This window comes from Heterocephalus glaber, unplaced genomic scaffold (genome assembly GCF_053883595.1).
Source record: "Heterocephalus glaber isolate CG9 unplaced genomic scaffold, H.glaber_assembly_v1.0 deba00001463, whole genome shotgun sequence".
Taxonomy (NCBI): domain Eukaryota; kingdom Metazoa; phylum Chordata; class Mammalia; order Rodentia; family Bathyergidae; genus Heterocephalus; species Heterocephalus glaber.
In genome coordinates, this window is record NW_028258310.1 from 9739935 (window position 1) to 9975867 (window position 235933).

General features: G+C 44.4%; 5 protein-coding genes, 3 long non-coding RNA genes and 2 pseudogenes across 19 annotated transcripts; 6 read left to right on the forward strand and 4 right to left on the reverse strand.

Annotated features, from left to right (window-relative positions):
* Nucleotides 1–7855: 7855 nt before the first annotated feature.
* Nucleotides 7856–34354, reverse strand: Smim3 (small integral membrane protein 3). 3 transcript variants are annotated; one of them, XM_021266233.2, is made up of 2 exons: nt 33816–34354; nt 7856–11991 (listed from the first exon to the last, which is right to left on the reverse strand). In XM_021266233.2, the coding sequence occupies exon 2, from the start codon at nt 11978–11980 to the stop codon at nt 11798–11800; it is 183 nt and encodes a 60-aa protein (XP_021121892.1). In that variant the 5' UTR covers nt 11981–11991; nt 33816–34354; the 3' UTR covers nt 7856–11797. The 3 variants fall into 3 exon arrangements, with proteins under 3 accessions (XP_021121892.1, XP_004854492.1, XP_021121893.1); XM_004854435.4 differs by lacking the exon at nt 33816–34354 and adding an exon at nt 33385–33556; XM_021266234.2 differs by lacking the exon at nt 33816–34354 and adding an exon at nt 32342–33130.
* LOC101708109 (CAP-Gly domain-containing linker protein 1 pseudogene) lies at nt 33266–46097 on the forward strand (annotated as a pseudogene).
* A 25112-nt stretch (nt 46098–71209) lies between these two features.
* LOC110351109 (uncharacterized) lies at nt 71210–72831 on the reverse strand. The gene is made up of 3 exons (XR_002398179.2): nt 72687–72831; nt 71946–72063; nt 71210–71341 (listed from the first exon to the last, which is right to left on the reverse strand). It is a non-coding gene; the product is annotated as an uncharacterized LOC110351109 (long non-coding RNA).
* Nucleotides 72832–73381: 550 nt separating this feature from the next.
* On the forward strand, nt 73382–108062 carry Dctn4 (dynactin subunit 4). Of its 2 annotated transcripts, XM_004854433.4 has the most exons (14): nt 73382–73561; nt 76277–76347; nt 78115–78293; nt 85687–85730; nt 87560–87667; nt 88908–88928; nt 89312–89385; nt 89590–89702; nt 90102–90211; nt 95742–95815; nt 99094–99148; nt 100109–100216; nt 101902–101999; nt 105541–108062. In XM_004854433.4, exons 1-14 carry the CDS (start codon nt 73427–73429, stop codon nt 105752–105754), a joined length of 1404 nt encoding a protein of 467 aa, XP_004854490.1. In that variant the 5' UTR covers nt 73382–73426; the 3' UTR covers nt 105755–108062. The 2 variants fall into 2 exon arrangements, with proteins under 2 accessions (XP_004854490.1, XP_004854491.1); XM_004854434.4 differs by lacking the exon at nt 88908–88928.
* Nucleotides 108063–113176: 5114 nt separating this feature from the next.
* Nucleotides 113177–123874, forward strand: Rbm22 (RNA binding motif protein 22). The gene is made up of 11 exons (XM_004854432.4): nt 113177–113339; nt 113776–113829; nt 115520–115549; nt 116155–116287; nt 117712–117812; nt 117948–118120; nt 119336–119536; nt 120491–120655; nt 121353–121441; nt 121715–121846; nt 122778–123874. The coding sequence occupies exons 1-11, from the start codon at nt 113286–113288 to the stop codon at nt 122906–122908; spliced, it is 1263 nt and encodes a 420-aa protein (XP_004854489.1). The 5' UTR covers nt 113177–113285; the 3' UTR covers nt 122909–123874.
* A 4575-nt stretch (nt 123875–128449) lies between these two features.
* Myoz3 (myozenin 3) lies at nt 128450–144549 on the reverse strand. Its single transcript, XM_021266229.2, has 7 exons — nt 144391–144549; nt 143130–143191; nt 135971–136125; nt 135067–135150; nt 134851–134986; nt 134347–134509; nt 128450–131056 (listed from the first exon to the last, which is right to left on the reverse strand). The coding sequence occupies exons 2-7, from the start codon at nt 143188–143190 to the stop codon at nt 130888–130890; spliced, it is 768 nt and encodes a 255-aa protein (XP_021121888.1). The 5' UTR covers nt 143191; nt 144391–144549; the 3' UTR covers nt 128450–130887.
* Nucleotides 133372–136999, forward strand: LOC147826659 (uncharacterized). The gene is made up of 2 exons (XR_015438828.1): nt 133372–133538; nt 135580–136999. It is a non-coding gene; the product is annotated as an uncharacterized LOC147826659 (long non-coding RNA).
* Nucleotides 144550–146789: 2240 nt separating the features above from the next.
* Synpo (synaptopodin) lies at nt 146790–199972 on the reverse strand. 8 transcript variants are annotated; one of them, XM_087180573.1, is made up of 7 exons: nt 199792–199972; nt 199107–199229; nt 198808–198931; nt 196372–196997; nt 180940–181565; nt 154586–156996; nt 146790–149446 (listed from the first exon to the last, which is right to left on the reverse strand). In XM_087180573.1, exons 5-7 carry the CDS (start codon nt 181313–181315, stop codon nt 148760–148762), a joined length of 3474 nt encoding a protein of 1157 aa, XP_087036699.1. In that variant the 5' UTR covers nt 181316–181565; nt 196372–196997; nt 198808–198931; nt 199107–199229; nt 199792–199972; the 3' UTR covers nt 146790–148759. The 8 variants fall into 8 exon arrangements, with proteins under 8 accessions (XP_087036699.1, XP_087036701.1, XP_012931193.2 ...); XM_087180575.1 differs by lacking the exon at nt 196372–196997; XM_013075739.3 differs by lacking the exons at nt 196372–196997; nt 198808–198931.
* LOC110351108 (uncharacterized) lies at nt 195909–201023 on the forward strand. Of its 2 annotated transcripts, none has more exons than XR_002398171.2 (3): nt 195909–196094; nt 198434–198553; nt 200835–201023. It is a non-coding gene; the product is annotated as an uncharacterized LOC110351108 (long non-coding RNA). The 2 variants fall into 2 exon arrangements; XR_002398172.2 differs by lacking the exon at nt 200835–201023 and adding an exon at nt 199383–199565.
* Nucleotides 201024–226310: 25287 nt separating this feature from the next.
* Nucleotides 226311–226397, forward strand: LOC147826660 (U2 spliceosomal RNA; annotated as a pseudogene).
* Nucleotides 226398–235933: the final 9536 nt, after the last annotated feature.

The window sequence follows — 235933 nt, forward strand, 5'->3', positions numbered from 1 at the left end:
ACAAGATACAGCTGTGGCTTGGGCCAAGGGGGTCAGGGGTCAGTGGTCCATTCAGGTGCCAAGGATCATAACTGCCCACTTGCTCAGCCAAAGCTCTATGTCCCAGAAGGAAAGGGATGGAATGCCATGTAAGCTCAGGTGCTAGGAGGACACAACTGTTCCTCTTGCTCAAAGCTCCATGTCCTTGTGTGGTGGGGTACAATGTCAGATTGGGCCCTCAGGAACACAATTACTCCACTAAACCAACGTACTATTTCCCTGTGGTTGATGGTGCCACATCAGCTCTGGCACTGAGGGACATGCCCATTCCACTTCACCAAGATTCCTCATTTCCAGTACACCATCTGGGGTCCTGAGGACAGGACATACCAGCACCTAGATGAAGGAGGTGGAGCTGCTCCTCAAGAGCTTGGCCATTGGAATAGGACATGACAGCATCTCAGCTCAGGGATGGCATGCTACCAGGCAGATGGGATGCAGTAGGAATGGATGATGTTCTACTGTTCTACTTACCCCCAGAACAGTACACACTTTACCAGTGGCTCTAGTTCCAAGATAGCACAGAGCAGTAGCAGCTCAGGCAACACAGAATGAGTCACAACATTAGCTTTTTCTCCAGGGGTATCACAGTCATGTGGAATTCAGGTACCTCCCTAATCTGCACACTGAACCTGTGAGGACTTTTCTTGACAGGGAGAAGTTCCCCCTAGCTCTGAGCTTATCCAAAAAGGGTGGAAGGGAGATGGGGACAAAGTGTTTCCCAGCCTCTATGAGGTGAACAGCTTTGCTCCTCCACACCCTTCCACCAATGTTGCTCTCCCTCACCACAGGCCTAAAAGCAGTGAAACCAACTGACCATAGACTGAAACCTCTGAACCTTGAGCCAAAATAAATCTTTCCTCCTTTAAGTCATTTATCTAAAATATTTTGTCACAGCAATGAAAAACTACAATAGGATAAGAATACTCACTCTGAGTCACCCATCAAGTATAAACAAAAGCCCTAAAGAGAATGTATGAAGCAGTTAGCTGAGGACTCTGAAAAAAGAGATAACAGGTGAGTTGAAGAAGGAAAATAAATAAATCTTGAGCACCTCTGAAAAGCACACTGCAGTTCCTTTTATTCCCCAGTCTCTTCCAACTGAACTCAAGGTGGCCTGAATGCCAGAGGTTTCCACTAGTGCTGACAGAAAGAGCTCCAATAGAAGTCCTCTCTTTCTGTACTAAGATCCAGAGAGCAGATAGAGGGCTCTCTACAGGTTCAAAGTTAGAAAATTTTATTCTTGCTCTCCTACCCTAGACCAGTGATAGCAGAGGCCAGGGAGGCAGCAAAGCTGGGAGAAACAGCAGCCCTCCCTCTGACCAGAACTGTGACACCAAGAATGTGGGGTTGCTCAGACATCCCCATTTGTTACTCCGCTCTCTGTGTTCTCCTTGTTGAGTAACAGTCAGAAACATTCACAGAATGTACTGAACAGAATGGGGAGACAAAAGTCTATGTCTATTTAGAGAACAAGTCAAGGAGGCACAGTGAAGAAGGAACATGTTGAGAAGTTAGCTATGACAAGGGAGCTCAAGAAAGCAATCCCAGAAAGTTGGCTGTGGGCTGCCAGGCTCGCCCTCAAGCCAAAGATGAACAGCCTTTAATATAAACAGTTTAATACTATATAAACAGTTCACCAAACGCCTTGGGAACAGAAGTACAGAGGCGGGCTGTCACAAAATACCAAGTTGTCCACTAGGTGGTGCAAGTGTGAAACAGCGCCACGTAGCGCAGCAAAAGCCTTGAAAACCGAACCGACCCTAGAGTCAATCGGTGATGTCAGGGGGACAACGTGGCTAAATCTCACCAGGTTAAACACAGGCTCTAACAAAGATGTAACAGTCCCACGCAGGTCTCGTAATATGCAAAATGTCTCAAATACCATTCTAAATAACTATTCATGTGAGAAACCAGGAAAATTTCAACATCTCAAAGGAGAAAGGACATTCATAAGTAAACTTTACAAATATTAGCAATTTTGCTCTGCAGAAATCATTGTTAATTAAGTAAAAAGATATGCTAATGACTGAAAGAAAATATTTCCAAATTAAAACAAAAGATCATTTTTTAAAATATATAAAGAATTATTAAACTCAATAGTAAAAAAACAGGTAATCCAATTGTAACTCAATTATAAAAAATTGGCTAAAAATTAAATAAATATCTCACCAAGAAGATGCACAGATGCTAAATTAAGCACAGGAAGATATGTCCAATATCAGGGAACTTCACACTAAAAGTATATGTGATACGACTGCTCAGTTAGTAGGATGGGGCAAGAGGTAATTAATTCCCAGTATGCATGAGGATGCTTAGCAAGCAGTACCTTATTAAACGCTGGAAGAAAGCAAAAATGGTACAGTACTCTGGAAAATGGCTTGGTGGTCTCTTACAAATCTATAAATACAATGAATCCACTCTCACAAAGCATTCCCACTCTCGGGTATTTACCTAGGAGAAATAAGTTTGTGTTCACATAAAATTCTATGCACATATGTTCACAGTAGCCTTATTTGTAATAAAAACTGAAAACAATTCAAGTACCCATCAATTACTGAACAGATAAGCAATATGTAGTACAATTTTATAATGAAATGAAACAGAGTTTAGATATATAGAATAAGGATGTATCCAAAGGGAATATGCTATCAAAGAAGCCAGACTCAAAAAAATATACTTTATGGTTTCATTTATAGAGCATTCTGTAAAAGGCAAAATTTTAATGGCGGAGAAAAGGTCAGTGGCTCTTAGGGGTTAAGGATGGGGAGATATTCTCCCAAAAGAAATCACCAAAGAGAGTTTAGGTGTAATGAGACTATCTTACACCCTGTTCATTGTAATGATGGCATGAATCTACATGTTACAAAATTCACAGAATTGTACACACAAAAAGACTAAGTTTACTGTACATAAAATTTTTAAAAATATTTTTAGGATGATAAAAAAAGATTTAGTTAAAGTTTAAGGACAATTTAATAATAATGTCAATGAACTATGCTAGATTTTTGGTTTTAATTGCCTCAAAATCTCAAAAAGCCCAACTTGAAGGGTTTTGGTCCCAATAAAATTAAAAGTTCTATGGTAAGTTTAGAATAAATGCATATTGGCAAGTCAACTATGAGTCTTGATCAGGACATCCATATTTCTCAACTGGGTAGTATTTTAGTAGAAATATTCAGTCTCTGTGCCAGGTAGAAATATTATTATAAAACATATCACATTTCAAAACACTAAATAGAATACATAGAAAACACAATGTGTGTGTGTTTAAAAACCAGTAATCCACTTTCATGATCCATTTTCTGTTGCTATAACAGAATACCTGAGACTGGCTAATTTACAAAGAATAGAGGTTTATTTAGCTCACAGTTGGGAGGCTGGGAAGTCAAAACCCTGGCACCAGAACCTGCTGAGATTTGATGAGACCCTTACACTGCTTCGATTTTTGGCAAATAGAATGCTCCATTGATCACTGAAGGATCACAACCTCTGCAGAAGCAACATAAAGAGTTAAAAGGAGAGGCAACTTTTCATCACAATATCCTTCCAAAAGATTTTATTTTTAAGAAAAAAATATTTCAACTACTGAGGATGTCTAGCCATTGACATCATCTGCTCCTGACATCCAACAACTGACATTGTCATGGCTGGATGATTCAGGATCACCCAGAGCAAATGGTGTTTCTCTCTGTAAATAAAAAATAATTCATTTTAGTGACACCTAATACACTAAATATTATTTCTAGGAAGTAAGATGCTGTGTGAGTGGTTGATACGTGATATTACAAAGTTTGCCTATTGTTTGTTTGGGGGTTTTTTCATTTTTTTTTCTCATTAAGTTTATTGGTGCATTTTAGGTATAAAATACAGTTACATTCATCATTGGGATCTTGTACGATTACATGAATATCTTGGTTCTTATTTTTTTCCCCTTCCCCTGCCCTCCCTTCACCCCCTCCACCCTTCCCTATTTGCAAAGACTTTGTTTCCATTTTTTCCTTTTCTCATAATTTTCTTTTCTCTTCATTCCTTTCTCCTACCCCTCCCACTTCCCCTACTCCTTTAGACCTTTTCTTCCTATTCACAATATTAATTATACATTTTGAAAATTACAATATCAAGATCTAAGAGACATTACCACAGATTTTACAGAATTTAAAAGGATATAGAAAACATATTACAAAAATCTTTTTTGAAATAAATTTGATAACTTCTAAGAAGTAACTTGGAAGACAAATTAATGAAACTAACTCTGGAGGAAATATAAAATTTGAATAGTACCTATTAAAGAAAGTATATTCCTAGCTTGAAAACCTACCTATATGACAACAACAGGCTCATATACATTTTAACTGATAAATTATATCAAACATTTAAAGCAGAAAAAAGGAATACTTCTCCCCTCATTTTAGGAACTCAACATTGTGCTAATCCTAAAACTAGATAAAGATAATAGAAGAAAAAAGTATGAGCATAGATAGAAATTTGTTTAACAAAACAAACTATTAGAAGTCAGATCTGGCAGGATGTAGAAAGTGGTTTTCTTATAGGGATGGCAGTGTTGGTTCAGCACTGGAAGATCCACCCCCAAAAGTCATCGTTTTAACAGAGGAAAGGAAAAAGCCATATGCTCCTGTCACTAGTTGGAGAAAAAGTATTGGACTAAATTCTACAGCTGTTCATGGTAAAAGCTATCAGGAGAACAAAACCTTCTCAACAGATCACAGACATGTACTCTATACTTCCACCAAAAATGCCTTATATGAATGGAGAAGATACAATGCTTTCTCCTTAAGGTGGGGAACAAGGGCAGATATGCTTACTCTTCATCTGTCCATTAAACTTTGAAACATAGGCCCAAACCTGAATAGTTTGGCAATAAAATGACAAAATTAGGATAGGATTGCCAAGGTAGAAGCAAAATCTTTATGTGTAGATGAAAATACTAAGAAATCTCTAGGAGCCCATAGAACTTGTATATGAATTTAGCAGGATTAGAAAACACAAGGTATATATAAAAATTCAGGTCTATGTATACTTGCTATAAATGAAGAATTGGATATTGAAATTTAAAAGTTAAGTAGGAGTAAAAAGGACCTAGAAAAGCAAAAAGAAAAAGAAAAACAAAACAGTGTTGGAAGACATTTAGTACCTAATTTTAAGACTTCCTCTAAAGCTACAGTAATCAAGGCAGTGTTGGTGCAAGGAAAGACATATAGATCATTGGAATAAAACAGAGAATCTACAAATAGAAGCACACATATATGGTCCACTGAGTTTTGAAAGATTATTTAACATTAGCATTTTATAGAATATAAACTCAATTCAAGAGCAGAGGAAAAGATAGTGTTTTCAGCAAATAGCACTAGAATACCTGGTATCTGTATATTAAAAATTAACCTCAACCCTTTATTTCTATACACAAAAATACCTTGAAAGGATCTATGAACCTAAATATGAAAGACTAAAACTATAAATCTTTAAGAAGAAATTATAAGGGAAAATGTTTATGAATTTAGGGTAGGCAAGAACTTCCTAGGATACAAAAGACATGAGGTATAAAAGAAAAAACTTGATAAATGAAATTCCATCAAAATTTAGAACTTTAAATGACATCATTAAAATGAAAAGTAGTCCTTAAACAGACCATATTTACAATGCACATAACCTATGACCAGAATATATAAAGAACTCTTACAGCTAGCTCATTAATAGACAACCCAATTAAAAAGTAGACACAAGAAGATGATAAATAGCCATTACAGCATAAGGAAAGGTGTGCAACACTGGAATCAGAAAAATACTAATCAGTACAATAAGAAGACTGAATTATACACTCATTGGGGAGATGAAGTTAAAAGTTTTAAAAGCCTTGTCATGATTTTTTCTTTTTGTTGGATTCTCCACCTTTGCATTTAATTTGTCGTGCCCAGTGGATTCATTCTGCTGGGCTTCCTGGGGTTGTGATCCTCATTGTCTTTTCCTAGGATATTGTCTAAAATTTTTTGGAGTGCTGGTTTGATATTCATGAAGTTCCTAAGGTGTTCTTTATCATGAAATTATCTTATTTCTCCGTCAGTTTTGAAAGATAGTTTGAGAAGTCTGCTGTGATTCTGATGGGCTTTCCTTTGTATGTGATTTGTTTCTTTTCTCTCACTGCTTGTAGAATTTTGTTCTTCTGTTGGGTTTCTGGAATCCCAACTATTCTATGCCTATGTGCAGATTTTTTTCATCAAGGCTAGTTCGAGTCCTTTATGGCTCACTTATCTGTATGTCAAGTTCTTTTCCTTTGCTGGGGAAGTTTTCTGCCATCACTTCTGTGAACAGTTTTTTTTATGTCATCTGCACTCTGACCTGTTTCTTCATTGAGTCCAATCAGTCTTATGTTATTCTTCTTTGCATCGTCTAGCAGCTGTTGGATTGACTTCTCATGGTCCCTTACAATTTTAAAGCAATTTTTCTTTTCCTGGTCACTAATTGCAATCTTCTCTTCTGTATCTGAAATTCTGACCTCACATTGGTTCATTCTGCTGCGTAGACTTTCAATGGAGTTTTTAATGTCCTGCAAATCTGTTTGTATCTGTTTTATAGAGTCCCATTTGTTTCCTATGTTGGGATTTCATCATGTTACTCAGATCTTCTATTTTTTTATCTGTGTCCTCTCTAGATTTATTAATCATGTCTTGCACTATGGGCACAATCTCTGCTGTTAACTGAGAAATTATTTCTCATTTCATTTTTTCCAGATCCTCTTTTTTTGGCAGTTCAGGGAGTCCAAGTGGTTGAGTATTGGATTGTTCCATCTTGTTTCCCTTTGGGGTTGTTGTAGGTGATCTGGAAGTCTGTTTTTGAGGCTTGTTTATGTGTCTTCTCATTTCCTCAGTGTGTGGGGTGCTGCTGGTGCCATGTGGCTCACCTCCTCTGCCCTGGGAGTGGTGGAATGGCGACTAAGGAACCTCCTCCTAGGCACTGCGATTTGCTACCTCCTCTGCCCTGGGAGTGGTGAAATGGCAGCCAGGGAGCCTCCTTGTGGGCTCTGGGATTGGCTCACCTCCTCTGCCCTAAGTTTGCCTATTGTTATGGCTTGTGTCTAGATGTCGCCCCAAAATAGACATAGGTGGAGCTTTTCAGAGAAGGCTGGATCTAGAATGTGTGATGCTGGGAATAAGGGTATGTTATTATTAAATTAGTTTACTAATTGATTTGGCATAGTTCTGAGAGTGGATAATGGGAAGGGCCTCTCTGAGTGAGTGTGGGTAGCCTGGATAGAATATAATGGACAGAAATAGGGCTGCTGTGGTTGCTTGTCACTTGCTGCCTTCTACCTTCTGCCTGCCATGGAGTGTTTTTCTTTTGTGATGCCCCTCTGCCATGCCACCCTGTCTTGGAGCCAATCGGCTGTGGACTGAAACCTCTACAAACTGTGAGCTAAATAAACCTTTCCTTTTTTAACTTTGGGTGTCACATATTTTGTCTCAGCAACAAGAAAAGTAACTAAGAAACTATTACCAAACTTTAAATGGATGGTTAAGCAAATAACATGAAAAGTTGCATGTGCATTTTAGGTGGATCATGCTATAACTCAACACATACAGAAATGTGCCCACACACAGCCACACTCAGTCTCCCCAAACTGCAGTCCTTTGGATTGGTACATATATATGAGAGAAACACATCATTGGAATGTTGATTTTCAAGGACACAAGTTTGGTTGAAGAAAGAAATCTGATGAACCCAGTTATATTTGAAGTACAATAGCAAAAATTACCCCTATAACAAGAAATGGAACAGAAATAAGTTTACTTGTGACAAATTGACAATACATGCACTCATGATTTTATTATAAACAATTACAACCAATGAAGAATCAACCAAAAAGAAATGGTCACCATAATCGCATTTCCCACAATAAAATCTCCCCTATGCTCTTCCTGTCCTTGCTTGCATGTATAGCATATGTACCTAAATATTATCTCTATTTGCAGCTCCCCCAGGTTTTTTTGTAAGAACTGTTGACCTTTTTCTAGGCTAATATAAAGGGCTATGAAAAACTTTGGTGGTTCATATTGTTTTCTCCAACCAGATCATCATCCCATAGCCCATTATATAAAAATTCTGAGGGTGTCATTGAAAAGCTAGTTTTTTGTTGTTTACCATTCTCAAAGATAATGTTCAGTAACCATGTTTTATTCTATTGTTTATATCATATTTACAGACCATTCCTCTCTGACTGTGTAAATATTTCAATTGTTTAGTTTTTTTCTTCTAGTAATTCTCAATTTATTTGGTTGTATCTGGAGTTGAGTTTGAGGGTGGCGAGACAGAAAAAAGATTATTACAGCTCTTTAGTTATAACAAGAAACAGTGTTCTATCTGATTTACCAAACATCCTTCTCTCCAATAATGTTATTTCTGCTAACCTCAGTGTTAAGTGTGGAAACATGGATTGACATGTACTGGGAGTATATGAAAAATATGATTATATGTTATTCTCACTTATAATCATACATGTACTGTATTATTTTTACTTTTGTTAAGCTAAATCATTGTATACAACTAAATAACATAATGTAAACACTAATTTAAATAGATACAATTTTGAATTGTTACTTATTACCAGACCTTTTATTTTTTAAAGTGGTCAATAAATATGGATTTGGAATTTGTACTTTGATTCTTTTCAAAAGCCACTATATATTGTCTCACACCCTTGGATTATCCTCACGTAACTATCTCACTACTCTTAAAGGTATTGTTCAGAAACTATCCAGCAAGTTCTAATTTCATAACCACCAATGGATCTCTCAAGACCAGCAGCTCCTCGGCATCTCTATTTCTCCACAGCCGTCTGCCTCTCACTAAAAAAGCTCTTTCCTTCCTGTTGCCAGATCACATGTAGACTCAGAAGTGGCACTGCTATGTCAATAACAGATAGCAATATTGTTATTCCATCTAGATCCAAGTGCCCTCTCAGCAAACTTAAGCAAAAAAAAAAGGCTTCACTATAGAGCAATATATACTTAATATCATTAAAAGGATTGGAGAACAATAGAAGGCAGGAATTACCAGAATTCCTCCCAGATCAATGCTACAAAACTGGTCATCTTAGGGACTTGCTCTGCTGTGATAATTGGGAACCTAGGGAATAAGAAAGTCACACTCTTCGCTGTAGGCTGCAGGACTTTCCAACTTCAACTGCAATCCAGGTGTCAAAAAGCTGCTTGGGCCCAAAGTTATGCTGACACAGCTGGATTAACACCAGCACCATAAATGCCTCATATCTGGTCATATCTCTCCCAACTCTGCTAGGTCCCAAACTGAAACCTGACACATACGCATCTGAATGGCAAACCTAACACAGGTCAGAATCTCTAGCAACAGTATTTTAAGCAAAAAACAGGCTTTCATTTTTCATTATGCTTTTTCACTTTTCAGCCTCTGACATCAAGGAAGGCACACCAGAAAAGGCTGGTTTCTGACCAGTCAGAATTTTAGCATGTATAAAAGCCTGAGTCCCCCAAAAATTCATGTGTGAAAATTAACCTCCACAGTGTATTAAGAGGTGATAAAGTTATGAACTCTGCTCTTATGAATGGGAATAGTGCCCTTGGGTTTTTTTAGGTTTTTTGTTGTCTCTTCCTGTCTTGTTTTTTGCACATTGAACTATATACCTCCAGCCCTTTTTTATTTTTCATTTTTAGTCAGGGTCTCACTAAGTTTCCCCAACTGGCCTCAAACTTACAATTCTCCTGCCTCAGCTTCCCAGATAGCAGGCACTACAGGCATGCACCAGGCATAACGTCCTTGTAAAACATGCTTGAAAGAGCTTGTATGCCCCTACCACCATATGAAAACACATAAAAGACATCATCCATGAGGAAAGGTTCCTTAGAAGATAACCATTTTGCTAGTATCTTTATCTTGGACTTCCTAGCCTGAAGAACTGTGAACAATAAGTATCTATTGTTTATAAATTATTCAGCCTATTGTATTTTATTACAGCAGTCCAAATGGAATAAGATAGAAATTCCGCCACTTTCACCTATATATACCTTCTTTTAACTTACCTCTTTACTGTAGTGCTGTTCTTGAGAAGAGTGATTTATGTTCTTTCTTTCTGGGTCCTAACTCCCCTCTCATTCCTTAACTCACAAGATATGATTTATCCTTTTCAATCTCCTTGCTTTGATTTTTTTCTTCTATTCCTCTTCTGTTCCCACATAGTATTTTCTGCATTCTGACTTTAGCACCTCACTTCTCTCAGCCTGTATGATCTGCCCTTCACTCATGTAGCTTACCCACCAAACCATAACTTCAACCATAAAATCTTCCCAAGGAATAGAACCAGATTCTTACTACATCCTAAAAACGTCCACCTGCATATCACAAGCTCCTCAAGCTTAATTTGTTCAGTCCCAGGATGCACTGTGCTTGTATATACTGTACAGTTTACCCACTTGATAGAGCTAGAACCCTAAAAGTCAGTGGAATTTTTCTTTTTCTGTCCCTACACTCAGTATCCTAAGACCCATATATTCAGTGAAATATTTTTATCTCTGTTCCTAGTGTAGTATGTGTTCTTCAAAGAAAGACCTCAGATATGCTCATTCTAACATTTTATTGGAAATTGGTTGTGTACGTCAATGAAATAAAGTCAAGGAAAAGCATCATTTTTATGCAGTAATACTCTACTATCTGTGCTATCCTCTAACATAATTTAATAAATTTTAGGATGCCTCTGATTTGGGTACAAAGAGCTTGAGTGGCTTGGAAATATCTCTATATAAACATAAACCATAGCATCTAAAATAACCATCATTACTTTAAATTGGTCCCAAATGCCTTGGGAATATCTCCTGAAATATAAGTACCTTGGATTGGCTTCAGTGCCAGTGGGGGAGAAGGAGGGCAGTACATTTGAAGCAAATATATCAGGAGCTGGGAAACAGTGATACAGCATCTCTAGTGTGACACATATAAGGGATGGGCCCTGCAGGTCCAGAAAGCTGGGCACAATACTTGGCCACCCTGCATTTTCCAACATTGCTTGAGTGTCAGTGTTAACAGAGACCTGAGACTCCAATGCAGAAAGAAGCCCATCACCCCAATTTCCATATCATTGCCAGATAATGGTGGGATCCTCCTCTGGATTACATCAGGGTGGAAACTCTGGCACAGAGAAGGTTCTGAAAAGTTCTATCCACCTCATTTCCTCTGTCAAACTCAGCCCTCTCTCTCCCAACTGACAAAACTTGAGGGAGTAGCAATCCAAAGAAAATAACTGAGCCAGTGCGCTGCTGGTCCCTTGGAATGAGGACAGAGTGGCTTTACTTGCTTTCCTTTGAGGAGCACTGGCAAAGCTGCTCTGTTCCTAGCATCCCCCTCACCACTTTAAGGCCATCACCAGCTTTTACGTTCTTTGGTTCTTCAAAGCTTCTCAGCATACAGTGTTAACACAGTGTTAACACAAGGCCTGTGGTGGCCTTGTGGCTCACAAACAACTTTCACCTTCACTGAGTCATTTGGTTCACACAGGCCTATGAGGTAGGAAGGGTGAGGATCATGATCCCTAGTTGAAAGACAAGGAACCTAGAACTCAGAGTTAGGTCACTTGACCAAATTCACACAGTTAGCCAGCTGCAGAATCAAAATCAGAACACAGGTCTAACTTGAAGCTCCATCCCACTTTTTCTGAGAACAGGCTGGGAGAAGGGACCCATACCCTCATCCCCAACCTGACCCTCTTGGATGGTTCTCAGACAGCACCACTCAGGACCGGATGAGTCCGTATGCGATAGATGATGACTGCAGTGGCTGGGCATAGCAACAAGGACGTCATGATGACAATGGTGGCCAGGATGATGAGGACAATGACCCAGATATCCAAGATGTGCTTGGGAAGCACAGCTTCTGCAGGGGATTGGCTGATAGCATCCATGTTGTCCCACTCTGCAACAGACAGAAAAGAAAATCAGCTTTGTGCACTTCTACCTTCTTGGTTGGAAGGACGCCTCTAGAGGCACTAACCAGCATGTGATCTTTAAGGTTCCTCCATCAGTAATTATAATGGCTTCACTTACTGAAGGCCTATTACCAGGTCTGTGAAAGGCACCTTATGTCTGTTAATTCATTCATTTCTCACATCTTATGAGTCTGTTAATTCACTCATTACTCACATCAACCACCAATCCTAGAAGAAGGGACTATAATAACTGTCCATTTTTTATTTCTTGGCTTTCATCCCCAGTTATGCCCATTTTACAGATCAGAAGTCAAACCCATAAAAGATGGAGATGTCACTAATTTGATCATGGAACTAAAAGCAGATGGACAGAACTCCAGAGCTTCCATGCTTATTTATTAGACTACCATGCTACCAGTCTGTTTCCTTCATTTGTGAAATGAGAAATTCATTGTTTTTAGTCCTGTGTCCCTTTTCTCATTGCTCTGGTGACATATCTCCCTCTTTTCTGAGGAGAATCCACCTGGTTCCATGTGGTTTAGCTGGGGCACTGACCTGAGCAAAGGGATGGAGCTATGACCTAGGCTTACCCACTACAAATCTCTGTAGCCACATTCATACAGGCAAGTGGCCCAGGCTGGTAAACCTAAGTGCCCCCATACTTTTATGCACAAGCTCTTGGGAAAGAAGACTCTTTCTGATGAAACTGCTAAAGTGAAAGGGTCTGGAAAGAATGGACTCAGGGCTATCTTGCTTGCATGTGGAGAGCCTGTCCAAAAGATGAAAAGACAGATAGATGGAGCCTTGAGGCTCATGTGAGAGCCTGAATCCAGCTAGTTTGATGCCATCTGCAATCCTGGACATCCCAAATATATGAGCCAATAATTCCCTGCTTCTGCTTAAGCTAGCGTCCATTTGACGTCTCCCCCTTGCAGATAAGACTTCAGGTGAATAAGGATGTAAATCAGTTATTCCCAATCATTTCTTATTCACAGCGACCTTACTGTCTTCGTAATTTTATACTCTTTTGGGCGGGGGGGGGTGCCGGGGATCGAACTCGGGTCCTTGTGCTTGCACAGCAGGCGCCGAAACCACTGAGCTAAATAAATCCCCGGCCCTGTCTTGGTAATTTTTTCACAGCACCCCAGGCCAAAAAAAAATATCTAGCAGTTCTACATATTAAGTAGTTAACTTAATAAGTATGTCCTAACAACTTAATAACTTATAAAAGTACAAGTTAAAAGAAAAATATTATTCATTCTGAGTTACTAATAGAATGTATGTACCTTTTGGACACTGAGCAACTTTTCAAACTTTGAAATAAGATTGGATGGTGCTATCCTCTCCTGATTCCATGTTAATTTTTTTTTTGCCAGAATTTGACATATCACAGCAACTGTTAAAAACTCCAAGTTTGAACATTCAATTTCTTAGTCATGTTTTATAGATGAGACAATAAAAACCTACCAGAGGATAACCACTGCCACTCATGCTCTTCAAAATAAATAGTTTTCTATGTAAATAGGGAAGGGTGGAGGGGGTGAAGGGTGCACAGGTAATGGGGAAAAAATAAGAACCAAGATACATCATGTACAGGTACAAACACCCAATGATAAATGTAAATGAACTGTATACCTAAAATACCAATAAAAGAACTTAAGAAAAAATAAAAAAATAAAAAAATTAAAAAAATAAAAAGCATAGAAAGTACTAAAAAATAAAAATAAAAAATAAATAGTTTTGTGGTAAAAGGCATTGAATTTAGCATAGGAAATTTGTGTATGTGAATCCCTCCCCCACTTCTTAAAAAGATGAATACATATTTGTGTCATTTTTTTTGTTTGTTTGAATAAAAGTTTAGTTCTTAGTACATAAATAAAGCTTTTTTAGTTTCAAATTTTAAAAAAATTAAATAAAATTTAATTTTTAAATTGTAATCCATAAAATATAACATCACCAAATGGAATGCAGTATGCTTAATGTTAAACTGTAAACTCTCTGGATTTAGCACTTTTCACAGTGTCTGAAAGAGGTCCAGTATCACTATTTCTGTTAAAAATTTTGAAGATCCTATAGCACCCCGTCCCTCTTTCCAGCAAGCTCACTGTGGCTCCCCAGGGTGCCTCAGTGCACAGGTTGAAAATGTATAGTTCATTCCCCATTCAGAGTGTGGGAGGCTGGAACAATTATCAATGGCTCCATCTAAATCTAAGATCTACAATTCTGTGACTCTAGGTCCAGGCAAAATTCCTAAATTCAGTCCTATTTCCTTTTCTTACTTCATTACTAGCTTTTCTTTCCTAAGGCCTTTGTTTTGATCCCCTCTATTGCAACCTAAGTAAGCCACTAATCACTGTATCCAAAATAAAGTACCCAGGATATACATATAAGCAGGTTTCTGCATTTTATGTTACAGCAACCAACATGACAAAGGTGTCCACAAATAGTAAAATAAAGTGGAGTATATCCATATGCTATGGTTCAGACACTGGTTCATGTGTTGATTTAATCCTATAGTGAGGTATTAACAAGGTGAAAAGATAATATGACTACAGTATGTAAAGATGGGGACTTTTGAGGTGATTAAGAGCATATAAGGTCATCAGGGTGGAAACCCTATGATTGAATCCTGCTGGTTTTATAAGGGGTAGCAATGATAAAAAGATCCACACACTGGCTCCCTATCTCTTTCCACGTGATGTCATGTGTCACCCTGAGACTCTGCCTGCAAGAAATCTGTCACCAGATGTACCCAACTTTTCTACCAGAACTGTGAGCTAAATAAACTTCTTTTCTTTATAAAGTTTGCCTGCCTCAGGTAGTTTATCATAAAGATGAAAAACAGACTTAATATACAATGGAATAACAGCAATTTTTATACATGCATTCATTAGTTCATTTAACGAACAGGTAGTACTGACTATACATCAAACATGTTCCAAGTACAATAAAAATATTAATTTATTTAACACAACCATTATGAAAAACCAGTATTGAAGGTCCTCAAAAAACTAAAAACAGAACTACCATATGATCCAACAATTCCACTTCTGAGTATATAACCAAATGATTCAGTATATAACCAAATGAAATCAGTATATCTGTATCCCCATGTTTATTGCAACACTGATTACAATTGTTAAGTTATGGAATCAACCAAAATGTCCATCAATCATGAATGGATAAAGAAAATGTAGTATATATACACCATAATATACAATTCAGCTTTCAAAAAAGAAATTATGTCATTTGTGATAATAGAGATGACCCTGGAGGACATTATGCTACATGAAATAAACTAGGCAGAGAAAGACAAATGCTACATGTACTCATTTTTATTTAAACACTAAAAAAATTAAAGTATAGGAACAAAATGGTGATTGCTATACACTGAAGAACAGAGAGATGTTGGTCAAAGGGTACAATGTAGCCAGGCTTCTGGGAAGACAGGAAGGTTACAAGTTTCAGACCACCCTAGGCACTTTATCTCAAAATAAAATTTATAAAGGGATGGAGTATAGCTCAATGGTAAAGTGTTTAGGGCAAGGCCCTGTGTTCAATCCCCAGTGCACCACACACACACACACACACACACACACACAGTACAATGTTTCCTTTAAACAAGAATAATAAATGGTAATGATAATAATAATAATAACAACAACTTGCTGGGTGTGGGGCAACATGCTGGTAACCCCACCCCACAGAGGGCTGAGGTAGGAAGATTACAAACTCAAGCCTTGCAACTTAGAAACATAGTGAGACACTGTCTCAAAATAAAAAATAAAGGGCCAGGGATTTAGCTCAGTGGTGCCGCCACCTGCCTCAAAAGTGCAAGGTCCTGAGTTCAATCCCTGGTACCAAAAAAATACATAAATAAATAAAAATAAAAACAAAAAATAAAAAAGGCTGGGAATGTAGCTCAGTATAAAGACCCTTGGTTCATTCCCCAGTATGAAAGAGAAAAGAGAGGAGAAAAGAGGGGAGGCGAAGGGAAGGGAGAAGAGGGGCATATTTAATAATTATTATAAATAATCTAGAGGGCTGGTGATTTAGCTCAGTGGCACAGTGCCTGCCTTGCTAGTGCAAGGTCCAGAGTTCGATCCCCAGTACCAAAAAAAAATTATTAATAATAATAATCTGATATTGGTGAGGTCCAAAATATCTTAAATGGGCAAAAGAACAAACAATGTGCAGGATAGTATGTATAGAATGGTTCCTTTGGTTCAGATTTTGTAGAATTAAGTATATGGATAGGTAAGGATATATCCATAAAAAGTATGTTCTGAGTGTAATCCCAAGAAAAGGTTAACAGTGGTTACCTTTTTAGGGAGTTGGACCAGAGGTGCAAGAGGTTTTTGCTTTTCATTCTTCATGCTCTTACACCATTTGAGTTTTCTAAACATGAGCATATATTCTAATCTTTTTACCACAATTCAGGAAAAAATGGAATTTGGGGTTTTTTCTTTATAATTCTCTGTATTAAAAGTAAATACATATATAATTTTAAAATAAAACTAAAGTATGTGGCTAGATCAAAGATCACTAAATGCTATCCAGTGGTGGCAAACCTATGGCACACAAGCTGCTGTGGGCTATCTGTTATCATTTAAAGCTCTAAAAGGTTTGCTGTCACTGCTATATACCACAATAAGTGAGAATCACCTTAGGACAGAATAAAGAAAAACCTGATCTCTGGGTCTATCCAGACTTAGTGAATGAGATTCAAGAGTGGATGGAAGGTGTGTTTTCTCCCTCACCAGCTGACTGGAATGTGCAGCCAGGTTCACGAGCTCCTGGACTCCACCGTCTCTAAGGTCTCTCAGACACATTCCAGCACTAAGCATTGGGAATCAAGTCCTAGGTGCTCTGCAGCCCAGCTGATCTCACCTGGGCCAGTTCCAAGATGAAGGGGAGCCCTGTGCCAGGCTCCCCAGGGCCTCAGAATTATCAGACTGGCCTACAGAGAAAAGAGGCACAGCCTGGCCCTGACTCAGCCACAGAGATGGAGTCATTTTTACCAAGGTCTAAGAAACAGGAGAATGAGTCAGAAGAGATGAAAACAGTTAAAGAGGGAAGGGGGAGGGAGGAACCATTCTTTGTGGTCTCCTGATTAAATCAACAGCTAGTTTGCCTTAGGCCAGAGGAACCCCACCAAAACCCTTTCCAGTAAATCCACTAACATCAAACAGTCACTGGGACTCCAAATGCCAGGAATACATAATCTCCCTAAGTGATTTTAGTAAGCAAAATCTGTCATTTACAGGAATGCTGGCTTCGGGACCAGTCCACCATCACACACCGTGGAATGTTAAAGCAAGAGCCAGTCCTATTTCACAGAGGGCGAAAGGGAGATCCACAAGTCTCCTCCACTTCCAATCCTACCCCCTTCTGCAATAATCACTCAAATACATATCTGATCATCCCACTGCCCCTAGCTACAACTAAACAAAGCAGACCAAGGCAATGAATGAAACATTTCCTGTTACCTGTATCCTAGACTGTACCAGTACTACTCATGTGCAAATGAAATTGTATTTAAAATCCCAATCCCCAAAACAAGTAAAACTGCTCTAGTAGTACAGCAGGGAAGTGGGGAGGGGATTGTATTCCTCCCTCATTCCTCAGGGCTGGACAAATATACTGAGAAAGACTAAGCACCAGAGATTGGGGGTGCTCACACCCTTTACCTGTGCAGTTCACACTAGAAGAGATAGTAAACCATAACACACAATATATATTGTATGAAATTAAAGTCGTTTTTTATTCTAACTGAAAAAATCTGAGTTTGTGTTGTGCTGTGTTGTGTTTTTTGGTGTCCCAGTTTGGTGCAGTATGCTTACTCGGGGGCCAGCACAGCTGCTCAGTTTCCCCTTGACTCCTCACTACTCAAAACAGTTTGAAAACCACAGGTCACACCGCTCCCCTGAGGCCTCGAAGATCTGCTGCTCTAAGGTTCTGAGGGGCCACATGCGCAGCCAGGAGGATGCACAGAACTCTATTTCTGTTTTACTTTTCCCAGTCTTCAAATATCTGTCCTTTGACAGTCTGCTCCTCCCTATATAAGAGTTCCAGACACTATGAAAGAAAAATTTTTCCCCAAAATAAGAACTAAGCAGGTCGCTCGGTGGTTCTACTGCCTGCCTCGCAAGCACAAGGTCCCGAGTTTGATCCCCGGTATCAAAAAAAAAAGTAGTCAAAAGAATTAAGCAGGGCAGGGGATTTAGCTCAGTGGTGCCGCCGCCTGCCTTCCAAGCACAAGGTCCGAGTTCGATCCCCAGTACCAAAAAAAAAAAAAAAAAACTAAGCAAATCATAAGTGCAGCATCTTTAATTGAATGTTGGAAATTTTTGCTTGAAAAGCGGGAATCTAAGCTTCTGCTAGCTGACTTCTGTTTGACCTCATTTGTCATCTGAGTGCACTGACTCCTAATCAGTGCTTCAAAACTTAATAATCATGGGTTAATTTGCTTACAATTTGCTTCACAGATACATTGCTTGTTACTTCTGATTAATATCTCACAACAGAATGTAGCTCAAACCAGTGATATTACAAATTTATTAATAAAATATAGTATTTTTATAACTATGGGAAGTAAAACAGTAGTCAGACCTAAACTCCTGTCATTTTGAACTGCTATACTTTATCTGCTGTTTACCTTATCAATTTATAATAAACTTGGACATGTATTTAATATGTTTGTCTAGGAAACTGCCTTAACACCATCTTGAGCTCAGCCACCGGTCCTGAACACACCATCCCATCAGATCACAGGCTCTGCCCACCAGCCCTGTGAGCTCCTGCTCCTCAGTCCACAAAGCTTAATTTAATGGTAAAGCCAATTTAATGATAAAGTCAATAACTTCAAAATAGCTATTGAATTTTGTGTCCACTAAAAGACCAAAGGTAAGTGTTAAAAAAAAAAAGTGTAGTTTCTCCAAAGGAGAAAAAAAAAAGTACTTTTTCCAAAGATGAAAAACTCATTCTATTCATCTAGTTCTCCATTTGGCTCACTTCATGCAGGAAAGGGGAAGACCTACTGCCTGATCACGAGACACCATGTTTTATTTCTGGACTATTTTCCTTAAGCAACTAACTTCTTTTGTGAAAGAAAGAGCCATTGTTCTAACCAATCTCTCATCATACAGCAAATTTTCTAGTTGTAAGAAAAATTATTTAAATTTCATAAATTAAAATTTTCCACAAGTTAGTAGTCTTAGAAAAATTGGATTGAAGCAACAAGTCTATGCTAACTATTCACTTTCCAACTATGAGATTCTCCAGCAAGCAACTTTTTCCTCTCTGACAGGGCAATATTGTTTCGATTTTGTTTTGAGAACTATCAGAACAAGAAATTCTGTCCATGATGATCATTCATGTATTCATTTGTCAAGAACTTGCTATAACTAAGACACTCTCTTGGGAATAATTATTATTTATTATGACTCTTTACTCCTAAGAAGCACTGAAATGAAACACCTCTTCCCTTGTTTCCACAAACATGGGGTCATAAAAAACAGCTTTTGTTTAACAATTTGTATTTTTTTAAATAAGTAAAAATTGTTTTGTATTATTTGTATTTCCTTAACCAACCTAGCCTTGCCCCATATACTAACTTATTAAACCCTTGCAATAATCTTACAGGAGATTCTTCTGCAGCTATTGATATTAAAGCTGAGCAAGGTCAACCAACCAGCAATCACAAAGCTATCTGAATCGGATTCAAATTCAGGTCCTCTGGTTCTGTACTCACCACTGCACTGCAGTTACCTCCACAGTCCTCACAGACCCAAGTGTATACCAGACCCACAGCTCTCTTCTCATCCAAGTCAGATTCTTATTGTTTTGGCCAAAGGTCTTTCCAGATTTAGAGAATTAAGAAGAGATACATCATCTAAAAAAAAAATCAAGCTTTCCACTCCAGTAATGGCAAATTACACAATTGGACCAGTCCTTTTATTGAAGACAACTAGAAGAGTACGTTTAAGAAAAAATCTTCTTGAAGCCACTAAGAACTAATAAACTAATTAAGAATTACTAGGCTAGGGCCGGGGATTTGGCTCAGTGGTTTCGCCGCCTGCTGCGCAAGCGAAAGGATCTGAGTTCGATCCCCGGCACCAAAAAAAAAAAGAATTACTAGGCTAGATCCAGGAGAAGGGAGGAATCCAGGAAAGTGAGCCTGGCATTTAGGGCAGAATTTCCACTAGTGGAAAATAGAGACTGGACAGGGTACTTCTGCCAGAGGCTAATGGAACAAAACTTGGCATCCAAGCCTTCCAAGATAGGGACAGAAAAACCTCTGCACTTTGTGCTGGGACTTCAAGAGCATCTTTATTGCTGAGCATGACCTAGGAGAACACCAATCCTCCCAGAGACAGCAGCTAGCTTTGAATTATCACAGTTCCTGGAGACCATACTGTTAGTAAAATAAGTCAGACACAAAAGATTAATTATCACATGGTTTCTCTTATACAAGAAACCCAGAATATAAATAAATTAAAGCACAAAAAAGGAGAGTTGGTAGAAAATGGGAAGGTAGACTTCTTGAAGATAGGAAAAGGGAGCAGAGAGAGTGAGGAGAGGGGAAGGCACAGGGAGGTGGAGGGTAAGGTATCAAAATGATAAAAGTATGAGTATATGGACCAATTTCCCCCAAAATGTAATTACTACATATCACAAAGATCTACCAGTTAAATCAATAAATAACACAGTTCCTAAAACTGAATTCAGGTTGTTCCAGATTTCTAGAATCTCCAGCTCCCTGGCAGAAGCAAACATGTATCCTCCCTGGAGGCAATAACATCATGATAAGCCTTTTTTTTTTAACGTCAATGTCCAATGCATAACCAAAAATAACCAAGAATGTAAAAAGACAACATGGCAAAAATAAAAATTCAGAAACATCAGAAAATAAGACAAAATCTACAGAGCTACCAATATTGGAGTTATCAAAGAAACACACACTTTAAAGAACTTTACTATGTTTAGGGGAAAAAAATCAAAGGTTGCACTTTTTGACAGAGAACATGAAACTATAAGAAAGAACATATCAGCGTGGGATTTTGAGGAAATGAGGACTTTGATTTTCCTTTTGCTGGAAGCTCAGAGGCTGTGGCAGTCGGGCTTGGGGCCCACTGGTAAAGGACAGTGGATCTTCTCTGAGACTAAGGAGGAAGCAGCAGCCGATAATCACCAGAATGGGAGTGAATGACTTGTGGCAAATTTTGGAGCCTGTGAAGCAACACGTCAACTTACAGAGTCTTAGTGGGAAAACCACTGAGGTTGACCTGAGCGTCTGGGTGCGTGAGGCACAGTCTGTTAGAAAAATGATGGGAACTGTTACGAAGCCCCACCTCAGGAACTTATTTTTTTCGTGTCTCCTATTTAATGCAAATGGATATAAAACTGTTGTTCGTTATGGAAGGGGAACCAGCAAAGCTGAAAGCTGGTGTCATGAGCAAGAGGAATCAGATGCGCTATGGGCCTTCTGGAAAAACATGATCTCAGAAAATAGGAAGATCACATTTTAAATCGATCTTAATAGAGTGCCTTGAAATTCTGGAGTGCTTAGGAATACCCTGGGTGCAAGTGGCAGGGGAAGCTGAGGCCATGTGTGCTCACTTCAATTTTGGTGGCCATGTTGACGGCTGCCTCATTAGTGACAGAGATGCTTTCCTCTATGGGCCCCAGAGGGTGTATAGGAATTTCACCATGAATGCAAAGGATCCACATGTTGACTGTTATACAATGTCATCTATCAAGAATAAACTAGGCTTGGACAGAGATGCTCTGGTTGGATTAGCCATACTTCTTGGATGTGATTACCTTCCAAAGTATTCTGGCTTGTATCTAGATGTCCTCCAAGTGTGTAATGCTGGGATTAAGGGTGCCCCACCCTGGCTGTGTGTGGCTCAATCAATAGGTGTACAGCCTGGATGGAATATAAAGGGACAGAAAGGTGTTTCTGCTGCTTCTTCGCTGCTGCCTGCTACTCCCTGCTTACTGCTTTGCTGCCTTCTGCCCACTATAAACTGTTTCTCCTCTGCCATGCTGACTATGGAATGAGACCGCAACAAACTGTGAGCTGAAATAAACTTTTCCTTTTTACCTTTGGGTGTTGGGTATTTTATCTCAGCAATGAGAAAAGTAACTAAGAAAAAATGTGATACAGAAATGAGGTTGTTCCTCTAAGTATACCTGACCATGTGGTTCAGGAGCATTTGGAATTGGCTTGTGGGAAGAATTTGGAAAGGTTTGGAGATACCAGCTGAAGAAACAGCCCTGGAATGCTTTAAGCTGTACTTGATGAGAGATTCTAGTCAGAGCTCAGAAGACCAGAATGCTGATAGAAATGCTGCCAATAAAGACCAATCTCAGAAGGTTTCTGCTGGGAATAAGGACTGCACTGGCTGTTGGACTCCATGTCATGTGTGTTATGCTTTGGCAGAAAATTCATCTGCATTTTGCTCATGTCCAGAGACTGCCTGAAACTGAGACTAAAGGCAGCAGACTAATTAATCTTGCAGAAGAAATTTCAAGGCAGTCTAATGTTGAGGTGATGGCATGGCCACTACTGAGGAGTTTTAGCCAGATTTATGTTGAGAATCAAGAGCAAAGAGCCAAGCAGAATGATTTAAAATGTTGTGAGTTTTGCCAGAAAGGAAGTTCTGGTAAAGTTGCAGACTGCAAAGATGGAGAAGAGGAGAACTTGGTTGCTGGGAAGGAATGGGAATAGAAAAGGTAGCCTGAAGACATCACAAGAACCAGCAGGACTCTGGCTTTTGCATCCTCAAAATTACAAATGTGAAAGACTTTGCTTTGAGAAGAAAGCCCCAGAGTACCATATTCCAGAATGGCAGTGGCCTAGGGGAAGTTCTTCCTCAGGATTTGGTTCCTAGTGCTCAGCAATCCAAGCACTCGACCCCTACAGCCAAGAAAGAAGGAAGCCTGGCTACTGCTTCAGCTGCCAGCAGACTTTGGCATCAACCACTTGGTGCTGGTTTTAGGTGCATGCAGAATGTAAGAGTGGTGGGATGAGGCAGGCTTCCACTCAGATTTCAGAAGAAGACCTGGGAGGCTAGGCAGTGTGCCCCTAAGGGCACAGTGTGTGAAACTGAGGGTGAAGCTGAAGGTATAGTGGAAATCTCAACAGGTGGGAAAAGCCAGGAACATAGATCACTGAGGAAAGCTGCAAAGAATGAGCAAGGCTGGCCAAAGAGACTAGCCATGGTAGCTACAACCACTGGAAGTGCTGTAGGGGTCGGAGCCACTCAAGCCCTTTGGAGTTCACAACTTACCACAGATTGCATGGGATACTAGACAATGGAACTATAGGATTTAATGTTTGCCTTGCTGGATTTTGCTCTTGCTTTGTTCCCATTCCTTTTTATCTCCCTCTTTGCACCTTTTGGAATAGAAATGTCTATCCTGTACCATTGTATGTTGAAGTGTTAACTTTCTTTTCATTTACATGGGGGCACACAGCTAAGAGTTTGCCTTCAATCTCAGAAGAGACTTTAGACTTGAACTTTTCAGCAATGCTGAAACCATTAGGACTTCGCCAACTCTTAGAGATGGACTAAATGCCTTTTGCATAAAGGATGTGCATGAGTCTTTGGGGAGCCAGGGGCAGAATGTTATGGCGTATGTTTAAATGTTCCCCGAGAGCCTAATGCAATCATAGGTGGGGGTTTTCAGAGGTAGCTGGATCTAGGGTGCATGAAGGAATTAAGGGTGCCCCACCCTGGGTGTGGGTGGCTCAGTCAATAGGCCGATAGCTTGGATGAAACATAAAGGGAGAAAAAGGCTTCTGTTGCTTCTTCACTGCTACCTGCTGATCAATGCTTGCTGCTTTGCTGCCTGCTTTCTGCCTGCTATGAACTGTTTCTCCTCTGCAAGGGCTGTCTATCATGCCACCCTGCCCTGGAGCCAGCAAACTATGGACTGAAACCTCTACAAACTGGGCTATACCTTTCCCCCTTTAACTTTGGTGTTGGGTATTTTGTCTCAGCAACAAGAAAAGTAATCAAGACACTTAGGCCTAGGAAAAAGGGAAAAAATAGCAGGATAGTAAAATTAATAGCCCTGTTTTCTAATATATGCCTAGTGGCAAAATGTAGAAATCAATAATTTTTTAAACTGTTAAGAAAAAGAAAGTGGGAGGAAAGAAAACTTTAAATACCACAAACTATTATTTTATTGTAATTCTCCTTCTGAAATAAAAGACTTTATTTCAAAAAAAAAAAAAAGAAAAAAGAAAGAACGTATCAGATTTTTTAAAGAGCTAAATAGAGATACAGAAATTTTGGGCCAGGAATTTAGCTCAGTGGTTCCTCCACCTGCCTCGCAAGCATAAGGTCCTGAGTTTGATCCCCGGTGCCCAAAAAATTAGATAAGAAATACAGAAATTTTAAAATATATTAGGAATTAAAAATCTAGTAGATGAACTTAACAGCATACTGAACATAGTTAAAGAGAAGATTAGTGCACTGGAGCATAGGTCAGGAAAAAATATTTACAATGAAATAGAAATAAACAAAAGGATGGAAGATATAAAAAACTGGATGAGGAACACAGAAGAAACAGTAACAAGATACAACACACATGTAATTGGAATACCAGAATGAAAGGAGAATGGGACAGAAACAACACAGGAATAAATGAAAATTTTCCAAAGCTGATGAAAGGCACAAAATTCACATACTAAAGAAGCCCTAGGAATTCCTAGGAGGAGAAATAAAGTGAAATCCATAATTAGGCATATTATAATAAATCTGCAAAAACCTAAATGTAAAGAAAAGACAGTTTATCTTCAAATAAGAAACAATCAGATTGATCACCAACTTCTTAACAGAAACAATGGAATCAAACCAACAACAGAATGATTATCTTTAAAGAGGTAAAAAGAAATAACCATCAAGAATTATGATAAAATAAGACATTTTCAGAGAAAAATACAGAAATAAAATATTCAATAGCAATAACAAATAGAAGAAATAAAAATATTTTGATTTTTCTGACATTGTCTGGGAAAGAGCAAAAAACAAATACTATTAGATATTAAATCAAAAGTATATATTGTAATCTTTAGCCATTAAGAAAAATAGTAAAAGAATGCATAATTTCCAGGATTAAAAAAAAAAAAAGAAAAGGAGAAAAACAACAGCATAGACAACAAAGAGAAGGCTCAGAGAAAGGTGGCAGACTTAAAAGGCAAATCAACCAAGACTTTTCCAGCATATAAAGAAGTTCCTTCCTTTTCATTTACACTTCAGAGGAGTGTTAAAACCTCAGACTCTGAGGCCAGTCTGCTTGGATTTAAATGTAGCTTCACATTTGAATACATTACATAAACTTCCTCATCCTTCTACTTACTCAAGCAAAAACAAAACCAAACATGGGAAAATAATATCTGCCTTATAAGATCAGGAGAATTATATGAAATAATCACACATAGCACTTAGTGTCCTGAGTAAGTACTCTACAAATATGAATTCCTATTCTGATTAGAAATTCCTAGCTGTAGGGACTCACTAATTTAAACAATTATCCTCCACTCCTTCCAGTAAAGTTTGTCAGTATCCCAGACTTGGGCCATGTCTATCAACAAAGACAATAGATACGCTGTGCTCTGGACACAGTTAGTCCTCCAAAGGTTCGTGGGCTGAGGGCTCAGGCCTCATGTAACAGTATGGCGAGGTGACTAGGGGGAGGTCAATAGGCCATGGGGTACTACCCTTGGATAGAATTAATACCCATCTCAGAGAAGTAGGTCAGTTGTCAAGAAAGCAGGTTGTTATATAGCAAGGTTGCTCCACATGCTTAGTCTTTCTTACACAACCCCCCTTTCTGCTTCTCTGCCATGTGCTGAACCACCATGAGGTTCACCAGAATCAGCCAAACAGCTGTCAATGTCACATGTTTCAACCTCCAGAGCTATGAGCTAAATACACCTCTTTTCTTACAACTTACCCAGCCTCAGGTATTTTGCTATACCCATATTAAACAGACTGAGACAGATAACAGCCCATATTAATGATTTTTAAAAACCAGCCAGCACACAAGTTCCTATGAGGAATGTAACCATTATGTACTACAAACATGTATTAATAAAAAATTATTGTTAAAAAAATAAAGTACTACTTTTTTAAAAAATCAACCAGCACAGTAATTACACTGGCTTGTTCATCTAGTCCAAGTATGAAACTGGTACAGTTAGCAATTCAATCTAATTCAATAAACATTTATGGCACTGTGATTAATATTAGAGATCAAGGAGTCAGCATAGCAACAGAGATAAATCAAATACAGTTTTTGCCCTTAAAGAGTACACTCTCTCCTGAAAGAAAAAAAAAACATCAATTATAATCACTAACTGCAGAGAAGTGCAAAGTACTCAGCTGCCAAGCAGAGAAGCGAGCACTACACTGACAGTCTAAACCACGTGCTATGGGAAAAGGAAAGTGTACTCTACATGGTCTCTGGGGTCAAGGATCTTGATTTGAATCCTGTCTTCCACCCTCACTGATTGTGAAACTTTAGCTAAACCTCAGTCTTCTCATTTGTGAAAGGAGGGTACTAAAAACACTGTATCAAAGCATCCTATTGTGAGGATAAAGTGAGATCATATGAAGACTCTTGGAACATAACAGATGCTCAAAAAAAATGAATCTTCATTTTTTTGTTTTACCTAAGTAAAACAGAATACTTTGCAAATAGGGAACATTTGCTATGGGCTTAGAAGGATAACAGGAATTCTAAAGGAAGAAATGAGGGCAACATCAGACATCCTCAAGAAAGCCCAGAAGTATATACACTGTACAGTGTGTTGGGGATACATAATCCTCATGGCTTTGACAAGAGGCTTGAACTCTTTGAGCTTCAGTTGCCCGACTTCTAAGATGGGAACAACAACAGTATTAACAACTTTATTGGATGCAGTGGACTGGATGGACATAAGCAAATGGACAGGAAGTACTTTGGCAGTGTGGCTCTTAAATGTCCCCTCTAAGGCCCATATGTTAAAGGATTAGTCCCAGCTTGATGCTATTGGGAGGTAGAAATTTTAACAAGTGGGGCCTAAGGGGGTCTTCTAGTCATTGAGGATGTGCCCCTGAAGGCGGCAATGCGACCAAAACCCCTTCTCTTTCCTCTCTTCCTTTGCTTCCCAGTCACCATGAGGTGAACAGCTCACTCCACCAATGTGCTCCTGCCACAATGTGCTGCCTCCCCATGGCCCACAAAGCAACAAGGACAGTTGATCATGAGCTGGAACCTCCAAAACGGTGAGCCAAAATCAACCTTTTCTCTTTCTATGTTTATTATCTTGGGTATTTTTATAGGAACAGAAAACAGATTAACACTACCACTTAGGACAATGCCTGGAACACATAGGGAGAGCTTCCTAGAACACAGAAAAGAATTCTTTAAAAGGTTTAAAGGCCCTGCTCTTAGTTAGGGTGCCATGAGTGCTCTATGACTGACCTGAGTTCAGTGTAGGAAACCACAGTGATAAGTTTCACAAGCTAATAACCTTTGATGTCTGTCCCCGACTTTGGAAACAGCACACCCTTCACATCTGAACTGCAATTCACAGTTAACTTTTGAGAGATTGCCAATGGTTATCCAACCGGTTTTACCACCAAGTAGCCTATGGAGGTAGAAGGAACTAAAGAAATGACTTCCTGCTAGCAGGCAAGCTTAATCTTCCCAAAGTGGGAGAAGAAGCAGACTGAAGGAAGTGGCATCCTGCAGGTATGGCCCTAGTCCAGCACTTCTAGAGCTCTGAGCACCCAGTGCCCCTGCTATTTCCTTTCCACCAGATATCAGGCCAGACAAGGCAGCTGGAACCATCTCCGAGTCTCTGACAAGGGTGTATCTGAAGATGTGAGACTCTTCAAGCATCTTGCAGAAGGTGAGGTTGATGGTTCCAAGGGCACTGTCCACTGTTCAAGACCCTTTCTCAGATTCCATCCTCAGAAGCTGCTCCAATTTCCAAATAAGAATACAACATTCAGAATAGACAGAGAGCAATGCATGTTCCAGAAGAGGCCCCATTAACCCCTTTCAGCCTGAGGCACCAAATGGCCTTTGGCCCCTGCTTGAACCCACTGAAGACTTCTGTGCTTGTTGTCCCCTCATCATAGGATGCTGACAATGCTTGGAATGGGCCCATTGCCCATTGTCTCAGTGTCCAAGTCCTCATCCTAAATGTTAACACTCAAAAATTTTTCCAGACCCACCCTATTAAACTACCACTGCTCACCTGCTTGCCACTCTGTCTCACACCCTGTCGTATTTTCCTCAAATACTTCTTATAATCTAATATTCGCTTGTTTATCACTTGTTTGTTTTTACTGGCTTTTATTCCTGACTTGTTCCTCTTACCTCTCAGATCTAAGCGCACAGAGAACAGAAGATCCTATTTCGTTTATTGTTGCATCCTCAGTGCCTATCACACTGTAAATGCCAGTAAATATAAGATCAGTGGAAGAATGAATATGCAACTGGATATTTCAAATCTGAGCTCAATTCATGAAACTTAATTAGCAGAAGAGATCCAGAAAGCATTCTGATTCCCACAGAAGTCTCAATGACTGCAAAAGTCAGAGTCATATCTCCAAAACAAATGACAGCCTCTGATTTCATCATTTACTGGGCTCTCTCTACATTCAAGGAGAATTGGGAGAGGGAATCTCTTCCTTTCCCAGTCCACCCTGTACATATCAGGCAGAGGACTGGCCTTTCACAGTCAAGTCCTTTAGGATTCCCCCTTGTTAATTTGTTCGGGTTGCTCAAATTTTAATTTTGATTCCCTGTATGCAGAAGCTGGGCGCTGGGGGTGTGGAGAGATTTGTTTCCCAAGTTGTGAACCTTTCTTTCTCCGTTCAATAGGGAGAAAGACAAAGGAGGTAGGTTTTCTACGCTGACTCCAGTATAAGGACATCTGAACCTCACATTTACTCTTGGAAATAGCTCTCCTCCCACTGTGTAACACTTAGCCTCAAACACTGGCTGGCCAGCATGCACTTATTCCCCAGGGACCTCTGTTCCAAGGAAAAGGGCCAGAGGCAAAAATGGACAGTGAAATAAATCAAATCAGAGGCCTTTCTCTGACGACCCAAGGTCCTTGAGAAAACTCTTCTCACTTCACCCCAACAAACCCCTTCTTCCCCCAAAATCTCTAATGAGTTCCCTGCCTAAATTTCTATCTGCTCTTCTGTGGCTGGAAAAATGAAAAAACACCAAGATATTTGTTTCAAAGAGATGAGAAGTGAAGCCAAAGCTGTTCAAGATAACACATGCCACTGGAAAGCCAATCAGTCTCAAAAACCAAGAGAGAGCCAGCAGAAGAAAAGATCCAGGCCAAATCCACAGCATCCTGCTTAAGATCATACCATCCATCACTGTAATTTGCAATGACTAAGTGCTGCTGTGTGCTGGGATGACAAAGGAGACTCTCCAAGAGAGGGACTTTGGCGGCTCAGTGACAGAGCTGCAGGAGCACCAGAGTGGTGGTGCTAGGCCTGAGGCAGTCGCTCTCCCAAAGAGTGTCTCAAGCACAAGGCAGGCAGAAGAGCCCCACCCCCAAGATGGCCATCTCCTGGGCCCCAGAACCTCAAGTATGGAAAAAGGAAGCATGGCTCAGAAAGCAGAGCCATGAGAACACAGGCCAAAGGGACCTTATGGATGTGATCAAGATTAAGGATGTGGAGATGGGAGATTACCCTGGATTATCCAAGTGGGACCAACTAATCACATACACCCCTAACAGTGAAGTGGAAGGCAGAAGAGGGGGTCAGAGAAATGGGACATGATACAGGCTGATTCCCTGTTGTTGGCTTGAAGATGGAGGCAGGGAGCTAAGAGCCAAGGAAGGTGCAGCCTCCAGAGGCAGAGAATGGCCCTGTGTTTACAGCCAGCAAGAAAACAGTGACCTTGGGCCTGCAACCACAGGAAGTAAATTCTGCCAGCAATTCAGAGAAGTGGGAAACTGATTTTCCCTTAGTATCTCCTGAAAGAAAAGCAGCCTGATGACACCTTGATTTTATTCTTGTGATACTCATACTGGACTCTGAGCTACAGAACCATAACTGAGTTTAAAAATGTTTAAAACTGCTATCTTGAAACCATAGTAAGTTGTTACAGCTCCATTAGAAAACAAACATACAGTGCGATCCTGGGCAAATCATTCTTTCTGACTGAACCTCAGTTTTGTAGTCAAGTCATTTGAAAGGAATGGACAAGTTGATTTCTAAGAGTCTGGCTCCCTTTGGAAGACTGACCACTCCTGACATGCACCTCCCTCCTGGCCCCGTTCCCAGTTCCAGGATGGACATGAGCTGAAGGCCATTAAAGAAAGAACAGAAAAGAGTAAAAGAAAAAAATAATCTTCAAAAAGCCTCTGAGGTATTGTCTAAGATACCACCTAAGGGCACTAAGCAGAAACCACTTGTTACTTCCTTGACTATACCCCAGAGGAATGAAGTAGGAGGTCTGGGAGATAGAGAAGAAAGCTCCAGGACCAATCAGTACTGGCTGCTCAGAGCACTGAGTTAAGGATTCCCCAGCCTTGTGAATGTCAGATGTCAGTCTGGGGCAAGGACCAGGACTAGTGACATGTGTGCCAGATACTTGTCATCATTAATTGCAAAATTTGGGAAAACCAGGGTAGTTTTCTCTGTCTCTCCTTCTCCCTCCTCTATTTCATTCTCCCTGAACCTATGTAGTGAGTCATCAGCAAGTCACACATCCAATCATCGAATCAGAGCCCCAAAATAAGAAAGCTACAGGTATACACAGTCAAGCAAATTTTTTTTGATACTGAGAATTGAACCCAGGGCCTTACAGGTTGAGAAGTGCTCCACCACTGATCACATCCTTGAACCTTTTTAACATTTTGAGACAGGCTCTCACTAAGTTATGCAGGCTGGCCTGAAGTTGTGACATTCCTGGCCTCAGCCTCCTGAGCAGCTGGGATTGCAAGCATGAGCCACCACACCCAGCTTCTGTATACAACAAAGCAATTTAAAGTACACAGTTTGAATCGGGCCTGCTGTTGTTTAATATGCTAGGTAACTCTTAATTATGACCTGACCACCTTTCTGTATACCCAGTGCTTAACCTCTACCACTCTATTCTCTCTTGAGATTCACCTTCTGTCTCCCTACTGAGCTAAAAGGAGACTTGAGTCCCTAGTAATCCACTAGCATACTGGCTTTCAACGTCTCACCTGACTTCCCCCACATCATCCTGCCAGTCAGTTACAGAAGCAAGATCTGAAACCTGGTTCCCCCAAAGTCCAATGATATTCACCACCAGAATAGACACTGCAGTCAGCCTACCTGGGTGACTACACCTACACCTCACTTTGCCACTTCCTGTGATTAGGGGTGTGTCACTTTCTCTCTCTGGAGCTGTTTTCTCATATACTGTATTAAATGGAGAGAATGATGGTCCCTCTCTAACAAGACCATATTACAGACTAAATTAATGAATACATGCAAAATGGCCCACAGTGCACACTGAATTGTGTCCAGTAGGATCATTATTCCGTTATTCAGCGTACCTGGCCAGTCTGGGTAGAGGGCTGCAGGGTGTGGTGATGTCAACATTCCTATAAACTATGGATGGGAATGCCTGGATCTATCTTTGCACTGCCAATAGTGACAATGTAATATCAACCAAAATAAAAATCCCCTTTCCTTGGAGATACTTCCTTCATCTGTACATTTTAATCCATAGAGAAGAGGCAGAAACACATTTATAGGGAGGATCAGAATACAGGTAGGAAAGCATCTGAGGTTGTGACTGCCCCTTCATCTCTTTGTCTGTCACCCTGGGGCCCAGTATCTGACCCAACCACAGTCCCCAGAGTCTCGTTCTTGTTACGTGTCTCTGACACCTCACCACAGCTCTGTGGTTCTCCGACTCCATCAAAGAAGGGGAATTCCCAGACCTTTCATGCAATGAACCCCACAGCTCCAAGAGGTCAGTGCCTAGTCACCCCATCGTAATTTACACCCCCACGGTGGCCGGAAACAGGAGGCTCTGCTGGGAGAAACACTTCTGGCCTTTTGCGTTCTGAATGTAGAGATACACGCTGTCCTCAAGCTCAGCTGGGCTGTCTCTGCGTGTTCAGACAGTTGGTGAATGACTGAAACACCAATATCATGCCACCCACACACAAACACCCACTCTACTTCCTCACTTCACACACCGGAAGATGAGACCCAAATAGGGGAAATGCTTCAGTCACTATAACTCAGGACCTCCTGAGACCCCCAGGGAACTGTTCTTCCCACCCCCCTCCCACCCTAGCCCCAGTCAGGTACTCACAATCCCTCGGGACTATTTCCCCACTGCAGTGGCACCACACAGCACAGCAGATGGTCGAGGAATGACTGAGCAGCTTCCCGGGCGGCAGCCTGGCCCTTTGAGGAGTCTGGCATTCACGCTCTACACTCTAGAACCATTAGCCCTGGATGCCAGCAGGCTTCGTGCTAGTCAGGAAGAAATCACTGAGCCGTATGAACAGGAGTCCAGCCTGGTCACTCAATCAGAATAACAACTCCTGACAATTTCACAGGTTTTTATGGTTCCCCCCTTCCATCCTTTCACTCAGCACTTACTGAGCACTTTCTATTTGCCAAGCCTCGTGTGCCAAGTGCTGAAGTTGCCTCAGAGATAAGAATACAGTCGACAGGCAATCCCTACACTCCAGAAACTGGGACGCAAAAGAACCGGCAATTAGATACGTCTTAACTAAAGGAGCCGATGCCCGGAGGGGTGGGCGGGCCTCGGGAAAAAGTCCCTCTCCAGTTTTCACACATCCTTTCTCTTCGCGTTCTGTCCGCAAAGGATGTTTTCCCGCTTCACAGATGGAGACAACAAGGCTCAAAAAGACGACGGTGAAGCAGCTGGGACAAAACCAAGACTAGAATCCAACAGACTTGACTCCAAATTCCCCGCACCTTCTACGCAGGGCTCTGAGGAAAGGTATCCCGCAGTTCTGGGGCCGCCAAGACTCAAACCCAGCACAGCGCCCTGACCCCGGGCCCGGAGCCCAGAAGCACCGCCAGCCCGAGGAAAGGAGGGAGAGGGAACACCGGGTGAAGCCCGGCGGACAGCGGAGCTGGGGCGCACCCACCAAGCGCCGGCCTTCCGAGAGGCCCAAGGTTGTGTGGCTGGAACTTGGGCGCTGAGAGCCAAAGGAAAGGGAAGAGGGTCTGGAGAAAGAAAAGCAAAAGTGGAAAGGGGAAAATGAGGGAGGCGAGGGCGCGCTGGGAGCGCCCCGAAGCAGGGACGGCGCAGTGCTGGGTCGCGAGTCGCGAGACTCCCCTCAGCCAGAGCCCCACGACCGCACCGGTGGCCTCACTCACTCCGGCTCCGCGGTGCCGCCCTGGGAGCAGCAGGTCCGCCGAAGATCCGGCGCAGACACCACCCGGCGGCGCTTCCCCAGGTCTGCGGGCTCGCAGGGGATCCGGCCGCCGGAAGCAGCCCCACCGCGCCGGGAACGTGCCCGGCTCCTCCGGGCACGCGGGAGCGGCTGGAACCCGGGCTCGGCACCCCGCTCGGGCTCCGGGGCCTGGGGCTGCGCGGCCGCTAGGGACTCCTCCCGGCCGCCGCGCAGACCCTCTCCCTGGCCTCTCTCGCCGACTGCTGCGGAGAAAGGAACTTTCAGGAGAAAGAGACCCGGAGTCTCAGGTTCCCTTCCACCCGGGCGCGCACTCCCCCCTGTGGCCTTAAAGAAATAACTTCGTGCCTAGGGGGTCTCTGCTCTCTGGATTGTAAATCTAGAGGGTTGGCCTACCAGGATCCTTTCCAGTTTAGTTTGGACAGGAGAATGTCTAGCCAGTGAGCTTTGATAGAAGACTCAGACTTCCTGCTTTGGAGTGGGCCGAGTATAGAATCCTTAAGACGCTCTGCCTCTCTGTTCATTCCCTCCATAAAGCGAGGATAATAATGCCTTCCCCCAGCCCTCCTGGAGGACTGACTCAGAGGGCCAGGAGGACCAGTGTGAAACTGGTCGCTGTCTGCCTATAAGCCTGTTTATTTTGCTGTAACAGAGATCAAAAGCCCATTAGGATTCGATATCTGAGAGCCTTCCCAACCCCTCTTTGTTCGTGGCCCAGGTTCCACGCAGGACAGCGTCCACTCCCAGTTTCCTAACCGATCCACAGAAGGAGGAAGCATTCCCATCTTGTCTTGGCACCCACTCTTTTTAGCTCAGCGATAGGTTTTTCTCCAGTCTTACTCTTCTGAAAATGAGGGGCACAGGCCTTCACTACCAGCAGGACCTTAAAAAGTTCTGAAGCCCGGTTTGTTTCAGTTTTTCCTTCCTCCAGTGGATATAGTAAGCCCTGAACTAAACTACACGGTTTTCTCTGGCTCAGGGATGAGGTCAGCAAAAATGGCATCAAATCATCATCACCAGATGCCAGTTTTTTCAGGGAAGGCAGTGGGGATGAAGGGAATTGATATGAGACACGATCTGACAAAAATTCTAGGGGTTATTACTTAACTGCATGTTTTCACTCCAAAGAGAAAATGTAGGGCCTAAAAAAATAAGTACGACGCGATTCTGGGTACTGTAGTGTAAAGCTTTCATTTAGCAGGATAGAGCAAGTTAAAGGAGAACAATCTTCATTTAATACAAATAGCTCCCTGGTTAGGGGAAGGGATCAGGGGATCCTTTGGGTGGACAACTGGTAAGTGAATGTGTCCTGTATCAATGTTGGCTTCCCTCTGAGACAATATGAGAGGCCTGAGCCAGTATCTGTGATGCTTAGTCTACCTTTACCATTTGGCAGAGTATCAGTGTCTCTTTAATACTGATTTTGCCCTGAAACCCAAAAAGCAAGCCAAAAAGAAAGTTTGAATGCCCTAAAGGGAAGTATAGAGCATTGTCTGCTGCCTCAACTGGATTGATTTTGAATCATATCTACACAATACTTTTCTCACTTTTCATTTATGCAAGTATATTTATTAAGTTGAAGGGAATAATGTGACATTAACATCACAGTTTCCTCACTTGTAAAATAGTAACGTGAGAATTAGCCCTCCTGGATATTTCAAAGAACTAGGACTGGAAGTCTCATTTGACCCAACTATTCCCCTCCTGGGTATCTTCCCCAAAGAATTAAAAGAATCATACCACAATGATATATGTGTACCCATGTTTATAGCAGCACAGTTTGTAATTGCTAAAACTTGGAAACAGCCCAAGTGCCCATCAACTGGAAACTGGATAAAGAAAATGTGAGTTTTTTATAAAATGGAGTACTACTCAGCCATAAAGAATGAGAAACTAGAGACATTTATAGCTAAATGGATGCATATTGAGGCCATCCTCTTAAGTGAAATAAATAGGACACACATGTGTAAATACCGAATAGTTTCTCTAGTGTGAGAAACTGAAAGTGTAAATAAGGATTAAAATGATTAAAAGGAATAATTGATAATTTGAAATAGGAAGAAAAGGCCCAAAGGGCTAGGGGAGGTGGGAGGGGAAGGGAAAAGGAAAGAAGGGAAAGGAAAAATTATGAGAAAAGAAAAAAAAATGGAAAAGGAATCTATGTAAATAGGGAAGGGTGGAGGGGGTGAAGGGCGCACAGGTAATGGGGAAAAAATAAAGAACCAAGATGCATCATGTACAGGTACAAACACCCAATGAGAAATGTAAATGTATTGTATACCTAAAATGTACCAATAAAAGAATTTAAGAAAAAAAATTAGCCTCCTGTCTGATACAATTATGAATAAATATTTTATTCATGTATTTTCTTCATTCACATTTATCCATTGAGGGCCAGGGATTTAGTGTAGTGGTGCCGCTGCCTGCCTCACAAGGGCAAGGTCCTGAGTTCAATCCTTGGTACTAAAAAGAAAAAAATTAACCAATGAGTATCTCCTTCACATTCTAGGCACAAAGAGATAATTACTTTATTTATTGTGCTTACATCTAGGGAATTTAGATTAACTGCACTCTCCATGATAAAACACTTTCCATCACTCTATCCCATTATCTTATGTTTTTCATGGTTTCGTAAGCTGATATCATCTTGTTTTTTCTAAAAAAGCTAGAATACAAAAACATTGTGCACCAAACATAGTATGCATACACACATACTTTTGCCTCTTAATTTTATATGTTTTAAAGTGGACAAACCTTTGGGTTATATTCATGTCTGCTCCATTTTGCCACCTTAAGAAATGTCAAAGGGATGTGTGGCCATAGAAAGTTTTAGAGTGATTGCTTTTGACATTTTCTGATCAACTAAATGTTTTCTTATTCAAACCACCAGCTACTTGCCTAGAATTATCTCTGTGAGGAAATAGGAGGTAAGTACATTGGTTAAAGTTGTAATTTACATGGATCTTTGAGACTACACTAAGATTGAAATAGCAAAGAAACATAAATGAGTATGTATGATTACAAGTATGATTTGATATATCAAAGAAAAAAATAAGTTTGTCTAGAAATAAATGTGCCAGAATTTAAAAGATTAGTAAAAAACAAATTTTTAATGATCATGTTGTAGAAGCTTAAGGCAAAGAAAACTTTGTACTCTTTGCTTTATTATGCCTGCCAATAATAAGTTTGCAAAAAACTGAAATGTGTTAAAAATTTTACTAAATTGGCTTTGTTTTGTTTTTGTTTTGGGGGGGAATTTTTTGAGTCAGGGTCTCCCTTTGTAGTTCAGGCTGGCCCTGAACTCACTATGTAGCCCACAATGGCCTCGAACTTACAAACGATCCTCCTGCCTCAGCCTCACGAGTGCTGGGATTACAGGTGTGCGCCACCACGCCCTCCCAGCTTTAAATTGGCTTTGTTTTGATGGGTTTACTCATGACATCTTTTTAAAGGATTGGGAATTCTTTACTGTCAACTGTTACATTAATGTAAGAGAATAGTTTGGTTTTCTTTTTCTCTACATTAAAATGACAAACTAGTTGCAGAATATTTCACTTTGCTTTTCACAAGAAATAGTAAGTTATTTTCAACTTCTGTGTCATCTCCCCAAATAGAATATATTTAACCAGAATAATTTTTGTGCTTTGTACTGACTTTGTCATGTCCTTGATTACTTAAAAAAACAAAACAACAGCCAAAATACTTCATTTTGAAATACCTGAAGTTCCTTCTAATATTATCTTCAGTTGTGTTTACCTGGTAATAGCATGTCATTACTCTGTTTTAATAACAGCCAGACTATAACCATTCATTATTTCCAGGCATCTGTCTTGTGCTGGTGATAATTCTTTTCTGAAAATTATTTTTAATGTTACCTTACCAGGATCAATTCCAGAATTTAGAAAACTGTAATTTTGAATGTGTTTTTTACATACCAAATCATCTTTGGTGATTTGTAGATGGCTAAGGCTTAATATTTTAGTCTGTACCTTATAACACATAACAAATAATGTGTTATTCACAAACAAGAGGGATGCTAGTATCAATTAAGTATTTTGATGTGCTCCATATTTCTTAACTGGAATAATAAGAATTGCAATATATACTTAGCTTACAAAATAATACAGGCTGTACAAGAACAAAGTAAAGGTTATCTTTCCTATGTTACTTTTATTACAAATATAAATGCATAGGGACTGAGATTTAGCTCAGTGGTGCTGTGCCTGCTTTATAAGTGCAAAGTCGGGAGTTTGATCCCTGGTACCAGAAAAAAAAAAAGAAAAAAATATATATATATGCATACACACACATATATATGCTTCTTAATTGTAAAAATTAATGGATCTACAAAGTGGATTAAAGATCTAAATATCAAGACAGAAACACTAAACTTACTGGAAGATAAGTTAGGTAGAACTCTTGAAGACATTGGCATAGGAAAAGACTTTATGAACAAAACATCAGTAGCACAGGAACTAGCACAAAGAATCAACAACTGGGATCTCATCTTATTAAAAAGCTTCTGCACTGCAAGAGAAACCACCAACAGAGCTAAGAGACAACCTACAATGAAGGAAAAAAATTTTAGCAGCTGTAACTCAGACAAAGATCTACTATCTAGAATAAGGACCTGAGTTCGATCCCCAGTACCCCCCCAAAAAAAATTGAAAAAAATCAGACCCCCCCCAAATTCAAAGACCCAATTCAAAAATGGGCATCTGAAATGAACAGACATTTCTCAAACAAAGAAGTAAAAGCAGCAAATAAATATATGAAAAAATGTTCAACATTAATAGTCATTCGAGAGATGCAGATGAAAACAACACTGAGATTCCACCTCACCCCAGAAAGAATGGCTGCTATCAAGAAATCAACCAATAACAAATGCTGGCGGGGGTGTGGGAAGAAAGGAACACTTCTCCATTGTTGGTGGGAGTGCAACCACTGTGGAAATCAGTATGGAGATACCTCAAAGAACTAGGGCTTGAGTTCCTATTTGACCCAGCTATTCTCCTCCTGGGTATCTTCCCCAAAGAATTAAAAGAATCATACCACAGTGATATATGTGCACCCATGTTTATAGCGGCACAGTTTGTAATAGCTAAAACTTGGAAACAGCCCAAGTGCCCATCAACTGGAAACTGGATAAAGAAAATATGGGTTTTTTATAAAATGGAGCACTACTCAGCCATAAAGAATGAGAAGCTAGAGACATTTATAGCTAAATGGATGCATATTGAGGCCATCCTCTTAAGTGAAATAAATAGGACACACATGTGTAAATACCGAATAGTTTCTCTAGTGTGAGAAACTGAAAGTGTAAATAAGGATTAAAATGATTAAAATGAATAATTGATAATTTGAAATAGGAAGAAAAGGTCCAAAAGTGTAGGGGTGGTGGGAGGGGAAGGGGAAAGGAAAGAAGGGAAAGGAAAAATTATGAGAAAAGAATAAAACATGGAAAGGGAGTCTATGTAAATAGGAAAGGGTGGAGGGGGTGAAGGGCGCACAGGTAATGGGGGAAAAATGAGAATCAAGATACATCATGTACAGGTACAAACACCCAATGATAAATGTAAACATATTGTATACCTAAAATGTGCCAATAAAAGAATTTTTTTAAAAACACAAATTAATGGATCTGACTATGACATTTCTATATATGCATACATATGTGCTTTGATCATATTCACTCTCCCTAATAACTTCCGCTTCCTCTGGTTCCTTTCACTCTCCCTTCCCTAGCAGTCTCTCTTCTACTTTCAGGCCCAATTATGAAGAAAGTATATAATACTTCTCTTTCTGTGTCAAACTTATTTCTCTTAACACGATGATCTCCACTTCCGTCTATTTTCCTGCAAATGATATTATTTCATTCTTCTTTCTGGCTGAATAATACTCCGTTGTATATATATATATATATATATATATATATACCACATTTTCTTTAACCATTCATCTGTTGATGGGCACATAGGTTGATTCCATAATTTAGCTATTGTGACTAATGCCACAAAAATAGTATACAGGTATTTCTTTTGCATGCTGACTTCATTTCCTTAGGTTATATACCCAGAAGTGATATAGCTGGATCATATAGTAGTTCTAAATTTAGTTTTTTGGTTTTTGGGTTTTTTGTGTTTTTTTGGTACCCGGGATTGAACTCGGGACCTTGCGCTTGCGAGGCAGCCATCGGAACCACTGAGCTAAACCCCCAACCCCAAATTTAGTTTTTTTTAAGGAAGCTCCATATTATTTTTCACAGTAGATGTACTAATTTACATTCCCACCAATAATGTATCAGGGTTCCTTTTTCCTCACATCTTCTCCAACATTTGCCCTATGTTACTTTATATTGTAGATTTGTCATTGTCCCCATATTCACAGTACATTCTTAACCCTTAAAGAGACACTGACAAAATCTATAACGCAACAGAGGAATTCATTCTACTCTATTCTGATATATAAACTACTATGATAAACTAATAGAACCTTCAGTTTAATCCACAGCTGGTAGTTTTTGCTTTTCTTCTGTGCTTACCTGATGAGGTCTGGTACTGTATAAGCTATATTCTTCAAGGAAGAAAAGCAGTCCTAGTACCTTGGTAGAAAAGATTGCACCAGGTACCCATAACTGGAATAGACTTGTGGAGCCAGGCTTCTCAGCCTTAGCTGACCATAAATAGCCATCTATAAACTAGAGCAGAGGGTTATATCAGGATGCTAGGACACTTCTTAGTCCAGAAGGAACTGACCGCGGAAGTTCACTGCTGATTTATGAGTCAAGAACAAATAACATAAGCCTAATAGGCTAATAAGGGAAATATAATAATGCTTATTTGTTTTGCTATACTGTTATATTGTTTTTAATGTTGTTTTCTGTGCATGAGGAAGTCCTTTCATTTTTAATTATTTGTTTTCTTCATCCATTGATAATCCTCAATTTAGCAATCTATGCTTATGTAAGCTGAAGTGAAATATTTTTTAATGTCTTGTTCCCATTGACTCCTCAGAATTCAGGAATAAATATTTTTTACTGAGTCCCTGGTTATTTCACTATATGAATAGATTCAAAGAGTCAGCTCTTCTCTTTACTACGATGCATTATACAAATCTATTATATAAGGGCCGGGGATTTAGCTCAGTGGTTCCGCCGCCTGCCTTGCAAGCACAAGGTCCTGAGTTCAATCCCCCAGTACCAAAAAAATAAAAATAAAAATCTATTATATAATCAAAGCCTTTAAAGAATTTTATACTTAAATATAAATTTCATTTAATCACCTATAATGTAGCCATTAAGGAACAAAAGTTATACTTCATATGGAAGGAAGTGTGAAGGTTAATATTGATAGTCAGCTTCTTTGGATTAAGAAACTCTTAGAAAGGGGTTGAATTTGAGAGTGCTTACCTCATCAATGATTGATGAGTTCATAACTGTATGGGCTATTAGAAGGTTGGGCTCAGTTGGAGGAAGTAAGTCATTGAAGAGGAAGTAAGCCTTTGAAGGATACCTCTGGGCCTCACCCTCTTTCTCTCGGTTCCTTCCATCTCTTTGCTGCCCAGCCACCATGAGGTGAACAGCTTTCTTCTGTCAAGCCATTCTATCAAGATGTTTCTGCCTTGCCACAGGCCTAAGGGCAATGGAGCCAGCTGACCATGAATTGAAACCTATGAACCATGAGCCAAAATAGGCCTTTTCTCCCTTAAGTTGTTTATGTCGGGCCCTTGTCAAAGCAATAAAAAGTTAACTAATACAGGAAGCAAGGTTACAAAGCCCTCTGGAGAAATCAATCTGTAATGTGTTCTTGGCTTACAAGGTCTCAGCATTATGCAAATAAGACATAAAAGGAATTCCCTTGTTGGCACACCAGCAATGTTAGCAAATGGTGGAACTTTAAGAACAGAGGAAGTTAGTCACTTTTGGGTAATACATATAAAATCTGATGAAAATTAATTGCTTCACTTTGGTTTTCTGGTATTGAAATAAATGAGTAAAGAGCTTAATTAAAAATATAATTTGTTACACCAATATTCATACCATATGGAAGAGTACCAAAGAGGGATAAAAGAACAAAAAATACATGGAATCTATAAAAAAAACTAAAAGTGAAATAAGAGATGCAAATCTATACCAATAATCATATTAAGTGTAAATGGATTAACAGTCTAATCAAAAGGTTGAATTATTGTCAGGTGGAATTATTTAAAATCAAAATTCAACAGCTACATGCTACCAATAGGCATACCTTAAATTCAAAGGTACAGATAAGTTGAAAATAAAAGAATGGAAAAAATATATGATCATAGTTGCAAACAGCAACCATAAGAAAACTGGAATGGAGCCAACCATGATAGCACGTGACTAAAATTCCAGCACTCTGAGAAAATAAAGCAGGAGGATCTCAAGTTCAAGCCTAACCCGGGCAACTTAGCAAAACCCTGTCTCAAAAAAAAGGAGCTGGGAATACACTTCACTGCAAAGCCCCTGGGCTCAATCCCCACCCCATGTGAGAGGACAGACCTGTGACTGAGGAATTACATCCCATCTCAACATGAGAAACCCCACCAGCTCCTGAGGAGCAGCACTCTGCCCCCAGAGGAGCACTGCACAGGGAAGCAGAGGCAAAGACTAACCAACATCCTTTCATAATAAAAACCTTAAAGAAACCAGGCCTGATTCTCATGGGTGTAATTCCAGCCCTCAGGAGGCTGAGGCAAGAGGATCACCACAAGTTCAAGGTCACCCTGAGCTGCATAATGAGTTCAAACCCAGACTGTCTCAAAAAAAAAAAAAATAGCAAGAGCAATTAGGCAAGAAAGAGAAATAAAAGGGATATAAAGGAAAAGAAGAAGTAAAATTATCATTATTTGCAGATGGCACAATCCTCTACATTGAAGATTCAAAAAAATCCACCAAAAGACTCTTAGAATTAATAAGGAAATTTAGTAATACAGCAGGATATAAAACCGACACACAAAAATCAGTAACATTGCTCTACACTAATAATGAACCCACTAAGAAAAAACATTAGGAAAAAAATACCATTCACAATAGCACCAAGAAAAATTAAATATTTTTGAATTTTCTTAAGAAAGTGAAAGACCTCTACAATGAAAACTACTGTACTCTGAAAAAGTAGATTGACGAGAACATCAGAAAATGGAAAGATATCCCCTGTTCCTGGATAGGCAGAGCCAATATAGTCAAAATGGACATACTTTCAAAATTGATATGCAGATTTAACAAAAATTCAATCTAAATTTCAATAGAATTCTTCATAGAAGTAGAGAAAACAATCTTAAAATTCATATGGAAACAGAAGAGATTCAGAATAGCAAAAGTAATCCTGGGTAAAAAGAGCAAAGTAGGAGGCATCACCATCCAGGACCTGAAATTTAATTACAAAGCTACTGTGGTACAAACACCGTGGTACTGGCATAAAAACAGACATGAAGATCAGTGGAACAAAATGGAGAATGCAGAAACAACTCTAAGTACATTCAACTATTTGAACAACTCTAATAATGGTTTTGGGAAAACTGACTGTCCACATACAGAAGACTGAATGTAGACCCATATCTTTCATCTTTCTAAACTAAAACCAAAATGGATCAAAGAACTACATCTTAAACCAGAAACACTTAATGTGCTGGAAGATAAAATAGGTAAAACTCTTGAAGATATAGGCATAGGCAAGGACTTTCTGAAAAGAACCCCAGTTGCACAAGAAATAGTTCTGAGAAACAACAACTGGGATCACATCCAATTAAAAAGCTTCTGCACAGCAGAAGAAACAGCCAACAAGTAAAAGACAACCTACAGAATGGGAAAAATTTTGCCAGCAATTCCTCAGAGGACTCATATCTAGAATATATAAAGAACTCAAAAAATTAGACCTCCTAAAATAAAAGACTCAATTTAAAAAATGGGCAACCAGGGGCCAGGGATTTAGCTCAGTAGTTCACCGCCTGCCTCACAGGCGCAAGGTCCCGAGTTCGATCCCTGGTACCAAAAAAAAAAAAAAGAACTCTAAAAAATGGGCAACCAAAATGAATAAGTACCTCACAGAAGAAGTACAAATGGCTAATAAATACATAAAGAAATGCTCAACATTGATGGCCATTAGAGAAATGTAAATTAAAACAATGAGATTCCATCTTACCCCAAAAAGAACGGCCATCATCAACAGATCGAACAATAACAAATGCTGGAGAGGTTATGGGGGAAAAGGAACCCTTCTACACTGTTGGTGGAAATGTAAACTAGTATAACCACTATGGAAATCAGGGTAAGGATTCCTCAAAAAACTGAAACTAGAGGCCAGGAATATAGCTCGGCGGCACAGTGCCTGCCTGGCAAGCACAAGACCCTGAGTTCAATTCTTAGAACCAGAAAAAAAAAATCTGAAACTAGAAATTCCATTTGACCCAGTTATTCCACTTGTAGTTATCTTCCTGAGAGCCTTAAAGACATCATATTACAGTGATACATGCATACCCATGTTTATAGCAGCACAATTCATAAAACTTGGAAGTGGTCTATGTGTCCATCAACAAACGGGTGGATAAAGAAAATGTGGTATTTTTACACAATAGAGTACTACACTGCCATAAAGAAAAATAAACTTGAGTCACTTCTAGGAAACAGATGCACCTTGAAACCTTAAAGTTGAGTGAAATAAATCAGATACACAAGCTTAAACAGTACATGGTTTCTCTTATATAAGAAGCCCAGAGTAAAAATGAAGTGCATAAGAAAAGATGGATAATAGGAAGTAGGGAGAAAGATCTTTTTTTTTTTTGGTACCGGGGATCGAACTCAGGACCTTGCACTTGCAAGGCAGGCGGCAGAACCACTGAGCTAAATCCCCAGCCCCGAGAAAGATCTTTCTCAAAGGGTAAGGGTATCAAGAAATGGAGGGAGGGAGGGAGGGAGAGATAGGAGATGAATAAAAAAAATCAGGATGTGTTACATACATCTATCAACTCCAAGCAAGGAATGTAAACATTATGTATTGCAAACATATACGAATAAAAGGGGGGGGTGGATCAAGAGATGGGTGGAAAGAAGAGGAAGAGAAGGGAAAGGGGAGAAAAAGGAATTAAGATGTGTTATGTAGGGCCAGGGATTTAGCCCAGTGGTTCTGCTGCCTGCCTCGCAAGCACAAGGACCAGAGTACGATCCCCGGTAGCCCCCCTAAAAAATAAAGATGTGTTATGTACATGTACCAACTTCCCAAAAGGAATGTAAATATTGTGTACTACACATACATACTAATAAAAAGTAGAAAGCAGAAAAACAAATACCTTCCCAGTAACATCTAGACATGTTGAACCAAATATATGGGTACTGTGGCCTAGCCAAGTTGACACAAAATTAACCATCACATTTGTGTCTACTTCTGGCCACCACAGCCTGAAGACACCCTTAACTAGGTGACAGCGCATCTAGAATATAAAGTGCTTCTAAAACAGGAACAAAAAATAATTGAAAGAAAACAGGATGTTTGGCCTAGAGAAGGGGGAGAGAGACTCTGTCTGCTGTGGAGACTCTCAGCAAACCTGAGGTTCACCCTGGGCCAAGGGAACCAGCAGAGTCAAACTGTCAGTTAAAGAGGGAGAGATCTCAACTTGCCTTAGCAATTTTATCAGAAAGATGCCAGAAATGGACGGAATGGGGTTTCCTGGCATCTCCTGAGTTCCCCAACACTGTAGGCCTGTGCTCAGAGTGATATTCCAGAGGGATTCCTTGGGGGGGGGGGGGCAATCTGATGGCACCAAACAGTACTAAAACATGGCCTCTTGTCCTGATTCTGTCCCTAGTTTCCATGTCATTTTGAGTGAGCCTCCTCCCTTTTGTAGGTCTGTAGACTCTAGAAACAAAAAGAAGGATGTTGAATTAGATATTCTCTGAAGTCACTTGTATCGCCAAAATTCATTTAAAGCTCACAAGTCATCAAAAGCTGGAAGAAGAAAGATCTGTACTCAATAATCAGTTGTTAGAATTGAAAAAGAGAGAATCTGAGTACATAAAAGAGAATGATGAAGAGAAAGCTTCCTTGCAGAAATCCATCAGGGTCACTGGTGCCTTACTCACAGAGAAGGACGCACAGCTGGAGAAATGAGGTCACAGTGCTCAGGGGAGAAAATGCCTCTGCCAAGTCCTTGCATTCAGTTGTTCAGACTCTCAAGTCTGATAAGGTGAAGATTGAGCTCAAGGTAAAGAACTTGGAGCTTCAACTCAAAGAAAACAAAAGGCAGCTTAGCAGCTCTTCAGGTAATACTGATAGTTAAGCAGAAGAGGATGAGAGAGCCCAGGAGAGTCAGATTGATTTCCTAAATTCAGTAATAGTGGACCTTCAGAGTAAGAATCAGGACCTCAAGATGAAGGTGGAGATGATGTCGGAAGCAGCCCTCAACAGCAGTGGGGAAGATCTGAACAATTTCGACAGTGATGACCAGGAGAAGCAGTCCAAGAAGAAACCCTGCCTCTTCTGTGACATCTGTAACTGCTTTGACCTCCATGACACAGAGGACTGTCCCATGCAGGCACACATCTCCGAGGACCCACCCCGTTCCACGCACCACGGCAGCTGGAGTGAGGAGTGGCAGTACTGTGAAATCTGTGAGACATTTGGGCACTGGGCCACCAACAGCAATGACAATGAGACCTTCTGATGCAGCACCCAGGGTGGGGCTTCCACAGGTACCAGCACTTACGAAGTTTGACACCAGCATTGTGTGTGTGGCTTCAGGAGAACTCATAGTATTTTTTACTCTATCAGCAAATCCAAGAAAATATTTTGGTCTTCAACAAATTGCCCTTTGGTCTCCCCTAATAAGTCAGAATAAATAAATATTTAATAGATGAGCTTTCAAAAAAATTCCTTTAAAGCTAAGGGTCAAGGCTTTTAAGGTTGCTACAGTTTTCTTGTTTTGTTTTATTTTTGGTTCTCGGGGTGGAACTTAGGACCTTGGGCTTTTGAAGCAGCCGTGGTGCCACTGAGCTAAATCCCCAACCCCAATTTTTTATTTTCATGGATAATAGTAATGTTTTCTTTTTATTCTTGATTTTAATTTTTTAACCTTGTCTCTGTGGCAGTAATTTATTTGTATATCCTCCCCCAAATTTTGTCTTCCTTGACTTTTTCCTTTTTTTTTTTTCTTTCGATACCGGGGATGGAACTCAGGACCTTGCACTTGTCAAGCAGGTGCAGCGCCACTGAACTACATTCCCAGCCCTGAGGTTGCTAGTTTTCAGCCAAAAGCAATCTGTGTCAGGTGATCCATCTTGTCCCACTGATGAATGTGTCCAGGTTCAAACATCAGCTCCCTCCTCAGGGCCCCTTATCAGCTTCTTTATTCCCCACCAAAAAGTCAGACACTGAACAGCAGGACTGTGAATTTACTGGTCTGCCTCTCTTTGCCTTTCATCCTAGAAAAATCGCTAGGTTCTTTTTGCTGTACAGGTCCTTGGACAAAATGCCCTCTAACTTTTTTGAAGAAGCTCTATTGTCTTGATAACTCCAAAGAGAAATAACCTTTTAGCTTGAAAGCTACATACGGGAATTTCTACTTTAATTTAAAAAATTTTTATTATAGCTTAACAACCACTTGAAATAAGACAGGAAGGTAAAAATGAGATAATTCTCCAAACATATGGAATTTGAGATAAAATGACATGCTAAGCAAACAAGAAAAAAAGAAAAGGAAATGGAAAATTCCATTTTATAGCTTTGAAGTGGAGTGATGGTCTCATTAGTGTGGTTATAATTATTGGAATCCGTTTTTGTGGCTTAATTCCAAAGTGTTCAATTACAGTCATGTAGTTAAGAGAGAATAGACTGTCTGTTGCTGGCACATATCTCAGTTCAGCCAGTCTAATTTTTTAAATAAACTGTGGTCTCAACAAAAAAGTATATAATAAAAGTACTTGCTTTTATTGTTCTTCATAAAAGATTATTTATTTTAAAAATACACATATTTATTTATTTTTTTATTTTTTATTTTTTTTTATTTTTTGGTACCAGGGATCAAACGCGGGAACTGGTGCTTGCGAGGCAGACGCCAGAACCACTGAGCTAAATCCCCGGCTTTTTAAAATTTTTTTTATTTTTTTGGTGCCAGGGATCAAACTCGGGTCCATTGCGCTTGCACATCAGGCAGCGAAACCACTGAACTAAATCCCCAGCCTAAAAATACACATCTTTAATACTTAATGCATAACAAAAGATTTTATGTACATTATACTGCTTAGTCTTTACAACAATTTGATGGTGAAAATATTATTAAACTTTATTTTACTCAGGAGAAAACAGAGACCCAGCAAGGTTAGGCAAGCTGATTTGTCTAAGATTGTACAGCCAGTAAAGGGCAGAACTGGCTTGTATGTCCTGCTCCTGACCAACTCTTACTGAGTTAGGGCCTCTCTGTCCCTCTGCTGTCTGTGGTATGAAATGGACATATTCCTGCCCTAGATAATGCTCCATCAGAAGCACAAGATACAAGCACAATCAGAATGTGCAATGCACATGTCTAACACACAAGCAGAACCAGATACTATACTTAAAATCAAGGCTGTGATAGCCAGCAGAAGATAGTCATTGAGCCATCCCACACTTCCCAGCCCAGAAGAAGGGGCTTCTGAGCCACCATCCCATCACTCCCAGCTTTGAGGAAGGTGCTTCCAGGCCACCATCCATCCCACTGCTCCTGGCCCAGAGGAAGGGGTTTCTGAGCCCCAGTCCCACCCTTCCCAACCCAGAGGAAGGGGCTTCCAGGTCACCATTACTCCCGCCACTCCTGGCCCAGAGGTAGGGGCTTCTGAGCTGCCATCCCACCACTGCCGGCCCAGAGGAAGGGGCTTCCAGGCCACTGTCTGTCCCACCATTCCCAGCCCAGAGGAAGGGGCTTCCAGGCCATCCTCTGTCCTGCCACTCCCAGCCCAGAGGAAGGGGCTTCTGAGCCCCTGCCCCACCACTCCCAGCTGAGAAGAGGTGAGCCATGCCGGCACCAACAAAACCACGCCCCACCCCTGCCCCAGGTCAAAAAGAGAAGACACGTAAATAAGTCTCGAAACCAGGCTTCCAGATCACCTACAGCAATCCCAAAGGGAAAGGAGATGGAACACTCTGATACTCAACCAACTGGACCCCCTGAATTGGCAAAAAAGAGAATCAGGAAAAAATGAAATCAGAAATAATTTCTCAGATAACAGCAGAGATTGTGCTCATAGTGCAAGACACGATTAATAAATCTAGAGAGGAGCTGAGGAACAGGATGGAATCCCAAAATAGGAAACAAATGGAATCCATAAAACAAATGCAAATAGATTTCCAGGAGATCAAAAACTCCATTGAAAAACTAAACAGCAGAATGAGCCAATGTGTGGTCAGAATTTCAGATATAGAACATAAGATTGCAATTAGTGACCAGAAAAAGAAAAATTGCTTCAGAATTGTAAGGGACCACAAGAAATCAATCCAGCAGCTGCTAGACAATGCAAAGAAGAATAACATAGACTGATTGGAGTCAGAAGAAACAGGAGAGAGTGTAGATGACATAAAAAAAACTGTTCACAGAAGTGATGGCAGAAAACTTCCCAAGCAGGGGAAAAGAACTTGACATACAGATAAGTGAGGCATATAGGACTCCAAATAGCCTGGATCAAAAAAAATCTACACATAGGCATATAATTGTTAAGATTCCAGAAACTCAAAAGAACAAAGTTCTACAAGCAGTTAGAGAAAAGAAACAAATCACATACAAAGGAAATCCCATCAGAATCACAGCAGAATTCTCAGCACAAACCATCAAGGCAAGAAGAGCTTGGAGTGACATATTCCAAGCCCTAAAAGAAAACAGCCTCCAACCCAGATTGATGTACCCTGCAAAATTAACTTTCAAAATTGATGGAGAAATAAGATACTTTCATGACAAAGATCACCTTAGGAACTTCATAAATACCAAACCAACACTCAAAAAATTTTAGACAATATCCTAGGAACAGACAATGAGGATCACAACCCCAGGAAGCAAAGCAGAATGAACCCATCGGGCATGACAAGAAATTAAATGTAAAGGGGGAGAATGCAGCAAAAAGAAAAAGTCATGGCAATGACAAATCAATACGATTCAGTTACAACCATCAATGTTAATTGTCTGAATTCACCAATCAAAAGAAATAGATTGGCAGAATGGGTCAAGAAGCAAAATCCAACAATATGCTGCATACAAGAAACACACTTAATTCAAAAGGAAACTCATAGACTGAAAGTTAAAGGGTGGAAAACAATACTCCATGAGACGGGAACCCAAAAAAAAGCAGGAGTAGCTATCCTCTTTGCAGATCAAGTAGATTTCAAGAGAGATGAAGAAGAGACAGTACATCCTTGTAAAGGGAACAATCCAAGAGGAAGAGATGACAATCATAAATATCTATGCACCAAACACTAGTTCACCCAACTATATAAAACAAATACTAATGGACATGAAAAGTCTTATATGCACTAAAACAATTGTAGTAGGGGAACACAATACCCCACTGTCACAAATAGATAGATCAACTAGATAAAAAATAACTAATGAAATACCAGAACTCAATTGAACTCTTGAACAAATGAACTTAACAGATATTTACAGAGTCTTCCACCCCACAAAATCAGAATACACATTCTTCTCAGCTGCACATGAGTCATTCTCCAAAATAGACCACATGATTGCACATAGAACATGTTTAAGTAAGTGCAAAGGAATTGAAGTTATCCCCTGTATATTATCAGACCATAGTGCAATGAAATTGGAGATCCATAGCAAAAGAAACTGGAAAAACATCATACACACAAGGAAATTGAACAACACACTTCTGAATAACCAATGGGTCACAGAGGAAATTAAAGAAGAAATTAGGCAGTTCCTTTAATTAAATGACAATGTTAATAAAACATGTCAGACTCTATGGGACAAAATGAAAGCAGTCTCACAAGGGAAATTCATAGCAGTGAATACACATATTAGGAAAACAGAACGAGCCCAATGAAACAATCTGATGCTGAACTTCAAGCTTCTAGAAAAAGAGCAGAGGAGCCAGGGATTTAGCTCAGTGGTTTCGCTGCCTGCTGTGCAAGCACAAGGACCCGAGTTCAATCCCCAGTTCCAAAAAAAAGAAAAAAGAAAAAGAAGAGCAGGACAAACCCAAAGCTCATACAAGGGAGGAAATTATAAAGATCAGAGCAGAAATCAATTCAATGGAGACTAAGAGAAAGATACAAAAAATCAATGAAGCCAAGAGTTGGTTCTTTGAAAGAATCAACAAAATTGACAAACCCTTAGCCAACCTTAACAGAAAATGGAAAGAAAAGCCCCAAATCCATGCAATTAGGAATGAAAAGGGTGAAATTACAACAGACCCAGCAGAAATCTAGAGGATCATCAATACCTACTTCCAGAACCTATACTCCAATAAGATGGACAACACAGAAGAAATGGACAGATTCCTAGATACATATGAATTACCAAAGTTGAACGAAGAAGATCTAAAAAGTCTAAATGACCCAATATCAACCAATGAAATTGAAAACATAATTAAAAACTTATCAACTAAGAAAAGCCCAGGTCCAGATGGGTTCATTGCTGAATTCTACAAGACATTTAGAGAGGAACTGCTGCCACTACTGTTTAAACTCTTCAATGAAATTGAAAGGGAAGCAATACTCCTGAATTCATTCCTGGAAGCAAGCATCACCTTGATCCCCAAAGCAGAGAAAGACCCAACTGAAAACGAGAACTATAGGCCAATCTTACTAATGGATATAGATGGAAAAATCCTTAATAAGATACTGGCAAGTAGAATGCAGAAGATCATCAAGAAGATCATACACCCTGACCAAGTAGGATTCATCCCAGGGATGCAGGGATGGTTCAACATATGCAAATCAATCAATGTAATACACTATATCAATAGAGCCAAGGACAAAAACCATATGATTATCTCCATAGATGCAGAAAAAGCATTTGACAAAATCCAACATGCATTTATGATAAAAACCCTACAAAAAATTGGAATAGATGGTCTCTACCTCAAACTGATAGAAGCCATCTATAAAAAACCAATAGCCAATATCATATTAAATGATCAAAAACTGAAATCCTTCACACTAAAATCAGGAACAAGACAAGGATGTCCACTATCACCACTCCTGTTCAATATAGTTTTGGAAATATTAGCCACGGCAACTAGACAACAGAAAGAAATAAAAGGAATAAAGATAGGAGATGAAGAATTCAAACTGTCATTATTTGCAGATGACATGATACTGTATATAGAACACCCAAGAACTCCACCAAAAGTCTTCTAGATTTAATAACCAAATTCAGTCAAGTAGCTGGATACAAGATCAACACAAAAAATCAATAGCTTTCCTCTACATGAATAACAGACTCACTGAGAGAGAAATCGGGCAAATAATTCCCTTCACAATAGCATCCAAAAAACTGAAATACCTAGGAATCATCCTAATGAAAGAAATCAAAGACCTCTTCTCTGAAAACTATAGCAGTCTGAAAAGAGAGATTGAAGATGATATCAGAAAATGGAAAGAAATCCCCTGCTCCTGGGTAGGAAGGATCAATATAGTGAAAATGACCATACTTCCAAAACTGCTATATAGATTTAATGCAATTCCAAATGAGATCCCAGCAGCATACTTCATGGACCTTGAGAAAACAATCCCAAAATTCATTGGGAACAAGAAGAGACCCAGAACAGCAAAAGCAATTCTAGGTAACAGAGACATGGCAGGCGGTATCACAATCCCCAACTTGCAACTCTACTACAAAGCTATTGTGATAAAAACAGCATGGTACTGGCAAAGAAACAGACCTGAGGACCAGTGGAACAGATAAGAAGATGCAGAAACAATGCCAGACACACTCAGCCATCTCATCTTCAATAAAGGAGCCAACACTCTCACTGGAGGAAAGATAGCCTCTTTAATAAATGGTGATGGAAAAATTGGGTTTCAACTTGCCAAAGATTAAAACTAGACCTATATCTCTCACCATGCACTAAACTAAAATCAAAATGGATTAAAGATCTAAATATTAAAATAGAAACTCTGAACCAGCTGGAACAGAGGTTAGGTAGAACTCTTGAAGACATCAGTGTAAGAAAAGATTTTATGAACAAAACCTCAGTTACTAGAACAAACAATCAACAAGTGGGATCTCTTCTTATTAAAAAGCTTCTGCACAGCAATAGAAACCACCAGCAGTGTGAAGAGACAACCCACAATGTGGGAAAAAATCTTCACCTGCTCTTCCTCAGACAAAGGCCTACTATCTCAAATCTATAAAGAACTTAAAAAGATTAGACCTCCCAAATTTAAAGACCCAATCCAAAAATGGGCATCTGAAATGGACAGACATTTCTCAGACAAAGAAGTAGAAATAGCAAATAAATACATGATAAAATGTTCAACATCACTGGTCATTCGAGAGATGCAAATGAAAACAGCACTAAGATTCCAGCTCACTCCAGAAAGAATGGCTGCTATCATGAACTCAACCAATAACAAATGCTGGCAGGGCTGTGGAGAAAGAGGAACCCTGCTCCACTGCTGGTGGGAGTGCAAACTGGTACAACCACTGTGGAAATAAGTATGGAGATACCTCAAAGAACTAGGACTGGAAGTCCCATTTGACCCAGCTATTCCCCTGCTGGGTATCTTCCCCAAAGAATTAAAAGAATCATACCACAGTGATATATGTGCACCCATGTTCATAGCAGCAAAATTTGTAATAGCTAAAACTTGGAAACAGCCCAAATGCCCATCAACTGGAAACTGGATAAAGAAGATGTGTTTTACTCAGCCATAAAAAATGAGAAATTAGAGACATTTATTGCTAAATGGATGCACATTGAGGCGATACTCTTAAGTGAAATAAATAGGACACACATGTATAACCAAATAGTTTCTCTAGTGTGAGAAACTGAAAGTGTAAATAAGGACTAAAAGGTATAATAGATAATGTGAAATAGGAAGAAAAGGGGCAAAGGGGAAGGGGAAGTGGGAGGGGTAGGGGAAAGGAAAGAAGGGAATGGAATTAATATGAGAAAATGGAAAAATGGAAACAAAGTCTTTGTAAATAGGGAGGGATTGAGGGGTTGAAGGGAGGGCAGGGGAAGGGTGAAAAGTAAGAACCAAGAGAGATTATGTAAAGGTGCAAATTTCCAATGATGAATGTCATTATATTGTATACCTAAAATGTACCAATGATTAGAATGAATAATTGATAATGCAAAATAGGAAGAAAAGGTTCAAAGGGGTAGGGGTAGTGGGAGAGGCAGGGGAAAGGAAAGAAGGGAAAGGAAAAATTATGAGAAGTGGAAAAAATGGAAACAAAGTCTTTGTAAATAGGGAAGGGTGGAGAGGGTGAAGGGAGGGCTAGGAATGGGGAAAAAATAACCAAGATGCATCATGTAAAGGTACAAGTTCCCAATGAGAAATGTAAATGTGTTGTATACCTAAAATGTACCAATAAAAGAATTTTTTAAAATGATAGTCATTGTAAGAATTAAAAGGAAAGAATATAATTTTGAATCTATCCAATGCTATTAAATTTAAGAATGTACTGGCTGGGGATTTAGCTCAGTGGTTTTGCCACCTGCTGCACAAGCGCAAGGACCCAAGTTCGATCCCTGGTATCAAAAAAAAAAAGAGTGTACTGGTCAGTTTTACTCATTTACTTTAAATATACACTTAAGTTGTATTTGTGCCTCCAGATTCACCAGTACACACTTTTTCCTCTCCTGCCATGTGAAGGGACACTCATCTGTACTTACCACATCAATGTGTGGCAAACACTCCTGATCTCTGCCCAAATCCCTGGGCTAAACTCTTCAGTGCTCCACAGACTTCCAAATGCCAGTATCTGTATATTTGAGGGCTTGTCCCAAAACCACAGAAGAGCAATCTGCCAGTCTTATGGTCCAAAAGCACCCAGGAATTAAGACCTCTCCCCAGGGGCACCCCTCAAGTGAAGACTTCACTGGTATAAAAACCCCCTACCAATTATTAGTAGTGGAGTAACTCTGAGGAATGTGTTTATATTGCTTTCCAGAGTTTCTCTGTGGGACTGTGCTCTAGTGAGCCCAGTGTGGGGCTGGTTTGACAACATAGTTGGATTCCCACTTTCTTTTCCCAAAATCACTTCCTCTTTCCCTACTGGGAATGAGGAACCTCTCAACTCATTGAAGTGCTTAACCCTTTACTTCGTACCGTGCTTCTGAGGGAACACAGTTGAGGACGGCTTCCTTGATGTCTGATTTCCCATGAGGTTTAGCGGAGATGAGGGCACCAGCAAAAGCTGAAGGGTATTTCATTCTACACCACACATAGTCACACTGACAACACACACACACACACACACACACACACACACACACACACACGCACACCATGAGTTCCCTGGTGGCTGACTATGGCTTTGACCCAGAAATCCTAACTCCTGGTGGAGGGAGGTTCTACAGCTTTCTCTGTCCAGGTTCTGAGAACTGCTCCTTACCCCACCCCTTCAGACCCCAGGCCATAATAAGAATGCCACCTTTTCTAGTCCTGGGCCACTGCACTATTCCTTGATTACCCTTGACCCCACCCACAACTTTGCAAGTAATTGCTAACATTAAATTTTTTTCAGATTATCGATTTTAGCCCATCATCTGTCTCCCATTGGTACCATGACTGAGTTAGCAGGTTTGATGATTTCTGGTTATGAGGATGCATGGAAAGGACACAGGCAATGCCAAAGATGGTATAAAGGGTAGGAATGAAAGAAGTATAGAGCGTGGCAAAGGTAAATTGCTACAGTGGTGGATGGAAAGGTATTTGCTCCATAATAAAATATTCCAAAATTTAGGATCTCACAGTTTCTGAGAGTCAGAAACCCAGGAGCTGCTTAGCTGGGTAGGTTCAGCTCTGGATCTTTCACAAGGTTGGAGTTAGGCCATTGGCTGAGCCTGTATTGTCTCAATCCTCAAGAGGAGTTGAAGAATCCAGTTCTAAGCTCACTCACTGGCTGTTGGCCAGAGGCTTCAGCTTGCTGCTACACAGATTTTGCCTTCAAGATGCTTGCAAAATGGCAACTGGCTTTTCCAAACAGGCACACTCAAGAGAGTGTGTATTTGTGTGTGTGAGCAAATGTGCATACACACATCCACATGCTACACAGACTATAGTAATCTAGTCTTGGGAGTGTTGTTCCATCAGTTTTGCCACTTGCTTTTGTTGACAAGGGTATGAATACCATGGTGCAGAGGCCACCAAGGGTCAGCACAGAGGCTGATTTCACAGGTGCTCAAGAGTAACAAAATCTCCGATTGAAATTCCCTGTGAGAATAGAAAGATTTTCTGGTGAAACAGCTCAGCAGCTAGAAGAGCTTCCCAGAAGCGAATGGTAAGAGACACTGGCAGAATACAAGAGAGTACGCACAACGTGAGAAATCTCAATTGTCCAAAATAGCAAAAGACGTCAATTTATGACTAAGAAGCCTGAGCACTAATTACTTCCTCTCTCTGAATCTGGTTTCTGCTTATAAATAAGGGGAGTGGACCACACTCTGAGGCTTAATAACCAATAGTTAGCTCTGACTGTGTGTTACAATTTATCCACTTCACTTTTATTAACTTATTTTACCCTCACAGCAAGGCACAAAGCTTGTTTGGACGAATTTGGCACCATTCCAATGGGCTGGGCTCAATCGCAGCAGGGTGTCCTTCTCAGCCAGAGTTGGAGCTCTGAATATCCGATTAATGTATTTGGCAACTGCCTGTTCTTTTGCTAGGCTTCTTGCTTTCCTGTGTGGTAGTTCCATGTTTTATCAGTTGCAACAAAGTAAATGAGAGACTGAACAAGTTAACTTCATCCCCTTTTCTTTTTCTTTTTTTTTTTTTGTTCTGGGGATCAAACTCAGGTCCTTGCCCTTATGGGGCAGGCAGTGGAACCACTGAGCTAAATCCCCAGCCTTCATCATGCTCTTTTCTTAAACACAGAAGTGCCTGGTCCTTTCTTAAATCTTTTCATTTTGACCACAGAGAGAAGAAATGGTATTAATAGTGATTTCTGAAGAAATAATCTGAATTCAGTGAAATCATAAACCAATTGTCCCCTGGCCCAACTACAGCCTCCCTGTTGCATAGCTCCTTGCCAGACATTTTGTTTTGTAGTCTATGTACATGATGCCCCAGAGCTAACAGAAAATCCCATAAGCATTACCTTCAAAATATACCTAGAATCCCTAATCACGGCCCTGAGACCTCTTGCCTGGATGACTACAGCAGTCTCCTAGCTGCCTTCTGCTTCTATCCTTCTCTCTATTCCTAAAACATTCCCAAAATAGTATTAAGAATAATCTTTGTCAACTAGATTAGATTGTGTCACTGCCTTGTTTGAAATCATGCAATGGATTTCTATTCCTCACACAGTGAGCCAGGCATAGTGAATCATGTCTGTAATCCTGGCACTCTGAGAAGCTGAGGTAGGAGAATTCCAAGTTCAAGTACAATTTGAGCAATTTAGCAAGACCATGTGTCAAAATAAAAAAATAAAAAAGAGCTGGGGATGTACCTCAGTGCAAAAGCTTGGGTTCAATCCCCAGTATTGAAAAACAAAAAAAAACCCAAAACCCCCACATAAACTGCACTTGCTGTTCCTATTACCTCTGATGCCTCATCCTCAAAATCCCTCCTTCTGCTCACTCTTTAACAGCTCTTTGGCCTCCTTGCTGTTCTTTGGGCCTTCTTCAGTCTTTGCTCGAATTTGACCCTCTCATGAAGTCTACCCTTTGCCTCTATTTAAAATTCCAAGCTTCATGTCTTCCTCCATTTCTCACTCATCTTCTAAAAGAAGGAATTGTTTAAAGATTTAAAAGAATAATAATGGGAATATAGCAGCGCAGGAGGAGAAGGAGGAGGGAAGTGGTTCCCTGGGACCCAGGAAGGATCTGAGGCAAGAATCAAAGTCTATAGAGAGAATGAAGAGAGACACTTTAATGAAAGGAGGGAGGTAGCAAACAGTAATCTCTCCCAGAGCCTGGACCCTCCATGAGGGAACAGCAGGCTGAACCTGCAGATGCACAGTGACTACTGACAATCCCAGAGTCCTCCATAGAGAAATGCACCAGTGGAACAGAGCAGTGGATGAACCAGACTGCAGCGGCTGGTGAGTTATCCAGGTTCAGAACCCACCCAGGAGAGGGTGATTGGCTGGTAGTCATCTTGGAGAGGGGCCAGCTGAGCTTGGAACTCAGAACAGCTACAAGTGGATTCCATCTAGTGGCTCCCAGTGCCTCAGTGTGGGTGCTGAATTCAACTTAGCAGGAGATCAGGAAGCAGAGTTCAAGTAGGCAGGAGACACAGACTGTTCTAGGCTCAAATAATCCAGTTCCAGCCTTATAGCCAGAAACTGGCCTGAACTTCAGAGTGTTGTGCCCAGATTGCGAAGTCCCAAAGACCACCAGGAAGCTGTTCCCGATGTAAGCACACGAGGGTCGTTTATTCAAGCTCGAGCAGGGGCTCTCAACCATCACCGACGCAGCGGATCAGAATTGAGAGCCCCGAATTTCAAATTAGCAGGGTTTTTATAGAGGTTACAGCAAGGTTTGGAGATTTTCCATTTAGCAGTTACATGATTGGTCAGCATTTAGCAAGCATGAAGTGTACATTTCTGATTGGCTAGGCTCATCAGGGTTGAGGGGCAGTTACATGTAGGTTTTACGGGAGAAAAGAGGGACAAAGGTTAGTGGTCGACTGTCACGTATTGATGGTCAGTAGACATTTGCAGCTTGTTCTAAAAATTGTGGTGCCCGGAACATCAGTTCCGGGCAAATAAGGAGTTGAGTAGTTTACTTTGGGACTTTAGGTCTGTTACAGATTTTTATCTAGTGTCCCAAAGCAAACACATTTTAACCATTAATTTGAGAGGCTAGGGGAATGGTGGACTTTAGCAAAATGGAGTCACTTTGGTCTCACAAGAGGAACTAAAGGGACAGGCTGACTGATTATCCACTACCCCACCATGAAGCTGCAGCTAACTTGCTGGGATTAACCAGTTTGGCTCTAGACTCCGTTTACCCATGTTGCCTAACAGTGACAGCAGAGACACACCTTGAATTGGACATTTTTGGGCTTTTTAATCTTTTTTTTTTTTTTTCCAGTGCTTTTTTTTTCTTTTTACTTTTTTCCCCCTCCTTTATCGGGTTCTTGTTTTGTTTAGTTTATTTTCTTGATTGTTTGAACACAGTTTCTAGTTTTTTGTTGTTGTTGCTCTGCTCTTCTTTTATTTTTTTCCTTTTCTCCTTCCCACCTGTCCTCTTCATCAGTTTCCTAAAGTTTGTCCTCCAGCCTTGCTCCTGATCTCTTTCTCTTCTATTTCTGTTTTTTACCCCCTAACCCCTTTTAAATCTTCTCCCCTAAGGGTAAAAATGCCATATTAGAATGGCTGCTATCAAGAAATCAACCAATAACAAATGCAGGCGGGGGGGGGGGCGGAGAGAAAGGAACCCTTCTCCATTGTTGGTGGGAGTGCAGACTGGTGCAAGCACTGTGGAAATCAATATGGAGATACCCCAAAGAACTAGGGCTAGAGGTCCCATTTGACCCAGCTATTCCCCTGCTGGGTATCTTCCACAAAGAATTAAAAGAATCATACCACAGTGATATATGTGCACCCATGTTTATAGTGGCACAGTTTGTAATAGCTAAAGCTTGAAAGCAGCCCAAGTGCCCATCAACTAGAAACTGGATAAAGAAGATGTGGGTTTTTATAAAATGGAGTACTACTCAGCCATAAAGAATGAGAAACTAGACACATTTGTAGCTAAATGGATGCATATTGAGGCCATCCTCTTAAGTGAAATAAATAGGACACACATGTAAATACCAAATAGTTTCTCTAGTGTGAGAAACTGAAAGTGTAAATAAGGATTAAAATGATTAAAATGAATAATTGATAATTTGAAATAGGAAAAGGTCCAAAGGTGTAGTGGTGGTGGGAGGGGAAGGGGAAAGGAAAAATTATGAGAAAAGAAAAAAAAAGGAAATGAAATCTATGTAAATAGGGAAGGGTGGGGGGGGTGAAGGGTGGGTGCACAGGTAATGGGGGAAAAAATAAGAACTAAGATGCATCATGTACAGGTACAAGCACCCAATGATAAATGTACATGTATTGTATCCCTAAAATGTACCAATAAAAGAATTTTTTTTAAAAAGAGCTAGCTATTGAAGATAATGGAGTAATTAGAACTGCTTTGGGTTTTAGGTATATGTACAACAAATAAAAATCTAAGCCTTCTGTGTCGTAAGTTTTAACCAAATCAAGAAAATTATATACATTTAAAACTTTTTTTAAAATGCCATATCAAAGGCTATAATTTATCATTTTCTAGGCTGTATTTGATGCTATTATTATTGTTGATTGTACTACTTTAGCCAAGGTGTCATAATTATGCTAATCAGTTGTTCCTCCTGGTATACCAAGACTGAGGTTACCTAAGGGTCTTAAAAAAAAACAAAAACATACAGGCCAGTGCCAAAGAACTGTCAGCTGGGCCAAATAGGCAGAAACTTCTCAACCCCAATAAATTAAAGAGGTAGGATCCTGCAACAGACTCAAAACCCAAAAGCTAGCTATGCTTGGAAGATACTTCTGAGAAGTAGTCTTTTCCTAAGGTTTCTGAATACTGGCAATAAAGCTACTCACCATAAGCAATTTACAAGCATCAACTCAGGAATCAAACTTTTAAAACTACAAAGTGAAAAGACACTTAAATAAGATGTAATCCCCACAGACTTTCAGCTCACCAAAGGCAAACCCTAGGGGCAATGAAGTGGAACAATCCGAAAGCAACTCACCTGGACTTTGAAGTGGAAACAGCAAAAGTAACAAAGCAGATGAATGAGGCTCTAGAAGAAAAATCAAAGCAGAAATAACTTCCCAAATAACCGCAGAGATGGCGGCCAGAATGAAAGACACAGAAAAATAGAAGCTCAGGAACATGAATGTCAGCATAGGAAAGAAATGGAATCCATGAAACCGATTCAAACAGATATCCAGGAGATTTAAAACTGCACTGAAAGTATATGCAGCAGAATGACAATGTGAGGACAGAATATCAGATATAAAAGACAGGATTGCAGTTAACCAATCATGAAAAGAAAAATTTCTTTCTTTCTTTTTTTGAGGCAGGGTCTCCCTTTGTAGTTCAGGCTGGCCCTGAACTCACTCTGTAGCCCAGCCTGGACTTGAATTTACAGCAATCCTCCTGCCTCAGCCTCCTGAGTGCTGGCATTATAGGCATGTGCTAACACGCCCAGCTGAGAAATTTCTTTAAAATAGCAAGGCACAATGAGAAATCAATCCAGCAGCTACTAGATGATGCAAAGAAGAATAATATATGATTGACTGGACTCACTGAAAAAGCAGGAGATAGTGCAAATGACACTAAAAAACCCTGTTCTCAGAAGTAATGGCACAAACCTTCCCCAAATAGGGAAAAAAATTTGACACACAGTTAAGTGAGGCATATAGGACTCCAATTAGCCATGATCAAAAAAATCTTCCCCAAGGCATATAATAGTCAAGATTCCAGAAATTCAACACAAGGACATAATATTAAAAGGTGTTAGAAAAAAAACTGTTAGAGAAAAAAAACAAATCACCTATGAAGGAAAGCCCATCAGAATCACAGCAGACTTCTCAACACAAACTCTCAAGTCAAGGAGAGATTGGAGTGAAGTATTTCAAGCCCTAAAGGAAAACAACCTCTAACCAAGATTGATGTACCCTGCAAAACTATTCTTCAAAATTGATGGAGAAATAAGATACTTTTAGAACAAAGAGAACCTGAAGAAATTCATGACCTCCAAACCAGCACTCCAAAGTGTTCTGAAGGATATGCTAGAAAGAGACAATAAAGATTACAACTCCATGAACCTCAACAGAATGAATCCACCAGGCAAGGCAAAATTTAAACAGAAAAGGAAAGAAGGAAGCCAACAGCAGGAAAATAACATTGTAAGATCGAGGGCCTTACCAAACGCTCCAAGGAGCTGACTATAGTGGAGCACACCCAGGAATCCCAGTGGTGTCTTCAGAATGTAAGACTGAGAGCCTTACCAAACGCTCCGAGGAGCTGACTAGTGAAGCACACCCAGGAATCCCAGTGGTGCCTTCAGAATGTAAGACCAGGAGCCTTACCAAATGCTCCAAGGAGCTGACTACAGCGAAGAACACCCGGGAAGGAACACACGGGACAAGTTTGGAAACAGACCTTTATTAGTCTGGCCAGACGGCACTCCTGAAGCAAAATAGCTTAGAGAGGCAATTGGCTCAGAATCCGAGGCTGTTTTTATAGGGGGTTGAGGGGGAAGTTAACATATCAAAGAAAAGGGGACAAAGGTTAGTGGTCGACTGTCACATATTGATGGTTAGCAGACATTTGCAGCTTGTTCTAACAATTGTGGGGCCTGGAATATCAGTTCCGGATAAACAAAGAGTTGAGTAGTTTACTCTGGGACCCTAGGTCGGTTACAAATCCCTATGTAGCGTCTCTAGACTAACAAACATCTCCATCCATTAACTCACATTTTAATCACAATGGGGCTGGAAAAAAAGGGGCAAAGGTTATGCAGTCTCACAACATGACAGAGATAAGACAATACATATTAATTATAACCATCAATGTTAATGGTCTCAATTCACCAATCGAAAGAAACAGACTGGCAGAATGGATCAAGAAGCAAGATCCAACAATATGCTGCATACAAGTAACACATTTAATTGAAAAATAAATTCATAGACTGAAACACTGTTCCATGTGACAGGAACCTGGAAAAAAGCAGGGGTAGCTATTCTATTTGCAGACAAAGTGGACTTCAAGCCAAGCCTGATTAAGAGAGACAAATAAGGTCACTACATCTTGGTAAAGAAAACAGTCCAAAAGGAAGATATAACAATCATATACACCCAACTGTACAAAACAGATATTAACAGACATAAAAAAATCATATAAGCACTAATATAGTTGTAATGGGGGACCTCAATACCCCACTGTCACAAATAGACAGATCAACTAGACAAAAAAAAAATCAACAATGAAATATTAGAATTGAACTAAACTTTTGAACAATGCACGTAGTAGATGTCTACAGACTGTTCCACCCCACAACATCAGAATACACATTCTTCTCAGCTGCATATGGGACTTTCTTCCAAATAGACCATATACTAGCTCATAGAACAAGCTTAAGTAAATGCAAAGGAATTGAAATAATACCATTCATATTATCAGATGATAGTGCAATAAAATTGGAAATCAAAGGCAAAAGAAACCACAAGAACTTCATAAACACCCTCCTGAACAACCAATGGGTCACAGATGAAATTAAAGAAGAAATCAGACAATTTCTACAATTAATAATGACAGTACAACATACCAGAACTTATGGGACACGATGAAAGCAGTCCTACAAGGGAAATTTCTAGTGGTGAATTCCCATATCAAGAAAGCAGAGCAGGCTCAAATAAACAAACAATGTTGAACCTCAAGCTTCTAGAAAAAGAAGAGCAAGTCAAGTCCAAAGCTTGTACAAGGGAGGAAATTGCAGAAATTAATGCAACAGAGACTAAGAAAACAATACAAAGAATCAATGAATCAAAGAGTTGGTTCTTTGAAAGATTAAATAAAATTAACAAACCCTTAGCCAATCTTATCAAAAAAAGGAAAGAAAAGACTCAAAGCCATGCAATTAGGAATGAAAAGGATAAAATTACAACAGATCCTGCAGAGATCCAGAAGATCATCAATACCTACTTTGAGAACCTGTATTCTAATAAGATGGAAAACACAGAAGAAATGCACAGATTCCTAGATACACATGAATTACCAAAACTGAATCAAGAAGATATAGAAATTCTAAATAAACCAATATCAGCCAATGAAATTGAATATATAATTTTAAAACTACCAACAAAGAAAAGCCCTGCTCCTCATGGATTCACTGCTGAATTCTACAAGAAATTCAGAGAAGACCTAATGCCACTCTTTAATGAAATTGAAAAGGAAGGAATACTCCCAAATTCATTCCTAGAAGCAAGCATTACCCTGATACCCAAACTAGACAAAGATCCAACCAAAAAGGATGATTACAGGGCAATCTCCCTAATTAACATAAATGCAAAAATCCTCAGTAAGATACTGACAGAACTCAGCAAATCATCAAGAAGGTTATACACCATGACCAAGTTGGATTCATCTCAGGGATGCAGGGATGGTTCAACATATGCAAATCAATAAATGTAACACACTACATTAACAGAGCTGAGGACAAAAACCACATGATCCTCCCAATAGATGCAGAAAAAGCATTTGACAATGTCCAGCACCCATTCATGATAAAAAAAAAAAACCCACAGAAAATTGGTATAGATGGTCTTTATCTCAATCTGATAAAAGACATCTATGACAAACCAACAGCCAACATCATACTAAATGGACAAAAACTGAAACCTTTCACCCTAAAATCAGGAACAAGACAAGGATGTGCACTGTCTCCACTCTTGTTCATATAGTTCTGGAAGCACTAGCCAGAGCAATTAGACAAGAGAAATAAATAAAAGGAATAAGAATAGGAAAGGAAGAAATTAAATTATCATTATTTGCAGATGACATGATACTCTACTTAGAAGACCCCAAAAACTCCACCAAAAGGCTTTTATATTTGATAAACAAATTTAATTTAGTGGTGTAGCTGGATACAAAATCAACATTCTAAAGTCAATAGCTTTTCTGTACATGAGTAACAGACTCATGGGGAGAGAAATTAGAGAAACAGTCCCTTTAACAATAGCATCCAAAAAAATGAAATACCTAGGAATCAATCTAATAAAGGAAGTAAAAGTCCTATACATTGAAAACTACAGTACTCTGAAAAAGGAGATTGAAGAGGATAGCAGAAAATGAAAACATATCCCTTGTTCTTGGATAGGAAGAACCAATATAGTGAAAATGGCCCTACTTCCAAAATTGTTATACAGATTCAATGCAATCCCAATCAAAATACCAACAGCATATCTCACAGAATTAGAAAAAACAATACTAAAATTCATTTGGAACCAGAAGAGACCTAGAATAGTAAAGGCAATTCTGGGCAACAAAGGCAAAGCAGGGAGTATCACAATCCCTGACTTTAAATTATACTACAAAGCTACGGTGATAAAAATAGCATAGAACAGACCTGAGGATCAATGGAACAGACTAGAGGACATAGAAACAACACCAGACATACTCAGCCACCTTATCTTTGACAAAGGAGCCAGGCATATTCACTGGAAGAAAGATAGCCTCTTTAATAAATAGTGCTGGAAAAACTGGCTTTCCACATGCCCAAGATTGAAACTAGACCCATGTCTTTCATCATGCACTAACCTAAAATCGAAATGGATCAAAGATCTAAATATTAAAATAGAAGCACTAGGGGCCAGGGATTTAGCTCAGTGGTTCCACCGCCTGCCTCGCAAGCACAAGATCCCAAGTTCAATCCTCGGTACCAAAAACAAAACAAAACAAAAAAACCAGAAGCACTAAACCTTCTGGAAGACAGAATAGGTAGAATGCTTGAGGACATAGGAGTAGGCAAAGACTTCATGAACAAAACCCAGACTGCAAAGGAAATACTACAAAGAATCAACAGCTGGAACCTCATCTTATTAAAAAGCTGCTGCATAGCAAGAGAAACCACCAACAGGTGAAGAGACAACCCACAGAGTGGGAAAAATTTTTTACCCACTATTCAGATAAAGGACTATTATCTAGAATACATAAAGAACTCAAAAAAATCAGACCCCCCTCCCCAAATTTAAAGACCCAATGCAAAAATGGGCATCTGAAATGTAAAGACACTTCTCAAATGAAGAATTAGAAATGGCAAATAAATACATGAAAAAATGTTCAACATCACTGGTCATTTGTGAAATGCAAATTAAGACAACACTGAGATTCCATCTCACTCCAGAAAGAATGGCTGCTATCAAGAAATCAGCCAATAACAATTGCTGGCGGGGATGTGAGGAAAGGAATCCTTCTCCACTGTTGGTGGGAGTATAGACTCATGCAACCACTGCGGAAATCAGTGTGGAGATTTCTCAAGAAACTAAAACTAGAGGTTCCATTTGACCCATTTGTACATCTTCTTGGTATCTTCCTGAAAGAATTAAAAGCATCATACCACAGCCATATAAGCACATCCACGTTTATAGCAGCACAGTTTGTAATAGCTAAATCTTGGAAACAGCCCAAATGCCCATCAACAGATGAGTGGATAAAGAAGATGTGTTTTTTATATACAATGGAGTATTACTCTGCCATAAAGAAGGATGAGCTTCAGACATTTATAGCTAAACAGATGCACCTTGAGACCATACTCTTAAGTGAAATAAATCAGACACATGTGTTTAAAAACCTCATTGTTTCTCTGGTGTGAGAAACTGAAAGTGGAAATAAGGACTGAAATGTATAATGGATGTTGGGAAATGTGAAGAAAGTGTTCAAATGGGAAGGAGAACAAGGGAGGAAGGAGGGGGAAAGGAAGGAAGGGACAAGAAAAAAAGTGAAAATAAATGGAAACAAAGCTTCTTCTGTACATAGGGAGGAGAGGGGGTTTGAGGGGAGAATGGGATAAAATAAAATAAAATTTATTTTTAAAATAAATACATAAATAAAAAGAATAATGATTTTTTTATTTGCTAGCTTCTACCTGCCAACAAATTCCAGACAGTTGAAGATAGTATTCATCCATAAGTCCGCTCTGTATCAGGTACTAATTTAGGGAGGAATTGAGTCTTCAATTCTTTTTTTTTTTTCATTTCCAACAGTAAACTTTCATGTTGTTTGCAAGTTTGCAGAATTCTGCTGATGTCAGCTGGTTCACTCAGACTTCTTCACTCAGCTGTTGGTCAGATAAGCCAACTCAGCTGATCTTGGCTGGGTTCAATTCTTTTATTCAGTTCACCAAACAGTAAATGGATCATCTCCTAGAAGCAAGCTCTGAGGTTTAGTGTCGAGCTGTATGGAGATGGAGAACTAGCCAAGTGTAGCAAGACCAAGAAACTTGCAATCAAGACCTGAGTTTGGACCTTGGGTTCACCTCTAACTCCTTTCTACCTTAAAATAAGGGGAGTGTAGTAGCTCATCTCTAAGGTCTCTTCTGGCTCAACTCTTCCATGATTTCAACCTCATTTCACTGAGAGTTGTAGCCCTTTTCACAAGAGTGGGTGAGACAGAGTATATGGCCCTGGGCTGTTCCCCATAAATCATCCTTTTAGGGGCCAGGACCCTGCCCTAGGCAGTAGCAGCAGTTAGGTAACAGCTAACTCACACCCCAAGATGACTGTAAAATGTGTGTACTGCAAAGAGATACTAATAAAAAAATAGAAAAAAAAGAAGTGGGCATTGTGAGCCTTGGAGAACAAGTCAGGTGTCCTCTTGGGCTCCTCTTTCTCCCCTGCTCCTTGGCCCATGCCTATGCCTCACTGCTGCCCAGGGTCCATACTGGTTGCCAGCTACAGCCTGGAAACCCACTGTTGTTGACTGCCACTCACCAAGTGACAAGATCTTAGTCTGCCCAAGTTGAGACCTGGAAGTCACTAGGGAAGGTTAAACTGATGTCTCTCTTCCTCCTCTCCCACTTTCCTCACCCATCTCCACTGGCCCATCTCCTTCTACTTGTTCCTCTACTATTGAGTGCAAAATGTGCCCACAACCAGGCAATCAGCAATCCAGAGAGATGGGACACAAATTTTTCTCTCTGGCTAAATAGCTACATAAAGTCCTTGATTTTGCCTTGAACTGCAAAGCCCAAAATATTTACTCTATAACCCTTTATAGGAAAAGTTTCCCAATTCTTGGGCTAGAGCATAACCTATTAGAGAAGAGGCTATAGAATAATTAGATGATCTGGGTTTAATTCAGAGCTCTATCACTTCTTATTGGTGTGATCTTAGGAAAATTACTTAACCTCTCTGAGCTGTTTCATAATCTATGTGTGTTAATAATCCCAGTGCCTGCCTCATTGGTTGCTTGTACGTACACATACCCATCAGATAATGTTAGCAAATTTAGCAGGGTGTGCATGTAATAAACACGTTCAAATGTAACACATCAAACAAAGGGTGTGCCTTTTGGGGGCCAGGTTCTTTACTAGGCCTTCACAAAGCCCATAGTCTAGAAGGAAGATTTGTGGTTTTTAAAAAAATTATTACTATATGTTTGCTATAATATGTATTATATTAATTATTATATAATTACTAATATATTCATTGTATATATTATAATCATTACATATCTCAAGTCTTTTCCCCTTCCCTTCATCCTCTTTCACTTTTCAATCAACAGATTCATTTTTTATGCCATTATAAAGTTAATTAGCATATGTACAGATTAACAACCAGACTAGTAGACCAAAAATTATATAAAACACATAAAACAATTATACTAAATCAAAGCACTTTTAGATACATTGTTCATACTGGATAACAATAACTTTTTTCTCTCTTTTTTCCTATTGTATTTTATTTTGCACTTTATTTATATGTTTTTTCATATAAGAGAAACCATGCACTATTTAAGCTTGTATGTCTCATTTACCTCACTTAACATTATGGTCTCAAAATTAAGGCAATGCAGTATATAAATTTCTCTAACAGGACACAGTTGTGGGAGAAAGAAAAGCAAGGCCAACTGTAGGGCCGGACAAGGTTTCACAGAGGAAAATATCCATGAGTTGGCAGGTGTTGTGCCCAGATCGCGAAGTTCCAAAGACCACCAGGAAGCCGTTTCCGATATAAGCACACGAGGTTCGTTTATTCAAGCTCAAGCTCGAGCAGGGACTCTCAACTGTCACTGACGCAGCGGGTCAAGATTGAGAGCCCCGAATTTCAAATTAGCGGGGTTTTTATAGAAGTTACAGCAAGGTTTTATCTAGCAACTACAATGATTGGTCGGTGCTTAGCATGCATGAAGTGTAGATTTTTGATTGGCTAGGCTCATCGAGGGGTTGATGGGGATTACGTATAGGTTTTACAAGGAAAGGGGGACAAAGGTTAGTGGCCCACTGTCACGTACTGATGGTTAGCAGACATCCTGACTAATAGTCACGACCACCCTGTGTGGATAGTCAGCACATCAACAGATTGTCCTGTGGGACTATAAGATTCTGAATCTCACTGCCCCCAACCCTAGTGCATTTAAAATCTAATGGGCTAAAAGTGCCTGTTAGCTCTAAACTGTCAAGATCAGTCATAATGCCTAAAGTATGTTGCTTAGCTCATTGTTCAGAACTGATGTTCCGAACATCGCTATCTATTAGAACAATCTGCAAACATCTGCCGACCACCAGTACGTGACAGTCGTGACCATTAGTCAGGATCTCTCCTGGCCATCAGCATGTGTCAGGTGACCACTAACCTTTGTTCCCCTTTCGTAAATCTGCATGTTAACCCCCTTCAGCCTCTTATAAAATGGCCTCGGATTCTGAGCTAGATGCCTCTCTAAGCTATTTTGCTTTGGGAGTGCCGTCTGGCCAGACTAATAAAGGTCTGTTTTATTTTCCAACTTGTCCGGTGTGTTCCTTCCCGGGTGTTCGTCGCTGCAGTCAGCTCCTCGGAGCATTCAGTAAGGCCCTCGGTCTTACAGTCCTATAGCTAGTGGACCCGGAACATTTGTTTCTAGAGTAAACAGATGGCTGAGTAATAAATTTAGGAATCTTGTCCTGTTACAGATTGTGTCTCCTGTCTCAGAGCAAACACATTTTAACCATTATCTGTGTGAGGGTAATAAAAACCAGGGAGAATGGAAGATTTTAACAAAATGGAGTCACTTTGGTCTCAGGCAAATAAAAAGCTTATTCTTGGCCGACAGAAATCCATGTACAGGGTCTTGAAGGCATAAAGAAAACTACATATTTTCATTAGCAGATCAGCACAAGATGTGAGGTCAGCAAGAGTTAGATAGACCTGGATTACAGTGTGATGTGTTTGGAAATTGAGATTGACAAAGCCTGCAGGTCCTAGACCCTGGAGTGCCTTTTCCCCTATCCCAAAAGTTGGGGATTTGTCCTGCAGGTAATTGAGTCACTGAAGGAAGCCAAACAAGTCAAAAAGGATCAAGATCAAAATATGGTGTCTAGAAAGACCACTCTGGCTCAATATAGAAAGCAAATTAGGTAGCACTGAGGAAGCTGAAGTGAGTTTAGGAAAAAAAAAAAAAGGTACAACTCTGAATCAAGGCAGTGTTTGTGAGAATAAAGGGAGCTATTCAGAATGTAGAATCAAAAGAAACAAGCCACCCGGGGAAGTTCCCAAGTTTTTGCCTGAGGCAAGTAAAGAGCACAGCTACGACGGGAGGGGCAGGCATATGGGAAATGGTAACAAGCTCTGCAAAAAGAAAAAAAACACTCTCAAAATTCAGCCCGATGAAAGGAGTTTCTGAGAATGAAGGCATCCCCGCAGCCTTTTGCCATGTTTACATTTGGGAAACAGGCTTTAGCCAGCACCACCACTGCATTTCCTGGGTGGGGCTCCCAGATGGGTGTTGAGACAGTGGCTTTTTTTTTCTTTTCCTTCTGTTCCCTTACTATGACTTTTAGATGAGTTTGCAGATACAACACCGGAAACCCTATGATTAATGCAGTTTTCAAGCAGGAAGCCAAAAGGGGGGAAGGCAGCTCTGGAACATGGCCAGCCATGGTTAGAGCGTTTCTCCATGACTCCAAAACTGCAGAAGACTAAGCCTTCGCTGTGGGAGCTCATTTGGCCAAAGTCTAACTCCCAGTTTTTTCTGTTACTGTGAATTATTTTTGAGAGAAATGAAACTACTCTAGGTTTTTCCATATTTTTTTCATATTTCATTTCTTATAAGTGCCTAGTATTTTATGGCTTATAAAGTGCTTTACAGCCATTATGATTTCACCAAGACAGGATTATTCTCCCTATGAAACAAGATTCTTAGATGTAAATGGTTGTATTAAGAATACATGGCTAAAAAGTACCAAAACCATTCACACAGATCTGATAATATTCCATATTGGCAAAACAATAGGGAAATGGAAGACTTACACATTTATGGTAAGTATATAAATTGTTCCAGCTTTGTCAATATTTATTAAATGTGGTTACCCTTTGATCTGGAAGTTTAACTTTTGGATCTTTTTGTTTTGTTTTTTTGAGACAGGGTAGCTGGCCTCAAAGTTTCACTCCTCCTGCCTCAGCCCAACTTTTGAATCTCTCCCTTTTTTTTTTTTTTTTTTTTTTGGTACCAGGGATCAAACTCAGGACCTTGCACTTTGGAGACAGGCGCCAGAATCACTGATCTAAATCCCTGGCCCTTCAGTCTCTATTTTAACCTGAGCTCACCCTACAAAGCAGAAGTGAAAATAAAAGCTTGCAGGCAGGAAGTCAATTTGAAGCTTAAGGCTGGGAAGAATGAAAAGGCAATTATATTATCAAGCTAGTCACCATTTTGTGCAACAAGAGTGTGATCCTGCTGGAGCCCTCAAAGGCACCACAGAGAATGTCTGAAAGAAGGAAGAGGTGGACCTTTACTCACAGGATCCCACCTCACATTGGTCAAAGGTTAACACAGAATGTTACTCTTTCATACTTCCAGCTTTGTCAAGTGAATTCCAAGAGATACTCCACAAATATATAAATTATTATTAAAAATTTAAAAATTGGGAGAGGTCCTAGGAGCTTGAGATAGCACTAGAACATAGATCTCCAAAGTCAAGCATAATCTTCAGTCTGGTGGTTATGGTTTTATAGAACTGGAATTATGGAGACTAGATTCCAGACCCTTTGAAGATGGAGAGAGGAGCCTGGCAAAAGATAGGAAAGGTGTTTTAGTTTTCTGCTATGGAAGACACCATATTCCATAACATGGTGGCTATAGAACACCTGATATCCTGCTAGGCAGTGCTGCCAGGGGTCAGAGGACAGCAGATACCATAGCCAGCCTCAAAACCAAAGACAGCAAGTTAAACAAATGATTATCAAAAAGCAGTACTTTTCCAATTGAGTGGGCATGGGATTCATCTGAAGCTTGCTATAAATTTAGACTACTGGTCCCCACACCTAAAATTCCAATTGGAACATGGACAGCTACATATATAAGCTTACATTTATAACATCTGAAGTCTACATATATAAGCCTGCATCTATAATCTGTGGTTATAAATCCCTCAATTAATTCATTTGTTTTGTTTTTGTTTTTGTTTTTTGTACTGGGGATCAAACTCAGGACTTTGCTCTTCCCAGACAACTGAATTATATCCCTGGCCCTCCCTCAGGTAATTCTTATGTAGGTGATCCTAAACCACATTTGAGAAACATTGCCTTGGACCTAAATTCTTGGACCTAAATTGGACCCCTAGGAGGGGTGAAAGTGTCTCATTGATCCCTTGTTCCCTCTCCAATACTTACCACATGGCAGGGACCAGATAACTGTCCACTGAATTATTCAAAACCAGTCCTCCAAAAAGCATCTAGTTCACAGGGGTCAGGTAAAATCTGTGGCCTCTGCACCTCCAGGGTTCTGGGACTTCATTTTACCAGGGAAGATAAACCCAGGAAAAGTGATTCAAAATCAGTAACTCAGTAGAGGCTAACTGGTAAACCACAGAGCTAAAAAGCTATTAACATAAAGGAACTGCAAATTAATTAGCTAACACTATATTTTCTTCTAATAAAGTCCACCTATGAAAGTAAATTACTACCAGGCTGTTGTTTGGTAACAAGAAGTCAGAGTAAATGGAATTTAAAGACTTTTAGGCTTAAATTGTAACTATCCAACTCTTAATATATATATAGAAGCACTGCATAACCTAAAAAGCATTATATAAATATAAGGTATTATTAACATCATCATATTAGAAAACATACTGGAGGCATTATAACCAGAGCACATGACCTCTGGAGTCAGATAGGGTTCTAACTCTCTCCATAAAAACTTATGCAAGTCATTGCATTTTCCTGAGCCTGCTTCCTGCCCAGTAAAATAGAATTAATGATATAGCCTGCTCTTTGACACTTTGCAAGAATTAAAACTATGTAAAGTCTTGACACATTATCTTGCACTTAATTCGTTCTCAATATTTGATTAATAGTTTTCAGGCCCAATCTGCTGACAAACTCTACTGTCAGATGGATAGTAAATAATACAACCTGAGTACAGTGAGAAAGACATGGCGGCTGACAACATAGGTTCCAGTCTCTACGACGCATTTTAGGTGGTTATCTTAGATATCTAAGCCTTAGTTTTCACATTAGAAGAAGGCAGACAACGCCTGCCAACACTGCTCATTTGTTGATTTCCTTTTTTCATTCATCTTACTTATTAAATGCTCACAACATAGCCCTAATGTTAACTACTCAAAACCTGGAAATTAAGGAGGAGCTTAGGAAGGAGTTTCAAAGGACATAATGCAAGCGAAGTTTCCCATGGGTCACTGGCAAGACTGTCAGAAGAAAGAGCTAGCTAGCGTAACTCCTCTAGCCAGTCCCCATAGAAGCGATCCCTTCGCGACCTTCCAGCTCTCTCTTGAATATCTATCTGCCTGGAAGGTGGAGAGAGAGGAAGGCCATAACAAGAGTAGTCTTTCCTTCTGGACGAAAAAAGCACAGCATTGAACCTGTCTGGATTTGACCTGTGAGTCTGGACTTAAAGACAGAAAGGTCTGAAGAAGCAGCAGAAGCTCACTGAAACGCTGAAAATCCACCCTAGACTACGATCAAAAACCTCTCGCTGCGCACGCGCGCTTTGATTTTCAACCAACGCAAAGCCCTACTGGGTCGGAAACCTGATGACGTAGCCTACGTAGAAACACGAAAGGAGGGCGTTGGGAAAACCGCTGACTGTAGGTCACGTGAGCAGCGGGAGGGTGGTTGGCTCCTCCCTCCCCAAGATGGCGTCTTTGCTGCAGTCGGAGCGGGTTCTCTATCTAGTACAGGGAGAAAAGAAGGTTCGGGCCCCTCTCTCACAGCTCTACTTCTGCCGCTACTGTAGCGAGCTGCGGTCTCTGGAATGTGTGTCTCACGAGGTAACGGAGTCGTCTGGTGAAAACTGTTGGGGGGGGGGTTCGTCCTAGTCACTGCGGTGGGGGGGAGTTCCCCCGGTTGGGGCGGCAATTATTTTTCTTAGCTTGCTGATTGGCTAGTCTTCCCATCACTCGGCTTTGCTTGCGTTTTAATTCGCTTATAGGCTGTCACTTGGAAAGGAAGTTCGGGTGGGGCTGAGCGGGTCTTCTTGTTTCTAGAGTGGCCTCTGGTTGGACAAATTTGACTTAGACCGTGTCTCTCTTGGTGGGCTGGGGAGAAAGGTCTGAGAATGGTTAGTTAAGGCCACTTGGGCGAGCTAACCCGTTATTCCAGAATTGCTAGGAGAGGAGCAAGCATTCGTATTCATGGCCCTCCCACCTTTGAAAGTTCTGTCCGTTTGGCTAAAAACCGGGCCCATCTTCAAACTGCTTGCCTTGTTTCCTGTCTCAGGTCAAGACCTGCAGCAGGCAAGAGATACGGGTGGGGTGAGTTGAGTGGAAAACATTTAAAATATAGTCTTGTTGTGGAAGCCCAAAGAGTTACATTTACGATGCTTCTGAGGGTACTGGTGGCATTCTTCGAAGACACAAATGGGAGTGGGAATAGGATCACAGCCAGAAAAGCAACAATCCCTAAACTTCCACAGCACTTGACGCAGTAAGCTTTAGGGATTGAAAAATGAGTAAGACCTTGATATTGAGTAACTCAGGTGAAGAAAAAGCTGTTAGCTACTTTATTCAGTACTTGTGCTTTACTTGTGCTAATGAAGGTGGGTGCTTTTAAAAAAAAAATTAAAAGAAACAGATACCATGTTTGTTGTAGGCCACATAGACAGTAATTTAAGAGTGGGAGGTAAGATCAGGACTCAGAAAATTGTACTCAACATTCCTGGTCTGTTAAAATGCATGTGAAAAGTCCAATGGTATATAGACCATTTTACACATTAATAATTATTTTATTGGAGAGACTCTTACATAATACTAAGACTAGTCAAGGAAAGCAGTTAAAGAATACAAGAAAATCAGGGCATATACCATATTCTTATACATTTTTGTATGTTGTATATATGACTTTTATATTCTTTTGTTTCTTATATTTTCTATTAGCAGCTTGTATATATCGCCTTGGCAGGTCCTTTCTCACTTAGATGTTTCCCTGTTACAGGCTCACCCCCAGAACTCACCGCATCAGATTTCCTGTAGTGGGCATTAGTAAATTCATTCTCCATCATCTCTAAGGATCTCTTCAGCTAGCCGTGGTGGCAAACCTATGGCACACGTCCCACACCAGGCTGTTTGTTATCATTGGAAGCTCTGAAAGGTTCACCATCACTGGGCTAGGGCACCCAAACAGCATCGTTTATAGCCTGATGCATACCTGAAATGCAGAATCCATTAGTTTGGGAAGGGTGAGGCAGTCCACAAAGTTCTAATGGAGAATCTGGGTCTGAAGCTGCACATGAAGGGACAAGCAGAATTTGAAAAGGGGTCAAGAAGGAATGAATTGTATTTTGCCTTTTATCCTGTGTCAGTGTGAATTTAGTTAGCAATATTGTGTTTTATATTAAGTAGCAACTTTTATTGATGTTTACTAATTGGTCCTGTTTATAGTAGGTGATGATAAAAGAAAACACAGTTTCTATCATAGTGTTTATGTTCAAGTGAATGTCTTTCCATCTGCTAGTGTTCTATAATTATTAAAAAGGATCTACCTAAAGAAAATAATTACACAGACCTTTTAAAGTACAGTACCTTTTTTTTTTTTTTTTTTGGTACTGGGGATTGAACTCAGGACCTTGCTCTTGGAAGGCAGGCAGCAGAACCACTAAGCTAAATCTCCAGCCCTAAAATATAGTACATTTGATTTTTAAACTGTCTTAAGTTAAATACTGTAAGATTGTTCTGTAGCTTAGTATGTCATTTAAAAATCTCTAACTGGTTGGTTATAGTTGACTTTGTAAATACTAATTTTTGCTTTAGTAAATGTTAAATAGTGAGAAAACTACTTTTAAAAAATCTCCCTTAACAATTAAACATGTTGCCCAGTTTGACAGTGAAATAAAGCTGAACTAGAGAGGATATCTAATCACAGCATTACAGTTGGATTAAACTAATCTGTTTATTAGGTTATCATAGCATTCTTCATTTGGAAACTTTTAATTATCATTATAGACAACTTTTTTCACATCTAACATAAAATCAATAAAAGGGAATAGAAAATATTAGAAAGGAAAAAATAGAAGGGTTTTAGAAAATCCAGAGAATTGAAAGGAAGAAAGAGAGAAAAAGAAAGACAGGTTAGAAAAAAAAAGAAGAAGAAGCACCGAGGCATGGTGGTGCATCCCTGTAATCCCAGCACTTGAGAGGCTGAGGCAGGAGGATCACTGTGAGTTCAAGGCCAGCCTGGACTACATAATGAATTGAAGACCAGCCTGAACTACATAGTGAGACCCTGTCTCAAAAAACCAAAGAGAACTAAAGAATAAACCCTAAGCCTAAGCAGTCCAGGTTTTTTCTTTAGATCAGTGATTTCTTACCTGCTGAGGTATAATATATTTTAAAGTTCATTATTTGATATTTATATAAGCTAAATTCAGTTTTTCTTTCTCTGCTTTTTTTTTTTTTTTTTTTTTTTTTGGTATTGGGGATCGAACTCAGAACCGCTGAGCTAAATCCCTGGCCCTTTCTCTGATTTTTTGATTGCTTATTTCCTCCTAGGTGGACTCCCATTATTGTCCCAGTTGCTTAGAAAATATGCCATCGGCTGAAGCCAAACTAAAAAAGAACAGGTAAGAATAGGATCAGTTGTCTGTTTTCCTCACTTTTTAAATATCTAGTAAAGAAACATGAAATTAATTTTCTTTTTTAAGATAGCTTTTTTCCATTTTTTAGTATCACCACGGCCTGTGATGGATGTTCTTTGATTTTAAAATAAATGTTGTCTTTTAGAAGAGTTTTATACTTAAGAATTATTTTTGAAGATAGTGCAGAGAGTTCCCACACCCAGTCTTCTCTATTGTGTCTCTCCTTAGGCTTTGCTTGGCTATGACAGTTTATTAGAATATCTTTGATTTTCACAGTCTTGAAAGTTTTGATCAATTGGGATTTGTGTGGTATTTTCCTTATGATTTGGATATATATACTGGGGAGAAGGACTACAGAAGTAAAGTGCCATCTCTCATCACATTGCATCAAGGATAAACACTGTCGGCGTGATTTGTCCCCATGAATGTCAACCTTGACTACCTGACAGGAGTTAGCATTTGTCTTGTTTCTCTACTCCAGTGCTACTTCCCCACCCTTGCTGTACTGTATTCTCTAGAAAGAAAACCACGGTCACAACCCACACATAAAGGGTGGGAAATTAGGCCTCCCTCTCTTAGAGGCTGACTACATAACTATTTAGGCTTTCCTTGCATGGAAGATCGGTTTCTTCTTTATATTTTATTTAATCATTTACTTAAAAGACTATGGACTCTTGAATATTTATACTTTGAGTTGTAATTCCATACAGAGAGATAGATTTTTTTCCCCTAAAAATGTTCCAACTGTGGCCATTGAGAGTTCTTTCTGTTTACTCCTTATTCCTTTTACATACCCCTCTTACTGGGAGTAGGGAGAGTGTTCTGTTCAATAGTTCGAGTGCCTTCTTACTAGAACTTCAAGCTCATCTTGTGTATTTTTCTGCCCCAGAATTAACCACTTCTCAAAGGAGCCTTGGTTACTTTGATTGCAGAATGGTATTTGATTCTGCTAGATGTGCTCATTACTGCTGCCTGCGATTTAATCTTCACTTTGGTGTAAAAGTCCTTTTGCTGTCAGTCACATTCTTGTACTTCTTGGATGTGAACCACTATTTTCTTTCCTGCCTCAAGAAAAAGCCTATGATAATGAAATACTGTTCTGTATGCTTTTCACATGTTAATTTTAACATTTAATCCTTAAAGTATATCTGTAAGGTGGGCACTATTATTATCCTTCCTTGAGGAAAATATTCAGATAACAAAATACCACAGATAATGGAAGTAGTACAAGACTGGAGATGCTTCTGAACTATTCCAGTCTGTGATAGCATTGTCTAGTATCTGTTTCAGCTTTCTAGCATAGCAGGTAAGTAGTTATTTTCCAAATCTAGTTTCACAGCTTCTTCATTGATTCTGTTTTTCATTGTACACTTGTTTTGTCCTCTAAAGACATAAGCTGTGACATTTATCTTTCCTAGAGAAACTTTTTTGACCTCTATAAAGCATAAAAAGAGTCTGGAATAGTAAAATCCACCTGTTAACAGTAACTTCTTCTTTGGATTAGGATTAGGTCACTCTCTTAATTCTTCGTAAACCATGGTGATAATTTCATATTTTTAGAAAATAATTAACATATAATAGATTCAAAATGTTGAAGTTGATAAGAAGCCCCCTGAGGAATATTTTATTTTTTTCTTGAGATACACTCTTGTTTGTATTTGTTCTCTTTAATTTTTGACTTCTAGAACAATAGCAGTACTCGGCTGATAAGTATCGTTGAACTAGTGAATGGTTGTATTTGTAATGTCACAGATGTGCCAATTGCTTTGACTGTCCTGGCTGCATGCACACCCTCTCCACTCGGGCAACAAGCATCTCCACACAGCTTCCAGATGACCCAGCCAAAACCGCCATGAAGAAAGCCTACTACTTGGCCTGTGGATTTTGTCGCTGGACGTCTAGAGATGTGGGCATGGCAGACAAATCTGTAGGTAAGTCAGGTGTACATGAACATGAGATGTTGTGCGACTGTTAGCAGTATCATTGTCCATAGACTATTATTTCTGTTAGGGCAGTAGAAGCTAAATGTGTTGTTGTTAAGTCTTCTGTATGCCTGTATTCTCCACATTATGGACCATGATGTCTCTTCTGAGACAGAGTAATACTATTTAGTTTTCTTAGAGTTGGTGAAATAGCTATTACAAATCTGATACTTCCATAGAATCAGACTAGTTTTTTTGTTTTGTTTTGTTTTTTGGTACCAGGGATCGAACTCAGGATCTTGAGCTTGCTAGGCAGGCACAGTGACACTGAGCTAAATCCCCAGCCTGAATCAGACTAGTTTTTAATGAATATTCCTGTTATTGAAACACACCATGGACCAAATTAAAAGATAAAAGTGACAAGAAAGCAGACTAAAGATTAATAACCAAAACAGGAATCCTTATAAATCAGTATGAAAAAAACTCAGGAAAACAGGCAAGGAATATGAGCAGCAACTCATAACAGAATAAAAATGGTTAATAAATATGCAAAAAGTTACATTCAAATTCAATAGTGATCATGATAAAGCAAATTAAAGCTTCATGTCTTTGGAAAAAATTTTTAAATCTGGTTATTTTTAACTCTGGTTGACTATAGCAGAAGAAAATAGTTCTCTCATAGCCTCCCATTTTAGAGAGCAGTTTGGCATGTATTAAAATTTTAAATTGCTTTTGTCCTGCCCAACAGGTCCATGTCTGGCTATATCTTAGAGCATCCAAACATGCAAATAGCAAACATATATGTTTCATAATATGTGTGTGTGATTTTGTGTATGTGTGTGTGTGTGTGTGTGTGTGTGTGTGTGTGTGTGTGTATGTATGTATGTACGTGGAGTCCACCAAAAAATGTATATACACTTCAGGAAAAGAAAAACTTGTATAAAATATTTTTTAATACTGAATTTATTGAGACATCATGAAATCAATACAAGTTACCTTTGGCTTCTACAATTACAAGAGGTGCTCAAAGTGGTAGCCATTAGCTTCCAGACATTTATTAGTACAGCTGACTGCTGCTTGGGTAACCTTGGTTATGGAGATTGCTGCATATGCATTTTCACTTGCTTCTCTAAGAGCCAGCAGTGTATGCCTGCCTCAAAATCATAAGGTCCTGAGTTCAGTCCAAGGTACTGGCTGGGGTGGGGTGGGGGAGCCAGCAGTTTAGTGGATTTTCTGTTATATACAATGTCCTGTAGGACCCCCCATATGAGGGTAACACCGTCTGTTGAAAAAATGTACTTTTTTTCCCTGAAGTGGGTATACATTTTTATTTATATTTATTTATCAGCAGAGCAGGAAAAATTTGTGTGTCTGGATTTAAAGACCACATCCTATAATCAGTCCAAAATTGTGAGTCACTATTTATGCTTTGTATAAATGGTAGCATTGCTAATCCCCATTGTCATTTTCCTTACTTTCTGAAAGTGAGTTTTCTGAAAAGTTTTTCCTTATAAAAATTCTCATTTTTTGATTTTCGTAAAAATTACAGCTTATTAATAAATGGGAGAGCCCATAATATACTCATTATATGTCATTTTACATATCTAAAATGAAGATGACTTTAAGTCAAACCTTCTTGTAGACTTTTACACAATTTGGAAATAAATGTAAATGAAATTTAAAATTATAGTCCTCAATTTTGTGGTGTTTGCATTTGGTTACAATATTTGAACTATATTGTTTTTCTGACATCATACATTGAGTTGGTAAAGTAAAATACATGCTTTTAAAAAGTAAACAAATATATCTTAGTTATCTAAAAATGTTTATTGATGGCTCAATATTTACCTGAAATTTGATTTAATATTTTCTAGCAGTGCTAGGGATCAATCTCAGGGTGCTACAAATGTTAGGCAAGTATTCTGCCACTGAGCTACACCCCCCAGTCCTTGTAATTTATATTAGAAAGATTCTATATCTTTTTAGATTACCACTAAATATTTGTATTATGTTTTGATATCAGTGCAGCGGGTAAGTTAGAATTTGTCAAAGAATTTAATGTCAAAAACTGTCTCAAAGTGGCATAGTATATGCCTCAGGAAAAGTAAGTTTTTATTTATTTTCCTTATATCTAGTAAAAGAAACAAAGCCCAGAAAACCAGATAAATATCTCAGTTTGTTACTTTGTAAGTGAATGTTTTGAAGAATTTGTTTCAGAACTTAATACTTATGATAGCTTCTGGAAACCTGCCTCTTCTGGGTCATTTTCCCCTCTCCCTCTCCTCCAGGATATCTTAACAGTGATAATTCATTTCCTCCATAATGTCATTGGTATCTTAAGATGCCCTGAAACTGCTTTAGTTAGAACTATTTGCTTAAGTATTTGTCCATAGTGTACAAAAAAATGTAATGAGATCATTGTCAGTCTCCCAAATTGACATGTACAATAAATTACCAATTCTGAAGAAGCAATTAGATAAAACAAGCAGACTTGGGCTGGGGATTTAGCTCAAGTGATTTCGCCACCTGCTGCACAGGCACAAGGACTGGAGTTCGATCCCTGGTACAAAACAACAAAAAACAAGCAGACTTTTTTAAATATTCTTCAGGATTACCTTATGGCAACCTTTAAGATTTTCATATTGTTACTATTTGATTCCTGGCTGGTAGATCTTAGCTAAATCTTAATGAGAGAGTGGTGCAGTGTGTAAATAGTGCTTCTTCCCCTTTAGTATAGCTGCTTTTAGGGTAGAAAAATGGTTTTAAAAAACACTGGTTTCTGGGCCAGGGATTTAGCTCAGTCATTTCGCTGCCTGCTGAGCAAGCACAAGGACCCGAGTTCGATCCCCAGTACCAAAAAAAACCAAAAAAAACCACTGATTTCTCACCAAATGGGAGTGTTCTCTGTCCTGCACAAGAGTATCTCCTAGAAAGATTTGTGCTAAATTCATTATGAGATCAGAAAGTACCATGCCTTTGCCCACTTAGCACCTGAAGATGTGTGGATGAAAACTTGGTGTTAGGCGTGAGGTTGAGCTTATTCTTGATATTTTTTACTTTGACTCTTTGAAGTATGATAATTTTCAGAACACAAGCTGGTTTCATTTCACATAAAATTGTCATACTGTCGTCTTTTTTTTTTCCATACTGTCACCTGGTAACTGTATTGAGCTTTAAAAATGCATACTAAAGAATCGTGAAGGTTTAAGAAAAAAAAAACCTTTAAAATATTTGTGAGTGTTTGCATAGTCCCATCGTATAGAGCGTTCTAGTCATTGAGATGTATATTTAGTGAGAAAATTCTACATGTCCAGTACAACCTTGCTCATAATTCTGGTGGATTGTGGTGCTAACCCTTGTAAGTCTACACACTGCAGGTACCTGAAGATCATGTGAGTGTTGCACCTGTGACGATGAGGCTGTTTTGTGAAAACTTCCTGTAAAGCCATGTCTTGCAGGTCCTCTTACCATCCATCCTGGACGAGTCACATCTGACAGTGTCTGACAGGTTGAGAGTGGCAAAACTCTCATGGGTGGGCACCCAAGCCACTCAACCCCACCACTATGAACAGTTGGACTTTCTCGCTCGCTTAGAAAACAGATTCGCGTTTGTACTTACCACTGAAAACTCCAAACGGGGGAGGTGGATCTAGAAGACAATATTGTGCACCACCCTCCCTTTTTTTAAGTAGAAGAAAAATGAACACAATTTTTGAAGAATTTTTAAAGCACCCCAAAACAAATAAGTCAGTATCCACTTCCTATGTTCAAGTCCTTAATGGTTAAGATTTCTTTTCCCTTTTTTAAAAAAGAGTGGCCGTTATCTTTTGATACTTAAAATTACCTATGAAATTTTTAAAGTTCTAATAATTTTATGTCATACCTTTATCCTTTTTTTTTTTTTTTTTGGTACTGGGGATCGAACTTGGGTCCTTGCGCCTGTGAGGCAGGCGCTGGAACCACTGAGCTAAATCCCCAGCCCAGTCATACCTTTATTATTCTAAGAACTAATGTGGCTTTAATCATATTTCTAATTCTTGGGACAAAATGCAAGATAGTGAGATAGTTCAAAATTACCTTTCAGGGCCGGCCGGGGATTTAGCTCAGTGGTTCCGCTGCCTGCCTTGTAAGTGCAAGGTCCTGAGTTCCATCCCTGGTACCAAAAAAAAAAATTACCTTTCATGTTGGAAAATGTCTAAAAATGTTTGAGAATCCAGTGATGTTTTTAAAATGCTACATAAATCTTTTTAAATTTTTAAATTTTTTTTTTTTGAGGGGGGTATCGGGCATTGAACTCAGGACCTTGCGCTTGCAAGGCAGGTACAGTGCCACTGAGCTAAATCCTTGGTCCAAATTTTAAGTAAAACAATCTGTCCTAAACAAAGATTTCATATTGTATTAAAAGATGTTATTTAAGGGCCAGGGATTTAGCTCAGTGGCACCGTGCCTGCCTCACAAGTGCAAGGTCCTGAGTTATCCCCAGTTCCAAAAAAAGATATTATTTAAGCCATTACTTGGAAGAAAATTAAATGTCACCTTCAGTGAGGTAATTAAGAATCTTTTTTGTTTTGGAGAAAAAGAAGGTATTTTTGATTATATAAATAAGATATTTATGCACTTACGACCCAGCTTAAGAAATGAAATATAACCAATACAGTTTGAAGCCCTCAGGTAGCCTTGCTCCTACTGCATCCCCTTTTCTCTCTGCCCCAGCCCGCCTACATAATAATCACAGTAGTGAAGTCAGTGTTTACTAATGTCCATGCATGTCTTTATACTTCTCCACATCTGTGTATAGCCACCAGGAATTTTCAATTTTAAGCAAATGGAAGCATACTGAATATATCTTGCTACCACTTTTCTCTCAACATTGTTTTCCATTCATTGTGGTGAATCAGTCATGAGTTACTGGACTATACTTATTCAACACCCCCACCCCTTTTTGCTTTTCTTTTTTTTTTTTTCTGTTTTTGGTCATACTGGGGAATGAATGCTCATTCCTCTTTGCAATCAGCGCTGGCCCCACACCTGCTAACCCCTCACTACACTGATAGGCTTTCTGTCACTGTAATTTTGCCTTTCCTAGTTTATATAATTGGAGTCTTGTAGTACATTGTCCTTTGTTTCTAGTTTCTTTTTAGCATAATGATTTTAAGTTCCATCCATGTTTTTGCTTTATATTGTTTTTATTGTTTCTATTGTGTGAATATTTCAGTTTGTTTATTCATCGACTGTTGATGGGCATGTGGGTTAGTTTTTAGTTTGAAACTTAAATGAATAGAACTGCTGTGAACATTTGCCTATGAATCCTTGTGTAAAATACATGTTTTCATTTTTCTTAAGGAAATACCTAGGAGTAAAATTTCTGGGTCATCGGATAAATGTATGTTTAACTTAACTAGAAGCTGCCAAATTATTTTTCAAAGTGCCTCTACAATTTGGGGTCCTAACCAGCAAAATAGTCTAATCCCTTGGCAACCCTTGATATTTCAGTCTTTCTCATTTTTGTCATTCTGCTGCATGTATAATGATACTTGGTTATGACTTTAGTTTATGTTTTCTTAATGTGTTTATTTGCCATCCATGTATCATCTTTGGTGAAGTGTTTACTAATATTTTGCCTATTTTTTTTAATTGTTTATTCTTTTTGGGTCTTTTCATTGAGTTGTAAGAGTTCTGTGTTTGGATGTTAAGTCCTTTGTTGCATATATGTTTTGTTTTGTTTTTTGGTACTGGTAATCAAACTCAGGACCTTGAGCTTGCCAGGCAGGCACGGATGTTACATATATGTTTTAAAAATATTTTTTCTCAGTCTATAGCTTGCCTTTTCATATTCCAGTATCTTTTGAAGAACACAAGGTTTTAATTTCATTGAAGTTCAGTTATCAGTTTTATAGTTTGTGCTTTGCATGTCTTGCTGAGGAAACTTCTGTCTAACCCAGTGTCACCAGGATTTGCCCATGTCTTCTAGGTATGATGTGGTTTTACATCTTCACTCTGTTGCCCAATCCAGGGTGGGTTTTGCATATGTTGTGAGGTAAAGATAGAGGGTTGGTGTTTTTTTTTAATGTGGGTATCTAAAAGTTACAGCATCATTTGTTGAAAATTTTCATTACGATTTTCCTTTCAACTCTCTCAAATAATCTTTTCTTTCATTATTTGTACCAAGTGTTAATTCTATAAGAAATTCTCTAGCATCACAGAACATAGGACAGTGATGGTGAACCTTTTTAGAGACTGAGTGCCCAACCTGCAACCCAAAACCCACTTATTTATGCCAAAGCGCCAGCACTGCAATTAAACCCTGATGCTTGTCTGCTGGGGCGACTTGGCTCATGTGGTGACAGAGAGGGTTCTGTGTCTCCACTCCCACATGCATGCCCATAGGTTCACCACCACTGACAGGGGATTTACATCATGTTGCAGATAAGAATAGGGGTTCTTGCTGGGCGTGATGGCTCATGTCTGTAATCCTAGCACTCAGGAAGCTGAGGCTGGAGGATCACTGTGAGTTCAAGGCCAGCCTGGGCTACATGGTGAGACCTTGCCTCCCCCCTCCCACCCCACCCCCCAAAATACAGAATAGAGGCTCTGGAGTCAAACCACTTGCTTGAGTTTGAGTCCTAGCAGTACCACTCACTATCCGTGCATTTTGGGGCAGGTTATTTATCAGCTCTAAGCCTGAGTTTGCTCATCTGTAAAATGAGACTAACCAAGCATTGTGCTGGTACCTGTTTTACCACGTGTAATTTTTGTTATACATCACAGTTCTTAATTTGTTTAGAGTATATGAAATGTGGTGTAATTTTTATTGACAAGAGCAAAGTAATCTTACAACTATGTGCATACAAAACCAATACTATTTTGTGACTAAATATTTTATATTAAAATTTATATCAGCATTTATCTTTAGATTTCAGGGAAATAGAGTGGAATTTAAAACTTCAATAGTTTTGTTAAGCCTAGAAACATGAAATTAGTATTCCAAAGAGATTCTGAAATTTCATATCTTGGGGAAATGACAGTACATTAAATCAAAATTGAGGATGGATGATTTAAGAATAACATTAGACTTTTGAATAATAAAAGAAAACAGTAAGAGAGGGAAAAAAGAGTTCCTACCTCAGAAATTATTACAAGAATAGAAAGAAATATTAATACTTTTCAAGTACCTGGTATACATTAGTGGTGGAAGTAGTGACCATTATCACCAACATCATATTTAAAGAAAAAATGTTATTTTGAGTATGCTAGTCTATAAAATTTCTAGGATTCTTTCTTGGAAATTCTATGATTTTATGTTTTTAAGTATTTTTATTTTGTGGCCTACACATGTCCTATTTTTATGAAAATAAAATGATCAAATTATGAAAGTCTTATTTAATGTTCCTTTATTTTCTAGCTAGTGGTGGTTGGCAGGAACCAGAAAATCCTCACACGCAACGGGTAAGTAAAGGATAATACAGGGCCAGGAATTTAACTCAGTGGTTCCGCTGCCAGCTTCACAAGCGCAAGGTCCCAAGTTCCATCCCTGGTACCCCCCAAAAAATCATACAATATAGAGAATAAAATAAGAAAAGATACTGTAAAACACTGAGGTTCTATTTTCTCAATGGATATAACTTACACCTAGAAATCCAGAATATATGTTTCGTTATCTGTTACACATAGAAAATATTTCTCATTGTTTGGGTTGGGTTGGTTTGGTTTGGTTTTTTGAGACAAGGCTAGCTGTGTGTCCCAGGCTGGCCTAGAACTCACTGATCCCCTGCCTCTTCCTCCACAGTGCTGGGATTATAGGTATGACCATCACACCCAGCTTAAAGAGTGTTTCTCCTTTAAGACATTAAATCACATTATCACATCTTTTTCATTGATTTAGAAAAATCTAGGTGTAGTTTTTTCTGTATTTGAACTGTATGTCATAAGAAGGAAAGAAAATAATTTTTGTTTTTCACACACCAGTGAATGAAGGTTTCATTTGTTCTCAAATAGTCTTGGAAATACACACATGTAGACATTTCAACCCCTGGAATCATTACTAATTTAGAAAATACCATTGAAGCCGGCAATGTAGTTGAGTGGCACTGAGCCACTGAACTCAGGAGTGGTTGCTTATATGGTCATGACTTGAGTATCCTTTAGTTCATAATTGATCTCTGCAGTAGGTACTGTGGCTGATTGTTTACCCTTCACTTGGACTAGAATATGAGAAAGATGAACTGTTATAGAACTAAAAAATGTACAGAGTGCAGAGTAATTGATAATTACTCACCTATGACTCAGCAGAAATTAGAAATACTGAAAATATCCTGGTGAGAGTATGGAGAAAATGGTTTTTCTCATACATACAGTTGTATTAGTGTAGGTTGAACTACTTACAGGACTCTTACCTACGGGAATAGCTTGCACTTTATGCCTCTGTGTGTGTGTGTCAAACATTTATCAAGATGCTAAGGACTATGCTGAACAAATTTGCTGCTGACATAGAGGTTAAGTCTAATGGAAAAAAAATGAGTGTCCTCAGATTTTAAAAAGCCTATGGTAACTAATATGAGGGAAGGATAAATCATGCCATATAAACATTTCTTAGAGAGGGCTGGGGATTTAGCTCAGTGGTTTCAACTAGTTAGGTCCACATCTGAGGACTGTACTGAGAAATGAGGACAATAAGAACAGGGAGGGAAGAATTCAAAGCAGGGGAATAGCACATGCAGTATTTGTAATTGCAGAAAGTAAAATCATGTACTGTAATACATAAGAAAGGGATTGTAACCAGGTGTGGTGGTGCATGCCTGTAATCCCAGCACTCGGGAGGCTGAGGCGGGAGAATCCCTACGAGTTCGAGGCCAGCCTGGGCTACATAGTGAGTTCAGGGCCAGTCCAAACTACAAAGTGAGACCCTGTCTCAAAAAAAAAAAAGGGATTGTGAGACAGATGTGGTAGCACACACCTAATAATCCTAGCACTCCGGGAGGCTGAGGCAGGAGGATTACAAGTTGAAGGCCAGCCTGGGCTACATAGCTAGACTGTCTTTAAAAAAAAAAAAAAATTTTCAATCTTTCCATTGCTGATTTTTTTTCTGTTGTTGAAGATTTCAGTTCAGAAAATAGATCATGTAATGAAGAAAAGTCTTTAAAGAAAAAAGGCAAATTTCCCCATTCTTAATAATTGGTCTTCTCTGTTTATTATGTGCCTAATCTGTAAGTGGATTAATTTTGTCTTTCCTGTTATCTTTTTCATGCAACAAAGACTGATTCTTTGATTTCTTATAGATGAACAAACTGATTGAATATTATCAGCAGCTTGCTCAAAAAGAAAAAGTTGAACGAGATCGCAAGAAACTGGCACGGCGTAGAAACTATATGCCTCTGGCTTTTTCGGTGAGATATGGTACCAGAGGAATTTGTAAGACCTATGAGTCATAAGAACAGTGACCATTTCTGAAAATGGCCATTGTCCTAGATACCTGCATGGTGGATGGCAGCGATGGTCAAGCCCAGCAGTTACACTTTTCCCATATTATTAGTTCCATTTGAATTTTTTGTGTCTTAGGGGGAATATTTCCATTTCTTCTCCACTCTCCTTTCTTTTTTATTCGCCCCCTCCAAAAGGCTACTGTTTAATTTTATAGGCATTGCAGAGCTCAACTTGCAGCTTTTGCATATTGCAGAAAGTCTGAGAAGAGGAAGGGGGCAAGTGGCAGCTTTTACTCATATTAAACATGTGGCCCACCGCTGACACCATGGAAGTTTCCCAGCTCTAGTCATCATAATTTTTTTGACCCTAGCCCATATTTTTCCAACATGAGAAACACTGACTTTACATAGTGTATTTGCCTGATCAAATAAATATTAACATACTTGAAATTTTTGGCTGGAATTATTTATCAAAGTCATGTACCACTTTATACACAATGAGGCAGATTCAAAAGAGATCAGGATTTTGAATTTTTGTTACTATTCCTCAGGTCTTTTTTGTTTTGTTTATTATTTATCATTGTTGTTTTTTGCTTTCACAGAACAATTTGGGTTTTTTTTGGTACCGGGGATCGAACTCGGGTCCTTGTGCTTGCACAGCAGGCAGTGAAACCACTGAGCTAAATCCCCAGCACAATTTGTTTTCTCTGTGCTTGCTTGGGGCTCAGCAGGTTGACATTTAACAAATAACATTGAATGGCAATGACATGTCAACATTGTCCTAAGCACTTTATATATATATTTTATTTAATCCTCACAAGTGGTATAATATTGTATCCCTGTTTTACAATTGAGATGAGACTTGAGAAAGTTAAGTAACTTTTCATACTGTGTCCACATGAGAATTAAACCATTAAAACTTTAAGAATGGCTAGAGTCCATATAGTAATATTTACACTCGAACTTAATAAAACATTAACCCTTGTAAAGCACCTACATTTACCAAAGAAGTGCATTTTTCTGAATAGTGCAATGGTATAATCAGCATATGCATGACAGTGTATTGTATTTAGGAGAGGAATTTGAATTAAATGCATTATTTTTCCAACTTTCCCATATACCTGCCTGCTGTTGAGTTTGCTTCTATCTTATGCTACATTTTTTTGTCTCTGTTGCAACCTGCTGCTATTTTGGGGCTCTACAGCAACATACTATTCATGTAGTGGTAAGTTCTCTTTTATGATTCTTGCTGACCCTGAAGAAGTTAGCAAATGGTTAGCAGAAGTATACCAGCAAGAAATTCACCATGTGTCTTGCCTGGGCCATAGCTTAGATATTTTTAGATTAATAGTAAAAGCTCACATTTGGTTCAGTTTTACTGTATTAATGTAGTTTCAGTCTTGTGTTTGGTGCTTTTATCATTTTAAGAATAGAATAGTGATGTGGTGCTACAAATTATTCTTTAAAAAGAAGCTTTTAAATTAGCTTTTTTGTTTTGTTTGCTTATTTCCTTAAGCTTTTCAGGCCGTCCCACCCCAAATACTTTGTTTCAATAAAAATGACATGTAAATACAAACTTCCTAATAGGAATTTCTGAACTTTGTTTAGGACAAATATGGTCTTGGAACAAGGCTTCAGCGGCCACGAGCTGGTGCATCCATTAGTACCCTTGCTGGACTTTCGTAAGTTTGGACATTAAATGACTTGGAGGAAAAATGTTGGTATCAAAATATTTAAGGAATGTGATTTTTTTTTTCCTTAAGGAATGTGATTTTTTTAAAGGGGAAAAGAAAAACAGTTGCCAGTAGGAAAAGGATTGTCATACTTAGAATAAACTGAGGAGAATCATATGGACTCTTGAGAAATTATTACTTTTTACCTTTTAGCCTTAAAGAAGGAGAAGACCAGAAAGAGATAAAGATTGAGCCGGCTCAGGCTGTAGATGAAGTGGAGCCTCTACCTGAAGACTATTATACAAGACCAGTAAATTTAACAGAGGGTAATTTTACACTTTCTGCTTTGTTTCTATTCTGCATGTTCTACTTTTTTTTTTTTTCTTTTGGTACCGGGGATCGAACTCGGGTCCCTGCGCTTGCGTAGCAGGCTGCGAAACCACTGAGCTAAATCCCCAGCCCTGCATGTTCTACTTTTGTTACTTACATTTCTGTGGTGGGAGACTTTTAGTGGGATAGGTGTTAGTAGCAAAATGATATGCAGAAAATAAAATAGATGTAATAGATATAAAATGAAGAACTTTAAAATGCCTGTCCAGTTTCTATACTGTAGGTTTTCTAACGGTATTCATAATGACAGTATTCCTTGATGTCACTGGCAGCTGCATTTAAGTCTGCTTTTGGAATTGACTGTAAACTAAGCCTGGTTCCTGCCTTTCATGTAGTGACCACTCTTCAGCAGCGCCTCCTACAGCCTGATTTCCAACCAATCTGTGCTTCACAGCTTTACCCTCGACACAAGCATCTTCTGATCAAACGGTCCCTGCGCTGTAGGGTAAGTATTCTTTTCTGTTGAATTGCCATTTGCACAAGAGAAAAGGAAAAATAAACATGTAGTAAACATAGAAAACACTTATACCAAACATACCAGATACCCAGGCACTATTTTAAATGCTTTCAATATAAACCAATCCTCACAATCCTATGAAGATGGGTACTATTGTTTTCCCTATTTTATAGATGTGGAAACTGAGATATCTGAAGATTATATATACAATGCTAACCCCTAAAAGAATATTAAAGAAATATATGACTTTTAGAGTAGTAGAAGTGGGGAAAAAAATCAATACAAAATAAACAATTTAAAAGAAAGCAAGGAAACAGAAAAGGCACATTTCAAGTTCGAGGAATCTACAGAATAAACACTAGAGTTTCTTCAATAAATAAATTATAAAAACAAACTAAAGTAAAAGAAATCTTTTAGAGCATTACTGTCCTACAAACTTCCTGTGATGGTGGAAATAGTCTTTGTCTACACAGTTCAGCACGGTATCCATATGGCGACTGAGAACTTGAAATGTGATAGTGGAACTGAGGCACTGAATCTTTAATTCATTTAAATAACCATATGTGGCTAGTGGATAACATTACCAAATAATGCAGCTCTAGACTTTAAAAGAGATCTAAGAAGCATACAACTAAACAGAATGTGTCTATGTAGATCCTAATCCAAACAAAACATAGAAAAGGGCCCAGGGTAGAAGAAAAAGTAGGAGAAGAAGAAAGAAGAAAAAAAATTGTACTAAATCTTTGGAGAACTGTAAATATTGGTAGGATTATTTTATTAAAGAATTGTTCATTTCTTAGGAGTAATAATAGTATTGTTATTTTTTAAAATATCTTTGGGAGGGGCCGAGGATTTAGCTCAGTGGTTCTGTCGCCTGTCTTGCAAGCGCAAGGTCCCGAGTTCAATCTCCAGTACCCAAAAAAAAAAAGATATCTTTTGGAGATATATACCAAAATATTTATGGATGAAATGACATGATGTTTGATATTTATCGCAAAATAATCACGGATAAGGAGTGGGTAAGCGTACAAAAGAAGGAAGATTAGCCATTGTTGCTAATTTTTTTTCTTTTTTATTGGTATATAGTACAGTGCATAATAGTTTGTTTTAGGAAATTGTACGTGTATATTGCATCTTGATGATTTTTTGATCCCCTCTCCCTTTCCCATTTTCCCCTCTCTTAACTACCTCCCAGTTGAGTTGGGATGATAAGTAGTTAGGGTTTTATAATACCAGCTATATTTTTGTATATGTTAGAAAATTTCTGTAGTCTTTTTTAAAAAGAACGAAAGTAGGAAAATAACAAAACTAACTGATGCTTCAGATAGAAAACATACAGTTCAAAGCCTGACATTTCAGTATTTATATTCAATATCAACAAGATGCTTCCATTAAAAGACAAAAATTGTCAGTTTCAATAATAAAATACAATGACTCATCAACATGCTGATTGCAGGAAACACAAACATGAGGATTCAGAAAGGTTCAAAGTAGATGGGGAGCGAGGTATGGTGGCACATGCCTCTAATCCCAGCACTTGGGAGGTAGGAGTATCGATGAGAGTTCAAAGCCAGCCTGAACTATATAGCAAGACCCTGTTTCCAAAAAAAAGTAGATGGTGGGCTGGAGATTTAGCTCAGTGGCTCTGCTGCCTACCCTGCAAGCACAGGGACCCAAGTTAAATCCCCAGTAACAACAACAAAAAAAAGAGTAGATTAGAAAATACATATTGTACAAACACTAATTTTTTATTTTTTTTATTTTTTATTTTTTTGCAGTACCGGGCATCAGACTCAGTACCTTGCGCTTACGAGGCAGGTGCAGTGCCAGTGAGCTAAATCCCCATACAAACACTAATTTTTAAAAATGAATATATATTAGCTTTTTATTACTGTGACCAAATACCTGAGAAAAACAACTGAAGGGAAGAAAGATGTATTTGGGGTTATAGTTTCAGAGGTTTTAGTCCCTGATAGGCTGGTTCCATTGCTGTGGCCTGAGGTGAGGCAGAGCATCTTGCTGGAAGGACGTGGTATAGCAGTGCTTCTCACCTCAGGGCAGTTAGAACACAGAGAGGGAAAGAGCCAGAGAGGACAGGGCCATGGACCAGATATAGTCCCCAAGGTCACACACCATGACCCACTCCCTTCACTTAGGTCCCATCTCCTATTTCTTTCACCCCCAGTAACACCATCAAATTATGATCTCATTAGTAGATTAATCCACTGATGAAGTTAGAGCCCCCAGGATCTGATGACTTTCGAAAAGCTCATCAGTAACTGAACTTCCAACACACTGAGCCTTTGGGCAACATATTGCCAAACTATCACAGTTCATAAAGAAAAGATTCAGTTCAAAAAAAAAAAGATTCAGTTCACAAAAAAGATGTAACACTCTAAATCTGTAGGTACCAAATAATACAGACTCAAAATCTGTAAAACAACATATTCCTCTCAGTAACTAAAAACGGATGAAAATCAGTAAAGTTATATAAACAATTTAACTATAAATATGACCAAATGACCGTATATTAAAAAAAACTATCCCTAAGATCTGCGGACTATACAAAAGATGAAATTATTGAAGTTTATTATTTGATCATAATACAATTAAGTTAGAAATTGGTAATCGCTATATAGCAAAATTTGTAGGTTACAACTAATAACGTTCTTAGAGATATATAGATCTCTGTATGAAGATACAGGTAAGAAAAAAGGTTAAAAGATCTATATCTCAGCATCCATTTCAAGAAGTTAGAAAAATAATAGCAAGGAAAATCCAAAGAAACTAGAAGAAAGAACAGATACTTTATTAATAAATTAAGAATCAGTATAAAAATACAAAACCAAGCCAGGCATGGTGGCACATATGTGTAATCCCAGCACTGAAGGTTGAGGCAGGAGGATCACCACAAGTTCTCTGACAGCCTGGGGTACATAGTGAGTTCAAAGCCAGACTAAACTACAAGCAAGACTGTCTCAAACAACAACAAAAAAAGAATAATAGTAAATATTATTGTATAGATTGTTTACATAGGTGTCATTTATATAATGTACCATTAATACAGTAATATATGTATATATATAATATATGCAGCAGAATAGAAAAAACAGATTGACCCATTCATGTAAGAAAATTTGAAATTTACTTGATATGGCATTCCAGGTCAGTGGGGAAAGAATAGATTATTAAGTTTTGCTAGGTCAGTGATTATATCTGAAGAAAAATAAAATTGAGTCCCTATCTCATACCTTACACAAATAACAGTTTCAGAAACACTGGAAACTTTAAGAGCAAATATGAAGTGCAAAACTTCTAAAAGAAAATAATACCTTCATGAATTGTAGGTGGGAGAGGGTTCAATAAATAAATATATGGAGTTCTACTCAGCCATAAAGAACGAGAAACTAGAGACATTTATAGCTCAGTGGATGCATATTGAGGCCATACTCTTAAGTGGAATAAATAGAACACACATGTAAATACTGAATAGTTTGTCTAGTGTGAGAAACTGAAAGTGTAAATAAGGATTAAAATGATTTGAAATAGGAAGAAAAGGTCTGAAGGAGTAGGGGAAGTGGGAGGGAAAGGGGAAAGGAAAAATTATGAAAAAAGGAAAAAATGGAAAAAGGGAATTGTAAATAAGGAAGGGAGCACAGGGAATGGGGAATAAATAAGAACCAAGATACATCATGTACAGGTACAAGCACCCAATGATAAATGTAAACGTATACCTAAATGTACCAATAAAAGAATTTAAGCAAAAAAACGCAAAACAAATACAAACTGTAAAGAATTGTATATTTGACTGTATTGAAAGTAAATTCTGTGCCCCCATTCCAAAGAAAACTTATAAAGAAATAAAAAGGCCATACACTGAGATGAGTAATTTGAATATGTAATTAACACATGATTAACATCCAGGATATATAATGAACTTTAGCAAATTAGCAAGAAAAGCATAAGCCAATATAAAAGTAACCAGTAGATGCTAACATACAAATCATGACTGAAAAAAAATTCCAGTATCTAATGAACATGAAACCAAGAAAACATACATTTGGACCGGGGATGTAGCTCAGTGCCACCAACCCTGCCTGACAAGAAAACATACATTAAACCTGCCATGAGATGTCATTTCTTTCACACACACCCCCCATACCTGGGATCAAACTCAGGTGCCACTGAGCTAAATCCCCAGCCCTTTTTTTTTTAATGACTTTTTTTTAATCTGTCTACGTAGCACTTTTTCCCCCCGGTACCAGGGATCAAACTCAGGACCTGTGTTTACAAGGCAGGTACGGTGCCACTGAGCTAAATCCCCAGCCCTTGTCATTTCATAATCAGACTGGCAAAAGTTATCAGTTTGGCAGTGTCTGTCAAAGTAATTAATGCATACATACATGTGTGTTGAAAGGGAATTCCAGCTTAAGTGAAAAGAGCAAGGGCAAAAGAATGTATAAAATGCTCCCTCTTAAGCCAGGTGTGGAGTTGCATGCCTGCACTCCCAGTATCCTGGGAGGCTGAAGGAGGAGGATTACCAGTTTGAGCCCAGCCTGGACCACTTTAGTGACTTTTCAAGATCCTCTCTCCAATAAAAATTTTAAAAAAAGAAACCCATAGGGGTATGTAGGTCGGTCCAGAGACCCTGGGTTCAATCCCTAGTATCCAAAACAAAAATCCCAAACTTCCCTTTTATTACTGTGAAAAAAAAAAAGAAAGGTGATGTATGCTTATACTTATGTACATAGCTTGTTTGGATAGGACAGCTCTGGTGAGAGGGGAATAAGGGGACACACAGATAACAGGTACTCTTTACAATGAACATCTTTTTTTGTGCTGTTAAAAAAATTTTAACTGGTTTTAAGTATTGCTTTTTTTTTTAAAGCAGTAAATAGCACCCCCCCCCAAAAAAAATAATAAATATTCATTACTGGTTTGTTGGGGTTTTTTTTTGGTACTGGGGATCGAACTCGAGTCCTTGCCGCTTGCGCAGCAGGCGGCAAAACCACTGAGCTAAATCCTCGGCCCTCATTACTGTATTTCAAAGTGTAAGACTGGAATTATCCTGCTTGAATTTAAGTCCCAGCTATCATTCATACTGGCTCTGTGAAGTTGTATAGATTACTCACTTTTCCTGTGTCACATTTTAGTCACCTATAAAATGAAAACATTAACAGTTACAGTAGCTACAACTTCCTCATAAAGTCGATGTGATATAAAATTCATTTAATCCAGGGAGCATATTGTTCAGCACAGAAGTCCTAACAAACACATAACAGAAGTTATAGCTAACACAGAAGTGTGTTAGTTGTTTCAGTAGTATTTTATAGTGGTTGCTTATATCTAGAAGACTAAACATCTTTTATAAATTTCAGTTGTCAGTAGCATACACTATTTCAAAACCTGTAGCAGAATAAATCAATATTTTACTAAGTGCTATCCTTCTGAATATAGCAGCTCTATGGATTAACAAAGTGTGTTCCAATTTTCCTCTGATACGTATTTTTCTTTTTAGAAATGTGAACATAATTTGAGCAAGCCAGAATTTAATCCAACATCTATCAAATTCAAAATCCAGCTGGTTGCTGTGTGAGTATTTTGGGGCTGGTGTTTTGTGTGTTACTGATTCTGGTTTTAATTTTGGTTTTTTTCAGGTGTTTTTTTTCAATACAAAATGTATTTACTCTTGGCCTAAAGAAAAGAAAATTACAATAATCTAACCATTCTGTTCTTGTTCATGTTTTCAATTGAGATGAAGTTTAAGGTAAAATCTATACACATAGAATCAAGAAAAGTGTGTCACGAACTCAGAAATATAGTATGGTCTGGAGCAATGTGCTATGTTGTTTATTGGGTAGAATCACCAGTCATTCATTACAAATTATAAAGTACCTAAGTTTGTGCATAATCTTTTTAAAATTTAAAAATTAGTAAAGTATAGAAAATTGCCAGGTGTGATGGTACACAGCTGTAAATGACAGTTAGGTGCGAGGCTAAGATAAAAGGATCAAAAGTTTGAGTTTAGCCTAAGAGTCTAGTCTTTCAAAATGAAGACTAAAAAGGGCTGGGAATGTAGCTCAATGGTAGAGCACCCCTGACTTCCAAAGTATAGCAAAGTATATTCCCAAAACAATATTTTATTTACCTGTATCCTGATAATATGTCATTAAGCGGAATAAAAATGATTTAAGTTAGCATTAACTCATTGGGGCTTGTCAATGGAAGGGAATTTTATGTGTAAAAACCACCTTACAAATATGAAAAATATTTGAAAAATTAGCAAACTGCTGTATAACTTTAGGATAAGAGAGCCCTTCCTAAGCAAGTCAAGAAACCCAGAAACTACTAAGGAAAAGAAACACCATTGACCTTGGCAAAGTGAAACATGAAATTAACTGCAGGGTCCTGAGACAGACAGTAGAGCAGGAAGGAATGCATATTAGCACTCAGGACAAAAGTTTGATAGCTCTGGCTTGTAGAATGAAAATAGAAGGAAAAATAGAAACAAAGCTTTTGTACATAGGGAAGAGAGGGGGGCTCAGGGGATTGGAATAAAATAAAATAAAATTTATTTTAAAAAAAAAAAGAATTCCCACCAAATGGAAAAATAAAAATAGAGGCAGTGAGGTGGGAGTGAGGCAAAGGCTTTGAACCAGCATCCAATGGAAGAAAAATTCCAGATGGTCAGAAGATATATTTGAAAAGACACTGAGGTTTAATAAGAAAAGTTTAAAAAATAAATAGTATCTAGTGGCCATGAGAATGTAGGTAAACATGTATTTGCATACATTACCGATGGGATTATAAATTGCTAGAATCTTTCTGAAGAGCAGTCGGACTATCAAGACAAATTATATAGACCTTTTAACCCAGCAGTCCATCTCAGAAATCTGTTCTGTGGAAAAAGACACACTAATTAACAAAGATACACTTATAAGGATATACATTGCAACATGTTAAGGAGAAAAGCTAGAAACTGTTTCACTGTCAAGCTCATTAACTATTAGTAACAAAATTGTTCATTAAGGGGCCAGGGATTTAGCTCAGTGGTTCCAGCACCTGTGGGGCAAGTGCAAGGTCCTGAGTTTGATCCATGGTACCAGGAAAAAAAAAAAAAAATTGTTCATTAAATTGAGATACACTCCTGTAAAATATTACACAGCAGTTAAGAAAATATTAGGAAACAAAAAGGTTGGAAAATGCTGTTCTGGTGACTTAAGAGAAGCTAGTGAGGGCCAGGTATAGTGTCTGCCACTTACAGTATTTGTCTAAACTTATTTCCTTCCTTTCTGAAATGGAAGTTATGCCTCCTCAGGTTGTTGCAAAGAATCATATAAGCTATTACGTTTGCAAGTGTCAAATAACATATAAATTATTATGTTTGCGAGTGTAAATCACAATAAAATGTTTATTTTCCTAGCTAGTATTATTTAATACATGATAGGAAGGAAGAAAACAACAAAAATGACACCAGGCATGATTACACACACCTGTAAGCCCAGCTACTTGGGAGGCTGAGGCCACGGGAAAGCCACCTGGCAGTTTTAATACAGATACTCTTGCCACACCTCAGATCTGCTGAATCCAGATCCTTGGTAAGGAGGATCCTTGAATTTCAGTTAAGGTACTGAAGTAATCCTGCTGTTCACCATGAAAAGTATCTAGTTTGTGGTTAAAATGCCTTATTTCCTGGATTCTAAGATGTACTTTTTTCACTTTGTGTTTCTGCAATAGGTTTTATTTTATGTTAATATATGCACAATAACTAAAGTTTGTGCATGCTTTCTTGCAAGCACTTTTCAAAGCAGTTTGTGCACATATTGGCTAACTTACTTTTCACAACAGCCTCTAGAGATAAATGCCCTTATTTTCTTGTTTCTATAGTTGAAAAACCAAATCACTAAAAGCATCGGTTTTAGAAAGCAGTATCTTGATCTGTAAATACTAAACTGGGATTTGATGCTGGACAGTTTTGAGTCCAGACCAAGCACACTTAAATACAGATTTCTGCTGTCTTACTTAGAAAGGCAGCATAACATAGAGGTCAAGAGTAAAGACATTAAGCAAGACTGCCTGGATGTGAAATCCTGGTATTGTCACTTACCATGCCCAGGATGTACATTCTAATAATGGAAATACAGCAGTACCTTAGTACTTGTCAATTGGTTCCAGGAGGCATGACAACTTACCAAACTGTTTTGGCTGTAAAGGATAGTAAGTCATAAGGCAGTTGATCCCAACAGATTCTAGCTACATATGGAATACCAAACAAATGATGAATGTGGTTTAAAACTGTCTCATCTAGATGCAAGTACCAAATTTGGCAAGCTTCAAAGCACTTGAGTAATACCAAGGTATGACTATAGTAGTAACAAGACCTGATTCATGAAGTTGCCATGAAGATGACGTGAAAAAATACCTATAAGGTACTTAGAACATTGCTTGGCATGTGGTAAGAATATGTTTTTACAGCCCTACAACATATTATTACATGAGAGTTGGATCTTACAACCAATTACCTTCTAGAATTATAAAAATGAATTATTAAATAAGATCCCCAAAATATAATAAATCCCCAAAATAAATCTAATAATACTGAAAATATCTGTCATGATACACACACACGTATAGGCTCTAAACTAGCTCTATATGGATAGGCTATGATCGTAAGATTTCAGATAGAATTCATAATTGGTTTGATTTCATATCTGGTCTCTTACTATGGTAATATGATTCTTTAAATTTCTTTTTCTTTTACATATTCTAATTAACATGAAGAATTTATTTGTCACACTAACTTAAAGAGAAGTAATAATTTCGAAAAACTCCAGTGACCATTAATGGATTTTTTTTTTATTCATTGGTAGCAATTATATTCCAGAAGTGAGAATCATGTCAATTCCCAACCTTCGCTACACGAAGGTTAGTACCTTCCTTATTGACAGAACTGACTGACAAAGGATGTGTATGGGGCGGGATGGGTATATTTGGCATGGGTTGCAGTGAGCAAGGTATAGAAAACAAAGAATAATAAAGGAATTGTGACTTTAAGTTTCTCAAACTTGGATTCTTGACAGTAACACCTTTGAAATGTATGTGGAAGGAGCAGGGTGGACATTCTGTAAAGGTGGAATCTTAGGTAGGGAAAGGAACAATAATGACGTGGCCCCCTGCAGGCATCTTTCCCTTCTCTCCAGCCTGGAAATTCTCCCTGGCCTCATGTGTTTATGCATCCATGACCACGAATGAGCTAGGTTTCTTCTTTACCACACCCCCTCTCTTCCCTGGAGCCCTCATTCATACCTCTTCCTACATCTCCCCCAGTGAATTATAGAATGCTCTGCAGCAGCCTCTTTATCTCTTCCTTTCCTGTTGCTCATGAGAATATTTATATAGTCCCTGTTCATTTGAAGGAGTATTTTGCTGACCTCGAGAAAGTACCGAATAAGAATAAGCCATCATGACTCAAGAAGTCTTAAAGGATTTTTTATAAGACTGGGTATATCATTATTTCCTGTGTTGACATATCTGGCTAGGCTGTGGTTCATATATTATTTATGGGGCTTCCTTCTTTTCAGTCCTTCAGTAGTAACCTTACTGGGACAGTCACTTAGATGATGTATATTCCTCAGAATTTCTGGATCTAGTAACTGGCTCTTTCTGTAAGATCCATCTCATTTCCTCAGTGAAATAGCAACTCTAGAGAGTACATAGCCTAACATATAGATAGCAGAATAGAGATCAGTGAGCACTCTGAGAATGCAGCCATGCGGAATATAGGTAGGCATCTGCTCAGGAGTGATGGGGGAGATAATTTTGTAAAATATTTGGTATAGCAGCTAAGCATGGCACATGTCTGAGAGATGCTTTTCTTCTTCCCAGGAGAGCCAGGTCCTCCTGACTCTTACGAATCCAGTGGAAAACCTCACACATGTGACTCTGTTGGAGTGTGAGGAGGGGGACCCTGATAAAACGAACAGCACTGCTAAGGTAGGTATTTTGTCTCATTGTGACACACTCTGCCTATGGCCACAGTAGCTTCATGTGACCCAGCTTTAAAAAAGATTCCACATCCTCACTCATTTCCACCTCTACTCAGCAAGTTCTTCTGATTCTACTTCCTAATGTTTTAACTTTATCCCCAGATACATTGCCACTACCCTGTTTGACAGTCTCGTCATTTACCTGGTCTGTGACAGTAGCTTCCTACCTGACCTCACTGTTTTTTAGCACACCCACTTCCATTTCAGTCCATCTCTGTTTTGACACCAGGGTGATTTTTCTAAAATCTAACCATGCACAGCATGCTGATCAGTTAGTATCTCACTGACTTTAACATGAAGTCCAAATTCTTTGGCATAGCATACCAATGACTTCTGACTATTCTTCCAGCATGACCTTGCTCCAGATCCGCCAATTTAGCATTCTCTAGATTGTCGATATTAGTGATTGTGACCCAAGCAGATCCAATGGATTCAGAACTTTTCATGCTGGAGAAATGTATACTCTGTTCATTGTACCTAGAATGCCTCCTGAAGGTCCCTTTTTCTCTAGCATGTATGCCCTTTCATTTGTCAGGATTCATGTGAAGCATCACCTCCTTTTGAAAGCAGGTACAAGTATGTCTTTTCTAGATTCCATCTCCCCACATAAAGTATACATAACACGTACTAAAATCATGATTTTTACTTACAGGTTAGTTGAATAAATGAAATATGGCCTCTGTATTTTGTTATTGAGTGATTTCTCTAGTACTGGAAATTTTAGGATAAGAATTTTAGATCCTGAACTACTAACCCATAATTCAGCATGATACTCATAACTAAAATTGATAGAAAGGATGCCTATATCTTTAGCTGTTATTCAAATAATCTTATTAGGGAATGTCTTTATCTCTTTTTTTCTTTCTACTCTTTTATGATTTATTTCACTTACCTAGCATCACCTCTGAGGAAAGATGGGATTTATCGGCCTTGCTCCTTTTTAAAAATCACATTAATAGGCAGCTCCAGTTAGGAGACAGAAATGATTGCTTGGTATATATATACCCAGCTTGAAAATTTGCAGTCTTTCTCTCTTTATACCAGCCCTGCTACATTTGTGTGCATAATTAGAAATATGGCTGGAGTTGTTTCTGTTAGCCTCTGAGCAAATTTGAAGCAGCATAAAAATAAGTCTAAAGAAAACATAACTCTTTTCCATGACCATAAATATACCCAGTTGTCCCTGTGTTGAAACTAATGTTTCTCTTTAGTGTCTTTCTTTTTTTAAAAAAAAAAAAAAGGTGTGAACTTTTTAAAAAAAAATTTTAAATACACCAGACACTCATGTACTTCTCATCCCCCTAAGAAATAAAACCGTAAAATAAATACAAAAAAGAATTTAAAATAATATGTTAAAGACACAAATGAAGTGCCCTGCATTCTTTCTGGTTGAATTCTTTTTTGTAGTCCTATGGAGCAAGCACTTGACTTTATCATTCCCAAAAGTTTCTTCACTCTGTATATTTAGTAAGAATATCTGTATTCCTAGGCACTGTTTTTAACCTCCATATGTAAATAGTATAATGTCGTATATGTCTTGAAAGTTGCCACTTAAATACTTGGCCATGTTCTGTTGAGTGAATACCCTACAGCACACCTGTTCCCGCTGAAGCAGGCTCTGTTGCTCTCCAGGTGGTGGTGCCTCCCAGAGAGCTTGTGTTAGCTGGCAAGGATGCAGCAGCAGAGTATGACGAGTTGGCAGAGCCCCAGGACTTTCAGGATGATCCTGAGTGAGTGAGCTTTTTGGTGATCATCAAGTAACAATTGGCTAATACAGGATGCTCACTTGTATATCTCCTTTTCTTATCTGGATTGTTAAATATAATACTTTTTTCTTATAAAAATAATTACTATATAAAATGTGGGATATATATCTAGTAAAACTATCCCACTGTCAGAGATGAACACTGTTACCATTTTGGTATTTGTCCTTCTGGATACTTTTTCCATCACTGAGAATATTCTGTGAACGCTTTTTAGCCTTTGTTTTTCACTTAAATATATATTCTCGAATGTTAACAAAACTTTATATTCTTAGTTATAGTAAACAAAAAGACTAGCAATAATACTGTGGTCAATTAGATTTTATACTGAAGACACATTCTATCCAAAATACCTATTTTAAATTTTTAATACAATATTTTAATATAAACATCTGTCAGTTATAGACAAAGATAATTCCCAAAGTACATGCTGTCAGAATGAACTTTGGTAACCAGAAATGTAAAACTGCAAATAACTGACAAAATAATGTGCTATTTTTATATTGAAATAAAAAAGTAGTGACACCTTCTAGTATATTTTAGGGTACTAAAAGTCTAACAGACTTAAGGGACAAGCCAGTAGATGTTGTATCACTTGAAATTTCAAATGAATTACATTCTTACTACAGGCTTTGCGTGCTGTATGAAAAGCAGAATCTCTTTTCCTTTTCTGATTTTTTTAAAAAACTCACGCTCTTTTCCATACATCGACATAAACAATCTTTGGACACTAAATAAACTTTCCCTAACAAGTGGCCCGAGCATGTGTCATTTAGCTTTATAAAATATTAGATTTTTTAAATAATTATATTGAGTGAATTTTGTCCTTGGCATGGAGGAAGCTGATTTTTTTTTTCCAAATGAGATGGTTACCTGTTTCATTTTTCCCCATTTAAATCCCTTTTCCTTGTACAGTCTATAAACTTGCTATCCTTTCTTAAAAATAAACTACTACTAAAGTGGAAAAAAAAAAAAGAATATTCTGTGAATGGTTTTTTTAGCCTTTGTTTTTCACTTAAATATATATTCTTGAATGTTAACAAAACTTTTAAAGTGTATGGGTTTTTTTTGTTTGGTTTGGTTTGGGTTTTTGCTATGTAGTTCAGGCTGGCCTTGAACTCACTATGTAGCCCAAGCTGGCCTCAAACTCAAAGCAATCCTCCTGCCTCGGCCTCCTGCATCCTGGGCTTACAGGCTTGTCCCACCATACCTGGCTTCAAGTGTATGATTTTTATGGTTGTGGACAGGATACATCATTCTGTCCCTATACATTTATCATTAGGTTTGTTTCTACCCCCTTAAAATAATTAATAGATTTTACTGTCTCTAACTTAGTAACTGAGAAATAACAAAACACTTTGAGCTTGGTGAATCCCAGCGACTAAAGAGTCTGAAGCAGAAGAATAGCAAATTTGAGATCAGGCTCACAAACAGTGAGACCCTGACTCGAAATTTTTTAAAAATTAAATAAATAAGGGCTGGAGATGTAGCTCAGTGGTAGAATTACCTTGGTAAGGAATGCATTAGTCAAGATCCAGTCTAAAATTATATCTATGTTTTAAACAGAGAGAATTTCATAGTAAAGGATTGTTGCCTGGTGCAGTGAGGCACTCCTGTGTATAATCCAAACACAGGAGGATTGCAAGTTCAAGGCCTGCCTGAACTATATATATATAGCAAGACCTTTTCTTAATAACCCCTGTTAAAAAAAAAAAAGTTAACGAGATAACATGTTAAAAAGAACTTTGAAGTTCCTATGAAACAGCTAACATCTCTAGGGCTTTGAGGACAAAAGGAAGTAGTTAGAAATTTAAAATTCAAACTCGGGAGCTGGGCGTGGTGCCACACACCTGGAATCCCAGCAATTGGGAAGCTGAGGTAGGAGGATCGCAATGAGTTCAAGGCCAATCAGGACTACCTAGTGAGTTCATGGCCAGCCTGCATTACATAGCAAGACTTTGTCTCAGAAAACAAAACAAAAATTCCAACTAGAAGAGGGAAACTGGAAGCTTCCAAATACAAAGTAACATTAATCAATGGTAATGCTAATTATGGTGATTTGTGTACACATTATGTACATGTATTGAAATATCACCCTGTACCTCATGAATATGTGGTTTTTAATGTGTTAATCAAAAAATTTTAAGAAGTGTTTGAGGTAGAAGTTCCAGCTACCCTGATTTGGTCTTTTTTTTAATCTTTATTGTCTACATGTATTAAATTATTGCACTGGCCCCACATAAATATGTACTATTGAAATAAGTTAATGATGGGCCGGGGGTATAGCTCAGCGATGCCGTACCTGCCTGGCGAGCATAAGGTCCTGAGTTTGATCCCTGGTACCAAAAAAAATAAAAATAAAGAATGAAATAAGTTAATGAAAAATAAGTAAAGAATTATTAAAATTCATGAGCTTGAAGGAGCCCCGGGGAGCCAAAACTCAAGACTGCTAGGAAAGCAGGGAGGAGATATGTGCTGCTGGCATCTCCGAGTGGCAGAAGGGTGGGATGATAAAGCTGATCAGGCAGGAATTGGAAAACCAACTGGATACTGCCGTTTCCTGGGTGAAGAAGAATAGCTGGGGTGATCCCCACAAGAACCATGAGCAAATGCAAAGCTGAGGAAGGACTAAGCTTCTACCATCTTTTAGAGCTTTAGAGTCTCCTGTTGATAGAACCTAGCAGGGAGCCAGCCTCTGGAGCAGAAGTGGATGTAGCGGAATCCTATCCAGTAGCTTGATAAACTACCACAGGGGACATTTAAGGTTTTTAACAGAATGGGTAAAAGACTATCTCAACACAATATTGGAGAGAGGACATAACATGGGGTGTGTTGGAAAAATAAAATGAAGGAAAGGTAAAATTAGTACAGTGATTACTGAACTTCAGTTAACTTCAGAGAACACAGGACAGGTGTTTTGTTATTCTATATTATTCCCACCCCACCCCCAGAGGATCTCTTTAAAAAATTGCCACTCACAAACAAAGATAAATGTAAGGGAATGTTCTCACCACATGATGTATAATAAACTACGCAGCAACTGCAGTGTACTGCAGTTGTGGTAAATTCATGATCAGATGCTGTGCAACCATTACATAGAATGTAGATTTATATATTCCAATATGGAAAGGTGTTCGTGATAAAACAATTTTTTTAAAAGCAATTTACAGAATATGTCTCATTTGTGTTAAGTATACAGAAAAATGTAAGCTTACAGAAAAGTATCTGATAGATTAAGAACCAAAGTGTTTACAGTTTATCTCTGTATGCTGATGCCAAGAATAAGGGGAAGGATTTACCTTTTCTCAGTTGAATTTGTTGTCTACATTTACTTTTGTAATATTTAGAAAATAAAGAGATAGGTATTTTGCTGGAGAAACTTTAGTGCTGATAAACAGGATTTGATGGTCCTATCTTACTAGAAATTTACTTTTGTGCAATGTGCCTGTCATTTTCAATGGTCTGGCTAATGTGTGATCTAGCTAATCTCTGCTTATTCCTTCCATAGCATCATAGCCTTTAGAAAGGCCAACAAAGTGGGCATTTTCATCAAAGTCACCCCGCAGCGCGAGGAAGGCGAAGTGACCGTCTGCTTCAAGATGAAGCATGACTTTAAAAACCTGGCAGCTCCCATCCGCCCCATCGAAGAGAGTGACCAGGCAACAGAAGTCATCTGGCTCACCCAACATGTGGAACTCAGCTTGGGTCCGCTGCTTCCTTAAAAGTTTCCCTGGTGGGCAGATCCCACCAGCAACATTACCACACAAACCCGTGTTACAGTGTGGAAGCTGCTGCTTCCTTAGACCTTGTTTCTAACGATGTACCCATGCACTACTGAGTCTTCTTCCTAGGAGCAGGAGCATAGCCAGGCATTGGGAACAGGGTAGCCACTATTCCTCTTGCTCTCTCCTCTGTTGGCACCAGTAAGTCTGTGTCTCCCTCGTTCTGCCCTACACGTTAAGTAACAACAACATAGTTCCATCCCAGGAAAGGGATGGCTGTTCCTCAGAGAAACTGACCATACTCTCTGTCAGTCTCCTCACAAGGATCAGTCTGACAGATGAGACTTACAGTAATAACCTAAAGCTTGACCTGCTACTTGTCCAGCACTGGTCTCGGTGTACTGACTGCTTTCTGCATTCCATGAAATACAGCTGGGCAGTCTAAAGCATATCCCTTCACTCATCATCATGGCTGTCATTTTGCCACAGATTTCCACATAGCAGAAAAATAGAACTGTCACATTGTCTAGTTTTGTGATGATGGGAAAACCTGTAAAATTCTTAAGGCATTCTTTATTTACCCTCTTCTAAGTGAATACAGGACACTCATTTATCAGTTGCTCTTAAATGGTTTCTCAGTAGAGTATGGAACTTTATCTTTTAATAAAAAGTTCAGAAGTAGTTACATGTCCTGTCAAGTCAGGCATAGTGGCACAGGGGTGTACTCCCCAGCTACTTGGGAGGTGGAGGCAGGAAGAGTGGAAGTTCAAGGCAAGCCTGAGCAACTTGGGGAGACCTTGTCTCAAAATGAAAAAGTGGTGGGAATATAGCTCAGGAAGGCCTGAGGGACAAGTTCATTTCTGGAATGCAGAAAATATTTTTAAAGTTAGAATTTTAGCATGATCTGAACTAATGGGTTTTCCACTGATTTGAAAGGGAAATTAACTATTATAATCTCTTGCATCCCAAACTGGATATTAAAAAAATGGACTTTTCCTCTTACAGAGTTTAAGACTTTTGTCCTGTGGTTTATCAAGTAAGACCATTCTGATTGTAAACCATAACATAGTTCTACAAGTAGCCCAGAATGCTGGCCTAACAGCAGATGCACTGTTTTTACTTGGATACTGGAGCTGAGTTGCTAACCTTAATTTCTGTGATGTTTTCTAAAACAAGACTTTGCAAAGTAGACTGTCAGCTACACACCATGTGTCTTTAAAAGTATTCTTAGTGGCCAGTGGACTTTTGAGGAAAAGATAAATTTCCTGATTATCCTTATTTTGTATAAGTCTGTAGCTTAAAAATACTAAGACATATAATCTAGAATACATGTAGGACATGGTCCTTGTCAGCTCCCCTTGAAAGATGAGGCTATTTAGGAAGCTTTTGAAAGACCCTAAATTGTACTCTTAAGGTCAAACCAATTTTATGAAGAAATATTCCCACAGAGTAATACATGCTGCAGTATAAGAAAAAAATACTCATCTTTAATATGGTAAAAATTGAAATTTAGCCTCTTAGGAGTCAGGGCAGGGAAATGGGTAACTAATAGTTTTGCAGACTGTAGAAAGAGCTTAGTTTTTTGTGACCCCACAGAGTGTCAGTTTCCATTTCACTGCATGCTAGACCCTGCTGTGAAACCACTGCTGTTTGCATACTGGCCAGTGGAAGAGGTGGGCGTGAGTAGAGGACAGCCTCATACGTTTACACATTTGCATGGACTGTAAAGAGTTGTGTGTCAGGCCTTTATGGCATGAAGCTGGTATTTGAAGTAATGGATCTCATCACTCCCATGTGATACCAAAACCCAAAAAAGTTTAATTAGTTTTTTCTTCAGAAGCCAAGTTAACGTGCAGAATAACAGAGCTATTGGTTTCAATTTCCTCATGATAGGTTTTAGCACAAGACGGTGTTCTCCTTAAAAAAACTGGTACCACATCTGCAACTGGTGAATTACGAATTTCATCTGTTGCCTTTTTTATATTAGAATAGGTGCAAGGTTTTTAACACTGCTCAGTGTGCACCCACACAGGAGAGTTAGATGTCATTAGCACTTGAAACTACACTTTTGGAAACATGAGCCTAAGTTAATTTGGATTTGTGATTTGATTTACTCACCAAAGTTATCTTTGGTTCAGAGCACATACGATAGGCATACTGAGCTAAATGTCATGCGTATTTGTAAAGAAACATCTTTTTTGGTCCCTTTTGGGAATGAGAGGCACTCCTTAACCTTCATGAATGACAGGTTGTTGTTTTGCCTTATTGCTTAGTTTAATGTAGTAAAATAAAGCAGACAAAGCTTGAATGTGTCTTGGTTTCTTTCATGAATACTGATTGGAAGGAGCATGGCTCAGAGTCCACACATAGGGTGGGGTGAAGTGAGTTGGTAGATGAGTCATTAGACAGGCTCCTTCCATTTCTTTACATGAACTCTAAGGTAAAACTTTATGGGGGATACCTCACTGTAACATTAGATAGGTGGATACTGCTTGAGTGCCTTATCTAATGTCCTCAGAACCAGTACATAAATGTAGTTAGATGTCTACCAGGCTGGGTCATGACAGCCAAAGATTCTTCAAGTATACAGAATGGTCCCACTCCCAGAGGTAGCCATTCATCCAGCATCTTCTGTACACACACACCTGCTCTTTCCGTCCTGCTGTATGAGTTGTGTATGCCCCTGCCTGAAGGCAGCCCCACTTCTTAACACTCAAGCTCATCCATGTTATTCAAGGACGTCAGCAGTTCCCTTCCTCGCCTGTGTCACTTCTATTACCATTTTATGATTCAGTTCATCTTAAAACGATCTCACACTCTTCTGTGCCACCCCAATGCTCAGCCCATTCCAGTTAGGCCGTCACCCTCAACCCTTCTCGCAACTGCCCTTGTCAAGGTCACAACCTGTCTCCACACTGTTAACTATAGTAGTTCTCAGATCTTACCTATGTAATTTGTCAGTAGCATCTGACAGTTGATCTCTCCTAGTTTGAAAGACCGCATCATTTCCAGAACACAACATGACAGGTTTCCCTCTACCTCCCGGGAAACTTTTCTTCAGTGTCATTTTCTAGTCCTCATCGTCCCAACCTTACAGTGTTCATACATCTCATTTCTTACACTTTTCTCTCTATACTTTCTTGCCCAGTTTTCAGGCCATCTCCCATATTCCAATACCTTCTCTAGAATATTCACTAGAAGTCCAAAACCACAGTCTAGATTTTCTCTCCCATCTGTTTCTTCTGCAGTGGTAACTAATTAAATGGCAACTATATCCTTTCAGCTTGAAAGTTCTCTCAGATTATGCATAGCTAGCACTCTTGCCACACGCAGCTCTTTGCTCCAATGTTGCTTTCACTGACCACCCTATTCCAGGTCAGCATACTAAACATACTCCCCATCCCCTTCCTTTGCTTCACTTTCCTCCACAGCGCTCAGTGGTCATTGTCCAACGCACCTGGTACACTTGTTTATTTTCTGATTCATAATTCTAGAACATAAGATCCATTAAGACAGGGATTTTTTTGTCTTTAATTACGATATCTCCAAAACCTAGAACAATCCCTGGCAAAGAGTAGGCACCATATCTTTGTTGAATAAATCAGCATTATCACTCTTTTCCTCTTTGTCTCTGTTGATACATTTCAGACATTTTTAGAGCAATTTTAGTGTCACAGCAAAACTGAGTGGAAGGTACAGAGACTTCCTATATACCTCTTGCCTCCACATATGGGCAGCCAACCCATTGGCTACATATGGCACCAAAGTAGTACATTTGTTACAGCTGATGACATCATTGGAGCCCAGAGCCCATCTTTTACATTAAGTTCATTTAGGTTGCACTTCTATGGGTTTGGACAAAGATATATTATATCCACTATTACAGTAGCATACTGAGTAGTTTCACTGCCCCAATAATCTGTTCTATGCCTGATTATCTCTTCCATACCCCAACCCCTGACGACCACTAATCTTTTTATTGTCTCCATAGTTTTACCTTTTCTAGAATGTCATAGTTGGAGTCACACAGTATGTAGCCTTCTCAGACTGGCTTTCTTCTCTTAGTGATATATACCAAAGGCTCCTCTCTGTCTTTTCCTGGCTTGAAAGCTCATTTCTTTTTAGTGGCTGCTGATCTTTTATCGTTTTTTATAAACAATATACTTTGCCTCATTTTGTCAGAAATATTTTCTTCCTGACTTTTTCTCGTTCTGGTGTTTTCTCACCTAGAATACCCCTCCCTCTCTGTACCGCCAGTATTACTTCTATCTAAATGTAATCTTAATCCACAACACTGCACCTATGCAGAGCAGGAATCCCTTCTTGCAAGATGGGGTTCTGTAGGTGGATACTACTTTACTACTGCAAACTCCCTGAAAGCTACATCTAGGCCCCTTTATCATCTGCTGCTCCTACACTGCATTCAAAGATGAACCTAGAGCAAACTCCAAAACACAGACCTAAATTGCTTTCTGAATCGCAATCCAATCATGCACCACATACTACAATTTTGGTTAATAATGAGCTGAATCTATGATGGGTCCCACAAGATTATATCACTTAGTGATAGTCGTAGCCATATTCACTTGGGTAGGCACACTCTATGACATTTGTGCAATGACAAAAGTGCTTAATGATGCATTTCTCAAAAGATATTCTTGTTCTTAAGTAATGTATGTACCCTAGCTTCATCTTCTGATGGTCAAGAACATTAACAATATAGAGAAGTATATTTCACAGTGTGCATTACCTACATACACAAAGTAACAACTTTAAGTGTTAAGTGAAAGTAACATTAAGTAATCTAGAATAAATACTCTGAGAGTTGTTTGTTTCTTGTTTTTCCCTCAGTAGTGGGACTGAACTCAGGGCCTCTCCCAGCAAGGCAAGTGCCCTACCACTAAACTACCCCAACTGTTATGGCTTATATCTAGATGTCCCCCAAAGCCTCATGCACTCATCAGTGGGGCTTTGGGAGTGAGGGGTTCATGGCCGTGATCCTGGATTAGTCCATTGATTGGTTTAGCAGAGCTCTGGGTGTAAGTGATAGATTTACTGGAGAAGTCTCACCCTGGGGGGTGGGTGGCACCAACAATAGGTTTGCAGCCTGGATGGAATAAAAAGGAAAAGGAGGAAGGCTCACTGCTTCCTGCCTGCCATACCATGGACCATTTCTCCTCTGCAATGCCCCTCTACCAGTGCCACCCTGCCTTGGAGCCAGCTGACTGTACTGAAACTTCTACACACTGAGTTAAAATAAACCTCTCTTCCTTAAATTTGTGGGTATTGGGTATTTAGTCCCAGCAAGGAGAAAGTAACTAAGAAAGTAACTAGCCCCTCCGCCAACATACACTTCCAGCTATAAGGCTTTTATAGGTTAACAGTAGCACTTGCTAAATAACAATGTTTTATTTTCATTGTACTTGTTTGTTTGGGGTACCAGGGATTGAACTCGGGACCTTGCACTTGTGGGGCAGGCAGCGGAACCTCTGAGCTAAATCCCTGGCCCCCATTGTACTTGTTTTTAAGAACTCTAGTAAGCATGTGATACTTTCTACTTGCAGAACTGACAGAAACTTTCCTTTTAAAATAAGTCACATGAGCCAGGTTGTGACTCATGTACACCTAATCCCAGCACTCTGGGAGGCTAAGGCAAGAGGACTGCAAATTCTAGCCAATCCTGGGCAACTTAGTGAAACCTTGGCTCAAAATAATTTTTAAAAAAAATTTTTTTAAGCGCTGGGAGGTAGCTAGGCACAAACAAAGTAAAAGGTTGACTCTGCCATTCCGCAGAAGCTTATGCCTACAATTTGGGTATCTGTAAAACAAAAATGAAAGGTGGACAGATGACAAAAATCATAAATGTTCTTAAATCTATTGGAAACCTGATGTCTCAGGTCCCAGGCACAAGGGAAATTTTTGGAATGATGCATCTACTGTTCTCTATATTTGTGGTGAATTTATGTAAAAATTCATAACTACAAGTGGTTTTACTATACGTAAATTATTCTTTAAATAAGCATAATTTTTTTAAATGAGGATTTAAATAACCTATTAGGTAGTTTGATGACAGGTCAAAAATGAAAGTAGTACTAGATGGCTTGAATTTCATAAAATATTGGCAGAATTGTTATAATTTGTTGCAAAATGAAATAACAATGTATGTGTTGACCCTTAACACTTTTTTGTCAGAAGCTGGAAAAACAGTATTATGTCCAATGTCCCCTCTCATGTCATGGAGAGGTTTGTCACCATTTTTAGCTGCACAACCAAGAGCAGTTATTTCATCTAACTCTGTGTCCTCTTCTATAAAAGGGGAATCGGTATACTTGCATATACAGTAAGTAGAATTATGAGATAAAGCCAGGCATGGTGGCACATGCCTGTAATCCCAGCAATTAGGAGGCTGAGGTGGGAAGACTGCAGTGAGTTCAAGGCCAGCCTGGACTGCATGGCGAGACCCTGTCTCAAAAAACCACACACACACACACACACACACACACACACACACACACACCCTGTCTCACAAACTAAAATCCAGAATGCCTAGTTAAATATGAATTTTAGATAAGCAATGAATCTTTTTTTGTTGCTGTTTTGTCTTTTCAGATTCTACATAGTCCAGGCTGGCCTTAAACTTGCTATGTAGCTCTGGCTGGCCTCGAACTCGTGATTCTCCTTTCTCAGCCTCCCAAGTGCTAGGATTACAGTCCTGTGCCACCATGTCCGGACAAATCTCCAGCCATATTTTAATTCTAAAACAAGATCTTGCTAAATCCCTGAGTTACCCAGGCTGGGCTCAAATTTGCGACCTCCCTGTCTCACTCCCCCTCTCAGACAACCAGATACTGGGATTACAGGTGTGCACCACCATGCCCCGCTCTGAATCCTTTTTTTCTTTTCTCTCTCTTTTTTTTTTTTTTTTTGTACCAGGGATTGAACTCAGGACCTTGCGCTTGGGAGGCAGGCGATGGCACCACTGAGCTAAATCCCCCGCCCATAAATCCTATTTGAAAATATGCCCCAAACACATTTATACAGGAAAAAAAAGATTTCTTTTCTGGAATACAGCTTGAGTAGACGTTCTGTGTATTTGCTAACTCTGCCAACTCTACAAAGAGATTATTGTGAGAATTAAATGAGGCTAGCACCGCAAGACGTCACCCAGCGTTTGGCATAATAAGCGCTTGGTGGTAGCTAACGCTGGTTTAATCCCAGCCCCAGCTTCTCATTCATTACTTGTTCCTTTATTCTTTCGCCCAACTTTGAATAAATCATCTATACTTGTCGCTTTTCACCCTGAGTAGACAAAAGCCCCAAGGAACCGTCAAATGGCAGCAAGCCAGAACCACAAGATCATCCGAAGAAGTTCCAAAAGACGAGCTAGTTTCGCACTGCCCCGCCCGGGGGTGGTCCTCGGCGCAAAAATAACACGTCATCGACCGGCCGGGCGCCCTTCTGAGGGCTGTCGGGATTGTGGCGGTCCTCTCACCCAGCTCTGAAGCTACCGCTGCCCCCCGACGCTCTTAAAATGGCCACCTCTTTGGGTTCCAACACCTACAACAGGCAGAACTGGGAGGATGCGGTGAGTGTGCCCTCCGGAGGAGGACGGCAGAGAGCGGGGAAGTCGGGCCTTATGCGAGCGGGCCGGACTGGGGCTGTGGCATGGCCGAGGGAACTCCGGGTAGAAGCCAGCGCTGCGGCCTACTTTGGCGGGAGCAGGAAGCTGGGGGGCGACCTTTCTGCGGCTTGGATGGAGGGAGCTTAGCCAGGGTCCGGGGGACCAGCCTGCTGCCCATCCCTGTCCCCACCAACCTTTTCCAGCTGGTTTTCTTTTCTAACCCCCCCCCATGCCGGAAGTGCAGACAGCGCCCCCTCCCGCGACCCGGCCGGAGCAGGACCTCGGATCCCAGCCCTGACTTGTTCCCCACTCGCCCTCCCCGCCCCCTCCTCCACGAGTATGACTGGGGTGACTGGGTCTTGGGAGCTTGTTCCTCAACTAGATTTCCCATTTGCACCAGGACTTCCCGATTCTATGCCAGACGTGTCTTGGAGAAAACCCATATATCCGAATGGTGAGTGATCACATGCAAGAGGAGTGATTATTCGTGATCTGTCAATATTGTGGTACTTGCACACGCAGTTAAATGTTTCTCCTGGCCATCGGAATAAATGATGCTCTTACTAACCCAAACAGTCGGACGATTTGCAAAGGACTGTTATGCTTACTTTTACGTTAGGAATTCAGCGATAATCCCATATTATAAAAATCCTAACGGCTAACATTTGTTGACAATTTACCTGGGACCCAGATCTGTTGACCAGAGAATGAGAGAGTTTGTTTTCTTATCTCTAGAAACCAGTGGAGCTGGGATTTAAATTCAGATATTCTGACTCCAGGGACCTCAGCAGATGAGGAAAACCAGAATTGGACTGGTTCCAGACTCCTAGTCATAGGCCTTTCAGCCACTGCACCTTATAGTCTCTTTAGTATAAGGTACATCTTATCCTTATAAATAAAGATGTGAGGGGAAAATAACTCCCAACCTGTTAGATGTCAGATGTGCCCAATTCTTGGTCTCACATCGAATGAAATTGCAAACCAAAGGAGGAAGTTTAGGAGTCTTATTGAAAATAAGAAAAAGAATAGCTCCTGGCTTTCCAGGAGGGGGTCCCCAAGTGGGACTGAGGAGGCTCTTTTTCAGGGGTAATTTATACAGCAAAATCACAGCGTGGGTCAAACTGCAATCAACCTGTAAGAATACAAGGATAGTCACTTAACTAATATTGATCCAATAGGGAAACATCACGTACCAAGGATATATGGAAAGAACAGAGGCATTCTTGGGGATGGGTCCAGATTTTCTGGTCACCCATCTATGTATCTGATTCCTTTCTGGGCTCAGTGGACAAGGTGGTGCTAATTACAGTATAACCTCAAGTTGCTGTTGACCTCTAGGGAAGCTAGCTTGCAGGCCTGGCTATTGTGTCTACATCCTAAGGCCTGGCTCTCTTCAGGTTTGCCTCCAGCCATAATTTGATGTCTTCATCATTTTTTCTGACTTCCTCAAGGGCCCAATCCCTCTCTGCATATCAATTTCTGTCTAACTTAGCTGTCGATAATAAGGGTAAAATAGTAACAGTTAACAATGATTAGTTAGGGCTCTATTATTGTCAGTCTCAGAGGTGTTGATATGCTGGCATGTTCAGGATGTTTGAATAGCTTATGGGAACAGAATATTTGCTAGATACAGGATATGTGCACAGAATGAGTCTAGAGTAGTTACCCTCTGAGCAAACTTTGTAAAAGGACAGACTGGCTGCATCCTCCTTGATTTGGGGATTGTGGAAACCATTGGCAATTTAAGTTCTTGGAATAAACAGTGAAGCTAAGACCTGTAGCTATGGAAAGACACTTACCTGGTAATACATCCATAGACTCTTGAGAATGAAAGTTATAATATGTTGTTAGACTATATCTCCTAGAAATAAAAGACTAAGATGTGATATATATATCAAGTACCTTCCCATGATGAATGTATTCACTATATATTGCAAACATGTAAAAATTTATAAAAAGAATGTATTCCCTAGCCTACTCTCCCCCCTAAAAAAGTTGTTTATTTTTGTTTTGTTTTTCCTAATTAGGATGCCAAGGATTCCCAGACACATTTTTTGAGTTGTATTTAGGGAAAGCACAAAGCAAAACATCTGGGTCTTTCTCTTTGTGTAATTTTAGTTCTTTTTTATTTTTTTCTGCTTCAGACCAAAGAAAAGTACGGGAAAGAATGTAAAGTAAGTATGTCTACGAAAAAGTAATGATAACTCCCCTACCCCTTTTTCTACCAAATGACACTTCCACTTTACTAATTTTTGAGAGCCTCCAATAAAGTGCTGCACAGCTTTCATATATCATTGATGTATTTGTTGATTGGTAACTATTTATCGTAGAAAGTAAGAAAATGGTCCCTTAGTGTAGAACTTCTCAATTTAGTGTCCATGAATTGACATTGAAGATTAGTTTGTATACAAAGTGATGTATAATTATGCATGTGAGCATTTTAGCTGAGGAGAAAGGTCATAGCTGTCAGAAGAATCTCAAAGGATGATTTGATATTCCCCACTCCCCCACCTCAAAAGATTAAGGATCTGATTATTAATGGTGCTTACCTCTAGGTTGGAGAAACTTTGACTTTTTGAATAATTTCACTTTTGTACCATGCGGGTTTTTCAATTACTGGGTTGAAACATCAGATGGCATTTAGTCTAGGTGATTCCTAAAGTCTCTTTCACACCCCAGATTCAGGGATCGTTTCTTAAAATACCCTGTTATTAGCTGACCTGCTTTGATTGTCCAAGTTAGGACCATTAACACTCTGTGGCATTTGTCTTGTGTTCAGATCTGTGCCAGGCCATTCACAGTGTTTCGCTGGTGTCCTGGGGTCCGCATGCGCTTCAAGAAGACTGAAGTGTGCCAAACCTGCAGTAAACTGAAGAATGTCTGTCAGACCTGCCTCTTAGACCTAGAGTATGGTATGTGTTCCATGTCTAATAGATCTAAAAGTATACAAGTGCCTGATCTTTTATCATCCACTTCTCATGCAATCTCTGGTTCTGATTCCTCTGAGGAATATTTCCCAGGAAGGCAGTCATAATTAGGCCACTCTAAAAGCCTCTTGAACAGTAGTGGGAACTCAAGGAATAGTTGAGAAGTAATCAGAAGTAGCCTCTTCCTCTCTAGCGAAGGTGAGGTAAAAAATAATTGATCCTATAATAGATCATTTCTTTGCCATGAGCTTTTTTTTCTTGATCCAGAGCTTTTTTTCCCCCATAGTCTCATCCAGAAACTCATAGGCTGATTATGCATTAGATTTTGGCGGGGGTGGGGGTTAAGACAAGGTCTTCCTATGTATAGCCCAGGCTGGCCTCAAACTCACAGCGATCCTCTTGCCTCAGCCTCCTGAGTGCTAGGATTACAGGTGTGTGCCACCATGTCTGCCATGCATTGCACTTTTGTCTCAGCTGTGTTGTTTTTTTGTTTTGGTTTGAGTTTTTTGAGACAGGGTGTCACTATATAGTTCAGGCTGGTTATTTGGTGTTGTTGTTAAATCAAGCTTTATTGATAAAATGGAATTCAGAATATCTTACTAGGAACAGCAGCAGGCACAGAGTTCAGGCTGGTTTTGAACTTGTGGAGCCGAGGCTAGCCTTAAACTCAACAGCAGTCCTGCTGCCTAAGCCTCTCAAGTGCTGGGATTTCAGGCATGTGCTACCACTCCCCCTTCAACTTTTTCATTAGGACCAAAATATATTGCAGAAATTTTTTTTTTTTTTTGGTACCGGGGATCAAACTCGGGTCCTTGCGCTTGCGCTGCAGGCAGCGAAACCACTGAGCTAAATCCCCAGCCCAGAAATTTTTTTTTTTTTTTTGAGAAAAGTAATTTACCAACAAGAATTTCTATATTAAAGGAAAAAGGAAAGTGTATATATTGTTAAGTTTAGAAAGTTACTGTACTGATCAGATTATCGTTATTATTTATGTTTGTTAAGGAGAATTCTTGTCCTAAAGTGCAATGATCTTTATGTGACTGACTTGCCACAGGATCTCTAGGACCAGGCTAGACATAAACTACTTTTATATTTATTTTAAATAAGTTGTGTTATAGTAAAAGCTAGATACTTTATTAATTTACAGGTCAAATCTAACTATAACCCAGTGTTTTTGATCAGATGCCCTTCATCAGATTTTGCAATAGCTCAGATTGGATAATTTCTTAGAATGCTGTGTAGCAGTATTGGTCTGAATAGTACTGAAGAGTTTGAATAAAGATGTAATAAAGTCTTTGATACCAAGTAGGAAAGAGAAAAGAAAGGTGCTGTTATATTCTGTGTGTGTATCTGGTCTGGATGTGTCTGTATGTGAACATCTTAGATTTCCCTCCATTTCTCTGCACTAGGCCTGCCCATCCAGGTTCGAGATGCGGGACTGTCTTTTAAAGATGACATGCCAAAATCAGATGTCAACAAAGAGTACTACACGCAGAATATGGAGAGAGAAGTATGCTGCCGTTGGTTTCGCCTTGTTTTGTGTTATGCTTAAGGTGCTGGGGATTGAACCTAGGTCTTCAAGATCAATGTAGTTTTGTATTTGACAATCCTGATGAACTGACTGTAAATTTGTCATCCTGTGTAGATTTCTAACTCTGATGGAACACGGCCAGTTGGCATGCTGGGGAAAGCCACGTCCACCAGTGACATGCTGCTTAAACTGGCCCGGACCACACCCTACTACAAAAGGAATCGACCCCACATTTGCTCCTTCTGGGTAAAAGGAGAGTGTAAGAGAGGAGAGGAGTGTCCGTACAGGCAAGAGCTGGCCCACAGTTTTCAGTGTTTGCTTTCAAGTAGGATTAGTTGTCCAAAAAAATGGAACATGCTAGCTTAAACTATTTGTGACTTAAAATCCAAGGCTTATGCAATTAATATGTTTCATGTCATAGGACTATTGAGTTTATAACAGCTTGATTAAATTGAAGTTTTTACTTATGACGCTATCATAGGAAGCTAAGTTGCCATGCCAGGTAATATAGGTTGCTGATCTTAAAAGTTTCTACCTGAAAAGTCAGTCCTCACTGTCTTATAAATAGCCTGAATCTCGACATTTAGTTGAAGTCAAAATAGGACCAGACTTTTTTTGTGGGGGGCCACGGATTTTTGAGCCAAGGTTCTCTATGTAGCCTAGGCTGACCTTGAACTCACTGTGTAGCCCAGACTGGCCTCGAACTCACAGAGACCCTCCTGCCTCAGCCTCCCGAGTACTGGGATTACAAGCATATGCCACCACACCCAGCTCTAAAACCAGACTTCTAAAGACTGTATGTTTCAATCCAGACTGCCAAACATCTGAATTAGGAGTTCTTAACTTGGTTTGAGAGACCCCATCCCACAAAAAATAATATATTCCTTTTGGGGGTTGGGGGTATATGCATAGCTTTAGTCAGACTCAGTGTAATGTAAGATTTTAAATATATTCAATAACTGCATGTAATCCTAGCACTGGAGAGACTGAGGCAGGAGGAGCACCACAAGTTCGAGGCCAACCTAGGCTACATAATGAGTTTAAGGCCAGCCTGAACTACATAGTGAGACCCTGTCTCAAAAAAAAACAAAACCAGGGGCCGGGGATTTACCTCAGTGGTTTCATCGCCTGCTGCGCAAGCGCAAGGACCTGAGTTCCATCCCCAGTTCCCCCCCCCCCCAAAAAAAACCCAAAAGAACAAAGAACCATTAACTCAGAGAGGGGTAACCTTTTGTTTAGGGGTGGATCGTGCCAGAAGCATCTCTATGAGTAGTTGCAGCCTATTAATGGTCATTTAAATGGATTTGGGGTGGCAGGGAATTCTGTGATACAGTCAGTCCCTTAGTATTAGCTCTGCTTTTCATAATTGTTTTTTGGTCTGGCATGATTTCTAGTTCAAAGAACATTTCAGGATATGTATTTGGGATTTACTCTATATCTACTGTTGGTTGATAACATTTTTCCCCTTTGTTTCACCTTGATGCATTGTTATTTCTTTGTAGACATGAGAAGCCTACAGACCCAGATGACCCCCTTGCTGATCAGAATATTAAAGACCGGTATTATGGAATCAATGACCCTGTAGCAGATAAGCTTCTAAAGCGGGCTTCAACGATGCCTCGTCTAGACCCGCCAGAGGATAAGACTATCACCACACTATATGTCGGTGGTTTGGGTGATACCATTACTGAGACAGATCTCAGGTGTGTGGGTATAATTTTAAGAGGTCCTTTTGCTTTTAACTGCCTTGGAATAATTTCTTTGCATAATTAAAGGCAAGCATGATAATTCTACATAAAGTACATTTTTTCTTCAGCTACATTATAGTTATTATCCTGCTAACTCAAATGTTCACAGAATTGTCCTGATGCCAGAGTAGTAATGTTAATCAAACATGCTTACGCATCCTTGCATATGGTAATAAGTATATGGGACCTAATGGCTAATTAGACGTTTTGAAGGCTGGCCTACATCCAAGTATGATTAATTATGTAGAGGAGGGAGAGCTTTGTGATTCCAAAACACTCATGGTTTAAATTGTTGGCTTTTTAAAAAGAGACTGATATTTGATAGGTTTATATTATTTTTGGCTTGGATTATACTTGGCTGGATGAAACATCTGGGCAGATAAGTCATGGAAATTGCCACTTCCAAAGAGAGAAAGTGGAAAGGAAACCCCCATAAGTTTATAATCTGCCTTTGGAAGACCATCTCCATTAAATGATAATAAGTATGGTAGGTAATCCCTAGGAGTCCTCACTCCAGAGAGTAAATATTTTAGTCTTTTTGCATCTTTTTAAAAATTTTTTTCTTTCAAGCTGAAATATTTTTAAACATTCTTGGCTTATGGGTGGTAAGAGCTAGTTTGCCAAGGCCATATTTAGGTCTTAGGGCTTAGTGTCCTTAAGGAACCTATTAGAGCCCCTTCCTTCCACACAAAAATGCCTGAGATGTATACTTATTCTTTCCACCTCTCTGTCAGCAGCACCTACATTAGGGCAAGGTATGGAGGAAAATAGCTGTAAGTAGTTAGGCACATAACCAGGGAGCCCATCTGCCTTAGAGGTAAAAGTTAGAGAAAAAGTTCATCATCCATTTTCAGTCTCCAGGGCATGTCTGTGTTGTAAACCCACCTTTCTCGGCCCATGTCCCTTCAGAAATCATTTCTACCAGTTTGGAGAGATCCGGACGATCACTGTCGTACAGAGGCAACAGTGTGCTTTCATCCAGTTTGCCACAAGGCAGGCTGCGGAAGTGGCTGCTGAGAAGTCCTTTAATAAGTTGATTGTCAATGGCCGCAGACTCAATGTGAAATGGGGACGGTAAGAATAAGACTATTTTAAAATATCTTTATAAAGGATTTTTAAGAAACTCATTCTCTGGAGATTAGTAAGCTGTTGGTAAACAGACTTGACTCAACAGGTTGTTTAGGAAGATATTTTATAAAGCATTCTCCAACATTTGATTCCTGTGGATGTTCAGAAGCCTGTTTAGGAAATGTATTCAGGGTGTTGCTATAATAATCTGCCTCTCTGAAGAGAGGTTCATGTTTTGTTTTGTTTTGTTTTTGATACTGGTGATTGAACTCAGAACCTTTCACTTTTGAGGCAGGCGCCGGAACCACTGAGGTAAATTCCCAGCCTGGTTCATGTTTTTTTGACCAGCTATTACAGGCCAAGTATAATGCCAGAATATGAAAGGTGCATTTTAGGGTTTACAGTGGAATTAGACCTAGATTCTGTCCTCAGAGGCTGATTGTCTGGGGGAGAAGATAAAACAGAATAGCTATTTTTAAGTTTGAAAATGATGATTGCTTAAGACAGACACAGGTAATTGCATAAGAGAAACATGTTGCCTCTTCTAGTATTTATAATAGTCCTACCAAGTTTTGAATCCAGGTCTTTCTACATTCAAGGCAAGGAGTGAAGGAACCCCATTTGGTGGAGGAATATGGCAAGCACGGGTGTGAGTCAAGGTGGAACAAAGTATTGATGTCTTGTGTGCTTGTGTGTACCCTAGATCCCAGGCAGCTAGAGGGAAAGAAAAAGAGAAGGATGGAACCACAGACTCTGGAATCAAGCTAGAGCCTGTTCCAGGACTGCCAGGAGGTGAGTGCAGACTTCTGCTGGCCTTGGGAGCTGTCTGTCCCGATGGTTCTGTTAGAAGAGACCCAAGTATGACACCTACTGCAGCTGGGTTCTCCCAGCAGGCCCTCTAAGGCATTTGGTGGTGAACCTGTGGGACACGGGCCACAGCAGGCTATTTTTTTTTATCAACAAAAGCTGTAACAGATTCGGCATCACTGCTCTAAGGATTTAAAGGTGGCAGAAAGAGTGTTGCCAATTGTCGTTTCTTCTCAGTGTTGACTATTTTCTCTCTAGCTCTTCCTCCTCCTCCTGCAGCAGAAGAAGAAGCCTCAGCGAACTACTTCAACCTGCCCCCAAGTGGTCCTCCAGCAGTGGTGAACATTGCCCTGCCACCACCCCCTGGAATTGCCCCACCCCCACCCCCAGGTAACTTCCTTATTCCTTCCTGGACCAATGGAGTCCTTGTGAAAGTCCTACCTTTCACCATGTTGAAAGCAGCCACATCCTTTGTGTGGACACCTGCAAGTGAAGCTGATAGGTTGAAATTCCCAATATTTTATTTTTTCCCAGCCTTCCAGTGGGAAGAAAGCCAGCAGTTTTCTGAAGACCTGAGTATGAAAATAAGCATGGTAGGGGCACTGGATTCCAGGGATCTGCCATCAGTTTGTTCCCTGTCCTAAACTAAAGCCTAACTGATGCCCTAGAGCACTGTTACTCAGCCTATGGGCAATGGGCAGGTGTCATTTCACAGTGTTTATTACCTGTCTCTAACAAGGTACAGTACTTATGCCAGGATATAAATCTCTAAACCACTTTCTTCATTAGAAAGTCTTCGTGCTTGGTTGCATAATTGAGTACGTTTTGGCCCAAGCTTGTTATCTTGTCAGTGACCAGTAATAAATAGTTGGAGCACCTACTCTTTGTGCAGTTCTGGTCTAGAGAATGTTGGTGACAGTGAACAGCCTAAGGTAATCCCAGGTGGAAAGCTGAACACCCTCCATTCTCTTGTCAAGCCCCAAAGTTAATGTTGATAGGGTCTCACCAGAAACATAGTTTCTTTCCACATCCCAATTGAATCCTGCCTGGTAGAATCTGGTATGTTTAATACACAGCACATGCTCAGATGGTACCCAGTAGATGCATTGAGTCCTGTGGAGTTTTTTGGACTGAAAGGAAAGGTTTCAAAACTCAGAAATATACAGGTAGATATTCCTAAGCAAGTCCTGTGACTTGATGTAACTTAAGCCATGTCAGCCTGGATTTATGTGTAAGTGATTTTGATCATAGCAAGATTCTGGGGTTTGAAAGGTGTCAGGGGAACTTCAACCCTAACAGATTTTTTCTGTCCCATGTGCAGGTTTTGGGCCACACATGTTCCATCCAATGGGACCACCCCCTCCTTTCATGAGGGCTCCAGGACCAATTCACTATCCTTCCCAGGATCCTCAGCGGATGGGGGCTCACGCCGGAAAGCACAGCAGCCCCTAGCACATTATCACCACTCTGGAGCTCTGTGGAAGAAAGGGCGCTTTAAAATCCCAGTACATGAATATTGGAATAAATACAATTTTCCTTCCTTTGTAGTTTCCACGGTAGCTGAATGTGTTCAGGTATCGGCAGTTGGAAAATGACAGCCATGCTTCCTTACATGTATTCAGGGGATCATTGGACCTCACTCAAATAAGCTGCCATGAACACAGCTGGTTACTGCAATAACATTGCTAAAAACCTAATTCCTGTTTCCCTTAAACCTGCACAGGGACGAGCGGATGAGTCAGTCGGCATATCCAACAGAGATACCACCCCAATTCGATGTTCATTTTGTATCTTTTTATGTGAGGGGCAAAAATAGACCTGTGGTTAAAAAAATCCTTTTGAACATTTTTATGACTATTGAGTATTTTCTTTTTTATCATCTAAAAAAATTTAGTACTAATCATTGTAGTGGCATAAATGATTTAATGATTTAAGTCTTTTGAAGTGACACCCTCAGACAAGCAGAAACCAATACCCAGCACAGCCCAATTTTCTTTCTGCTCTTTTTCAAGTATTACAGGAACCTGATAGTTTTACTTTTTTCCACTACCAAAAAAAAGGACAAAAGTAAAAATTACTTTTTATTCCTATCAGTCAGATGGAAACACAGATTTTATGGAGCTGTGTATCATTGAAGAAACCCGATGTCTGGGAAAACTTCCTATAAAACACTTTAACAAACTGAAAAGAAAAGCTTTGGAGTGTGTTTGAATGGAAGACTTGTGACCTACAGCTGGAACTCTAATCTTCAGCATTCACCTTTGTGTGTCTTCAGCGTCTCATTGTAATCTCCCCTGCTTCAGGAAGAGGAATATTTGGTCTTAGACTGTTTGGATATAACTGAACTGTAGATGTAAGGGAAATTTGATGTGTTGTATTGTTTTTAAATAATTAAAACGGGTCAGTTTTCCAAAAGTTGTTGGCTCACTTCTAGATTTCTGTTTTCTTCATCTTTTGGTAGCTGAATTTCAGCTCAGTGAACGTTAGAAATAAGTTACATACAAGTGAATTTTTAAAATCTTGCTTTAGACTGTCATATCCATGCTATGATGATAAAAGATGATAAAGCATCTTTAGTACCTATGTCAAATGTTGATTGTGAGACTCAGATAAGAATGCATAGAATGCACTTAGTACAGAACCTGGCATGTGTGGTTGATAAATGTAGCTTTAAAAGTCTGTCTCAGAAGCATGCATGTCTTTTTTTTTAAAGTGAATTTGCACCTGTACATGATACATCCCGCCTCTTTTCTCCCATTCCCCTCCCCTCAAGCTGCTTCTCCCGCCTATGTACAACAGCTTTGTTTCCATTTTTTCCTTCTATTTTCACTTTTTCTTGTCCCTTTCTCTCTCTTCCCTTGTTCCTCTTCCCACTTGAATATTTTCTTCCCATTTTCCAATATCTATTACACATTTTAGCCCTTATTTCCACTTTCAGTTTCTCACACCAGAAACAATGTAGTAGTTAAACATGTGTGTCCAATTTATTTCACTTAAAGAGTATGGTCTCAATATGAGTCCGTTTAGCTATGAATGTCTGAAGCTCATCCTTTATGGCAGAGTAGCACTCCATTGTATTAAAAAAACAAAACAAAACAAAACATTCTTTATCCATTCATTGGTTAGTGGGCATTTGGGCTGTTTCCAAGATTTAGCTGTTACAAACTGTCCCGCTATAAACATGGATATACATATATCGCTGTGGTATGATGCTTTTAATTCTTTCAGGAATATACCAAGAAGGGGAATAGCTGGGTCAAATGGAACTTCCAGTTTTAGTTCTTCAAGGAATCTCCACACATTTCCACAGTGGTTGCACTAGTCTACACTCCCACCAACAGTGGGGAAAGGTTCCTTTTTCCCCACATCCCTGTCAGCATTTGTTATTGGTTGATTTCTTGATAAAAGTAATTTTTTTGAAAAAAAAAAAAAAGTTTTTTTCTAGAGATTGAATCTCAGTTTTAGTTTGCATTTATCAAATGACCCATGACGTTGAACATTTTTTATATATTTGCTATTTCTACTTCATCTGAGAAGTGTCTATTCATTTCAGATGCACATTTTTGGATCAGGTCTTTAAATTTGGGGGGGGGTCTGATAAATTTTTGAGTTCTTTATATAGTCTAGATAGTGTGTTCAATGAATAGCTGGTAAAAAAGTTTTCCCACACTGGGTTGTCTCTTCACTCTGTTGGTGGTTTCTCTTGCTGTGCAAAAGCTTTTTAATGAGATCCCAGTTGTTGATTCTTTGTGATTAGTTCCTGTGCAATTGGGGTTTTGTTCATAAAGTCTTTTACTACACTAGCATCTTTGAGAGTTGTGCCTATTCTATCTTCCAGCAGATTTAGTGTTTCTGTTTTAATAGTTAGATCTTTTATCTATTTCAATTTTAGGTTAATGCATGGTGAAAGATATGGGTCTAGTTTCAATCTTCAGCATGTGAAAAGCCAGTTTTCCAGCACCATTTATTTAAAAGGCTGTCTTCCAGTGAAGGTGTTTGGCTCCTTTGTCAAAGATAAGGTGGCTGAGTCAAAGGTAAGATGGCTAGAGTTGTTTCTGCATCTTCTAATCAGTTCCACTGAACCTTGGGTCTGTTTTCTTTTCTTTTTTTTTTTTGCCAGTACCATGCTGTTTTTAATCACCATAGCTTTGCAGTATAATTTAAAGTCAGGGATTGTAATGCCCCTGCCTTGCCTTTGTTGCCCAGAATTGCCTTTGCTATTCTAGGTCTCTTCTGATTCCAAATGAATTTCAGGATTTTTTTTTTAATTCTGCAAGATAAGCTGTTGGGATTTTGATTGGGATTGCATTGAATCTGTATAACAATTTTGGAAGTATGGACATTTTCACTATATTGATTCTTCCTACCCAAGAACAAGGGATGTCTTTCTATTTTCTGATAATCCCTTCAATCTCCTTTTTCAGAGTACCGTAGTTTTCAACGTAGAGGTCTTTTACTTCCTTCGTTAGATTGATTCCTAGATATCTCATTTGTTTGGATGCTATTGTAAAAGGTGTTGTTTCCCTAATTTCTCTCTCAATGAGTTTGTTGTTTGTGTATAGGAGTGCTATTTATTTTTGAGTGTTGACTTTGTATCTAGCTATGCTACTGAATTTGGTTATTAAATCTGTATGTCTCTTGGTGGAGATTTTGGGGTCTTCTGTGTAGAATATCGTGTCATCTGCAAATAATAATTTAATTTCTTCCTTTTATATCCTTCTTTCTTTTATTTCTTTCTCTTGTCTAATTGCTCTGGCTAATGTTTCCAAAACTATATTGAATAAGAGTGGTGACAGTGGACATCCTTGTCTTGTTCCTGATTTTAGAGTGAAAGCTTTCAGTTTTTGTCGATTTAGTGTGATGTTGACTGTTGGTTTGTCATAGATGCCTTTTATCAGATTGAGATAAAGACTTATCTATACCAATTTTCTGTAGGGTTTTTTTTTATCATGAATGGGATATCATGTTGGACCTTGTCAGATGCTTTTTCTGCATCTATTGAAGGGATCATATGGTTTTTGTCCTCGGCTCTGTTAATGTAGTGTGTTACATTTATTGATTTGCATATGTTGCACCATCCCTGCATCCCTGGGATGAATCCTACTTGGTCATGGTGTATAATCTTCTTGGTGATTTGCTGCATTATGTTTGCCAGTATATTATTGAGGATTTTGGTATCTGTACATTAGGGAGATTGGCCTGTAGTTCTCATTTTTGGTTGGATCTTTCTCTGGTTTTGGTATCAAGGTAATGCTTGCTTCCAGGAATGAATATGGGAGTACTGCTTCCCTTTCAATTTTACTAAAGAGTTTGAGAAGTAGTGGCATTAGGTCTTCTCTAAATTTCTTGTAGAATTCAGCAGTGAATCTGTCAGGGCCTGGGCTTTTCTTTGTAGGTAAGGTTTTAATTACATATTCAATTTCATTGGCTGATATTGGTTTATTTAGAATCTTATATCTTCTTGATTTGGTTTTGGTAATTCATATGTATCTAGGAATCCGTCCATTTCTTCTGTGTTTTCCATCTTACTAGAGTACAGGTTCTTGAAGTAGATATTGATGATCTGGATTTCTGCAGGGTCCATTGTTATTTCACACTTTTAATTCATAATTGCATGGATTTAGGTCATTTTCTCCCTCTTTTTGATAAGGTTGGATAAGGGTTTATTTATTTTATGTATTTATTTTGTGGGGATTGAACTCAGGATCTTGCACTTGCCAAACAGGTGCAGCATCTTTCTTTGAGCTACAGCTCTAGCCCTTATCTATTTTATTTAATCTTTCAAAGAAACAACTTTTCTTTTCTTTTTTTTTTTTTTTTTTGGTACTGGGGGTTGAACTCGGGTCCTAGCGCTTGCGCAGCAGGTGGCGAAACCACTGAGCTAAATCCCCAGCAAGAAACAACTTTTCAATTCATTGATTCTTTGTATTGTTTTTTCAGTTTCCATTGCATTAATTTCTGCTCTAATTCTTATAATTTTCTCCCTTGTACAAGCTTTGGGCTTGACTTGCTCTTCTTTTTCTAGAAGCTTAATGTTCAACATTAAGTTGTTTATTTTAGCCCGCTCTGTTTTCCTAATACCGCTATAAATTTCCCTTGGAGGACTGCTTTCACTGGGTCCTATAAGTTCCAGCATTTTGTATTGCCATTATCATTTAATTGTAGAAACTGTCTGATTTCTTCTTTAATTTCAACAGTGACCCATTTGTTGTTCAGGAGGGTGTTATCTAATTTCCATGTGATTATGAAGTTCTTGTGGATTCTTTTGCCATTGATTTACAATTTTATTGCGCTATGCCTGATAATATACATGGGATAATTTCATTTCCCTTGCATTTACTTAAGCATGTTCTATGAGCTAGTGTGTGGTCTATTCTGGAGAACATCCAGGTGCATGCTGTCTTTTTGAAACAGGTCTCACATTTAGTCCAGGCTGAGCTTTGAGCTCACTATGTAGCTCAGACTGGCCTTGAACATGCAGCAATCCTGCCTTGGCCACCTGAGAGCTGAGACTACAGGTGTGTGCCACCAGACTGGCTTTTAAAAGTCATCTCAGCACCCAGGGGGCTAAGGTAGCAGAACCGAGAGTTTCAACTTGGAGACCCTGTCTCAAAAAAAAAAAAAAAAAAAAGTCATTCTTATACAAGGCATTTTAAAAGGAAACAGGTAAAATGTATCTATAAATCCATTTTTCTTGAAGCCAATGCCATGTCATTTTTAATCTAAAATCCATACTTCTGGGATGGGCATCCACCCACTCAGAAAGGAAGAGCAAGTTTCCCTCTTCTGCTTTTTCATTCCACACCAGCTCCAGCCCCAGCTCCAGCCCCAGCCCCAGCCCAAGCCCCTCAGAGGTGCCCATGTTCGGAGGGGCGTCTTCCCCACTTAGTTCCCTGACCCACGTGCCACTGTCTAGGTGTCCCTCCATCAGTAAGGTGACAACCAAGATTAACCATCACATTCCTTTAGGATAGTTTCTCATTGTTGCAAAGCTGCTGTTTTGAGAGTTTTTATTTGCTTTCCATGTCTTTTAACTTCTCATATTTTCTGTTTACCTAATGTGATGCATTATGGGCACTCTTCAGGCATATGTAATCTATTAATCTGTTCAGTAACTTTAAAAGAAGGGATTATTTTGGTAAAATACAGAAAAGTGCATAAGACATAACATACAACTTAAATATTTTAAAGTGAACTTCTAAGTAACAATCACCCAGGTCTAGAAACAGAAAACTTGCAGTTACCCCAGAGTCATTTATTCTGTCCCTTCATACTCACAAGCCCTTCCCTCCTTCCAAAGTTAATCAATATTCTGACTTTTATATTAAACATTTCTTTGCATCAGTAAACATGTAACTATTTGCCTTCCCTTGTTTACCATTGTATTACTGAGATGTATCTCTGTGACTGCATGTAACACTTCATTCATTGCTGTTGTGTCTATCTTTAGGTTTCTCAATGTTTTGGTTAGTCCTGGTCCTTTCCATTTATATAAAGAACAAAAGCAGGCAAAAATATCAAGGAGGTCTTGTTAGGCCCCCAAATCACATGAAACGTTAATTACCTGCCTTTTCAGGATGGGAATTTTATTTGCTGAATAAAGCACAGAACATATAGTACAATTCCATTGACACAAGGTGTAGTCACAGAATTTACTAATTCTCGTGGCTTCCTCCGGTACACAGAAATGAAGCAGAATACGGGAGGGTGGGGAACTATGGATGGGGATGAAAGGTTGTATTGGGGAGATCCTTTCATATTTCTCTTTTTTCATTTTAATATCATTTTTTAACATCAACAGAGGTCAGATAATCAGAAGAAAAAAGGAATGAGGACCCCTTTGGGATCCAGGACTCTCCCTTCCTTCCCCAGGCTCTCTTCTATGCAAGGCAGCTGCAGTTACCTTCCAGAGCACTGCAGAGCCCACTCAAGCCATTCCAAGTCTGTCTTCTACTTTCCAGACACCTTTCGTGTTCTTCAGCTCACAGATACCTGACTTAATTTTATTTTTTCATTTTATCCCATTACCCCCACGAGCCCCTTCCTCTCCCTATGTATGAAAGCTTTATTTCCATTTTTTCCTTCTATTTTCATTTTTTCTTGTCCCTTCCTTCCTTTCTCCCTCTTTCCTCCCTTGTTCCCCTTCCCATTTGAACACTTTCTTTCCATTTCCCAACATCCATTATACATCTCAGTCCTTATTTCCACTTTTGGAAAAACCTGACTTTAAACCACAGCCCACAAATTCAAGAAAACACATTAATTACAAGCAATCTTTGGAGACAGGCTACTGGCCCTGAGACCCAAACAGGGGATGAAACTTTGGAGCAAAAGGAAAATGTAACCAGTGTTCCACCCAGCCTGGAGTCAAGGAAGCAGAGGGAGGCAAGGGGGCAGGAGAAATTCCTGTCCAAAGGGGGCGCTACAGTAGTGAGATGCTTTCCTTCAGCACCAGCTTCCCTGAACCCAAGTGAATCCTGGCAGCTTACTTCTCTGGCTGTATCCACTGCAAGAGCATCTATTCCGGTCAATAACAGTAGTTGCCAGAAGCCTAACACTGGGCCCTTAGTAATGTGTGCTCACTGAACTTACAAGAGCCCCATAAAGGAGCTTCTGTGTTTATCTCATCTGACAGATGGAGAAACAGGCTCAAGGTATGAAATGACTTCCTTAAAGTCACATGGCTCACAGGGTAGAGTCAGAACCCATCCCGTCTAATCAGACACCCCAGCCTCCACTCTTAACCTCTCAACTGCAAGGCAGGGCACCAAGATCAGTGACTATAGGTGAGTGGGCATTGGCTTGAACACCCAGGACAATAGACATCCAGGGACAATACACATCCCCTGAATTAGACAGATTGTCATTGTGACTGCCCTAGACAAGGCATTTCCTTCTGGGCCTGGATATCCACCAGTGTAAATAGGGAGAAAAGTATCATGCAGCCATATGGAGAATGCGGAATAGAATATATAGGGAACATATTGCCAACTGAGACACTAAATAGAATGCAACCGCCACCACCACGATCCTCATCATCACTTGAACTAGGGGGCCTGCTCAAGGATTCCTTGCAAGTGCCCCATTTTGCACCCATCGAGTGAGGTGCAAGACAAACCATGGACAGGTGACACTGGAATCACCTGGAGTGCTGGGTACTAACAGGCTTCCAGCGCAGGAGGTTCTGATGGTGCAAGAGGAGGGGGTGGGGACCACAGACACGGACCAGAAATCTGTTTTAGGACTGATGTCCCAGGTAATTCTGAAGCACATCTGCATTTGGAGACTACTAAACTTTGTGATCTTCGAGGCCATTTGCAATAATGGTTTGTATATGAAGATGTTCATAAGCTGTAAAGTGCTGTCCACAAATCTTGGCTCCAGATGTCACCTGTGCCCCAATTCTGGGGAACTGAAGCTTCAGACTGGGGCTACAGCTCATCAGACTCTGGTAGGTTGCGTACCCAGCCCTGAGCCACCCTGTTGAAGCTGGGTCTGAGGCGGAGGAGTTCCAAGCCATTGAAGGGCTCCGGGACAAAGGGGGTGGCTGCCCTGGAAATGGCCTCCCCAGCGAGGGGTCCTCCAAATGGCACCGGGGTCCTGGAGTGAGAAAGCAACAGGAGAGGTGGGCTGTGTGGGAGAGGGATGGCAGAACACTGACAGGCAGGTCACCACGTGTGACATCAGTTTCCCCTTCTATGGTACACAGGTTCTTTTAACTGGTGTCTCCTCTCCCCTTTCCCAAGTCTGCCCCTAGTGGTACAGAGTAGGAGTGAACTTTTCTGCTTTAAGAATTGGCTCATCCTTGGCAAAACTCTAGGCTTCCCTAAGAGCAACCTGTGCGGTACGGTTTTTCCTTGTTCTTGTCACCTCCCCTTAAAAGAAAATACCCACAACCTGGAGAGAAAAAGGAGGTTAGAAAAAGCAGTGAGGATCAAGGAAATGTAAATTACAACAGATACATGCCATCTCTCCCCTGGGAGACTGGCAAATGGAAAGAATTTGACAGAGGCAAAGTCGAGGTAGGGGCAGTTTCATTCACAGTCATCTGCTTAGAGGGTAAATCAGTGCTTCTATCTTGGAGAACAAATCTGGCAGGATCCTTAAGCTGAAAAGGTGCAAACACCATCACCCAGCAACTCCATCTCTCAGCATCTAGCTCAGGGAGGCATGTGTGTGTGCACAAGGAAGCAGACGGGCAAGGCATTAGCAACAAGCAGAAGTGACCCATGCAGACATTGGCAGAAGAATGGACAAGACAGATAATACATCACATGATGGAACGCTATTCAGCAGCTCTAAAGGGAAGACACTCAAAACTACAGTGTTGAATGAAAAAGTAAGTTACAGACTGAAATGGAAAGTGCTGTATTAAACCACACACATACCCACAAAGCAATGTCTATAGGTATGCAGCTCTCTGTACAAAATGTTCCCACGCATACAGGTCAACCTGACAGCCATGTTACCTCTGGAAAGGGACTTGGGACTGGAGAACAAAGGAGCCCTGCCTTTATTTGTAGTTGCTTAATTTTTTTCAAAGAGAATACACAAGTGGCGATCAAAACTACAGTGAATGTTTAAGCTTAAATTTAACAAAGTAAAAGACATTTCCATTTAATCCCCCCAAATACTCTCCCTTGCTTTGGACACTCATATTCCATCATTCTTGTCATTTTCTGAAGCAGTTCTGAAAGTACTCTTTAGGGTCCAAAATCAATTCAAAATGTTTACAGCTCCCTCAGTGTCTAAAATAAACTTAAAATGTTTACAGCAATTTCTGTCAAATGAAAACATTGCAGGGAGTCCCCATCTATCTTATTCACAGGATCTGGAACCATCAGACTTCCAGCTCTTCTCCAAAATCAAAATGACAAAGAAAGGTAAAAGGACATCAGAGCAACCAGGATATTACATCTAAAGACATGCATGAAAGAGGACTTCTAGAACTGCCTCAAACTAGTAAGAACAACAGGATAAGTGTGTTCAAACTGGAGAGAGTATTTTAAGAGGAATTAATGGCAATGTGTCTTTTACTGTAGTAATTTTTTTATTTAAGCACACACTATTTCAATCACACTTCGTGTATGCGTGTGCACGTGTATGTGACTTAAAAACCATTTTTTAGTTTTAAGGAAAATAAAAAGTACTGTTCCTTAGTATTTTTCTACAGCAGAAACCAGAAGGGAGCGTAGAATGCTTGCTTCTGGGGTGGAAAGGCAAACCTTAGGCCAGGGCTGGGACCCTGCCTGGAAAGTATTGCTGCCTGGACCAACACAGCTTTTACCACAGCAGTCAGGCCCTGCAGGAACCGGTGGAGCAGTGTCCAAGGCAGGGGGCCTCCCAGGAGTCCAGAGCCCTGAATTCTGGGCCCTGCTTGGCTACCAATACTGCTGGTTTTTGTGTCTGTGCCTCAGTTGCTCTTTCTGTTCCAGAAGAGGTCTGGGCTCAGGACTGCCAAGGACTCTCCTACTGCAGGTGGGAATATGCCACAGCCAGTCACTCTTAGGCATGAGATGGATGGGAGATGACCCCAGGAGCTCGCCAGCCTTGAAGCTGGCTGCCAGGACACAAAGTGTGCTGAGGGTTTTTAATTTGGGGGCAGGCAGGGCTAGGGGGCCCAAGAAGACAGACAGGGCAGTCCTGCCTCGTGGGGAACTCCAGAATGCCTGCCAATGCCTTGTGGTCACATAGTACCAATTCTTCCTGTCAGGGCCTCCTTGGTTATTCAGGAGTCTGAAGGCAGTCACACCCCTCCTGAGCCCTCTCTTCTGGAGTCCACCCCACCCCTGCATGTGCCCCTGCTGTTGTCCTTTGCTCCTTTCTCTTAGGACCTCATCTCCAGACCTATGCAGGCCGGACACACACCCTTCTGTCTTTGTCAGGTGATCTCCACATGTGGTCTGAGCACATGTCTGAGCTGGACCTTGGCCTCCTTTCTGAGGACCTTCCGGTTCCTCAGTGCAGCCAAAGACCGAGGAGCATATTCAGAAACATCATGAGACCAAGGAAGCCACTGCAATGGAAATAAATCTCCAGTCCGAGGGCCTCCTCCAGAGCAAAGCTCATCTTGACTCCTAAGGTTGGTTTTTGGCTCTCAGGGAAGAATGCTAAATTGGTCTCTTTTAAGTTCTTCCCTGCTAGCTTCTCCAATCACCATTTCAGCCTGAAAGCAGCAGCAGAAGTAGCCACTGCCTATTGAGAGCTTATTACTTGCCAGAAACTTAGGTGTCTCATGTCATAGCAACCTTATGAAGCAGGTACAGATGGGGCAATAGAAGCTCAGATGGGTTAAATCACTTGCCTAAGGCCACCAAGCCAGACCTGGAGTCTACACTGAGGCTCCATGTACTAAACCAGTTTGAGCCACTCTGTGGCCCTCTCCTCTAGTCCCACTCCCTGCTTTGAGTCACTTCAAAGCTACCTTCTAGGCCTTTTTGGCACTACTGCTGAGAGTAAGGATACGCTAGGCTGGCCTAGGACTTCTGAGATCTGGGGACCCCCTGGGAAAGCTCTGATTCTCGATGGCCATCATAAAGGTGGCCCACAGCAGCATAGAGAGGCAGACATCACCTCCGGAGGCAGACAAGCCCTGCCCTGCTGCTTGCTTCCTCCTGGATGTGTGACTCTGGGCAGGTTTGGGAAATCGTGGCACCTGGCCCCTCCTGTTGTAGAGGATGCAACAAGTAGTGTGGCACATTCCCCATCCAATCCAATCCTCCTTCGGTTAATCACCTCCTAGGTGCTGAGGCTCTGTTCTAGCAAGACCTCAACCAATGTCAGTCCTGGAGCCAGAGCTGGCTTAGACAGTGCAGCGGAAATAAGGGCTTCAGCTGTCACACACCTCCCGGGCCTCCCCCAAATGCCCGCCCCGCCCTGACCCGACTTACTTATTGAAATTCCGATAGTCACCAAGGCTGAGGGTGTGTCTCTGGCCCTCGACCGAGTAGTCTCGATAGCTGATGAAGTCCTGCCACGGGCAGCGGTAGCCCTTGGGGATGGCTGTGTGGTTGAACTTCTCGGGCGGGACGCTCTTCAGTGGCTCAGAGTAGCCTGCCACCGAGTCCAGGGCGTGGGGGTCGCATACGGCAGGGGCCGCCCCGGCCCTGCCCTCAGCTCCCGGTCCCACCCCTCCGCCCGAGGACCAGGTGGGACAGGAAGGCCCGCATTAGGGAAGACTGGGAAACGGTAGGCCAAAGTCGCCCCAGCAAAGGGGACCCTCCCCTGACGGAAAGCCGGGCAGAGTGGAGCAAGGGAACCTTGGTTCCAGTCTGGCTCCGGAGCGAGGCTGCGACTCTAGGCTCGTGTTCTGACCCGTGGGGCGTGCGTGCGCGTGTGCGTTCGTGCTTTTCTTGCCCCGCAGTCGCGCCCCGGGACCCAGGCCGGCCACTCACCTGGCGCTAGGGCGCTGGGGCTTCGTGCGCGCTGCTCTCCGGCAGCTGCGGGGCGGGCGCCCTCGGGACCCCCAAGCGAGGCCGGAAAGACTTGGAGCTCGGAGCTGTAGTTCTGCCCCTCTGGGCCGTTGGCGACCTGTGCACCAGGTTCAGAGATGTGAGACGGCAGAGGGCGTCATGGAGCTGCGCCCCCCGCGGGTCGCCCTCTGCTCTCACCAGTCCGGGTTCCGAAGCTTCGGTCGCCTTCCCCTTGGTGCTTCCGGCCGGGATGTGGGGGGCGCAGTCAAAGCCGGCGAGGCTCTGCAGGGCAAGAGGTGAGGATTCTCTCTCCACACGATGAAGGAGGGGGGCGGGGGGAGAAGGGGGGCGGGATACAGAATCCCGGGGGCGGGGTACAGAATCCCAGTGCCCACCTCCAGGCGGCGCTGGAAGGCTGAGTTAATAGCGCACAGCGCTGGGTAAAAAATCATTGCTATTGTCACTTCGACACTTCTCGCCTCTTTCTTCTGTACAGAGCGGGGATGACACCCACCTTAGTGTTCTCTGCAAGGATGCAGAGGGGCTTAGCCAGCACTGTCTCGGCACGCAGCTCCTTAGGTACTTGCTATACTTATTCTTATCAGATCACTCCGCTCTGACCTCTCCTTTAGCCCGGAAACTGAACGCCTGACACTGCCTGCTGCCTTTTTCAAGTCTGGGGATAAACTTCTTACCCTCTTTCTCTTCCAGCAAATTGTCCCGGGGCCTCTTCTCGTGGGAAGGAAAAGGCGTCCTGCATTTTCCATCTAGGATCAAACTGAATCTGAACAGACCCTGCCTGCCGCTGACTTGAACCAGGCCACATGGCTATTTCTTCCCATTTTTTGGAGACGCCAGAGTGGGTCACTCGAAAGCCCAATCCGCTTTATGTTTTGTGTCTGGGAAAAGATGGCTAAAGAGCGTTTTTCCAGGATCACACTGCAAAGCAGGGGCTTCTGTGATGGGAACATCAGTCTCCCAGTGGAAGCTTGAGGGACTCTCCAGGGACCAGAGGTGCTCAGCCTGTTACTCTGACTTTAAGCCAACCACTGGCTCCCTCTTGGCCTCGGTTTCCCCGTGAGCACAGTGGAGGCTTACTCACCACCTGCTGGCTGGCTGCAAGCTCAAATGTGAACCTTTGCACCCGCCGCTGCCTCTTCTGGAAGAGGAGAGAGCCCCGATTGTTGCACAGCGACAGCTCTTCTATCATCAGGTCCTGGGGCACGCTCACCTTCTTCCCCAGGTCCAGAGAAGGCTCTGCACAAGAGGCCAGAGTGAGCTCTCACTATGTAACCCAGGGCATCCTGGCCATGGCTCCTAGAGCCCTGGGGATAGCACTGCAGGCCATGTGTGAGGGTGGGTCTTCCCACTCCTCCGGGCACTGAGAATCATCATTCTTTGGAATCTTTGCCTACCCAATGGATGAGCAAAAATGGTACCTCACAGTTTAATTGGCATGTGCTTGATGCTTTTTGAAGTTGAGTGCTGTTTCACAAGTTCTTTGACCATTTTTAATTATTCCATAAATTTTCTGCCTATCTCTTTGCCCATCATGAAGGTAGGGATCAGATTTTAAATACTTTTCTTAAAAGTTAGCCACAGGTGTGAGATGAGAGAAACTGAATGGCTGAAGGTGACCACAAGATTTCTGACCTAAGCCACCAGAGGGATGGAGCAGCCACCCACTGAGATGGGAAAGGGCAGGGAAGGAGAAGGTTTGAGGAAAGATCAGGGGTTTGGTTTTACACATGTGCCATTTTAAAAATTTTTTATTATTGTGAAATGGGACTGTTATGGCTCATGTATAGATGTCCCCCCAAAGCCTCATGTGGTCATAGTTGGGGCTTTTTCAGAGATGGATGGATGGATAGCCTAGGGTGTGTGATGCTGGCACTGATTCATGGTGCAATGCTAGGATCAAGGGCGCTAGGATGAAGGTTGTTAGTGCTACCCCTCTAAGTAGCCTGGATAAGATATAAGGGATAGAAAGAATTGTGGTTGTCCTTTGTTGCTTTGCTACCTTCTGCCCACCATGAACAGTTTGTCCTCTGCAATCCCTTGCCTTGGAACCAGCTGATTATGGACTGAAATCTCAACAAACTGTGAACTAAATAAACCTTTCCTCCTTTAACTTTGGGTGTCAGGTATTTTGTCTCAGCAATGAGAACAGTAACTAAGAAGGCCCTTGCTGTGTGGCCAGGTTGGCCTCTTGAACCTGCCTTCCTCTTGCCTCAACCTCCTAGGTTGCTGGGGTTACGGGTATGTACCACTGTACCTGGCTTTGTGCTGTTTTTATAATAATAAAAGATTATTCTAAAGAGAACCACGTGAAGTGGCACATGTCTATAATTCCAGCTACTCCAGAGGCTGAGGCAGGATTGCAAGTTCAAGGCTAGCCTGGGCAATTTAGTGAGACCCTGCCTCAAAAAATAAACTAAAAAAGACAATGAATGTAGATGAGAAGTAAAGCACATACCTTTCATGCACAAGGCCCAACAAAACAGAAAAAAATCCCTGCACAAATGTACACTGAAAAAAAGTTAGAAAATGCAAATACAAGAAAAAAAATACCATTATCCACCGAACAGAGATTGCTTCCATTAACACTGTGGTATACATTTGGGCCAGGGATTTAGCTCAGTGGCTCTGCTCCCTGCCTCATAAGCGCAAGATCCCAAGTTCAATCCCCAGTACAAAAAAAAAAAAAAAAACAGGGATCGAACTTGGGACCTTGCGCTTGTGAAGCAGGGAGCAGAGCCACTGGGCTAAATCCCCAGATGTAGTATACATTCTTTTATATCTTTTTCAATAACTACATATTCATAGGTAAGTTTTTAATGAAATCATAGCAAATGTGATTTGTGTTATGGCTTGTATCTAGATGTCCCCCCCAAAGCCTCATGCAGACCTAGTGAAGCTTTTCAGGAGTGGCTGGATCTAGTGTGTGTGATCAAGGATGTGATGCTGGGATTGATTCATGGTGCAGGGACGTGAGGATTAAGGCTGCCCCACCCCAAGTGCGAGTGCTACCCACCCTTAGGGCAGGGTAAGATATAAGGGACAGAAAGAGGGTCACTGTCACTTATAGCTTGCTGCTTCTCCACTGCTTTGCTGCTTTGCTGCCTTCTGCCTGCCAAGAACTGTCTCTGCCATGCCACCCTGCCTTGGAGCCAGCCAACTACAGACTGAAACCCCTACAAACTGTGAGCTAAATAAACTTCCTCATTTATTTTTGGGTGTCAGGTATTTTGCCTCAGCAAGGAGAAAAAAGTAACTAAGACAATTTGTAACTTGGTTTTGTCAGTTAACGAGCTCCACATTTCCAAGTGAATGAATTTTTGTTTTATCTAATATATCTAGTCTATAGCTAAACTCTCTAAATTGTCTTCAAAATTGGGCATATTCAGTATGAGAAGACTTGTAGAATACAACTGGAGATGAAGAGGAAGGAGTTGGATGTGTGACTGGTGTTCATGGAATAAAACTGACCTGGATTATTACAAGTTTATAAATTGTATTTATTGTTGCTTTTCAATGAAAAACATGCACTTATTTCTCTTGTCGTGGTTAGGATTAGTCATTGTAGTCATGTAGGGCAGCAGTCCCTAGTCTTTTCGCCACTAGTGACCGATTTCATGGAAGACAATTTTCCCGCTGGGGTAGAGGCAGGCGACGGTGGGAAGGTCGGAATTAGATCTCCACGAGGAGGGCTTGAGCCAGATCCTTTGCAGGCGTCGTTCCCAGTGCACAGCAGGGGGCGCACTCCTGTGCGACTAAAGCAGTGGCTCATGGGACCGGAGGCAGAGCTCAGACAGTGGTAGGGACCGTGGATGTGGAGGATTCCCAGGGCTCCTCCCTGTCCTTAGTAGGTTGCGTTCCATCCCCTACCTCTGTGCTTTCCATGCTAAGAAAAATGCACACTTTTACATTTGGGCTTCAGGGAAGCTTCTTAGAGGACGGGAGTGACAGAATGGTGAGGACCTTACCTGAGAGGGTTCTTCGTGGGCAGCTTAGCCATGTTGCCTGTCTCTAAAATTAGATGCAGGGCTACAGGTATAGCCCACTGGTAGAGTGCTGCTGGCTTAGCATGTGCAAGTCCCTGGGTTTGATCCCCAGCACAGCAAGAAAGCAAATTTAATCAATCAATTAATTAATTAAAATAGCCACAGGTTGATAGGGCCAGCTCTATAAATGGTATTTGAAGCTGGAAGGCTGAATAAGATCAGGAAGAAAGGAGGATAGATAAAGAAACTCCAACACTGAGCACTGAGCCCTCCAACTTTTAGACTGAGGAGAGGAGCCAGCCTTGGAGCTTGGGAAGGAGCATTCGGTGAGGCGGGAGAAGTCTGAAGAGGGTGGCGTCCCGGAAACCACAGGATGGAATTTCAGGGCCAGTAGTGACAGTGGAATCAAATGCTGCTGATATGTCAAGTTGGATGGGGCTGAACACTGACTGTCATATTTAGTAATATGGGGCTGTCGATAACCTTCATTAACACAGTTTCCATGGAGCATTTGGGTGTGGACACCTATTGGAGAGGGTTCAAGAGTAAATGGACAGGGGAACAAGTTTAATCACACCAACGAGTAGGGAGCTAAAGTAACCGTGAAGGGCATTCTACAGGGCAACTGGCCTGGTTTCTTCTAACATGTGAACAAGATGGAAATAAAGGGTGGAGGGGTTGTTTCAGATTAAAAGTGATCTAAGAGACATAGCAACCAAATAACAACCCTGGCCCTTGTTTGGACCGTGATTAAAACAAACTGGAAAATTGAACAACATTGGATATGAGGCTGGTTATTAGATATTATTAAATCATTGCTGCTAATTTCATTCAGTGTGCACCTATTTCTGTGGCATATAAGGAAATGTCCCTTTTTATTACTTTGGACGCATAGTGAGGAATTTGGGGAAGAAACAGCATGTCCCTTGGCTTTAGCTTTGAGATACAGAGATGAGGGAGGGACCATAGGGACTTCTGCACCCCACTTTTGTGTGTGTTTGGACACAGGCATGATAAATATTAAAAAGAGAATGAGTTTCACTGCCTGCTGTGCAAGCACAAGGATTCGAGTTCAATCCTCAGTACCAAAAAAAAGAGAGAGAGAGAGAATTGGAAGAAAAATATAGATAACTACTTGGAAGGGCTGGGCTTTAAAAGACTGTGGTACAGGCATCAGTGGGATCAAGAGGCGCTCTTCGTGAAGAGGAGAAAATGGCATATGTGTTGGCCATGGGAACTTGGACAATGCAGGAGAGAGAGGAGAATTCTGGAAGGAATGTCCTTGAGCTCAAGGTGGGCAGGCAGGATGTCTCATGCCCAGCTAGAAGGGTTGGCCCAGACAGGTATGAGAATAGTCCACCCACCCTCGCAGGAAAGAAAATAACAAAATAAGGTGCTAGCAAGTAGACAGATGTGGCAGAAGGAACTTGAAGATGTTCCATTTTAGCTACTTTGTTTTTCCCAGTGAAACATGAAGCAGGGTCATTAGCTGAAAATGAAGATGTGGAAGGAGGTAGTGGAGGCATGAAGAGAGGAGAGAGGTTGCCGAGGTCAACTAAGAGACCGCCACCAAGAGCCACACCCTGCGGAAACGAATGTGCCTACAGAGGCACTAAGGGGCACAGTGTGCTGTGGTTCATTCCATTCTGTGGAGTCCCTAAGTGGCCACTGAGAAAAGGAGGTGGCCTTTTTATTTTCATTCGTTCAACAAATATATAAAGAGCACTTTATAAATGCTAAGAGCATAAAGATGTCTACTGTAGGGTAAGTGGTGGGGGAGGGCAAGTTTCAGAAGAAAATGTATTCTAAGATTCCATTTGTAAATCAAACATGGGCATATGTGTATGGTTTTAAAGGCTTGGCAAGTAGACATGTCAAATATTAGCAGTGGCTATTTATGGTACATAGGAAGGAAGAGGGCTAGGAGTTGTCTATGCTGTTTGTTGTTCTTTTTAACAAGAAAGTGTACTGAATTCTTAAAAATGCAAAAGAAGACATGAATACATAATAAAAATTGCTCCCCCCCACCCCGTCATATTCTTCTGTGCAGATGAACTAAGCTCATCAGTTTTGTTTTGTTTTGTTTTTAAGATAAAACCTATCTGACTAATTCTGTTTCTAGGAATTCATTCTTAGGGAAGGGGATGAACAAACATGTGCAAGAATGTTTGTTACAGTGGGATCTAAAATTGTGAAAACTGGGGGATCACTCTTGGGGTGGAGGCTGCCTAAATGCCCTTGATTAGTGGCTAACGGTGCACAAGTTCTACAGAGGAAAGCTCAGGAGAACAGAAGTTGCTGCCTCCTTTTACCCAGCAGGTGAATTCTACAGAGGAATTCATGCTCCATAGCCCCTCAAAAGCCACACACTGAACTTGTACTATAGCTGGGCCTCAGTCTTGCTTAGCGATTTCTCTTGCCCTTTCCTGCCTCCCTCCCTCCCTTCTCTGGAGAGAACCCCCTCAACCGGTCACTTGAACAAGACTCCTCAGGTCCTACTCCTGAGGGTCCCACCCAGACCAGCCTTCAGGCCCCAGTAGGGGTGGTCACAGGCACACAACTTGTCCAGATAGTGGCACCCTGGGGCACAGAGGGGAAGGAGGCCGTGCGAGACAGTATGCCAGGCTGAAAAGATGGCTGTGCTGTGCTGCTAAGTGCAAAAGAAAGCGATCTGAGGAACACAGACACAGTATTTAGCCTATGTGGATATGTGTTTAGATAAATATGTGATCTACAAACAGAAGAATTTGTACAAATATGCTAACAGTGGTTATCTCCGTATGGTTCCATTATGAGGAACTTTTTCAAAGCAATTCATTTGTGTGTAGTCTGAATATTTTAAAAAATGAATATGTTATTTATATAACCATATAGGAGACGCAGCTCTGGAGACAGAGACCTAAAGTCAAATTCTAGCTCTACTACTTACCACATGTGTGATGACCTAGCTCCTCTGAGCCTCAGATTTATCATCTGCTAAAGGGGTATAATACATAGTAGTGAGGCTCAAAGGATATGTGGCAGATAAGCTCCTAGCACAGTATCTGACACACAGTAACCAGGTAATAAGGATAAGGCTTTGTTATTACTATTATCTCAAATGGCTATTTTTAGGTGGCGAGACCATAAGATTTATTTTTCCTTCCTATTTTTCATCTCAAAATTGCCTTTAGTAATAATCAACAAGTTATATGTTTGAAGTATGGCATGAGTGATGTTGGGGAGGTCTATAACTAATTATCTAGACAAGAGGAAACAGAATGCATTGCCTGACTCTTCCATTTAGGGCATGAATACTTCACAAAGTTGGCATATTTCAGCACAGAAAATCACGGAGGGAAAAGAAATAGGGCATCACCAAAAAGAGGGAAGAACATACAAAATAGGTTAAAAGGACCACATACATATGGAGTCACACGACCTGACTGATATCTTAGCGCTCTGATGGAGGCTCCTGTACAAGTGTCCATCAGAGCTCGCTCAGGTCACCTGCACTGGAGCCACCTGGAACCTTATTCGAAAGGCAGACATGCAGGTTCCACCTCAGGTCCACCAAATCGGAGTCTTGGGAACAGGCATCAGGCATCTGTATTTTTAATTAACAACACGAAGCTACCATCCTTTACTCTAACGCTTGAAAGCACAATGTAGTAGATTTTTAAATTACTTGAAATGCTCTAAAGTAGTCTAAATAAACAGACTCCAAAATTATAGCAGAAGTTCCCGATGTGATCATTTAAAGTTGAGAAACATGGATTTTAGATAATTTTGTCATTATATGCACCAGCTTTTAAGTCCAGGTGGGTAGCCTTCTCTGCTCTTTACCCCAGCCGAGGTCCCCTGGGGCGCGGTCAGCCAGGGCTATGCTCAGGCCTCAGTAAGACCTAGAGTTACACGGAGCAAGGGCAGGTATACCGTGAGCTTCTGGCCACAGTGAGGGCTGCATCTGGAGCCAGAGACCCAAGAGCTCAAACTGGGGTAGCAGGAAGGGCCGAGCTAGGGCTAGGGCCACGGTCACCTTGGAGCTGTGGCACAGTCTGGGGCACTCAACCTCAGCTCCCAGTGTATGGAGTAAGGTCAGGCCCCTCCAGAATCTCAGGAAGGACCACAGCCCAGGTAGCAGATTCCACAGGCTCGCCCTCCAGTTGCTCTGGAATTCACACCTATTTGCCAGGCCCGGGGCCAGTGGGCCTGAGTGGCTGCAATCCAGGACCAAGAGAGCAGTTTGAAGAAAGCACAGGGCTAGGCCCCCCTTACCTGGCCCAGTGAGGTCCCCCATGACAGTCATTGCTGGATCGTGCTGCTCCTTGGGAATCATCCTGTGGAGGGGAAGGTCCCACAAATGAGCTAGGTCACCTCCCTTCCTCCCCAGACCTCTTTCTCCCTAAGTCTCTGGTCCACCTAGCCCCCTCCCAAAGTCACAAGCAAGGAGGGATCTATTTGAGGTCACTTTGTAAAGAGGAGGAGACTGAGCCCCAGGGAGGATGGGACAGGTGCTGGAGGTCACACAAGTCAGGGTCCATGTTGCTAAGAAACACTTTCTTCCCAGGGGCTGGTCCAACAAAGTGAGAGCTGTCTCTCCATCCCCAGCTAATTTCCATGATGTATTTGTTTCCCTCTCTTCCTCTTCCTCCACCCACTTTTCATCTCATGGCACTTTCCAGGAATCTTGGAGAAGATTTACAAGTCGGGTGAGCCCCAGAGCTCCAGAGAAACCCTGCAGGCCCCAACTCCAGAGTCCTCAACTGTCCCCAGCTGAGGCTCAGAGCCCTCCAGGTCCCTGAAAGTCCACCAGGTTTTCCATGCCCCTTCCTCCAGGAATCACTGCCTCCATCTGTGCCTCCCATACCTGCATGGGGCCCCAGGTCAATGGACACTGAGCTGGGCAACCTGAGTCAATCGGTCCCCTTGACTGCCTCCAAAATTATGAACAAAATTTGGAATTCCTCCAAAATTGGAGAGCTGGTTCTCCAACTCTGTGCCTCAGTTTCCCCCCTGTAATTGAAGAGGGTTAGGCTAAATCACAGAGATCCATGATGGGCTGCAGGGCATCCATGAACTAAAACAGTATGTAAACCTGAGTGCATCTTCATGCTTTTGGAGAGAGGGGCATGAGATGACTGATAATGCCCAGCTGTCACCATTAAGACTGCCACGGTCCACAGAGCTGTTTCTGGATAAATGCTCCCCTTCCCAGAATCCCCTAGCACTGGGGAAGGTCTCTAATTGGCAAGCAGCAGGCTGCTTCCTTCCAGTGCCTATGACTGCAGTGTCCTGAGCAAACCCAGCACCTACCCCCCACCTTTAACTGCAGTCACCTGCTCTGCTATTTCATGGAGAGTAGCCTAGAGCTAGGGCTCCCTCCTCCCAGCCCAGGGGCCAGGTTTCTAGGAGGCCCTATACTCCCCCAATCCTCTGCAGGGCCCTGCCTCAACTGGAGCAAAAGGTGCTCTGGGAGCTGCCTAGTCCCCCCCACCCACTCCCCATAAATGTCTAAGTTCCCCTTGGATTCTGGTACCTGAGAGGACGGGACCACGGTGGGCAGGACGGAGTGTCCGACCCTCAAGATTAACACCTCTGTCGAGAAGCTGAGTTGTGTGGTCAGTGTCTGTCACAGTCAGCAGTCAGCGGTCAGCGGTCAGTGAGTGGGTGGTGCCCTGCCAGCTCTGGCTTCAGCTGACAAGAATCATTCTTGCCTTGTCGTGGGTCACAGCCTTATTTCAGGCTGCAACAGGAGCTGGGGCCAGATGCTAAAAGCACCAGGGCCTAGGGAAGACAGGTGCCCTGGCAGCAGGCCCTTGCAGATAGAAGGGCTTGCATCCATAGGTGCTCACACTCACATATGCACATATTGGAGTTACCTGGAAATGCTGTCAGCTGCTGGCCACTTCAGCTTATTAACTGATGTATTCTTAGGGCCTGGAATGGTGCATGACAGGAACTCAATTGGTACTTGTGGAATAAATGATGGCTGGCTGGCTGGATGGATGGATGGGTGGATTGCCCCCCAATATCTCTGTATCCTTTCTTCCTTTTCCTCTTCCCTCCCTCCCTCCTTCTACCTTCTCACATTCTCTAAGCCTCTCTCTATGGGCTGAAAATAAATAAGTCAGGACTCTGTCCTCAAGGACCTCACCCAACTCAGATTTGGACCAGTAAACAAGTCTTACTGATGCATCATGGGAAAGGCTCTGGGGGCTGGGGATTTAGCTCAGTGGTCCCGCCCCCTGCCTTGAAAGCAAAAGGTCCCGAGTTCGATCCCCGGTACAAAAAAAAAAGAAAAAAGAAAGGCTCTGGGAGAGGCTGGGAGCAAGTTTGGCCTGGAGGTTTGGAAGGCTTCCCAGAGGAGGAGGCCACATGCAATTGGGCCTTGAAGGATGAGCGATCGTTCACTGGGCAGAGAGGGGGTGAGGGCATTGTGGACACAGGACATAGCACATGTAAAGTGGGCAGGTAGAGCCAGGGGCTGTTGGGCAGTGCTGAGAGCTGAGGCCAGACAAGTGGGTGGGGTCAGATCCTAGCAACCTTTTCAAAGAGAAACTGAGTTCCAAAGGGCTGCTGAAGAGATTAAACAGGTGGAGCAGAGGGGTCAGACTGGAAGTTTCCAGAGACACCTCTGGCTGCCAAGGGCTTGGACCAGACCAGAATAAAGGCTGAAGGCTGGGATTACAGGCAGGTGAGAGTTGGGAGTGGCCAGGCTGTGGCAGGGACAGAGTTCGTGGAGAGGAGGAAAGGGCATGGAGGGTACCTGGACGATCTCCATGTCATAGTAAGGGATTGGAAGTGGGAGATAGGGAAAGGGAGAAGCTGAGGCTGGTTTGGGGGGCTGAGGTGGGCAGTAGGGAGGAGCAGGCCGCTGTAGGGGACAGATGCCAAGCTGTGTTTGGGACAAACTCAGTGTTTTGTTTTATGTATTTATTTTTGAGATAGGGTCTCAATACACACTTCTATAGTTGTGGCTGGTCTTGAATTCACTATGTAGCCCAGGCTGGTCTCAAACTCATGGCAGTCTTCCTTCCGAGGCTGGGATTACTGGCGTGCACCACCACACCCAACTTCGGATGAACTCAGTGTGGGGCATCTGGCATTAGGGTGCAATCAACAGCAGGCAGTAGCGGACCACACTCAGAAGAGGCTCCAGCCGAGGTTATGATCAGTCAGAGGGACACAAATCGTTCCCAACATCCCAAGGGTGCCCTGGGTGGAGGGTGAGGAGAACCCATGTCTGTGTCCATGCAGACAGTTCCAGGATGCATTTAGACACCAGGTCAGGACTGAAGCTGGGCCTCTGGTGTGTCAGCCCTGAGCCCAGCTGCCTGCCCGTTGGGTTCCTCTGCCAGGTTTCTGACAGGCCCAAGTTTCTACAGAGGAAAGACAAGGAATATCCCAGGGGCAGACATGTGGGAATGGGACCAAAGTCCCCTTCTGCAGGGAAAGGGCACCCTATCAGGAGAGGGCGATTCCCAGTGGTCTGGGTCTGGCCTCACTAGGGCTGCCTGGACTCAGATGTGACCTCTCATAGTAGTTCCTCATCCTACCTGGGACTCTGACCTGCTGCTATGAGGAAGTAGCCCCAGGGTACTGGGCCCTGACCTTCTGGACCCTGCACAGTCCAGTGACAGTGCCACCCTGAGACCTTACCTAGTCCAACTCTCACATTACACAGATAATGGGAGATGAGACCCAAAGGAGTAGGCTCACCCAGGGCCACCTAGCGAGTCAGGACTTCAACCCAGTGACTTCTTCTGTGCCCCCAAGATTTTCTGTCATTCTCCATCTCTCCTCATAGCTGTTATTCCCAAGCTCCCAGCCCAGGTGTCTCAGACAGTCCCATCTATCCAGAGTCCTGGGGACTGTTCCCTACTTGGGGAAAAGGGAGGGGCTAAGGGCAAGCCTAAAATGACACAGGAGACCAAAGATTTCAGAAAGCATTTATTGAGCTGAATTCTACAGGAGGCAGAGGCAGCACACAGGCAAGCTCTGGTGTGTCAGAGAAGCGAGCAGGAGAGAAGGAAGTTCCCATGAGAGGACAGCTCAGGACAGAGCTGCGTTTTCCCAAGGCTGCCTCTTGCTGGCCCTTTTGGGAAATGCAGGAAGAAATGGATCCTCTGTGCTAGTCAGCCAAAGGCCTGATCATGTCCCTTCTCTGAGGCACTCTAACCCCTGTCTCCCATGCTACAAGAGACCCTTCAGCAGGCAAGGACTTTGGTAAATGTGGTAGCTCCTTATTAACTAAGCAGGAACACCTTCTCACCTTCCCCCGAACGGGACCTGTGTCCCCGGCCCTTAGGCCGTAGGACACCACTAATATTACTCGGTTGTTCCAAAGTGCCCCCACCCAACCCTGACTCTCTTTCATCTTGACCCAGCTTCCCCTAGCCTCACTCAGGGGTTCCAGGTCTAACGTCACCTTGATGGCTGGGGAAGTCTTCTCCTAACCCGAAGCACACTCTGTCGCTCACCTCTAGTAACATCCTGATATGCTTTCACCCACCCACATTTGATCCATGGCCAATTCCAGCCACCCACCACTCACCCATTCCAAGTATCCTGAAGCTGACATCCTGAATCTCTAGCGGGCACCACTAGCCAACTCTGGAAATTACAGAACTCTGCCTCCCCAGGTCTCTCCTGGGGATCGGAAATGGCCACTAAGGTATAAGGAACAGGCTAGGAGCTGTGGCCAGACTTCCCAAGGTCACTGGGTACCAGGCATGAGTCAGGCCAGCAAGTGATGGGAAAGAGATGGATGGGGTGGTGTCCACTCTTCTGAGTGTGATATGGACACTGGGGCTGGGGACAGAAACTGAAGAGGGGGACACTTCCCAGATGGCCAGAAACACAGGCAGGGTCTGGCCTAACCTCTTACCTCCCCACTCAAGGTCATCTGCCCTGAATTCAAGGCCAGACCCTCCACCACCACTCTTTCCCACTTCCTAATACCATGGAACACATTTCAGCATGGAAGAGCCCTCACTGGTCATCTGAGCCAATGCCATCCCTGCTATACTTCTATGCATCCTGGCCATGGCTTGCACACTGTCTCTAACAAGGAAAGCTCTGCCTCCCTCCTTCCAAATAGGGACCCCCAACTGAGGCCAAGCATGCAAGGCCACAGGTAGTTCAGTAACTCTTCCTCCTTCCCTCAGCTTTGAACCCAGAGCCTGTCGTGAATGGGTCCAGAAGCGACTGATGGCCTGGAGGCCCAAAGGTAAGCCTGAGGAAAGTCATTGCTTTACAGTGCTCCTCCCTGGATAGGCTGAGCTGGGGTGGAGAAAGTATCATGACATGGCCTGGGGAGAATGTCCTGTCTCTTCTCTCCACAGAAGCCAGCAAGGCACCTTGAACTGGCCTGGGGGATCTCTCTAAAGGTCACTGGGTAAAAATAGACCTTCTCTGAGAAGGGGTGGAAAACAGCTGCTCCTAAATCTCGGTGCCAGGGAGCAGGATGGTCAAGCCAGGGCCTGGACTTGGGACATGGCTTCAGTCCTGACACTGCTCATTTGCCAGACTCTAGAGCAGAGTGAGGAGGAAGGGGCATGGAACCTGAAACACAGCTCGACCAAGGGTCCGTATGCACACACAACTGCCTCCTTTAAGGCACAAATGTGTGTGTTGATGGAAGGGGAAATTTAGACATTTGCAGACTGTCTTGTCCAAGGCCACGTTAAACAAATGGGAAAGCTGCGCGTCCGACTGGGACAGAGTCGTGCCACGCAGCAAACAGTTCGGTTACACAACCAACCCCAGCTTGGGCCCCTACTCCCTCCTCCTTTGGCCCCTTATGTCTGAGGCTATCTAGAGGCCGGACCCCTCCGGGTGGCGGTGCTGGGTCCCCGAAGCCTGGTGACGTTTCTGGCTTGCCCTCCCGGGGTGGAGCTGGGGCTCTAGGTGCTGCACGAAGCCTCAGCGGGGAGGCTGTCGCGTTTGAGCCTCAGGCTGCCGTTCCACCCGCGGGGACAGATGTTGTAACCAAGGATGCCCGGAGACTTAACCCCGGAGTCCTCGGAGTCCAGGGACACGTCAGAGTCCGTGGGCGAGCGGCGGTAGGGGAGAGGCCTAGGCGGCGCAGGCAGTGGGCTCCGGGGACCGGTGCAGGACGAAGGCGCGGCCTGCAGAGAGCTGCGCTGGACGCGAGCAAACGCCGCCAAGCAGGAAGGCCCTGCGCTGGGGCGCACCGGCTGCGGCGAGCGCATGCGCGGCGGCGGCGGCGGCGGCGGCGGCGGCGGCACCGGCGGCACCTTGGGCGGGGAGAAGGGTCGCAGACTCTCGGCGCCCGCCGGCCGCGGGGAGGCGCTCTTGCGCCGGGCCGCGTTGATGATGTTCCTCGCCAGGAGCGCTTGCAGCTGGCGGCTGGGGGGACGCACCTCGATCTCGGGTCGCAGCGGGGACACGGAGCGCTCGCTCCACGAGGGGGACATGGGCGGCGGCGGCGGCAGCGGCGGGGGGCTGCTCATGTTGCTCCCGCGTCCTGGTTCCCACGGCCCCGGGCTCACCCAGCCATCCAGGCTGCTGGGGGGCCGGGACGCGGCGGTCGTCCAGGGCGGGGAGGTAGGCAGGTTCTCCCGGCGGTCCTGGGGAGAGAGCAGAGGGTGGGGGCAGGCGTTAGTGTTTCGGTCCTCTGAAAACAGGGGTTTCTGTTTTTGAGACAAGGTCTCACTATGTAGTTCGGGCTGGCTTCGAATTCTTGGCGATCCTCCTGCCTCAGCTTCCAGAGTGCAGGGATTACAGGCATGAGTGCCACCACACCCCGGGTTGAAACTGGGTTTTGGAAGGGACAGACCAAAGTCAGGTAGAGCCTGCAGTAAAAGGCAGGTGACCCAACTCCCAGCCCCAAATGTTTTAAAGAGTTCACGCTACTAGTGTCAGCTCCTGCGTTGAACAGTGAGGCCGATAGCTAGAAGTTAAGAATGCTCGCCTTGGAGACCGACTCTTAACTTTCTGGGTGAGCAGGGCAAGCTGCTTCTTCCCTCCGGACTTCAGTTTTCTCTTCCGCAAAATGGGTGCTCTTTAGGCTCTGGAGGAATAGAAATTAACTCGCGTGAAAGAGCGCGAAATGTGTTCACATACTTGGAGGAAAGTGCACAATAGACGTTAAGAGTTGCTAGAAGGATACACATGAAACTAACCAAAGTACTTGCCTTTTTAGGGAATGGGGCAGAGAGGGACAGGGCACACAGCCACAGGGGATGGGATCAAGCTTTTTAAGGTATTACTTTATGTTTTGATTTTTGAACCATAGGGATGTATGATCTTCCAAACTATTATTATTAAAGTTGGTCATAGTGAACGACCTTCGCAGCCCCAAACCCCTTGCTATGTTGCCATGGTCCCCTCCTCATTTTTCCATGGATTCCTGAGCAGAGAGGAAGTTCCTACCTTCATGGAAACACAGAGAGAAGTTGGTTTGTTCCTCCCCAACCCTCCTGCCTGCATGGAGAGGGAAGCAGAACATGGATTGAGATGGTGACATCTTTCAGGTTGCGAGTTATGCTCTGCTATGTGCTGCCATACTTGTTTCTTATCTAATTAAGGACTTTCCAGTCTCAAGGCTCACTCCCACCCTGTAGCTCTCATTGATTCCTCACAACAGACTGGTGAGGAAGCTGGCACTGGCCCACCCTTTTTTTGTGTGGGGGGGTACTGGGGGTCAAAACCGGGATCTTGGGCCAGGGGTTTAGCTCAGTGGTTCCACTGCCTGCCTGACAAGCACAAGGTCCCAAGTTCAATCCCCGGTACCAAAAAAAAAAAATCCGGAATCTTGCACTTTTAAGGCAGATGGCAGAACCACTGAGCTAAATCCCCAGCTGTCCCACCCATTTTATTAATGATGAAAATGAAGCTCAGAGGTGTCAGTAACAGCCCAGTGTGTTCTGCTGTACGAGGGCATGTGTGCATGTGCTGCATACAAGGGAATGTGTGACTTTCTGCTGCTCAAAGACTACCAGTTTTAACTGGTTTGAAAGTGCAGGACTTGGGAATCCATGCTTAGTATGCGTCTTCTAAACCTTCCAACTACTTATTCAGTCAAATTCCAGCCACTTGGCCTCCCAATCCAATACAAGTTCACCAGCAGTCATTCACCCATCAGAGTCCTGAGCTAGCCCCTCCATTCAGTGGCCCCTACCATTCAAAGTCTGGAACCATCAACAAGATCCATTCTTTCATCCAATCAGCAATCAGCCTTGGCCAAGCAGTCATTCCTTTCAATTTGAGAATCTAGTTTCTCCATCAAAAGGAAGATTGTATATAGTCTCCAAACAGAATCCTGCAGTTACTAGATGAGCCCAGACTCAGAATTGGAGCCCTTTAACCTAAAGAGGAATGCTATGCAACTATGTCAACAGGAAATGTCATGGGATGGTAATGCTCCGATGACCTCCAGGGGACTACAAGCTCCCAGTCATCAAGCGGGGAGGTTAAGGCTCAGTATGAGACCTCTCTTTTACTCCCAGCATCAGAATTGTGTATGTGAGTCAGCGACCTCAAGAGCTTCTCTGTCTGTGATACATCCCAAGAAGCCTACAATCAGGTCACTGTAAGTGGTAAACCCGGGTACTTAGGGAGAGGAGATTGGGAAGGAGGTCCCAGGCCCATGACTAAAGTCTGACACCAGAATTTGGGGCTAAATGCCAAATCAGGGATATTCAGCCATGTTCCAATATCCGGCAAGTGTGCCACCCTTAGAGGGCAGGTGGGGACAGGAGCTCATGACCCTAGCCAGTCGACACCATTGAGGCAGAGAAGCCAGTACTCTTCAGCAAGAAGAGGAGGCTAGACCAGGAGGAGCTATAATACCTGTCTAAAAATCTTATGTGTTGTCTCTGCCTGTCATGGCTACAAGAGTATTGCCAGGTCCAACTGTGGAAGGAGTAAGAGACTTCAGGCAAGACTACAGCCTGGAATGGCTCACACATGGGCTGGCATTTGGGGAGCAGTGATGAGCAGCTCCTTGTCATTTGGAGGTGGGCCAGAGCCTGACCTCAGACTAACTGCCATGTCCGGGAATTGAGTGTATGGGGGCAGTGCACAATCCAAAGAGGCTGCAGGAAATCAGAACTGTTCACTTTCTGGCAAAGAGCTCAATGCACATACATACTGGACTCCTTGGAAATGCAGTGGGTGAAAACTCAGAAAGCAACACCCAATGAGCCCAGCCCCAGGGCCCTGTGTGTGGTGAAGGCACAAGCAGACCAGAGGCAGCAGGTACTAACAGAGTGCAAACAGCCCCCAGACCACTTTCTGCAAGCCTATTGTTGCACAGAAGGGGAAACTGAGACAGGAAAGGGCTGTGCAAGCTTGCACAAGAACCAGGAACCAATCTGGCAGTTCTTTCCTCTCCATCTGTCTTGAGGACACTGTGCCTTTGGGAGCCAGGCAGTGATGCAAATGAATGTGGGAGATAGCCAGATTTCGGTAAAGAGGAAAAGGGAGGCCTGAGCAAATTGGATAGTGACCTACCTGGCAAAAGGCATTCCGTTCTGCTTTTAAAGAACCGAAAGAAACCTGGGCCCTAAGTGTTTCCCCATGTTCCACAGCCTCTGAGGGAAGGGGAGACAGAAAGTGACTTGCACAGGGTTTGGGTGCCCTGAGGGCTGGCCTGGGAGGGAGCCCCTACCTCCAATGCCCCACCAGCCCCACCCCACCCCAAGATCCAGACACACAGCAGATGTGGCCAGCACATGAGCTCACAGCTGCACTTTCACACACAGTTGCTGAGCAGTCCAACTCCGAGACCCAGGCCAGACCAGGGAGCAGGGAGGGAGCCCTGACCCTTGGTAGGCAGCAGCAGTGTAGAAGAAAGAAAGAAGCAAGACGGATTTGAGGCAGAGTGTATTGAGAACAGGACAGAAAACAAAGTCGGGGGAAGAGCTCAGCCTGGCGGCAGGAGCTGCAGGATAGAAGTGGCTTTTCCACACTGGCCCCCTCCTGGGGCCCAAGAGAGCAGGAGGCAGGAGGGACCTGGCATGAGGTGCTGAGCTCCCTCACAGCTGCCCCCCACACCCCTCATTTTGATGTGTAGAATGAGCTCACTGAGCAAGCACCCCTGTTCCCATGGAGACGAGCCCAGAGCTCATAAAAGCTGCAGGCACAGCCCAGCATGGGCACCGCCTCCACCACCCTTCTCTCCTCTGAGGAGCCCAGAAATAGGGCTGGAAAGAGGAAGTGGGTGGCCCTCAGCCCCCGGTCTTGGGAAGCTTCCATCCAAATCCTGACTCTTGTGTCTATATTCTCACACCCCACAGATCCTTGTTTTGGGGCCTGCATCACATCAGAGGGGCTGGAGGGGCTGAGGATCTCAGGTTACCTCATTCAACATCCTCGCTCTCTGGATGGGGAAACTAAGACCCAAAGATAGGCATGCAGTCAGTCTTTCTGAATCTAGGTCTCAGTCCCAGACTTAGACTTTAGTCTTCTGTATGCCTCCCCTCAAAGCTGCCGTGCACCTGCCCTGACACTCATGTTCCCCTGACTAACTCCAAAAAATCCCAAGTGGCGGCCATCCCCACCCAAGCTTCTGATCCTTCAGCCTCCTGCAGCAGCTCATTCCAACCACACCCACCAGGTCCCTCACAGACAACTCACTCTGACCTGCATGGACATTGTTTTCCATTCTTCCCAGGGGACAATCTTTCCACCTACAATGCTTTTCTTCCAAAGTACCAGCCTATCTTTTCAGACTTCCAGATCATCTCCACTTGAAGAGCCTTTTGTATAGATGAGAGAATGGCCCCAGAGAGGAAAAGTGGCCAGACTCACCCAGCACAGGGAAAGCAGAGGGCCCCAGAACCTCCCTCCTTCTCCCTCCCTCTCTCCCTGGGGCATTTTCCCTACTGCACTGAGATGGCTCCTTTCAGTCAGGGAGCTCTTGGCTGAGGTTAACTCAGAGCATCTCACAGATACCTCACTAAGGGGCTGCTTTCCTACCACCCCCACTCCCCCCACAGCCCTCCTCAGGGTTCTCCTTCTCTCAGGGATCCTGGGATGCCCCCGCCCCCGAAACAGTGAGGGCAAGCTAGGTAGAAGCAGGGCTGGGTGGGGCCAGGAGTTACTGAGGTGCAGCTGGGTCCTGAGAGGGTGTAGAGGAGGGGTAGGAAGCAAAGAATCAGCAGCGTAGGCTGAGTCCGAATCCACAGAACCCAGGAGAGGAGGAAAAGTGGAGGCAGGTGAAGCTCTCTGAAGCAGCAGAGAAGAATCGGTGTCCAGGAGGCAGAGGGGAAGAGACAGGCCCACGGAGATGCGAATCCAGCAACAGAAGGTAAGATGCCAGTAGCGCATGAGGGAGGGCAGCTGAGGAGGCAAGCCCTTGACTGAAGAACTCCACAGGCACTGGCAGGCTGTCTGCTCCAAAGGTCCCATGAGAGCCCCCTCCTGACATCACCTTTCCCCAGCAAGACGCTGGCCTCAGACTCTGCCACTATGCCTCTCACCACGGCCAAAGGACACCCTCAGCCTTTCAGGGCGCCAGGAGAGTTCTCACTCCGTGACCCTCCTCCCCGCACGGTGCCCAGGCCCCCTAGAGGCGGGAAGAGGCCGGCTGCAGCTCCAGAGGCGGTGGCAGCCCCTGAGCCATGGACGCCTCATCCTCCTCGACAGGCCCTGTGCTGCTTCCTGCCCGGTCTGCTCTTCCCGGCCTTTGGAGAAGGGGCGTGGACCGGCAGTGGGACCCCGTGGGAAGACTGTTACTTGAAGCAGAAGGAAGGCTTCCACACCTGAGCCTCGATTCCTGCGTTCCGGGTGGAGAACGAGGGCCTGGGGGCCTGCTTGGCTCGGGGAGACCACGCCCTGGAGGGAGACACGGGGGAGACATCACTGCTGTAGGTGGGGCTCACAGCCGTGGGCTGCAGGCCGTCCTGGCCAGAGGAAGCGCAGAGGCCCGGCGAGGAGCGGCAGGGCCGACGCAGAGCCGGAGACAGCGGGAGCCCGGCTTTGGGAAGGCTGGGCACCAGGTCCAGGGAGCTCGGCTTGGCAGGGGAGGCAGCTCGTGGGGAGGCAGCTCGGGCCGAGGCCGCTCTGGATGAGGCCGCTCGTGGCGCTCGGGCTGAGGCCTTGCTGGGCTCCTTGATGGGCGAGAGGACAAAGAGCGAAGGCCGCATCTGGTAGGGCGGCTGCTTGGTGGGCTCTGGGCGCAGGATGCCGTTCTCAGGCAGGTAGCCGTGGTAGAGGGAGGCCGGCGGGGTCCGCGCGGGGCTCAGGGACGCCACTCGGAAGGCCCCAGGGGCACTGGTGGAGTATTTCCAGGAGGAAGGCAGGGACATGGTGGGCGAAGGGCAGCGGGCCAGCTCAGCGTGCCCCGAAGACTCGATGACGTACTTCTCCATCCGCGACTGGCGGCGCGCGTAGAGCTCCGCGCCCTTCCCAGAGGCCTCCGAGAGGTTCTGGTTGGGTTTGGGCTTCGGCTTGGCTTGGATGCGAGGCGACTTGAGGCAGGAGGCCCACTCAGGGACAGCCTCCTCGGCCGCCGCGGGACTGGCTCTCTCCCGAGAGCCCGGCTCCTGCTGGAAGTTGGAAGCCTCAGCCCCAAGCGCAAAGGGCTCCTCCTCTGCACCCGTGTCCCCCTGGTCCCTCTGCCTCCGCTTCTCGTCGGCCGTCTGGACCAGATCCAGCAGGTCTGGGTTCGGGGTCACCTTGGGCTTCTCCACGAAAGTGAACATGGATTTCCGGCTGCCCCGGCGGGCCATGGACTCCTCTAAAATGCCCGTCTTGCTGGTGGGAACTGCCTGGCCCTTCAGATGGGAAGGCTTGGTGTCAGAGCTAGGGTACAGGGCAGAATAAGAAGGGGGAGACCGCACCCGGGAAGCTGGGGGCGCTGTGGACAGGGTCTCCGCGTAGGTGGGAGGAGGGGTGAAGTTCCCCAAGGGCCGTCTCTCCAGGGCCGGGCTTCGCTGCCCCACCAGCCTCCTCTCCACCATGGGGCTGTAGGACATGACATGTCTCTGAGGCCGGGGACTCCTGTCTACCACGCTGGGGGGCTGGGGAGCCGGGGCTTTCTCCCCAAGATGTCGCCTCTGCACCATGGGACTCTGCTCCATCTGGCTGGTGCCCCCTAGTGCCTGGATCCCAAAGGGCCTGGCCGTCCTGTTGACCACTGATAGAGGCTTGGCCAGTGTGAGGTGGACCTCACTGTACACCTTGGTGGGTGTGGTGGCAGGTGCCCGCCCAGACATCTCAGGCTCTGCTGACATCACTAGGGTGCTGGGCTTGATGTTGATGAGCAGGGAGCTGGACATGAAGTCTGGACCTGGAGGCTCAGAGCTGGGGATGGGAGTAGCTTCTCTATAGAAGGTGCTGGTAGTAGTCGGTGGAGTAGATACCTTATCAATTAGGAGTACACTGGATATCACCTCCTCCACCGGCGCCTGGGGTGGCCCATCAGCACATGGGGCGCTGGTTTTGGACTCAGGTGTTGTGCCATTTGTTATGTTCTGTGCAGCAGGAGAATTCTGCTGGACCCCAGAAAGCGAAGGGCTCTGTGGGATGACAGTTACTGGAGGGTTCTGATTGATGTCTGTGGCCAGCAGGTTGCAGTTGCTGTTAGAAGCTGGTGTGGTGATCGTGGTGCTGGGTGAGGACAGGTTCTGGTTGACATCTGCAGCTGGACTGTGGACCTCAGCTGGAGGAGGAGTTGGTGGGGACTCCTGGGCCTCCCGGTTCTGGGACAGGTGAAGCCCATTGGCTGTCAGCAGGGCTGCGTTCTCCTTCAAATATACCACCAGTGGCACCTCTTCCTCCTCACTGGCCACCTTCTCCAGGTGCCGCAGCAAGCTGGCCTCCTCTGAGTACCCCTCCATGCTGTGGCTAGGGACCCCTCTGCTGGGGATCTGGGGGCTGGGGTGCCTTGGAAGGCCTGGCTTGGATGGTGAAGGTGAACTCAGGGGGAACCATGGAGCATGGCCGGGGGGGGGCACAGGGAGCACCCTGAGGGTCTCCTGGCAGGGCTTCGGTCTCCTTTGGCCTTGGCTCTCCCAAGTGAATTCATTCACCCTCTGGCGGCGCCTGTTGAAGAGCTGGACGCCCCGGGAGCTGGAGCTGGGGGGAGTGGTCAGCTGGGCTGCGATCTGCTGGCTCCGAGCCTTGGCCTCCTTCAGGTCCTTCTCGGTGAGGCTGGTGCTCCGGCCCAAGGCTGCAGGGAGGGACAGAGGCTGTTAGCACGTGGGAATGCAGACACACAGATGGTCACTGTGCCCTCCTACACATGACCTTTTCCTCTGGAATTTGATCTTTACACTTGCCTAGAAACAGCTCTCATAAAGACACCTGACCCACCCTTCATAGCCTAATTCAAATGCCACACCTCTGTGAAGCCTTCTCTGATTGTCTCTTCAGGATTAACTGGCCTTTCACTTGGGTTGCACCTGTAGGTTGACTCAGCACTTCACCAAACGACGCCTACGCCTAACTCCTCGGCCTGAAAGTCAAGGTCCCACTAGTCCCTGACTTGTCTCCCATCACCTTTCTCCTCTCTCCCTAGACTCTGGCTCACTGGCTTTCTTTCTGTCCCTTAAAAATGCCAAGTGTGTCCTGCCCCAGGCCCTTTGTACTTGTTGCTCCCACTGCTTGAACAGTCTTTTCCCAGTTGGCATTACATGTTGGTTCCTTCTTGGGGCCGAGGTCTGAGTTTGAAAGTCCCCTCTCTGGAGTATCCTTCCCTGCTCCTAGCTGATTTCTTTATTTTTTTCACCACAATTTGAAATGGTCTCCTTCATATGTTTTCTTGTTTATTACCTGTCTCTTCACCTAGCATAGCTCTAAGGGGACAAGTGTCTTGAATGACTTGTTTACCACTCTATCCCTGGCCACTAGAATAGTGCCCGGCATAACGTGAGCCCTCAGTGATGACCACTGAATGTATGAACAAGCCCCTGTGACATTTCCTATATGCCTTTCTTAGAGTCCTTTGCACTTTCAAACTCATAGTAAACTGCTTTGATTTTATGAAGTATTGCCACTAGCAGTATTTCTTTTTAGAACAGGCAATACATTCACATTTTATTTATAAAAATAAAAAGCTATACAGTGAAAGTGTCCCTTCATCCCTGATTATTACATATCACAATCAGGAAATTACCACTGTTGTCAGTTGCTTTATATCCTTCCAGAATTTCTTCCCTTTTCTACTTAAAATATTCATTTAAAAATCCACATATTTTAACACCAGAAAAGTATTGAATTGGGCTTATTTCAGCAGTGACTATACCAGAACATTGCATTCTTTCGTTCTGTCCTCACAAGAACTCTGTGAGACAAAGCATTACTTGCCTGTGTTTTGCAGAAGAAACTGAGGTTGAGGCTTGTAAGCAACCGACCCAAGGTCACACAGCCAGGATGGCAAAGTTGGGGTCAGCCCATAGCCCGTGCTCAAGGTCCCTCTGGGAAGTAGGGGTGGGGAGGGTCAGATGTGGGTCCAGATTCGGTCAGGAGACTGAGGTCAGGGGTCAGACCCCTGTTAAGTTTACTGTAGGCAGCCATCTCTCTTTCTATCCCCAGTTCCCTGCTGGGACCCAGGCGGCAGGAAACTTAGGCTTGTTTAAATAATGAATGAATAAATGGATTCGAGAACAAATGAATCAACAGACAGGTGGCTGTTTCAGCCCGTGGCCAGGGTCTGGAGCTTAGTCAGTAGCTGAGAAAATTCCTCCCTTCATCATCCCTCTCCCCCACTGTGAGAAGCTAATTAGTTCTAGAGGAATCTGACCCTGCCCTCCCTTCTACCTTGCCCTCATTAGTACTGGCCATGACCTGCTGAGTGGGTCACCAGGGACAGTCTTTCCAGGCTCCCTGCCAGCCAGGCTCAGGATTCCTAGACTTAGAGCTGGGAGGGCCCTTATAGAGGAGCTATTTCACTACCACCCCCACTTTACAGATGGGGAAACTGAGGTCCAGAGGGTAGCCCAAAGTAGAGCCTGTTGATGGAGTCAGCAGGAAGCCCAACAGAGACAGCTTCACTGTCCAGGCCAAGCAGTCACAGGCTTTCTATTCCCAATCAATGCCTGGCTTTCCCCAACTTGTTGGAAACAGTGAGAGCTCACAGCCCACCTCACCTGCTCAGGACTGGGTCACCCCATCTGTAAAAGGTAAAGGGTAATCCAGCCTGCTTCTCTGGAAGGAGCCAAAAGTGGGAGGTTGTTAGCCACACAGGAGATCTCTGAGAGTCCATTTCTTTTGCTCTCCTTAAAACCCAGGCCTCACACTTATAATCTCAGCACTTAGGAGGCTGAGGCAGGAGGATTTCCAGTAGTTCAAGGCCAGCCTGGGCTACACAGTGAATTCAAAGCCAGCCGAGAATACATAGTGAGACCCTGTCTCAAAAAACAAATCAACAAACAAAAAAAATCCCCAGGCCTCCTGACCAAGATCCAAGCTCTGCCATTTGTTAGCTGTGTGACCTTGGCAAGGTACTGCAACTCTCAGAGACACTGTCTCTTTAACTGAGAAGGGGATAAAAGCACTTGATGTTAGGACTGGCAGGTGACAGTGAGGTCATGCATGGCAGGGTGTACCAGCACCGCGTCCTGGGGGACACGGCAGAGGGCCCTGGGAAGAACTGGCAGTTGGTGCCCCTATTGTATGCCCTGAAAGAGGGCAGAGATTCATGCTGTACATCAGGATTCTGAAGTTCACACAGCAGAAGGTTCTGGCCCCAGAGCCCCAGAATCTCAGAGGTGATTACCATGGGGTCCAACTCCCCACACAATTCTCACATCCCCAAAACCATGTCCCTGTGTATACAAGCTCCTGTTTACATACTCAGCAGACACACGCTCACTCCTGGCCGAGGTGTGTTCCTCCTGTAGACATTCCTCAGCCATACAGTCACTCCTCATATTAACTTCCACTTGATGTGGTTCTGCCCACCACAGCCACACAAAAGCAAAGCTCTCTCCTTCCAGCGGAACTGCCCTGCAGGGGTTTGTAGGTGCAGATCAGGTCCCACAGGACACAAGATAATCATCCTCAGGCCCACTAACATTTCTGAGGATACAGTTGCAGCAGTGTTAGTAGTACCTAACACTGATTGGGCGCTTAGTGTATACATTACACTGCACTTTACACATGCGTCTACAAGGCACAAACTATTATTATGCACATTTTTATTCATTCATTTATTTATTTTCAGACGGGGTTTCTATATTGCCCAGGCTGGTCTTGAACTTCTGGGCTTGAATGATTCTTCTGCCTCGGCCTCCCTAGTTGCTGGGAACAGACACCTGACTTATGAATATCTTAACTGGGGAAAAAACCAAGGATCTGACAGATAAGGTGAGCTGACCAACATCCCATTGGAGCTGGTTCACACCTGGTTCTCCATCATGCAGAGAGCACCCAGGTCCTGCCTGGTGGGTTCCCACAGTGTGAGCTTCCTGCACAGTGCTTCCAAATTTGAATATCCCAGACCTCTCAACAACCCTGCATTTTTCAGCTTTTCTTCTAATTTTTCTGCTTCAATCCCATCTCCAGGATGGCTCTCAATGGCTGTGAATTTAGAAAATCCTTAAATGCCAGAGTGTATAGATCCCGTAAAGAAAATGGGAGAAAAGGGGTCACAAGGAGGCCATGGGCCTGGGAGCCAGGTGTGCTGACCCCCAGCTGGCTCCACAGCCTGAACTGTGGCCACCCCCACCACCCGGGCTTGGAACAGCCCGGCCTATGAAACTGGGCTGAGCCGAGGTAGGACAGCAAAGACCAGGGGTGGTGAGCTGTGCCCTTCCAGACCACAGTGACTCCACAGAAAAGGAATTCAGCAGGAGCTTTGGACCAGACCCAGCCACCAGTCCCCAGGATTCCTGCCACCCTGCAAACAAAGCGGGTGGGGGGAGGGGCCAGCCAACCCTGGTTAACACCTACCCCCACCACCATGTCCTAGGGCACTAGGGGACAGCTCCATCTAAAATTCCCAGAGAGAACTGCCACCTCTGGCAATGGCCAGCTGGTCTAAGATCATGCTATCTGCCGTCAGAGTACCACAGGGGACAGAACCTCACTGAGAATTCAGTCTGCCGGGCTGCAGCCTACACCTGTGCTTCCCCTTTCACCCCAGTCCAGGGCTGCGTGGGCAGCTGGCCCTTTAAAATCTCCCCTGGACACCCAGGCAGGAGCCCTTCGACAGAGTCCCAGAGAGGACAGAGTGAAGCAAGACAAGGATGAACTTCCTGGGGTCTGGAGACTCTGAAGGGGGAGGTGGGAAGCGTTGGAGCCACTGTAGTTGCTGGCCTCCCTGCAGTCCAAGGCAGTGCTGCACCCCATACACTCACCATCCTGTTCCATCATGGTAACCCCAAGATATAGATTCTGTTACTTCTCCCATTTTGCACATGAAACCCAGGCCCAGAGATGCCTACTCAGGATCATAGAACCTGTAAGTGATACAGCTACGATTGAAAAGCTAGAGAGTCTGGCTGCAAAATCTCATCTCTTAACCACTCCACGTTTCAGACAGGGGCTCAAGAAAAGGTGCAGGGCTCCTGCACAGTAGTTTGCAGAGCCCTCTCCTTCTCATTCCACAATCCTCTCCTCTGTCCTGGAAACTCGGCCACCTAGGACTCACGCTTTCTCTTCATTCTTCCTCTCAGAAGAATAACTGATAAACTCATTCTTACTAAGGTAGAAAAGTCTGATCGAGTATTAAAGATGAGTGAAGTGGAAAGATCATGAGGTTGGGAGTCAGGAGGCCCCTAGGATTACTTTTGCTCAGGCAGGAACAAGGCCTTTTCCCAATCCCTGCAGGCAGCTGCTTATTCCACCCATCACTGGGCCTGTCTGGATCAAGAATCCAAAGGAGGGAAGTGAGGCAGGGCAAGAGAGGCCAGAGCATAAGGTTAGGACAGGGAGAATTCAAGGAAATGCTTTTTCACACGCCTGCTGTCAATGGGAATGTCCGGCCCAGGTCCAGTGCAGTGGGACAGGCAGCCAGAGGTGGGAACAGAGACCCAAGTGAGGTGGCCCATTGTGGCTGCCTGGGAGTCCTGGCAACAGACTGGGTAAACTGCCCCCCTGGGGGCCCAGGAAGGAACCAATGGCCACCGACTGGACAAGCTCTGGTTCAGCCGGGCAGGAAGATAAATCGGTCTGAGTAATGCTTAGCTACCTTGCCAGCCCCTGCCTCGAATCCTCCTCCCGAGGAAGGGAGGAAATGACATGGCCTCCTTGCCCCAGGGCTTCTCCACCCAGCCAGAGGCAGGGGGTGCAACCCTGAGAGGTCCACAGACCTCCAGACCTCCTCCCACACTTGGGCACGGGGAGCCCCTCCAGCCTTGCCACTTATGCTTCTCCTTAGGTGCCAGAGGGAATGCCACATGCTCAGAGTCACACCCCCCAACCACCAAGGCGCCTCTGAGCGCTCCTCTTACTCACTCAGCTGGGCTGGGTTCTCCCAGAAGCCCAGCTCCTCCTGGATGCTCCTGCCACTGGCCGCAGCCTCAGTTCTCAAAGCTTCGGAAAGGGAGCCAGTCACCCAGCTGATGAAGAGAGGAAAATCCCACCTCAACAGCAACACGGAGGAGCTGGATATGACTTCTCTCCTCCACAGATGACTCAGCCTGGCTCTTTATCAGAAGAACCGATTTTGCAACAGCCTTTTAAATGGCCTCTCCACCCCCAGTCTCTCCCCCGCCAATCAACCCACCCCACACAGCCAGATTCGCCTTCCCCCACTCCCAGCTCCACTTGCCTTTCTCTCCTGCTCAGAACTCTTCGCTGTCTCCCCAGGATGTGTGGGGGATCCAGAAGACAGTCCTCCTCACCCTGGCACTCAGAGTTCATTAACCTCCCTGTGCCCTCAGCCATGGCAGAGGGAGACCAGCAGCTCCTGGTCCCTTCCTACCTCAGACAGGGGTGCGCAGACCTCTCTCCTAGATGGTTCTCTGCCTCACCCCTTTCTACACGCCCTCATCCCCAGCCTCCCAGCTAATTCAAATGCTACTGAGCCTTCCCAAAAGCCTCCCCTGATCCACCAGTGTTTTATCTGCATCACTCTGTGCATTACTCACATTAGCAAAAATTACCCTGCAGGATGTGCACCCCACCTGCCAGGCACCACAACAGGGCCTTGCCTCATTTACCATCTGAGCAACACTTACGGTCACCAGCACTCATTTCAGAACTCAGAGGGATGCAGTGACTTGTTCAAGGTCACACAGCCAGACAGAGCCACAGCTGGGATTCAACCTAGGGTGGCCCCAGTATGTTTTGCCTTGTAGCACAGGGTGGGGTCTCATCTCCCCGGTGACCACAAAAGCCTAGAGGGCAGGTCTCAGCTGTTACACTTCTGTATTCCTGCTCCCCAAAACCACCCATACATGGGTGCTTGCAGAACAAGTGGACAGCACTAGATGTTTTGGGAGCTCTAGATGCTGCTCTGTGCAGGGCTCACAGAGCTTTCCTTCAATCCTCACCACGACTCAAAAAGGTTTCCTAGGACTGTTTAGAGATAGGGAAATGAGGCACTGAGAGCTCTCTAACTCATCAGATCTCAGCACCAGCAACAGGCAGAGCACAGTTGGAGCTGGGACTATCGGACTGACCCCAAGGCCAGGTGCCTTCTTCCTGGAGCGCTCCACCTGCAAAGTGTCCTCACCTTCCCTGCCCATGCTTTGGGACCCCATCTGGGCACCTCTTCCAGGAAGTTCTCATCACTCCATCCAGCCTCCTTGATCAGTGCTCCTCTCCTGCTCAACCTGGCCCAGAAGCCTCAGAGAGAAACCAAGTCTGAGCTAGGTCTGGTGGGAGCTCCCTGGTTTCTCCCTGCTGGCCGTGGGTGGGGATCAGGTGGAACAGAGATAGAGGAAGAGGAGAAACTAGGATGAGGACTCCCAATCCCGCTGGCAGCTATCCTTTCAGGCCTCAAGCACTGTTCAAACTGCTGGCTGACCAGGGTCCTGCTACAGGAACCAGAAACCAGAAGCCTCCATATCCCTCCTGCCTCTTCTACTGGCCTAATCACTCACCTACAATCAGTAGATTTTGGAAGCTTAGAAATGGTACCCAGTGAGGGGTAGGTTCACAGACAGCCAAGGTCAGAGCCCAGACTCCCACTTCCCAGGCTGGCCCAGGAAGCCTGGCCTCTACTCTCCGAGGCCCTCCTGCCATGCCACCCTCGCCCCAGCTCCTGGAAACCTTGGGAGTGCAGAGAGGACTGTCACACCCACCCTTCAGGAGAAAACACATAACCCAGGAAACACAAAGGTGGCACTCCAGGCCAGGGAAGAGGTGGTTTCCCTAATCTGTGCTTCTGCCTGGACAGCACCAGGTTCAGGTCATCCCAGTCCCCAGCATTCGTCCTAGGGCCTGGCACACTCGGGCCCTGCACAAAGGTGTGGCCCTTTCCTGCAGCTTTGCATCAGTCTAGGGGCAGGATGCTGTAAATGCCCCAGGCCCAACAAAGGCCATCACCCTGAGGGGTTTCAGTATGCACTGACTAGCCAGGCAGTGCACGACCCTGTAATCCCAGCTACTCCAGAGGCTGAGGCAGGACTGCAAGTGTGAGGCCAGCCTGGGCAAGGAGCAAGGGCCTGTTCAAAATAAAATATAAAAATGGGATGAGGATACACCTCAGTGATAGAAGGCCCTGGGATCAATCCCCAGCACTGCAACAATTTTTTTAAAATGTTGACTACTGGGCAGGGGATTTAGCTAAGTGGTTCTACCACCTGCCTGGAAAGCGCAAGGTCCCGAGTTCGATCCCCTGAACAAAAAAAATAAAAAATGTTGACTACTGAAGGATGAGCGCGCCCACATCCAGAGCCTCCCACCTGCACACTCGCTCCAGCATTCGTCCCTGTAGTTGACTTCTAGATTCATCTAGATTCTAGATTGGGGATCTTGAGGGTGGTTCCCGGAGGAAGGGAAGAGAGGGAAGAAGGAAGCAACCAATCTGTGGGCGGAGAAGGAGATGAAACCTCCAATTGCTGTGTTAGACCTGAGAGGCAGAATGCTTCATGAACTTCCTCGGAGGCACAGAACTAAGAGTGAAGGGAACTAGGAGCAAGCGACCTGGAATGCTGCATCTGCCCTAGGTCTGCAAAGATGGGGATGTGCTGGCTTTCTGAGCAATGCGGATGCCCCAGCAGAGGCTGGAAGGCCCACAGTAGTCCACACCCCTCACATCCCAAGTCAAGGCCAGCCCAAGAGAAAGGAGCCTGGGCAGAGGAAGGCGCCCAGCGGGCCTGCTTGGACCAATCAGGAAGGCTCAGTCGGCTGCGGGGCGGTTACGTAACCGCGCCCGCCGCTGCCATCTGTCTCGGCGGCTTCCTTCTCTCGGAAGAGGCTGCGGCACAGTGAAAGCGAAGGCCAGCGCCCTGCGGTAAATTCCCCACATTCCTTCCTCACAGAAAAATAAATAACCTGAGAGAAGAAACGCAGATGGAATGATGAGGACAGCCCGGGCCCGCAGGAGTAAATAGCACGCAGAGGGAGCCAGGAACGCAGCGCTGTGTCCAGCCGAACTGGGGGCGCCTTTCTCGGGGCGTCGCCAACCCCGTCCCACCGGGCGTCCTTCCGGGTCTCGGGTTTGCCTGCATCAGCCCAGGAAGGCTCTGGGAATCCCTGGTCGTGGCCTTAGCGAGCGGTCACCGGGGCCAACCTGTCTCGCCCGGTGCGTTCCGTCCATTAGTCAAGCCCTGCTAGTGAGCACCTCCTTGTGCCGGGCAGGCTTCCTCCCAGGATCGCCACTCTTATCCTCATACGCTGGGAGGGACTGCGCTTATCTCCATTTTACAAATGAGGAAACAGGCTCAGAAAGGTTTGAGGATTCACCAAGGATCTGGACGGGGAGTGGACTGCAAGTTGCCAGCTCCTTCCCCTCACTCCCATTTCCATCCAGCCTGCCCGCCGCTCCTCCTTTACCACATCCAACCAGAGGCGTGGCACATTCCTCCCCTACAGAGGCTCAACTTGCTGGGCTGCCTTTAGTAAAGCACTTCACCTCCCTGAATCTCAGTAAGTAATCCTCAGTAAGACAGGGATGAAACATCTGCTTGTCAGAGTAGCTGCTGAACAAATGAGATGCAAAAATGATATATAAAGTGTAAACTGGACACTCCTACGGGGAATTTAACTTCAGCCTTGTGCACAAACCCACTCCTGCATAACTCTATGAGGCTGGGGCTCTGTTTTTCCTTCTCTCTCTCTTAGCCAGCCCTCCCTGGATCTGGTCTCACACCTCTGCTCACAAGCCCACACTGCTCAACACCTCCCTCTTTCTCCCCAGACTCCTACCTGCACAGGGAAACTCAGTTCGGACCTCTAGCCAAAGCGCTGTAGCAGACAGGACTAGGTTCAAATCCCTAAGGCTCTTGGTGCAGCAGGGAAGGAGCAACCTATGCTGGCCGTGCAGCCAGAAGGGCGCCGTGGCTCTGCATGCTGGAGGCTTCTGACCTTGCCATGCCTTCTCCACTGCCAGTCACCCTGGTGGCATCTCCTGCCAAGGAGAGGCTGAATCATCCAGACTTGCCCTCTCCCCTCAAACTACAAGAGAAGACTGGAGGTCAGGCCATTTGGTTGCAGTGTTTGTCCTGTCACAACTGGGATGACATTGGGCTAGTCCCTGAGCCACTTTGGGCCTCAGTTTATCCTTTTGTTCAAGGCAGGGGGATTGGATGGGACCAATGAATCCCAAAGTGTGGTACTTTCACCCTTCTAGTGGAATCAGAAAGGATTTTGGGTGGCACTCTGACATTTAAAATCTTAACAGTTACGTAAGTTTCAAATGAGTATTGGTAAAGAAATAACAAATCTGTGGTCTCGGGTATATTACTCTTTGATGTTTCAGTAATACAATTAGACAATGTAAAGAAAATAAGTACGGGCAGTGCATGGACTCATTCATTTAACTAATAGTTATTGTACATCAACTAAGGGCCAGGCACTGTTCACAGCCAGGAAGAGAAACAGGCAAAAATCTCTGCTTGCACTCCAATAGGGGATCAAGATAATCAATAAACAAGTCAGCTGGTAAATGCTGACACGAAACATAAAGCAGGGACAGGAGACATAGGGACTTCAGGGTCAAGAAGTGTTTGCCAAGGTAAACATGGTAATCAAAGTCATCCTTGCTAAGAAGGCACAGCTGAGGGAAGAACTGGGGAAGGTGACAGGTGAGGCGTGGACATGTCTGTGGGAAGAACAGCCTGACAGAAGGAGCAAGAGTGAGATCCTAGGCGGCTACACCTGGCAGGTTTGGGGATGGTGCTCACAATGTGCAGATGGGACACGAAGGAAAGTGGGTTCTCTTGTGGCCCTTCTGCTTCTGATGTTTGGGATCCCCAGCCCTTTGCATTGTAACCATTTGTGTTGCCCCCCCTTTTTATTACTGTTTCTAAATTGATTACACAGATTAATGGGTTTATATCAGAAGATTCTTACATGCACATAATGTACTTGAATCATTTCCCCATCACCTTCCGTGCCCTGTCCTCCCCCTAGGCTCTCCAGAGACCCCAGCCAGCAGCGGCACATCCTCCTCCACACACAGTCCCTCGCTCAGAGGTGCTGCTTGCTTCCAACCTGCACTACCCACCACAGGCATGCGCAGGCATGATGACTCCAGGGGCGGGACATTCGAACATGTGCACACCGCATGCCTGGTGCCTGCAGGTGTGCGCATGGAGGCACACCATGCTCATGTGGCAGGCGGGGGCAGTGTGCACGTGCATCAGATACACACCTTGTGGGAGGGAGCTTGTCTCCTTCCCTCCAGCCTGCCTATAACTCAGTTACCAGACGACTGTCTGTCGCCCTGAGGGCACATACTACTGCAGAAGGGGAAATTCCTCACAGTGTGGTTTTAAATTCATGTCTCCAGAATCTCTGCAGCTCAGCCATAGTCTCTCTTTTCTAGAGGGATATTAAAATCTTACAGCTGATTTAGCTTAAGTCCCAGGGGACCATTTTGCTGGGGCGTATGTCCTCTTTCCTACCCCTCAGGCAATTTAACAGAATAAGCCCTCTAAGGTGCCTAGCACAGACAGTATCCATTAGCAGTCACTACCAGCAGCCTCAGTCTTCAGTCACAGCCTCCCCAGCTTTGTTCCTTCAGAGCAGGAGGAAAGGACCAGACTGGGAGTGGGAGGCCTGGGTTTTAGCCTCAACCTGTTTCCAGCTCCACGTGGAGCCTTGGATTAGTCCCTTCTCCCCTCCTACCCAGACCAGAAACTTTTGGTGCAGCAGAATCCTCAGGGAATGTGTTCAACACGCACATTCCTAGGACCACAGAATGAGCATATGCTCCCAGAGGGGTTCTGATGGACAGCCGGGTTAGAGACCCACTGGCCTTTAGAACTCACAATCTTATAAGTTTATAGTTAGTGAACACATAGGAAAATGCCCAGAACGTGGTCTGGCATGACTCCATAATGTTAGTTAAAAATTTAATACAATATAGTTATACACATAATTACGTAGTAGTGGGCCAGGGCCATAGCTCAGCAGCACAGCACCTGCCTTGCAAGCGCAAGATCCTGAGTTCGACCCCTGATAGCCGCCCCCCAAAATATATATATAGCTATATATCATGCCTTGAGTATATACAACAGCTTTTATGGTTTTCCTAGAACTTTTCATCCATCAGGAATAGAAGCCAAGCAGGGAATGTTATACCATTTTACAGACCAGAAAACTGAGGCAGAGAAAGGCCAAGGAACTGGCTCCAGACCTCACAGCACACAGACCTTTGTCTTCCAGCCAGAGACCTCAGCACAGCCTTGTGAGATGGGCCACCTCAGGGCCTTATCCACTCATCCCACAGGGTTTGCGTTTCCAGCCCCCTGTGTAGCTAACCCTCCATTTCAGGTTCATGAAAATTCTGGATGCACACAATTTCCTCAGTAACTTAGGGTCACTAAGAATGGGTCAGCCTCAACCAGTTAATCTCCTGCAGGATGAGGTTCTACTCACTGTGAGGTGCAGGGGCTCTCAAAGCCCCCATGCTACATACAACCATTTATTCCACATAAAATGGCTGTTTTCCTCTAGCCACTCTGAGTGCAATCTGATCACAAGCTACAGCAACCTCTAGCAAGCCTGTTATATGCTGAGCGTCAGCTTCCTCCTCTGCAAAAGGGTCTCCTAATTTTCGCCCTCCTGTGTGGTTGCACGCGTCAGCTTATGCGTGTGCACAGTACCTGGCATCAGGCCCTGCACATATGCTGCAGTGATGGTGAGGCACGATTACTCTTTAGCTGACGTGAGTTTCTGGAAGGCAAGAACGTGTTTCATTCATCAGTGCACCCACTCCTGGTGCATGGAACATGTGCTCAATAAATGGTGCTAATAAATGAAATGATTTTGCCAAGCCTAGCTGACCATGGTATCTCATGACTCATTTCCCAGCTGGAGGACAGGTATGCCCAGGACCAGAAGAGATGGCTGATGGGTCCTGAGAATTTACTTCCTCTGTGCACTGCCATGGCAGTCATGAAGGCCGGGAGGCTGTGGCCCAGGAGCCCTGGACATAATCCTCTCGACTCAGAGGCATTAATAATCCACTAGTATGTTCCCTCCTCACTATCCTGAGATGCTAAGAATAGCACTAACTACCCCTTCAGGGATTTCATAGGGAAGAGGGCAAGACACCAACACAGGGACAAGAGGAAACTTGTCCCTGGGCTGTGGCCTGTCAAGTGCCCTCCCTGAAATCCCACCTTCCAAACTCCTATGACAGAGGACCCTGGAGACTGGAGCTGAGAGGGCTTAGAGGTCACCTGAGAAGATGCCTCCCTCCCATCCTCCTCTCCTCTGCTGACAGTCCTGAAATCTGTGCCTTGCTACTCATTTTGAAGAGGAGGGGATGAGTGACTACAGTGGGTAGGTCCCCTTTCACGTTTTCACATGTAAAATTGGAGTGGGAGGAAGACTCCACAGGCTTTAATTTTTTTAAGTTTAAAAATGACTGGCATTCCTGGGCACTGGGATTACAAGTGTGCACCACCATTAAAAAAAAATGGGGCCAGTTGTGGTGGCACATATTTGTAATCCCAGCACTCGGGAGGCTGAGGCAGGAGGATCACTGCAAGTTCAAGGCCATCCTGAGCTACATAGTGAGTTCAAGGTCAGCCTGAACTTCAAACAAACATGACTGGCCTAGAACAATGACTTAGGTATCCAGGAATAACCCAGGGATGTTGTTAAAATGCACATTCTGATGTAGGTCTGTGTGGGACCTGAGATGCTGCATTTCCAGCAAGCTTCTGGATGCAGCAGTACTTCATCCACAGGCCACCCTTTGAGTGCAGAAAAACTAGGGTATTCCTTATCACACAGATGGGGAACCTGAGGCCTAAAGAGGAGAAGATATACCCAAGAGCAGAGAGCAGAGCTGGGCTCAGAAAACAAGCATCTAGACTGGCCGCCAGGGCTCTGCCCTTGGGGGCTTTGGTGGCTGCAGATCCCGGCCCAGGAGCACGCCCTCCCCAGCGTGCATGAGGCTGCTGGGCCAGCATCACCCTCCCCGGAGGCAGGACACATCATGGGCAGAGGAAGAGATGCATTCTCCATGCCATCATCCAGGAAGTGGCTGGGTGTGGAGGCCACTGGTGTCACCATCAGGCTTGGCATCCAAGGGAATGAAGAAGGCAGCACCAGCCTCCAGAGCAATGCCATGGAGACAGCTTCTTTCCAGCATTCCTCTCATACCCTCTGGGCTCCAGGTCTGAATGACAACCCCACCAGCTCATGCCCCACAATGCTGCAGCTTCTGTTGTGTGCCTCACTCCCCTCACACTCCACCCCTCTACTGAGTGCTCAACATTTTCTCACCACAGGGCCTTTGCACTGACTGTTCCTTTTGCCTCGAGCCCTTTCTTCCCATGCCCCTCAGCTATACCTTTCTGACTATACTTCTTATCTTTCAGCTCTGTCTCCAGTTTTCTCTGCCTGGGAGGTCACATCCTCCAGGCACAAAACCCTGTGCCTCTCCTCCAAACCCACATCAGATGTGCAATTCCATCCATGTTTTCTTCAGTGTCAGTCTGCTCTGTCCCTGCAGGGCAGGAACTTTTATTGCACCCATGCCCCTGTCCCTAAGCCATAGCTTGGGGTTTAGCAAACATGTTCGGACTGAGAGAAAGACCAAATGAATAAAACACTGCTCACACCTTCACAGCACAGTCTCTCGCCTCTGCAACTCCATGTGACCCCATTCAACCCAGAGAAGCTGCACAGAACTGAGATTCTCAGGGTGATCTGGCTCCAGCCCTCTGCTCTGCTATTCTGCAGTGGCCTTTGCAGGTCTTGCCACCTCTCTAAGCAGGGTCTCCACAGCTGTTTGTCAGAGAAGGAATCTGGGAAAGGCTTCGAAAGCTGTAGGGAGCTCTTATGAACATCACTGCTCTATGAATGCTCGAGGCCCACAGAGGGACAGTCCCTTACTCAGGACCACAGAGTGTGCAGTGACACCAGACCTCTCTGGTACAGCTGAAAGCCAACAGCTGAGCTTCAGGCCCACCCAAGTTCAATGAAAGCACCATCTGCCTGCAGGCCGGGCAGGGAGGAGGAGGGAGAGAAGAGGGCGGCTGGGAGCCTTCAGCCTCAGGCCTAGAGCCAGAGAAGATGGGCGGGGCCCAGCAGGAGACCTGAGCAGGGCCTGGCAGCTGGGCATGGGGGGAGCCAACTGGCTTGGGCTGGGTGGTGGCATGCTTGTCCCTCATGCGCGTGACAATCTATTTTTTAATAGGTACCTTCCCCATCCTCCAAGTCCTTGTGTCCTCCTAAAGAGCCCCCTAGATTAAGAACCACATCCTGGCTGAGGTCAGGGCCACCGTGGGGCTCAATAGAAGGGTCCCCCAAGTCCCATTTCTCCATGGAGCTCCCAAGCATCAAGCAGTCCAGAAGGCAGAACAGGAGGCCCAGGAATGAAGGGCTCTACCTGTCTGTGTGACTTTGGGCCAGTACCTGGGCTCTTTGGCCTCAGTTTCTCCAGTGTACACAATGGTACAGGCATGCCAGACTTTGTAAGAGTATTCCGACTTGGCATCCATGCAAGCTTCACAACAGTAACAATGCTCACTCATCAGGCCCTGGCAGGGCCTCCCATGCCACAGTGCCCACAGGCACACTTAATCTCCCTGACCTACTCTTGGGGAAAGAGCAGAAGGGAAGAAAAAGATGGAGCTAGTTCAAACACTCCGAACTCTGGACCTCAGATCTGGGGAAGTTCCTCCTTCTAGGATCTGAGGACAAATTATTAGGATTAAAGAGGAATGCTGCATGCTCCTGGGCAGGTGGCTTGGCCTCTCTCTAGGTCTCTGGTACTCCACCTAAAGCAGGAGAGACCATGCTGTGCAACAGTGAGTTCATAGTCTTTGGGGCCAGACTGCCTGGGTCTGCACCTGGGCATTGACCAGCTCTGTGACCTCTCTGGAAGCCACTTATCCAAGCTCTCTGTGCCTCAGTTTCCCAACTACAGAATGGTGATATCACTAATAACAATCCTTATCTCTTGGAGTCATTGACATGGAAAGAACATTCATAGCACATAGTAACAAACTATTTTTTTAGGTAACTGTGGCATTTTCTTTTAATCTATCAAGCACTCTTCGTCTCTGAAATATTTTATTCTAGATGAGTAGACACAAAGGTCTCAGGTCAGACCACTGTCCTGTTCATGGACTCATCTAGATGCCTTCTTTGACATCTGACACAAGAGGTCCAATGTTTTTAGTGTATACTGAGCTCTTTCACACCCATGAACCCCCTGGGTCCTTACTGCTCATTTCATGGCAACTCAGAACTGAAGCCTGGGGCCCAAAGGTAGCAGGTACTTTGCCCAAGACCAGCAGCCTGTTGGCCTTTCCTGAGCATTTCTAGGCCCTTTTCCCGTTGCACTGTGCTCATCCTTCCCACCCTTCCACAACCTAAACCTGTTCCTGGCCAAACATCAAAAAGTAATTTACACTGAGACCTGATGAGTCTTGGACAAGAGTCCATCTCCTCAAGGCTTCCTATTTTAACACAGATCAAAACACGATAATAGTATTAAGAAATGGGAGCTCATTTTTAAAGCATTTATCAACTCATGCCATTTTCCTAACAACAATACAAGGGTCTATTAGTGTCTCTATTTTGTAGATGAGGAAACAAAAGTCCAGGGAAGTTACATAATGTGCTTGAGGTCTCCCAGCCAGCCAGCAGGGAAGCCAGGATCTGGGTAGCAGCCGTGAGGGGAGAAGTGGTGAGGGAGTAGATGGACTTCTGCTCCACCTGCAGCACCCAGGAAGACCGGAGGGCAAGGCAGGGTCATGGAAGCACCACACTGGCCTGCCTCACCAAGTGGAAAAGATGAGGCCAGGGTGGTGGAATTCGAGGCAGCAGCCAGTTGGTAAAGATTTCATTCCAGAGAGAGGGCTTTTTGTAAGCCTCTGGAATTACAGGGCCTGGGGGCTGTTCTCATGTTGACTCCTCCTCTGGCCACACTTGGGGCAGCTGAGCCCCAAGTCCAGGCCCAGTTCACAAAGGACTCTGCTAACTCCAGAGCCTCCCCACAAGCAAGCCCAGCCACTCCCCAGACCAGATTTCTGGCTGAGCCCCTGAGCCCCTTTGGGTCTGCAGTTTACAGCTGGGGAAGGAGGGGGGACACCCTTACACCCAATGCCCGACCCCTCCAGCCCTAGGTTAGACCCCTTCCCACCCTTCCTCCCACCAAATCATTCCTGTTGGTCTGAGCTTCAGCTCTGGATATGCCTCCTCCAGGAAGCCTTGAGCACCCTTCAAATAACACCCCGACCTGGGCCGCACTGTCACTTCCAAAGAGAGGCCCTCCTGAGCCACCTTACCCAAAGCAGAGCTTCCACGTGCTTTCCAGCCTAACAGCAGGACTTTTCTTCGTGCTATTTCTATCTCTCTGAAATGATCTTCCTGATTTATTTACTTCCTTTTGTTTCTCCTGTCTTACTCCCTCAATTAAAGTGCAAGTTCCTTGAAGACAGGGACCTGTCTATTCTGCTTACTACTTACTACTGTACCCCCAGTTCCTAAGCACCCACTCCACTCCACTCCACTGCACACAGAGATCTATACAGAAGGAGGGATCCACTCAAGGTCACACGGCAAGTGGCAGAGGTCAGCCTGGCACTGCAGCCCAAGCACTTGGCCTGTCCCCACCCTGTCTCCATTGGCCCTCAGCTGGCCTATCCAGCCCCTGCCTCATTACCATGGGGCCAGAGCCTGGGAGCCCTTGCCAAAAGTGCCCCTCCACTCTGCAGGGGGCTCATGATGCCCCAATCTAGGCAGCACTCCCTGCTTCCCCGCAGTCCCTCCCTTCCTGGTATCAGCAGCATGATAATCTCCTGTCTGGAAACCTGGGAGCTGCCCTCAAGGAAAAGGTGCCTTCCAGGCCAGCCCCTGGGCCTAGAGGTGTGTTCAGCCTGGAGGAGGCAGTCCTGGGGGCTGATGACCTCCTCTAGGGCTATGAAGTGCCCTCAGGGAAACACCTGTCAACCCTGGGGCATCAGGTGGAGAAGGGATGAAGAGAGGCTCCTCCAGTGCTTCTCCCTCCCTCTAGATGCTCCAGGGACACATGTGCCCTCCCATTATCCAAGAGGTTGCTCTTTCCCAGGGAGCGGGCTCTGCAGTCCCTACCCACACAACCACTCTGGGAAAATCTCTTGCCTCGGTCTCCACAGCTGGAAAACTGGAGATGAGATAAAATGCTGACTGAAGAGGCCAGCCAGGACACAAGCACCTGGATGCCACAGGTTTGGTCCCCCCCCACACACCTTAAGGGCAAAGTAGAGAAGGACAACAGCTGTCCAGGGAGGGAATGCGTTAAAGGCCTTGTTTTAATCATCAAATGTTGATTCTAATCATAACTTATTTTAAGTGCTAGCTGGAGGTGGGGACAGAGGGCTGGCCCAGTGCTTGAAAAATGGGGGCTGCAAGCTAGGGTAGCACAGCAGCAAATGATATGCTGGAAAAAGTTCTTTGAACATCAAATTGTAGTGATCCCAGTGCATCCATTGTATGTATAGAGAGAGAAACTGAGGACCAGAAATGAGAAGGAACCAACCCAAGATCTCCTGTGGAGACTGAGGCAGGGAACAGCTCCTTCGAGGGGTGGGCTCACCCTACTGCCTGAAGCAATGTAAGAAGGGAAGGCAAATCATCGGTTTCACTTTCCCCCTCTGCCCCCGTGAGGGTGACCCCCAGAGTCCACCCTGTCAACCCTCTCTCAGGGAGCCAGAGAGACCAAGGGTCTTGATCCAGGACCACACAGCCCGTTGGTTTAGGCCACTGTCATCTACCAGTGAGAAGAGGTTGGGAGGGAGGAATGGGACACATGTCACTTCCCCCTCAGCTTTTGTCCCTTCTAGAAAACCCAGACATGGAACACAGGAGGGTCCCTGTCCCTAAAAGGGACCTTTCCCCCGCATTCCTCAGAGGTCCTGCCAGGGCCCTGGGTGGAGCCTCCCATCCCCCACCCCACACACCTCGCGGTCAGAATTGAGCCCTCCGGTCCTTGAGTCTCGAGAGCCTCGGTCCCTGCGCGAACGGGGCAGCAGCTCAGGTGCCCTGAGAATCTGATGTGGAAAGTTCAGGAGTGTCCCCTCTCCACAAGGCACCCTGGAACGGCCTCGATCCCCACCCCCCGCGGGGCTCGGCCCTGCCCGGCCCTCACAGCCAGACGCAGTGTAGGGACAGGTAGGGCACAGGCCCAGCCCCGGCGTCCCGCCGTCCCGACAGGCGCCCACTTGAGTCCCCCAGCACGAGCCCCACCACCGTTCTACCGGACCAGGCACTCCCCACTCTCCCAGAGCAGACTAGGGGTGCAGACCCCGGCTGTGGCCCCCATAAGCCGGGGCTGCCGGTCCGATCCGTTAGAGGAGAGGGACGCGAGGGCTGGAGTCCCTGCCGCTCCAAAGAGTGGCTTCCCATGGCCAGGGAACCCTCCTGGTCCTGCGCCTCCACTGCACGGGTGGGGAAACTGAGGCCCGGAGTGTAGAAGCAAGTTGGCAAGGTCACCCTGCGCGGGGCCTAGAGCCCAGCGGTGCCACCTCCTCTAGGCGGTGCGGGCAGCTGCGCAGGTGGGGAGGCGAGGCCAGCGCCCCTCACTCACTACTCACCTCCGGCAGCCGCGCAGTCCCGAGCGCCCGGGAGCCGCCGCCCCCGCACACCTGGCCGCCCGACTCCGCGCCCCGCCCCGCGCTCCTGCGCAGCTGGTCCTCGTCGCCGCCGCCGCCGCCGCCGCAGCGGGAGCGCCGCTGGGGACCTAGCGGGAGAGCCAGGCCGGCTGGCCCGGCGCCTCAGCCACTCCCCCCGCCCTAGCACCGCCCCGCCCCGCCCCGCCCCGCCCCACTCCGGGGTGAGACTCCCCTCCGCGGCCGCCTCCAGCCTGCAAGCCTATCCCTGACCCTCCCTCAGCTCTAGATGGACTCGCTTCTCTCCGCTTCCTCATTCGTCTCTGAATCTCTAGGTTTGTCGTTCTGTCTTGAACCGTCTGTGCGTTTGCTCATGCGGTGTGTCACCATCTCAGGTCCCTTCTTTTTTTTCCCTCCTTCCCACTGCCAACCCCTTCTAATCTACCTGTGGATCTGTCCCCACAGGTGAAACCACCTCCCACCCCAGATGCAGTGCCCCAACTCCTTCACCTCAGCCTCAGTGGCCCCAGTAACTCTCCTTTGGAAGGAGCCTGAGCTGTCCCTTGACTTGGTTAGTGGCCTGGGTGGGGCCCCGTGCCCATCTTCCCTTTGAAGGGGACACCACTGACACTGAGCTGGAAACACCCCTTTCCCTGGTAGTGTCTGTGCACATCAGTCACACAGGGATGCTGGTAAAAGCCCATATTCCCACATTCCCCAGACCCTCCCACAGGGAGGGGTCGGTGGTCTTGGGAACAAGACTGCTGACAAGCACCGTTCGCACCCCTAGCAATTCTGAAGCAGGACCACGCTTGAGAAAGTGGTAGCCTTGGTTTCCATGCAGTTTCCCTGGTCTCGTGGCTTCTACCAGGGTGGTTTCACACTCATCTGTCTTCTGCATCAAGAGCATTGTTTAGGTTTCTGCTACAGGAAGTTAGAAATATGCTGATGCTTGCCCACTCCACACTCTGAAATATGGACCCATGGGTGTTGGGGTTGAGGACATTCCGTGTCCCCAGTGAGTGGGCTCAGAGGTACAGGTCGGTGACCGAGGAGACAAGCCCTCTCTGGCCCTCCCATCCCTTGGCCTGGCCTTGCAGGCTCCAGGGAATTCCTCTAAGCCTGTGGCTGCTCCTGTCCTAGTGTACCAAGGTGGGGGATAGGAAGGTGGTCCTGGAGCTTGTCACCAGGCAGGGAGCTGCTTACACAGAGTGTAGCATGGGCTGGGGGAATAGCTATAGCAAAGATGTGGGAAACCAGGAAACAAACTGTGTGGGTGAGAGGGAGAGAGAGAGGCGCTAGGATTATTGTGTGGGTGGGTATGAAAGAGAAAGAGGGAAAGAAAGAACGAAAGTGGTTTGGTCTTTACGTAGGTGTTTGACAGTGGGTGTGCAAGAACGGATATACCTGTAGGAGAGACTATGAATGCAAGAGAGCTCAAAATGTAGGTGTGCAGCAAAGGAAAATGGAAAACAGAACATGCTGTTAGCCTGAATCTGCAGGAAGGAGCACACGCATACACATGCTTGTGCAGTGTTTCCAGGTGGCACTGTACCTCTGCAAATCAGCCTGTGACATGTGTCCCCATGTGATGGCCATGATACACAAGGGAGTCTTTGGGAGTATGTTCGCCTGTGTCCAGTTGAGGGCATTCACACGTGTGCAGATGTGAAAGTTCATACGTGTGACAATATTTCCATAAGAACAGGGTGTGTATACATCCTGGGTGTATAGGAATGTGTCTATGGATGCAAGTGATTGTGTCTGTTTGAGTGTATGGTGAGGCACTGGGAACCTGTAAACAGTGCTCCCACCAGCACCCCCTGCTGTGGCCACTGCAGGGCTAGGAGTGGGAAGGGAATGGGCAGCTTCTTGCCAGCCTCCTGCACTTTCCAGCCTATCTCCCAGGAGCCTGAGGAGCAGGCCCTTGTCCTTGGCCTGGGGGACCATGATCAGCTCTCAAGTTGGGCTAAGGCTCCTCCATCAAGATGGATGTGGCTCTAGGGGGCCTTATCTGACACCTAGACCCACGCCCCCTCTGCGCCCCTATCTCTGAGGCTCAGGGCAATGTCCACTGGACTGGAGGTCCTGCAGATTCTCTAGACACCTCCACCCCAATAACAAACTGCATCAGCAAAGGAGGGCCTGGATCAGCAGTGGGTCCCAGGTGTCCCCAGTGCACCTAAAGGGGCTGGAACGTAGCTGAATCCCCACTTACTCCAGAGCCTGAGGTACCTTTTTCCACCTCCAAGTGGAAGTAAGAACACAGCCTGCTGCCTCGTCTCCATAGAGAGAGGGTGCTTAAAAGCATAGTCCTAGACCTCTCAGGATTCAAACCCTGGCTCCTACACCCACGGGTTGTGAGACTGACACTTCCCTTAAACTTCTTATGCTTTAGTTTCCTCCTCTGTAAAATAGAGATAAAAGTATAAATTTCACAGGGCTGTTTAGATGAGATGATATAATCCATACAAAGCATTTAGCATACAGCCTGGCAGCTGAACTGGGAAGCCCAGATTTCCAGCCTTTAGCTCTGCCACCAATTTACAGTATGATTTTGGGCAAATTGCTTGGCATCTCTGGGCTTCAGAATCTCTATCTGCACATTAATCTCCGTGAGCTCTGCCAGGCATGACCAATTGAGACTTTGTGCAGAGGGTGGCTCTGGGTTTCTTAGTGAGCTGTAGACCAGCCCTTGTTCCCCTGAGGCCTGATCAGGAGCCCAGTGTTACACTTTCCTTCCCACCCATATTCTCCCAAATAGCAGCAGCTGGTGGCTGCTACCCACATCCGTTTGTGCAGCCCTCCCCCTCCAGCCTGCCCTCTCAAATCTTAGAGAAAAAGTGTCAGTACCCACTGACCCCAAATAAAAGTCTCTGCAGTGCCCAAGGCAGATGATGTCAAGGCTCATTTTTAACATGGCACTTCAGAGAGGTGGGGATCTTTTTGGAAGGATGGGGGTAACTGTCTGGAGATACTTCTAATCTGGCAGGGATGGGAGGAAGCTTTCAAAGGAAGCCATAAACCATTAACAACCTAGTAGTTCCACAGGCTTTTCTTTGGAGCTTCAGGCAGAGGAAAGGACTCTGGCCACACCCTTTCCCCAGGGAGCAGGAAGGCATGTATGGCTCTAACCCAGCACCTCCTGGAGTTTGACTCTCTGGCAAGATCCAGCTTCCTTCCTGCCTTCACCTCTGAGAATTCTTCCCTGTCGCCGCTGTCCTCTTGAGGTTACTCTTGCCCCTTTTGTCCTAGACTGTTTGGGCCAGAACTTATAATTCCAGAAGAGCACAAGCCCCCAGTTTAAAACACCAAGGTTGAATCATGATGTAGGAGCTTGCTACCCCCACATCTTGGACAAATCACTTATATTCTCTGAGATTCAGACTTCTCATCTGTATAGTGGAGATAATAACAGTAGGTCCCTTGTGGAGATTGCCACGAGATCAAGGAAATAGTACTAAAGCTCTTAGCACAATGGGCTTAGCACATCAGGACTCAACAAACAGCTGTTGTATTGTTGAGCTAAAGATGATCATTTCAATTATTAATAATATCCCTACCTAGAGTACTGTAAAATTTCCCTGACACTGCAATATCTGAGATCACTACAGCCTCACAACAGTTCTATCAAGTATGTAGGGCTTATGCTTCTATTTTATTTTCACAGATGAAAAAGATGAAAGCTCACCAAGGGCAAGGGACTTGCTCCGGTTTGGTCAGTAGACTGTAGGTACAGAAGCAGCACACACACACACTACCACCCTCACCACCACACATACCCTGTCTCCTGACCCCAGCTGTGATCTGTGCGAAGGGAGGGAGCAGGTCCTGGGGGGCTTTGAGTTCCAGGGGACTTGTATTTGGCTCCCTCAGAGGTGAGGATCCACCTCCCAATTTAAGACTGCTGAGCCTGTAGTCCTCCTCCCTGCTCAGAGGCATTAAGTTCTCTTCTTTCTCCCACCCAGCTCCCTGTGTGACCCAAACCTGGCCGGGAACTGCATCCATGGGGGGTGATCAGAGCCTGGAGAGAATTATTTCAGAGAGCAGAGTGGGTGGAAAGGCTGGTGAGATGCCAACCAGGGCGTCAGCAACGCCTGCAGAGAAATGAAGTGTTCCTTCAGTTTCCTGGCACACAAGCCCTCCCAGGACTGTGTCTCCCCCACACCCTGCACCCCCGGGATCTGCTGGCAGCAGCTCCTGTGAGTTGAGCATGGTCCGGCTCACATCCTCCCCATCTGGACCCACTTCAACGTTTCCATGGGCCGGCAGTGGAGGTGATTCAGTGTGGGCTTCCCGCCCCACCCTGTACTGCAGGAAAATGATTCTCACTCCCTCCTTCCTTCCATGCTGCACATACACACGCACACACACACACACACACACACACTGAGCCTCCATCGGCTGTCATTGGATCCCATTGCAGCCCAGGTAACATGGCTTTTGCCTTTGTCATCTCTAACAGATGGGACACCGAGGCCGAGGAGTGGAACATATTGGGCCCAGCTCAGCCACTACTATGGTGAGTGACCTGCACCACTGTCACTCACTCTGGGTCTCAGTTTCTCCACAGCGCAGCATTAGCTCAGAGGCGCCCTCTCCACCTTGCAAGCTCATGAAGGTAGAGACCACATCTGTTCTATTTAGTGCTGCACCCCAGCATGTGGATCCTGCCACCCCCGCTGCTTGGGGTTTTACAGTCACTTGTTACCACTGATGACTGGGGGCCAGATGAGAGTAGAAATGGACGGTTTTTTTCAAGTACACATGATAACAGCTTTCTCTCGATGCCTTCTCACGTGCCCTCTGTGGCAGACAGAAGTGAGGTCACATGTGGGACAGCGGGACCACACGTAACTTGCAGCCGTTCCTCTCCACAGCTGTTAATCTGGGCCCGTGTGTGAGACTGTGATGGATTATTAGCCATCATGGGAAATATGCCCAAGGCACATGCTTAAGGCCTACGGAGTTTCCTGTCACCCTGGAGAGAAAGGAATGCTTACCTGGTTTCTGGGCCACCCTGAGCTCAGGACCAGGACTGGGGCTGGATATCATCACCCTCCGGGCTGTCACCACATCCCAATCCTGGCTGGACCTATCGTCATGCTGGGTTCCCCCTTGGGCTTCTCTGGAGCAGCTGGATGGCCAAGTGCCCAGGATTCTGGTCAGCTGTGGGACCTCTTGTGTGGCTCTGCAGGCCACCTTGTCCTCTTCAGGGTCCGTGAGCCCCATCTCTCCCTGTAGACCCTCTTCGCTGCTGCTCTCCTCTGCCTCCAGAGCCAGACACCTATAGCTCCCATCAGGGATCTGAAAGCTGCAGGAGGAAGGTGTCCCTTCGCTGGGCCCAAGGGCTGGGGGTGGGAAGTGAGGGCCCAGCATGGTGCTCCTCTCCTTGGTGACAGAGAAGCCAGCAGGACCTTGGCTGGAGCCACTTGTGTGAGCACTGCTCCTGTAGCCCTTGGCTCTCTGTAGATCTGTCTTCCTCTGCTGACTGATTCACAGAGCTGAGGCAAGGTCCAGCTGAGAGGTAAGATAAGTCCTTCCCGGGCTGGGTAAAGTGGTGGCCCCAACACCTCCTTCTTAACACTTCTTGACCTCGGTTGTGTGAGGCCCCTTCAGGGCAGGCGATCTACACAGGCAGGAAAGAGACAGCATGTGAGACAGCTCACTCAGTATCCTGGGATGAATTTCTGAGACCTGTCCATCTTTGGGTGACCCTGAGAACTTGCTGAGGTTTGGGATTTAGGACAGACAGAAATTTCCACAGGGAAGTGTTTCCCAGGCTTCAGTCACAAAACACCTTAGATTTGTACTATATCCTTCTGCTACTTCACACTATTGACTTACTATTTCTCCATCAATGTTAAATAATGTACTTCTATTCCTTAGATTTATCTTAAGCAATAATTGCAGGAAAACCACAAGTATATTGTGCTAAGTCATTTTTGTTGCACATTAAACAAATATCTAGTTATTTAAAAATACTTATCTGGGCACCAACTAGAAAGAATTCTCTTACATTCTACCAAGGGTACATATACCACAGGAATCACAGGAATTGTGGGGTGGAGGATGGAAGACTGGGGACAAGCACCCCCTGAGGAGGTTGTGAGAGACAGCATGAAGGGGTGCTTACATGCTCTGGCTCCGGGTTAGAATCCCAGATCTGCCACTTGTGTACTGGTCTCAACTTCCACTTCCCCAGCTGTGTACAATGGGTACTGTAATAACAACACTGGAGCATTGCTAACTTGAAACCCCAAAATTCTCCCTAACCCAAAACTTTTTTGAGCATCAACATGATACCACAAGTCCAAATTCTACACCTGACCTCATGTGGCAGGTTGTAGTCAAAACACAGGCACATTAAAATTATTGTGTACAATTATGGTCAGGCTATATACAGAACAGGATGCCTCAGTTCACAAACACTTCTGTTTGCAAACAATTCGGTTCACAAACAAAAACATTGGGAAAAATTCTCTACATTGAGTGACAAACATGACCACAGCCACCTTTCCCACTCAAACACAAATGCAGCAATCTTCCCCCGAATCATAAAACAAATTAAGTTCCTAAACCAAGGTACCACCGCATATAAACCATATGTGAAATTGAATTTCATATTTATACTTGGGTCCCACCCCTAAGATATCTCTTTATGTATATACTAATATTCCAAAACATGACAAATTTTGAAATCTTAAACATATCTGGTCCCAAGCATTTCAGATAAGAGATACATAACCTATCTCTCCAACTTAGTGTTGCATTAAGCAGTAAATGAGAAAATGCTTGCAGAGGACTCTGTACAGTTTCTAAACCCTGACTTAACATGTGTTGGCTATTCTTTCATCCCACAAAAATTTGTTATGCTCTTATTCTATTTCAGATACCATAAAAACTGCTGTGACAATGGTGAGGATAAAGAAGATATGGTAATCGGGCTCTTGAAGCCTTAAAATCTGGAGAGTTGTGAATGATAAGAACAATAATTGTATAATACACATAAATGTTAAGAATGATGGTAATCAGGAAAGGGGGTGTAGGCTCCCTATAAGAGACTGTGAGGTGGGATGGATGGGAGAGATACTTGGGTGGACGCACTGGCTGGGCTCGGAGGCAGATGGCAGTGGGAGCGGAGGGAGGGAGGGAGAGAGAGGAGTCTGATACAGCGCAGGTTCCCCGCTCTGGCAACAGAGTGATGTTGTCTAATAGAGATTAGGAACAAATGGGAAGGAGCAAGTGTGCGGTGGAGCAGGAAGATGAGTTTGGTTTTTGGGTTTCAAGGGAAGATGATCAGGGGCCAGTTTTACCTGGGGCCCTGGAAAACAGGGGAGAGCTCTGGGGGAAAGACAAAGGTTTGGAAATCACTTGTGAAGGCACATAAGAGTCCCCAGGCTGGGCAGATAGCACTTAAATCAGAGCTCCTGGTGATTACACTTGGGAGTAGCCCTGGGAATGAGCAGATCTTGTTTAAAGACTCAATTCTACCCCTACTTAGCCGCATGGACTCTGAATCTCACACATCCTGTTGCAAAATGCAGGAAAAGCTCACAGGCCCACGGGCATCCCTGTGCATAGTGAGAATCCTGAGCCCTGAGAATATCTGTGGACATGGATGGCCTCAGGGCCTGGGCTGGCTTCAGCACAGTGCCCCGCCTCTGCCCCAGCAGGGGTCAGGCCTCCCACCGTAGCCTTGGCCTCTGGCTGGGGCTGTGCCAGGAGTCTGGTAGGCAGGTGGAGAGATAAGTGCATTACTAGCCCTAGGGCAAATCAGAGCCAACCAGGGGAAAGGCAAACAGACGTCAGGAACAGAAAGATAACCAGGCACCTATTACAGCTGCCTCCATGGCAGGAAAATCAGGAGAAAGAAGCCAGCCTGGAGCCCAGGAGAAGGATGTTAGTTTAGAACACTAAGCACCTACTTCCTCCTGGGATCTTTGCTTAGGTTCTCGCCGCTGTCAATTCTCACAACCACTGCCTGGGACAGATACTTCATTATTATCCCATCTCAGAGGTTAGGAAATTGAGGCACAGATAGGTAAAGCAACACAGCTAGAAAGGGACAGGGCTGGGATCCAAACTTAGCTCTGTCTCCTTGACCATGAAGCTGGACCCAGGGACGAAGAAGAGATGGCTCCAGTCCCTCATTCCTCTCCAGCTAGCTGTTGTCACACTCACTAGCTGCTGCCAGGTTTCTGCTGTTCAAGTTTCAGAGAATCTCATAAAGGGCCGGTAGAGACCTGGACACCTGACTGGCTGTATGACCTGGGCAGGTGCCTTCTGTGCTCTGGAGTCAGTTTCCCCAAGGGTGCAATGCAGACCGAGGCAGATGGAGCAGGAGGGGCTGTGGGACTGTGGCATTGCCCGATCTCCTGATGCTAACCACTTGCAGCCACCCACCCTGCCCCCACCACAGAGCCAGATGGCAGAGGCAGCAGGAGTGGGCGTGGGGAGGGGGCAGGGCTCTCTGACTCCTCGCAGGGGCCTCTCCTCACTCTATCCCTGCTTCTGTTTTGCTGTATTTGACGGTGGCCACGGTTTCCAGGAAAGAAGAGAGAGGCGGAAAAGTTAACTTTCCGCCACCCACACAAATATTTTTGGCTGCTGTTGTCTTCAGGCTGCCAAGCCAGGAGGGAGGGGTTGGTAGGAGCACTCCAATTCAATGCTCTCTGGAGGAGGGAGGACTCCCAACCCAGTGGGGGGTTGAGGGTCAGGCAGGCCCTGTGCAGGCCTAAGCCCTGGAACAGCCATCCCTGCCTATGAGTAGCAGGGTCCAGGATCATAGCAACAGTGGTAGCTGCCACTTTTCTGAGTAGCTGCTGGTGCTGGACTGAGCCCTTTACCTAACACTCCTCTAAGGAAACTGAGGCACAAAAAGGCAAACACAGTACCCAGAGCTGGTGTGTTGTGAGGGGCAGAGCCGGGTGTGAATCAAAGCTGCTGGGGTCTGCACTTTTCCATGTTTCTCTCAGGGGCTGCAGACTTTGGCTCCAGGGACACTCACCCCCTCAAGTCCCCGAGGTGCTAAGCGCAGATGGTAGGTCCATCTGTTTGGGCAGATTTCTGCAGGCAGGAGAGGGCCCACCCCAGCCCAGCAGAAATGAGAGAGGGTCCCCTGAAGCTCTAACTCCATGCCTACTCACAGCCACACCCCTCATCTGGCCACAGGCTCTAAACTCCCGAGCCCTGGCAGGCAAGGTGGATGGAGCCACCAGACTCCAAGGGTGTTCTCACCTCCAAGGGCAGTTCTGAGGTCATGTTATACCAACAGCGAATGGCCCTGGAACCCAGAAACCGGGAATTGTGGCCTTGAGACCTTCACATCCCTTCTGCTGCTCTCTATGTGATGAGGAATGGCCCAGGATTAGAGTCAGATCCAGGTTCAAATTCTGAGCCCACCTCCCAGTGAATGTCTGGCTAAGTCTGTTATTTTTTTGAGCTTCAGTTTCATTGCAAAATGGGGCTTGGGAACAGGACTGACTTCCCAGGGCTGCTGTAGGGATTAATGGACAAAACAGGCTCATGGCAGAACAGAAGCCATTTTTCTTTGTGTTGCTCACCTGCCAGGCTTTTGGGCCAAGTGCTTGGCTCACACAGCCTGCAGTTAGTGGAAGGCCTCCCTTGGGTTCCCCACAGACCAAGAGAGCAAGCGATGTGGCCACAGGGAAAGGTAAAAGGGGTGACAGGTGCTGAGCATGAGGGCCCATGACACAGTCCTTGTTTTAACTCTCCGATTGACTCAACAAGTCATGTTAAGAAAATGTCAAGATCTGATTCTCCAGGTGCAAGACAAAAGTAGGCTGAGAAGGGAGAACCTAGGAAGACTAGACCCTCATTTCTCCAAAGGCTCATCCACCAGAAGTCTTTCTACTTGACCTCTTTCCACCTGCAGTCTCTTCCTGTGTCTGTGCTATATAGGATTTAATCCATTTTCCTGCAGTTTTACTTTGAATGTGTTGCTCACCTGCTCAAGAGCATTCTCTAGCTCACCATTGCTCACAGAATAAAGCAAAATTACAAACAAAAGGAAAAGCAAGTTCAAAGGAAAATTTCATGATTCTTGGTTGAGAGGAATAAAGGAAAGCTTCCTAAGGGAGATAATCTGTAAGGCCCAGTGAAGGCAAGAAGGAGGGACCACTGGGGCTTGCATAGATTGAGGTTGGGGTGTGTATGCAAGGTAGAGGTGGATAAGACTGGAAGATGGGGACCAGATTGTGACAGGCTTGTATCTAAATGTCCCCCCAAAGCTTCATGTGGTCATAGGTGGGGCTTTTCAGAGGTGGCTGGATCTATGGTGTGTGCTGCTGGGATCAAGGATTGATTCTTGGTGTGATGCTAGGATTAAGGCTTCCCCACCCTTGATATGAGCCTGGGTAAGATATAAGGGACAGAGAGAGGGTTCTTACTTATTGTTTACTGTTTGATGCATGCTGCCTTCTGCCTTCTGCCCACCATGAACTGTTTCTCCTCTGAAGTGCCTCTCTGTGATGCCACCCTGCCATGGAGCCAGCCAACTATGAACTGAAACCTCTGCAAACTGAGCTAAATAAACCTCTCCTCCTTTAATTTTAACTGGGTATTGGGTGTTTTGTCTCAGCAATGAGAAAAAGTAACTAAGACCCTCCAAGTTCCTGGACTTTGCTGCTACCTAATTAGACAACGTAGGGTGCACGGCCAGTTCTGTGGGTTGAGACCAAAAACAGTGAGACCTGACCAGAAGGTAGGAGGCCAAAACAAGGACTAACAGAGATTCCAGGGATAAGAGCATTCTGGAGCAATTTCCCTGAGCACCTGGCACATGCCAGGCACATAAGACAATAACTACGCTAATAGCTGGTGGTTGTGCAGTGTTTATTGTGTCAGGTGCTATTCCAGATACTCACTGTGCATTGACTCATGTGATCCTCACCAACAGCCTGGAAGGAAGGTGCTATTATTATCCCCATTCTACAGATAAGGAGGTCAAACTACATGGCCTGCCAAGCTCACATGGCTAGTGAGTGGCTGAGTTAAGGCTCATTTCCTGATAGTCTAGCTCCAAATATCACTCCTGTCCCCAGAGCTGTCCTATCTTGGAAGTGGAAGTAGTTACTGAATGAATGAGTGAATGGATAGATGAATGAACAAATGAGATGGTGAGAAGATGGAAGGACGAAAGGGAGGGAGGGATGACTTTTTCTAATGCCTGGTACATTGCCTGGCACCATGTAGCCACTCAGTACATAATTATACATGAAATGTGAAGATAACCAGGGGATTAACTATACATGGAGTTGCCCTGTGCAACGTGGTACTCAGAACAGGTTCAGATGGCTAGGATGCACCTCACTTCTGCCTGGCAGCACCCTCAGCATCAGGGTGGGCTTAGGGGCAGTACCTAGACCATCTAGAGCTGAGTTCTCCTTGCCTCTAGGAAGAGAACTTAATCCATCCTCAAGAATCTGAGCTGAGAATATGTTCCCTTTAATGTTTCTCTCCCAAGGGGAAGATGGGAGCCAAGGTAGAGGCTTCCATCCTCATGGCTCCAAGGAGGAAATCCCAACCCTTCCAAATTCCAAACTGCAGAGCAGGAGGGAACACCGAGTCTGCCATTACCTGCCATGCATTCTTGGGATAATCACTTCCTTTTACTGGGCCTCAGTTTCCTCAGCTGAAAAAAGGCCTTGGGTAGGAGTATTTGGTAGAAGAGTTAAGGTGGATACTGTCCTGACCCCTCCCTGGACACACCCTGTCCCAGTATCTTGCCAGTTGGGTGGTCTCTGAAGATACGGATGTCAGCTATGTCTCAGTTGAGCCTCACGATAGCTGGGTGACTTTGGATGAATTACATCATCTCAGTGCATTTCAGATGCCCTCTTGGCAGAGGGGAATTCAATCATTCATTTCTTCATTCACTCACTCAGCACACATTCACTGAATGCCTGCTATGTGCCATCACTATTTTAAGCACTGGCAGTACACAGTGAACAAAAGAGAAAGAAATCCTGCCCACGTGAAGCTCATGTTGGTTGGGGTGGACAGATAATAAATAAATAAGAAAGCATATCAGATGGTGCTAAATGGGTGGAAAAATAATTAAGCAGGAAAGAGGGCCAGGGAGTGCTGTGAGGTATTATAACAGCGGAAGCCATGAGAAATGTTAGACAGATGCCATTCTGTGCTTTGTGTGGCATATGTATTTCAAGTTCATTATTTTGTTAAATTTTCATATGCAATAATAAAAAACAAAATCAACATTAGGTGGCAAACTCACAAAAAGAAGCTATTTACGTCCTTGGGAGATGTATATCTTATGCTAATATTTTGATTAATTTCTCATCATTTTAGAACCTTTTTACTCCTCTATGAACATCTCTACTGTCTAGGAGACAGTACTTTTTGTAACCTGTGTATAAACATATTATTTCATGATGCTAGCATTATTTCTTTGAAAACATTCTGTTCCAAGTTCATTAAATTGATAGGGTGTCTTCTCTGTGTAAAATGCATGTTATACAATGATTTTGAGAATGATAATAACAATAATATAAAATTGTTGAGTAATAAGGTGATCTATACAAGGCTGCATCAGATGCAGCTATTGTCATTACAATTTTGTGAAGGAATAACTGAGGACATAACATGAGTTACCACTTAGCGAATATTTACTATGTGCTGATCAAGTACTGTGTCAATTGTGCTCTTGTTTATTCTTCACAGTGACGTCACTGTGAGGAATCACCTGCTATGAGTACCAATTAATAGATGAGGGGCTGGGCTCTGTTCATGATCCCAGAGCAGGGAAATGACCAAGCTACAACCTGACAGGTGCCTGAGGCCGGGGTGATCCCCAAAGATTCTCTAAGGGTCCAGAGAGAAATCATTGCTCACAGCACAAAGGATCCTTCATTCTGGCCCTGGCGCTGCCACCTGCCTGGGACCTTGGGCACATCTCTGCATCCCTCGGCCTTAGTGACCCCCAGTGCACTGTCACAGGGCTGAGTCCCAATGCCCCAGTCCAGCTCTGAATTGCTGTGATCTCTGGGGGACTCAAGCGTCTTCCAAATGGACTCACTGAATGCAGCCTGCTCACAAAATCAGCTAAGCCCCCTCCATGTCACATCTATTTCTGCCCTGCTGGGTTTATAAATATGTGGGCCTGGGAACCAGCTTTGGCAGAACTGGAAAGACTGAAGTCACGGCTATAAATATGAGACTTGCCTGGCTGGGTTCGGGTGGGGTGGCAGGTCCAAGTCTGGCCTGGAAAACTACACCCAGGGGTCCTACACACAGTCTGGTCTCCTCTGAGACACACAAGAGAATGGAAGCCCAGATGGGGAGGCATTTGGTCAGGGCCATTAGGTCAGGGAACATCAGGGGCAGGCCTACAGCAATAGGCTTACCGTCCCCCTGCCCCAAGGGCTCAAACGAGAGTAGCCTACTGTGTACAAGAGCATAATAGTATGGTTTAAGCTTATATATAAAAGAAACTTATGCTAATGACACACTGAATTTTATCTGTTATATGTTTTGGAGGTATATATTTTATTAGATAAAAGGTTCTGGGTCTAAAGATTCAGAGAAATCCTAACCCTCTTTCCCTGCCATCATGAACAATGGTCGGCTCTGGGTAGAAACTGGCCATACTGACTCCACAGCCAAAAATACACATTTATTCCCATTCTGATCCAGGATGTCAGTCGGTAGCTCAAAAATAGGCTTTGGCAGAAGCAGTTAGACCATGGAAATGGGCAGATTTCTGTCTCCCCCTAGAGAGCCAGTTATTACACATTTATCAGCACAGCGCTGGGAGAAAGCATGGCCAGTGAACACCTACCACACCATGTCCTGGCTAGCTGACCCAGGCCAGTTCGTGCACCTCAGTAAGCCTCCATTTCCCCCTGGAGTGGGGACCCTGGCCACACCTGCAGCACAGCTGCTATGGGGGCTGCCCAAGCATGTACCCCAAAAGTGAGCTCACGGTTCCCAAACGTGTACTCACATTCGACTCGCCCAAGGATTTAGCACATGCTCCAGAAACCGCACCTCCTTCAGATAACATAAATCACAACCTCTGGGGGAAGATGCAGGCAACAGCATCTCTAATGCTTCCCAGTGATTCCTATGAGCAGATGGGGTGGGAACCACTGGTCTCAGCAGGCATTTATTAGCTCCCCCCAAACTGTAGAGGGAAGAGGACAGTGCAGACTCCTTATCCTAATCTGCTTATTAATTCATGGAGTTTCATAAAAGAAATTGTATTAAGAATGGTGGGTGAGACTGTAGTGCCCCTTCACAATACCCCACCCTAGGCTTTAGTGCACATGTTTATTTTTGGGTTTTCTTCCCTTCTTATTTGCCCCAAACTCACTCTGCAGAGCCCGTTCTTCCCCTACCCTTCTGGTTTTTTCCCTACCTTTAATAAATATGAAACTTTGCCACCACTGGAAAAAAAAAAAAGGAGTGGTGGGTAAACTGGACTCTGGTGGTTCGAGCCTACAATCCCAGTTACTTAGGAGGCTGAGGCAGGAGGTTTGAAAGTTTGAGGCCAGCCTGTAACTTAGACCCTATCTCAAAGTTAAAAATAGAAAGTGCTGGGGATGTAGCTCGGTGGTAGAGTAGCACTTGCCTAGCATGTGTGAGGCCCTAGGATCAATCACCAAAAAAAGATGATGAATTTTGTTGGGTTTTCCTGTTTAAAGGCCTAGGCAGCTGAAAGCATGCAGAAGCCTGGGAATGTGAGGCCTTTGCCCCCTCCCTTGTAGGCATGGCCCTGGCTGCCCACATACTCAGGGACAGAGAGTCCACAAGTCTACAGACCCCCACAGAGGCCATGCTCCGTGTGCTACCTAGCTGGCCAGCCAGCGAGATGGGCTCTCCATGGGCCTCCCTCCCCTCCTGGAGAGTCAAGCTGACTCTTCTCAACCCACAAGCCAAAGGTTCACAGAGTTGGCCCAGCCTGGGAGATGCCAAGCTCCTGGCTGGGAGAATTAAGAATAGTGACATCGGGGCATGGTATATGCCAAGGGCTTGGAACCTCAGCCCAGCTTCTCCCTGGACCAACATCTAGTGATAAGAATAATGGTATTAGTGACTGACATTTATTGGCTTCTTCCTGTGTACTAGGGAAGTCCATAGTAAGCACCTTGAAAGGGAGTGTAGTGTAGGACAGGGTTGTCACTAGCCACGTGTGCTGCTGAGCACTTGAAATGTGGACAGGCAGAATTGAGACATGCTATAAATAAAGAATACACACCATATCTCCAAGACTGGGCAGCAAAAAAAGAATGTCAAAAACCTCATGAATAACTTTTTTCAGACATTTATTACATGTTAAAATGATGCTATTTGTTTGTGGTTTTTTGGTACCAGGGCTCAAACTCAGGTCCTTGCACTTGCGAGGCAGGTGCCAGAACCACTGAGCTAAATCCCCAGCCTGCTATTTGGTTTTTAAATACATGCATTATTTTAAAATTTATTTTGTTGATTTCATTTTTCCATCTGTTTCTTTTTACCTTTTTAGTGTGGCTGCTAGGAAATTTAAATTACATATGTCCTGACATTACATTTCCATAGACAGCACCAGCACAGTGGTCAAGAGGGGTTACTCTCAAATGCCACACCCTGGGCTTCGAAATGTATTCTGCATTCTGCCACTACCAGCTGAGGGACTTCGGGCAACTTATATAACTCGCTATTCCTCAGTTTCCTCATCTACAAAGCCAGGAAAATAAGGGTTCATGCTTCTCATGGCTGTGGTGCAGGCTTACCATCCCTGGCACAGAGAAGACATTCAAAAAAGGTCAGCTACCCCCAAGATCTTTTGGTACTGTGCTAAGTGATTTTCTTAAATTATCACATGCCTCAGTAGGTACTGAGCTCCCCATCACCAGTGAAGAACAGGAGGATAATAGTAAACTCAACAGGCTTCTCTCAAGAGAGCCCAAATACGGCATGCATGTGAGGGAGGCATTGAATGACATGGTCTTGAAGATGGCATCCTAGGTAATGCTAGCATTTGCCCCTTCCTGGGTGTTCTGCATGAATTATCCTCTACCCTCCATGCATTCTCCTCCCTACCCCAGCTTCATGCAGTCCAACAGAATGTAGGAAACATAACTGCCATGGAGCCAGGGTTCTGCAGGACACTGTGGGGAGGGCAGAGGGAAGGCGATGTGGCTCCTGCTGGAGTGAATCTAGTGGAGACTGTGTGGCACGAAGCAGGGGCTGGAGCAGCTATACTACAAGGCAACAGGTGACAAGAGCTGAGAGGAGCTACTTCACCGCTTCTTTGCCTCAACTTGCGCTTTGTAAAATGAGGCCAAGGAGTGCACTCCCCAACATGGTGTGGGGTGAAGTGAGGTGGTGAAGGAGAAGCACTTGACACCACCCGGCACAAGGATAGGCTCAGAAAGGACTGGTGGCTATTCCAGCTCCTCGGGGTTGGCAGTTTGCCTCCCCATTCATTCATTCCACCAGTAAATTTAGAACACTGGGGCTCCTCTGGTAGCTGGGAGTCCAGTGGGGACAAAGGACTCTTTGGGGCTTGGGAGTATGGGCAGGGTGTGGAAAGCTACAAGATCATAGATGAATGAATATGTCAGGCAATTTCAGAAAATGACAAGTGCTCTGAAGGTGACAAGGCAGGAGGAGACTGTTACTCCCTCCTCTAGTACGGCAGTCATTGTGTCCTTAGCCACTTGAATGCCTGGCATCTAGTGGTTCCTCAATAAGTGCACATGACCAGGTCTTGAACAAGGAACTCTGAGAGGTATTTTCCGGAAAAGACCAGGCTGATTGTTCTTGGCAGTCCCTTGAAGGGGGAATCAAATGTTCAGTCCACCAGCAGGCTGGTGAGATGAAGCCCAGGACTGGAGACTGAGTCCAGGCTAAAATCACAATCTGCCACCTGCTAGGAGCCCACCAGCTTTGAGCAAGCCTTCCTCATTTGCTCAGTTTACTGGACCTCTCCATAATTAAAGGGGTTGGGTGAGGGACTCACCAAGGTCTGCCTCAAACTCTGGCAAGTCCGTGGGTCTCCCCATCTAAGACACTGTGCCTTGGTCCTGGCAGAGGAAGGGTGCAGCGGGGGAGAGGCTGTGCAGAGTGCAGAGACCAGAGCTGGCAGGATGTGGCCGGGTCTCCCCCAGGGACTGTCATCTTCAGCGCCAGAATGGAAAAAGCCAGGAGCCACTGACGCACAGCACTCAAATGTTGGGACTAGAAGGGAGCAGAAGGGTCTGGCTGGTTTGGCATCCCTTCCTCGGGCACCAGCCCATGTCTGTGATACTGGGGACTCACTTTCTTCAGAGGTGGCTCCTTCATTCCAGCTTTCAAAGCCTTTTTCTACAGAGATGACCTTTCCCCCTTAAGAGCTCCTCCCCCCATCACTGCTGCTGGCCTACCTCCTCTCTGAGGATAGACACAACAAGCTGCCCCTCTCTTCTATCCCCTCCTTTCAGCTTGACGTTGGGACCTTCACCAGTTCCACACCAGAAAGAATTCTCAGGCCCATTCCCAGCCTTGCTCTTGGCCCACTCTGTCAGTTTCTCAGAAGTGAATGGAACACAGCATTCCAGGAAAACCAGACCTAGACAGCATGGAAAGACCATCATCTCCTTCATTTGGGGGCGTTCTACATTTATCAATGCAGCCTAACACTGGATTTGTTTTGGTCTGTTTGTTTTTCTTTCAACAGCTACATCCCTGCTGGATCTGATTATGCTCATGCTCCATAAAGACCTCACTGTACAAGGGCTAGTTTTATGCCACATCTCCCACATTCTATACCTGTGCATTTGGAGGACCTGATAAATATTTTAGTTAGTTTGGCCCCCTGCTGGCAAGGGCTTAGTATGAGAGAAGCCAAGGCTCAAACCTAACAAAAGAAGAAAATAACCCCCTCCTCCACCACACACGCAGGCCAAACTAAAATAATGGAAGAGAAATACGTTTTGTCAACAGCTGCCCAAATCTACCATGAAGGCAGCTCAGGACACCGTTGTTGAGGCCGGGCTGGTGGAGAGAAGAAGGCAGGATGGGAAAGGTGGGGTAGAGGTGCAGTCTCAGGGTCTGGAGGCAGTGGAGGAAGGCAGGCCACCGAAGACACTGAGGGAGGAGGCCAAGGTGCCGAGCTTCTCTGTGCAGGTCTGACAGGCCGGCCTCCCTGTGCTAGGCCTCTGCTCAGCACTGAGCCTCGCAGCCCTGCTCACTCCTTCACTTTGTGACCGTGGGCAGCCCCCCACCCCGAGAAAGAGAAACCCCTGTTGCTTCTCAGGTCATGGCCATGGAGGGGTGAGAGCAGGAACCTTGTCCCTAAGGGCTCTGCACTCCAGCGACCGGCTGTGGAGTAGCTGTGAAACAAACTGTGTACCCTTGGGCAGTTGACTTTTACTCTCTGAGCCTCAGTTTCTCCATCTGCAAGTCAGGGCCGATTACAGTGCCCATCTCACAGGGGGCTGTGAGATTCAGTTAGTACAAGATGAGAGCTGAGAACCCAGCCTGGCAAGTGGGAGGAGCTCCATGCAGGGTCGGTGCTCTGCTCCTGCAGGGAGAAGCTGGGCCAAGGTGAGGCAGGAGCGTGAGTGGGAAGGAGCCACAGATCCCCACTCCCGCATCTGCCCTCCAGGTTGCAGCCACCCTGCTAAGTGTCTGTGTGTGTGTATGGCTGTCTGTATATGGGTCCTTACAGGCATGTGTGCATTGTGTGTAAGTGTGTGTGTCTGCCTGTGTGAGTTTGTCTGTATGTGCATCTGTGTGTGCCTGTGTGTATGTATATGTACTGTGTCTGTAGTATCTGTGTATCTCTGCCTCCCTGTGTATGTGTATGTGTAGTATCTGTGCATATATCTGTGTAACTGTGATTCTCTGTGACTATATGACTGTGTATATGTGTGCTGTGTGTGTACCTGGATATGGATGTGTGTCTCTGGGTGTACATCCACACATGTTGCTGCGTATGTTTGTGTGTCTGTGTGCCTGGCTGTAGCTGTTTGTGTCTTTGCAGTCTGTATATGTTTGTGTCTCAGAGTGTGTGTCTGTGTATCTCCATGTGCATCTGTGTGGGTGCATGTATGTTACAAGTCCTCGTGGTTGGGGTGTGGCATCCATCCGCAGAGCTTGGAGGAGGCTCTGCCGACAAACGCCTGAGCTTGGAGCTGCAGCCCTGGCCCCTGACTGTACTCTTCCTCTCCTTCCTGGTCCCTTTAACCCATTCCTGCTCCACTGGAACCCGGGCACCTCCTTCTCTCCCTGGAAGGCTTCCCGCCTCCCCAAGATTTCCAACCTTCCCCTCCACCTCTGCAGTCCCTGACCACACGAGCCCTCCCTCTCAGAGCATCAGTTTCCTGAGTTTCCTGGTTTCTCTTACTATCTTTCAGGTATGGAACCATCCCTCTATTCTGCTGTCAACAATAATGAAGAGCACCATTGTGACCCTCACCACTCTACAGCAGAAGGTTCCAAGAGGTGGTCTGGGGACTGCTCGTGACAAGACTGGAGGCCGGCCCAGGGAAGGCCCTGCCAGGCTTCCCACAGCCCCAGTCACTGACCTTACCATTTACAACAGCTGTAGCCCCAACAGGAGACTAGAAGGACTCTCAGAGGGGATCAGTTTGAGGGGCCAAGGCCTCCAGGGCTCCCATTCATTTAGTGAGCTACTCACTGAGCATGTAGTGTGCGCCGGGAGCCTAGGCTGCTCACCTGGTCTCCACAGCCAGCCTGTGAGGTAGGTGCCACCATGCCTCAGTCATTCAGAAAAGAAAACAGAGACTCGGGAGATTTCAGGGTCCGCCCCCCTGAGGTCGCAGAGCCAGTGAGGGCAGGGCAGGGACAGGGAAAGTTTTGTTGTCCTTCCCTTATCACAGGGCACAGCTCCTGGTGTCTTGTTCTCCCCTCTGACAATACCCTGTCCTTCAGTCATCGGAGTTGTTGGTGTGCCTGGTACCACTGTGTACCCAGCACCAGCGGCAGCTGTCACCTTGGGAGTCTTCGCGACAACCCATGTTCCAGGTCAGGAAAGTAGAGCTCCAAGACAAGCAGAGACCTGGCCAACACTCTGCTCATTTCCCCGATTCCATTCTGCTTGAGTTTTTCTTTAAGCCCACAGCAAACCTCAGCTTTCCCTTGCCTGAAGTTGAAACTGTCACCAGCAGACATGGATGTGACTCTACAGGTAAACCTCTTGGTTGCCACTTCCAAACTGCCTTTACTAAACCCAGGAAAAAGAAATCTCAGTGAAATCAAAGGAAGTGTCTCAGACACTAACCCGGTACCTGCTGCCTCCTCAAGGGGCTGGAGGTATGAATGCATACCCACTCAAAGATGCTGTCCACATCTTTGAGCCAAAATTTGGACAAATGGACATCACTTGTGGGGTGGGGTAAGCTAGTGAGACCTGAATCCTCTGCCTCCATCTGAACCCCATTGTTAGCCCACCAAGGTGGACTTACCTAAGCTGACAGTGGTAAAATGAAGAGTTTCATTTTCTAGGAGAAATTTTCTTAGGACAGGAGCTGCTCTTCCAGGTGAGCAGGGCCTCTTCCCACTCCCCAGGCAGGCAGAGCTCTCTGACAGTTCCCAAGCAGCGGCTCAGGGCATCATGAAGCAGAGATGTTTGTCCTTGGCCTTGGGTGTAGCTGGTAGTGGTTCAACAGGACTCACGAGGCCACCGAAGGCTGGTTGGCTGTCTTAAGCTCTGCAGGCAGGGACTGTGCCCCTGACCCCAGCTAGCTGCTTCCTCAGGTCTGAGGCAGCTGGCCAGGATCTGAAAGGAACCTGGACTACAGAGTATAGGTGACTACATCTGGATCTTCTCTGCTTCAAGGAGCCCAACCCCAAACTCATAACATTCTTCCTTCTGAAAAGGTACTATTCAAGAGGAACAAGAATCCCTAGAAGCAGGCTGTTGCTCCACATTAGGGCAGAGTTAGAGAATCATTTCAGTCTCAGCAAAGACATGACTCCTGGAGAGAAGGGCCAGAGAGGGTGAGGAGCTTGACTAGGGTCACATAGCATGATAATGGAAAGGTCCAGATAAATCCAGCTCTGGGCCCCTTATTCTGCACTCGCTGCTTCCCTGGGAGGAAAGAAGTGGATAATGAATTTATTCACACCCAAAGATGCTGCCCACATCTTTGAGCCAAAATTTGGTACCCTCTGTCCATTTCAGCCAAGGAAAACACAGTCCCTGAAGTTGCATTTCCTATAACAGAACAGAGCAGAGCTCCCCTAAGAGCTGGTGATGAGTCAAATCGCCAACGAAGTCACATGTCAGCAATGGCCACCTGGGTAGTAACAGCAGCAGAGAACTCAAACTCAGCCTGGAGAGGTGACTGGGGTGCTCTGCTAAGGGGCCCCACAGCCCCTGCACCCTCCCAGTATGCCCACCTAGGGCCAGTCCTGGCCTGACAGATAAATCACAGCCAAGTGGTCTGGGCGCCAGGGCTGAATGGCAGGGTGGCCTCTCAACTTCCTGCTCACCCCAGCAATTCAAAGTGAGGCTGAGACCAGACAAAGCACTTGAAAATGAATGTCACTCGTGGCACACCTCTTTCCCAACTCCCTGCCTTTGACCTTGAGCTCCCAACCCCCACCTGGGATGGGCTGATCTTTTCTCCAGCTCTGCCCATCCCATCCTCTGCCCCTTCACACACAGCATACACCACACACTCACAAGTGGCAACGGGGCTCTTTAATCTGTAATCACAGAATTATAGGACTGCTGATTTGTGGAGGCCAAGAGACAGTCTGCATAGCAGGTCACATCTTCTGGCCCTAGACAGCCAGAACCAACATTTCAAAGAGCATTTGAAATGGTAGAAGCAGGGCTGGGGTTTTAGCCCAGTGGTTCCACCGCCTGCCTCGAAAGCACAAGGTCCTGAGTTTGATCCCCGGTACCAAAAAAAAAAAAAAGAAAGAAATAGTAGAGCCATAAAGAGAGCCCACTGCCAAAATGCACAGGACCCAAGGGATCTTCTATTGGTCCCAATTTTTATTTGAGTAGAGTATATTTTTACTTCAATCTACTCTCTGGTTTGATATGCTATTTATGTATTTTTTCCCTAATGTAGGTAAAAATAAAACACAATTCTTGCTGAAGTGAAAACTAGTAGCCTACAGGGCCCTGTGGCAGGAGCTGCCAGAGGCATGTACTTCAGGTTTTGGAACACTACTCAGGGCCAATCCGGTCACCCTAGGGATAAGGAAACTGAGGCCTGGAAGTGGGAGAAGCCAGCCCAACAGCCACAGAAAGGCAGTGCCAGGGCCCCCCTAGAGCCCACACCTTTCTCTCAGCAAAGCTCATTCTTTAGGGAGAAATGTCCTCAGACTCAGGTCACCTAGACCCTCAGGAGTGACCCTGTTTGTCACAGAACCTGACAGGGGAGCCTCCAGCCTGTCCCCCAGGCTAAGCACTCATCCCAGGGGTCCTCTGAGCCATGGATGGGTCTGGACAGCCCCACCGTGGTCTCCCAAGGTGTCCCCTTGCTCAGGCTTGATTTTCTCACCTCCCAGGATGCCAGCTCCTGATGGGGAGGAGACTGCTGAGGGAACAGACATGGGAGAAGCGTTTGTTACTACCCCTTGCCCTGCTGCTCTCCTTTACCCTCTGGGAAGTGGGTATAGGTTCCTCAGGTGAGAGAAGACTGAACCTGGCCGGAGCGGGAGGAAGGCAGGGAGGAAGGCAGGATGGGTGGAGAAGACAATGACCTGTCCCACCCGGCAGGTTTCTCCTCACCCAGTGGCAGCCAACAGGCTACTGAGCTCATGGTGACAGAGAGGCCACATCAGCCCTGGGAGAAGGGACGCTCCCCCACACTGCAGATGGGCACACGCACGAGCACACACTCACAGCACTCAGACTTTCACTCACACTCTGACACACTCACTGGTACAGACGCTCACGACCCGGAGCCTCTTCACAGTGCCTCACCCCCGGGCACACAGTGGGCCAGCCCGCATCTTTCCTCCCTGTCCCGAGCCCCAGGCTTGGCGGCATCCTTGTCCTGCTGCCTGGGAGACACATGTGGTTTCAGTTAGCAGCAGAGCGGGCATCTCCATCCCAGACAGCGGGGCTCTGCCAGGGCCCCAGCCCCCTAGGAGCGCACAGAAGGGCCACCTCTGCCCATTCCCCACTGCCCATTCTCCCTGGTAGGCCCTACCGTCCTCCTCTTGCTCATCCCCTCACCTGGAGCTGGACTTGGCACCAACTCTCGCAGAGTCTGGTTGTGTTGTGCCCGGCCTCCGTCCACAGCTGCCCAGCTGCCCAGCTGCCCGCCAGTCTCCTCCCTCGAGCTCTGTCTCCAGAAGGCTGAATGGGATGGAAGGAGGGCAGGGTGTCAGGGGCGGGGGAGGAGGGAAGGGGGCGTGTGGAAATGAAACTTTAATAACAGAGCCCCTTTTGTTTCCGAGCATATGGGATATTTCATACATACTGAAGACATTAGCCGTCTATATTTTTAAGGGCTCAGGCTAAAGGATGAATAAATACAGCCCATATTCTGCTCAGCAAACACACACATGCAGAGTGCCGACTTCTGGAGCATTTCAAACCCCGAAGAAAAAGCCCCCAGTGACACAGGACACTTAAAAATAAATATGTTTCCAAAACCTCAGGCCAGCCTTGCCCCTCTTGGAGCCACCTGGAGGCCTGGGGCTCCTTTTCTTCTACACGACTCCCCCCACCATGCCCCCATCCCTTCTGCTCTGTGTGGGAAGCAAGCCCCTGGGACCCAACCTTCCAGCTTGATTCCTTTCCCAGGAGCCCCAGCCCCATTCGGATCCCAGCATGCCAGAGTTCCAAAAGGGCTTGGTAATCTGCCCTCCTCACTGCTGAAACAGGGGCCAAGGCCCGGAAAGGGGCAGGGACTTGCCTGAGGTCACACAGCAGACAAATCAGGATCTTGGGTGGGGGGGCAGTGCTTCTTCTTTCAACAGTATGGACACCCCACGTCCTCACCTGGAAGGTAAGAGTAGGGAGACCCCAGCCACCCTGAGGGATGGACGACAAGTGGGCTGCGAATGTGCCTGCCTGCTTTCCCACTAGAGCTGTGCTCTGGGCGCCCATCCAAGGATGACGTCAGAGGGCTGAGAACTGGGCCGGCCCCAGGAAATCCCCTTCAGACTGGCAGATCCCGACAGGCCTGGAGGCCTCAGGTGTGAGAGCCTGCCTCTCTGACAGCCCCACTCCCAGTCCTTGGATGCCCTCCATCTGTCCTCCAGGAAGAAAACAGAGCCTTCCCAGTCACATAGCAAGATGACTTGAGGGCAGAAAATTGAACCCAGGTCTTCCGAGGCTGTGCTCCAGTCTGTCTTTACTTCTAAGCTGGGCTCCAGCTCCCTCTGGCCAGGGTCCCTTCCTCCTGGTCTTCACAGTGTCCCCAGCATGTCTGGTCATCCTGCAGAGGTAGCCTCAGTTGGCCACTCCTGTTAGAACCAGGCCCTTGTCACCAACTGTCCCGTCATGCATTTAGTCAAGTAGCACAGCACCTGAAACTTAGGAGGTGCCCATAGTAATGACTAACAGCCCATTGTGACAATGCCATTGGACTCCCTACCCAGCCAAGCTTGATCCGAGCAGTGGTGCTGCAAGAGTTACTCCCCGTGCTCCCAGTCCAGAAACCTCAGCCTCCACCTTCACAGGCCTCTGCTCTGGGGCCTTTTGCAGAAACACTTTGCAGTCAATACCGTGGTCATCACCACTGGGGACACTGAGACTCAGAGAGGGCTGGAGCTTCCTCAGGTCACACCAGCAGTGAGTGACATGGCTGGGCCTCCAGCCAGGCTTCCTGACTCCAGCTCTGGTGTGTCTGGCCCTCCATGGATTACTCATGGCTGGTCCCCGGCCCTGAGTCCAAGACTGTACAGGCCCATCTACCACTATGTTTAATACTGGTCACTTTCCTGACCCTGCCAGGAAGAACACCCCACAGCCTCCATGAAGAAGGGGCACTGGTGTGGGAGCTGGAGCCCTTGTCCTGCCTCTAGTGAGCTGCAGAGGTCCCCTCTCAAAGGACACGGTGCTTCTCCTCAAAGCAGAGATCACTGGCTCACTGAATAAAGAAGCTCATATGATGAAAAACATGTGAGAGGGGCTTTGCCCAGTACCTGGTGATTTCCCTGTCTGGAGTTTCATGTTGTGCATGGATCCTGGCATTAAATTTCGTCTGGGTTCCAACAGGCCCTGACTGGTCTCCTGGCCCATGGGTGCCCCTCAGTGTAACTGCGTCTGGCCCCAGAGTCAGCTTCCTCAAGAAGCCTTTGATCCTGACACCCCAGCTTCGAAGCTACAGCAGCTCCCATTGTACCGGCCAACCGATGCACTGGGGGGCATTCAAGACCATGTGACCTGGCTCCCCATCTCAGCCTTCCACTTCTTCCCCACATCAACCCACCCCCGCCCCACACCGCCACCTGTGCACCTCTTTTACCCCTGTCATCAGCCTGCTGGGAGGGAAGCCGGGAGCTTTGGTGCATGGGTGTGGTGAAGCTACTGCTGAAGCTCAGAGGCCTTTCCAGAAGGGGGTTTCCCGTAAGTTCCAGGCTGTTTTCTGCATTAAGAAGCTTTTCCAGAGCAAGGGGCTATTGTCCTGAAGTCAGTTTTTTCATAAAATAATACTACTGCTGTTGGTGGTGCTCGGGCTCTGCCAGTACCATGGTAAGTGTTCTGTGTACATTATTTGCTCACCACTGACTACCACTCGGAGCTGGGCAGGAAGCTACACTGCTCACCAAAGTGCCCAGCCTGTTTGCAGCTGAGCTGGAATCCAACCGTGGCTGTGGACTCTAGCCCATGCTCGCCTGCTGCACTGGCAGGCTCTGGTGTCTGCGTTTTCTAGTCTGTGATAGCATGAACCCCAGGGGGCATGAGGCTCAGCCTCTGGTTTTCCTGTCTCCCTGCAGCAGAGCTAACCACAGTACTTTCCTCTGAGTTGTCATTAGTGAATATATGATGAGCTAAACACTGGTCCTGGTCCTGGTTAGCTTTTTGGGTGGAAGGAGGCAGTGCGTGTGTCAGTGTGCATGTGTGCATGTACACTGTGAGTGTGGCATGTCATTTGGAGGGCAGTGGGGATTCACAGGCATGATCCCACTAAGATGAGCATAAGGGCTTTAACCAGCTGTTTCTGATCTCAGCCAATTCACCCTCCTTGGGCAACCTGGTGTCTCTCCCAGGAGCTCATTATATTGATGCCAAGTTTGATGAGACACCTGATCTGCCTAGTTCCCTGGGACCTAGAGACCCTGGGCTCAGGGATCCTCCTGTCTGGAGGATGAAGGGTGGGGACAAGCAAAAGGGCCAATGTCCAGGAAAGCAGTCCTTGAGAAACAGCTCCCAATAAGAGGGGTTTGGGGAGACTTGAAGCTAGAGGCCACCCCAAAGTGTCCCTCACTCACCAGCCTAGCAAAAGTCACAGGAAGACAGTGGGCTTATCTTGATTTTCCACGGAAGGTGTACTAAGACACAGCAGTAGGTCTCTAAACCCTCACTGTGGCAGCCTGACCATGCAGGCTCCTCGCCAAGGCTCAGGGTGGGAAAATGGGGCCATCACTTGTCATAGACGCCATTCGCCAGGCACTTGGTGGGGTCAGTGGTATAACATTCACACACCGCCTCCCCTTACCCTCCAGCCTCTATGCCCTGACTCTGCCCTTGAGTGGGGAGCCTGAGCCAGAGCAGGACATTGCTCACCGACCCCATCTCCCCAGGGGTCTTGGCAAGGCACCCCGGGCTGTGAGAGGGCAGATCCCAGGCGCAGGAACCTCATCTCTGGCAATGCAACCTCCAGCAGGGCCCCCTCTGACACATGAGCCGTCCTGATCAGATCACCGGTAATTGAGTTGCTTTGGGAGGTAAATTCTATCCAGATGCGGAGGGTGGGGTGGGCTTCCTGAGCAGAGCAGGGGCGGGGCACTCATACATGGGGGCCATGCAGTCAATGTGCCAAGTACCCAGGAAGCCTGGGAAAGAACATCATCTTCTGAAAAAACCAGAGGTGGAATTCAAAGGCCAGGATCTGAGTCCAGCCCCCTTGGTAGGCAGAGGGAGAAACTGCAGACTAGAGAGCAGAAGGGACCAGTCCCACAATGAGCAGTGGATCTGCTGGGTCAGGACCTCTGTGATGTCCTATCAGGCCAGATCTCTTCTATCTGGGAGTTCTTAGATGAAAACAGGCAGCATAGCCTTCTCCCTCAGAAGTCACCAAGCTCTGGATTAGGAGGTCAGGAGTGGGGGTTTAGGAAGTGGAGAATCTGTGGCTGGGGGAGGCCTTAATCACCTCCAGCTTAAACCCCAAACCAGAATGCTCTCTGCAATCTGTTTGCAGAGATTGTGGGGTGGGGGGAGAGGGCTCCAGGGCAAAGCTAAAAGCAGTGTGCCCCCCATGTCCTCCCTGCCTCTTGAGGTCATGGGCAGCCTGTGGTCTGGTCCTCTTTTTCTGGGGGAGGCCCCTCCACGGCTCTCTCCTTTGACCTCCCCTGGGCCACATACCTTCCTGGCTCCTTTGGGGAACTTACTGGCAGGCAGGAAGAGGCCAGCCAGCTGGGGGTGGGGGCATGAGAACTCGAGAGAATGAGAGGAAATGGGGGGAGTGGGCTGGGCTGGGGGGAGACTCAGAAGGGAATTTTTTGCCTCCTGCCTCATGTTTTGGCCGCCTCAGTGTGAACATGTCTAGGCGCCTTATCATGAAGGCCAGCACAGCCTGCACAAGAAAGCAAATAGCTCTGCAGTGGGAAAATCGCATCTTGATAAAACAACCCTTAGGAATGGCACTGGGGGGCTCTTATCAGCAGGCAGCTGGGCCCCACATACCTCTGTCTGCCTGTCCCCAGGCCCAGCCCCTCTTCCCCTTCCCCACCTCCTGTCTCCCACTGCACTCCCTCCCCAGAAAGTGGCCTGTACTAAAACCATCAGGGAGGCCAGGAGACTCACATTCTAGTCATGATTCTGTCAAGCATTCTGTGTGACTGGGTCAAATTTCCTCCCCTCTCTGGTCTTCAATTTCCCTTCAGTGAAGTATAGGGAGGCGGGGAGGGATGAATTGGATGGTTTCTAAAGATCTTGCCGGCATTACACCTTGAGATGCTGACATTTCTGTACTTGGTGATTCTATATGTTATGAACGTTTCCAACTTCCACCCAAATGTCATCACATGCTAAATGTCTCTCATTGTGGGGGGGGGGGGGGGGTGAGGCAGGGATTGAATCCAGGACCTTATACTGAGCTACATCTCCAGCCCCTTTTTTATTTTTTATTTTGAGGCAGGTTCTTGCTACATCATTAAATTGTTCTAGCTGGGCTTGAACTTGTGATCTTGATCTTTGTGCCTCAGCCTCCTAGAGAGCTGGAATTACAGGCATGCACCACCACACCCAGCTCTAAATATCTCACCTGAAAGGTGCACGTTGGGCATAGTGATGCACACCTATAATCTCAGCCTTTGGGAGACTGAGGTAGGAGGATTGCAAGTTTGAGTCCTACCTTAGCAATTTAGAGACCCTGTCACTAAGTGCTGGGGATGGAACTCAGTGAGAAGGCACTGGGTTCAACTCCCAGTTATACAATTAAAATAGAATAAGCAAGTCTCCTTCACTTCCCTGAGACACATAAAATGCTACCTTAAAGCAGAACCCAACCCAGAACTTGCGCTGCTCAGAAGTGTTCATCTCATCTCCTACTCGAGAGGTCCTACGACAAGATAGGGCTTCTAACATTTTTAGACATTACTATTTTCTTCTCAAAATACCACATGGAGCTCTACACAGAAAACAGGTAGGTGAGACAATGTGCCTGCTCCAACCAATGCCCTTCTTCTCCCACATCTGCACCCTCGCCAGACCCCAACTCCTCCACTGCACCACGCCCCCCCGGAGACCCCTGCTGACTTCTGGAGCTGCAAATAGAGGCCTGGATGTAGGGAAAAGAGTCTTGACTCAGCTGTGAACTCAAATCACCTTTCTCTCTCTCAGTCCCAATTTCACCACCTGAAAAAGTTGGTGGGATAGTTGGTGGGATAGTGCCCACTTCCCCAAGTTGTCGAGAGACCAATAGGGAAGTGCTAGTAGGATTAGGGTAACTGGGGCTGACAACAACTAACTGCATATTTCAAAGTAGCTAGTGGAGAGGATTTTGAATGTTTCCAACACAAACAAATGATAAATGTCTGAGACAATGGATATACCAATTACCCTGATCTGATACATTGTATACGTGCACTGAAATACCATGTTGTACCCCATAAATATGTATAATCATTATGTCAATTAAAAAGAAAAAAATAACAAAGTGCTGTGTAAATCTAAGAGCTTATGATGCTGCTGCTGGAGAATTTGGAACCTGTACATGTGAGATCTGGAAGAGCCTTTAGGAGCTATTTATCTGAATTCTTCCTCAAACAGTTAGGGAAACTGAGACCCAGAGAAGGAGAGGCATTTGACACAGATCACACCATGAGATAGCAATGAACCAGAGGCAAAGGACAGAGCTGGAGAGATGGCAAGTCCTATATGTTTGGCCCTCTGTCAGGAAAGCATATCCAAAAGTTGGGAAAGACCAGCGGGGCTTTAGGGACTGTTCAGGTGAGGATTCAGTGTGGACCCCCCACCCCAAGATGCACAGAGTCTGGGCTCCCCTTGTCCAGCCTTGAAAAGCAGGAATGGAGAGAACGCTTCTTTGTGTGGCCACCAAGTCCCAGCTCTGACCCATGTTTTTGTTCCCTAAAGACTTTCCCCAGGGAGAGAAGCCAGATCCTCAACCTCCCACCCACCCAGCCTGCCTGTAGCCCTCCACACCACCCTCAAGTCCTGAGTCTTGGCCTGTGCAGGATCTCACAGAGTGCCTCTTTCCCCAGGCTGTCTGGGTGGCAGGGCGGGTGCTGACACACATTCAATGGGTCTGCAGACTGACAAGACACAGGCCAAAGTCAGCGTCGCCGAGCAGAGTGGCCACTCTGCCAGCGGGGACATCCCTGTCCCACATCCGACTTCATTCATGAGCTCATTTGTTTTGCTTTGTCATTCCTGAGCCAGGCTCCAGCGGCCCCCTCATGACCACTAATGGCCTCTCCGTGGCTCCCAGATCACCACTCCCTGGCCACACATTGCCTGCTGTCCCTCAGAACTCTTTCTGTCACAGTGCTCCAGCCAGCATCCAGCAACCAGAACACACACACACATTTTTACCTGTAGAGATAGGCCAAGCTGTTCACAGTAAGTAAGACCCAGGGAAAAAAGACTTCCATGAAATCACACAGCAAGTTAGGGGACAGAGCAGCTAGCAGAACCCAGGGCTCCATGACTCCCCTGCACCCTGCAGACTGTCACAGGAAAGGAACTTCCCTCCATGCCCTGGCCTCAGCTCCCCCAGGCCACCCCCAGCCAGCCTCTCCTTGCTGCCTGCCTAAAGACAGCACGCAAGGCGGGCCACCCCAGGCCAGGCTCCCCTCAACCAAGCCCTGAGGAGGACAGTTGGAAGAACCGGGTGTGTTCAGACTCCAGAGTGCCATCAGCACAGCTGACAAAGCTTAGGACCATCCTGGGCTCCAAAGGCAGCCGTCAGTCTGCAGGGGCCACACAGAAGCAGACTCTGCAGTATGAGAAAGAGCTTTCCAACAGTCATGCTGCCCACCCAGTGAGGGAAAGAGAAGCCTCGATAGGTGGTGAGATTCCCGCCATGGGAGGCGGGGAGGTGTCAGAGGAGAGGCCTCAGAAGCCCTTTCTGTCCCAAGAGGGTGTGACTGAGGCAAACACACACCGTCACTCATGCTCATAAACCAGTCATGCAGACACAAGCCCTCTGTCCCCTGACAGCAGGGTCAGGCCTCCATCCCTGAGCAGCGTCTGTCCCCTAGGCCATGGGGTAGGGGGGGAAAGGTGCTCAGAACCACCAAGGCCTGAGTCCTCTGCCTCCTCTCCTCCAAGGACCCTCTCAGACTCTTCCCAGCTAGAACATTCTTTCCCACCTCCAGACCCCAGAGGTAGTAGATGTTGTCAGTCTAATTCCACCTTGGATTATAATAGGCTTTCTCAAGATGTTTCACCACATGGAAACATCTAACCTCTTAGCAGTGAGAAAGTTAACCCTTTAAAAACATTCTTTCACATGTCAAGGGTAGAGTTTCAAGATTTAAAAAATAAAAACACAGGAAGCCCCATCAACTTGAATTTCAGATAAACAACAGGTTATTTTTTTCAGCATAAGTACAGTCTATGCAATATTTGGGGTATACTTACATTAAAAATGATTCACTGTGGATCTGACATTCAAATCTAACTGAACATCTTTTATTTTATCTGAAAGGAATGAAGGAGAAGAGTCTTAGTTCGGTGCAAACCTGTCTTTAATACGGCTCTTACATTTTGTAAATCTCCTTTTTTATCAGAGAGAGCCAGAATCTCAGGCACTGGGTAAAATTTAACATTGTTTCACTATTATTGTGTCCTACTTATATGGTTACTAAATAAGGGAAGTAATACAGTGTTCCATTTATAGTAGCAATATAAATTCCTTTTGAAAGAAATGCAGTCATAGTTTTAAAAGTGACTCAATTAAAAGAAAAAATATTATGTAAGCAAGTGCTAAACACGGATATGACAAAAAACAGGGAGGTGGAGCCTGAAACCCAGACTTAGGCTTTCTGAGAAGGTGCTTTTCCCCCAGCCCTCCGGATTCAAAGGTCCCTTTGTGCTTGCCAGTCCCTTGTCCCTAGTGCACAGGTCCCTGGGCAGCCTGCAAGAAATGCTGAGACTCAGCGTGCATCGCACTTCCGGAGAGAGGTTTCAGCGCATTCCCCATCACTGAGGTCCACAGTGCTCCTTTACATAGAACAGCCTCCCCAGCTCGGCTCAACTTCAGAGAAGGCTGTTTCTGAGGAGGCAGCCGCCAGGGACTTCTCAATGTGTTTTCAAGTCAAATCCAAACCTTTTCAGCTTTGCCAAGAAACCACCCCCAGCGCTCCTTTCCACTCTGGCTGCCTGCAGGAGTCAGGGCTGCAGGGCCGCATCCTCGGAACTCCCGCACCCACCTAGCAGGACTTTGGGCTCTGTGCCTTGCACCTTTACCTCATCCTGCCCCACCCCCACCCCATACAGCCTTGAAACTCAGAAGAGGACCCTGGATTTAGAACTGGGAGGTTGGGAAAGGGAATTTAGACCATGACTGAGGCTGGTGAGGAAGTGGATTAGCAGGCTGTTCTGCACCAGCCCCTTCCCTTCTCCACTCTTCCTTTTAATCACCATCGGCATCAGCAGCACTACCATTCTTTCAGAGACACACACATCTGGCACTTGCTGAGCATTTCCCACAAATCTTTTTATTTCACCCTGACAGAGACTCTCCAAAGTAGGATCACCATTGTCCTGTTTCAGAGAAGAGCAAGCTGAGGCTCAGCTGTGTGAAGTAACTTAACCAAGGTCAAGTTTAGAGTTAGAAGGGACAGAGCCAGGATTTGCAGCTAGGCAGGACTGTGGACCCCACACATCTTCCTTCCCTCAGCTACAGGTATCGGTGTCAGAGGAGCTCCAGGAAGCAAGGTGGGGACTAGAGATTCAGAGTGATGACAGCTGCCAGGCTGTTGATCGAAGCAACTGCAGTCCCCCACCAATCTATTCTGCAGGGCATCTCCCTTGCCCTCCCTGGGCCTCTGTGTTTCCTTCTGGGCCCCAACACCCCCTCTGGGAGCCTGTGGTCCCAGCTGGAGTGGAAGTGGCCTAGAGACCACATCTCAGGCTGCACTCTCCTCCATCCTCAGCAGGGATGGATCTCCCCAGGGCAGAGCAGGCTCCCACCCAGACATCAAAGGGCCTGAGCGGCTGGTGCTTTGATGGGAGCCTTGTAGAGTAATAGGAAACATGAGGATGACACTGTGCCCCAGCCCAAAGCGCAGGGTTTGGAAAAATGAAAAGAAGAAACTCTTGGCAACCCTCCCTCTGTGCGGGCTTTGGCTGAACTCAGCCCCTTGCAGCTGCTGGCAGCCTGTCCTCTCCCCACTAGGTTGTTTGCAGCCACCCTGGGGATTCAGGTCCCTGTGCGGCTGAGGGAATGGGAGGCTCGCTCCACAGCAGAAAAGTTTGTCCACTAGGCCCTGCCTCCCAAGCTCCAGAGAGCACCATGGGAACACCAGAGATAGGGGCTTTGAGAGGGCTCACAGGGATGCAGTATGAGCTTATCTGAAGACCCGCTATCCCATCCCAGACTTTCAGATTGTGTGGCTCACAATTCAGTAATTTGCTTTTTCCACTCCCTGTCAAAGGGAGCAATTGACCAGATCATGGAGATGACAATCTGGTGATATCTACTGAGTGAAATGCATACACACTTTGACCATCGGTACCAGTCCCAGGAAGGTACCCAGCATACGGATTAGATCATATGCTCAAAGACATATTCATTGCAGGATGGTTTGTGGAAGCAAAAGGTTAGAAACAATGTCAGTGTCCATCAGTAGGGGTGGGGTAATGAAGTGCAGAACATGCACAGCAGGTCAGCTCATGAGAGTAAAATCAATAGCATAGACTTAAGTGTGCTGCTAAGAAACAATCTCTAAAGCATCCAGTGGATGCGATTGTGTGTATAATATGCTACCATTTACAAAAAGGAGGGGCTGGGGCCAGGGATTTAGCTCAGTGGTTCCGCCGCCTGCCTCACAAGCACAAGGCCCCAAATTCAATCCCATGTACAAAAAACAAAAAAAAGGAGGGGCAGGCTGGGGTGTAGCTTAGTGATAAAGCACCTCCTTAGCATGTATAAGGCCCTGTGTTAGATCCCCAGCAGCTCAAAAAAGGGGGGAGGTAGTGGATACTTGGAATCAATATAGCCTAGAAACTCTCTCCAAGGATATGCAAGAGCTTTCCACAGGGATAGCTTCTTGGCAGAGAATTGGGGAGGGAGGAGGGGAATTTATTTTTCTCTAAACATTCAATTGTGGTGTTAATTTTTTTTTAAAAAAAAAACAATGAACAAGGGCCGGGGATTTAGCTCAGCAGTTTCTCCGCCTGCTGCGTAAGTGCAAGGACCCGAGTCTCGGTACCAAAAAAACAACAACAACAACGAACATGCAATATGAATTTTTAAATGTCAAAAGCATATGAAAGCCTTTTCAAAAATATGGTTCTCTTCTCTGCAGAGGCCACAAACTTCATCCTCACTTTATGCCCTTCCCCCCAAATGGCACCCTACCTCCCCCTTTCTCCTCTGCCCTATCCTGTACCCCACTCCTGTGCCTCTGTCACATAGAAATGCCTGTCCCCATCTTCCCCAACCCAGACAAAAGGGACCCTTCTCTCTTGATCTGCAGCCCTGTGTCTGGGAATCTGCTTTCCCCCTGGCTGCCACCGAGACCCCCTCCTTACCAGCACACAGCCCTTCTCCTCTGGGCAGGAGTTGGCACCCCAAGACCTGCTCCGGAGGAGCCCCCCTCCCCCATAGCACCCTTCTCCCAGGGTCGGGAGCTGAGGTTGCAGGAGTTCAGAGTAGTGAGGAAGCCGCACACACAGTATGTGGGCCCAGAAACTCACTAAATCTTCTTCCACAGCCCACAGCCTCTAGGGCACACAGGAGGAAATCCTGCATGAAGATGTGGCAGGTGACCAGGCTGGCTCAATGGAGGGATGGAAGCTGGTCCTCCTGCCCAAGACCTGGGACATCACTCCACACCTGGGGCCTGGGGCCTGGGGCCCACCTTGACAGCTTGATAGGAATTTGGAAAGGTGTAGGGAGGGTATCTGCACCCAAGTCTGAAAAGGCCCAAAGAGGCTGGTTTTCCTAAGAATGCAAAGAAATGCTGGATTTTGGCCCTGGGTGTGATCTGACCTGTTCTTTTAAAGAGAAAATAGAATCCATATAACTTGTTCCAGGTCACACAAAACCTTGGAAGAGAGGGCTGGAATGAAGGACTTTGACCCCTTTCCCAGAGCTCTTTCAAGAAAACAAGGATTTGGAGTCATCTAATTTGCTGTGTGACCTTGGACAAATCTTCCTCACTTCTCAGATTGTATCTGTTCATATCTGACAAGAGGGAGTTAAGCTCTGCAATTGTCTCTCCTGATTATGATGCTGAGCTATAATTTATTCTAACAATATAATAAATAAATAAATATCTGATTTCAGCAGTCTAGAGTTTCATGATTATTAATATTCTGTAGTCTAACAGTCTAAACTTCCATCCACACACCGTCCCATCTACCCTTCCATCCGTTCACCCATCCAGCCAGCATCCCTTCATCTATACATCCTTTCATCTACACCCATCCTCCCACTTTCCAATCCACCATCAGATGGATGCATCAGATGCATCATCCACCCAGATACACATCAGCCTATCCACCCATCCATTTATTCAACAAATATTTCTTGAGTTCTTACCATGTGCCCGGGCTTGGGGATACTCTGCTGAGCATGACCTACTCATCAGGCCTCTCAGGGCTGTAGCTGGAATGGCCTAATGGCAATCAAATCGCCCCACACATGAAGGTATAGTCACAGACTGTGAAAGGAGAAGAAGCCCAACTTCAGGCTACACCTCCATTCGGGGGGGGGGGGCAGGTACCACAGCAGGCTTCCCTGAGAAGTCACTAAGCCGAGACTCAAAGGATGACAGGGTGTTTGCCTAGAAGAAGTGAGTCTGAGCTCAGAGAGAGCCCAAGGACTGTGGTTCAGGAGGTTCCCAACTAAATCATCAACTGCTTCTACTACAGCATAAGTGATTCCAACGTCTGTGAGTTGGGGACTTAACTGTTCACATGAGAGTACTGGTCCCAGGTGCTCCACCCTCCAGAGACAACCAGTGAGGGTACATTTTCCCTTCTGTGCCCCTTGCTGAAGGTCTGCCAAGGTCAAGGCAGCCTCTGGTGGGACTCACCTCTGCCAGCCTGGCATACTGGCCTGCAGCCACCACATACATACATGGGGGAACTTGATGCCTGTGTGTCCCATGGACCTTGAGCCTGGTTCCTATTCCAGCCCCTGGAAGTGTCCCTCTCTGGGAATGGCACAACCGCAAGGATCCTTACAGCTCCTTCTTCTATGGGGCCTGGTTTAAGATACCAGAAAGACCTTTGCCCTGCTCAGGCCTCCTGCAGTGATTTGAGGCTAGCTCTGGTAGAGTCTCCAAGATCTCCCCAGACTTGGATGCTTGGGCCAGGCTGCCTTGCTGCACTGTCCTTTGAGACAGAAATTGAGCAAGGCCAAGAGCTTACCTGGCTCCCTTAGCATAGCCCATATGATTGCTGTGTCCCCTCACTGGTGTCCAGGTTTCACCAGGTGCCTTTCTGCCTCCCTAGATTGGCTCATGCAAAACATACTTCCCAGAATATGCCCCCTGCTCCCATCTTGTAAGGCCTGCTCCTATCCAAGCAGCTTCCAAAGTCTACAACTGTCAGGTGCCCCAGTCCCTTCTTCAGCCAAGGCTGTGCAGCCTGGTACAAAAAACTTGGATTTTGGAGTAAATAGACAGACCTAGCTTTGAGCCTTGATTGGCTCTGAGTCTTGCTTTTCCTATCTGTAAAGTGGAGGCAAGATGGTCATCATAGTGTCTACTTGTTGGGTTACTAAGAAGAGGAAGAGTGGGCCAGGGATTTAGCTCAGTGGTTCTGCCACCTGCCTTGTAAGTGCAAGGACCCGAGTTCGATCCCTGGTACCAAAAAAAAACAAAAAAAATATTAGGTAAAAGTCCTGGCCTGGGTAAGAGGCCTTACTGTTTGGCCTGGCTCTGCCACTCATTCCTCTTGTGACCTTGAGTAAGCTCCTCCTTTCCAGGCCTCATGTGATTGGATAAGCTGTCAGTTCCTGCAGGTGGGCACTGGGGCCCCCTCTCACCATACCCCAGCATCTGGGCTGGGGATTTAGCTCGGTGGTTTCGCCACCTGCTGCACAAGCACAAGGACCTGAGTTCGATCCCCAGTACCAAAAACAAAAAAACAAAAAAAACAGAAACTCTTCTTTTGGGCCGGGGATTTAGCTCAGTGATTCCAGTGCCTGCCTTGCAAGCGCAAGGTCCCGAGTTTGATCCCTGGTACCAAAAAAAACATACCCCAGCATCGGCCCCAGTGCCAGGTATACAGTAGGGAGCCCCTGAAGGTTGGCTTAAGAGGGCAAAGGCCAGATAGAGGGTAGAGGTGGGGGTGATGGGTCAGGGGGAGAACTCTGTGGGAAGGAAAGGGCATGGCTGCCGCCCCCTTCCAGTTCATAAGCTGAGGTCCAGGCAAAGCTCTGAATCTACACAAGAGGCCAAGAAGGTGGTTTACAGCCTGGATTTACTGTGTCTCCAGCTGCCTAAATCTGGACAAGCCAGGTCTGTTCAACTGTGTACCAAGGGCTGGGCGCAGCATGGGGGGATTTATGAGAGAGCACTCAGCCCCTGAGGCCTGGGGAGGAAGGCAGCAAGCAGGGAGAGGGAGCCAGGCGGGGTGTGTCCCAGTAGGGAAAGGGGAGTGTGTGCGCAGGGCAGGCTTCCCTACTCAACACCTCTCTGACTTCAGACAAATGACTTCCTCTGTGCAATGGAACTAACAATGGAGGATTAAACAATGCCTGGGAAGGGCCTGGAACACAGTAAATGCTAAATAAATCAATGAGTGAGCTATTAAAAGTACAGAGGGGGGCCGGGGATTTAGCTCAGTGGTTTCACCACCTGCTGCGCAAGCGCAAGGACTGGAGTTCGATCCCCGGTACCAAAAAAAAATTAAAAAATAAAAGTACAGTGGTACCTCCGTTCATGAACTTAATTTGCTCTGTGAGTTTGGAAAAGATGGCCATGTTTATGTTTGTATGGCAAAGATGGCCACAGTCATGTTTGTCACCCAATGCAGAGTTTGCAAACCAAAACAAAATTTTGCCAAAGGCTTCTGTTTGCAAACCAAATTGTTTGCGAACAGAAGTGCTTGTGAACTGAGTTACCACTCTATTATGCTATTATAACTGTCTATAAGTGTGATGACCTGTGTTTATGAGGTAATGAAAGTGCAGATTTCCTTCCATGCGTGTGTGCAAATGCACGTACACACACATGTGCAGGGCAGAGCATGTTGCTGGGAACAGGTTTGGATGTGAAGGTAAAGAAGAATGTGTGCACACAAATGTCATGTAAGGTGTTGGTTCCATGCAGTTGAAAGGACTGTTAGGTTCCAAGAAGCCCTCAGTGATCATCCCCAAGTCTGAGCTCCAGCTCCCCAAAGCATCAGAGAATCACAATTCTCTGGTTTGTCACATGTCCCTCTCCCAAGGAGGAGTGGCCAAGTCTTCCTCAGCAGCCCAATGCAGGGCTCGCCCTAACACTTCTTCCCCTGTCTGTGGCGGGAGCTGGCCAGTCAGTTCAAGGCCATCCCTGGGCCAAGTGCTCAGGACATGGGCCTCCTGCCCTTGTGTTTTCCACAGTCTCCACATGAAGTGGAGTCAGGTGAGACCTAGAGGAGCTGCCATCATGCAGAGACTGTGTGTACTGTGACACTGGATCCCCCAGGCCAGATGAGGAAGCATGGACCAGACAGGACTTCCTCAAGGTCTCTTCAGTTCCACCCTAGGACTCCCCACCCCACGAGAGCCTCTGGGAATAGGGAAAAGTATGTGTTTCTGGGCCCTTGGATGGCCCTATGCCACCACAGCCACAGAAGAGGTCCCTGCAGGGAGTCACCTCCCTTCAAAGGCAAGCCCAGGACAGAATGTCAAAGGCTGCATGGAGGGCAGCTCCAGGAAAGACAAAACAGGGCTAAGGAAAGAGCCTAACTCCACAAGTTTAGCTGCTTTACAGCACTTATGCTCTGATCAAATAGTTTTACTTCTTGAAATTTATCCTAAGGAAATCATCTGCATGTACAAATTCAACAGGTTCAGAGAGTCAGTGCTGCCTTGTCCATATTAGTGCAATTGTGAAAATCACCTAAAATCCCACCAACGTGGGGCAGCTGCTCTGTGGAAGAGCACTAAGATGGTCAGTGTGGACCGTATTTCCTAATGGGGCAGATGCTCACAGTGTGCTGTGGGGTGGAGAAAGGTGGGTGACAGATACGATGGATATGATGAGCATCTCTGCTACATTGAGGGTGCTTGGAAGGAGCTCATGAGGCACTACCCTCGGGGTCTATCCTAGCACCTGCTGCTAGAACCTTCCCTGAGCAGCCCAGAATCTGCCTGCAGACCCACTCCCCAAATCATAAATCCAGGGGCTACACCGGAATCTCCCCACTCCCTGGAAAGCTCAAGCCCTGGTCATATCTCTCCCTGTGGCTCCGGCCAGAATAACACAAGAACCTCTGGTAGTTAGGGCATTTTCCTCTCTCTGGAGCTAACTGCCCCTTCCAAGGCAGCAATGTTGGCTCCCAGCAGGGTAGGATGAGAGAGGACCACCATCCTCACCATCCCTACCATCTCCAGTTCTGATCAGAGTCAAAGCCCAGGGAGACACGGATTCAAGTCCAGGGTCAGCAACAAAGCCAAAGCCACCTGAGCCCAGTTGTTGAGGAGGCAGAGAGGCCTAGCATCTGGGTAGCTGCCCTCTGGCCCATTGTCGGCCTTCCCTGCCCCCATCTGAGCTCCCCAAAGGCTGGGAACATCTGGCTGCTGGCCTTGCTCCAGGAGGGGTGAGTGAGGGGCCTCGTTCCGCCAGGCCTGGAGGCTGCGGTGGTGCAGGCACATCAATCAATGCTGCAGGGCTGGCTGGTGCTGGGAGAGAAGCCGACTCTGTCCCACCCCCTCCCCCAAACATTCCTGAGTAATGGAATCTCCTTTCCTGTTCATTTATTACAACCCACAGAGCTCCACCAAGCTCGGTCTACAGACCCAAGTCCCAGCAGTCCTGCCTTTTCCTGCAAAAGACTGTTCCCTGAGGGAACCCGGAAGAACATCAGACCCTAATGCTCACTGGCTTGTCCCCACCGTGCTGCCCTGCTCTGCCCTGCCCATGGACCCTGGCCATGGCTCAGCTGCACTAAGCCTCTCATACCAGGCATCTTGAGTGTCTATGCTCACAATGGGAGTGTCGTCTTCTTACCTTTATGTTAGTAGATGAGAAAACTCAGGCTCAGCATATTGAGTCATTTGCCCCAATGAGACAATGGCAGAATTTTCCTCGTCCTCAAATCCAAGTTCTTTCCTTGCCCTTTGATGGTCTTAGCATCCTTGTTGACCACGGATGTATGAAATTATCTCTGGACTTACAGTTCCACTGGTCTATATGTCTAACCTTTCGCTGTTACCACATTTTCTTGATTACTGTTGTTTTGTAATAAGATTTGAAATTTGAAAGTGAGTCCTCCTACTTTATTCTTTTTGGGGATTTTTTGGATTATTCTGAATCCTCAGTATTCTGTGTGAGTTTTGGAGTTAGCTGGTCAATTCAAACAAAGAAGCCAGCTGAGATTTTTGATAGGGATTGTGTTGAATATGTAGATCATTTGGGGGAGCATGGCTATTTTAACTATGTTAATGTCTCTTTCAGTCCATGAACATACAATATTTTTCCACTTATTTGGATCTTCAGTTTCTTTTCACAATTTTGTAGTTCTCAGAGTGTAAATTTTTTGGGTTTTTTCAAGACAGGGCTCACTATGTAGTTCAGGCTGGCCTTGAACTCACTATGTAGCCCAGGCTGGCCTTGAACTCATGGTGATCCTCCTGCCTCAGCCTCCCAAATGCTGGGATTATAGGTGTGTATCACTACACCTGGCTCTTAGAATTATTTCCGTAATTTAATCTTGCATTGTTCATTGTGAATGTATAGAAATGCAATTGATTTTTGCATGTTGATGTTGTACCTTACAATCTTGCTGAACTTACTAGTTCTAACTTATTAGTTCTTTAGTGGATTCCTTAGGACTTTCAGTATGTAAGATTGTGTCTTCTGTATATAGAGATCTTTTAACGTCCTTATTTCCAATTCAAATGCCTTTTTTTTTCTTGCCCTCAGTAGAACCCCCCGTACATGCTGAGCAGAGAGGTGAGAGTGGGCACCCTTGTCCTGGCCCTTAGTGCCTACATAGCTCCCCTTTCTGTCTTACTCTTCCCTTTTCCTCTCCTTCCACCCTCAGTGAGGAGGGGGTATGGAAGAGAAGTATATCTACAAGGTGAGTGGCAAAGAAGAGAAGAAAGGAGACAAAGAAGGAAATCAATTTATTGGACACCTGAAAGTTCCAGCACGATATCAAGATCCCTACTGTAAAACTAGCTATATAATGGAGACCCTGAAAAAAAGGATGTGATGATTAACATTTATCAGACACCTACCCCATGCCAAGTACTAAGAATACAAAGATGAATCAGATGCTCAAGAGTCAAAGCTAGAGTGTAAAGTGAGATCAAAGTTCAAGCAGACCTATACTTGCTTTGTGAAGGGCGCAAATACGCTTATCACTCCAAAGCATCTTTCAGTCTCTAGAAGTGGCAGGCACAGCTGTCAGAAAGGCAACAATGTGAAGAGTTGGTTCAGGTTGAGCCTCTGATATGTCACTTCCTGGCTATGGAATCTGGGGCACATGACAAGCTTCCCTGTGACTGGTCTGACCATCTGTGAAATGAGAATTGTAGAAGCCACCTTAGATGGCTACTGTGAGGACTAAACCAGTCCACAGGGGAAGTATTTAGTAGATGGCCAGCCTGCACCAGAGCTATGGGAGTGCTTCCTTTTCTGCATGTTTGGTACCCAGAGAAACCAGCCTGCTTTTCATGTGGGAGCCTAGGGGACAGGGAAGCTTTCACTCTGGGGCTGGGAAGGGACTGCTCCTTGCTGCCTGGAGTATTAGAGGAAACCACTGTGACTTCTCTTATGAAACAGGACTCCTTGGTGTTTTCCAAGGGCCTTCCATGTGCAGACCCACTGCTGGGGAATTTTCCAAGAAGATAATTGTCATAATGGTTATTATTCTTACTATAGCTCGCTGTGTAATCAGTCCAGGTTCAGCCAGAGAAACAACCAGTAAGAGATATCTGTAAAGAGATTCACTGCCAGGACTTGGCCTATACAGTGGCTGACATTATGTGTCCATTTCACTGGGTCACAGGTCAAACATCACTCTGGGTGTTTCCATAGGGATGTTTTGGGTGGGATTAACATTTGAGTCACTGGGCCCTCCCCAGTGTGAATGGGCCTCAACCAGTCAGCTGAAGTCCTGAATAGAACGAAAAGGCTAACCTTTCCAGGAGTAGGGGAGAATTCCTTCTGCCCAACTGCCTTGGATTGGAATACCAGCTCTTCTCTGCCTTCAGATTTAAACAGAAACACTGGCTCTCCCAGTTTCCTGGCTTGCAGATCTTGGGACAGGGACAGGTCACCCTCCGGCCTCCATAATAATTACATGATATTCTCTCATTCTCTCTCTGTCTGTCTCTCTCCATATCTCTCTCTCTCCCTCCCCCCCTCCCCCCGCTTTCTCTGGGAACCTCTACTACAGTGGGCCAGGCCACTGCTCACAGCATAAGCTGAAGCTGGTATCCACAGCCTAACTGTCCTCTGAAGGGCAGCCAAAGCTCCAGAACTGACTGAACCAGGCCCACACAGATTACTGAGGACGGTCTCCCTCACATAAAGCAAACTGATTGTGGGCTTTGGTCACATCCACAAGTGCCCTGCACAGCAACCCCAGAGCTATAGCCAGCCACGCTGGCACACACACTGACCATCACAACATGTGCCAAGCAGGATGCCAAGCCCCCTATCAACTGTTTCATCTTCCCAATAATCTCAAGAGGAAGATTTTGAAAACTCTTTTTCCTAAAAGCATGTGACTTGCCCAAGATCACACAGCTGGCGGGAAAGATCTGGGATCTGGGCCGGGGATTTAGCTCAGTGGTTCTGGCGCCTGCCTCACAAGTTCAAAGTCCCGAGTTTGATCCCCGGTACCAAAAAAAAAAAAAAAAAAAAAAAAGAAAAGAAAAGAAAGAGCTGGGATCTGACTCCAGGTTGCCTCTGGAGTGTGCGTGCTCTTGCCCACGTGGCGACTGCGGCATTCTCAGTCCTCACACAGCCTGGGGGGGGAGGATTGTCAGGGTAGGGGGCAGAGAGGGTAGGTGGCTACACCAGTCACACAGCAGGGAAGCAGTAGACTGTTCCACCTTGGTTCCAGGTCCCCCCTGGCAACGGCCATCTGCTCGCTGCCTCTCACTCGGCAGCCCCCACACAGGAAAATGGTACATGAGCTCTTTGGGTGACGCAGCACCCCTTCCCCTGGGCTCTGAATTGCCCTATGTATAGAGAGCGAGGGTCTTGCCCAGTCTGGGAAAGTGGAAGCACAGAGTAGAGTCTGGGGACCCCAGACTCCAGGGAATTCCTGTTCAGGGAGAGTCCCACCCTTGGAAGAAGGTGCTGAGGGAGCCTCTCAGTCAGGACCCAAACTCAAACTGTTGCCCAGCCTCAGGATACAGCAGGCCTGGGTTGCCCCTCAGAATGTGCATTCCTTGGGAAACAGGAGACACTGGGCCCCCAAGCATCCCACCTCAGCCAGGCCTGCAGTCAGGGTGGCCGTGGTCTGGTTTGCTTGCCCACCCCTTTCTGTAGGGGCCTCCTGCCAAGTGCCAGGGGAGTGGCACTGTGCACAATGCCCCATTCTGTGCTTGGCCTGACTGGGGGTGGTTAAATCAGCCACAGTTCATTCTGGCTGGAGATCCATGCTTCTCTGCTCCCCTCCACAAACTAACACCTTCCAGCTTCAGGGGAAACCCATACACTCTGTGCTGAGCACTTCAGAGCCCCTAGAGGCCACAGCTCAGAGGTCAGGAGCCAGGGTCCTGGGGCAGGGGGCTTCGGGCTGGCGGTGGCACAGCAACAGAGCTGACACAACATCCAAAACCTCACCCTGCCAATGTGGCTCCACTTCTGTTCAGCCACTTTTTCTTTATTAGTGCATATTTGCAGTCCATAATGATAACAGTCATCATGGGAAGTTGGTACGAGTACAGAAGGCATCTTAATTCTTTTTACCTCCCTTTCCCCTCCCTTCTTCCCATCCCTCTATCTAATGATCCTCTTTTACTAACTATTTCCCTGTTTCCTATTATGTATCTTAGTTTTCTCTTTAATTTACTTATATTTTGGTTTCTCATATAAAAGAACCCATGCAATATTTAAACTTGTTTGTCTTATTTATTTCACTCAACATTATAGTCTCAAGATGCATCCATTTTTCTACAAATGACTAAAATTTATCCTTCTTTGCAGCAGAGTGTGTATAAATACAACACATTCTTTATCCATTCATCCGTTGATAGACACAGAGGCTGTTTGCATGATTTAGCTGTTATGAATCGTGATGCTATTAACACAGGTAATATGATGTCTTCTGCTCTTTCTGAAGATACCTAGAAGGGGAATAGCTAGATCGTATGGAATTTCTGCTTTTAGTGTTTTGAGGAATCTCATACTGATTTCCATAGTGGTTGTACTAATGTACATTCCCACAACGTAGAAAGGTTTCTTTTTCACTGTGGCCTCACCAGCATTTCTTATTTGATTTCTTGATGATGCCATTATTTCTGGAGTAAACTAGAATCTCAGTATTGTTTTAATGTGCGTTTGTTTATTGTGGTCAGCCACTCTGAGCAGGCCCCAGTCCTTGCATGGTGAACGAGGAGAGAGGGCTCAGAGTGCCCAGGCAATTTGCTTCTGGTCACACAGCCCAGAATCAGCAGAAGAGGAATGCAAGGCCACATCTGCGCACTTCCAGAGCCCATGGTGCTCACCAACGCACCACACTGCCCTCAGGAAGCCCTGAAGAGGCCATGTCTCCAAGTGCATCGGGTGGCTTACACAGATTTCAGCACACATGTACCAGCTGCAGGCACACACTTGTGGATACATGTACACACCCCTTCCTTGGTAAACAAACCTTGTCAGTGGGGCCTGCTCTTCCCAGGCAGCCTTGGAAAGGGCCTGGCCAGAGGCTGAGGCACTCTCCCCACTCACCTGGAGGGGCCTCCCGGCCTCCACATCCCCAGCTCAGGCTGCCCTCAGGGTGTGCATGCATGGGGGAGCTCAGTCCTGCCCCAGAGGCCGTCCCCCTACCCCACCACCCCACCCCGCCGCCTGTGGGTCAGCAGGACCCCCTCCCCCAGCCCTTCCAGAGCCCACAGGCCCCAGGCCAGGCCTGGCTTCCGGAGCTGCCGCCACCTTGGCCGGCCACACCACACATGGTTTTAATCAACAGCCCGGCCTGGATGAATGGTGCCTTGTGAGAGCGCCGCGGGGCTCACCTCCATGGTGGGGCAGCCTTGGGGAGCGGGACTGCGAGGGGACCCCAGGTGGGGCAGGGGCGGGGCAGACAGCACAGCACTGAATTGTGAGCTGGACGGGGTGGGTGGGGTCCTCGCCCTGCCACCAGGTCCAGACAGCTCCCAAACCTTCGGAACCTCCGGGACCTCCTGGACCTCCTTGACTCCACCCTTGGCAAAGGGTGGGACTCCTGACAGGAGATGCGAGGACCCCGTGAGTTGACATAGCCCACAGTGTGCACTCTGCACCCAGAGTCCAGCCCGACCTGCTGGGGTGGGGACCGGGCACTCACAAACCTGTTGAGGGGAGAAGAGAGGTCCCAGCTTGCATCATGGGGCTGGCACCAGGAGGCTGGGGCAGCCACATTACCTCTGGTTTGTTTCATCAGCTACCCTGCCTGGGCCTCTGCAGCTCCTCTTACCTGAAGGGACCTCACCCGATCATTCAGGAGTCGCCTCAGTGTGTGATGGCAGAGCTGCAGACATCAACAGTGGACGTCCTTCGTCCTTGGTGCACCTCCTGGGTGCTGCACTCTGGCACCTGAAGCATCATCTCCCGCAGCCCTCCTCACCCACTGTTGTTTCCATTTACATAAAGGGTAAGTTGCCATGCCATGCCACCCAGCTCGTGGAGGAAGAGCTGAGCTGTGAAGCCACACAATGATGCCACCCCAGAGCCTGAGCTCTTGAGTCTATACCACCAGCCTGCTGAGGGAGTACAGTGTCCACCACAGCGCTGGCATAGAGAGCTGCTGGAGAGCTGAGGGCCCCTCCACAGGCCAGTTGGAGGGTATGAGCCCATTGCCTCCTCCTCGCTTCACCCCAGCATCCCAAATCCCACACAGAAGGGCTCTGAGTGGCTGAGAACAGCAGGGAGAGAGAGAAGAAATGTCCAGGGAAGGCCCAAACCCTGCCACCTCTCTTCTTACTGGAACAGCTGGAGTTCCTGCCACTGTTGGGAAGAAGTGCAGGCTCCCCACCCCTTATTCAAGGCCCATGGACTCAGCAAAGGTCTCAGCTCACTGTACCCCTCCCTGCCTCCCCCAACCTCCAGTGTACAGACAAAGCTTCAAGTTCCCGCAGGCCCTGGCCCTCTCACTCCCCCACCCACAGCCTGGCCTCTTCTCTACCCTGGCTAACTTGTCCTCCAAGACCCAGCCAAGCACCCCGAACACCAACATGCCTGATTTACCCATCTGGATAAGGCCCCTCAGAACTCTAGTCTCTCAAACATCCACCCCAGTGCTTCTGTGAGCAGAGCCCCCGGGCTTCTGGGAGTTACCCCAAATTCAGAAGCCATCTTGCAGACAGAGGAGTCCTTCTGCATGGAACAGGATGCCACCTTTTCAGCTGGATTTGTCTTGTTCCTCCTCTAACCAAGTACCAGCAGAGATGAGGGCTGCTCTCCTATGTTGCCATCGGGGGCTTCACCTGCAGAGGGGTCATTCGCGGCTTCTGAGCACTCAGTGAGACATTTCTGGAGGACTATTCAAAGAACATCTGCTGTCTTCTCCCTGGCCTGGGAAGTCTGCCTCATGCAGAATCAGCACTGCCAGGAACTAGCATGGGCATCTCCTGAGTACCCCCAGGGCTACCCAACTCCCTTGCCCTTTGGGATTAGAGAAAACAGGCCTGTGCAAACAACTCTGGACAAGCTCAGGGGTTAAACCACAAAAATGTTCAGCATGCCTTTGTTTGTGGTATTGAAAATTCTAAAATAACACACACGCAACAGTCAAAGTGCAGTCCCTGCACAAAATAATCTCATGAAGAATGAGATTCAACACCACCACGAGAGGGTCACAATTTATTGCTAAGTGAAAACAGCAGATTATAAAATATGATGTTGGAACAGGAGTGTCTCCAGGCAACTCCACAGAAGAGGCAGAGGTGAGCGGGTGAGCTCAGAACAGAAGGCCTGGGTCCCCAGCAGCCCCAGGTGCCGCCTGTGAACCGAGTACTTCTGTGCCTGCTCGTGGATCCTAGCCATGCTTCTCCATGTAGGGGCGCTAATCCTCCAAATGTGGGCAGTGCTTGTTTCCTAGTATGGGCAATTTTCATCTTCCTAGGTTTTCTTATTTGTACTTTTAGTATTGCCTGCAATTAATGTGTATATTTGTATTAATTTTAAAAATAAAACCAAACTTGGTTTTATAAGGAAACTCATTTTATAAAGGAACTCCTTCCTGTGTTTCCTACCAGCATGCTGTTGAGAACATTACTGATTCTGGTGCCCTGATAAGGCCTCTGGGGAGAAGCTAAGGTCTGATCTTGGGATCCGGAGGTCTCCCTAATCACACCGGCTGTCTGTGGTCTTCAAGCTAGAGCCACACTCCTAAGTTCAATGCCCACTGTGAGTGGATTGTTAAATAAACCATGGTGTTGAGGTACCAGGTACGTAGTGTGTATAGGAGGATGTCTAAGGGGGTCCAACAGTTAGGTGTCACCCCAGGAATGGGGACAAGGGGGACATTTGTGCATTAGTTTTTGTGCACTTTACTAATTGCAATACTTTTTTTTTTTTTAGGTACGGGGATTGAACTCGGGTCCTTGCGCTTACGCAGCAGGCAGCGAAACCACTGAGCTAAATCCCTGGCCCCTGCCATACTTTTATAATAAGCTTGCCTTACAATAAAAATGAAAATAACAAAATTTGAGTTCATAGAAAAATATTTAATAGCAGGTAAAGAAGTTGATAATTTATTATGAATAGGGCTTTTTTTTTTTTTTGGTACCAGGATCAAACTTGGGACCTTGCACTTGCGAGGCAGGTGGTGGCACCACTGAGCTAAATCCCTGGCCCAATAATTTATTGTGAAAAAAGAGATCTGCAGCTGGACATGGTGAAGCACGCCTGTAATCCCCAGCACTCAGGAGGCTGAGGCAGGAGAAACGCCTAGAGTTTGAGGCCAGCCTGGGGTACACAGTCAGTTCAAGGGCAGCCTGAACTACACAGTGAAACCCTTTCTCAAAAAAACCCAGAAACAACAACAACAATAAAAACAGGGCCAGGAATATAGCTCAGCAGAGAAGTGCCTGCCTGGCAAGCATGAGGCCCTGAGTTCGATTCCTGATAACAAAACAATAACAACAACAACAAAATGAAAGATTTGCAAATATAGTCAATGTCCATATGTTCTCCTTTCTACAAAAACAACTTTATATATCAGACAGAATAGAAAAACTATAAAATATGAACAATGGCTATTCCAGGGTGGTAGGACATACATATTTATACTTTCTTTTTTGGGGAGGGGTTCCAGGGATCAAACTCAGGATCTTGAGCTTTTGAGGCAGGAGGCAGCACCACTGAGCTAAATCCCCGGCCCAAATATTTATACTGTCTTATTTGTCTATGTTTTAATTTTCCGACAGATATTTACACTTGTTTAGTTGTCTATAGGTTCTAACTTTTGAGATATATATATATATAGATTCCACCAAAAAAGTATATATATACTTTTAGTATATAGTATATAAACTATATATATAGACTATATATAGTCTATATATGCACATCAGGAAAAGAAAAGTAGTATGTTTTTCAATAGACGGTGTTACTCTCATATGGAGGTTCCTAGAGGATGTCATGTATCACAGAAAACCCTCTACACTCCTGGCCCTCAGAGAAGAAAGTGAAAATGCATATGCAGCAATCTCAGTTCACCCCAGCAGTTCTGGAAGCTCACGGCCATCACTTTGAGCACCTCTTGTAATTGTAGAGGCCGAAAGTAACCTGTATTAATCTCATGTCTCAATAAATTTAGTATTAAAATATTTATATTTATTTTATTTTTTTTCCCTAAAGTATGCATACATTTTTGGCAATATATTTTTGGTACTATTTTTAAAAAATATATGAAAAAGCACATTGGCATTAATACAAGAGAGCTCCAAGACAGTGGTGTGTGGGCACCAAGAATTCTCATTATGTGAGCCCTATTACCCATGTACTCATTCTGAACACTCATCCCATCATTTTTGCCACTTCCTGAAGCAGTTCTGGAAGTCCTCTTTCATAAGTATCTTTACAAGAAGGAATAGAAAATACAGCGAATACCACTGCAGAGGATCATCCAATGGAAAGGTAGGCTAATAAAAACATTACGGTTTGTCGTCATCCACCTTATTGACCAGACATGGGACCGTGTGACTTCTGGCTTTTCCCCAAAGTTAAAATGGCCACAAAGGGTAAATGTTTTTGAGTCAATTCAGGTCATTGAGGCAGCCAGGACAGACAGTGCAACTAAAGACACAATAGGACTTCCAGAACTGCTTCAGAAAGCAGTAAGAATGATGGGGTAAGTGTGTTCAAAGCAAGGGGAAGTGTTTTGAGGGGGATTAGTGGCAATGTGTCTTTCACAGTAATAAGCTTTTAAATTTCAATATCCATCATATTTTTCAATCACATGTGTTTATGTCCTTAAAAGAAAGATTTGGTTCAAATTTTTCCATGCACTAAGTGCTAAGGCACAGTAAGCTACATTTTTAGTCTTTTCCTGGCCTTGCCTCTCTCCCTACCCTTGTGTTTGTTTGCTCACTGTCTGCTGTCCTGTCCGTGTCCTTGTAAAAGGCCTGGAGTCCTGGTTGCACCCAGGTGAGGCAGAAGCCAGGGCATGGGCCCCACCCTCCACTCTCCATTCACTGATCCCCCACCAGCCCACACCGCCTCCTGGGATATTGTTCCAATTAGTGGGAACTCGAAGCAGATCCGAAGGGGGAACTATAAACGCCAGAGGCAGAGACCCATAAACAGCTAGGTAACAGACTCCAGCTGTGCAGACGGGCCTGGCCTGCTTCCTGCTAGGGGCTAAGGGTGCTGAAATGGTCATGAAGATACCCTCTGCCTCCTGGCCTCAGACCTCAGAGTCCATGAATGGCAGGCACCCCCAGTTAGGGAACCCGGGTGAATTCACAAGAGAACTCTAAGAGAGTGAGGCGTGGTCAGCCCCATACTTAGGGACCTGGGCCACAGTTTACTTGTGGAGAGCAGGAAAGCAGAGAAGACAGGAAGTAATGAACTAGATGGACATTCTCAGTTCTAGACATCATGATTAATTCATAAGTCTATGTACTAGGCCCAAATGCCTATAATATATTTGTCTATAATTTAATAAAAATTATACCATGTGATAACATAAACATTTGCTCCAATAAAACTATCTGTACTATAACACATACATACAATATATTATTGTATCCTTATCGCTTCTCGGCCTTTTGGCTAAGATCAAGTGTATTATTGTATCCTGCTCTTTAATATCATTTTTGTGTATTTTGTAAGACCTTCTCTGTGCATTTGTGAGCAGAGAGTGTGAAGGGACAAGCCAGGAAGACTTGTAGGAAGGGAGATGGATTTTAGCATTATGAGTTTGACAGGGAAAATGAGCCTCTAAAAAGATCCTAGTGGAGCGGAAGACAGAGACTTGAAAGTAAGAGCCAGTGGATCTGGGGGCTGTTGGGAGGTGGGGCATCAAGCATACTGAACTTCAGTGACCAAGACTTGTGAGCCCCAGTAGCTCCTGAACATGGTTACACATCAGAACCTCTGGGGAACTTGGTCAAACCCAGACTCGTGGGCCCTTTCCAGAGCTCCTGACTCAGAAGCAGAGGCCCTGAGCACCTGGATGTTTCAGGATTGCCTGGGGGACCCTGAGGCTTTTAGAGGTCTAGCACAGGTGTGTGTTTGGAAAACTCTGGCCCAGGGTTTCTGGGGTCTGTGGATAGAACACGGGGTGGGAGTCACCCAGGATTTTCACACTGTGCCCGTCTAATCACCCAACCTGATCACCAGGTGGCCAGATTCGACTCTGTGCTTGCAGCTTGACTGAGCTGGGAGCTCATGGGAAGCTCATGGGAAGCTCATCCACTAGTGAGGGGTCCAGACCCTGCCATCAGCCATCAACTCAGCACTGGAGCTGGAGTCTCCCGGGCAGCACAGCCCAGACAGCAGTGTGCTCAGGGTTGGGGAGGTGGGTTCAGAGGAGGCTGTGACCCCCTAAAAGCAGGAGTAGGAGACTTCAGAGGGCTGGGGATGTGGCTCAGTAGCACAGCACTTGCTGACATGCAAGAAGCCCTGGGTTTGATCCTCAGCACTAAAAACAACAACAATAATAATAATAAAAAGATAAACAAAGGACCTCAGAGATTTCTGGAGAAGGTGCCCTGAAGGATGGGGAGGACTCAGGTTGCTGAACAGGAAGTGAATGGACAGCCCAGATGGAGGGAATTCTGGATTCTCAGAGAAAAACCCGGCAGTGGAGAGGTAGTGGAGGGGTAAAGGCATGGGACCATTTTCTGGTCTCATGGTAAGGTAGGGCTCTCCCTGCTGGGCACTGAGAAAAGACGATGCTCGGGCAGCCGGCTCAGGCTCCGGGAGCAAAGCCCAAGCTGGGGCTCCCTAGCTACCTTGCCTTTCCCACCTCCTGCTTGGCCATGTGGTTTCCCATGCCTGGAACCCCACAGTGTGGGTATGAGCAGAAGTGAGTCGCAATCCTAACTCCACCAACCAAAACCTCCTCCTCTATGGGTCCCAGAGGCTGAGCTGCCCAAGCCAGGTGACATCTCCCAAGCCAACTCAGTTTCAATGGCCATTGCTGCCCATGCCCCTTCGTGACACACTAAACTTTTTTTTTCAGATCTCGGGATTAAGCCCAGGGCTTTTATGCTGAGCTACATCCTCAGCCCTTTTTTATTTTGAGAGAGGGTCTTGCTAAATTGCCCAGGCTGGCCTCAAACATGCAATCTTCCTGCCTCAGCCTCCCTGAGTGCTGGGATTACAGGTGTGCTCAATCTGTGTGATTTTCTATGTGCTTATAAACAGTAGAGCCAGACTAGAGAAACTGAAAACTGCAAAACCTCACTGAAAACAATTAAAGATGGCATAAGTAAATGGAAAGGTCTCCCCTGTTCTTGGATTAGAAGATGAGATAATGCTAAGATGGCAATACTGCCCAAAGTGATCTGCAGGTTTATTGCGTTCCCTATCAAGATCCCAGTTGCCTCGGGCAGAAATGGAAAGGCTGACCCTAAAATTTACAAGAAAATGCAGAGATCCTCAAGTAGGCAAAACCAGATTGAAAAGGAAGATCAAGGGCCAGGGCTTTAGCTCAGTGATTCTGCCGCCTGCCTCACAAGCGCAAGGTCCTGAGTTTGATCTCCGGTGCTACAAAAAAAGAAAAAGAAAGGAAGAACAAATCTAGGAGACCAACATGTCCCTGTTTCAAAAATTACTGCAAAGTCACTGTAATCCCGACTGTGTGACACTGGCAGGGGGAGAGACAAAAGATCAAAGGAATGGGATGAGAGTATATTTCTATACTTATTTTTAAGATCCATTGGTTTTTGGTGCCATGACAATTCATGGAGGAAAGAGAAGTGTTTTTACCTAATGTTGCTGGGACATTGGACATTTACATACAAAAAAGAATGAAGTTTGGACCCTGTCTCCACACCATATATAAAAATGAAGTCAGAATGGATCAAAGACAAAGGACTTAACTGATAAATATCTGGTATCCAGAATGCAGACAGAATCCTACAACAGAGAAATAAACTGCCCAATTTACAAATGGGGAGCCAGGCATGGTGGTACACACCTATAATCCCATCACTTGGCAACCTGAAGCAGGAGGATCACCATGAGTTTGAGGCCAGTCTGGGCTACATAATGAGTTCAAAGCCAGCCTAAATTACACCCTACCTCAAAACACGAACAACAATAACAACAACAAAAAGGGGGAGGGGTTACATAAATATTTCTCCAAAGAGTTATATAAACAACCAACAAACACATGAAAAGATGATCAACATCATTAGTTATTAGGGAAATGCAAATAAAACCACAATAAGATACCACTTCACATCCACTAGGATGGCTGCAACACCAAGAAAAAAAAAGGGAAAATAAGCTTTGGTGAGAGCATAGAGAAATTGGAAGCTTCATATGTTATTAGTGAGAAAGCAAATTATTTCAATTGCTATGGAAAATAGTGTAGTGGTTGCCTGTTAAACAGGATTACTTTGTGATCCAGCAATTGCCTTCTAAGTATATACATAAATTGTTTCAAACAGATGCCTACACAGGAATGTTCACAGCAGCATTATTCACAATTTCCCAAAAGAAAAAATAACCCAAAATGCTCAACACCTGGCGAATGGATAAATAAAATATGCCATATGATGAAATATTATTCAGTCATTAAAAATGAACTATTAGCCAGGCATGGTGGTGCACGCTGTAATCCCAGCATGTGGGAGGCTGAGACAGGAGGACTTCTGTGAGTTCAAGGCTAGCCTGGGCTACATAGCGAGACTCTGACTCAACCTCCCACTGCCCCCCCAAAAAACTATAGGCAGCCGGGGATTTAGCTCAGTGGTTCTGGCACCTGCCTCACAAGAGCACGGTCCCAAGTTTCGATCCCCGGTACCAAAAAAAAACCAAAAACACGATAAAAACTATGGGCAGATGCTACAAAATAGATGAACTTTGAAAACATTATACTAAGTGAAATAAACCAGACAAGAGTCATATATTGTACGGTTACATTTATGTGAAATGTCTAGAAAAAGAAATTGTAGAAACAGAAAGCAGTTCAGCATTGACCAGGCTGGGAGGAGGGGAGAACGGGGAGGCTTCTTTCTGAAGTCATGTTGTAGAATTACATAACTTTGTGAATATACTAAAGAGCCAGTAAAGTGTACACTGAAAAGCATTATTTTATATATGTGAATTATATCTTGATTTTAAAAAACAGCTTCCTTGAACGCTGTATATGTATTTTATTATGGTAAAATATAAGGTGAAAGTTGTCGTTTTAACCATGTTAAGTGTCAGCTCAGTGGAATCCAGCATACTCACAGTGCTGTCCGACCATCACTTCTCTCTGGTTCCAGCACCTTCCATCATCCCCAGCATAAACTCTGGACCCACTGGAAATAACCCCTTTTCCTTCCTGGTCAGTCCATGGTCACCTCCTATTTTGCACCTCTCTGAATTTGCCAATTCCAGATATTTCATATAAATGGGCTCATCAATATCCCCTGACTTACCTCACTTAGCATGAAGGTTTCAGGCTCAATTCATGCTGTACTAGGCAACAGAACTTCACTCCTTTTCTGGCTGAATACTAGTCCATTGTATGTGCATACCACATTTAGTTTATCCATTCATCTGCTTAGACATTTGTGTTGTCTAAACAAATAGCATTTGGCTGACTAATGTTTGACTTTCTGAAGAACCATCAAACTGTTTTCCCCTCTTACATCCCTACCAGCAGTGTGTAAAGTTCCGGTTTTTTCACATCCTCATCAAAACTTATTTTCCTTTCTGAAATAGTTATACCCACCTTGATAGACATGAAGTGGTTTTTATTTTCATTTCCCTAATGACATACTGACTACCTCTTTTTTGTGCTTATCGGTCATTGGAGAAATGTTTATTCAGATCTCTTGCCTATTTTTCAGTGGAGTTGTTTGCCTTTTTGTTGATGAGTTGTTTTTGTGTACTTTTGGGTATTAAACCTTTATTAGATATATGATTTGCAAATACTTTCTCCAGTCCATATATTGTCTTTTTACCCTTTTGACGGTATCCTTTGGTGCACAAGGTTTGGTTTGGTTTGGTTTGGTTTGGTTTGGTTTGGTTTTGAGACAGGAACTCATTATGTATTCCATACTGTCCTTGAATTCACTATGTAGCCCAGGCTGGCCTTGAACTTAGGACAATTCCCCTGCCTCAGCCTCCCAAGTGCTGGGATTCAGATGTGTGCCACCACACCCAACTATTATTATTATTTTAATGAAGACTGTTATGGTTTGGATCTAAAATACCTTCCAAAAGGCTCCTATGCTCAGAGGTGGGGCTCTGGAAGGTGATCAAGTGTGAGGGCTCTAATTTCACTAGTGAGTAAATTCATGGATGGATTAATAATTTAAGGCATTACTGGGACACAATGAAAACCTGGGAGGCAGGGATTCTCTCTCCCTCTCCCCTTCCCCTTCTCCTCACCCTCCCTCTCCTTCAACCTCTCCCTCTCCCTCCTCCTCTTTCTCTGCTTCCTGGCCACCATAAGGCCAGCAGCTCTGCTCCACCCTACCTTTCTGACTGATGTTCCACCTCACCCCAGGCCTAAAGGCAATGCCTCAGTTGACAATGAACCAAAAACTCTGAAACTTAGAGCCAAAAATAAATCTTTTCTCCTTTAAGTTGGTTTTCTGATTTTTTTTGATACCGGGGATCGAACTTGCTTTTCTGATATTTTGTCACAGGATGGAAAGCTAACAAAAAGGCCAATTTATCTTTTTTTTTCTTTTGTTTCCTGTGGTTTTGATGTCATATTTAAGCAATCATTACAGAACCTCAGGTCATGGAGATTTGCTCCTTTGTTTTCTTCTAATAGTTTTATAGTTTAGCTCTCATGCTTAGTTAGGTCTTTGATCCATTTTGAGTTAATTTTTGTATATGGTAAGGTAAAGGTCCAACTGTCTCCTTCTGATGTGATATTCAGACTTTGCAGTACCACTTGTTGAAAAGTCTATACTTTCTCTAGTGAGGGGTCCGGGCATCCTTGTCAGCAGTCAGTTGAGCCAGGTATGGTTGCCCGAGCCTGTAATCCTAGCTCTGGAGAAGCTGAGACAGAAAGATTGAGAGTTTGAGGCTACCCTGGGCTACATAGTGAGACCCTGTTCCCCCCCTAAAAAAAATTGAAAATAGATATAAGGGATTATTTCTGGGTTATCCATTATTCCATGGTCCGTACTACACTGGTATCACACTGTTTTGATTACGGTTGATTTGGAGTAAGTTTTGAAATCAGAAACTGTGAGCCTTCCAACTCTTCTTTTTCAAGATTGTTTTGGCTATTTTGGCCCTCTGGAAATTTCATATGAAGATGGGTATTTTTATTTCTGGAAAAAAATATGCTGTTGATTTATTTATTCCTGGTTGATGTTTTAATGGGGATTCCATTGACTCTGTATGTTACTTTGGGTAGCATTGTCATCTTAACAATATTAAGTCTTCTAATCAATAAACACAGGATAACTCTCCATTTATTTAGGTATTGTTTAATTTCTTTTTTGGAACCAGAGATCGAACTCAGGACCTCATGCTTGGAAGGCAGACATGTAGGCACTGAGCTAAATCTCCAGCCCTGGTATTGTTTTTTTAAGCAATATTTTATAGTTTTCACTGTAAAAGTCCTTCATGCCCTTTATTAAATATTTTCTTAACTATTTTGTTCTTTTTGATACTACTATAAATGGTTAAACTTTTTTGGGGGGTACCAGGGATCGAACTTGGGTCCTTGTGCTTGCAAGGCAGGCGGTGGAACCACTGGGCTAAATCTCCAGTCCTACATTACTATAAATGGAATTGTGTGTTTAATTTCTTTTTTGAGTTGTTCATTACTAGTGCAAAAAAATACAATTTGCATATTGATTTTGTATCCTACAACTTTCCTGAATTTCTTTATTACCCCTTTTTGTCTGTGTGGATTCTTTAGGGGTTTCAAGATGTAAGATTGTATCATCTGTAAGTAGATAAAGTTTTACTTTTTCCTGTCTGAGATGCCCAAATTTCATTTTCATGTCTAATTTCTCTGACTGGTACATTCAGTGTTATATGGAATGGAAGTTCTTAAATAGAAGCAATAAAAGCAGACATTGCTGTTCATGATTCTAAGGAAAAGTTAAGAAAAAGCTTTCAGCTAATGCTGACAATGGTGTGAGCTGGGAGTTTTTCACGTATGCCCTTTATTGCACTGAGAAAGTTCCCTTCCAGAACTAGTTATTGAATACATTTTTTTATCATGAAAGGATGTTGGATTTTGTCACATGCTTTTTCTGAGTCAACGGAGATGATCGTGTGTTTTCCCTTTCGTTCTATTAATGGGGTGTATTATTTTGATTTTCATATGCTGAACCACCTGCACAAACCCACTTGATCATGGAAGATGACCCTTTTAGTATGTTGCCAAATTTGGTTTTCTAGTACTTTTGTATGAGATTTTTGCATCTATACTCATAAGGTCATAAGGGACATTAGTTTATAGTTTGTTTTTGTCTTGGTTTTTTTGGTTTAATACAGGGGCTATGTGTCCCACGTTGGCCTCAAACTCATTATATACATTAATCTGGTCTTGAACTTGTGGTCCTGCTGCCTTAGCCTCCTAAATCCTGGGATTATAGGTGCAGGCCACCACATCCAGCTTATGGTTTTCTTTTCTTGTAAAGTCTTTGTCTAGCCTTAATAACAGAAGTGTTGGCCTCACAGAATGATTTAAGAAGTGTTCTCACCTCGTCAAATATTTTGTATGAGTTTGAGGAGGATTGGTGCTTCTTTAAATGTTAAATTTAAGAGTTCACCAGTGAAGCCAGTGAAGCTGTCCTGACTTGGTACAGGTCTACACAGATTTTCTGTTCCTTGAGTCAGCTTTGGTAGTCTGCGCATCTCTCCGGGTTTGTAGGCTGGTGCTCCACTGTTTGCAGCAGTCTCTCCTGGACCTTTCATTCTGTGTGTATTGCAGGTTCTTCTGGTGTCCCAGGTTGCCACTTCCAGCTCAAGGGTCTGGGAGAACCATCAAAGGTGAAGAGCTTCCAGCCTGGGTGGCCTCTTCAGCCTCAGGACAAAGGTGGTAGCTCCACCCCACTCAGGCTCAGATCCTGGGCTGCTGAGGGGGACAGCAGGAGCCAGAGCAGACTTTATTCAGACTGTGGGGGATTAGGGCAGTGCCAAACTAATCACATATGTAGTGGTTTAGTAATCACATGCCCTTAACCCCAGTGATATAGGGGAAGAAATGTAACTCCCAAACCTACTAGATATACAAAGTGCGAGTTCGAAAAGCAGACTTTAAAGAGCACTCATGGCACACGGCACTCGGGCTCCTGCTGAGGGCTTTCCAGGCACTGTCTCCTTACTCTTCCAACACCCTGTCCCCTGGGTCCTCTTACCACTCTCACTGCACAAGAGGGGAGTCTGAGGCTCAGTGACACGAGGACCTGTCTGAGGACCAACATGAGCCCAATCTGAGAGCAGACCTTCCCCTGCACTCTTGATAAACGTGCTGCTCAGCTCATGCCTTCCCAAAGGGGCGAGGACCCCAGGATAGGACAGAGGCCGGAGCCTCTCCCTCCCCCCAGGAAAAGTATCGCAGAGCAGAGCCTCCCGCCCCAGTACCTGGGCAGATTCCCTCCACCTGCAGATACACAGAGCAGCAAATGACCCTCCACAGGGCACCCAGAGGCTCCTGTGGAGTAGCAAGGTGCAGAAACAGCACACCAGGCCCAAACCAGCTGGGTGTGCATGTACTCAGCCAGTGGTGTGTGTAAAGTGATTCCGAACAGAGCCCCCAAAGGCCGGTGGTGGTGGTTTCCTCTGGCAGGAGCTGGGGAACAATGGTCTGAGGCTGGAGCAGAGCTATGTCTCACTCTATGCTCCGTTGCACTTTTGGGGGTTTGCTTTAGATTTATGGACACACACTTTTCAGTCCCTAAGTCCACCCCAGAGGACAGAGTCCCCTCAGTGAAGCCCCTCCTCTGCCTCAGGGATGTCACACAGCTAAGCCCCCACAGCCAGGGCTTATTCCCAGATCAGGGGTTGAGGTAAGACTCAGAGGAATTCAGGCTGTGCAGCCTCAAGGACCAATGGCTTCCCACCTGTGATGCTTGGGGTTATACGATGTCCGTGCAGTGGGAATGGTGAAAATACTGGCTGTGGACGGTTGTCACGGGGATGAAGAGATGGCCCTTGAGAAGCAGAGTGCCTCACCGACACGGAGAGTCTCTTTATTTACGGGTGCTTATTTATTGTATTGATGCTTAGTACAATATTACTTCACCAAGATTAACCTCAAGCCATCTTGGGCAAGGCGGAGCACACTGACTAGCCCGGGCCTGGGGTGATGGTTCCCCCTGGTGGACATACTCTGGAGTGTACCTGATAAGTACCAACGTGACCCACTAGGGAAAGGGTAAGGCCAAATTCAGCTCCATTTCTTCCCAGTTTCCTCTAAATATTTGTACTTCTTAAGAACAATGAACAGCCAGGCATGGTGGTGCACACCTCTAATCCCAGCACTTGGGAGGCTGAGGCAGGAGAAACAACCTCAAGTTCAAGGGCATGCTGTAATGAATGCAAGGCCAGCCTGAACTAAAGTAGCCAGAGTCTGTCTCAAAACAAAAACAAACACAAAAGAACAATGATACATTCTTATATAACAGCACATTAATCAAAATCAGGAAATTTAACCTTGAGAGAATACTGTTATCTAATGCACACAGCCCACATTCACACACTGCCAGGCGTCCCTAAGGCATCCTTCATTACTGTTTCCGGTGCTTGCTGCTCCAGGGTCATACACAGCACAAGAATACCAGGTCTAATATCCTCTATGCCTGAAGCATTTCTCGGCTTTGCCTCATCTTCCACGACCTTGAGATTGTTAGAGTTCAGGCCACGTATCTGGGAAAATATCCCAATATAGCTGCGCCTACAATTTCCTCTGCGTGGGATTCAAACTGTGTATTTTTGTCAGCAGTTTCACAGGTGTCAGGCTGGGTCCTGGGGACATCATTGCAGGGTGTCAGTTTGTCCCAGGGTCCCAGACACTGACACTAAGGGACACATCCATGAGCACGGTGAAGCTAAGCCCAAGGCCAGAGAGGGGCTAAGACGCCTGTGGTCACATGAACCTTAGCTCAGGATAAATGTGACAAGGCAAAGACACCAGCGTTGGCTTTCTGGCGTCATCCTGACAGAAGCCCCAACCCCACCCCGCCACACGCTTCTGCTCTGTCAGTTTGTATTAAGACCTTCAAAATAAAA

What these genes read in the sequence shown, in the direction of transcription:
- Smim3 (XM_021266233.2), bottom strand. Translation starts at nt 11,980, where the DNA reads ATGGATGCTATCAGCCAATCCCCTGCAGAAGCTGTGCTTCCCAAGCAC.
- Synpo (XM_013075739.3), bottom strand. Translation starts at nt 181,315, where the DNA reads ATGCTGGGCCCTCACTTCCCACCCCCAGCCCTTGGGCCCAGCGAAGGG. An exon ending in CAGGGTGGCCCAGAAACCAG is followed by an intron (nt 156,997 to 180,939) that starts GTAAGCATTCCT and finishes CCCTCCCTGCAG; the next exon opens with CCTTGGGCCGGAGCACCAGC. An exon ending in ACGCAGGAATCGAGGCTCAG is followed by an intron (nt 149,447 to 154,585) that starts GTGTGGAAGCCT and finishes CTCTCTCCCCAG; the next exon opens with GACCGCCGGGAGAACCTGCC.
- Myoz3 (XM_021266229.2), bottom strand. Translation starts at nt 143,190, where the DNA reads ATGATTCCCAAGGAGCAGCACGATCCAGCAATGACTGTCATGGGGGAC. An exon ending in GGGGGACCTCACTGGGCCAG is followed by an intron (nt 136,126 to 143,129) that starts GTAAGGGGGGCC and finishes CCTCTTGTGCAG; the next exon opens with AGCCTTCTCTGGACCTGGGG. An exon ending in CCCCAGCGCCCTAGCGCCAG is followed by an intron (nt 134,510 to 134,850) that starts GTGAGTGGCCGG and finishes ACTCGGTGGCAG; the next exon opens with GCTACTCTGAGCCACTGAAG.
- Dctn4 (XM_004854433.4), top strand. Translation starts at nt 73,427, where the DNA reads ATGGCGTCTTTGCTGCAGTCGGAGCGGGTTCTCTATCTAGTACAGGGA. An exon ending in TGGAATGTGTGTCTCACGAG is followed by an intron (nt 73,562 to 76,276) that starts GTAACGGAGTCG and finishes ATTTCCTCCTAG; the next exon opens with GTGGACTCCCATTATTGTCC. An exon ending in AGTACCCTTGCTGGACTTTC is followed by an intron (nt 89,386 to 89,589) that starts GTAAGTTTGGAC and finishes TTTACCTTTTAG; the next exon opens with CCTTAAAGAAGGAGAAGACC.
- Rbm22 (XM_004854432.4), top strand. Translation starts at nt 113,286, where the DNA reads ATGGCCACCTCTTTGGGTTCCAACACCTACAACAGGCAGAACTGGGAG. An exon ending in CCTCTTAGACCTAGAGTATG is followed by an intron (nt 116,288 to 117,711) that starts GTATGTGTTCCA and finishes TCTCTGCACTAG; the next exon opens with GCCTGCCCATCCAGGTTCGA. An exon ending in CTCAATGTGAAATGGGGACG is followed by an intron (nt 120,656 to 121,352) that starts GTAAGAATAAGA and finishes TGTGTACCCTAG; the next exon opens with ATCCCAGGCAGCTAGAGGGA.